The sequence below is a fragment of the Artemia franciscana genome, chromosome 4, assembly GCF_032884065.1.
Source record: "Artemia franciscana chromosome 4, ASM3288406v1, whole genome shotgun sequence".
Taxonomy (NCBI): Eukaryota; Metazoa; Arthropoda; class Branchiopoda; order Anostraca; family Artemiidae; genus Artemia; species Artemia franciscana.
The window spans coordinates 25,853,496-26,065,335 of NC_088866.1; the positions used below are offsets into that span (position 1 = coordinate 25,853,496).

Below are 211,840 nucleotides of genomic sequence, written 5' to 3' on the forward strand. Positions count from 1 at the left end.
GAACGAAAATTCACCATGCATGGCCAAAGGAAGGTGCACAAAGCAATATCCTCGACTTTTAGCATCCAACACAATTACTGGCAATAATGGTTACCCACAATATAGAAGAAGATCTACTGAAGATGGCGGTAAAACAGCAATAATAAACAAGCGTAACGGTACCACCATCGAAGTAGACAACCAGTGGGTTGTTCCATATTCCCCATTATTATCAAAAACATTTAATGCACACATAAACGTTGAATACTGTAACTCCTTAAAGGCAATCACATACATATGTAAATACGTCAACAAAGGCAGTGACATGGCAGTTTTTGGCTTGCAGTCCGAAATCAAAGATATCGACAAAATCGTACAATATCAGGCTGGAAGATACATAAGCAGTAATGAAGCTGTTTGGCGAATTCTTTTATTTCCGATACATGAACGTAGTTCAGCTGTTGTTCACTTAGCGGCACATTTACAGAATGGTCAACGTGTTTATTTCTCGGACACCAACGTGCAACAAAGAGCCCTGAATTCACCGGATACAAAGTTAACTGCTTTCTTTTTGCTATGCAAAAAACATTCTTTTGCAAAAAAACTACTGTATACTGAAGTGCCTTCGTATTACACGTGGAATACTAAAAATAAAGTATTTGAACGTCGCTAACAGGGTAAGTCACTCGACAGCCAACCAACCATCTTCAAAGATACCATGATAGGAAGACTACATCGTTCACCCCAATCAACATGAATGCTTCTTTCTACGCCTGCTTTTGGTGAATGTACCCGGTCCGACGTCCTTTGAGTATTTGAGAACTGTAAACGTTACTATACATGACACTTACCGTAGTGCATGCCAAGCTCTGAATGTATTGGAGAATGACCAACACTGGGATAACTGCATCAATGACGCGTGCGAAACGTCAACTCCAAGTCAAATTCGTGCATTGTTTGGCATCATACTAACAACTTGCTCTCCATCAGCTCCTACAGAGTTATGGGAAAAATATAAATCAAAAATGTCCGAAAGTATACTCCATCGAAAACGGTTAGAGACGTCAGATATGACTTTTGATTTTACATCAGAAATTTATACGCAACGTTGCTGCCTGGTGGAAGAACTGCTCATTCCGCTTTGAAATCGCCTCTGAATTTGCATTCTACAGAAACCCCCACGTGCAATATTTCCAAATCATCTGGGATGGGTAAAGTATTGCAGCAATGCAAACTTATTATTTGGGACGAGTGCACAATGGCACACAAAAAATCGCTCGAGGCTCTGGATCAATTTTTGAAAGATTTGCGAGGGAATTCGAAACCCTTTGGCAGCACATTAATATTGCTTGCGGGAGATTTCAGGCAAACATTACCTATAATACCTAGATCAACCCCTGCAGACGAAATGAATGCTTGCCTGAAAAATTCCAATTTATGGGCAGACGTAAAAACATTAAAATTAACTACAAATATGCGTGTCCGATTGCAAAACGATGACTCTGGTCAAACATTTTCAGATCAATTACTGGCAATTGGAAACGGAAAGCTTCCAGTAGACTCAATTTCAGGACGTATACAACTACCTGCTGAATTCTGTAATTTAGTGACGTCCAAAAATGAATTGATTGAAAAAGTATTTCCGAATATTCTAAACAATTATAAAAATAATAAATGGCTAAGTGAAAGAGCGATTCTTGCACCCAAAAATATAGACGCCCACGAAATCAACAATATTGTTTTGACCAAGATTCGAGACTAGGCAGTCCTTTACAAGTCAGTCGACACAGTTTTGGAACCAAATGAGGCGGTTAATTATCCATCTGAATTTGTAAATTCTGTGGATCTTTCAGGGTATCCACCACACATGCTACAACTAAAAATAGGCGTACCAATAATACTGTTAAGAAATATCAACCCACCGAAGCTTTGCAATGGCACGCGACTTGCCGTAAAAAAACAATGGAAAACGTAATAGAGGCCACAATCTGAACAGGGCCTTTTGAGGGTGAGGTTGTTCTTATTCCTCGTATTCCCATGATTCCAACGGATCTGCCTTTTCAATTTAAACGATTGCAATTCCCAATTCGATTAGCATTTGCAATCACCATCAACAAAGCTCAAGGTCAATCATTAGAAAAATGTGGCATTGATCTTAATACTGATTGTTTTTCCCATGGACAATTGTGCGTTGCATGTTCGAGGGTCGGTAAACCTGACAATCTTTTTATATGCAGCGACAATTGGACAGCGAAGAATGTTGTATATTTGCAAGTTTTACGCAGTTAATTTGTCAGATCATAATATATGGTTCATAGCCTGGGGCCTTCTGTTTGGGATAATCCGCGGAATAGTCACTATCTGTCACTTTATACGGGTTTAAAAATAAAGTGAAAATATTTTATTTAGCTAATAGATATCAGAAAGGCGGGAGGTTTTTGATGTTTATTTTTGCAGTTTTTTGGGGTGTTGCGGGGGATCAAACCGGTAAAAATTAATTAATAGGACTACTTTGTTATATAGTGTTCATGTGGATGTGTTGTTTTTTTATATATAAGATAGTCTAGGTGGATAATCATGAGTTGTTATGTTCAGATAATTATTTCTAATATATAAGTCATAACAGGAATTTGTATTACAAGTCCTTAGCACTTTCCTTTTGCTCCAATAATTTGTTAGTGGTGTCAATTTTATTTATTTTTATATTGTGGATAAAATGAATCCTACCTACCAATCTCTTACCCAAATATCTGAGAAGTTGTTGCTCTTTAGATTTATATATTTCTTCCTCCAAATCTTTAATTCAATTGATTCAAGTACAAAAAGTGACGATTTTAATAGCTTTGCCCTCCTTAAACAGCACTTTCTAGATGAAGAAATTTATGATTTATTAACTTGTAAGGGCACATACCCGTATGAGAACAACAGTTCCACCTCAAGCCTACATGAGGAAAAATTACCGCCCATCGAAGCGTTTTATGATTAACTTTATGATCGAAAACTTACGATCATAAGGCAGTGATTTATGATCACTACCGATTATGAATTGGCCTAAAGATGTTTGGGCCAAGGCAAAATGGGGAGGATTATTGTAGAATGTACCTGACGAACGATAAATTGACGCTGTGGGATTTTATCTTTAAAAACACGGATATAATCTACCAGGAATTCGGATTTAATTTGGGGTATTATTTTTCAACTCCTTCTCTGGTGAAGGATTTAATTCTTAACTCAGTAAAGAAAAAGTAGGTCTGATCACCGAGGTGGATCAGCACTTATTTATAGAGAGGTCAGTGCGGGTAGGGTATATTTTTCATGGGGATCATAACTTGAAAACTGATCCGACTGGACAACTTACAGTTGTAAAGTCAGATGCAGTTTTCCTTGATATGAAATCACAATATTTTTGTGTCAGTCAGCTAAAGTTACTTCCCCCTGTTAAAATAGGATTGCTGAAATGATCATGCACCGGACTGATGTTTCCCCACTTTCTTCAACAATGTACAACTTACATAACCCATACATTTCCTTATTTTTAATTCCCAACTCGTCATCTGGAGATAGTCATTGGGTAATTTTCATTGCACAGCCTTGAAACTGACTTATTTTCCGCTTTAATAAGCGTAATCATAGCTGTGCCTATATAATTTTTCCCAAATGCGTCTACTAATGGCACGGTATTACTCGAGTCTCTTTGATCACGGCCATATGAGACTGCAATGGCTTCATGTTCTTTAACACGATTCGGGGTTGATGGTTTGTACACATCCATGAGTTCGGCATCGATTTCCAACTCCACCTTGTCGCTCTGCAAGAGCAAATTTTGAAAGTTTTTGAAACGGAAGATGCCATTGTCACCTGTTACTAAACCCAACCTCTCGTACCAATGATGCTTAAAGTGTCTTAATTTTAATTTGCTATAAAATCTTGAAAAATACAATCGACAATAGTAGCAATTACCCATCCCAATGTTTTTACCCTCACTTAGAACCCAACTTACTTTTGGAATATAAAAGAAATGCACATTGAATCGGGTATTTGGCAGGCTCGTTAAGAAGCCCTGCCCAGCTTTTCACCGATTTAATGGACAGATCCCTCCCCGAGTAGATTACCCCCTTTTTATTTTTGGGTTATCCCTCTTCCAATTCTTCATTGTGCTATAAAACTGTAAAACCAATCTTTAAATGCTCGTTAGCTCTCTAAGAAATGTCTATCCGCTTAAGTGTTACAGGATAAGGCCCCTTTAAATAGTTAAAATCTACATTATGAAACTCAGCTCCCTCCCCGTCCAATTATCTTCCGAACCATTCAAAGTGTCTTGCCAACATTCTTTGCACGGGTTTATAGACTGACACTAGAAAAGTGTACTTGAAGCAATCTAAGCCCATATCTAAAGAAAAGCGTCATATACCTCTACAACCCTTTGAATCAGCATTATATTTTACACCTCTTTCCCCCTCTTAAAACAAATTTCTTTGTTTAAATAAGAAAGTTTACTGAACCACTCCCATTTTCATTTTAGTTGTTCACCCTGTTACAAATACTTCCCACCCAATCTGAAAAAACGCCTCCAAAATTGTAGAAGTCCAGATAAAGTGTCTTCATCTCCGTCTATAGATAATAAGAGTACCCTCTGAACAGACTTTTCATTTAAAAAAATATTTACCGCTTGTAAAAATGTTAATGCTTTTAAGTGTTAAATGCGTCTCTATATCAAGCTCCAAAAATATAAGTGTTACGCAAGGCAGAATCAGCTAGATAAAACTGTGGTAAAACAGGGGCTTATCTAGCACCAATTCATCCTGCTTCTCCTTCATCACTGTCAATGTGAGGGGTGGGCAATATGTGTTTGAGTGCCCTCTCGACGACGCTAGGTGGTAGTTGGTCTAAAACAGAGACTTAAAATTCTGCAACGAGGCCGATCTTCCTCAAGAAAGTGTCTAAATTGAAATTGCCTGAATATACACTAATAAGCGTCATTTCCACACTAAACGCCCCTCATGTTCACTTTGCATGAGGCCCATTCATAGATTATTACGAAATTGCGATTACGGTGACGACATGTTCTCACTTGGACATAAAGGGACCATACTACCACCTAAAGGCTTAAGGACAAAAAAATATTGTGTAAATATGGGGCAAAGTGATTGTTTGGATATGGAAACCCCATACTACTATTAAAAAGCTTAACGACCAGAAGTCAAACAGTTCACAGTAACGAACTGTAGTAAGGAGCGACCCGGCTCAATATTAACCGAAACTCTAAAAAATAGAATTTTGATACCAATAGTTACAGCAAAAGAATTGCATTTTAATGCTGATTTTAAATAAATAAGTTTCATCAAGATTAGTTTTACCCATCAAAAGTTACGAGCCTGAGAATATTTGCCTCCTTTTCGAAAATAGGGGAAAACACCCCTAAAATTCACACGATCTTAACGAAAATCACACCATCAAATTCAGCGCATCAGAGAACCTTATTATAGAAGTTTCAAGCCCCTATCTACAAAAATGTGGAATTTAGAAATTTTTGCCAGAAGAAAAATCACGGATGCGTGTTTATTTGTTTTTTTTTCCCAGGGGTTATCGTATCGACTCAGTGGTCCTAGAATGTCGCAAAAGGGCTCTTTCTAACGGAAACTAAAAGTTTTAGTGTCCTTTTTAAGTGACAAAAAAAATTAGAGGGCACCTAGGACCCCTCCCACGCTCATTTTTCCCCAAAGTCACCGAATCAAAATTCTGAGATAGCCATTTTATTCACCATAGTCAAAAAACCTAATAACTATGTCTTTGGAGACGACTTATTCCCCCGCAGTCCCCGTGGGAGGGGCTGCAAGTTACAAACTGTGACCTGTGATTACATATAGTAATGGTTACTGGGAAGCGTACAAACGTTTTCTGGGCATTTTTTTGGTTTGGGGGGGGGGAGAGTTGAGGGGTGGGGGGTTACGTGGGAGGATCTTTCCATGGAGGTACTTCTCATGGGAGAAGAGACTTTCAACGGAGGGGGCGAAGGATTTTCTAGCATTATTTAAAAAACAATGAAAAAATAAATATGAAGTTTTTTCTACTGAAAGTAAGGAGCAGCATTAAAACTTAAAACGAACAGAAATTATTACGCATATTAGGGGTTTACCTCCTCGTAATACCTCGCTCTTAACGCTAAAGTATTTTTAGTAATCTCAACTATTTAATCTACGGCCTTTGTGATTCAGGGGTCATTCTTAAGGAATTGGGACAAAATTTAAGCTTTAGTGTAAAGAGCGAGGTGAGCGGGGCGTTGAGGAGGAAAAGCCCCTTTCATATACGGAGTAAATTCTGTTCGTTGTAAGTTTTAATGTTGCTCCTTACTTTCATTTAAAAAACTTGTTTTTTTGTTTAATTACCCATAAAGGTGAGTAAGTTACCTCTTTAAGCTTCATTTATTATAAAGCTCCTGAATTAAAATTATGAGTCTAAGAAAATAGAGCTTACAGAGGCGGTGGTAGTGTCCATTTGTGGTGCTCCGAGAAAATAGGCGAGCAGACTATCAATTAAATAACCAAAATCATCAATGGGAGCCTAAAAAAGAATGATTATTATCATTTTCTTGAAACTCTTGTGATTTTAAGCTGTAAAAAAGAATACATTATTAAACTCAGGGCTCTCGCCCCTTGAGTTGAAGTAAATATTTCCTTTACAAAATGTGGTATTTTTATTCTGATTCAAATACCTATTGGGCAATGCCCTTAAATCTCCCATCTCAAAAAAGGTTCCCTTTCAACATTAAAACACTACTAATCACTAAAAGAATGTATTGTTTTCAATGTAATGAAAACCTTATTTCTTTGAGGACCCGGGGGGGCAACAGGACCATCGAAATAAGGGACTGTGTTTAATACTCTGTAACCTTAGGTGAGTCTTGGACCCAAAATGTTCTAAAAGACTGACAAACTTATCTCACGTAAAATTTAGTTTTCACCGATAAAACGTAATGAAGACTATTTTTTTGGAGGCTAGGGGGCTCCTCAAAGCCCCCACAAAAATATAAAAAGGGCCTTGCTATTTATTAAACTAAAAAGAAAACAAGGATGAGAAACCTTTTTTTTTAGGATTGGCAATACCATCAAATACCCCTCCCGTTGATAGCAGATACCAAAGATACTCTTATCCATTAACTATTGACATATAGCATTTGCGATGCGGAATTGATCCCTACCTAATTAAGTAACACTAGGGTGATTGGAGAGCCTTCTTACAGGCATGACAATTAAACTTGAAGCTACATACCTATTGATTCTTTTACCAGCTTCATCTGACATTAAAATAATGTAATTTTCGCAGTAAAGCATATTTCATATTTCACGTAATTATTATATCACCTATAGAACTGGGCAATTGAGGGAGGAGTTAAGATTTTACTTGTTAATTCTATAGACAAAATTCTAATAGGTTTTATTAATTATAACCTAACACCTTTTTTGATGGGGAAAAGGGGGTATTCTTCATAGAAATAGAGGCTGACCTACATTTAAGCAGCCGTTCACTTGTTTTGTAAATTCCATGGTAGGTTAGCACTCATTTTGGATATAACGCTGATGAGAGTGCTTGTCTAGAACTGGGTTTTATAGTTCCCCGAGAAAAAAGAAAATTACCCGGTTACACTACACGAGTAAACAGGTTCTTGTATAATGGAAGTTAATGGAAGTCTAGACCACGTAACGGGACGAGTTTGTTCTACTAGACCACTTGACGGGACAAACATGTGACTATAATACTGCGTAAGACCCAACTGCACGTAATAGTGTCTTGAGGGGCTCCAATAGTATACCTCCTATCTGGGCGTTTAAACTTCTTGATATGATACTACTTATCACCACTCCTAATACTACCACTATTACTACCACACTACGGCATTTAAAACATTGAAGATCGATTAAACTGAATCAAAATACGGTAGGTGCCTGTACATCTGGGTTACGGCTGTAGCTAGCAACCTAGTAAGAGATGATCACATTCCATAGCAAATAACAAAATAGCTCAGCTCATAGCTCCTAAAACTAGGGTCAGATAAAAAAAAAGTACACTCTTAGAACCGCCTTGTCAAATACCCCTATATAGGAAACAAACTGTCCCTTGGCTTGAATACAAAGGAAGTTACATTGGTCTGAAAATAAAAAAAAAGTGGTTGAGACAACGATATTCCGCGTTACGGGCATCTTTTTTCTTTCTTTTCCTCCGATACCAGGCATTGGAAAATCATAGAGAGCTGTTGAATAGCTCATTTTAAAGAAAATTGATGTGGTAGTTTAAAAAAGTATTTATAAAATATAATCACTTTTACGAAAAACTGCAGTTTCTTAGTCAAAATTATTGAATGACGTCCTAAACGTGGGTTTTTAATCATCATAATACTGCTGTTTAATGGCTCATTTTAAAGGAAATTGCTCTATATAGAAACCATTTGTAACTAACAAGAATAATCTTTAATATAATTTCTACAAAAAACTGCATAAGTAAAAGTAAGAAGTTTAAGTATAGACAGACATTGCCCAAGAGTATTTGGGTTGCAGCGGTAGCTCGCAACCTAGTAAGAGACGATCACGTCCCAGAGTAAAAACAAAATTATAATAAAGAACAAACTCTAGCCCATAGTAGTTTAACTATTTTACATAAGAGCTATATTAAACATCTGGGTTGCAGCGGTAGCTATTAACCTAGTAAGATTACATAAAGGATCAATATATTTCATCTTAAGAGGTGTTAGTCAAGTAGTTGTTAATAGAATTTTTGTTTAGATTTTAACTTGATAAATATGCAAAAAATGGCTGATGCAAGAATTGAACCTGTGACCCTCGGAGTAGAATACCAGTTCTAATAAAGAACAAACTCTAGCCCATAGTAGCTGAAATACTAGCATAAATCATCACATGTATGATGATGCAACACAATTATCTTTTAGCATCTAAATATAACACAAATATGTTTTGAAAAATAGGATCTCTGGTATATGGTGTCATTTTTTTTTACTCAGTTCACAATCTGATTCCCTGTGTAAAAATTGCGAAAACAAGAATTATAGCATGTCAAAATTTAAATGATGCCGAAAATTGGTATCCTTTTACCGAATTTATCATTTTAAATGATACTTAAAATTGTCAATTTCCATTAAAACTAATCATTAAACAGCTCCCTATTATGTTTCAATGCCCAGATATTTACAAATAAGAAAAAAGATTCCGTTTATGCAGAATATCATGGCTAGAGCTATTTTTCTTGATTTTCTCAAAATGCTGCCCTCTAAGAGTCCCCCAGCTGGAGCTTTATCGTGTATAGCAAAATGTGGTTATATGGACACATTTCCAAACGTTTTTATTTTACTGAGAGTTCTATTACCACTTCCAGTATCAGGTGCCAGTGGCGAAAGGAGTTTCTCCTAGTTAAAGTTAATAAAAACCTACTTAAGATCTAAGTTGATTCAGGATCGACTGAGTGGGCTTGCATCCATGGCCATCGAAAATTACATGCCAAGTGAATACAATAAGGACAGACTGCTCAATGAGTTTTCAAACATGAAAGCTAGAAAAGAATTCGTTATACAAAGTTGTATATTTAACTGTTTTATAAGTAGTATGTTCAACCATATAAATTGTGAATCATATTTTAACAATTTATCATAAAAACATGTAGGGCTGGCCATGACTGAATCAAATGTTTTTGACAAGATGATGCCGATAGGCCACCTGCTATGATTCAGAGAGAGTGGTACTTTAGCTCTCTGGCATTGATAAAGTGACTAAAACACTACATATTTAAAACTATTGAGGCAAGTGTTGTAGAGAAAACAACACTATAATTTTCGAGCTTACACTGCCGAATTTCTGAAAAAAAATCTTGTTTTTAAAAGTATCTTTTGATGGTATAAAACGATGGCAGTCGATTGATGCCTTCAGGGAGGTGCTGTGTAAGATGTGGCTTAAGCATTGAGTTACCAAACCAAAGGATAAGAAAACGAATGAAAAGGTAGAAATTTTCTGAGCTAGAAACTGGAATAACACGAAAAGGTGGGATATTCTTGCATATCCTAGTTGTATAAAATATATACTATTTTGAATTATTGTAGATGTAACTCATGATGTGTTCAAGAATTTAGATTAGTAGCAAGACATATTTCCTTAGGTTGTAAAAATACAACATCAGACGGTCACGGCTAAAAATTGTGAAACAAACAACTAAATCAGCCAAATGAACACGATGAAGAAAACAGTATAATTTTACATCAGCTATTATTTAGGAGGGGTCTCTCCTACATAATAGCTCACATCACCCCTCAGAGATGGTGGATTATTGATTAGGAGAGTGTACCATATGCCTAATTTTTGTTTCTTTTCTAGATGGTGGAATCTTAAGACAGACTAAGAACACGAGCTCAAAATCACCAAATTGACACAGAAGAGGCAGCCAAGTATATTTTTGACATTACAGAAGAAATGTTGTTGGACTTGTCAGATGATGAAAATGACGCTGATCCAGATTTACTGTCTCCAGAATATCTTATCAATGATCCCGATGCAGACTTGTTGGCTTTACTGGATAATTGTCACTTCCTTTTTGGAGAAGGATGACCTGGACGCTCACAGTGAACCCAGCAACAATGATTCGGGGGAAACTCCAGCCTCTACTTAGCAACAGGAACTAGTAGCAGCAAGTTCTGAAAGATCAAAGAACAAATCAGAAGTCTAAGAAAAATTAGGCTTAGGAACAATAGAAATAGAAAAAGTTGACCTGTCTTAGAAAGGAAAGCTTCGACAAGTTCCAGGCATCTTGGAGACTCCATTGAAATGCTTCAAATTTTTTTTTGACAATAAACCCCTTGAGCTGATAGTTGAACAAAGTAACGTCTTTGCACTCGAGCAAATGATTACTTCCAAGGGGTAAAGCAACTTGAGACAATATCTCCCGAAAAAGCCGACGAAGTGGAGAACTAAAGTCCTCACAAGAGCTTGTATGTCAGGTTTTGGTCATGATTTTGAAGTTTGTTAAGGTAAAGAACTGTTGTTAAAAATGACATAGAGCCAGATCCTCGGGTTGGAGGCAATATAGTTTTACGTCTGATAAGTACCTTAGTTGACAAAATGAACTACAAGATTTACTTTGACAACTGGTTGTTGAAATCTATTGACTTTGCTAAAACTGATTCCCTTGTATTGTTACGTTGAAAAAAAGGGCGACTGAAGGGCTACCCACTCCTCAAAGATGGTGAAATGAAAAAACAAGAGAAATCCGATTACAGGACCGACATTCATCCTGGCGTTATTATAGTGAAATTTTGATAACAACACGGTTTGCTTGGCTTCGATGTAAGCAGTCATAACGCCTCAGGATACGTCAACACGCTGGAACGTTAAGGATGAATCCAGGGTTGAAGTTTCAAGGCCAGCCATTGCTTATGAGTACAACCGCCATATGGGTGGTATAAATTGAGCAGAAATACTGGTGGAGATGTACCAAACTCATTTTCTGACACAGAAATGGTATATTATAATCACACAGCAGGTGGGTTATTGACACAGCAGTGTGCAATATTTGGCTTCTTTTCAGGTCAGACGTCAAAGCACTCACTTCAAGGACAAACAAACCGATCATCTTGACAGCCTTCAGGTCTGAAGTTGCAGCAAGGGTTGTGTGACTCGATACGTATGATACCCCAATGTAAACTTAGTAGACCATCTACTGATGTCGAAAAAAGTCCCAGACCCATTCGAAGTCGCAATTGAATCCGACCAGCAATATCTGCTCAAGCCAATGGGCTTGATCACCGGCCAAAAAAGACTGAGAATCAGAGCCTAATGTCGTATTTTTATAACGTGATCTAAAATTGACAATTTAGAATAAATATTCCAAGAACATTCTTTGTGTCAGTAGTCTGAGCTAGAGATTGCATGGGAGACCTCAGAGATTTTTCCTAGTATTCTTTCTTTAGTGACCTGTCTAGGGTTAATGGTTTAATTGCTATCAACACTCCCTAGCGAAAACTAGATTTTGATTTTGGTAATTCACCATAATCATCGTGCTGAACATATTAGAATTTTATTCTATCATACATTTCTGGAACTGAAATTCTGCTAAGTTGCTCCTATATTTGAAACTACGAAATGTCCATCGGTGTCCCTATCAAAGTTAGTATAAGTTTGAAACAATTCAATGTTAAATTTTGGTTCTAGTTGTAGGCCTAGCTTAACATTAGATCCCTTATTTTAATCTCTTCGATAGGCTTAGCTATTTTTCTGACAATATATCACACCTTCATTGTCCAATATAATTATGATGCGTAAAATTAAGGCCTAATAAATTTTTGGGGATGTCAGTCTACAATTTGGACTGTTGAGAAGGAAACCATCAGATTTTAGTGCAAGTTGGAAAAAATATTTACATTTACCATTTATAAAAGAGCTTCTTTTTACTTTACTCTTACCCCCCCTTAAGTTCAAAGATAGGTTTGTAGCCCAAATTATTTAGGCTTTTGTAATGCATTGCTCTTGTTTTTGGTAAATTCAGAGATGTTTCCATTGCTGAGGTAGAAATTAAGTTTACATAGCTTACCATCCAAGACAATGCTCTTTCTGAATAAAGTATGCCAATTGCTTTACTCAGAAATACAGTTTTAAGCCCTTTATGGATTTTCAAAGATTATACCTTTTTCCCTTAGCCTATTTTTTGCTGTAGAAAAGGGCTAAAATAGGCTGTTGTTACCTCCTCAGAAATAAGCCAAACACTAAATCATTCAAATAAATCCTTCTATCACTTCTGAAAGCACTTCTTCTTATTTTAACAAGTCCCACCTCTCCCTAATGAATAAATATATAACCCAAATTGTATATTCCAAATTTTTTTTTTCTATTTCTTGATTTTGAGGACATTGCCTCTTTGCTGTTAAATATATTTGAGGGAAGCAGTGATATGTATCAAAATGCATAGAAAATAGATGATACAGAGTTATTATTATTTTTTTTTAGCCTACATTGTTTCATTCTAAGGAGCAGTAATTGTAAACTAGACTGTTATCTTGGAAAGGAGCTAGTGCAGGAAAATGAAACTTCAGGAATGAGTCTACAGACCAAAGTAACCCCTTTTCAAGATAGCAAAAAGTGGATAAACTTGACCAACAGTCCTAGTTTACAATAACTCTTCCTTGGAAGGAAACACTAAAAAAAACAAAAAAAAAACATATTATCTATTTTGTATGCATTTTAAAAAACCTTAATTTTGGAAAAAAAAGGATTTGTTTTGCAATGATGTAATTTACTAACATAAAAATCTGCACTAATGCTATATTCATGAATTATGTCATGCATTTTCCTTATATGATTTCATTTATAGCATAAAAGATAATAATTTATGAGAATAAACATCATTAAGCTTACAGTTTTCAGTGCAACCAGCCATATAATGTCTGTAGGAAGATTTAAAAAACAAAAATCTGCAATTGTTTCAAATGATGGTTCTTTGGAATATCTTGAATTATCAAATATGATAAGACCAATAGAACAACCTGACCAAAACCCAATAAATGAAAATTTACAATTATTATAAATGATAATTCATGGAAGATAAAGAAATTTTTGTCCTACCACCTGAACAATTAACAAATCAACAACCTAGACTATCATGTAAGACTAGACCAATAAAGGCAGCTAAAGCAATGGGTATTGGTATTAATAATGGGTGAAAATCAACCACTTGGACCATTAAATGAAAACAAGAATTTACAAGTATTATAAATGATTATTTGTTTGAAGGAATAGAAGTTTGTCTTACCACCTGAACAATCCCTTCCCCAATAAGCATCTTTCTAAAAAAATTTATAGAATTTGGTCTGGCTCAGATGGGCTAAATTTCCAGGTGTTTTTATATCAGTTCCTTAATTCAAGAGGTTCATTTCCCTTGTCCCCTCTTTGCTGGTATTGTAATTTAAAAATGTAACAACTAACCATTGTCTATTTGAATTTAAAATGCTGACATCTGCACAGAATACACTGCAATGCAAACTGTTAAAGTTCTTCAAACACCACTGAATCTCATTATCAGCTAAAAGTCTATCTGACAGTACCTGCACACAGCTCAGAACTCACTGTTTATCCTCTTATATTTCAACTCATAGAATCAAAAGATTTACTGGAAAAAATCTGAGCAGATTCAAGATAAATAAGAAGCAACCAATTCAGTAGCTCTGTTCATCTCACAGAGTGAATCAAAAGGAATAGGGCTGAACAGTCTTGACTGAGAAACCCTCATTTGCTGAAACAGAAGAAGAAGAGGAAGAAGATTAACTACCTGGACCATCATGTAAGACTAGACCAATAAGGGTAGCTAAAGCAAGGTGCATTGGCAAATAGTCTTAAGTAATGAAAATCAAAACTGAAGAAGAAAGAAAAACAGTCTTACAAGATAAGCAACAGTAAGAATCAAACCATTTCAAAATTGAAAGCAATAATGATGATGGTTGGGTTCAGGATTTTGAAATAGATAAGGTAATTGATGCTTACTATGCCTTTGTTAAAGAAAATAAAGGTTTGGTGACATATATTTCATAATAACAAAAAGTAAGCTGAGGCAAAAGTCAAGACTCAATATTTTATAAAAGCTCCAAGCAATGAAATAGCTCTAAATAAAGACATTAGAGTTTATAAGGATGTTAGCCAAGAATTCCTAAGTATCTACTGCATTTTCTGTTATGGCATTTGCTTACAAAAACAGACAGGCTTTGTATTAGTTCAAGACTATATAGATAACTAAAGTTTCTATTGGATCCTCCTTTGTAGATGCAAAGCTTATTTATTGTGAAGAGTACCCCATTGATGACCCTGTTTTTTTGTCCCTGAATCAGAGAATGGTCAATTGATAAGCACTGATTTTGTTGTCCCTCAACATGCACACATTTGTGTGTTGTTTTCTTTGTTCTTTTTGTTGTATCTTTAAATGTTAATTGAGTAATTCCTATTTCAGTGTTCTGCTGTTTTCTTATATTTGTAAGTGTTTACAATATATTATTATTATTACTATGCAAATCAATTATTCCTAAGTCATATGTTCAGTGGGCATAGATTGTTCACAACTAAATATGATAAATTTGACAAATAGTAAATATTTTAGTATAGTTAATTAACTCCTTTCTTCATAATAAAAGGTATGTTTGCTGAGCCTTAAAATTTGCTTTAACTTTGTAAATAGATGGGATGTTATGAACAAAGGCAAAAGTGAGCAAAAAACTACAAATTAATTTCCTTTTACAAGACCAAAAAAAAAAAAAAAAAAACATTAAATGGCATGCTACTTCAACAAAACTACAAAAGTGAAAAACGAATGGATAAATGCAATGCAGTTAAATATCCTTGGAAATATGAATTAAGGATAAAAAAATCAGTGTCACTTTAGGGCCCATTTTAGGGCTTTAAACTGGATTTGCAAGTAAAATTATTATATTTGGAAAGAGTATAAAAAAGACATCAAGCAAAGTGTTCACTCAGTGCCTGCATTAGTAATGGAATCATGAAAATATTTACCAAATATTAGTGTTCTTGGGCTTGATGTATATAGGTTTGGACTACCATGCAAAAAATGAGATAGCAAAGTAGTAATACCACTTGCCAGTTTTCAAATTTGTTGGCAGATTTTTTTGTGAAAATAACATCTTTATATATAAGATTATGCTTAAAGAAAAGGTGTCAAAACACAAGTTGTGCTCTGCTGTACAAAGCGTGAGGTAGCATAGTAGCAATGCTACTTGGCAGTTTTCATGGCATAGCAAAATTTGTTGTCAGATTTTGTCTGAAAATACCTGCGCTTCTGCTATCCCTGAATTTTTGGGGGATTTCCCCAAAAATGTGTCTTCTCAAAAAAATTGGTTCCCTAAAAATCCTCTTTTGCTGAGGGTTCCCACCCCCTAGTGATTTATCACTAGCGACAATCTACTGGTAGTAACTGTTAATTTCACTTAACTTGATGTAAATTTTTTTCACTACTTTCCAAAGTTTTTGTCTCTATTATTTACCACACATCAAAAACCAGACATAGACCATTGAATTACTTACCTTTCTTCCCATGCTAGTAAAACCATAATGTTTTTAAGACTATACCATTTCATCAAAGATTTGTGACTTGTGTTAAATCTTGTGACTTGTGGTAAGGAATTTCATTTGAACATGCTTATGTTCAGTGTAATTCTGAGCATCAATGCAAAGAGGGTTATTTTGGGCAGCTGGACTTCAAGTTCAAATTTATTTTCTTTAGCTATTCAGTTTAAATTCCTTGCCATTCTGGCTCCTACAGCATGCAATCAGATTGAATCTGGCAATCATGTTCCAGTATCACGCCTGGATATTTTGATAATAAGTATTTACCTCCCAACAAATTACTGCAATGAAAGCTCTGATTCAAAGTATCCAAGTGCTTGCAAAATGTTTGCTGACTCATCAAGAAAGTGGAGAAGTCATCTGACTCATATGTTATAATCATTGGTGACTTTAATTGTGACTTTACAAACAAAACCCTCCCAAGGAGTCAATTGCTCTGGAGCTCCATTTCACCATTTTACTCTCTAGTTGAAAAAGATGAAAATTTTACTTATATAGGCACTAGTTCCTCAATGTTGAACCTTGATCATATTGTCTCTTCTTTTTCCTTGAACCAAGCCATAGTCTTGCATGAAGGCCTTTGCTCTGATCACCCTCTGATCTATGTATATATTGAGTGCATCAATGCTATCAAAACTTCTAACTTCAAAAAATGGTTCAATATCCAAGATTGGAGCTGCATAAATCACCAGTTATTTATGTTAGAGTGTGACCTGCTACTTAATAAAGTAAAGGTTCCATTCCATCTACTTAACCCCAACTATAGTTCTTATCTTAGTGAGTTTCAGATTGAAATTCAGATTACCAATTATCTTGCGGAAATGAATCACACAGTTTGATGTGCAGAACTTACTGCAGTTCCAACTAGATGTGTTCACAAAAAAACAAGTGGCTGATTGGTCGAAAAACTCAAATCTTGTTTCAGCTTGTGCATCAGCTAAGCTATGGCTCTGGAATGAATGTGATAGACCATGTTCTGGTGTAGTAAACAATTTGTATTTTAGAACAAAAAGAAAATTTGCAAGAGTTCTTAAGAACCACAAAATCATGCTGATACAAAAAAATGTAGACAATATAGTAAGTGATCCTTCTCTTTTATGGAAGTCTTAAAGGTTCCAAATAGACTTCTTGTTGTAATATTTCTGAAATTAAGTGAATTGAATATTATAAAACTGTATCTTGGCTAAATTCCAGTGGTCTACCTTCTCAATTACTCCTTCTGATGTAAAGTTCACTTTAAGAAAGATCAAGAAAAAAACATCCTCTAGTGTTGATCTCGTCTCTGCTAAACATTTTGAAAATGCTAGTGATTTGCTTGTGCAGCACCTCTTGCTGTTTTTCCAATTGTCAATTTCTACAGGTATGGTGCCACAACAGTTTTACATCTGCCAGATCACTCCTATTCCCAAAAAGGGAAAAAGTCATTATACTGCCCTATAACCATTTTGTGTATCTTGTTCAAAATTTTTGAGTCTGTTATTCTCAGAACCACCCAAATCAGGCACTCATACCTCCTACTGAGACTTCTTACCCTCCATTGGCTAAGGAGCATCCCAAGGTGGCTGAAGCTAGCCCATCCCTCAACAATCCTAAAACTAAGCCTAAATCTTGTTCTGAAAGAGTGGCAGCTTTTCCTAATATTTCTACTCAAGCCATAACTATGCAAGATAGAGTTGGACCTCATATTACTAATTTAATTAAATATGTTGCATCAGTGGACCTAATATTACAATCAAATATGGCTAAAGATAAAAAAGCCAGTATAACAAAAGAAATTGCAGAATACTACTTTTCCAATTCTATTTTCAATGAAATAGGAACAGAATTATCATCCATTCTCTCAAAATATCATGCATGTCACCTATTCAACCCTTCCTATGTTAACTAAGCTGCAGATCCTACAATGGAATTGCGTCTCTTTAAATTCAAATAAACTTGCTGATCTTATCCAATGTGCAAATGATAAGAGAATAGGAATTATTTGTCTACAAGAGACTAATCTTCATCAGTACAAGAAAATCAAAATGCCTGGGTACAAGTGCTACAGGAAGGATAGATCAACTAAAAGAAAGGGAGGGGGTGTGGCAATTTTTGTTCATGATTCAATCCAACACTCCCCTCAACCCTTAACTATCTACAGGGATGAAATAGATGTTGTAGGCATATTAATTACCTTAGCTAATGGTAACCATCTTGCCATAAAATCCTTTTATAATCCATGTGGGAGTAAGGACATCCAAAGTATCTTGGAAACAGAATTATCAGGTAATAATACCTTTATTTTTGGTGATTTTAATGCCCACAGTCCTCTCTGGGAACAATCAGCAGGTAGCAACAAAGCAGGAAGAGGAATAGAGTACATATTGTCCAATTTTCCTGACACCTTGATTTTCACTCCATTTGACTTTCAGACCAGGTATAATATTTCTTCTAACTCTTTCTCAACTATAGATTTGCTTCTAGGTCCTTCTTCATATTATGATTTAGTTCAGATGGTAAAGGTGTCGTCTCTCCAATCTGATCATTGTGCAATTCTTACATCATTTCAAGATTTATGCTACACTCCCAAACCCTACGTCCCTACATTTATCAACTCCAAAGGTAATTGGTCCCTTTTTCGTGAGATATTAAATGAAGTAGATTTTTCCTTTGTTTCTCCTAATTATGATATTAATGCCATTGAGTCTAATTTGAGATCAATCCTGCTGGAGTCAGCTAAATCGGCAATTCCAATGACTAGGGTACGTTTTTACAATGGCTCCAAAAGACCCAAGAATTGGTGGAATGATGAGTGTAGGGTTGCAGTTCTGGCAAAAAGAAAGGCTCGTAAAATGTTTCAAAAGCACCCATCTCAGTCAACAGCAATCTTTTATAAGCAGTCATGTGCTAAGGTGAAACTAATTTGTAGGAGAGCTAAACAGAGTACATGGCTGAATTTCAGCTCAAGTATCAGTTTTAGAACCCCAATTTCAAAGGTCCATAATTTCATTAGCCAACTAAATAGTGGAAAGCAGCCTAATGATGACCGTAGATATGATATCATTCAGGATGGATATCCAATTGTATCAGATAAAAAGAAAGCAGATCTGTTTACCAATGTTTTTAATAATGATTGCTCAGACTTTCATCCCAGCCGACCTCCTTTTTGTAATCTCCCTCTTACCTGTTCTTATAAGGGTACTCTGATGAAACCTTTTTCCCAAGATGAATTTTGTGTAGCACTTAATTCTCTTAACATCAAGTCTTCCCCAGGTTATGACGGTATTTATATGAAGTGGATTCTTGAGTCCCCAAAGGTGTTTCATACAGCCCTCTTAAGTCTTTATAATCTTATTTGGTCAAGTCAAAAGTTCCCAGATGCCTGGAAGATTGCTCAGGTATTCCCAGCTTTAAAACCTTCTTATTCATCTAATGATCTCAAGTCTTACCGTCCTATATCAGTATTACCTTCCTTTAGTAAAGTTCTGGAAAGGCTTGTCTTATCAAGAATTGAGTGGTTTTCTGAAGTCAACAATCTCTTTCCTAGTGAACAAACAGGTTTCAGAAAAGGACATAGCTCTTTAGATAACATTACCCGGCTAGAAACTGATGTTTGTAACTCCCTCAAAAAAAGACATGTCACAATGGCTGTTCTGTTTGACTGGTCGAATGCCTATGGAAATGTAGTCCACAATAAATTATTGGAAATCCTAATAAATCTTGACTTCCCATATCCTTTTATAAGTTTTATAAAGTCTTTTCTAACTGATAGATATTTTTACGTTCAAGTAAATCAGTCTAGAAGTGAGCAATGCCCCATTACAAGAGGACTTCCTCAAGGTGCAATATTGAGTCCTCTTCTATTCAACTTGTATGTTTCTGAATTTCAAGTATCTCATGCATCATTTGGCCTTTATGCAGATGATTTGATCATTTGGAAGTCAGGAAGGGATATTAGCCTTCTTCAAAGCCTTATTCAACATGATATAAGTCTAGTCCAGAGATTCTCTTTAGCATTTGGCTTTCCAATATCAATCAGTAAAACTAAAGCCATTATATTTACTAATGGTACTCTAGATCCTCCTAATCCACTGACAATTTTCTCAAGGGAGATCCCATATTGCAATTCAGTGAAGTTACTTGGTTTATTAATGGATTCTAAAATGCAGTGGCATGAACATATTAATTCTTTGAAATCTCTGATTATTCAGAGACTTTGTATTCTAAAAAGACTTGCTGGAAGTAAGTGGGGATGTCACCCAAAGATTATTTTGGATTTTTACAAATTATATATTCGTTCAAATATAGAATATGGGATTCAAATATTTTCAGCTCGTCCCCCATCCTCATTCAAAATCCTTGAATCTTTACAAAATTCTGCTATTCGAATAGCTTTGGGGGTGCATAAGCATACTCCTCTGTCAAAGTTAAGAACACTGTCGGGATTGGTGTCCCTAAGTGAAAGAGCATCTAGTCTAAGGATAAAGTATTTCTCGCAAATCCAGGCTTATGGAGCCAAGCATGCTGTATATGCACATACCTTTGCTGAGAAGTCAGCCTGTCCCAATGCCCATTCATCATGGAATCAGTTTCATCTGGAGGTCCCAAACTGGAATCAACATTCGCTTCATGCATATCCCTTTACTGAGTCCCCCCCATGGGAAATGAGTCCTCCAAGCTGTCAAGTAGAACTTATCTCTATTAGTAAAGATTTGATTCCTAATTATGAGATCCAGACTATTTTGGCTGAACACATCTCAAAGGCTTACCCCAACTATAGAAAAATATATACTGATGGATCCGTCCAGAGGGAAAGAGCTGGAGCAGGAGCATGTATCCCATCCCTGAATTTGAATATTTATTCTCCTCTCCCATTGAGATCTTCTATCCTGTCTGCTGAATTATGTGCCATCCGCCTGGCCTTGGATGCTCTTATAAATTATAACATTGAATCTGAAAATATACTCTGTCTCTCTGACTCTAAATCAGCATTATTACTGATCCAAAATATTAATAGAATTGCTAATGACAAAGATTTATATAATATTAGAAGACAGCTTCTTAATCTTAAGATCAAGGAAAATGAAGTTTATTTTCAACATGTTCCTAGTCATAAAGGTATAAAATATAATGATATGGCTGATTCTCTAGCAGCAAAGGCTTCCATGTTATCTCCTAGTCCTTCCTCTGACCTCAATTCACGAGATATTATCAGGCAAAGATCCAAAGTTAATCACAGTACATAAATGTTATCTCCATTTCATACAAGATTAAATACAGTGCTATATTACCGACTGAAATCAGGTGCCCTACTTCTAAATAGCTTGTTATTTAATTGGAAGCTACATCATTCCCCTTTATGCCGAATCTGCTTTTCAACAGAGGAAACAATCCAGCATATTTTATTTGATTGCCAGGCTCAGAGTGAGGAGACTGTTGCTCTTAAGCGTTTCTGCTCCTTGGCTAAGATTCCAAATACTTATACAGCTATCCTGGATTCTAACCTGCCATGGGAAATTGATCGTAAGATATTTAAGGCAGCAATTGATACCTTAAAGAAGAGAAATGTTGTTTAATAAGGATTAAAGCTTGAAGAAGTCAATTTTTAATGGGACGCAATTTATCCATAGTTTTTGATTGTGCAGAAGAGAGCGGGAATGAGTAGGAAGAGCCGTATTGGTACCGGCCGGCCTAGTGCCTTAAACTGCTGGGGACAGGTAGCTCAGGTACTCGCACTTCCCACAATCAATAATAGTTTATTATTGTTCATAATCGTATATATCCATTGTTTGCAGACTGGAGCAGAATAGCGCTTCCAGTAGCTAGTTTTTCTGAAGAAGAAGTCAAAGAGGTGAAAGGACTTGGTGTTAGTCCATATACCTCCCTACAATTTTTGGAACTGGAACTCAGTGAAACTTTTTATAAGTGTTATGCTTCTCTGCATCAGTTTGGTTTCCAGAAAGAGTTAAGTTGGGAACATGCTCTTTATGCCCTTTTTAATGTTCTAGCTGATGTGGAAGGATCTAGGGATTTACTTGTTCTTTGCACACTTGACATAGCTAGAGCATTTGATTCATATGTATTTGCCCAGATGTTGACAGGGTTATAAAAAGAGGGGTTGATCTTTCTGTTATTAATTGTCTCCATTATATGTGTAGTCATCTTAAAGCTAAAATAAAAGGAGGTACAGATCTTTTCAATATGTTGAAGGGTGTCAGACAGGGTGGTTTAACTTCTCCTGCTCTTTTTAATAACTTGGTTTCTGCTGATCATGCTCTGTTGAGTGCATGTGTATACATGGTGGAATCAATGTTTTTTTATTTACCTATGCTGATGATATTTTGAATCTAAGATGCACCTTTTTGGGAAGTAAGAGAGCTTTTCCTAAACTTGAGCATCAATATCAGCAAATCAATCTGGATTTTAATGTTGATAAAACTGTAGCAATTGCTTTCAATTTTAGGGTAACTCTGACATGCAACTTGAACTTTCTGGAACAACTATTCTGTTTTCTGATAGCCTTTTTTTTGTATGCCCATTGGAAGAAGTATTAAAGAAGCCATTAAGCTTGTAATTCAAAACCTCACTAAAATATTCAAATTGCATATGCTTTGCTTGCATTTAATATCACAAATCTTAGTTGGTTTCACGTTTCCAAACTTTACAACAGTCTAACTGTGCCCCATCTTCTTGCTATTTCCCCCATTCGGAATTTTTTTTTTTTCTGCTGCAAACAAAAAAAATATTGACCAAATCTGTTTTAAATTTGCCAAGTATCTGCTGCATCTGCCTCCTTGGACCAGTAATTCTTCTCCAGTACAAAAACTTAAATTGATTCTGCCTGCAAACATTATTGATAAAAGAGTGGAAGATTTCATATCCTCTGCTAGAAAACTCAACCACAAGTAGTCTTCCCTCTTTGTATAATATGTAGTTATGTTTGTGTTTGTTGATTGTGATCTCTCTTTTCATTGTTGTTTATTTTCTCTTTTTTTATTTTTTTTGTCTTACCTTATCACTAGGGCTACAAATTCTTTGTTTTGTTGACAGGCCAGAAATAAATTGATTGATTGATTGATATAAGTTAGATTGAAAAATTACTCTAAAATGAAAAATGGAAAGCATGGTAGCTATGCAGAGAGGGGTGGAGGAGATTTCATGATAAATTTGAGATATTTTCATTATTGAGCTATAAATTAGATGAACATACCACTTAAGACCTTTTTTATGCTCTTTCAAAATATAATCATTGTTTTACTCAAAAACTAAATAAGTCCTTTTAGATGATACCTTTTTCTCTTATTTTTGCAATTTAGTTTCAGTCTTATTTTCTTTTACTCTAGGTTTTGGGCATAATATATTAATCTTAAATACATAGTAATTAAATGTGTTTTAGATTAAAGGGTACTTCTATATGATACTGCCAGCACTCTAGTTTCTGCTATGTAAAACTCAAGAACAACCTGGTTTTATCTCTCTGTATCAAGACAAATTTTGCTTATGGTCATTGAAAAATAAGTGGCAAGTGACAGAATACATTAGAATTATATAATTTGGTCAATATATATTTGCACATTAATTAGGGCTGGGGGGTAGTTAAGTTTAGGTCAGGTTACCCCCACCCCATCCCTTAATGTGCAAATATATAGCTAGATGTTTCTAAGTAATTTGTTTCTATTGTTTCTAATGTATTATATTTTCAACATGTTTTGGTACTTTTCATTAGGATTAACCTAACTTCACTTCTTGTGTTTTGGCAGTATAATACATAAGTACCAATAAAAGGAATTGATCTATTTGTTGAATTTTGCTTTGTTTGGTGTGTAAAATTACGTACTTTTCTTTATTCCTTGAGAATTCTATTTTGCATATAATCTTTTATCTTCAATATATTCCCCTCATCATTGGTATACGGGCACCCTCCCCCTTATAGTATTGTTGGCGGGTATTTTTGCTTGATTGAGTGGTTCAACTGCAGTCTAGGATCTTTTTACACTTTAGGAAAGTTGTTAAGTAAGTAACTGAAATTTTACAGAATAGATATTCTGCTCAAATTAGGGCATTGGAAATTTTTTTAATATCTACCTCCTATCTGCACAACTTCTAATGCTTGAATAATTATTAACCCTGTTTGAAGGCTAATCTTGAGATAAAAACAATAGAATAAAAAAAAATTGTGTTAGAATTGGATTTCCATTCAAAACTTTTACTAAATACAATCTTCTCACCATAAAAATTGCAGCCCCTCCCATATGCCCCTCTTTATGAGACAAATCAAGATATAGATTATATTCAATTTGGATAATAGTTGAATAAAATAGAAGCAACCCCAAAACATGATTCATAAGAAATTGTATATTATAGCCAAAAGTAAAAATTCAGTTATTATTTCTGGAATGTTTTCTTGTAAAGTTTTATATTGTTTTCAGTTATTTTTGCACAAACGGTGGGTCTTTATTTCTTACTCTGCTACCTGACATCTGTGTTTGAAGATTGATCACATAGTTTGTGACAATGAACTGTAAGTAACTCAACCCAACAGGGACCAAAACTCAACAGATATGAAATCCAACAACCTGTTATGGATGATTTCCTAATAAAACGAATTTATGAACCTTCTCCATTCCATCCCTCACGGATTTCGGGCTGAAAGTTTGCTCCTCAACGTAATTAGTACTGCACATGTTACTTGTTGTAGATCCAATAATTTTTTGCTGGAAAATATATTTATATCAAATTATATGTAAATCGAAAATTTCTTGAAAATAAAAATCTGGGATTTCCACATTGACCTTAACAGAATTGTTCCTTAAATATCTATAAGAGATACAGAGTTTGAATAAATAATCCGATGCTATGCATGAGCCCAACATTGAATGATATAGATAAAAATTTTAATTTGGTCTTCAGATGGTTTGGGCTGAAAATTTGCTCCTCAAAAAACGTAATTAGGACTGCACATGTTACTTGTTGTAGATCCAATAATTTTTTGCTGAAAAATATATTTATATCAAAATATATGTAAATTAAAAATTTCTTGAAAACAAAAATCTGGGATTTCCACATTGACCTTTACAGAATTGTTCCTTAAATATCTATACGAGATACAGAGTTTGAATAAATAATCCGATGCTATGCATGAGCCCAACATTGAATGATACAGATACAAATTTTAATTTGGTCTTCAGATGGTTTGGGCTGAAAGTTTGCTCCTCAAAAAACGTAATTAGGACTGCACATGTTACTTGTTGTAGATCCAATAATTTTTTGCTGGAAAATATATTTATATCAAAATATATGTAAATCGAAAATTTATTGAAAACAAAAATCTGGGATTTCCACATTGACCTTTACAGAATTGTTCCTTAAATATCTATAAGAGATACAGAGTTTGAATAAATAATCCGATGCTATGCATGAGCCCAACATTGAATGATATGGATAAAAATTTTAATTTGGTCTTCTGATGGTTTTGTCTATACTATTTAACAGATTTAGAAAAACGGTTACCTTTTTTTCAGGAAACTTATTGGAAATTTTGCCAACTCTTATTTAATGTTACCAAAATATTGATTGCTGTTCACCATAAACAAATGGCTAGCAAACAACAGTTTTTGTTCCTTGCTACACTTGCATGCTCTAAAGCTTTGCAGTATTTTTAGGGTGCTGGTAGGTGATTCACTGATTATATCTAGTTTGGGGCAATAAAAAAAGGTAGTAATGTTGTTCACATGGAATTTATATGGTTTCCAAATATCCAGTCTGCTACCTTCACAACTGTATTTACTTCTTGAATTTTGCAGGCTGTATGTCAGTTTTCAGTCATTAAAGCAAAAATTATGTTTTAATGACCAATACATTACGTAAACGTAAGTGGCGTAAATTAGAAAAATATTTTGTAACAATTATTAGCCCAGTTCCATGAAGTTTTTAGTTATGGAGCATCTGTTCAAATTGGAATTTTTTTTTTAGGTTCTTCATGAGGCTGAAGGCCATATTGTGACTTGTGAGACAATAACTGGAGAAGTTTACAGAGGAAAGCTTATTGAAGCTGAGGACAACATGAATTGTCAAATGACGGATGTAACAGTGACATTTAGGTACAACCTCAAATATTGTCTGCTTCTGTTTTTCATTATTAATTATTTCCTTTTACATATTTATTTTTTCATTATTTCATTTTCATTACTTCATTTAGATTCATTAATTATTATCAATTGTTTTATTTTAGATATTCTCTTTTATTACAGTAAGTACCAGAATAAGTTGGCTTTCCAGTTTTCTGTTGCTGGGTTTATTTTAAGTTTTCTTTTGTCAATGTTGCACTTAGCCTATTACTGTTACCAATCACCACAACACAATGCCATCCAAGCCTAACAAAATGGCTCAAGGCCATGTCAGTTTCTTGGCTATATTTACCTCAGCTGTTACCACTCCTTAAGGTTCATTTGAGTCCCAAAATGAATTTTGTGTCCTTTTTTACCTACTGTAACTACTCAATATACAATTTTGCTACCCTAATTAGATAACATAAACTGACATCATTTTAGATTTGAAAAATCAGTTTGGGTAAAGGCTGTTATTCTAATAAACAAGTACAAAAACAATGAACAAATTTAGTAGTGATAGATAATTAATCTGAAGTGGAAAATAGGAATTTTTTAAGAATTGGTTCTGAAGTCAACAAAAATTTCTGGAATCTTAAAACAATGTAACAAAAAACTTCTGATTTTGACAGAAACTTCTTTCTTTAAATTTATTACTCAGACATAGCTATTGATTAAGCTAGCAAGACACCAACTGTAACTTTCTTTCAATGCCGTGGCTTTCAGGTCATTACTACTTTATGGGGAAATTAATAAGTACCATAATTTAATGGTAGTTTAGAAGATTAAGCCTTTTCTCTTATGTTTAAACAAAATTGCTGTTTTCTTTTTCATATTAATTCAAAAGCAGTGCTGATAATTTTGGTTAAGATTGATAATTTGTTTAGTTTTAAGAACATGCAAGTATTCTCAAAAAACCTATGAAATCTTTTTCTTTGCCCCTGCAGATACTAGAAAAGAAGTTTTTAGAGATTATAGCAGGTAGAAAAATTCTGACTGCTATTGGACCCGCTGTTTTGATGTAATGTATTAAAGGTAATTATTCGATGAAAAAACAAACAACTCTTCTCCTATTTTGGTAATCCGGATAGATATACACTTGATTGAAGTCTTGACCTTACCCGTCCTATGAATCGTCTGGAACAAGGAGTTGGATTAATGGGTATATCATGAAAATCTCTAGATTTTGCGAAGGAAAGGTCTGGGTCTGAATGGAACCCCTAGGACCTTAAACTGGAAGGTGCCAAAATACAAGAAATCTATAGGAATCTAGAATAAAGAATAATTATACAAGGCCAATAATTATGAAAATATGGCAAACATTATAGGGCATAGTGGACTGTGGAGGAACGAAGTTTACCTGCACGAAAAATTGTATAGCCTGATTTTTTTTTTTTTCTAGCTTAAAATTTAACACAGAAGAACCAATCAGACACAATTAAACTCTTTTTTTACTGGTTTGAAACCTACAGAGGAACCAATTAGATTTTTAAAAGGTAAAGCTATTTGGGTTTCCCTTTCTGACATATTGTTATCAATTGTCAGAACAATTATTGTTGAACAATTGAATTGGTTTATGAAATTATATCATATACTAATAAAATCAAAGCATGCCACCTGAGCTCAAAGCTCAAGCATGCCAAAGCTCAGCATCAAGCTACTTGAGGCCAACAAAACTACAAATGCCCCTTTTCCATCCCAATCCATTCAAAGTCTCCCTCTTTAGACCCTCCCAAGAAGCTCCCGTTTCTCTTAAGTCCTTTATCTTCCTTAAATCTTTGTGTGTAATTTGTAATTCTCTTTTAAAATAGGCAGTTTTAATTTTTATTATCAATACTAATTTGTGCTTTAAATACTTTGAATTTCAGTAAAAAGAAGCAAAATATCAAAGCTGAAATTTTATTTACCATCAAATGAAAATAATGGTCGCAGCAAAAGCTGTAACCTAGTAAAGAGAGAACAAAGTCCCGTAGTAACCAAAAGTCTAAAGTTTTTTTTTTCTGTATTGATGAAGCATTTTCGTGAATCGAAATTATTATTTCGATCAATCTTATAGTAAAATGTTATTTTGCAAACGAAGTTACAGGAATTTTGAAAAAAAGAGCCTGAAAGTCCTCGAAAATGGCGTGGGACTAAATCGAAAAATACATAATTGGAATGATAATTTTCGAAAACTCGAGGTCATATTTTCGAAAGACAGGGAACTTGCTGGCATGGCTCTGGAACTTCATACAGTGTTGTGTAAGGATTCATTTAAATGACAGTTTTTATGTTAAATCGCATTGTACAAACTTGACAACACCTTCATAAACTCCCATATGCCATCCAAAAAGTAAGCATGAAAGGGGCAATGTCATAACCTCCATGGCCAAAAGCCCTAAAATTGAGTTTTACAATTTTCCCTCTAGTATATTCTCGCTCCCATTCCTCAATTAAGTTTCATAATTCATTACTTGACTAGCAGAGGTAGAAGTTAACTGCAGTGTCACAGAGAGATGGCTCATTTTAAAGCTCTTGATTATAAATATGTGCTCTATGTGAATTTGTCTGGACAACTCCATCCTTAAGTGCCATATACCATCAAAAATTGCATTTTTGGGTGGAATTTTTAGAGTAGAAATGCTAAAAATATGTGTTTGAAAATCAATATCCAGAGGTTTTTAAACCCTACTTTTTAGTGCTACCCCAGTCAGCCCCTCTAGGAAACTAGTAAAGAGCAAGCTACTGCCCAAAAGTCTAAAAGTATATTTTAAAAAGACAGTGTCTTGTCAGGAAAATTGCCGTTTGTAGCTGATTCAGAAATGGTAAATATTGTTTTATTCAACACACCCATAGAGTAAAATTAGGTAAAGCTGGGGTAAAAGTTTGAATCGATTTGATACCACAAAGATAAGAAAGCTTTATATCTTCTTTGGATTTCATTTTCCAGTTTGTGAATTAAGGCCTTAAACTGTAGCTTGCAATTATCAAACTTAGAATTTTTCCTCGCATCTGTTTTTTGTTGTTTTTTTTTACGTTTTGTTTTGTCAACGGATTTTAGTCTCCTAAAATGTTGAAGCCCAAGAAGAAAAAATAACGATAGCGCTCTTTCTTCTGAGAAGTTCAGAATTTTTGGCAATAATGCAGCAGGAACAAAATGCAATAGTAATGACATACATTTTTGTAAATTATATTGCCTATGCATCTGAAACTCGTTTAATTTCTTTTAGTTTTCTAGAGTCTCTATATGTTATATGCGGGACGATATTTTATAAACAATGATAATTTTAACTTCAAATTCTCTTAAGATACTCTAGATAATATACCCTTGGACACAGTTTAACAAAATTGAATTAAAATCAAATAGTTATGGGCATCAAGCCATGGCTAATTGTAGAAAAGGCCAAGACAGATAGTCCAATTGAGTGAGAGGCAAATCTGGAATTAACCTGGTTATTAGGATTGTATAAAAATGATGTTAGTTATTTGTTAATTGATAAATTTATTTATTATCCATCCATGCGTCATTCCTAGGACAGAAGAACTAAGTTAGATAGGTTAAGCACTAATGGGTGGAGGGATAATAATTACACCAAAACAACACTCAATTGGGATGCTCTGAATACGGAATAGCACCTGGTCACACTAATGAACTTTGCATACAACTCAAGTTATCATTCTGGAGCTCTACAAGGAGAAATCCTTAGATTGCTCCTAGCTGCAATTTAAGGTAATTTAAAATCGCATATTTTAACGATTAAAATGACGCTGTCCATAGAGAAAATGTTCACTTATAAGCTTTACAGCTTCTTTATTTAAGTTGTAAAAAGTATAAAAAGTATCTCTTTAAGTATGGCGTCAAGGTACTTGTCTTGGTTGACCCAAAGTAACTTCAGTTAGTCTAAGGGTAAGAATCTTTCTTCTATTTTTTACTCTGGTTATTCCTTCCGAAAATAAAAACTTCAATTGGGAGTCTTGTTTTAAGAATCAACATTGGTTCGATTTTTACATGCCAGACATTTTTATTGTGCAAGATATGTTGTTGTGAGGTCCGAGGGTGTGTAAACGGGCTTAAAATAAAAATTTAAAAACGATTCGCAACATTCCCGAAAAATATTTATATTGGGGCGGGGGGTATGGTAGATCTTTATTTGGTTTTAACGTCATTTGTACTTTAAGCAAATCATAAATGTGGCTAAAGCATACACTGGGGGAGGGGATTGACTATTTTTTACATAAAAATAGTCAAAAGGCAGTGAAAATGTTGTAATCTGTAAGTAACTGGTAATTGAGTAATTCAAGGTTTCTCAGTTTTATTGTGCTATTTTGAATGAATGGTAAGAAGACAATTAATGCTGATGATCTATGGATGATGTAGCATCAATAAGTAAAGAAGTGAGTACTCTGTCTCTACCCTTTAAGATCTACACTACTCTAGTTCATTATGTTAAATTATGGTGGACACCCATGATGGTAGAACGATTAACGTTTCTTTCCGTATTTTTCCATGATGCTATAAATCATTGACGTTTTTTTTTCAGAGATGGAAGAGTTGGTCAAATGCAGAACATTTTTATTCGTGGTTCAAAGATTAAATTTCTTATTTTACCAGATATGCTTAAAAATGCTCCTATGTTCAAAACGCTGCAGAAAGGCAAAGCACAGGCGGTTCGAGGTAAAACAGCGATCTTACGTGCCTCAGCTGGTAAGTCATGCTTGATGTTTCAAAACCAAACTGTAGGCTAACTTTGTATTTACTATAGGTTATTGTTTATCATTTAATTTGATTAAGAGAATAGTTATCCCTCGTTTAGAGTGATAAAATTAATTGAAATTGACTAGATAAGCTCTAATGAATGGTAAGAAAATTTTTTAAACAAATATAATGCACTGATCCCACGAAGGATCCATGGCCTTAATAAGGGGGGGGGGGGGGGTGTGCACATACTATTTGAACTTTAACTCAAACATTAAATAAAGAAAGAGGGAAAGATTTCGGTGGTTGTCCAAAATTTATTCTGGTCTCTAGGCAAAAAATTGACCAGTGACCAATGTTCAAAAATCAATCAAAAACTTTTTTTTTAAATGTTGAAAGTGCCAAACGAGTGGAATTCTCTAGCTGAATTAGGAAGGGTATTCCATATAACATGACTCGGTACCAAAGGGTTGAAATCAGACCTTACTGGAAGAGCATGTGACATTGAATTGAATTGAATTTATTTATAACCCGTTATAATACACATGAAAAACGGAGTAAAATGTGAATAAAAGAAAAGAGGAAAAAGAAAATGAAATAAAAACTACACAAGAAACTTTTCAACACTTCACCTTACTTAAAAATAATTAAAACATACAAAAGCAAAACATTCATTGAAACAAAATAGCTCTCCATGGGTGCCGACCAATTCTACTATTATAAGCTTCTATGCTTTTTCTGATAGAAGCATTCGGGTCTATGATGCCGTATCTTTTAATGACCCAGGAGTTGCTTGACCATGGTGGAAGGGCAAGCAGGTATTTGGCATACCGGAAATAGATTCGCCGAAGCTCCTTCGTCTCGGTTATCGTAAACGTACGCCAAAAAGGTGCAAGGTATAAGAAGTTCGGGAGTGCAGAAGCATTGTAGAGTTTCGCTAGCAGTTTACGGTTGAGTCGAAGTTTGTTTGCTACCAAGCTTCCGTATGCAGCTGCTGTTCGACGTTGGAAATGAAGGATCAAGAGCCTTCTTGTTGCTTTAAGAGTGTCACCGATAGGAAGCCCTAAATATTTCATTTGTGATTTTGGAGAAACTGGCGCGCCGTCGAGATTAATAGTAAATCCTGCTCAAGTTTCAACCCAGTTGAACAGAACCACGTCCGATTTTTCTCTATTGAATGTAAGGTTAATCTTAGCATATTCTTTACTTAAAATAGCAAAATTTCTTTCGAACGACTGTACTGTTCCACTAGGGTTAAAAATATCATCTGCATAAGCGATAAGTGACACATCAATCCCTTTTAAAATACACGAAGGAACTGCGCTGGATTGGGGGTTCAGGATACATTTATTAAAGGCAACTGGAGAGGTAAGGGCACCCTGTCTGACACCTCGACGGACTGGAATAACGAAACGTGTTATGGTCCCATCAGGTAGTCTGATAACAACAGCAAGATGGTTATACATATCATATAAAGCACGAATGGCAGACGTGTCAACTCCCCGTTTATATAGCTCAAGGAGAATTTGTGCGTGAATCTGAGAGTCAAAAGCATGGCTTACATCATGACTCCCTAGGACGAGCGAATCACCAGACTTATCAGCATCTATAAGTATTGACGATAGTGCAGTAAGCGCGTGGGCACACCCTAGGCCTTTTTGGAAGCCAAACTGATATGGCGGCATGTAGCATTTATTTGTAAGTTCTGGCATTACGAGTGTTTCAAAAATCTTGCAGAAAGTAGTAGCAACTGTAATAGGCCGATATGAAGAACACTCATTCAGCGTTGTTATTTTTTTTTGGAACAGGAATAAGATGACCAGAAGAGAACGAGGTTGGAACTATTCCAGTTGTGAACACCATTTGGAACATGAGATCAAGGTGACAAAGTAGTAGGGGACTTCCAAGAAGAATGTGCTTAGCACAAATATTATCTGTACCCCTCGAAAAAGGTTTCTTAATTTTTTGCGCAGAATTCATAATATCAGACAGTGAAACAATAAACGTGGGTACAGTATTTTTTGACAGTATCCGATTGAGATCACATTTAAGGGGATATTCTACTTTGGAATCAAGTTCTGAAAACTCTTTCAAAAAATGCTGTTGCCAGGCCTCAGTAGAGATATGAGCTGACGGAGCGTTTCTTTCACTCTGGTTGCGGGTCAAACTTTTCCACAGAAGCGTCGGATTACTCATTATCTTTTCTGAAAAATCAGAACGAATAGCGGCTCTATGTTTTTGCAGTTCTTTGGAAAAATGGCGCTTTGTGGAAATCCGTATTTGGTTCACTATGCCGTTCTTGGGTCTCCCGCATTCTATCCATATGCCTAGCCAAAATTTGGCCTTCTGGCAGGCTTCAACAAGGGATGGGTTCCCGGACCAGCCCTTAACTTGTGACCCAGCACGGACTCTGGATCGAGGGACAAAGTGTGATTCTGCTTGTAGTAGCGCATGCGAAATAAGTGACGAGTACATATTTAGTTTTAGACGAATTTCAGACGTGGGAATAGGTACTGATGTTTGGAGCAAGTCAAAAGGTATTTTTATCTTCGAAAGTAGATTATCAAGCCAGTACTGATACTGAGTCAAATCGGTTTTACTCCATTCAATGATTGTTGTCCATTTTGAAGGTCGATTTGCGCGCATTCGATAAAATGGTGCACTGATTCGGAACGATAGCGGTAAATGGTCAGAAGCAAAAAATTCACGGAGCACATTTACTGTTAATGAGCTACTAAAAATACTACTAGACACAAGGACATGATCAAGGTTAGAAACTGATCCGGTAAGGTGGATGTACGTAAAGTCACCCGCTTTCGGTACAAGAGCACTTTCATTTGGAATCAGACTAAGCAGAAGAGCTGAACGCGAGCTTTCACTTTTGGATATATCACAATTAAAGTCCCCCAATAAAATCCAATGGAGATGAGAAGCACTAATTTTATTCATACATTTCCCCAGTTCTTTGCAGGCTAGAGCAAACTTCATTTCGGAGCAATCGTCTCTGTAGTCGGTGGGCAGGTACACATTTATTATAACAGTCTCGCCAACTCTAACTGCTAAGAAATGGTTGGAACTAGCGAACAATTCGGAGTTGATATGCCCACTTATTAGCGTGGCAAGTCCACCCGAGGGGCGCCCTCGTTTCTTAGGTTTTTTCGCTGGTACAAAATGGACCATGTGTGAGGGTAAGGCATTGAATATATTTCTACTGTCGTTAGACAGAAAGTGTTCTTGGAGATAAATAATTTCTTCGGTGAGGCAGAGCTGTTCAAGCACGGTAATTTTGGTACTAAGACTACCATTCATATTCCAGGAGACGAAACGCTTGTCAATATAAAATTCATTCATTTTGGGCGTTTGAGGTCATTAACTTCGCTGACTTGTTAGATATTTTGAGAGCTACAGAACTGATAATTTGACATCCAGTAAGGGTTCAGTTGCTGAACTACTTCTTTCTTGACTAGATTTTTGGCTTTATTATAAGTGTTGGAAAACCGTTTGAAAAAAGAAGGAAAAATAGACATTCATGTAATTGACCAATAAGAAACACGACTAAATTAAACTGTGAAAGAGTATTCTTTGAATCGGCGAAAGAAATATCTGTTTGGACTTTCTGAGGGCACTAAGGCTTCTGCATGCCTTCGTTTTAGTCAATATTGTGGTTAAGAGGTAAACTGTTGTCAACTCAGATAACAGTCTTGGTCAATCTGTGATATACTGTTAGAGCCTTTGGACAGATGGATTTCAGAAAGTCAAGGGTAAACCTGAGATACACGAAATAAACTAAAAACTAGACTTACAAACGCTTAGGGCAGCAACCTTTCATCAAACCAAAGTAAACTCTCGAACAGGTCCATTAGTTTTGTACTCACCTCAGTCTCCGTTCTCCCTGAAGTAACAGGGGTACTATTATCTGCAGAAGTTCCAGGAGAATCTAAAGGAAGTAAGCTATGATTATGGACACAAGAAAATATAGGATGGCACAGACACCATTGTCAAAATCTCGTAAAATTTGAGATTGTAAAAATCTCGAAGATTAAAGGTTCAGTATGACCATCTCCTTCAGATCTAGGCAACTTTTTTGCCTCTCTTAAATATCTCCGGGGAGTGATTTACAAAGTGTGTTTGACATACTGGAAACGACGTCAAAATTAAAGGGACGTCCAAGCGCAATAGTATGTTTCTTTTGAGTAATTTAGTCATCCAGCTCTAGATGAAAATCTTGATTTTACGCAATGCCATTGTTGAGCCATTTCATTGAATCATTCAGTCAACATTGTGTTTTTTCTCTGATGCCTTTCCTCTTCTGCTTCTCTTCTGTTGCGCGTGCGTTGTCAATAAGTGGTTGATTTCGGAGTTTTATTGTTTTACCGCCTTTTTTATTTAAAGTTCTAGAAATGATTTTTTGGTGGAGGTTTTGCGGTTAATGGTCTAACCTTTAATTGGTAAATATTTAACTATCATTCTTTGAGCGACTTCATTTTAATAATAGAGAAGTTACTCTCTCTCATTACTTGTTCTGAAATACTATTGTATGTGAAATTTTGAGTCACGTCGGTCTTCCTGTTCCCATGCCCCTCGCTGCCTTTAAGCTTTGAACATCCCTGAGTAGCCGCTATTGAAATATTAATACTTTTTCAAAGCTGCCAGGTAAAGTTGCTTCTCTCGTCCTTACGATTTAATTTATGAGTGAAACTTAACTTGTCACGGTGTTGCTAAATTAAGCAGCTGGATATTCTATATTTAGCTGTGTATCCTCTGCCACCTGAATCAAGGGCTCTCGTCCTGTTTTTGGGTCCCTGACGCAGCTAGGTTTTTCCTAAAACACTTCTTTTTATAAATTTATGATTGCAGGTAATATTATATCGTCTGCAGTAGACCTTTTCCCGTACTCCAAAAATAATTTATTACCGTTTGCGTACCTTGCTTGTAGATTGTGCGGAAAGTATATGTTTAAACATCCTTTCTATTATATTTTATTGTTATGATATTGGTGGTATATTTTTATTAATTTATTTCATCCTGTTATATTGTTTTTTTATATTATAATTTGTTATCGCTTACATCTATTTAATTTTGATTGGAAATTTGAGGTTAGTATTGCAATACTATTGCTATTTTGTTATCATTACGTTATCCTGTTATATATTATTTTTTTAACAATTATGAAAGCTCTTTGCTGAGCAATATGGGTCCCGGGGTTCTATCCCAGCTACGACAGGCTTGTTACTCATCCCTGGGAGAAAAAGAAACTGGCAACTGAAACGTTGACAATAATCAGCGCCGAGCTGGTCTGAACGGCCTGTATCTCGTCGAAAGTGTTAGATAGTAGTGTTAATATATATTTTTTATCTGTATTTTATGACATCTATTTACTTTGAGTCATCTTTTTAGCTGGAAGAGCTCGAGGTGGACGTGGTGTTAGGCAATTTATGCCTCAACGAGGAATGCCAATGGGTCAAAGAAGATAGTCATTTTTTGAACTCAGCTTATGTTTTTTACTTGATCCTTTTTGTATGATTACCTGAAAATTAAAATCATTCGTTTGTATTTGATAGAGTTTTAATTTTGCTCTTTTTAGGGGGGGGGGGACGTTTTGAATATAAGATTCGAGTGTTGTGTGCTATAGGTTGTTTTATCCTGATTCTCATGTAGCACATAAGGCTTTATATTGAGACTCTCTCTGAAACTTTAACGGGACCATTCGCGACAAGCCGTCTTTTTGGCAAAAAAGTAAAAAATAAACATTGAAGTCTTATGACCTTTAGTAATAGCAAAAAATATGACACAGTTCAACTCTATAGAGTTTGATCGTAGGCTACATTTTGATTTAAGTCAATCTCATTTATGCTTCGCGTTGAAAAAAAAATCCTAATATATTTCAATATAAACATTTTAGCCTAGCTGTCTTCATTGTATGACCTGAAAGAATAAGTGACAATGAAAAACTTAAATAGGTGATAACCATGCAAAAACAGTATATTAAGCTATGGGACCCTATACACATGTGCTGGTAGCGGGAGGATATTAGAAAGTCGGGTTTAAGGGTAGGTGTTGGCTATGCGTGACCATCAGGCTTTGGCCCTAAACACAAATCTCTGCACAACTAGCAGCGAATCGAGGTGATTCAGAATCAATCATGCCCTCTTTTACTATTAATTTTTTTTATATATTATCAATGGGAAACTTGCATAAGTGGCATCCTTGGCCAGGGGCTGATGGGGGTTTGTCAACCCATGAGATCTAGTTACTTGACTTTTGGATTATTTTTAACAAGATTCCAAATTTTGATCGGATACAGGCAACTAGTAGAACTTATAGACCTTGCCCCAGGGGTTGTCAACCCCAGAGGCATAGGGTTTTGCCTTTGGACAGAAAGAACTAGAAGTTTCAGTTTCCAAACGAATAAGCCGTCTCCAAAGCTAATACGACCACCCCTAAAGTGTTATCCAAATTCAAGGAGGGTAGAAACCCCCCCCCTAAATAATACCCCTAACTACAAATGGCATATGTTCAGGCGAGCTCCTTCCCCTTTTATGCCATGTCTCTTATAGTCAAGATAAAAGACAAAACCAACTGATTTCTTTTCAAATTTATTTCCACTTTCGTTTCGAGAAGCTAATAGTTAGCTTTGTAGGAAAAGCATTCAGTCCTGTTTTTACTTGAAGAAAAAGCATTATAACTGTCCAAAAAAACAAATTTTATCTTCATTGTGGCTTTTTCAGGCGAAGTCAACCGAGTGAAAACCTCTTTTCACTTACTAAATTCGATTTTTCTTGAAACAAAACCTTCAAAATATACTTATTAGCCTCTTGAGCCTTACAAAGCATCACATGAGACTAAAACTGGCTCAACTAAGTCCTTCCCTGTTTGCTGTGATTTAATCATCAAATATTTTTTTATTGTTGTTATGTTAATTTCACCGATTTAATTGAAAAATCTGGCTATAAAAATAAAAGAAGGGGCATTTAAATGCAGCATAAAAAACAAAAATAAAAAGGAGCGGCTACACTTTAGTTACAGCAATGGTAATAAGTTATATCCTAGCATGAGACAAAGGAAAGAAAAACAAACCAGAATATAAGAATAAATCAAATGAGGATTATTCACGTCCATTCTTTTATGACCAACAAAGCTTCAACTCCCATCACGTCAACTAAGTTCACAATAGAGTGCAGCAAAACCCAGGAGGCCTAAAAAAATCTGTTTTAAATCGTACAACAACAAGAAGCAGAATTGGCATTAATCGTACAGCCTACAAAATCGAAGAGAGTTTAGTTGGTTACAGCCTTACCCCTGGAACAAGCTTGAGATGCAAATCGTATATTTAGCCTCTTGCTCGTTTATCGAGGTTTACTTTAGAACCTTTTTTATCTTTCTACTTTATTGGAATTTATTTTAGATATGGAGCCATACAATCTTTCCACTGATCAGCCTAGAGTAAAAAATTATTTACCAATCAAGATCGTCTGCATGTTCAAGTGATAGATCTTGTTTCCAGAAGGTATACAAAAAATTATTTACCACTCAGACGAATATGCATTTTCCAGTGATAACTCCTGTTTCCAGGAGGTATACAAAAAACTATTTACCAATCAGAAGGTTCTGTATTTTTCAGTGATAACTCCTGTCTCCAGAAGGTATACAATCAGATGGTATACAAAAAATTATTTACCAATCAGAGGGGGGCTGCATTTTCCAGCGAAAAGTCCTGTTTCCAGAACGTATGTAAAAAATTTACCTATCAGAATGTCTGCATTTCTGGTGATAACTCCTGTTTCGAGAAGGTATACAACCAAAATGTATACAGCCAGAAGTTATACAAAAATTATTTACCAATCAGAATGGTGTGCATTTTCCAGCGATAGCTCCTATTTTAAGAAGGTATACAACAGTTTATTTAATAATCATGACGATCTCCATTTTCCAGTAATAACTCCTGTTTCCAGAACGTATACAACCTGCGAAAACGCTATTCTAAGTACAGCCTATATACAATTCTTTAACACTAGATATTTTATTTGAAAATACTACAAAACGTGTAGGCTGAATATGATGAATCTGAATGCTGGAGAGACTTTCCTAGACCCCATTTATAATGAACTTATTAATTCCGATCATTTTATATCCATCCACAAAGTTATATTTTACAATCTAATAGTCTCAGATAATACCCTACCTGGCAAGCAATTAGCCTTTAAGAATGCTTTACATAAAATGAAATAGTGAAATGTTAGTCAGTATTGTATTTTTATTTAGTTACCCTTTCGTCGTTGCATTGAAAGGGTCCTTAGATATTTAAAGCTTAGTTAAAGCTCGAATTTGCTACATTTTTGCTTAGTTTTCTAATGCAGGGTGGTATCTGGTGCCAATATTATCATTCCCTGGTTAGGCAAATGGACTAGATAGCAGTTTTAGAGTATTTTCTATTAGATAAACTCCTAATTTAATAAAGCAGAGGTTTATACATAGGAATAAGTATTTTGTTTTCATCTTTATAATTTCTGAATCTCAGCATATTAAAGATAACAAAAACTATGCAATTTCACTTCTCATTCATTTGCTAGTTCTACTCTTTTCAGGAACTGTATCATAATCAGTCATTGAATAACACGTATATACCACAACAGCTATTAAGATAAATTTGGCTAAATAACTCATATCTTTAGCATCATTTTTCATTGCACTATATTCTTGTTCTTTTGTCCACCTTGCCTTTGCTTTTTCACGTCTAATAAATGTTTCACCATAATGACTTTTTGACCACGCATCAAAATCATATATGGCAGTCCGTCCAGTCATTGGTGTTTTATGTACTTTATCTCTAGACTTGTAGAATTTTGACTGCCGTTTTAATTCATCCTCTTGTTCTCTAGGTGTAAAACTTCCTAATTTTGAACTAATAACTCCTTTGTCATACATTTTTCTTGAATGTACGTTTCCTAAAATTTCATAAGCTTCTGTAATTTCCCGAAAACGTGTAGCAGATTCTGAGGAGCTGTTTACATCAGGATGATAAATCTTTGAAAGTTTATAATAAGCGGTTTTAACTTGTCTCTGATGGGCTTTGGGGGAGACTTGGAGCACATCGTAATAAGACCGAGCAGTTGACTTCAATCTGATTATTTTAGTTTGGTAGCAAAAACAACTACAAACTTTTAATGTAGATAGTTGTAGGTGTCTTTGCATACTGAAAATTCACAAGACATACCATATCCAGAGATATTTTCTGAAGCTAAAAAGAAAAAAAAATATATACATGTTAATATTCAGAATCCATATCATAAGCATATCTTACCAATCTGAGCACAACAGATACATGTACATAAACGGTAAGTTCAGACAATGAGCACTTCAGAAACAAAATTCATCTAACCTACCCATTTATTTATGTGAGGCCTCCTTGGATACCGCTTAGCTTTTATACCTACAATTAAAGCTTGTAAGAAGTAGTTGTAACATGGTGGCAGTAGCAAAATAAATTCAGCTGAAATAAGATTTTTCTTTCGTGAAGGTGTTTTTACTAATCTTTTGTCCAACACTAAGATTTTTGGAAGCAGTCTTTCTTAGTGCTAAACACAGCCTCAATGACAGTAGCTATTCAAGTTACAAAAAAAACTTACAAATGTATTTTTTTTTCTCCCTAATGCCATTACTATCATATCATCTCTCAGGTATATACCTAATTCATATACATACATAGCATAGAAATATGGCTGGAAAAGTCCCCAAGAATGGTCAGAAGGACCTCCTAATCAAACAAAGGAGCCACAAGTGCAATTTTATATTCTAAAAAATATACTCAAAATTTTATATTTGATAATGGTTTTACATTTTTTATTCTCCCCCTAAAGGAAAAGACTTTTACAATGAATGCTGAAAGCAGTAATTCAAAATGTATTAGGCAACACTTTATGAAACTGACATTCACAGATTACATGATTTAAATGCAGCATACTCTATTGATTGGTTCAATATGCTTCTCCTCTATCTTCTTTGCTTAAAACATGCTTCCCTTTTTTTTCCAAAATGAGTTATATACTGCTTTTTCACTTGTAAAAACAGCAAGGAGATCAACTTTTACAATCAAAATAATTTTTTGCAGTATCTCGAATTTGTGTAAAACCTTCTTAGTAGAAACAATTGATCAAACAGTTTGTGGTAACGAACTGTAGTTAGGAGCGACCTGGCTCAATAGTAACCAAAACTCTAAAAAATAAATAGAATTTTGATACCAATAGCTACATCAAAAGAATCGCATTTTAATGCTAATTTTAAATATATAAGTTTCATTAAGTTTAGTCTTACCCATCAAAAGTTACAAGCCTGAGAAAATTTGTATTATTTTAGAAAATAGGGGGAAACACCCCCTAAAAGTCATAGAATCTTAACGAAAATCACACCATCAGATTCAGCGTATCAGAGAACCCTACTGTAGAAGTTTCAAGCTCCTCTCTACAAAAATGTGGAATTTTGTATTTTTTGCCAGAAGGCAGATCATGGATGCGTGTTTATTTGTTTGCTTTTTTTCTATTTCCGAAATTGGAGGGCACCTAGGCCACCTCCCACACTAATTATTTTCCCAAAGTCAACGGATCAAAATTCTGAGATAGACATTTTATTCAGCATAGTCGAAAAACCTTATAACTATGTCTTTGGGGACGACTTACTCCCCCACAGTCCCCGTGGGAGGGGCAACAAGTTACAAACTTTGACCAGTGCTTACATATAGTAATGGTTATTGGGAAGTGTACAGGCGTTTTCAGGAGAATTTTTTTGGTTGGGGGGAGGGGTTGAGAAGAGGGGGATATGCTGGGGGAACTTTCTATCGAGAATTTGTCATGGGGGAAGAAAATTTCCATGAAGGGAGTGCAGGATTTACTAGCATTATTTAAAAAAACAATGAAAAAATAAATATGAAAAAGTTTTTTCAGCTGGAGGTAAGGAACAGCATTAAAACTTAAAACAAACAGAAATTATTACCCATAAGAGGGGCTCACCTCCTCCTAATACCTCGCTCTTTACGCTAAAGTATTTTTAGTAATTTCAACTAATTATTCTACGGCTTTTGTGATTCAGGGGTCATTCTTAATGAATTGGGACACAATTTAAGCTTTAGTGTAAAGAGCGAGGTACGGACGAGGGGGCGAACCCCCTCATATATGTAATAAAAACATGAGAATACAAAAGTTCTTTACGTAAGCTAATTTATAAGTTACGTAAATCTTTTAGCCTACTAATAAAAAGATTTGTAAGACATTAAAAGTTCTAGCTGCCTTTTTAATTAACCAAAAAATCGGAGGGCAACTAGGCTTCCTCCCCTACTCTTTTTTTCTCAAAATCATTCGATCAGAATCATGAGAAAGCCATTTATCAGAAAAAAAAAATGCATATTTCATTTTAATTATTGCTCTGCGAAGAGCCAAAATCAAAACGCATTGATTCAAAAACGTTCAGAAATTAAATAAAAAAAAAGTTTTTTAACTGAAAGTAAGGAGCGACATTAAAACTTAAAACAAACAGAAGTTACTTCGTATATGAAAGAGGCTGCTTCCTCATCAACGCCCCGCTCTTTACGCTAAAGTTTTTTACTGTTTTAAAAAGAAGAATTGAGAGAAAGAGTCAAACTTTAGCGTAAAGAGCGGGGCGTTGATGAGGAAGCAGCCTCTTTCATATACGAAGTAATTTCTGTTCGTTTTAAGTTTTAATGTCGCTCCTTACTTTCAGTTAAAAAACTTGTTTTTTTTTTATTTAATAGCTAATAAGAGCCAGGAAACTCAAATCATATTATCAGAAGTTACTTTCCCCCTGTAAATTTATGTTCTCTAAAACAATATCCTTATCTATTCATAAAAAAAATGTTATGTCTAATAGCAGTGTAAAATATAAAAACAGCATACAAAATGGCTATTGGACCAGATGAGAAAGGGCCAGCAATTTCTACAAGCTTTATGATCAATAGTATAACAGGCTTACTTCCAAATATACTAGTTAAACTCTTCATATCTCTAATGGTTCTTCTTAATTTGCAATTATCATTTTTCAAGGTGATAATACATGTATATATATATATATATATATATATATATATATATATATATATATATATATATATATATATATATATATATATATATATATATATATATATTTTCCTTAGAAGTTTCTCAATTATTAGGTAAATACACTTGATCATCCTAAATTTTCTCTTATTTTCTTCTTCAGTGGTCCGAATGTGACGACAAAATGAATTTATATGTATACTTAGAACTTTTCACAGAAGAAAGGTCACTCATATCCCTGATAATTACAGATCCAGCTCCCTCAAAGAGATCGGATCCATACCAATTATGTCAATCTCGTATCTATAACATGTGCTTATTCTTCCCATCAAGTTTCATCCCAATCTCTCCACTCTAAGGGTTTTCCAAGATTTCCAGTTTCTAAGATTTCTGTTTCCCCCTCCAACCCTCTATGTCCCTGGATCCGATTCAAATTGGAAATGGACCATCTGAGACATAAGATTCTTCGAACAATCAAGTTTCATTAAGATCTGATCACCCATTCATAAGATACCTCAATTTTCACATTTTCCAAGAATTCCAGTTTCCCCCTACAACACCCTTCAATGTCACCAGATCTGATCAAAATTTAAAATGAGAGTTCTTAAGAACAAGATCCTTCTAGATATCAAATTTCATTAAGACCTGATCACCCGTTTGTAAGTTACAAATACCTCATTTTTTCAAGTTTTCCCAAATTACTCCCCCCCCCAACTCCACCAAAGAGAGCGAATCTGGTCCAGTTATGTCAGTCACCTATCTTGGACTTGTCCCATTTCTTTCCACCAAGTTTCATCCTGATCTCTCCACTTTAAGCTTTTTCCAAGATTTCTGGTCCCCTCCCCCAAATAAAACTGGATCCAGTCGGGATTTAAAATAAGAGATCTGAGTTTTGAGGTCTTTCTAAATATGAAATTTCATTAAGATATGATCAATCTTTTGTAAGTCAAAAATACAGCATTTTTTAATTTTTTTAAAATTGACTCTCCCCCCAACTCCCCCAAAGAGGGCAGATCCGTTCCTGTTATGTCAATCCTGTATCTAGGACTTGTGCTTATTTTTCCCACCAGGTTTCATCTTGATCCCTCCACTCTAAGCATTCCAAGATTTTAGGTTCTGCCCTCCCCCACCTTCCCCTTCACCAGATCCGGTCGGGATTTAAATCGGGAGTTCTGAGACACAATATTCTTCTAAATATCAAATTTCATTAAGATCCAATCACTCCCTTGTAAGTTAAAAATACCGCATTTTTTTAATTTTTCAGAATTAACCCTCCTCCCCCAAACAGAGCAGGTGGGATTTAAAATAAGAGCTCTGAGACACAATATCCTTCTAAACATCAAATTTCCTTAAGATCCCATCACCCATTCATAACTTAACATACTTCATTTTTTCTGAATTAACCAACCCCCTACTCCCCCCAAGATGATCAAATCGCAAAAACAACTATTTCTAATTTAATCTGGTCTGGTCCCTGATACGCCTGCCAAATTTCATTGTCCTAGCTTACATGGAAGTGCCTAAAGTAGCAAAACCAGGACATACTGACCAACAGACAGACTGACAGAGTTTGTGATTGCTATATGTCACTTGGTTAATACCAAGTGCCATAATAAAAAAAAATTCAAAACAAAACTAGCAGAAACACATTTTCACAATAATCATTTTTAAATCATTTATAGTATTATTTGTCAGTGTTTGTTGTAGTGGTTATTTTTCACAGATTTGTATGTGTGTATTATGTTGTCAGCATTGTCAAAATTTCTTTTTATATATTCAGTGTGACAAGCTTGAAAGCTTACCATATTTGGTATTAACAAATAAATAAATAAAAAACAACCAAAAAAACCTTCCATTCTTCACAAAGGATGCAAAGAGAATAATCAGCAGGAAAGCTAGAGACTGGAAAAGGTAGAACAAGATTTGGAACCATGCCTACAATGTAGTTAAGAAAATGAAGTCTAAACATGAGGAGATGCTTGCCACAGATATCAAGGCTAACCCCAAATACTTCTGCAGACAAGTTTTTGCTAAAAATCCTGTCACACAATTTCTTACCTCAAACATAATGGTATAGCCATAGCCCAATCATTGCCTGTTGATAAAGCTAATGTATTGAATACCCAGTTTGCCTCTACCTTCATCATTCAATCTTGTCCAATTATTCCTGCAGCATCATCAATTGCAAAATCTGATCCAATGCTTAAATTGTCAATTATTGAAGAAATGGTCTTAGCTAGTCTTGATAAACTTGATGTTAACAAATCCAAGGGATCATATGGGATACACCCAAGGCTCCTCAAGGAATGTTGAAATATTCTCACTTCTCCCCTGTGCAGACTCTTCCAGCCGTCCCTACAAAATGGAGAACTACTGTCTGATTGGAAAACCCTGTATCACACTTATTGACAAAAAGGCCACCTTAGAACATGCAGAAAATGACTGGCCCATCAGCATCATTTCTGCAGTTGGAAAGGTGCTTGAGAGACTTGACAACAGAGCTCTAATTCAGTACTTGAAAATTAGCAACATTCTGACTTCCACTCAACATGGCTTTGGATCTTTGAGATCCATTGATACTAATTTAATACAAACATATAAGTATGTTACATAATTGTGGGATAAAGATTTTCTGTCAACATGATGCTCTTGAACCTCTCAAGAGCATTTGACAGTTTGTCATGAATTCCTCATCACCAAGATAAGTGTGGCAGCTGTTGATGATATTATTGTCAAATGGATACAAATTTTGGTCTCAGAAAGAACACAAGTTGTAAGAGTTCATGGATTTCAAGATGTCCTTCATTTCTCCTCTTCTATGATTTTTTAAGCAGCATTCCCCAGGGACTATTCTTGGGCTAAGTCTTTTCAACTTCTATATAAATGATGCACCCAATCTTCTCTCAAACCTCCTCACTCTTTATGCTGATGATTTGAAACTTGTACATCAACTACAGCCTCTGATCTGCAATCTATATACAAGGACCTTGACATTCTTGGGACTTGGGCTCAGACATGACTCCTCTCTTTCAATAGTGACAAATGCCAGGTAATCCACCTTGGCAATCACAAAACACATCAGCACTACCATCTTCAAGGTAACCCCCTTTTGGTAGTGTCTAAAGAAAGAGAATTTGGAGCCATTGTTGATTGTCAATTTAAGTTCAGCACCCATGCAAAATCTGTATCTTTGTCTGCTCTCCAGTCTCTCAAAATGATCAAAAGAACTATCTCAACTAAATACTCAAATGTGTTTATGAAGCTCTAAAAAGCACTAGTTTATCTGTACCAAGAGGTTGGAATGTCCCTATTTCAAGAAGGACAAGAAAAAATTAGAAAGAGTACAATAAGGAGCAATGAAAATAGTCAAAGGTCTCAAACAAATGCTATACAAAGAGTGTTTACATTACTTGAAGCTTTTTACCCTCACATACCAGAAGAAACATGATTATGGGCAACCAAAAGTATCTCCAAAAATATTCTCCCTGGTCTCCTTGCCCCTCCAGAATGTTCTTTGACAACAGGGCATTCTAAACAAATCTTCAAGAAATGCTCCTCAATTAAAAAAAAGAAGCCATTTCTTTAGCCAGTGAGTAACAAACTTGTGAAATCAACTGTTTGAAGATACAGTGGTGGCATATTTGACAGGTAGTTCAAAGTTGTAACATGACAGGAATCAGTATGGCTTTAGCTCTACAGAAACCCTAAGACCATGAATATTTTCAATCAATTTTGTTTGATAGTATATACTGGTAGGGGGAATGCTATTCAACAAAATGAGTTAAAAATATGCATGATCTTTGGTTCTCTATGGTCTTTGGGTTAGTGGGGCTGAAGCCATACTGGCCCCTGTCTATTATAACCTTGAATAGGCTATAGACAAATATCAATCAACTAATTCATTACAAGATTATTAAAGGTTACAGTTCATTTGGTATCATGGATACCAATCTCTAATCCTGGTAATAATTTTGCTGGAGCCAGTAGTAAAGGTGTGGTGGTTGTTCTTTTAAGAGCTGAATGTATATCTAGGATGTACTTAGGGGGTAGGGATTCAATAAAACTTAAAGTGCCTCAGAAAATCTGTTATATTTTGTGAATGCAATGAAAGAAGGACTTTGCCATTATTATCTTGAATTTCAGAGTAGGATATAGTCTACACTATGGCTTCCTACCATCTATCTTGATTTTTTGTTTTTAAAAGGTGCCACCCTAAATATTAAGACAATTTTTTTCATCCACCCAAGACAGACTATCCACCAAATCCCAGTATGATATGTGAAATAACCAAAACAAACAAGTTAAAGAAACAATTTATGCTTTGTACTGTTTGGAATAAATGTAGCTAATACATTTTGCATGCATCCCTGCTATAGTTTACCCACAACCCCCCAAACAAGCAAATATGTAGCTAAAATTACATCTTTATCCTCTATTATCCCAATGCATTTCTCTTGTTTCCAGCAGGTAAACTAATAGATTAGAATATAAAATCTACAATTTAGCCTAGGTCTTCAAAACCTGACAAGATTACTAAAAACTGTGGTTTTGGTTTTATTAGAAAGTTGGTGAGAGAAACTTCCTAACAACCACAGATGTTTGATACAAGCTTGTAATGTATTGAATAAGCCCTGTCCTTTTGTCTAAATTTACATTTGGTCACCAAAGATCAGTGCCTTTCAGAGAAAAAAAGAGCATCATTAAAGTGATGCATGATATACTGGAGCATCACTGAAGTGCTGGATCCATTCCTGAAAATTTATCCCAGAACCCAGCTCCATTCCATGATAGATTATAGCCCCTCTTAAGGAATTTTACTGGGAACGTTTCAAGCATAGCCATACGTAAAGATTAATTTTATATTCATTATATTGAAACATGGTAATACCTTTAAAGTAGAAGCCAATTACATAAAAAAATAAAATTTTCCTAAATTACAAGTTTTGCCTATAATTTTCTATATCAGTTGATAACCCGACAATTAGCCCTAAACAGTAGATGGCAGTATTATCTCATAGTACCCAAAATGCAACCGTTTCATTCAACTTTCCAAACATCTATTTTTAAAAGTGAAATAAGCAGTTTTTCCCTACAATAGTTTTTTATTGCAGGTTTGTAGTAATTCCTTACGTTTTTTGCCACTAATACTCTGGAACTGAATTTTTTGCGATTTTTTTTCGCGAATTAAGACCGATTAACTGATTTTGATATTACCAAAATTATGACCCTCCCCTCAGTAGACACAATAGGCTAGGCTACTTCATGGATCCCATTATTTAGATTTTTATGGGACTTGTATTAAGATTTAGTAGCAGCAATTATGGTAAAATTCTAGTTGATTGACTTCTTGCTATCTTAGAAAGGGGTTAGGTTAGGAAAATGAAATTTTCAGGGATGGGTCTAGGCTACAGGCCAAAGTATGTCCCGGGAAGGTATTTTGAAGTACCTACCTCCTCTCCTTCTCCCTCCAGAGGGCCCTGACCTTTGATGACCTTCAAAAATATGTGTGTTGTAAAAGTGAAACCTTGCAAAATAGATCTTCTGCTTGAATGAAGGGTAAAATTCTAGTCCATTGACTTCTTGCTATCTTGGAAAGTTGTTGGGGTAGAGAATCTTTCAGGGATGTGTCTACAGGCTAAAGTATAGGTAAAATTCTAGTCCATTGACTTCTTGCTATCTTGGAAAGTTGTTGGGCTAGAGAATTGAAACTTTCAGGGATGTGTCTACAGGCTAAAGTATATCCCGGGAAGTTATTTTGAGATCCCTAACTATACCCCTTCTCCCTCCTCTATATAACGCAGTTTTTTGTGCATTACAGCTTATATTTTGGTCAAATTTGATCCTATATTACTATTAAAAGTGTAAATCCTTGCTTACCTTAGGAAAATTCAACTTTTCACTGTTTTCTAAGCTACTATATTCCATAATTAGTTCACCTGCATTAAAAAACAATTATTACCTTTTATGGTATAGTTTAAAATGGAATGCAGGCATTTAAACGCATCCGCTGTTTGAAACTCTTATCTTTAAAAGGCTTTTGATAGGGGTAATACAGATAAGACTTTGAACTTTTAAGGGGCTTCTCACTCAAAATTATGATTTGTTGCTACAATTGCGTAAGGTTTATGTTATATGTGTCAATAAAATTTATTTTGTAAATCATAACAGCATAGAGAAAGTCAATTTCTTCAAGAAGGCCAAATAATGATTCTTAGAAACCTGAAGAGAGGCAAAACAGAAATTTAGTGGGAAAAATAGCACAAGTCCTAAATACATGATTGACGTAACTGTAATGGATATGCTCTCTTTGGGTGAGTTTTTTTTTAGGGGGGGGGGGTTAATTTGAAAAAAAAATAGAAAGATGTATTTGTAACTTAAGAATGGGTGATCAGATCTTAGTGAAGTTTGATATTTAGAAGGATCTTGTGCTTCAGAGCTCTTATTTTAAATCCCAACCAGATCCAGTGACATTGAGGGGAGTTGGATGAGGAAACCAGAAATCTTGGAAGACGTGAAAATTGAGGTATCTTTATCTTTGAAATGGGTGGTCCAATCTTAATGAAACTTGATATATAGAAAGATCATATGTCCGAGATGCTTAATATAGATGCTTATACAGAAATTACTCTGTATATGAAAGGGGTTTTTCCTCCTCATCGCCCCACTTTTTACGCTAAAGTTTGACACTTTCTGTTAACTTTACTTTTTAAAATGGTAAAAAACTTTAGCGTAAAGAGTGGGGTGTTAGGAGGAAAAGGCCCTTTCATATACGGAGTAACTTCTGTTCATTTTAAGTTTTAATGTTGCTCCTTACTTTCAGTTAAAAACTCTTGTTTTTTTTTATTTAATTTATACCATAGTTTTATAAATATATATTTAAAATTATCAAAATAAGCCCTTAATAAACATTAATTACAACACAGCTATCCAGAAAAGAAGTTTTACAAAGGAAAGTAAAGGACCATTTTAAACTTAAGACAAGCTTCAACACATTCCTATAATATTTAAAGCTCAATGTTTTGTGAGAAACCAGGAAAGGAAAATATATAATTAATGAAAAAAATCAAATAGTTGAGAAAATGAGAATTTTGTCAGCCAGTAGCAAAATATGAAGACGAAAATCAAGCAAATATTTCGACAAGGACCTCTGAATAATGGAAGTGTTTTCAAACAAAATGAAGTGGTGAGTGTTATTGTGCACGTGTTGGGCCAAGGCAGAATCAAAATTCTTGGGCCTTGGGTGCAAACTATGACTTCATTGATTGAAAATTTGTGTTTCAACAATCCCTTCTCCCAATTGTTGGCGTTTTACCAATATAGAAGATTTAGAAATGTTACACACCCCTTAAATTTTGAAAACTGGTATTTTTCACATTTCTAAATCTCTTTCATAGGGTGGTATCCAGGAAATTTTCAAGGGGGAAGGGGTATTAATCATTTTTTTGAGGAATCTTTATAAAACATAAACTATGAAACGCATGAAAGACTTGTTTATATTCGTTTCGCTACGTTTTCACGAGTCAGAGAAAGGTTTTGGATGGGGGGTACATACCCTTTAGCCCTCCTGGATACAGCTTGTTTTTTCCTAGCCTATTTGAATTTAACGAGAAAAGATTGTATTAATTTTCTCACAACCGCTTACATATTTACATTCTCATTAAAACAAACAGTCTTCTCAATATTTGAACTCCACATTAATTACTCTTTTAAATACTGGATGACACATGGAAAGGTAATTACAAGTGACATAACAATTCCCCCGGAAGCCGGAACAGCTTTCCGGGATCTGAAAGGAGCTTTTGATGAAGATATAAGGTAATTTAGCATTCTTATTTTTAATATATTTGTAGAAAATTTATAATGACGGAAATGTCGTTAAAGACTGCTTATAAATCCATAAGTTGTTCATAAGTCTTCTTTGTGTTTGTTGAGTTGAGAGATCCCATCTAAGACTGTGTCAAATAACACAATTTAGGAGGTGTAAAATGCGTTTTGAAAATATGGTGGGGGGGAGGGGGGATTTGTCGTTCTTTTTCAAAGAAAACACAAATAAAGGCATGTTCAGTGAAATTATAAAAAAAATCTAGAGGGGGGTTATGAGGTGGTTCCAAGAATATGCGGGGCAAGTTTAAACTGCTGGAAAGAATAAATCATTATTCAAAGTTTCATTTATCCAAACAACACTAGCAATATAAATAGTTGATTTATCAAAATATAATCCTTGACGAGCCTCCCATCTTGATTTTTCATTTCATCAAAATATCCTTCTCTTTTATTTCTGCTATCAACTTGAATCAACTTCTTTCAATGGTAAATCAATTAACTGTTTAAAACCTCAAACATGTCACTCCTCTGTTACTCACATAAACTTCCTCAAATTTATCATCCAAATATGTGGGGCAAGTTTAAACTGCTGGGAAGAATAAATCATTATTCAAAGTTTCATTTATTCAAAAAAAATGTATTGTTTCCACTGTTTGTTGAAATCATACCCGTTTTCTCTCTCTAGTATTTATAAGCTTATGCTATATTTCAATGTCCAGACTCCAGTTGTATTTTAGCCTGATGGAGGGTTATAAAGCTCCAATATGAAATTCATGAAATAATGCATTCTCAATCTGACAGAATATTTTTTTTTGAAATAATACTCTGCAAGATATCCTTCCATATGTTCTTCTCTTCTACCATAAGTGGGGATGTTATTTCTCACTTCCCTCCATGTCCGTTCTATATTTTGGGTATGGGCTCCTGTTGTACAGTCAACAAAATTTAGGTCATGATTGACACGCAAATGCTGAAAGCCATGGTGGGCAGAAATTAGAACCTGCTATCTTTATGTTTCTCTGACTCTTAAAGCTCATGGGACGTAGGGAAATACATTTTGCTACTTCCCTAATTTCCACGAATTGGGTATTTTTTTCTCAATGAAAAGCGGTTTTATTTTACATTTATTGGATAAACATCAAATCTGGTATGTAAGAGCAATACATTTTTTCAGCCTATATACAACTTTGTTTGAAAATGAGCTGTAATAATTGCGAAATCGATTTATTTAATGGAATACTTCAATTTGCCACAGATGATGCAATTTTAGAACTGTATTATAACCATGGCATGTTATTGAGGAGCAAAGATTGCTCAATTTGTGGCCGGACTTACATGTAAGTCAATGGACTAGAATTTTACCGAATGAAGTACAACAAAATTGTTTTCAGCTTCACAACTTTGCTCAATCCCAATTTATAAGGTTTTAAAGATATGCAAATGCATTTCCTAAATTTTGAAAAAAAAACATATATATGGCTCAGAATTCTACTCTAATAACAGGAATTGTATTTTCAAAACTAGAGGTAGAGAAAAAGCAACTGGTAACTGAAAATAAAGGTAAAATGTTGTTTAGTCAAAATTTCAATAGGTATAGACCTGTCATGTAGGCAAATTTAAGGGCTCTCTAGAGGGGGAAGAAGTGGAGGTGGGTAGTTTAAAATACCTTCCTGGGATATACTTTTACCTGTAGACCCATCCCTGAAATTTTCATTTTCCTAACCTAACCCCTTTCTGAGATAGCAAGAAGTTACTCAACTAGAATTTTACCAGAATTATTATATTTAGAAAGAATACTGAACTGTAAATTTGATTGTATAAGCTAGACATATGCTATTTCCTTTTCAATCTTATTTTTTGCCTGAGCCTATATTGAACCTTCACCAAAAAACCTATCTTAGCACTATTCTATCTTTGTTACTAGGATTGAGTAAAGTCTGTTTTGCTAATTTGGGCTTGTTTCAGACAACATTTTAAGAGAATTGTTATTTTAACCTTTAACTATAGTTTTTCTGTACAAATAAAGGGATATTCACTGTGTGGCTAATATGGGGGTAACTTTCACTTGTGATGCAAGTGAATGTTATATTCATATTTAAGATGCAATTCTGGGTTGGCCTGTATATTTGTACATTGGAGAGATGGGTAAAATTGTAGCAGTTCATATGAATGGCTTAACAATAAAGTGAACATATCACTTGATGCCTTTTTAATATGCTCTTTACAAATATAATAATTGCATCTACCTGACATTCAAATTTAAGAACTTTCTAACCTAAACTAACCTTATTATAAATAATTTTAGCACTGAGGAAATATAGTATTATTTTGTTGGAAATGATGGATAACTCATACTTTAATTGAAAATTTGTCATTTTTAAGAGCTTCAAAAGTGCTTAAATTTGAATTTGTGGTAGAAGTGATTATTATATTTGTAAAGAACATAAAAAAAGGCATCAAGTGATATGTTTGCTTTATTGTTAAGTCAGTTATATGAATTGTCATAATTTTAAAAAATTTGTCATTTTTAAGAGCTAAAAAAGAGCTTAAATCTCAATTTAAGGTAGAAGCAATTTTTATATTCATAAAGAGCATAAAAAAAGGCATCAAGTGGTATATTCATTTTATAGGAAAGCCAGTTATATGAACTGCTATAATTTTAATGAGAGACAGGGGTATAAACTCTATAAAATATAGGTTCTAAGAATTTCTTAGAGAAACTGGAAAAACAAGGAGAAAAGTGAAGATATCTGATTTCCTCACTTACCTAGCAGAAAATACACTATATCAATCCATTGAATCACCAACAAGGTTCAGAGATGGACAAATACCCTCACTACTTGACCTAGTAATCACAGACGACCCAGATCAAATTTTAAGTATCAATCATTTACCACCAATTGGTGCAAGTGATCATGTATGTCTCTTAACAACTCTCCAACTGTCACCACCCTCTTCCGACCATATTTGCAGAAGACATATTGATTACAAGAAAATCCGCAAGGAACTAAGGAGAATGCAAAATGGCAACTGGGAAGCACTGTTTGAGCACAAGTCAAGCAATGACAGCTGGAATCTCTTCATTGAAATAATGCTAAAGCACAAGGAGACATGTACCACTGTCTCATATATCAAGAGGCCATGCACCCTACCTTACTTGACAAGGTCCATAAAATGGGAAATGAACAGAAAGAACAGATACTGAGCAAAATACGGGCAAACCAATTCTCAAAAACAATATGATAAATTCAAAAAAGCAAGGAATATACTGAGAAAGATTAGAAAATACTCTATAAAAAAGCATGAAGATATCATTGCTACAGAAACTAAAACTAATCCAAAGAAGTTCTGGAATTATGTATCATCAGCAAAGCCAAGACGACATTCCATTCCCTACCTAACCATGCCATCTGGCAAAATCACCAATCATGCAGAGATAGCAGAAACCTTAAACAAACAATATTCCTCAGTCTACACAGTGGAAAACTCTAGAAACATCCCAGATACCCACGAATGTCCTGTCAATGTAATAATGCCAATGGTTGTCATTTTTGAGTCAGATGTCCAAAAACGACTGAAAAAGCTTGATGTATCAAGTCAAAAGGACCAGACATTATACACCCAAGACTACTCAAAGAGACTGCTGTACTAATATCCTCACCTTTAGCAAAAATCTTCAAGAAATCACTAAAGGTCCCCTCTGAGTGGAAAAAAAGCTACTGTTATACCAATACACAAGAAAGGCTCCAAAGACAAAGCTCAAAATTATAGGCCAATAAGTCTAACATCAGTAACTTCAAAGGTTCTCAAGGGAATCATAAATGATGCTGTCACTAAGCACTTGACATACAACAACATCACGTCTCCAAATCAGCATGGTTTCCGAAATGGCCATTCCATGGACACAAACCTAATACAGTCATACAATGAAGTCACTAAACTACTGGAAAAAGGGATACCCATGGACATGATTTTGTTGGATCAAGCAAAAGCATTCGACAAAGTTGCATACCTAAGGCTGAAAAGAAAGCTTCAAGCTTGTCACATCCACTTGGACATCATTGAATGGATTGTAGACTTCCTGGGAGAACAAACCCAAAGAGTTGCTGTTATTAATGATAAAGGAGTATGTGCACTATCATCACCTATACCTGTTCTTAGCAGAGTTCCCCAAGGAACCATGCTTGGGCCATCACTTTTCAACATATATATCAAAGATGCTCCAGAAATACTCCAAAACCTTCTCACACTCTGCAGATGATTCTAAGCTCATTGGGGCAGCATCATCTTGGGCAGAGGCTGCCTCAATCCAAGCCGATCTCGACAAGCTGGATGACTGGGCTAGACAATGGCTACTTGAATTTAATTCAAGTAAATGTAAAGTTTTACATTTTGGCAATAAAAATCAAAAACATATTTACACCATGCAAAACCAAATAACTGGTCAAAGAGAACCCCTAGTTGCAGTTACAGAGGAAAGAGACTTGGGTGTCATAGTTGACTGCCAGTTAAAGTTTTCGAAGTCATACTGAAAAGATTGTAGCTAGTGCAAACCGTGCTTTAGGGACAATTAAACAAACGTTCATGACTAGATCTCCACAAACAATCACAGAGCTATACAAAAGTCTTGTCAAACCAAGGCTAGAAACTGGCATGTCAATTGCATCTCTCTTCTACAAAGTGGACAAGGACATGATAGAGAAAGTACAGAGTAGAGCAACAAAGATAGTAGACAGGTGCCAACATCTTCCTTACCCAGTGAGACTGCAAACTCCGAACTTATGCAGTATGAATTACCAAAGAAAAAGGGGTGACATGATTAACACTTACAAATTGATTCACAACAATCCAATTCATGGTCTCTTCTTCATTGATTCATCACAGCGGACAAGTGGTCATTTTAAGAAGCTCATAAAGGTCAATGCTCAGAGGAGGGAACGCCATCACTTCCTAACCAACCGGGTAGTAGACCAGTGGAACTCCCTGAGTGATCATACTGTATCCAGTAAGACCGTCAAAGAATTCAAAGTCTCACTTGACAAGGAGTGGAGCAATAAGGAATGGAGGCTGGAATGGGACACCTTGGAGTCCCAGACCAGAAAATAAACCCTAGTCAATAAAACCAACTCAATATTCAAAACAATTTTGAATCAATCCAAATGGCAATTTTTGAAGAAATGCTGAGCAATGCTACAGGATGGAAAATCCTTCAATTGCTCCAAGTTGCAATTTAAGGTAATAAAGGTTCTGCCTCTGCAAAATGTGTTAATTATAATTATTCTGGATATTATGGAATAGGCTAAGAATTGTTTTGGGGAAGGGATGAGCTAAAAGGAGGTTGTCAAAAAATTTATATTGAAAATCTGTTACTTATCTGTTATAGTGGTTGGCTAATTTAAAGATTTTTCTATGCATACATTGTCAAATTAGTCATCTGTTGGTATTCCCAAATAAGAAATAGGCCTGAGGCAACCTGCTGCCTAGTAGTCAGAGAGTTAATCTGCACTTCAACTGTTAAACCACTGTAAGATCTCAATGCCTAATTGGCTGAGCACTAAAGTGCTCTGCCAATGCCTAATCTTATATAGGCTAGATATCTTAATAAAAAGTATCTTTCCTATAAGCATATAGCCGAGACAACAGATTCCTAATTTCACTTTAATATGCACTTCAGAGCAAATTAAGATCCATCTTGATATGTGAATTGCTCCAAACTTGATGATATAGATGATCAAGTTCATCCAGTGCTACTTCTAGGGAACAACCTTTTTCTCAACATATATTAACTTCTTAAAAGCTTCATCATTGGGTGCTGAGACTATTGATCTGAGAAACTTCCAGTAGTTTACTACATTACTTTACCTTAGACCTTAGTTCCTCCTGAGCCATCGGTGGCGCATAGGGCATCGACAAAGCCTCCCCATTTATCTCGCATTGGTGCTGCAGCGATGACGTCTTCCCATTCAGGTATTAGTGAGGTGCCGGCTGTCCTCAGATCTTGGTCATATGTTCATCTCAATGTATTTTTGGGTGGCCTCTCTTTCTTCTACTGTCTGGCTTCCATTTGTAGGTTGTTCAAGGAAGATGGCTCTCTTCCATACAAAGAACATGTCCCAGGTATGTCCATCACCTTCTTTTCAGCAACTCAATGGCTGGAGGCTGACCTGTTCTTCTGCATATTTCTGCATTTTTAATTTTTTGTTGCCAGCTTGTATTCAACATTCTTCTGAGGCTTATATTTTCAAATGCGAGGATTCTTTTTTCAAGCTGGGTGTTCATTTTCCAACATTCACTTGCGTAAAGGAGAATTGAGAGTACAGTGCTGTTGAAGAGTCAAAGCTTCAGTTGCATTGGATATTTATTACTTCTCCAAATAGGCTTCAATCTATTGAAGGCACCTGTAGCTTGTCCAATTCTATGTTTCATCTTGGTTGAGATCTCTCCATCACAATCAATCCAGCTACCCAGGTACTTGAACTCCTGGGCTTGTTCTAGATCCTTGTTTTTGCAATGGAGAACAAGTGGCAAGGTTGTGATGGCCATGCTCTTTGATTTGTCAATGTTTATCTTTAGCCTGACATGCTCTGCATTCTCAGTAATAGTGTCAAGTAGCTGTTGCAACCGTTCTTTAGACTCCAAGAAGGACAACATCATCTACAAAGTCCAGATCAAACAGTTGCTTGTTGCTTACTTTTTCCCTGTAGCCCAATGCAAATCTCAGGGCATAATCCATTATAATTATAAAGAGCATGGGGGAAAGTACACATCCTTGACAAACACCAGACATGATCTTGAAAAATCTGGTTGTACTGTTTTTGGTCTTTATGCAGCATTCCAATTCTTCATAAAGCACTATAATCATATCTACTATTTTCTTGGGAATTCTGTAGTATTTCAAAACTCTCCACAAGCAATCTCTGTCAACTGAGTCAAATGCCTTTTAAAAGTCAATGAATAGGAGATAGAGCTTCTTGTTCCATTCTTTTGATTCTTCAATAAGTATTCTCAGTACAAATATTAGATCAGAACAGGATCTCCCAGTTCTGAAACCATGCTGCTCTTCTTGTAGAGTTGCATCTAGTGCTTTCTGCAGATGCTGCAAAATGATGGAGGCTAATAGTTTGGATGAGACTGGGAGAAGATTGATGCCTCTCCAGTTCTGTCAGTTCATCAAGTCTCCCTTTTTGAAGAGTTTGACTATAATGTCTCCTCCAATTTCTTAGGACCTAAGGTCCATATTTTGGTGAAGAGGGAAAGCCAAATGGATATGCAGGTACTAATTGAGTACTTCAGCATATGCCATCAATACCTGGGGCTTGTCCATTTTTTGACTTCTTTGCTGTATGCATGATCTCCTCAGCACTCAGAGGATCTGAATTGATGTCTAAATACATAAAAGGGATATCAGGTACGTTTGCTTGATCACAAGTTCTTGGTCTGTTCAAAAGTTTTTCGAAATGCCATCTCATGTCAATTTTTCTGGATCAGATATAATTTATCCATTTTCCTCCTTGACGAGGGTGATTCGGCTGCTTTGTTTTCCTACCCTCTCTTTTGTCAATCGGTAGACAGTCTCGGAGTCACCCTTCCTAGCAGCTTCTTCAGCTAAAGCTGCTTTCTTTTCAAGGAACTGTCTCTTGTCCTTTCTTGCACTCGTTTTTACCTCTTTATCTTTTTCTTTGTATAATTGTTTTGTTGCCAGCTCTGAACACCTTGTAGTATCTATGAGCATGGCTTGCTTGAGTGCCTTTCGTTCGTCAATCAGTTTCCATGTTACGTTAGAGATCCACCTTTCCTTTGGTTTCTTTCAGAAACCTAGCTTTTCTTTGGCAATCGTTGTATATGCACTTTTTATTTTCTCCCATTTCTCTTCAATGCTTTCTGAGTCATTTGCCTCAAAAGCCAAGGCATCAAATCTGTTCCATAAAGATATACAGAAATCTCTGCGGATTTTTCGATTCTGTAGCTTGTCTGTGTTGTACAGTTTCTTCAGATCTTGCTGTGTCTTCTTTTGGACGTGTAGTTTGATCTGTATGTGGGCGATCATGAGCATGTGATCCGACTGGGTGTCTGCTCTCTATACCCATTTACATCTAACAGGCTTGTATGCCACCTTCTGGTGATCAGGAAATGGACAATCTGGTTTTGCATTGAACTGTCTGGAGATGTCCATGTGTACTTGTGCACATTTTTATGCTCAAAGAGTGTCCCACCAACAACAAGGTCATTACTTAGCGCGAAGTCTACTAGTAATGCACCATTTCCGTCAATCTGGCCTAGTCCATGCACTCCTAGGAATTCCAGACAGTACTTGCAATCGGCTCCTACTTTGGCATTTAGATAACCAACAACACATAGAACATCATGTTTGGGATGTCTTTGGTGACAGCTTGCAAGGTTTCATAGAAGCTATCTTTGACATCATCATCCGCCTCATTGGTAGGAGCATAGCATACAATGACAGAAAGCTTAGTGTGTGTTGTAACTAATTGTGCAATCAAGATCCTTTCGTTTATTGGAGTCTATTTGAGCATTGTTTGGTATGCTGCAGGGGACATCATAAGTCCTACACCTGCCTGATGATGGTTGTCCTCTCTGCCATACAACAGTACATATCCATGATCTAGTGTTCTTGAATCTCCCCTCCTGTCAGTATCAATATTTGCAGAAGATTACCATAAATGGCAGCTTTACAAATGTCCCTTACTTCTTGCATGTCCCCTCCTGTCAGTGCCAATATTCTGGGAAGGATACCTTAAAGTGCAAGATGATAAATGAATTGAGGTCTTCTGAAGTATATGTCATGAGTATATAAGCTCTTTGTCATCAATGAACCAGTGTAGATGATTTTAGCTCCTTTAGATGTTCATCATAAACCTTATCTCTCATCTTTGCTGCTGCCTTAGTAGCTCTGCTTTGCACTCCTTCCAGAAGCTGCTCATAAACCCTGTATCCTGATGATGCTAAATCAAATATTGGCCTGACAAGGGTCTTGTATAACCTCACAAAATGTAGAGTAATCTACTTGAAACCGTTTTTATTTACAACAGTGCAAGGACAGAGTTTGCATGAGCTGTAGTGTTTTTGCTGTTTGAATGGAATTTACATTGATTGTCAATAATAATCCCAAGATTGCTTTCTTCATCCATACTTTGCAGCTCTTGTATTTTGGATGGTATGTATGTTGGCTGAAATTTAACATTAGGCTTGTTAAGATTGGCTGACTGCAACCTAAAAAATCTGTTTTTATGGCACTTGGTATACCAAGTGACATATAGTGATTGCAAATTCTGTTGGTCAGTCTGTCTGTCCCAAGTTTGCTAGTTTAGGCACTTCCAGGTAAGCTAGGACAACAAAATTTAGCAGGCGTATCAGGAACCAGACCAGATTAAATTAGAAATTGTCGTTTCCCCAATTCAATCATCTGGGAGGAGTGGGGGGAAGGTTAAATCAGAAAAATTAGAAAAATGAGGTATTCTTAACTTACAAACAGGTGATCGGTTCTTAATGAAATTTGATATTTGGAAGGATATTGTGTCTCAGAGCTCTTATTTTAAATCCCGGCCGGATCCGATGACATTGGGGGGAGTTGGAGGGGGGCTAAAATCTTGGAAAAACGCTTAGAGTGGAGGAATTGGGATGAAACTTGGTGGGAAAACAGCAAGTCCTAGATACATGACTGACATAACCGGAACGGACCCACTCTTTTTGGGGGGAGGGGTAATTCTGAAAAGTTATAAAAAATGAGGTATTTTTAACTTACAAAGGAGTGATCAGATCTTACTGAAATTTGATGTTTTAAAGGATTTTGTGTCTCAGAGCTGTTATTTTAAATCCTGACTGGAGCCAGTGTCATTGGGGGGGGGGGGATGGGAAATCTTGGGAAACATTTAAAGCAGAGAGATCAGGATGAAACTTGGTGGGAAGAATAAGCAAAAGTCCAAGATATGTGACTGACATAACCAGACCAGATCCGCTTTCTGGTGGGGTTGGAGGGGGGGCAATTTGGAAAAAATAGAAAAAATGGGATATTTGTAACTTACAAATGGGTGAACAGATCTTAGTGAAATTTGATATTTAGAAGGATCTCATGCATTAGAACTCTAGTTTTAAATCCCGAACAGATCTGGTGACATTGGGGGGAGTTGGAGGGGGAAACCAGAATTCTTGGAAAAGATGAAAATCAAGGTATCTTATGAATGGGTGATCAGATCTTAATGAAATTTAATATATAGAAGATTCTTATGTCTCAGGTGGTCTATTTTCAATTCGAATCGGATACGGGGGCATAGAGGGTTGGAGGGGGGAAACAGAAATCTTGGAAACTGGAAATCTTGAAAAATGCTTAGAGTGGAGAGATCAGGATGAAACATGATGGGAAAAATAAGCACAAGTTATAGATACGTGGTTAACATAATCGGAACGAATCCGTTCTCTTTAGGGGAGCTGGGGTTGTTAATTTGGAAAAATTAGAAAAATTGAGGTATTTTTAACTTAAGAATGGGTGACCAGATCTTACTGAAATTTGATATTTAGAAGGAACTCATGTCTTAGAGCTTTTATTTCAAATCCCGGACAGATCTGTTGACATTTGGGGGAGTTGGAAGGGAAAACTGGAAATCTTCAAAAACCCTTAGAGTGGAGAGATCAGGATGAATATTGATGGATAGAATAAGCAAATGTCATAGATACGTAACAGAACCGGATCTGCTCTCTTTGGGGGAGTTAGGGGGTGGGGTTCAGTGCTTTGGCGAGTTTGGTGCTTCAGAACATGCTAGGACAATGAAAATTGGTAGGCCTACCAATTTTCATTATCCTAGCATGTCCTGAATGCCTGCATGTCAGGGAGCTGCACACATTGACTTGATAAAGTCATTTTCCTCGATTCTACCATCTGGGAGGCTGAAGGGAGAGGAAACATTCGAAAAATTCAGGTATTTTTAACTTATGAGTGGGTGATTGGATCTTCATGAATTTTTTATATTTCAATTCAATTCAATTCAATTTATTTATAACCCATCTACAAAAAGAGGGCGGAACGCCCTTAAGATGGAGTAATAAGAGAAAAAAAAAGTACAAATAAATACAAATCAACACAATCAAACAATTAAATAAGTAATGCTGACCATGGGTGAGACACTATCGACATAGAAGAACGAAAATCATGAAGCCTTTTATCAATAATAGATGTAGGAGAAACTAGGCGGAATTTGTTCACTAAGTAACTATTTCTAGTCCAAGGAGGGTAACTGAGAAGGAATTTAGCATAACGAAAATATACTCTACAAACAGGTAGTTTCTGAGGTTCACTAAAAATTTATTAGAAAGGACCTTGTGACTCAGAGCTCTTATTTTGAATCCTGACTGGCATTAAGCCTCTCATTTTCCTTTTAAATCAATCTATTGATTCTTAGAATTTTGCTAGAGCTCATAACATATGAGCTCTTGGCTTTTACGACCTCGTCACAAGTGCCATATGAGCTCTTAGCTCTTGTTGTATTTGAATTTTGACAAAGATACCCATACACCCTAGACTATTAAAATACAATGATTATGTTTCACAACTGTTACATTATATTTCTTCAAGATTGACCTTGTCTGTCATTTGGGTATATTGTTTTAGCTTTACAATCCTATATTAGAGAATAGACTTCACTTTTGTCTATCATATATTTGAAATTGTGAGTGATGTATATTGTTAATTTCAAGTATCTCATGCATCATTTGGCCTTTATGCAGATGATTTGATTATTTGGAAGTCGGGAAGGGATATTGGCCTTCTTCAAAGCCTTACTCAACAGGATATAAGTTTAGTCCAGAGATTCTCTTTAGCATTTGGCTTCCCAATCTCAATCAATAAAACTAAAGCCATTATATTTACTAATGGTACTGCAGATCCTCCTAATCCACTGACAATTTTCTCAAGGGAGATCCCATATTGCAATTCAGTGAAGTTACTTGGTTTATTAATGGATTCTAAAATGCAGTGGCATGAACATACTAATTCTTTGAAATCTTTGATTATTCAGAAACTTTGTATTCTAAAGAGACTTGCTGGAAGTAAGTGGGGATGTCACCCAAAAATTGTTTTGGATTTTTACAAATTATATATTCGTTCAAATATAGAATATGGGATTCAAATTTTTTCAGCTCGTCCTCCATCCTCATTCAAAATCCTTGAATCTTTACAAAATTCTGCTATTCGAATAGCTTTGGGTGTGCATAAGCACACTCCTCTGTCAAAGTTAAGAAAACTGTCGGGATTGGTGTCCCTAAGTGAAAGAGCATCCAGTCTAAGGATAAAATATTTCTCGCAAATCCTGGCTTATGGAGCCAAGCATGCTGTATATGCACATACATTTGCTGAGAAGTCAGCCTGTCCCAATGCCCATTCATCATGGAATCAGTTTCAACTGGAGGTCCCAAACTGGAATCAACATTCGTTTTATGCATAACCCTTTACTGAGTCCCCCCCATGGGAAATGAGTCCTCCAAGCTGTCAAGTAGAACTTATCTCTATTAGTAAAGATTTTATTCCTAATTACGAGATCCAGATTATTTTGGCTGAACACATCTCAAAGGCTTACTCTAACTATAGAAAAATATATACAGATGGATCTGTCCAGAGGGAAAGAGCTGGAGCAGGAGCATGTATCCCATCCCTGAATTTGAACGTCTATTCTCCTCTCCCATTGGGATCTTCTGTCTTGCCCGCTGAATTATGTGCCATCCGCCTGGCCTTGGATGCACTTATAAATTATAACATGGAATCTGAAAATATACTCTGTCTCTCCGACTCTAAATCAGCATTACTATTGATCCAAAATATTAATAGAATTGCTAATGACAAGGATTTATATAATATTAGAAGACAGCTTCTTAATCTTAAGATCAAAGAAAATGAAGTTTATTTTCAAACTATAGAAAAATATATACAGATGGATCTGTCCAGAGGGAAAGAGCTGGAGCAGGAGCATGTATCCCATCCCTGAATTTGAACATCTATTCTCCTCTCCCACTGGGATCTTATGTCTTGCCTGCTATAGAAATAATGATATGGCTGATTCTCTAGCAGCAAAGGCTTCCATGTAATTTCCTAGTCCTTCCTCTGACCTCAATTCACGAGATATTATCAGGCAAAGATCCAAAGTTAATCACAGTAAATTAATGTTATCTCCATTTCATACAAGATTAAATACAGTGCTATATTACCGGCTGAAATCAGGTGCCCTATTTCTAAATAGCTTGTTATTTAATTGGAAGCTACATCATTCCCCTTTATGCCGAATCTGCTTTTCAGCAGAGGAAACAGTCCAGCATATTTTATTTGATTGTCAGGCTCAGAGTGAGGAGACTGTTGCTCTTAAGCGTTTCTGCTCCCTGGCTAAGATTCCAAATACTTATACAGCTATCCTGGATTCTAACCTGCCATGGGAAATTGATCGTAAGATATTTAAGGCAGCAATTGATACCTTAAAGAAGAGAAATATTGTTTAATAAAGATTAAAGTTTGTAGAAGTCAATTTTTCAAAGGACGTGATTATCCATAATTTTTGATTGTGCAGAAGAGAGCGGGAATGTGTAGGAAGAGCCGTATTGGTACCGGCCGGCCTAGTGGCCTTAAACTTCCCACAATCAATGACAGTGTATTATTGTTCATAATTGCATATATTCATTGTTTGCAGACTGGAGGAGAATAGCGCTTCCAGTGGCTATTTTTTTTTCTGGAGAAGACGTCAAAGAGGTGAAAGGACTTGTTGTTAGTCCATATACCTCCCTACAATTTTTGGAACTGGAACTGTTAAAATATTCAAGCTAATCATATGCTTATAAAAAAGATTTTGAAAAAATCCAATGGTAAAACAATCAACTTTCAAGGTGGTATAGTCGAGATTTTATAACAATTTGATTATTGAAGCAGCAAATAGCTGTTTGACTACTGGATACCTTACGCTGTAATACCCAGAAATTAGACTGCTTCACTATTGAACATTTCAAGCATACAGAGCACCAATTATTTAAAATGTATATATATATATATATATATATATATATATATATATATATATATATATATATATATATATATATATATATATATACTAGCTGTTGGGGTGGCGCTTCGCGCCACCCCAACACCTAGTTGGTGGGGCGCTTCGCGCCCCCCAAGCCCCCCCGCGCGCGTAAGTCGTTACGCGCCATATTAGTTACGCACCATTGTAGCTGTGTCCCTGTGTCCCACCTGTGAATAGAGATAGATATAAATATATATTTTTAACTACGTAAAACATGCGAATGTACAACATTCTGTGCATATAAATAGCATTTATATTCCCTGTGTCCCGGTCGTCATTTGTTCTCTTTGAGTGTCCCGGTCGTCATTTATATTCCCTCTGTCCCAGTGTCCCGGTCGTCATTTGTGTCCCGGTGTCCCGGTCTGTAATTTCTATTCAAACAATCCCTGTGTCTCGGTCGTCAATTATATATCCCGCCTGTGCCCCCGGCGTCCCCGTTGTAGTTGTGTCCCTGCCTCCCGGTCGTCATTTATATTCCCGGTCGTGATTTGTGTCCGGGTGTCCCAGTCTGTAATTTTTCTTTGAGGTTCCTGGTCGTCATTTATATTCCCTCTGTGTCGGTCGTCATTTGTGTCCCGGTCTGTAATTTATCTTTGAGTGTTTTTTCTTTTTAGTTTTTTTTAGTTTTTTACATTTTTTCAGTTTTTTTTTTTCTTCTTTATTTTTCAGCGTCACTATGAAGTACATATCGCCGAACCTTTGTTTTTTAACTTAAATCTGGTAGGCATTGATGACCTTATCCAAGTCAAAATCCCAAACCCAATCATCATCGCTATCATTTTCAGTTTTGATATGTTTTAACTCTCGCTTTCTAGCCGCAAGCTTTCTTTTCTTACTTTCTCTATCAGCTGCAAGCCTGTTTTCTTGCTGTTCTTGTGATTCCTCGGCACGCTTTCTTTTCTGACTTTCTCTATCAGCAGCAAGTTTTTTGGCATAGACTCTTTGAGCATCTTCATCGGCTGTTGCCATGGTAAGTTCATCAGTCATTGTAAACTTAAACATTAATAGATTTCTACGTGAACATATGTCTTAAATATCTTGAATGACGTCACCGTCAAAGCAAAAATGACGACAACTAATTTCATGACGTCAGTCAACACAGAAACATGACGTCACCTGATCCACAGACAGACAGACAACTTATTTTTATATAGATAGATATATATTACATTGAATTGCATGTAATGATCAACTCGTTTCTTGAATGTATCTATGGTTTGTCTTTGGGACTGGTTGGTGGCTTTAGAGAGGCTGTTCCAGTGAGGGACTGCACACACAGATTAGAAGTGCTGGCACTCACATTGATGCAAGGGACTGGAATATTCTTTGTGTGATATCCTGTCATGTTAGCTAGGGATGAGGAGAGAATTTGACTTCAAAGTTTGTTTTTGAGCAGTTTGCAAGTACTGATTGCATCTCCTCTCTTCCTTTGATAGACTAAGGTGTGGAGTTGAATTTATAGTCAATAGTGGAGCCCAATCCTGGGCAATAATTATATTTAAGTAGACTAGGCTGTAGAGGCTTTTTCTCTATCAGGTCAGATATAGGGTAAACATCAAGTAGCTTATTCCTAGTCTTAGACAACCATTTTGATAAAAATGTAAGTAATCTTATATGAAAACTAGTCCTACTTCTAAGAAGACAACACTACAATGACCAAAGAGTACCATTAAATTCCCAATTCAACAATTTTCAAATATAATTTTCCAAATGTAGCCTATAAATTAGACCTCCCTTAATAGGGTTAGCTATAGCCTAGAGATACAGAGATATACATTTATTAAGAAAAGAAAACAAACACTATTTGCCATTCGCCTGCCAAGAAAGGCAGTAAGCTTGCAAGGGCAAGCAAGGTTATCACCCTCAGCTAAATAAAACCACGTTCATATCACGCTACTCAATACAAAAGAAACTCAACTGATGAAGGAAGAAAGGAAAAAAAGAGAAAGAGGAAAAAGACAAGAAGAAGATAGACAAAAATTAACAACAAGTAAATCAGGGAAAAGCCTTGAATAGAATGACAACCTGGAACGGGCCTTACATCAAAATTACTCACGAGATAAAAGAAACTTCTTTACCCATGACTTGACAGCCGGAAGACTAGGCACATTTTCTCACCCTCAGGCAAAATATTTCAAACATGGGGACTATAATGGCGAATCACAAAAGATGCCCGAGTAGTACTCCTAAACTCATGAGTTAAGTTATCAGCTTCTCTTGCATTATGATCATGATGGTCTCTATTAAAAGTAAAAAGATTTTCAAAAGCAGGGGTGAGCAGGCGATTCAAATATTTATACGAGAAAATCGCGACTTGGTAATCTCGAATTTGGGATGCATCCATTAACTTATTCTTTTTAAAATGCTCATGAGCAGGAACCTCATCAGAATCATAAAATTCCAATAATAATTTTACAGCTCTATTCTGAAGACTATATCTATATATATAAAAACTAGATGTTGGGGTGGCGCCTCGCGCCACCCCAACACCTAGTTGGTGGGGGTGCTTCGCCCCCCCCCGCGCGTAAGTCGTTACGCGCCATTGTAGTTGTGTCCCTGTGTCCCATCTGTGAATAAAGATAAAAGAGAAAAGATTTCTCTTTTCGTTATTGATATATATATATATATATATATATATATATATATATATATATATATATATATATATATATATATATATATATATGTTTTTAACTACGTAAAACTTGCGAATATACAAATTCTTCGATGTCCCATTGTCTGTGCATATAAATAGATTGTCAGGTTTACCGACTCTTGAACATGCAACATAAAATTGTCCATGGGAAAAACAATCCGTATTCAGATCTATACCTCATTATTTTAATGATTGCCCTTGAGCTTTGTTGATGGTGATTGCTAATCGAACATTCTCTGTGTCCCGGTCGTCATTCGTGTCCCGGTCTGTAATTTATCTTTGAGTGTCCCGGTCGTCATTTATATCTTCCGGTCGTTATTTGTGTCCCAGTGTCCCAGTCTGTAATTTCTCTTTGAGTGTCCCGGTCGTCATTTATATTCCCTGTGTCCCGGCTTTTAGTTTTCGTTTTCTCCTTTATTTTTCAGTTTTTTTCCTTTTTTTTAGTTTTTTTTCTTTTTCAGTTTTTAGTTTTTTTTATTAGTTTTTAGGTTTTCTCTTTTTAGTTTTTTTGTGGTTTTTACCTTTTTTTTAGTTTTTTTTTAGTTTTTTTTCTTTTTTAGTTTTTAGTTCTTTACCTTTTTTTTTAGTTTTTTAGTTTTTTTTAGTATTTTCTTTTTAGTTTTTTTTTTGTAGTTTTTAACTTTTTTAGTTTTTTTTCTTTTGCATTAATGCTAAAGCCAAGGCTCAAACCTGGAGCCTCTTGGACGTAGAACCTGAACATAACGCTTTACCAACTCAGCTACTTCGGCTTGAGTACATTCGTTTTGAGCAGCTTCCTCGGGTGTTGCCATTGTAGGTTCTTCTTGTCATTTTACAATTAGAAATTTCTTTTTCAACGATCTTCTTACAATTAAAAATGTGTCTTTGAATGATATTCTTAAATACCTGTGTCCTGGTCGTCATTTATATTCCCCGTGTCCCGGTATCCCAGTCTGTAATTTCTCTTTGAGTGTCCCGGTCGTCATTTGTGTCCCGGTCTGTAATTTCTCTTTGAGTGTTTTTTCTTTTTATTTTTTTTTAGTTTTTTACCTTTTTCTTTTTCCAGTTTTCTTTTTCTTCTTTATTTTTCAGCGTCACTATTAAATAAATATCGCCGAACCTTTGTTTTTTTAAACTAAAATCTGGTAGGCATTGATGACCTTATCCAAGTCAAAATGCCAAACCCAATCATCATCACTATCATTTTCAGTTTTGACTCTCGCTGTCCAGGTGGATTTTCATCTAACTGCGCGGTTTTGCGTTCTTTAGCCGCAAGCCTGTTTTCTTGCTGTTCTTGTGATTCCTCGGTACGCTTTCTTTTCTTACTTTCTCTATCAGCCGCAAGTTTTTTGGCATAGATTCTTTGAGCAGCTTCCTCGGCTGTTGCCATTGTAGGTTCTTCAGTCATTTTACAATTAAACATTTTTCCGTGAACGAATGTCTTAAATACCTTTAATGACGTCATCGTCATAATGACGACCTGATGACATGACGTCACTCGATACACAGACACACATACAACTTATTTTTATATATATAGATAGATAAGTTGTATGTGTGTTATGTCTGTCGAGTGACATCATGTCGTCATGTCGTCATGAAGTTAGTTGTCGTCATGTTTGTTATGACGATAACGTCATTAAAGGTATTTAAGAAATTCGTTCAAAGACAAATTTTTAATTGTAAGAAGATCGTGGACGGAAAAATATTTAATTGTAAAATGACTGAAGAACCTACAATGGCAACAGCCGAGGAAGCTGCTCAAAGAGTCTATGCCAAAGAACTTGCTGCTGATAGAGAAAGTAAGAAAAGAAAACGTACCGAGGAATCACAAGAACAGTAAGAAAACAGGCTTGCGGCTGATAGAGAAAGTAAGAACAGAAACCGCGCCGAGGAATCACAAGAGCAACGTGAAAACAGGCTAGCGGCTTCAATAGATAATGCCAGATTAGGAATGTGCAATTTCCGTCAACGAAGGCGTGTCGAGGAACTACCAGAGCAACGCGAAGCCAGACTTGCTGCTAAAAGAGAAAGTGAAAAAAGAAGGCGTGTCGAGGAATCACAAGAGCAACGTGAAAACAGGCTTGTGGCTTAAAGAGATAATGCCAAAAGAAAGCGTGCCGGGGAATCATAAGAGCAACGTGAAAATTATTGCATGGCATTCAGGTACAGCCCAGTCGGTGATTATAGTAGATATGTTCAAATTGGGACTATGTCTAAAACTTGTCCCTACTGCAAGGCCTTGAAATTTAATGGTGAAACAATGGGAATGTGTTGCGCCTCAGGAAAAGTTAAACTTCCTCAACTGGCTGCACCCCCAGAGCCATTGAAGACTAAGCGTTTTTTATCAAAAATCAGAAAATATAACTCATGTTTCCAAATGACGTCGTTTGGTGCCCAAATCGAAAATCCAGATCAATTTATGCCTACTTCCAAAGTAAAAGGGCAAATTTATCATAGAGCAGGGTCCCTTCTACCATTCTCAGGCGAGAATCATAAATTTTTACAGTTGTACTTCATCAGTTATAGAAATTCTGAATTGAATGCATGTTGTGAAATTTCTCCTGACGTTAAAAGGACAATCGTTTCCCAATTGCAACATCTTTTCAACGAAAAGAATAATTTTGTGCGTCTGTTCAAAACAGCCATCGATTTGATGCCTACTGATACGCATAAAATTGTTATTTCCGCTGACAAAACGCCTCCTGGCCAACATGTGCGTAGATACAATGCTCCAACTATCGACGAAGTGGCAATCGTTATGGTCGGTGATCAGTTTTTACCTCGAGATATTATTCTTCATAAGCGAAACGCTCAGTCGGTAAGAATTGCTGAAACTCATCGATGCTACGATGCCCTACAATATACTATCATTTTTGGGATGGAGCCGACTGCTATCACTTTAATATTAAATTGATAAATCCAGCCACTAACAAAGAAATGAATAAGAAATGCAGTGCAATGCATTATTTAATCCTATAGACTAATGATTCGGCAGGATGAAGACAATTATATTTTAAAATGCCGTCAATTGTTTCACCAATACATCTTTGACATGTATGCAAAAATTGAATCAGAGCGTTTGCTATTTATCCGTCTGAATCAGACCAAGCTCCGCTCTGAACAATACATTCATTTGTGAGATGCAGTTGTAAATGACGGTAATACCACAAACGTTGGAAGATTAACGATTTTACCTTCGTCATATGCTGGCAGTCCCCGTCATATGCATGAATATGCTCAAGATGCTATTGCGTATGTTCGTTTCTATGGTCGTCCAGATTTATTTATTACATTTACATATAATCAGTCTTGGGACGATATACAGCAGCTTTTACTTCAAGGACAATCGGCGGTTCATAGACATGACATTACGGCCCGTGTCTTCCGGCAAAAGTTGAAATCTCTGATAAACTAAATAGTAAAACTTGAAGTGTTTGGGTCAATGCGATGCTGGATGTACTCAGTGGAATGGCAAAAACGAGGATTGCCACACGCACATATACTAATCTGGCTACATTATAAAATTACTTCTAATGAAATTGATGATGTGATTTCCGCTGAAATACCTGATGAAAATGTCGATAAGGGGTTATATGATATTGTTGTAAAAAATATGATACATGGACCTTGCAGTGCACTGAACGAAAATTCACCATGCATGGCCAAAGGAAGGTGCACAAAGCAATATCCTCGACTTTTAGTACCCAACACAATTACTGGCAATGATGGTTACCCACAATATAGAAGAAGATCTACTGAAGATGGCGGTAAAACAGCAATAATAAAGAAGCGTAACAGTACCACCATCGAAGTAGATAACCAGTGGGTTGTTCCATATTCCATTATTATCAAAAACATTTAATGCACACATAAACGTTGAATACTGTAACTCCGTAAAGGCAATCAAATACATATGTAAATACGTCAACAAAGGCAGCGACATGGCAGTTTTTGGCTTGCAGTCCGAAATCAAAGATATCGACGAAATCGTACAATATCAGGCTGGAAGATACATAAGCAGTAATGAAGCTGTTTGGCGAATTCTTTCATTTCCGATACATGAATGTAGTCCAGCTGTTGTTCACTTAGCGGTACATTTACAGAATGGTCAACGTGTTTATTTTTCGGAATCCAACGTGCAACAAAGAGCCCTGAATCCACCGGATACAAAGTTAACTGCTTTCTTTTCGCTATGCAAAAATGATTCTTTTGCAAAAAAAACTGCTATATACTGAAGTGCCTTCGTATTACACGGGGAATACTAAAAATAAAGTATTTGAACGTCGAAAACAGGGTAAGTCAGTCGACGGCCAACCTACCATCTTCAAAGATACCACGATAGGAAGACTCTACACCGTTCACCCCAATCAACATGAATGCTTCTTTCTACGCCTGCTTTTGGTGAATGTACCCGGTCCAACTTCCTTTGAGTATTTGAGAACTGCAAACGGTACTATGCATGACACTTACCGTAGTGCATGCCAAGTTCCGAATTTATTGGAGAATGACCAACACTGGGATAACTGCATCAATGACGCTTGCGAAACGTCAACTCCAAGTCAAATTCGTGCATTGTTTGGAATCATACTAACAACTTGCTCTCCTTCAGCTCCTACAGAGTTATGGGAAAAATATAAATCGAAAATGTCCGAAGATATACTCCATCGAAAACGGTTAGAGACGTAAGATATGACTTTTGATTTTACATCATATATTTATAACTACACCTTAGTTATTATAGAAGATTTGTGCGTATGTATGGCAAACAAACCTCTTCAGGATTCCTCTTCAGGATCACCCCAATCAACATGAATGCTTCTTTCTACGCCTGCTTTTGGTGAATGTACCCGGTCCAACGTCCTTTCAGTATTTGAGAACTGTAAACGGTACTATACATGACACTTACCGTAGTGCATGCCAAGCTCCGAATTTATTGGAGAATGACCAACACTGGGATAACTGCATCAATGACGCTTGCGAAACGTCAACTCCAAGTCGAATTCGTGCATTGTTTGGAACCATACTAACAACTTGCTCTCCTTCAGCTCCTACAGAGTTATGGGAAAAATATAAATCGAAAATGTCCGAAGATATACTCCATCGAAAACGGTTAGAGACGTCAGATATGACTTTTGATTTTACATCATATATTTATAACTACACTTTAGTTATTATAGAAGATTTGTGCGTATGTATGGCAAACAAACCTCTTCAGAATTTGGGAATGCCTTCACCTAATCGTACCGCTGCTGTTTCGCCATGTGTAGAATTGGATCGTGAACAAAGTTACAGTACGAGTGATATATTGTCGTATGTACAAAATAGCATTTCCAAGTTAACGTCAGAACAAAAAGACATTTATGATACGATAATGTATTGTGTCGATAACAACGTTGGAGAAATTTTCTTTTTGGATGCGCCAGGAGGTACTGGTAAAACGTTTGTGATAAAACTGATTCTGGCATCAATTTTATCAAAAAATGATATAGCGTTGGCAATTTCGTCGTCCGGAATAGCCGCAACGTTGCTGCCTGGTGGAAGAACTGCTCATTCTGCTTTGAAATTGCCTCTGAATTTGCATTCTATAGAAACTCCCACGTGCAATATTTCCAAATCATCTGGGATGGGTAAAGTATTGCAGCAATGCAAACTTATTATTTGGGACGAGTGCACAATGGCACACAAAAAATCGCTCGAGGCTCTGGGTCAATGCTTTGGCAGCACATTAATATTGCTTGCGGGAGATTTCAGGCAAACATTACCTACAATACCTAGATCAACCCCTGCAGACGAAATGAATGCTTGCCTGAAAAATTCTAATTTATGGGCACACGTAAAGACATTAAAATTAACTACAAATATGCGTGTCCGATTGCAAAACGATGACTCTGGTCAAACATTTTCCGATCAATTGCTGGCAATTGGGAACGGAAAGCTCCCAGTAAACTCAATTTCAGGACGTATACAACTACCTGCTGAATTCTGTAATTTAGTGACGTCCAAAAATTAATTGATTGAAAAAGTATTTCCAAATATTCTAAACAATTATAAAAATAATAAATGGCTAAGTGAAAGAGCGATTCTTGGACCCAAAAATATAGACGTCCACGAAATCAACAATATTATTTTGACCAAGATTCGAGACCAGGCAGTCCTTTACAAGTCAGTCGACACAGTTTTGGAACCAAATGAGGCGGTTAATTATCCATCTGAATTTTTAAATTCCGTGTATCTTTCAGGGTTTCCACCACACGTGCTACAACTAAAAATAGGCGTACCAATAATATTGTTACGTAACATAAATCCACCAAAGCTTTGCAATGGCAAGCGACTTGCCGTAAAAAAAAAAAAATGGAAAACGTAATAGAGGTCACAATCTTGACAGGGCCTTTTGAGGTTGAGGCTGTTCTTATTCCTCGCATTCCCATGATTCCAACGGATCTGCCTTTTCAATTTAAAAGATTGCAATTACCAATTCCATTAGCATTTGCAATCACCATCAACAAAGCTCAAGGTCAATCATTAGAAAAATGTGGTATAGATCTTAATACTGATTGTTTTTCCCATGGACAATTGTACGTTGCATGTTCGAGGGTCGGTAAACCTCACAATCTATTTATATGCAGCGACAGTTGGACAGCGAAGAATGTTGTATATTCGCAAGTTTCACGCAGTTAATTTGTATTGTATCTATCTATCTATCTATCTATATAAAAACGAATTGTGTGTATGCATGTTTGTTAGTAAAAAGAGCGTTTGCATATGACATCATTATAAGTACATAAGGCTTTGTGTATGCACAGACAATGGGAAAGCCAAGAATGTTGTATATTCGCAAGTTTTACGTAGTTCAAAACACATATATAAATCTATCTATATTCATAGGTGGTACACAGGGATACAACTACAATGGTGCGTAACGACTTACGCGCGCGGGGGGCTTTGGGGCGCGAAGCACCCCCACCAACTAGGTGTTGGGGTGACCACCCCAACAGCTAGATATATATATATATATATATATATATATATATATATATATATATATATATATATATATATATATATATATATATATATATATATATATATATATATATATATATATATATATATATATATATATATATATATATATATATATATATATATATATATATATACGTATATATATATAGACTATACCTTGACTATATATATATAACTACAAAAAACACTATAGCACTGTATAGCTAGTGCTAACTTATGTTTTTATGTTGTGTTTTATAGGTCCAACTAACTTGTCTAATATTGCATATGGAGATGACCTGTTGCTTATTAGCCATTCAAAGTGTAGCCTAGTCAAGTTGACCCAGTTCGTTTATAAGCTGTATGAGAAAATTGGCATTATGCTTAACAATGAAAAGTGTGAATATTTAGTTTTAATGCCAAAGGAGTGATCTTATTTGTGGTTCTTTTTTAGTTAGGCTAGTTCCTGTGTTGTGTTGGCTTAGGAGTAACATTTGCTCCTCTGTATCCAGCTATTGTTGTACTGTGCTTTTAGACATTAAGAATAAGCTTATAGCAGGCTATGCTAAAATTGTCCCAAGTTGTGGCCAACATTATTATAAGGCCTTGGCTAGACTTTGCTCACCATACTGTGATCATTCTTTTCTGTTTTGGGCACCCTTTTTTTTGATGCTAGTGATATGCAGGACATTAGAGCATTGTATGTCCATTACTGTAAATACTTTTTATATTTACCTTGTTCTGGTAGGAACTGAAAGATTATTTTAATGCTTAGTGTTACTGACATATTGACATCTTATAATAAGTTGGATGCCAAGCTAAAAGAAGAAGCGTGTTTACAGTTAGGTCCTTTTTATCCTCTTGTGGAATTATTTCGATTTGCATTGATATTTTGCATTTGATACAGTCATAGAAAAATCCCCAAAAAAGGACTAAAACTCTCAGTTTCTGACCTAATAAGGAATCTCTGCAGTTTCTGTGACAATGAAGTGGAGGTGGGGATGATTAAGGGGCAGTCCTCTTCCAATATGGAGTAAATTCTACTCAGAAATATTGCCAGAAATCAAGTGGGAATAAAATATAAATTCCATATTTTTGATGTGTCTTTAAAAGTTTTTTTTTGTATCCCCCTCCCCCCAAACAAAAGTCTTGGATACAATCCTGGGTATTATGTATCAATTTCTACTTGCAGCATCTTCTTGTCTCTCCATTCACTAATTCTGAATTTATCAGAAGGCTTAATGAGAGCTTGGATGTTTTGGTATTAAAATGCACTCTTTGAGGCATCTGTCCCTCCCTGACTACAAAACAGTCATAGGGCTCCATTTTAGAGGTTTAAAGTCCTTCTATGCAAATGTTTGGCATTTAAAAACAGCAGGGAACTTTTCTAACACAGTGAAATTTGTTTAGACCTTAAAACTATTGTGGCTAGTTAAGGGGGGAGGGAGATTCCTCAAAGGGTACATTTTAATGCCAAAACACGCCACCTCTTGTTAAGCCTTTAGATAAATACAGAATTAGTTAGGTAGTTGGAAGTTAAAGTTGTTAAGTTCATCTGGCAGTTGACCTGCCTGTTTGATGTCATCCGTTTTCCTAATGGGTTTGTAGTTGGCTGATCTTTAAATTATGTTGACCACTCAGCAAATGCGTTGAATTTATTGTTGTGTTTCTCCCAGGACTTGTCAACTCTGTTTTTGAAGCTATTGATGTTTGGTGCTTGGATGGCATGTTTGGACAGGTTGTTCCATGTGTCAACTGCTTGCACTGAGAAAAAGTTTGCACGGGCACGTTTTCTGGCTTCTGGCTTACACACCTTTTCTGAGTGGTCTCTGGTTTGGTTTATGGCTGTTTTCATGAAGAAATTTTCGAAGGGGAGATTTTTTTATTTTGTCTTTCACCTTGAACATCTGGATGGCTTCTCCTTGCTCACTTCTGTATGAAAAACTTGGCAGCTCGAGAGTTTTTAGGTGGTCTTTGTATGGCTTCCCTTTTAGGCCTGGCATCATTCTGGTTGCTCTATGTTGAACCTTTTCCATGGCTGTGCAGTCCCTGGTGTAGTATGGCCACCAGGCTATGTTTCTGTACTTGATGATCAGCCAGACTAGAGTTTTGTACAGCTGGGTGAGCGTCTTCCTGCTGAAGTACTTGAAGGATCAGTAGATCAAGGACAGTACCTCATTAGCTTTGTTGGCTGCTGTGTTTGTTTGGAGGTGAAATTTGAGCTTGTCCTCAATGATGATGCCAAGTACTTTTTCCTTATCTTCGACTTGCATAGTATGTGTTTTGCCCAACTTGTCTCGAATCATTTGATGAGGGGGACAGGTGCTCCCTCACTAAGTCAAATTAATCAAACACTTTGAAAACCATAGGTTCTATCATTATATTATTTCTATGACTATCTACCTTGGTTTTATTACTACTACTACTACTACTACTAATAACTCACTGCAGCACCAAGCCGCCTGAGGCCAACACAGCTACGCACGCTCCTCCTCCAACCTAATCTATTTAAATCCTCCCTCTTTACACCCTCCCAGGAAGTTCCCATTTCCTTTAAATCTTTATTTATGACATCCTCCCAACCCAGACAAGGACGACCTGCTTTCCGTGTAGCCCCAGACGGTTGGCCAAAAAGGACAATCTTCGGTAATCTGTCATCCTTCATCCGTAGAACGTGGCCTAGCCATCTCAATCTTTCTTTCATTATAGCCCCAGAAAGCGGGATTGAACCACACTTTTCGTACAACCTACTGTTTGAAATACGGTCAGTCAGCCGGGTACCCAGAATAATCCGTAGGCAATTTCTCTGGAAAACATCTAGTAAATTTTCATCTGCTTTTCGGAGTGCCCATGCTTCAGAGCCATATTTGACCACTGTCATCACTGTAGCTTCCAATGTTCTAATCTTGGTTTGTAGGCTTATCTTTCTATTCGTCCAAATTTTTTTTTAACTGTGAAAAAACACCCTGAGCTTTAGCTATTCTACTTTTAACATCTTCCCCGCTTCCACCATCTTTACTAATAATACTACCAAGGTAACTGATGCTCCCAACCTGATCAATCTTTTCGTTACCTAATGTCACCTGTTCATCTTCACTTATTCCTAGCCTTAGTGACTTAGTCTTCTTAACATTAATTTTCAAGCCTATTTTAGCACCCTGAACTCGTAAAACCTCTAAAAATTCATTCATTTTGCTCACACTTTCATCTAATATGCTTAAATCATCAGCATAATCCAAGTCCAGGAGCGTTCTTCCTCCCCATTTGATTCCATGGTCTCCAATTGCCTTTCCTGTGCTCCTTAAGACGAAGTCCATCAAAATGATCCATATAAAGGGGGATAGAACACATCCCTGCTTAACTCCTGATTTAATATAAAACCAGTTGCTAACCTCATTTCCTACCTTAACCGCAGCAGTATTATTCTCGTACATAGCGCAAATCACTTTAATGTATTTTTCTGGTATACCATATAACGATAAGACCTTTGTTAATGCTGTTCTATCAACAGAATCGAAAGCTTGCTCATAATCCATAAAACTAAGGACCAAAGGTGTTTGACAACGAAGGGACTTCTCAATTATTAACCTAAGAGTGAAAACATGGTCGACACATCCTCTACCTTTTCTAAAATCGCATTGTTCTTCCCTTAAAACTTTGTCTACAGCATGTCTCAGTCTAAAAAGTATCATATTACTCAGTAATTTGCTACCTACAGAGACCAGACTAATGCCTTGATAATTACGCACTCATTCCTGTCACCTTTTTTATACAGTGGTTTAATTAAGGTTTTCCTAAAATCATTGGGTACTTCCCCTTTTTCAAAAATCATGTTCATAATCTTCAGTAGCTTATTCCTAACCTCAGAGCCACCATATTTAAGGAACTCATTAATCATACTATCAGCACCTAGGGCCTTATTATTTTTTAATCCTTCTAGTACTGTCGCTAATTCTTCCTCACTAAACAAATCTTCCTTCACATCCAGGGTATCACAAACATTTTCATCTATATCTTTTCCTACAACTGTATCTCGGTTTAGCACATTCTCAAAATGTTCCACCCATCTTTCTTTAACTTTTTCCTTATCATTAATTGTGGCCCCATTTCTATCTTTAACTGGGACTAGTCCGGATTGGCTACTCCCTTTCAATTTATTAACACGCCAGTATAATATTTTACTATTATGCCGTCTATCCGCATCTTCCAGATCCTCAGCAATTTTATCCATCGCCTCCATTTCACATATCCTTAGTTCATATTTTAATGCTTTCTCCACTTTCTTTACATTCCTTTTGTTTTCATACGACCTATCACTCAGATAATTCTTATACAAACCCCTTCTTCTCTCTATTAAACCTAAAGCTTTTTCACTAATATTCCTAGTTGCTGTCTTAGCACTCTTCCCTAGGACACCATCAGCAACTTCACAAATTGTTTTTCTGAAATTATTCCATCCATCTTCCACATTGTCAAATTTTAAACCCTCAAGTTTAGTATTCAACTGTTCCTGGAATTTTTTTCTCAAATTTTCATCCTGAAGTCTACCAACATCATAACTTTCCGGGAGGGAGTTGCCCTTCCGAAATTTCAGCTTTAAATTAACCTTAGACACTACTAGATGGTGATCTTTACTTTTAACATTAATAACGGCACTCCTATACACCCTAGTATCTTGTATTGATCCTGCTAGTCTTCTGTTTACAATAACATAATCAATAAGGTTTGCTGTCTTACCATCACGTGAATACCATGTCAACTTATGGGCCATTTTGTGACCAAACACCGTATTGGTTATAACTAGGTTGTTATACCTACAAAATTGCAAAAGCCTATAGCGATTACTGTTTTCTTTTCCTACACCAAATTTACCTAGGCTAGGATACCATCTATCCCTATTTCTACCAACCTGGGCATTAAAATCTCCTAGCAAAAACACCATATACATACCCCTGGGATATGAGTTTCTGAAACTCCTAATAAATCCAGTTCAAACCGTCTGAATTCGTCAGTTAAAATGTCGATGCGATAGTCATTTTTTAACGTCGTAACATTCCAAGTTCCAATTTTCATGTTCTTTAAATCTTTGAAATTATTTTGGCCTCAAGAAAAGCAGTGATCCCGGATACCAGTGCAGGATGGGGACCAACATATCTTCTCAAGTCTACACCGAAGCGCTTAAGCCGGCTTAGAACCGGACAGCAAGAAGTCCCTGGGACCTCCAGTAAGTTGGAGGCTTTGTGCAATCCTGGGCCCATCTTGGTCACAACATGGTTTTCAGCACTTGGCGATGCTCTTCTATCAACAAGAGTTGAAATCCTGCACAGACAGTCCCAAGCCTATTACCTCCGACTCATTATATATTCATGCCTACAAATATTATGCTACTACGGGGAGGCAGCCCATAGTAGATAAATTAGCTAGGAAGAGGTTTTTCAGCCCGAAAACGTCCATCAAAACAAACGAAGCCCAGAAAATTATCCAATAATCAGAATCCCGTACGAGTGCTGTGTTCTTTACTAGGCTATAATTTCCTCGAGGGGCGCCACACCTCAAGTGGGAAAAATTGACCGCAAGTTTCCCAGTCTTGCAGGTACCCCGAAAGGGTCGAGGCAGCTCTTTACAGAGGCCGTTGTCCATAAATCTGGATCTTACGCCCTGCCGCAGTTGTCCTCCTATAGAGGATCCTCCCACGATGGTGTTCTGCTTCACCAGCCCTAGCAATGATCCATGGACAGATAATAGATTAGACATATCTATTAACAAATGAACTAATCTTATTTTTTTTTACAATCCTAAAAAGGGGGAATTAATGCCAGATTCGCTTCTCACTCAATTGGACTACCTGTCTTGGCTTTTTCTACAATTAGCCATGACTTGATGGCCACAACTATTCCATTTTAATTCAAATAAAATGATAAATGCTTTTATCAACTAAGATTCAAAGTCTGGTGCATATCATGTCACTATTTTAATGCTCTTTATTCAACAAAATGGAAAATTATGGCACCATCTGTAAACTCATGGCAGGAGTCAGTAAAACTGCTGCATTTAGCAACCAAGTCTGAACGTTTTGTTAATAACATGTCAGTATTTTCGTGGTCTCTATTTAAGTGAACAAAGAATTTTAGCAACATCAGAAAAATCATGGCGCTTCGCTTCACGATTTTACTGTCATTTCTTTTTACCAAGTGACCAAAACATTACTTTGTTAAAATCTAAATTACAAGAATTTTAAGCCTCTGCAGTTTGGGAGAAGGGGGTATTTGGAGATGAGTGTTTCTTTCTCTTGAGTTTTCAAGATTTTTTTTATCTACTTTCACTTTTTTCGAAAATCAGGTTTACTTAGTAAAATTCATACACAGTAAAAAAAAAAGCTTTATAAGAAAAGTGTAGCTATATTGGTGTTTCACATAATTAATTATTTGAATAGAATACTTGTTTAGTAATTGTGCATTAATAAAAAAGTATATATATTTCAGTCTATGAATGGCAGACTCAGATCAACGTGTGATGTATATGTGTAGCAAATGCTCACAACTATACTCAGATCTTGAAGAGTTCAGATTACATCAATGCTTAACTGGTGATGAAAAAATGTACTTGCCAGAAGGAGAAGGAGTTGATAGAAGTCTGGTTGACCAACAGGACTATGATGAGTCTCAACAGTACCAAACTGATATGGTTGAACTCAGTCAAGGTCGAGAAGTACTAATGGATCAAATGCATGGTGAATTTTTTTCAACCTTGGAAAGGGATTTGGGTTATAATCAGCATGGAGGGTTGATGAAGTAAGAATTTTCAATTAGTGATAGGAAGATAAAGAGAATTACTCACAAATTGCTGCTGGTTTAGGAACACAAATTTTAGGAATTTCTAAACTTACTATTTTGTGTTGTAGATGAAAGGATAGATTTATTCTTTGTAGAAGAATTGGAAGTTAACCAACAGGGGCAGAAGGGAAATTTCTACCCAATATTGTTACTGTAGTAACGAAATTCTAAGTTCAGTATGTTCAGGAAAATGAGAAAAGTATGTTCAAGTAGTGACAAGAAATAAGTAAAAAAGGCAAGACAGCAAACTACATATATAGCCTGTTGCTATATCCATACTTTGTAGAGGGGGAGGGGCAGTGAAACTGCACCCTCTTTAATGTGTTGAGTCTTTATAGTATTGTGTGCATTTAAATCTTGTTTCTCATCTGCTATTAAATAAGACTGTGGGACTTTCTCTGTAGGTGAAGCGAATTATGCTATGTGTAGTTGTTTTATAATAAATGTATCTGTACTATTTGTGTCCAACTACATTTATAATATCCTAATTTGATATTGAATCCTCTTGCTTTTTTTTTCCATATGAAAAAGGTCAGCTGTTCCAAAACGGAATTTAAGAATGGGTGCATCAAGAAAAAAAATCATTTATAATGGAATGCCTGAATGAAATTAAATTTATTTTTGGATTTAGTCACATTGTCACTGATGTATATGCAAAAGATGGCCATTTTAATTTCTAATTTTTACTGTGTTTTTTTTCAGGTGTCTCTATCTTAGTTTTCTATAATCTGGTGCTATTCAATGTTTTAGTTTTTATTCGTTTTACAATTTTTATTTCCTTTTCTTGCAAATTTTCTTTCCTTTTTTCTTTTTTTCTTAAAAATCCAAAATATTGACATTTTTATTCAAATATTTGTTGATTTCCTAAAAGTCTTTCCTTGGTTTGCACCAGTGTGGTTTTATGTTAGCACTTTTACCGGTTTTATGCTTCCTTTTTATTGGGACAAGGCCAAGAAGCAAGGGGGATTGGAAAAGGAAGACAGTATTTTTTTTTCTTGAAACCTAAGAGAATATGGATTCCCAAGGTTATATTTAACCTTAATGTTTTTTAGCTTAAGTTTTGGTCTAAACAAGACCAAAGTCTAAAAACTTTAAAGTCTAATGATGGTCTTGGGCTATATTTTGGCCAAAAAATTTTTGGTCTAAGACAATCCTTAAAATTTATAAGTTGGCTCTTAGTATCACCTAACTGAGTACTCTTTATTTTTTAGAAAAACGTCAAGAGGGCCAATTGCAAGTGGAACACGATGCAGATGCTCATAGAGGAGAATCCCAAAAGTCTATGGATACTCAAGGTGATATTTGGACCCATGAAGTTATCAGTATTCTTTTGGATTCTGTTAAAAAGCATCTCCAAACAGGTATGTACTTATTCCGCATATTATTGTGTTAATAAGTGGATTCTCTCATACAATGGGCTAGCTGGGATGTTTGACAAGGGTCTCATTTTCATTTAAGGGAGCATTTTTAGTAATTAGTAATTGCGTCAACCCTTGAGGTAAAATGCCAAGAAACTGACGTGGTTTTGGGTCATGTTGCTTTCAGATGCCCTTTTGTTGTGATGATTTATTAGTACTAGTTTTAGTCATAGTCAGGGAATGCTTGGGCATTTTTTGGCTTCTCTTAGGCTTCTTTTTAATGTTGAAGATTGATAAAGCTGGCAAATATTTATGACGAGGGAATTGAAAGTGTGGGCGTGAGAAACATAGCCCAACTTACTTAATTTTCTTGAAAGTCATTAAAATTTAATAATTACTTTTTTTAAAGGAAGAGGTTACTGCTTACTACTAATAATACTAATAATTCAATGCAGTACTAAACCGTTTGAGGCCATTGGGTCTGAAAATGAGGGGTCTCATTTTCATTTAAAGGAGAATTTTTAGTGATTAGTAATTGGGTTAACCCTTGAAGTAAAATACCAAGAAACTGACGTGGTTTTGGGTCATGTTGCTTTTTGATGCCTATGTGTTGTGATGAATTTTTAGTATTAGTTTTAGTCATAGCCAGGGTTGGGGGGATGCTCAGGAACTTGATGCTTGGGTTTTTTTTGGCTTCTCTTGGGGTTCTTTCAAATGTGCAAGATTGAAAGTTTTTATATTGAGGGAATGGAAAGTATGGGCGTGAGAAACGTAGCCCAAATTACTTCATTTTTTGAAAAGTTATTTAACATTCATTATTACTTTTTTTTAAAGGAAGAGGTTACTGCTTACTACTAATAGCGATGATTCAATGTAGCAGCAAGCAGCTTGAGGCCATTACAGTTGTGCAGGCTCCCCCTCTACCCCAAATGTATTCAAAGCTCCAATTTCCATTAAATTTGTTATTATAACCTCTTCCCATCTGTTTTCGGGACAACCTCTTTTTTTGGCCTCAGACAAATTGCTAAAAAATCTTGTTTTGTTTTGGCCCCAGACAAATGGCTAAAAAGCACAATCTTTGACAATTTATCATCCATAAAACGCAATCTAGCCATCTGAATCTTTCTTTCATTATAGCTATAAAAAGTGGCTCGGATTCCAGTATGTTAAAACATTTATTTATTTGTGTTAATAGAAATGATAGTCGAGTAAAACTAATATAATATAATACAAAGAGTATAATATAAAATTCGATTTACAATATAATATAATTCAAAGCGTTTATAATATAATATTTGATTTTGCAATAATGTTGCCCTTTCCTCGGAAGAAGTTGAAGTAAGTCATAAATAAGGTAGGGTGATTAAATTAACTAAGAAACTGTTTAATTAGTTTTTAAATTTGGTTTTATTTTATAACGATTTTTAGTTAGAAAAATCCATAAAAATAGCTTTTTAATGCTTCATCATGACCTCTTCTTGAAGGATTTTCTGTATCACCTCCCCCTAAAAAGTGTCTGGTTAATGGGTAGTGCGATTGGATCAATTTCATTAAAATGTGGCTTGAATGACTATACTGTAAGTCTGGTGTAGGTTTGTACACAATAATTTAAACAAACAAATAAAGTAAGTTGTGCAGAAAATAGAGAATATTTTGGGGAAAATTGTTAAGATCTTCAGATTTCAGAGGAAAGGGGTGAATCCAAAGTCCCTCCTTATTTTTATGTGCAAGGCTTACAACATAGGAGCCAAAGTAGAGATAGGATATTTTCTTCAATGAGCTATGTATTGATATTTGCATATAAATAGGTATCTTCGGATTCAAATGGAAATATACAGAAATTATATTTTATTTATATTATTATTATATGATATAGTTAGTGTGGTTTATAGTTAGTATGTAATATAATTATAAAATTATAACAATTATATCGTAGCTCAACAAGTAAAGTGCAATCAAAACTAAATTTACGGGTTGAGATTATCATTACTAGAAGTATCATTACTAAATTTACGGGTTGAGATTATCATTACTATAAGAATTTAAGTATTGTAAATTGTCAGTCATTTTCGTTGATGTAGTCTTGTCCTTGCAGGAAAATGTGGGGACAAATTATGGACAAATGTTAGCATTGATGTTGTATCGGCTGCATCGGTTCCCAGGGATGTAGCAACTGCAGCTGGTGTCAGAGAAAAATGGGTTGAGCTGATGAAGAACTATGTCGAGAATCGTGCAAGGAACCAAACAAACCTTTCACCGTTTTTTAACGAGCTGGAGTACTTCTATGACAACTTTAGACAAGTAAGTTTAAGTTTAAAGTCTGTGTTATCCGAACAGAGACTCTATTAAAGATACATTTGGGGGATATAGGGGTGATTACAGATACTGTAGTCTCAAGACTACAAGACTTTTTCTTTAAACATTTAATCGTTTTTGTTGTTAAAATATTTAGTTAAGGTGCTTACAACCTGTTAAGCAGGACATAGAGAAAGAACGAAAGAAGGACACTAAAAAATACAAAACTGGTATATAAACGTTGTTATTTACAATAACAATAACAACAGTCAAGTTTTCACATGTCGGGAGACAGTCGTTACTTTTCTGAATTTGGTGGAAACATGTTCTCAAATGAGCATTAATGTTCAGCGAGTTTATTTGGCAGTAACAAGAAATTGCTAGGTCTATTGAGGGATAAAAGAAATCATCCTCATTTATCTCAAATGAGAATGAAAATCCTCTCTCAATCTGTAAAAACAGGTTTTAATAATATAACTGTGTGCCAAGTTTTGTTTAGTAAGTTGGAACGTCTCGTGTTTTGAGTCTCCGAAATTTCATTTTCTACTTTAATGTCAGAACTATATTTGAAAGTGGCTTGTCTTTCAATAAATTGTAAGTTTTTATTCATTTTCAGTAGAGATAGAGGATCGATTTTTCCGAAAAGTTCGCGTTTAATCAAAAATATTTATGGGCAATTCGACGGGCAGCTCATCCCTCAGGCTTAAATGAAAGTCTGTTTGATGTTATTTTACGCAGAACTAAATTCTTATTTCACCTTTAAATAATAATTAAATCTAATCTAAACGAGCAAATAATGTTGGCTCTAGTTTTGCCTCGCCAACTTTTCATCGGGAGGTTTTGAAATTGTGAGTATTTTTAGGTTTATGTTGACATCAAAAGAGGGGAAAGTGGACCTAGTGCATTTTGGACTGAAGCTAAAGCATTGGATTTGGTTCGAATAATGTCCCGTGAAAAATCCAAATTTGACAACGATGCACAAGGCAAGCAGTCTCTTTATACCAAAGTGGCTACCATATTAAGCAAGCAGCATGGATCTCCTGTAACACCTGGTCAGGTAAGATACACTATTTTTATCTCCATTAATCCATTGAATCAACTGAAGGAATAGTAAAGATTCATTCCTAAATAATTTGAGTTTCTTAAACGCACACGAATTGGTGGCTCGAACCGAATATTCGACGATTTGTGTGCAAAAATTTACGGAAATATTTGGACCGGATTAAGAAGACGCTTTCTGTTCTTACATCTCAATTTTAGTTTGTAAACAATAAGAATTTCGCTTTTAAGGTTATTCGATCCGAATTTCTTTTATACTCCTTTGGTAGATTCTTAATGCTGCTGGGCTTAGTATAAATTAAATAAAAAAAGTAAGTTTTTTTAACGGAAAGTAAGGAGCGGCAATAAAACTTAAAACGAACAGAAATTACTTCGTATATGAAAGGGGCTGCTTCCTCATCAACGCCCCGCTCTTTACGCTAAAGTTTGACTCTTTCTCTTAACTCTACTTTTTAAAAAAGTAAAAAAAAAAACAGTAAAAGAGCTTTGAAAATGACTTAAGTGTTCAGGCGTTTCATTTGGGAGCATTCCATCAACAATAGAGAAAGACCATATCAAATCAAATTAAATTCACTTTATTTTGCCTTAATATTCTTGTCAATTGCAAAAATAATAGTGGAGGTCAAAAACAATTTAAAACACCTACGAAATTAAATTATTCACACATGGTTTATTAACAATTATTTTCCAAGTCACCATTATAATTATTTACGAAGTACGGACCAAACGACTTCAAGTACCGTTCGGATGAGTGGATTGGCGGTTGTTCCAGCTTTGCATCGTTTTTGTTCTCTGTCTGAGCCGTGAGTGGAATGTTGAGTTTGGTGTGTCTCGAAACCCAGAAGAAGATCACCGTGTGTTTCTGAGTCAACGATTTTTCGGCTGAAATCCACTACGACTTATGCCTTCTCTCTTTAAGGGACTCCAACTTTAGAACTTTGAGGCTTGTCTCTTAGTCAACATAACCACTTCCCAATATTATTTTGAAGGTCCTTTTCTGCAATCTTTCTATTTTGTCGCTTTGGTCAATGGTCAGTGCGCTGTGCCACACTGGGCAAGCATATTCTGTGAGCGGTCTAATGTAAGACTTGTAGCATACAACCATGATCTGAGTTGTCATGCCAAAACGGCGAAGGTAGGCGAAAGATGTTAAGAGGTAGGCGGTTTTTAGAGACAATTGACGATACGTGGGTATTCCATTTGAGGTCGGAGTCCAGGTGGATACCTTGAATCTTCACCGATTTTACAGCTTTCGGTCCATTGCATGGCGGGTCTGGAACCGGCCGTTTAAGGAAGTTAACCCTGAACAAGACAGTTTTCTCCTGGCTGAGTGTGATGTTTACTTGGTTTGCTTCTTCTTCGATCTGTTGCATTACTGTAAGGACTGGATCTGGCTGTATGGTATATGAGAGTAGAGAGGTCATCTGCGTCATCTGGCTGTATGGGAGGAGAGTGGAGAGGTCATCTGCGAATTTATAGCGTTCAGTGATTTCGCGCAGAAGCTTGTTGATTACTATGAGGAAAGCTAAAGGGCCTAGCTTCGACCCTTATGCTGAACCGCATGTCAGCTCCCTGAGATCAGATACTAAGCTATTTGGAAGTTGAACATTCCGTTTTCGGTTCGTCAAAAACTGCCAACCATTCGCAAGACGATTTGCCTTGCATTAAGAGATGTTGCCTCGCTGATAACAACAAATATCACTCACAATATCCCTCGAATTAAAAGTAACTTGTGAATTGTTCAGTCAACGAAACACTTGGCATAAAATAAAACGTGACTTAAACACAGGCTGCCACACAGCGAAGGAAGGTGAACCCCCCCCCCCTCCCACACACACAGACACTCAACCTAAAAATGTCAGGGAGCTATTCCCCTCAATCCAGTGAAAACGCGCAAGACTGCATAAAAACCAGGATATCTCTACAGGACTGAGCTTCTATTTGTATCAGACTTTCTACCTAAAAATCATCTGATTCTAAACTCCCTACCATCCAATGCTTTAAATTCTTTTTATCTATAGCTCAACTCAGTCAAAATTGAGTTTAAATCTTCTCTGCTGTGAACCTGTATCATTGACAAGCCTTGTCAAGTTGGCAAGCCTTTTACCAAATTTTAACCCCGTATTAAAAAAAAAACAACTAAGTTTCTTAAATACGCTTGGATTATCTTCTCAGCAAACTTTGATATTTTTTTTTTCAAATTTATAATTTCGTTAGTTTTGGATAAGTTAGAAAATTTAAGGTTTTTCCTTAGTCAACCAGTTTACTTCTGTAGGTTCTGCTCAAGCTTCTTATTTAATTTTTTTACTAGAAAATTTTATTTCTTTCCATTTTCTTTGTTTATTTTATTTTCGAACTGGGTTACCATAGACAATATTGAGACTTAAGGCTTTCTTTTCCAAGATGTTGTTATAATTCAGATGTCGTTTATATTTTAGGTAAAGGAGAAGTACAACCGGCTGCTCCAAACATATCAAAAGATCACTGGTGCGACAAAATTATGTGAAGATGCCGGTTTCTATGATAACTTGCTCTCATTCGTAATTGAAGAAGGGGGACTGGAAGATGGTAAGTGCAATCATTATCTATTTCTTCAAATACAATTAATTTAAGCCGTGTGCTTGTCACGATTCACAATAAAACTTGGGGGAAAAATATTTTGAGTCAAAAGAAGAAGGAGGTATTGACACAACCTATCGTAGCTGGTTGATGAGTATTACCATAAAGGGAAAAATCGTTCAAATTTTCATTCTAATTTTTTCACATTTGGGATCCGGTCATTGGAAAGGTCACCTAAAGTCTATAATTACTCGTAAAAAAAAAATTGTTGCCAAAAAAAGTGGAATATGCTTTTCGAATGTTACCATATTTAAAATATTTTCAGAAAAATGCTAAATATTGTCACCTTCTGAAAGCATATCACGCTTTTTTGGCTGCAGTTTTTTTCTAACCTAATTTTAATCTTTAGGTAACTTTTTACCTCATTGATTGTATTGTTAATACGTATTGACAATCAACTTGTTAGAGTACCGAAATACAATTACACCTTTGATAATCTTATAAAGATTAAACGTTTAATTAAACTACACATTTAAACCTTCAATTAAACCATAAGAATTTACAATTAAATCTAAAAAGAAAATTCAAAGAAGCGATGCTCACACCTACTTGTTCAGTTTGGAATCTTTGAAGATGGTTTTTCTCCGTCACAACCATGCTTCATATCTTTTTTTGGGCCAGCTCACATTAAGCCAATGGTCTTGGGAACTCTGCCTCGATTAGAAACTTCTAGGTCTATTAAGAGATAACAGAATTCGTCCTCTTTTATCTCAAATGAGAATGAAATTCCTCTTTTTCAATCTGTAACAACAGGTTTTAATAGTATAGCTGTGTGCGATATTAATTGAAGGACCTAACGATCTTGGGGGGGCCTTTGTTCTTTTACTTTTGCCGCTATTTTATAAATTATTTGATAACCTAAAAGAGCTCTCAAAGACGGTTGAACAATTCCGTCATATACTTGGAAAAAGCCCATAGACCTTGCATATTTGGAAATGTAAATTTTATGTAGAACTTAATAATTTGGATTTTTACGAAAGCTATTGAAGGATTATCTACACAAATTTTACTGCACAACACCTTGGACCGGTCTTGGCAGTCTCAAAGTAACGACATAATTTACTATGTAAATGTATAAATCCTACATTTATATATATTTTGCCTTCTAGGGACCGTTTGAGTACACCTGCTCCCACTCAGAAACGATGCAAAAAAAAAGTGTCTGGATGTCAGGCAGGGCACTGTTTGAGTACCATAAGTCTTGTTCATAAGAGTCCCTAGCTAGACATCAATTTCTAGCCAGTATCACTTTGGACCAAGCTCGTAGAAGAATTTTTTTTTTTTTGCAGTAGGCTACTTTTGCTAAACGAACTTGCAGATAAAGATCGTGCATTGACTACACAATTTGAAACCACTTGTTCATAAGTTTTTTCTTTCTTCCTTTTTTGAATTATCAGACTTTTCACACTAAGCTTGTATGGAGCCTTAAAACCTAACAATAGTTGAATCTTTCCCATGGAGCTCTAGTTGCTCCATTGACAATGGAATTTTGCTAACGCCGAGTTTTTGCTAGCGCGAATTCAGGCCAATCAGAACTTTCTCTATCATTTTTCAGCCAATCAAAAAGTCCTATTGAAAATTTGATTAGCTCAAATTAGTGCTATCCAAATCTCGGTGTGAATGCTCCTTTATTTTTTTGTTACTTATTAATTAATTTAAATATTGAAATTAGTTTTTATTATTAATAATTTGTGCATGGTAGGATTGTAATTGCGTGGCTTATCTGGGTTTTGAGTTTGAAAACGATCAAAATATATTTCTCAATGGATCAGTAGAAACGTTATGGATCAGTTGACTTTACGACCCCCTGATTTTCCCATGAATATTTGAACCATTCTTATTTTCTTGCAGCTAATGATAAAAAGGTTTGGCCAAGGCAGCATATTGAGATGCTGGTTGCCCTCTATCAAGAGCAGGAGGAAGCATTTGAACCAATAAATTCCGCCTTCTGGAAAAGAGTCTCTGCTTCTTTCTTAGAAGATGGCATACGTTACTCTTCAGCACAATGCCAAACAAAAATGAAAAACATGAAAAGGCAGTACAGGCTTCAAAAAGACAAGGCAGAAAGGATTGGACCAGGAAAAGTAGCCTGGGAGTATTTTGAACTCATGAAACGGTTGATGGACTCAAAGCAAAAGGGCACTGATGCAATACCTGCTTCTAGTAGGGGGGAATTGAGAATCCCTGCTAACTCAGCATCGCAATCGCAATCAAGCCTAGTGCTAGAAGGAGATATAGGCGTTAAAGATCCAGAGCCTAAGAGGGCCAAAAAACTGCAAAATGGTAAGTGCAACAGTTATCTATTTCTTCAAATATAGTTAATGTAAGCCGTGTGCTTGTCACAATTTACAATAAAACCTGGAAAAAAAATTGAATCAAAAGGAGAGAGAAATGTTGACACAACTTATCGAGCTGTTTGAAGAGTATTACCATAAAGGAAAAAATCGTTCAAATTTTCATTCTAATCCTTTCACATTTGCGATTCGGTCATTGGAAAGGTCACCTAAAGACTATAATTACACGTTAGAAAAAAATTGTTGCCGAAAAGCGGTATATGCTTTTCGAATGTTATAATGTTTAAAATATTTACAGAAATATGTTAAATATTGGCACCCTCTGAAAGCATATCATGCTTTTTTGGCTGCAGTTTTTTTTCTAACCCAATTCTAATCTTTAGGTGACTTTTCACCTCATTGATGGCAGTGTTAATACGTATTGACAATCAATTTGTTAGAGCACCGAAATACAATTAAACCTTTGATGGTCTTATACAAATTATACCTTTAATTAAACTACACAATTAAACCTTTAATTAAACCATAAGAATTTACAATTAAATTCAAAAAGAAAATTAAAAGAAGCGATGCTCACACCTGCTTGTTTAATTTGGAATCTTTGAAGGTGGTTTTTCTCCGTCGCAACCATGCTTCATATCTTTTGCTGGGCCTCACTTTACATTGTCTTACTTTGACTATTTTTTTTCGTCTTTTTCTGTGTTTCCTGACCATCGATCTTGGGGGGGAGGGATGGCTTTGTTTTCTTACTTTTGGTGCTATTGCTGATATTTTATAAATTATTTGATAACCTAAAAGAGCTCTCAAAGACGGTTGAACAGTTCCATTTATATATTGAGAAACGCTCGTAGAATTTGCATATTTGGAAATATAAATTTTATGTAGGACTTCATAATTTGGATTTCTCCGAAAGCTATTGAAGGGTTATCTACAAATTTTACTGCGCAACACCTCGTCCAGGTATTGGCAGTCTTAAAGGAACAGAGTAATTTACTACTTAAATATATAAATTGTAGATTTAAAAATATTTTGCCTTCTAAGGACCGTTTGAGTACACCTGCTCCCAGTCAGAAATGATGCAAAAAAAAAGTGTCTGGATCTCAGGCAGGACACTGTTTGAGTACCATAAGTCTTGTTCATAAGAGTCCCTAGCTAGACATCAATTTCTAGCCAGTATCACTTTGGACCAAGCTCGTAGAAGAATTTTTTTTTTGCAGTAGGCTACTTTTGCTACTTAGATTTAAAAATATTTTGCCTTCTAAGGACCGTTTGAGTACACCTGCTCCCAGTCAGAAATGATGCAAAAAAAAAATGTCTGGATGTCAGACAGGACACTGTTTGAGTACCTTAAGTCCCGTTCATACGAGTCCCTAGCTAGATATCAATTTCTAGCTAGTATCACTTTGGACCAAGCTCGTAAAAGAAGAAATTTTGATCCGTAGATATTCATAGTTCCATTTTTTCAGTAGGCTACTATTGCTAAACGAACTTGCAGTTAAAGATCGTGCATTGACTACTTGATTTGAAACCACTTGTTCATGTGTTTTTTCTTTCTCTGTGTGTATTCTTTCAGATGTATTCTCCATCTCTTGCCACATATTATTCTTTTGAACATACAGGGGCCAATCTCAAGCAATTTTACTGGGGGAGGGTAAGAAAGGTCCATATCTGGATAGTCCAGCGGGTTGGGATATGTAAAAATTATCCATGTTATTGGGTGGGGCAACTGCCCTCCCAGCCAAACGACGCCCCTGGAAATATAACATAAGATGGTACTATATTTGAAAAAAAGAGTGAAGTCAAGTAAAGTACTGTTAGGAATGTTTTAGGTAAGTATTTTGTTATTTGTAATGATGTTTTCAGAATTTTGCAGTATTTTCTTTTAAGTAGGGCTAATTGTAAACTAATAATACCCAAAATAAAGAATTTTTAATTTTATTTCTTATGCCACTGCTGTATAGATCAAATATATGGCTTTTGTTATTATTTCTTGATGACTTTTTCTATGGTTTGATTGCATTGATGTCACTTATTTGCAGTTAAATTTCTTTGAAGAAAATAGTTATGTATAATTCTAAAGGGGGTTATCACCTTTTTTCGTGCTCAGTGGGGAGAAAATTTCTAAGAATAATTTCCTTTCAGCAGGAATATATTTTCTACAGGGGAGTATTTTTCCTAGGAGTAAATGCCTAGAACCCTTTGGCTTAGAATCCTAAAGCTATGGCAAAGTAGTTGATCAGTTTTGTTGAAACAGCCACAATGGGTTGTCCCCTTAATTCTCATTTCTTTTTTTTCTAGCATCTTTTGAAAGATGCCCAATGGCCGATGTTATCTCTCAGGGAGTTGATTTAAGGCAATATCCAATTTCAAGTCAATTTTGTTCTGACAAATCCACTCCAAGTTCATCTTCTATTGAAGTAGTTCAAGAAATATCAGCTGTTAAAGAAGAACCTGCTCCAAATGTATCATTTGGTAAGTCATTCAAAATTTGTTATTGTTAAATTAGCGCTCTTGTTAGAACAGTTTTTCAAAAATACAATTAAATATTTTAAATACTTGTTTTCTCTTTCTGTATGTAAATTGTAAATTTCCTTTGTAAATTGAGTGTTCACTATTTTGAATATATATTTTTTCTTCATGATTATGGGTTACAAAATCGCCTCCTGAAACAGTATCATTAATTTGTGTATACCCTGAAGTTTTCTATAAATGTTTTGATGGGTTTTATTTTGTTTATTTTGTATTTCAGTCTGTAAAAAACTTGCAAATACTACATGCATTGCGTTCTCTGTTGGTGGTGTCTCAGGGAAGAAAATTAGGAACGCAGCTAGAAATATTAGTGAAAAAGCTATATGTTAAATAGAGAGGAGAAAGGACTTGTACAAGAATTGCCTGATGATAAATTGAGAGGGGAAGTCGATCTGGACTCGTCCCAATTAAAGATAGAAATGGGGCCACAATTAATGATAACGAAAGAGTTAAAGAGAGATGGGCAGAACATTTTGAAAATATAGAGATGGACAGAATATTTTTAGAATGTGCTAAACTGAGATAGGGTTGCAGGAAAATATATGGAGGAATATGAAAAAGTTTGAGATGGAATATTTGTTTTGTGAGGAAGAATTAGTGACAGTACTAAAAAAGATAAAAAAAAAATGCGGCCCCAGGAAAATGGGAAGATTATAATATTGGAAGCTACAGCGATAACAGTGGTCAAATATGGCTCTGAAGCATGGGCGCTCTGAAAAGTCGATGAATATTTCTTCTATGTTTTCCAGACAAATTGCCTACGGATTTTTCTGTGTACTCGACTGACTGTCGTATTTCAAAGAGTGGGCTGTACGAAAAGCGCAGTTAAATCACGTTTTCTAGGGCTATAATTAAAGAAAGGTCGAGATTACTAGGGATGAAACATCTTTCAGATTTTGCATATGAAAGATGACAGATTGTCATCTTTGGCCAACTGTATTGGGTAAAACAGAAAGCAGCTCGTCTACGGTTTGGGTGGGAGGATGTCATAAAGAAAGATTTAAGGGAAATAGGATCTTCGTGGAAGTGTGTATAGGGAGGCTTTGGATAAATTGGGATGGAGGAGGAGTACGCGTAGCTGTGTTGACCTCAAGCGGCTTGGTGCTGTGGTGAATTGTTAGTAGTAGTAGTATTACATTCTCAGATTCAAAAGTAGCCAATGGCTACTTTTCTGTCCATCATTTTAAAGCTGGTCTCAAAGTGTATGTAAAAAATCGATTTCAGTAGAGCGTGCTGGTCTACCATAGTTTCTGGATTGGAGGGGTGGTGGTAAAGCTTTGTGTGATTATGTCGTCTATACTAGGGCAATCATTTTAACCATGAGCTGGTTCGATTTTGCCTATAGGTATCTCTAATCAGATTGGTCTTCATAATCTTCTTTTTCATAAAAGGGAAGGCTCGTTAACACCCAAGGCTGGTTCTTCCACCTCTTTATTGCACTGGCTACTGAACAGGGATATAAGCATGACCAATTAAAAAAAGAGGTAAATATACTTGAAGCAGCAATTTGATCGCTATTAAATTTGTCTCTTCATTTGAATCTCAATTAATAACTTGAATGCCATTTTATCAGGATAATTAAGGAGGTTAGAATGCAGGATTGAAACTGGCAATGAAAGAAGGTGGGATTGCATTGACAATGGCAACCCCTCGTTTTAGACTGGTTGATCTTTTTGATAGTACTAGTAACCAGGCATTCTCCTTTGAGCTGGTATAGATATGTCTCTTGTAAACAAATAATTCCAGCTTTATTATTACTACCCAAATGGAAAAGATGTGCAGGCTTATTTGAATTGCAATTCCATTGTCAAATCTGCTGGTTAATTATTATGGTTGGGGTTGAATAGGTTTTAAGCTTGATACTTGGTTATAATTGATTATTCATTTTTCCTATCCCTTGAAAAAGAGCTTGAAAAGTAGTTTGCAGCAGTATTATTCGTTATGTTTGCTTTGAATCTTTAGGCACTGATAAAACAAATCAGAAAATCCCATTCGAGTTGAAATGTATTTAAGTTTTCTAATTTGTCCTTTTCTTACAGATAGTATTTGTTATTGTTCCTGGGAAAATTTCCTACAAGTTGGGGGGAGGGATTGTGTGGCGAATTTTTCCAGGAAAAAGATAAAAAATGTCTTATGTTTTCCAATGACAAATACTATCTGTAAGCAATGGAAAAATTACAGAACTTAAAAAGTCGCTTCAACTTCTACTATGGGGTTCTCTGATTGTTTTATAGTTAGGAACAGAGGGAGATGCCTTAAAGGATGCATTTTAATGCCAAAACTTCCTAGCTCTTATTGAGTCTTCAGATAAGCACCAAATTAGTTATAAGGGAGAGTCAATGAAAGGGTGGAGGTAGAAATTTATCTATAATCCCCAGTTCTACACCTTGAACCATCTTGTTGCTCAATGATGTTGGCTTTTTTACGTTTATTTTTTATAGAAAGTATAAAAAATTCTTTTGTTGTTATTGTGAGACTAGAAAATCACAAAGCTATGAATAAATAATACAATCCCTGATGAAGCTTTTTTTATATTAGTCTTTCACTTAATTTGTCAAAATAAATTGTATTGTTTATGGGGACTGTAGTGACAACTGGAGTAAATGTGACGTGGTTTTTTGTTTTCAATATCTGGTACTATTCCGTGGGGTAGTTGTTAAGAATCTTCAAATATCAATTAAAAAATAAAAATTTCCCAGAAGTTTGAGATTTTATAAATAGATTAGGGAACACACTATACAGACACATGGAGCCATCAGTTTAGTTTGACACAAAAAAAGAGCAGTACCTTGAACTGAAGACAAAATGACTGAAAGAATGTAGTAAATTGTTGGCTCATAGGATTAAAAACAACTTTCAATCAATCTAAATAATTTCTTTCTTTTTTAATGTTGTATTTCGTTGCCTATAAAAAACTTGCCTTTAGCCAGTGACATGGGGCTCTTGTATGTCATCCCGCCATCTAGGAGTGGTACTGCGTCACAGAGGGTTTCGTTACGCCATCTACTTTGTTTAGAATTGATGGTACAGCTGTCGAAAAAAAAATCATGGGATTTGACGGATTTTCAGTAAAAACGGACATTTGTGCAGTGATTTAGATTTTTATTTTTGATGAAAAAGAATTCTCACGCTTCTAAAACGATCAATAGCCCACTCAATTTGTTCTGTACTGGCCCAACGATCCCATGGTTCACGGCGACCCAATCTAAAAAATTAATTCAGCCCTTCTCCCCACAGAAAAGAGCAAGGGCACGGGTAAATCAATTTCTAGAAAATGAGAAGCCTCATTTTTGGAAGTCAGAATTTGTCTTTTTTTTGGTTTGAGTCGGATTTATGTTGGATTTCGGACCAGCACAGAGAAACCGCGTTCTGTTCGGAGCCGCGCTTAAGTGCTTTCTTTATGAGCTTTGTGATGAACCCAGAAGCTTCCAGGCATTTTTGTTTCCTGCCTTTTTACTAGCAGTAACAGAAAATGCTTGAGCGTACAACACCAGAAAAATTGCGAGAAATTGAAAAATGGAACAGCATGTCATTCTAACATTTATTTTTGAGTAGTTTAATAGATTTTGGGTGACTGATAACTTGCTAGCTGCATCTGAGATGTTACAATTGGTTGAAGATAGCCTTGAGCATACTAAACACTATTTTTTGCCGGTATTTGAAGGTGAACTTTCAGCCAGAACAATTCTCAAGCAGACTCACTTCGCTCATTAGTTTGGTTGGGGGATTTCCCCTATTAGAAAGCAAAATCCAAATAAAACCATCATTCTCATCGCAAATTCCTTTAATTTACTTAGGTAATTAAGAAAATTATTTACTTTTTACCTATAAAACGCAATGTTGTATTCAAGTGTCATAAACCCTAACGGGCACATGACTATCAAGGATTGATACGTTAATGTGACTATTTGGACACTAACTAGAGTACTAAGTTAATGTTATTCTGTTTATATATATATATATATATATATATATATTACCATTCATCAAGTTAGTCAGCTTTTTAAAATTTACAATTTGGTTGTTAATCGTTTGTTATCCTTTGTTTTGGTGTTAAGTGTTATTCTGTTTATAAGACTTGGTGAAGGAAAATCCGAAAATTCAATCTGGGGATTTGAAATTGTGAAAGCGGGAAGTGAATGGTGGCAAAGAACTACAGTTCTGAATATCTAATTTAAGGATGACTGATGAATAAACAAGTTATTCGGTACAGTGGTGTTTAGATTTTTCCATGGACTTCTAAGGATTGTTGACTTATGGTTTCTTTCATGTTAACCAGAAGGTCACGACGGGTACTGTTCCTTGGTTTGCTAAGCTGGTTACTGGAATGTTGATCCCAATCTGGTCCCTATTTCGGTGTTAGGGAGGTCCCTAACTCCCTAATTTTCGCCGTTTCTGACTATACGACCCTGATTTTCCCATGAATATCTATATTTGAACATTCTTATTTTTTTTGCAGCTAATGATAAAAAGGCTTGGCCTAGGCAGCATATTGAGATGCTGGTTGCCTTCTATCAAGAGCAGGAGAAATCATTGAAACCAGTGAATTCGGTCTTCTGGAGTAGAGTCTCTGCTTCTTTCTTAGAAGATGGTATACATTACTCTTCAGCACAATGCCAAACAAAAATGGAAACCCTAAAAAGGCAGTACAGGGATCATAAAGACAAAGCAGGACAGAGTGGAGCAGGAAAAGTAGCCTGGGAGTATTTTGAACTCATGAAAGGGTTGATGGCCCCAAATCCAGAAGGCACTGATGCAATAACTGCTTCGAGTAGGGGAGGTTTAAGAATCCCTGCTAACTCTGTATCGCGACCGCAATCAAGCCCAGTGCCAGAAGCAGATGAAGGCGGTAAAGATCCAGAGCCTAAGAGGGCCAAAAAACTGCGATCTTTTAGCGAACCTGAAGGATTTCAACAACTCACTAATGATGTCAATTTACGGCATCAGGAACGTTTACGATTTGAACGGGAAGTTCATCAAGAAAAAATGAAATATAAGCGTGAATTACTTGAAGTGAAAAAAGAATTACTAAAGACAGTGAAAACAATACTTGAAAAAATTGAATAGTTAGTGTTTTGTTTAATTTGACTTTTATTTGGATTCATTTTATTTGATTCATTAAATTTGTAATATTTCCTTTTTCCAGTATTTCTTTCTCACAAGAGGAAAAAAAAAGTTTCGTTATAAGTTGTATTTTTTTTTATCTGAGAGGGGCTAAGGAAATTTAAAAAGGGGAATGTACGCACCGTGTGTATCTTAAAAAAACAAACGCAGTTCACAGTTTTGTTGACAAGACTTCCATGTGAAGCTCTGCAATTTTTGGCAGTAGCAGGCGTCAAATTAAAAAAGAAGAAAAAATAAATTTAGGCGAAAAATCATCAAACTAAAAACATAAACACCAAAAAGTTTAAGAGGGTTTAGATTTCCTTTGAAAGCACAGTTGACTTTTTGGAAGCCAACACATTTTTATGGTTTCAATTTTTTCGGACGAAAGCGTTGTCAAATTCTACGAGTAACTTTTTCTTATCTTCGAAGTGTAAAACTAACACAAATCACCATTGATAAATAAATACGATCCTAAAAGAACAGAAATTACAACAAATAACCTGGTCTACCTTAAAACGAGCATAAATAAACAGGAGTAGGGCTGACAACTCCCAAGCCTTCTCAATACCAGAAATTATTTTTAACTTTACTAAAAAGAATAAAACAACCGTGGATTATCAGTTTAATATGCATATAGACCTCTGATATTTATTACTGAAAGTCTTAATAATTTAAAGTTCTTTTATTAAATTCAAAAACGTAAAACCATTTAAAAATTCCTGCCCGACAATTTGATCCCCGTTGAAAGGAAATTATTCCCAAACATTTTCTCCCTGCTGAAAATTCACCTGACAATCCCCTCATCCTCCTCGTGAAATATTTCCGTAGGTTTCCCAATTAAAAAACTTAAAAGGCACTTAAATTACTACAATAAGGTTCTCTGATATTTTTTTATTATTGTAGACAGGGAGGGAGATACCTCACAGGGTACATTTTAATGCCAAAACATCCCAGTTCTCATTGAACCACCAGATAAGTACAAAATTAATTCGAAGAGAGAAACAAGGGTAGGTTGAGGTAGAAATTGATGTATAATCGTCTGGTCTGTAGCCAGGATTTTGTTTGAGGGGGAAGGGGAAAAAGAAACCATAAAACGAATCAAAGCGGTAAATTGATATCTACTTCCTTGTGATTTCTTGGAATGTTTCGGTTCTACGCTGTTATTCTGAAAATAATTTTCTTCAAATAAATTTAAAAAGAAGATGCCACTTTACTCTTGATTAATATTTAGATCATGATACAATTGGTTACGCTGACAAATGTTTAAACACAGAAAGTAACCTACTAATAAATAAAAAACGGTAACTATTTATTTCAATAATTATAAAGGTCTCGCAATGTGGTCCCTTTTTGTTCTCCCAGCGGCTGTGAAATTGGAGACGATATTCTCTGAATTAATTGTAGTAGCTTCGGCCGAGCTCAGCTCTTCTGAATCTTCAAAATGGAGATCATTCTCGTCAATGCAAAAGTTATGCAAGGTGCATGCTGCAATTACTGATTTGCAAATAAATGCAAGGTCAGGGGAATCAAAAGACTTCAGTCTCCTAAAACGACTCTTTAACTGTCCAATCGCCCTTTCAACAGACATTCTTGTAGAAGACAGTTTAAAGTTGTACCTAACCTGACATTCAGTTAGGTTACCCGTATCTCTATATGGTGTTAGTAATCGATCAGAAAGTGGGTATGCTGCATCGCCGATTAAATGGCTATCCTCGGGAAAAAATAAAGTTTGTAGGTCAGTGCCAATTTCTGAAAACCAAAAAACACGGGCATCATCCATGGACCCTGGCTGCCCTACATAACAGTCAATGAATTTCAGGTTATGTTGGCACACAACTTGCAATTGCAGAGAGTGAAACCCCTTTCTGTTGATATATGTTTCAGGAGAGTGTTGAGGGGCTGTGATTGGTATATGGGTCACATCTATAGCACCAAGAACCCCTGGAAAGCCAGCAGTAGAACTATTGGCAGAAATTATATATTGGGCTTCATTAGCCCCTGGCCACTTTATTGTTGTTGATGCCAATTCGAAAATGGCGTCAATTGTTCTTCTTATGATTCGGCACACTGTTGACTTAGACACACCAAAGCGACATCCAACGGACCTATAGCACTCTGGGGTTGCCAGAGTCCATAGAGTTATGAGGAGCATCTTGTCTGGTGATGTCGGTCTTGCCTGATTCTCTAGGTTTACGTTAATTTTTCCTAAGAGAAGATCGAAAGTACTTCTATTAAGTCTAAAATGAGTTTTAAAATCACAATCCGCCATTCTCTCTATGACTGTTCCTGCATATCCTGCTATCTTTGGCACAATTCGTCTCGATGTGGTTGGTGTTGAAGCTCTTGTCTAAAAAGGGGAAAAGTTTGCATTAGGAAGTATTTCTAGAATTTTTGATTTGGCTCTTGTTATGAAGATGAACCTATTGTTGTGAAACCGTGCTGGAAAAAATCCAACTGGAATGAGATTAAAATTGAATTACAAACTAATTTTTATATTTAACGACCTTTATCAATTTGACTTAATAAGGCAATCATAAAGTACCCTATGGTACGCAAAAAGTACAGCATGGGTTTGTTTTCCCATTCTTTAAAATGAATATATCAAAAAACGGTACCCTTGAAATATTTGTCCGACTCATAAAAACGTAACAAAATTGAATATAAATTGATTTTGATGAGTTCTTCAAAAAAGTTTTGCCCCCTCCCCACTAAAAAAAATCCTATTTTCCATGGGTAGGGGGAGTATTTCCCGTTGGGGGGGAGGATAAACGCCTAGAACTGTGACAGGAAGTACATACATAAATATGTGGAACCGGAAGAATTTGACAACGCTTTCAGGGGGGGGGGGTAAACGCCTAGAACCATTTAAAGCTTGAAAATGATTTAAACTTTTTTTTTAGTATATAATTTGACAACTAGGAAAATATTCACTGTTTTAAGAAGCGAAACCCAATTTGTGTAAAGGTTGTTAAGACTAATCATAATCAAGTCCTCAATTATCAAAATGAGCTGCATTTTGTCGGGGGACTGATTGCCCTTTCCATATCGTTTAAACATTCTCGGGTAAGCATAAAAGAGAAGATTTGTTGAAGCTATGCTTTTCTGTATTTCTTTCCTGCCTATGATGCCGTGCAACCGGAGACAGTGAAATCAATTTAACGTATTTGTAAATTGAGCCGTAATTGCACGCACATAGTCAATAGTTTTTAGTAAGGGAAGGAAATCCTCATACTAAGAAAAGGTGATTCCCAAAAAAATTAATAATTGTAGTTTCCGAAGTTTCTGCATTGATTGTATCGGTTAGTCCCAGAAATTGATTGTATGCAAAAAGGTCAAACCAAACGATTTGCTTCTACATGACAGTTGCTTAATTACGTAATTTGCATGCAAAAACTGATAATACCGTTAAGATACTTTGCTCATTCAGCTCTTCCTCATCTTGATGTAATTCATTCTCCGAGTCAGTAGACTCGTCATCCGAGTCAAAAACTTCATTAACCAAAGCAATCATTGCTGAAATAAGATTTCTCCGCGCAGCCTGGGACATTTTGGGAGAGGTTCTACCTAAAATAAAGTAGAAACATGAGCAATCGGAATAATGAAACAAAACAGGCGAAAATCAAATATATACGAATAAAATTTAAAAAAAGCACGTTTGTTTTTAATGAAAGCAAGGAGTTTTTTTTATAAAAGCTTCTAATTCAAACTAAACGGCCTTTAAGTTTTTTTTAAAGACAATTCTCAAAGAATTGGGACAAAAGGTCAAACTTTAACGTATATAGTGAGGTATCAAGAAGGGGCCAACTCCATTCATTTACGGAATTTTGGTTCGTCGTTAGTTTTAGCGTTGCTCCTTATTTTCATTTGAAAAAGCGTGTTTTTTATTTATTTTTTTATGTGAGCTTGAGACCTCTGCAGCAGGGTTATCTGATAAGGTGAATCTTGATGGTACGATTTTAAATACGAGCGTAAGATTTATGCTCTTAGGGAATGTTTCTCTCATTTTTGAAAATCAGGCAAATTTTCTCAGGCTTGTACCGTTTGAAGGGTAATATTGAACTTGATAAATATTATTTATTTTAAGTCGGTATAAAAAATGAATTCTTTGATTTAACTATATTATTGATCTTCTTTCCTTTTTTCAGTGCCCATTGGGTTGAGTCGCTTCGTACTTACAGTTTGTTTTCACAAACTGTTTGATGCTTCGATACGGTATATTTATTGAAATTACTCCACATGTAAATCCCTCAAGCGCAGGATTCCCCCCCCACCTGTAACCTCAAAAATGTATGCATGCTTCACAATAAAATGCTAAACGTAAACAAATGACAAATTTCGTAACTTGAAGACCTTTCCCCGGGACCTTTTTGGGGGGGGGGTCAACTTATCTCAAAAGGCATAGTTAAAGGATTTTTAAACTATGCTGAGCAACATACGTAATTTACCACAAAAGAAGGCAAGTAATTTACCACAAAAGAAGGCAATAGTTTTTGGGGACTTCAATTGTGATTTACTAAATGTTAGCAATAATAATGATTGCCATACCTTTTTTGAAACATTCACCTCAAGTGGTCTTCTTCCCACAATCCTTTTTCCTACTAGAGTTGATCCTGTGAGGTCTACAGCTACTGTAATTGACAACATTTTTGTGTCCACTTCCCTGGGAAACCACCTGTCCTCCAAAATAATATTTCCTGACCTGTCAGATCACATTCCAATCTATCTCTCGCTACCCTCCCTACCAGCTACTCAACCCTCTAGAACTAAAACCCCTACGTATAATAGAATATATAATACTGTGAATATGAACAGGTTCACGGATCGTTTGAAATCCTTCGACTGGTCCAAGGTTTTGGATTGTCAGGATGTTAATTCAGCCACAAATGGTTTTACACAGGGACTGAGTGATCTTATCAGTTCAACCTTTCCAGTTCGTAAATCAAACCGAAAAACTACCCATATACGCCCCTGGATGTCTAATAGCCTGATAATCTCTTCATACCGAAAAAATGACCTATATAAGTTAGCTTGCAAAACCAGAACGTTATTGACCCGACTAATTATAAAAATACAAAAATTTATATACCAAACTTGTCCGGGAAGCAAAAAAAAAATATATTATTCAAAAATCTCTCATTGCAAAGGGAATTTGCAAAAAATTTGGTCCACAATAAATGAAATTCTTTCAAAAAAAAAAGAAATTCAAGATCTGTACCTCTTAACCTTAAGGACATCAGTGGCAGATTAATTGACCCAAGTTCAGTACCGGATGCTTTTAATAATTATTTCACTAATATTCCAAATGCTAACTCCTGTTCCTTCTCCCAGTCAGTACAACCTAGCAAGAATCCTGGATAAATGTTTTTCTCTCCAACTGATCGTAAAGAGGTGCTTCAACTTATCAAATGTCTCTCTAATAGTAGTACACCTGACTTCTTTGGCATAAGTAATAAGCTTCTTAGGACCGTATCTTCCTATGTTTGTGAACCCATTGTGCACATAGCAAACCTGTCTATGACCAATGGAGTCTTCCCAGAAATATTTAAATCAGCAATTGTTATCCCGATTCATAAAAAAGGCGATCCGTCTGAGATAAGTAATTATCGTCCAATCTCACTTCTCCCAGTTATATCTAAAGTGCTCGAGAGAATTATATTCCGACGTCTTTCTCCCTTTTTATTTCGGATTCATTCTTCAGATTCGTTGATTTCTCCTCATCAATATGGCTTTCGTTCCAAATTTTCAACTGCTCATGCACTAATAGACGCCACACAGTTTATACGTTCCCAATTTGACCTTAAAAATAGTGTATTGGGCTTATTTCTGGACTCTGGACTTTTCAAAGGCCTTTGATATGGTTGATCACAGTGTTCTATTAAGTAAACTCAACAACTTAGGGATTCGTGGGAGTTCCTTTCTCATGGTTTGGCTCTTATCTCTCTGGTAGAGTACAGAGTGTGAGTCTGGGCGGGTTGACTTCACATCCCCTGCCTGTCCGAAGGGGCGTCCCACAGGGCTCTGTTCTTGGTCCAATACTTTTTCTCCTTTATATTAATGATTTGGTTACGGACCTGGGTCCATCAGTGCACCCAGTACTTTTTGCTGACGATAGCAACTTTTTCATCACCGGTCCTAATTTACCATCCGTCGTCGCCTCTACTCAAACCCTTCTGAATAGAGTACAGGAGTGGTGTCTAGTTAACTGCATGACCATTAACATCAAGAAAAGTCAGGTTGTATTATTTCGAACCCCTTACAAAAAAAAATGAAGCTCAGCAAGCACTTGGCCTAAAATATTCTACCAATCTCCTCCCACAGGTCGAAGTTGCCAAGTTTCTTGGTGTCCACATAGACTCCTCCCTATCATTTGCAACACAAGTGTCCTACATCAGAGCCATAATTTTGCGACAGGTAAGTATGACTAATCGTGCGAATTATTTTCTTCCTCCCGATATCCTTGTCACCCTTTATTACTCCTTTATTTACCCATATATCTCATACTGTGGATCTGTTTGAGGCAACACTTTTCCTTCAGTTACCAATAAATTAAAATCTGCCCAAAACCATGCCATCAAAGCAGTTTTTCGGCTGCCCCGACTATATCCCACCAGGGACTTGTACTCCGATTTTGGTATTATCCCTTTTGAACAAATCATCAAAAATTAAATCTATACCTTGCATACTCCGCTTACCATAAAAATCTTCCTCCTCAATTATTATCTTACTTTAATATTAATAATTCTGAAGGCCTCTGTCTCCGTTCATCCAACCGTTCCTTCATTGTCCCCAAGTGTGTCTCTAGCTCCACCCAGCGGTCCCCCATTTATAAATCTATACTTCAATGGAATATAATACCCTCCATTGTCGAGCTATCCACAAGTTTTCGCACGCTGTATAACAATGTACTAAAATTTTGATATTATAACTCTCTAAATTCTTATTCAATTTGCTTTAGTTACCCATGTTTTCTCTTTTTTTCCCCTCTTCTTCATTTTCAATTTTTTCTGGTTATGGTCCTCAACAATTTCGCTTCCAGGATCTTTATTATTATTGGTGTTATATTTTAGTTTTATTTGAATAAATTGAATTGAATTGAAAAGTGACAAATTCTCGACTTAATTTTTCCAAATTAAAATAAAATAAAAATAAAGGGGAGATAGCTGCCCTCTAATATTTCTCTCTTAATCTTCCAGGACTATTAGTTCAATACGTTTACCCCCAAGGGAAAAAATAAAGAAAAAAAGTAAACACACATCTGTGATGTCTTGTGGCAAAAACAGCAAAATTCTACATTTTTGTATATAGGAGCTTGAAACTTTTAAAGTAGAGTTTTCAGATACGATTTTCACTAAGATTCCTTGAATTTTAGGGCGTGTTTTCCCCTATTTCACAAATAAAACAAATCTTCTCTGGCTCGTCAATTTTGATGGCTCGTAAACTTGATGAAAACATCAAGTTTAGTGCTAACCTTTATGCACATTAAGCTAAGCTGATTCTTTTGATGGATTTACTGATATTGAAATTCCGTTGTTTTGATTTTCGGTTACTATTGAACCGAGTCGCTCCTTACTTACAGTTCATTACCACGAACTGTTTGATAAAAACAACAAAATTGGGACTATTTTAATTTTTCGATTTCAGTTTTAAAGACCTCATTTTATTGTTTTATTTTAATATATATATATATATATATATATATATATATATTATATATATATTATATATAATATATATATATATATATATATATATATATATATATATATATATATATATATATATATATATATATATATATATATATATATATATATACGTAGCTTGTTGTGGACGGCTCTTATATATAGAGCCGAAATAGTTTTAAGGTCTAAACAAATTTCACTGTCTACGGTAAATTCCCTGTTGTTTTACAATTCCAAACATTTCCATATAAGGAGTTTAATACGCCTGAAGTGGGGTACTCATGATTTTTTTTTGTATTCAGGGAAAGAGATAGCTCAAAGAGTGCATTTTAATACCAAATATCCTAGCTCTCATTGAGCCTTCAGATATATTAAGAGTTAATTCTAAGGGAGAGATGATAGGCTCCCATCTTCAAAAATGTAGAATTGCGTTTTTTTGGGGGGGGGGAAAGAAAGATCACAGATGCGTGTTTATTTGCTTTTCCCGGGGGGATCGTATCGAACCGGTGGTCCTAAAATATTGGGAGTGGGTGCATTCAACAGAGCCTAAAGTTCTAGTGCCCTTTTTAAGCGGCCGAAAAGATTGGAGGGTAACTGCCCCCCCCCCCTAACACGCCCGTTTTTCCCCAAATTTATCTGATCAAAATTTTTAGATTGTCATTCTGCTCAGTATAATTTAAAGAACAAATAACTATGTGGGTGTAAAATAACCCCCCATAGTCCGTCAGGACAAGCCTGTAAGTTATGAAATTTGCCCCTTGCTTACCTATAGTATTTGCTATTGGGAAGTATACAGACATTTTTCGGGGGTGATGTTATACTTGGGGTGGATTTCTATAGGGGGAATCTTCTTTAGGGAGAGAATTTCCGGGGTTTTAATTTTTCAGGGGAAATCCTGCATGGGAGGGGGGGGTTGTCCATAATTACTATACGCAATTCTTTTTAATTGACTTGTATTCTCTCTGCCAAATTTTACATGTGAAGACGTTCCGGGGGCTATTTTTCGCGTGTTTTGATTTCCAGGAAATAATTTCCAAGGAAGCAGGTACTTCTGGAGTTATTGAGAAACTGATTAGAGATTAAAGTGTTATCCAAATGAAAGAGTGCAAAGGAGAATTTTTCAGCCTGAATCGTCCTCAAGGAATTTTAAGGGGAAGGGGATTTTCAGCCAGGATAGAACTCTCTGGAGGAAATTTGACGGGGAGTGCACTTTACATTGGAAGAAATTTCCAAGTTTTCCGTGAAGGGGGAGGGGTTATATTTCATCGAGGGTGAGTCAGATTTACCGGCATTATTTCAAAAACAATCACAAATTATATTAATAGAATTCAAATCTGCCAAAATTAATATACATTTTCATTAATTTTTCATGTACGGTAAGCCAAATTCGAAGCTCCACTAGTTGAAATATGTTCAGAAATTGAATAAAAGAACAAGTTTTTCTAACTGAAAGTAAGGAACGACATTAAAACTTAAAACAAACAGAAATTATTCCATATATGAAAGATGTTTCCCTCTTTAAAGCCTCGCTGTTTATGCTAAAGTTTGATTCTTTGTCCCAACTTTGTAAAACAATAAAAGCAACATTAGCGTAAGGAGTGAGGTGTTGAGGAGGGGACAATCTCTTTTATGTACGGAATGATTTCTGTTCGTTTTAAGTTTTAATGTTACTCCTTACTTTTAGTTTTAAAAAACTTATTATCTATTAAGTAACGGAAAGGAAATGTGGGCTTCATCGTTATTTAAAGACCAACTAGCACGCAACTAGCCTCCTTCCCATGTCCCTTTTTTCCTTAAGATATCTGAATGAAATTCTGAGATAGCTATTTGATTCACACTAAAAAAAAACTTTAAAAAACGCATCAAATGTGAAATTAATATTTAATCCCTCTTGATTTCTGAGCAATACTGTTATTAAGGAAGTAAAGAGTAATACTAGACGCTAAAATGAGCAGAGACATTAGCAAAAAGGACGCATTTGTCGGACTTCTGTCGCCTTCCTCCGCGCGCCCGGGGCTTTTGCCTTAACAAATATAACCTGATTGCACCTCCCTTCTCTCACTCATATTTTCGGCTTTTTCCCTGCTTACTATGTCGAATTTACACTTTTTTTCCTTTTTTTCATTCAAATGTTTATGGTGTATTTTTCGGCCCGAGCGACAGAAGGGAGGCGATAAGAAGATGTCGCAGATTATGTTTTCATCGCAACGATGAATAATATCATTAATTTGAAATAGCTAGTTGCCGCGGAGTAATTCTTATGATACATCTTTTTAAGAATGCATGATCGAGTACAAAACAATCTATGGTAGTGATTGTGCGCCAACATTTTGCTGTAACTGTTATAAGCTAAATTTTTTACAGACTCGTTGAATAGGAGTTTTAATCGGGTATTAAGTTTCAAAAACAGAAAACAAAAGACATTAATGCAAACAACTCTTTCCAGTTTTAATGTAAACGCAGGTAAAAGTCTTTGGCTTTTTCTTAGCCATAATATTTCTTGAAGCTATCGTCTTTACAAAAGTAACATAAATTTGTTGCTTCACAACTACCATAGTTCTCCAAATTAAAATTCCAAACATTCTACTCTACTCCTTCATACACCTCAAATATTCATTAAAAAAATTAATCAAGTAATTAATTCAAACTTATAGTTAGAACACGTTTTTCCTTGACCATACGGAAATAATAATAATAAAAAAATGCAGTTTTGTCAAGATTTCTGTTTTACTATAATGGTAACAAGACGATTTATAAAAACAAACAAACATTGAGATATGAGCGGTAGCTTTTAAATGGGCCGTTAACAATGTCTCTACAACTTTGTGGTAACTTGCTGGCTTTGTTGAAAAACAAAAAGTGGAAACATATCACTGCTACCCATTCAAAAAACGATTTTTTCTTGTTCCTCAAGACAATGCAGGGGTTTCAAAACATGCAGTACAATGTTTTCGACCATGGTGATTCCAGTTGTGTGTTTCTCATTTCAATTTTTCTAATTTTTAATCTTTTACAGCAAATCTGTCAAAAGTTAGCTTACTCAGGTTATAGCAAAATTCAAGACTAAAGGAGTACACACTCATTGCCACAGATTTTTTCTAAATTCGATCTTCCATCAGTGTGAGCATTACAGCCATTGCACTACAACAAGTACTTGTCTTAAATTAATAATAATGCTAACCATTGTTAAGAAAACATAATATGTTGCTGGTGAAGGAGAGAGAGATCGAGGCAGAATATTTTTTTTTGCAGAAACCGCTGAATTGAAAAAAAGAGAACAAAAAATAAAAAAGTCAAGGTGGTGAATAATTTGTACTTGATTTTAGTATACACGACATAAAATTGTGTCAAGTAGTATTGAAAATTTTAATTTTATCAGATAGCATTTCAATAATGCGATCGCAGTTTTTAGGGACTATTCGAACTCTCTTGGTTTGGTCTTCTTCTGTACATAACATTTTACGTTTCACAGACATTGCAACCCAAATTCTACTTGATATTGTATTTCTTTCATTTTCTTTTTTTTTTTTTTTACCATAACATTGATCTATACCGGTAAGTCAGTCGGTAAAAAAGGAAATCCTGTTGGTGCAATCTGTATTTAGTGTTTATTCTGTCAACATATTTTCGTATTTTCGTGCTCGAAACCGAAGTGCATATATAACAATTTCCTCAATTTTACTGAGGAGTGAATGTGAGGGTTTGATTTTTTTTTCTAGGCAGAAATTTTTGTAAAATTGAAAAAAAGATTTCTGAAAATCAAAGTATTTCCGTTTTTTTAGATGTTCTTTGGTCTTGGAATTATGGTATGATTTGCTTCCAAGAGACAATGTCGTTTAAACGATGCTATATTTATAGATATTGAAGAGGAGGAATCTCTGGAAGAAGAGAAGGTGTCAGAAACCGAAACTGGAGGAGAGCAGGTGGCCAAACCTAAAAGACCTTTGAATGCCCTTAGACCTGGAACTAAAATCATTCCAAAGGCACCAGTTACTCCAATTAAACCTGCTAAAAAAGCGGTAGTTATTGCTTAACATTTGGATATAGCTTTAATTTGATTAATGATTAGAGCAGATACAAGCAAGTATTCAAAGTTACTACACCTTCAACTGCAAAATGTTGAAATAAAGTCAGTGTTTTGTCAAGTGAACACTGCAAAGGATACGGGCTTGGGGTCTAGCAGAACCCTGTTGATATTGACTCTAGTTTGCTATTTAGGAATGACATGGGAGGTTTAATGTAAGTCGTAGTCAACATTGACAGCAATAAAATACCATCACTTCCATGATCACTTCACTTTTTCAGTGAAACAAAGGTAGTATCCTCTGGGGAACTTTTTTGTTGTCACAAGACTCTGCTTATAGTAACGCTTCAGGACTGAATATCAAAGGAAGAGCGAACTATGATTGGTCGAAAAACATTATGTCTGGACGTTGATGTCTAGTTAAGTGCATTTTCGTTTTTTTTTTTCAATAAACTACTATAAAAATATATTTTGAAATTAAGAAAGTGTCTGGTATAATGGTATAATGTGACCCAAACATAGAAAGTTATTAGAATTATAATCAGAAAACCAAATCTATTTGACCTCTTTACTCTGTCAAACCAATCTGCCACTAATGTAATAGAACTTTAAAGAAATGTACTTGTTAGTACTTACTTTGCAAGTTCAAGCCATCTCCAGGCTCATCGGGGTATCCAGCAGATGAAACCATGCTTCTTTCTAGAGATTTTGCTCGAGAGTAGCAGGCTTCATAAGTCCAAGCCAGTGCTTCTTCTCACTGATGAAAGAGAGAATAAATCTGTTGGGAACATGTCAAATTACACAGACAGAAGAAGCAAGGGAAAAGAGATAAAAGCTACATAAGCTATGCAGGAATTTCATAACAGAAAAACACTATACAAACAACTCCAAAAAAGGGGGCTGTTCACACAATGACCTCGAAGCTTATATAAGAACCCTCAATGAGAGGCATTATTGTTCTAATATTAGGTGCCATTGATGAAAGTGATTTGACAATTATATCTTTTCTTTTACTCATCATTTTCTAATAAAGGGTGAGTGACACTTTAACTGGCCCTTGCTGACGCATATATATATATATATATATATATATATATATATATATATATATATATATATATATATATATATATATATATATGCATGTGCTGCGTCATGGAAAGACTAAGATGACAAAACTAGGCTGTAGCTTTAAGTTAGGATAGTGAATTGTATCACGTTAAATCGGTATAACAGATGCAACAAAGTCAAAATCCAACCAATCTGTTGAACACCAAAAAACAAAACTTAAGAATAAAAAACAAAATTTAATCAGTCCGTGGTATAATAAAACAGAATAAGCATATTGAAAGCATTAGATTAAAAAATTAAAACGAAGTCTTATATTAACTATAAAGAGAAAAAACGCGAGCTTCTTTTTTCTTTGTTTTACAAGAAAACATAACACCTTCTTAAGAATAAATTAACTTTTTCTGAAACTTCAAGTTTGTTATTGGCCTACAATTCACAGTTTGTTCTACGAGTATTCCGGTTTATGGTTAGGCAAAAAAAAAAACGATCAATGTCGTTTAGTGTTTGACGGCACTTAGCGTTTTTTTTTTTTTTTTTTCAAGCTTTGTAACTATTTTCCTCAAGTGCAGCCAACTGCTAGATGGTGTTGAGGTTTTTTGTCGACAGTAGTGCCAGTTTCCACTCTTGTAAGTGATTTAAACTCTTTGGGTTAGTTCCTATAGATGATTTTTGTGCCAACCCGATTTTTGCCTTAGTCCAATACTTAATGTTTTGCCAGTCTTTATCAATATACTTTTTAAGTGAGAAAAGGAATTGCTTAGACAGTTTCTTTAAATATTTAGTTCAACAGAGTTTATAAGTTCAAATTACTTTGCGCGTTTTTTTTTTCCGAAAGAACATGTGATATGCAGCTGATGATGGCTGACATAAAAATTGTCTTTTATACAAATACCATGCTATGTTAACCCAGCATTTGACTGGTCTACTTTGCGAAAAGGTTTTACACCTGCGATACTGAATCGAACAGGTTCAGTATCACAGATTATTAGTCTGCTTTTCCTCTGCATATGTATGATGGCTAGATAAGACGTCGTATTTTATGATTTAATATGATCTTTTTCATGGATCAAAAACAGTGATCTATCGGATTTGATGAATGCGAAATCTAGATTACTCTTAATATTTGCCCTATTTACTTGATAGTGCAGTGGGTAAAACCGCAAATAGAATTATGGGACTATGGTTCATATGTGGCTGTCCTCAGGAATTGATAAAGCAATGACACGAAACTGAATCAACTTTGCAGTGTGTTAGCCTTAATAGCATTGAACGGCAATGCGTCTTTTTTCCTTCTCTTCTTGTTTTGACGAGTTAGCTCGATTCCGTTTAAAAAAAGAACGATCATCCTGCCATTGGTTTTCTTTTGTAGACAAAAACAAAAGCCAAGGTACTGTATACGATTGTGAAGGATCATCATAAACAATCAGAAACTGGTGCCACCTCTGAGTCTCAGTTTTTCAAACATTGCTCCAAATGGCTTAAGGATAAATCCGGTGCAGAGCTTGGTGGCTCTACTTTACAAACCAGATACAATAGAATGAGATATGAATTTGACATTTACTTATCAAGACAAGTGAATTTTCTCAGCTTTTTTACTTTACTGACTAAGTTGTTGAGGATACTGGTATTGTGCTTAGCGTGAAGAAAATAACTAAATTTAGACATTTTTGACTATTCTGTTAGGCATAGCCGAAAAAATGGTATAAAAAATTCTCCCTCTTATCTCTCTCTCCCCCCCCTCTCTTCTCTCTCTCTCTCTCTCTCTCTCTCTCCTCTCTCTCTCTCTCTCTCTCTCTCTCTCTCTCTCTCTCTCTCTCTCTCTCTCTCTCTCCTCTCTCTCTCTCTCTCTCTCTCTCTCTCTCTCTCTCTCTCTCTCTCTCTCTCTCTCTCTCTCTCTCTCTCTCTCTCTCTCTCTCTCTCTCTCTCTCTCTCTCTCTCTCTCTGTCTCTTATCTCCACACTAAGAAATCAGACATGTTTGTCGGATTGGCCTGCATGAATTTGTTTTCAGCTATTATGGAACCCTTGGCAGTCACTTCAACAAAAGGACAGTGATCTTGTCAGAACTATAGGATTCATAGGCAACGTAAAAGCAACTTTACAAAAAATGCGATCCCTTGCAGATACTAAGTTCTGGTCTTTCCATACAGAAGTCGAGAACATGGCAGAAAAAAATTTATGTTGCCATAAAAGTCATCCAACCACCCATAGGCTTGCACTCTGTCTACTGACCGAGTATGGATACAAAAAGTCATTACAGGATGGGGGGTTCATCCCAGCCCTGGATGCCATGCTACTTGATTACACAGAAAGATTCAGCTCCCATTTTGTTAATGCTGCCAAACTATCATCATTAATCCCAGCAGTTGTTCATGGCAAGAATTGGGGCGATCTCAAGGAAGACTATAACCAGTACAAAGACCATCTCAGAGGTACACATACAGACTTGAAAATGGAGTTCCAGATTTGGATGACTCACTGTCCAAATGTTGCAACAAAGAAGCCGAATATGGCCAATTCGGCTCTCAACAGCTGTCAGGAGCAGATTTTCCCAATCATCTTTCTTTTGATCACAGTCCTTGCAACGCTTCGAGTTTCAACTGCAAGGCAGAAAGAACGTTCTCCAAGGTTGACAGGACGTTTCCTGCAATGAGAAGCACAATGTCAGAGGCGCTGTTGTTTATTCAAACATACAAGAACAAACTGCCAAACACAGAAGATGTCATTGATTCGTTTGCCATCGGAAAAGCTTGGGGACTGAATCTGATACTATAGTATTGCCTTTTCTTTCCTTTTGTTCAATTATCTGTATTCAAAGAAAAAAGAACAATATGTTCTTTAAATTATTTGCAAAAAGAAATGTACCCCTTAAAGTATATGCTCTACCAAAATTGGTAGAGCAGCACCTAAAAATCATGGAAAACTGAGGTTCTATTCTGACTAGGCTGAGCAAAGTCGATATACCATAAATAATATAATTATATGATAGGAGTATAGTTTTTTTTTATTTTGGCATAATACTCCATATTTTTTAGTTAGACTAATGTTCTTTAAATTGCATAGAAAAAAAAACATGTCCATTGATGTAGATAGTTATTTAACCTTGGCACAATGCAAAATATATTTTAGTGAGACATTAGACTTTAGTGACACTAATGTTCTTTAAATAGCATTAAAAAAAACTTTAGTGAGACTAGTATTCTTTAAATAACATTAAAATTAAAAAAACACTTATAGTAGCTAATTCTTTATTCTGGCATAATACTCGATATTTTTAGATAGACTAATGTTCTTTAAATTAGGTAAAAAAAAAATGTGCCTTAAAGTAGATAGGTATTTCATTTCAGTAAGTAGATAGGTATTTCATTTCAGTACAATACCCTATATACTTTATTTAGACTAAATGCTCTTTAAAATATACATATATATAAAAAAACATGCCCCTTAAAGTAGCTAGATCTTTTATTTTGGCATAATGCCATATTTTTTAGTTAGACTAATATTCTTTAAAATACACTAAAAAACAACAAAAAGAATACCGTTTAAAGTAGCTACTTCTTTTAGTTCAGCATAATACTTAATATTTTTAAGTTAGACTATTGTTTTTTAAAACTATAGAAAACGTGCCCCTTAAAGGTACTTCATTTGGGAAAAATGGAGTTCTGATGCAAACAAAATAAAAAGTTCAATTGCCTTTAAGTGACTAGACAGGGTGGAGGGCAAATAGCCCCCTTCCCCTTCTTCCCCCAAAGAATTCCGAATAAAATTCTGACATAACTATTTGGTTCATCATAATTCCCTTCTTATTGCATAACATTTTCTGGCATTTATCTTAATACTTTATTTAAATAAAGTTATTTCCTTCATAATATAGTGACCTGTTATTAAGGCAGAGAGCGGAGGGCAGCTAGCCCCTTCCTCTGTCCCTTTTCCCAAAAAGACATCCAAACGAAATTATCAGATAATCATTTGGATCATCATAACTCCCTTCTTATTGAAGAATACGAAGAAGAAGAAATGATTTGCTTCATAATACAGTGATCTATTACTAAGGAGGGGTGGTTGACTTTTGGGGGGATGTTAGGATACCAAATGGAGTATGTTTCAATGGCCTAATTCTACTAGTAATTCGGATACGAGTGTTAATGCGGACTGCCAGAAAACGAATGCAGAGAATATCATCAAAATTTTGGAAATGGTCCAATCTATAAATGTGAACATGGAAACCCTAAAGCAGAGTGTATTTGAAATTCAGAACGATTTGGGTACAGTTAAAAGTCGTGTTCTGGTGCTTGAAAATAAAAGTAATGCAACGGACAATGAAATTGCAACAGTGAAGTCTGAATTTCTAACTCTACAAAGTATTGTAAAAGCCCAGTCACAGCTGATTAAGAAATGCAATGAGGAAATGAATGTGGTTGTGTCCCAGTCTCTTGTTGATGAAAATCGGGACAAGTTGCATAATTTGTTGTTTTGGGGCCTTAATGATGTACCCTTGAATGAGGCTGCATCTCGGGTTTCTGAGGTGATTGTAGCTGGTTTGTCACTCCCACCTGACAAGTCGCTACCATTCACTGTGGTTCACTGTTCCAAGAATTTTGTTAAAATTAGGGTGGACAGTGTCCAGGCACGTTTCTTGATTCTAAGTAATGCGAAGAAATTAAAAGGGAAAGAGTTTGGTGTTTATAAGTCTGTTTTTATTAGTGATGATGTCTCACCGCGTGTGCGGGTTTTGCGTAAAGAATTACTTGGGTTATGTAAGCGTTTGGCGGATAAAGGTTTGAAATGCTGGGTACCTCCTACCCTACCACCCAGCATATCTGTTAAAAAGGACAACCGTGTTATTAAAGTGCATTGGTACAATGCTAAGAGTTTGTTGGATTCTTAATTTTTTTTTTTTTTTTGCTGTTCTTAGAATTAGCGAGTGTTTATTTGTGATTGAAAAGATCATTTAAAAAAAAAATTAATAAAAAATAAAACTTGCTATTTTGTCGTGATAATTATGGTTGTGTGATTGTGAGAATTAGTAGCCGTTGTATTTGGTAACTTGTATATGGATTCGTTACGGGCAAACCAAATATGGCCTGTTTCTTTTTTTTCCGAGATGGAAAGTGTCATTCTTTTGTTGTTTGTTATATTCTATTTTGTTTCTTGTTTAGTTCTTTTTCTTTTCTTTTTTGTTTTGTTGTGGAGATGAGGCCATATTACTTTGTTGTAAAACAGTATGAATATGGTTGATGGTGATCATGGCACCCCGGGCAACAGCCGTCTTAAAAATTTGGAAGCTTCATTTGTGGATTTTAGTAGTATGTTTACGGAGCAGCTCCACCGGGATTATGATATTGGGATTGCTGGTCAATATGTTTCTTGTAATTCAAAGTACCTATTTAAAGATGGTTTGAGGTCCGGGAATAGTGGTGGTGATTCTGAAGATCTCAGAGTTTTCCATCTTAACTGCAGAATCTTTTTTTTTTTGCAGAACTGCTGAATTGAAAAAAGAGAACAAAAAATAAAAAGTCAAGGTGAATAATTTGTACTGGATTTTAGTATACACGACATAAAATTGTGTCAAATAGTATTGAAAATTTTAATTTTATCAGATAGCATTTCAATAATGCGATCGCAGTTTTTAGGGACTATTCGAACTCTCTTGGTTTGGTCTTCTTCTGTACATAACGTTTTACGTTTCACAGACATTGCAACCCGGACCATGGTTGATGGTGATCGTGGCACCACGGGCAACAGCCGTCTTAAAAATGTGGAAGCTTCATTTGTGGATTTTGGTAGTATGTTTACAGAGCAGCTCCACCGGGATTATGATATTGGGATTGCTGGTCAATATGTTTCTTGTAATTCAAAGCACCTATTTAAAGATGGTTTGAGATCCGGGAATAGTGGTGGTGATTATGAAGATCTCAGAGTTTTCCATCTTAACTGCAGAATATTTTTTTTTTTGTAGAAACCGCTGAATTGAAAAAAGACAACAAAAAATAAAAAGTCAAGGTGAATAATTTGTACTTGATTTTAGTATACACGACATAAAAAGGATTGCTGGTCAATATGTTTCTTGTAATTCAAAGTACCTATTTAAAGATGGTTTGAGGTCCGGGAATAGTGGTGGTGATTCTGAAGATCTCAGAGTTTTCCATCTTAACTGCCAGGGTTTGAATTCATCTTTTAATTTTATAAGTGAGATATGTGAACTTTCCATTTTTCAGGGTATTGGTCTCACAGAAACATGGCTAAATGAGCATAACTCTGCTCTCTTGGATATTCCAGGGCATACATTTTATCATAGGAATCTTCAATTTCGTCAACATGGAGGTATTGGAGCTTATATACGGAGCGATATCGAGGTTTTAGTAAGAAGTGATCTAGTGCTGTTTCACGAGATGTTATTTGAGCCACTTATCCTTCAGCTCAGGCTTAAGCCAAAAGATGTTTATGTTGTTGCATTATATAGACCACCATCTGGGTCTATACCGGCCTTTTTGGATATTTTGGAGGAACAGTTGAATAAACTACCTACTGGTTCGCACCCATTCTTCATGCTTGGGGACTCTAATATTGACCTTAACGATATGAATTCGAATACTCCTATGGACTTCCTACAGCTTTGCATGTCATACAGTCAATATATGACATTGCATGTCATATATTTCCCACTATTAATATTTGTACGCGTGTTACCACTTTAACGGCAAAGCTACTTGATATTATTTTTTCTAATTCTAAATTTTCAGATCCAGGGGTTATTGTTACTGATGTTTCTGACCATTTTGGGATTTCGGCAAGTTTTAAAGTTTGTTTCCAAAGGCAGCAAGGCCCTAGACTGAAAATGAATATATTACCTGTGCTCAACCATGGCAACTTAGAAAAGTTAAATGTTAAAAAGTTATATTGGAATAATAAAGTTGAAAATCTAGATGATATAAATATAAGTTTTCAGAGATTTTTATGATACATTGATCTCTATTTTGAGTAAAACTTTTGTAATGAATCGGACAAGGTCAAGGAAAAAGATGCCCAAAAAGCCGTGGTTGTCACCTAGTCTTCTGTGGTGCATAAATAAGAAAGACCAGTTATATAGGGGTTCAATAAGAAATGAAAATGATCCAGTTTGCACAAGAGTTTATAAAAATTATAGAAATGCTCTTAAAAAACTTTTGAGAAATGCGAAGAAAAAATATTTTGAGTGTAAATTTAAAGATGCTTGTGGTAACCCGGCTAAAACTTGGAAAATTATTAAAAGTGTTATATCTTCAACAGATCCGGCTCTGCCTGATGAAGTTACTACAAGTGATGGGTTAAAATCGAATGAGCCTGATGTAATTTGTAATGCCCTTTCGGAACATTTTGCAACTGTTGAGGCTCGATTTTCTCGTACTACAGTAGCTTCTGATAATGATCCTCCGCTTGAGACTTATATGGGTACTTCTGTCGATGTATCAATGTATCTAAGACCTGTCACTCATGATGAAGTTCGTAAGATTATCTTTGAGATGAAAAGTTCTTCGGCTGGGAGTGATTCCATTAACCTTCTTGTTTTAAAAGCCGCATTTCCAAGCATTTCACATATATTAACGTCCCTTATTAATGCTTGTTTTAAGCAAGGGAAGTTCCCCAATTGTCTTAAAATTGCAAGAATAACTCCTGTGTTTAAGGGTGGTAATAAGAATGATTTGGGGAATTATAGACCAATTTCATTATTACCTGTTGTTTCACGAGTTTTAGAAAAATGTATTAATATTAGAATTTATGAACATTTGGAGCGTCATAAACTTCTACCTCCAAATCAGTTTGGTTTCAGGAAGGGCAGAACAACAGAAATGGCGATTTTATTTATTACTACTATAATTAATGATGCTCTTGATAAAAAGCTTAGGGTAGCTGGTGTATTTTTGGACTTAATTAAGGCGTTTGACACTGTTGACCATCGAATATTATTTAAAAAATGTGAATTTTATGGATAAAGGGGTGCTACATTGAGTTTGCTTTGCAGTTATCTTCAAAATAGACAGCAGTATGTCAATTTACAAGGATTTTTGTCCAGTAAAAAAGTTGTTAATTGGGGGGTTCCCCAAGGATCCGTACTGGGTCCGACTCTGTTTTTAATTTTTATTAATGATCTACCACATGTTGTGAAAGCTCTGCCCAGAATTGACGACTTTGTTGACAATGGTCTGAGTAAGACCCAGCTTACTATGCCCTTATTTGCTGATGATACAACCTTGGTGTGTGTTGCCACTACAGAACAACTGCTCATGTCAACGATAAATGCAGCAATGAGCAGGATGTGCACATGGCTTAAAATAAACCACCTTGAGCTGAATATAGATAAGTCAAATTTTGATATTTTTTCTCGATCTCCGAATTTTTACCCTTGGTTCACGGAAATAATTTCGGAGCGGGGAATTATTAAACGAACAAGATTCACCAAATACCTCGGAATCAGTATTGATGAAACCCTATCATTTAAAGATCATGTGAAGTCAGTTTCGAAAATATTGTCACGTAACTTAGGTATCATGCGCAAATTAAAACATATTTTTCCCCCAAATGTTCTACGATTGTTATATTTTTCCCTGATTCACCCTTACATTTTGTATTGCTCGTCGATTTGGCGTGGTACTTTCTCTTCGATAGTTCGTCCAATCCGTGTGATCCAGAATAATGCTATCCGAGTTTTTTGTGGTGTTGGGAACCAGGAGTCTTTGAGGTCTGTGTATAGAGATTTAAATATAATGCCTGCAGCTGGATTACGTGATTTTTATATATAAGTATTACAGTGATAGCCTTCCTGATTGTTTTACAGGAATATATTGTGAGAGGTCTGATGTTCACCACCACATTACTCGGATACGAGGTAATACTGAGGTTCCTCGATTAGTTTCAAGTAGGTCTTCTTTTTCACTTATTTACAGAGCTTCAAAACTTTGGAATAAACTGAGTATAGATATTAAGGAAATAGGTAACTTTGGCCAGTTTAAGTCTGATTTACGTGTGGAGTTGCTCGGTAGGTATACTTTTGAAGCAGATTAACTGAAATAAATTTTACATAGGTTATTCATTTGTAATATTTATTTATTTTTTTTGTTGTCTTGGGGTCACGCAAGGTAGTGTATTGTTTATGTTTTTTTTTTTTTTGTTGATTTCAGTATATGGTCTCATTCTCCATATTTTCTTATTCTCCATATTGTCTCTTTATTTTCTTTGAATTTAGCACAGCCTCGCAAGCTTCGCTTATGTTGTGCTATTGATTAAAAAATGTTTATTTCTAATAAAATTGTTCTACTACTACTACTACTAAAAATAAGGCCATAAAAAATTAGGACATGTCAAGACATATTTATTAAATATTATTAAAAAGGAGGATATTTCATGGGATTAATTTCAAAAACATTTTCCACAAAACTGGATTTTCAAAAAAAAGTAAAGAGCTCCATTAATCCCAAAATGAGCAGAAAGGAAGTTAAATAATTTTCCAAGCATAAAACTACCAAAAATCACCATCAATAAATAAATGAAACTGAAAACAAATAGAAATTACAATATATGACCAAGCCAAACTCAAAACAGACAAAAGTTAACATGAGTAGGGCTGACAACCCCCATGCCTTCTCCAAGCCAGAACATAATTTGCACTTTACTGGAAAAAATAAATAAATGACCATGGATTGTCAGTCAAGACCAGAACATAATTTGCACTTTATTAAAAAAAAAAAAGAACCTGGATTGTCAGTTTAATAAACATACAGACATTTATTCTTTAAAGTTTTATTCATTTCTCATTTATTAAAGTAAAAAAAGTGAAAACATTTAAAAGGTATTTTGTTTTCAGTATAGTGCAAATTATATTCTGGTCTTGAGAAGAGATTGGGGTTGTCACTCGTGTTAATTTTTGCTCGTTTTCAGTTTGACTTGGTCATCTATTTTAATTTATGTTAGTTTTGAGTTTTATTTATTTATTAATGGTGATTTGAGGTAGTTTTACTCTTGGGAGACTATTTGACTTCATTTCTGCATATTTTTGACTTAATGGAGCTCTTTACTTTTCTTTGACAAACATGTTTTATGGAAAAAGTTTTTTTTTATTTAATTTCTGTTAGTTTTTTTATTAACATATTCTTTTTTATGATTTTTTTTTTTATAAGAATCGACAGTTTGACTTACTATTTGTATGCTGGAGAAAGTATTTCAACAATTTTTAACCCTGAGAAAAATAGTAGTATTTAGTTTAGTTTTATACCTCCTCAATTGGACCTGGGAAATAAAACTTAATGTCATTTCCAAAAATTACATCTATGTCCTTTGACAACATAGATACAGTTACAGTCTTTTGATTAATTTACATTGTAAGAGCAGATGCAGTAATAGAAGTAGCCCCGAAAGTTTCAATTTATTACCCCCAGTCATTCTCGATAAATTTTCGGGGTTTCTTATTGGCAATCATACATAGTGTCTTTTAATTTAGTTTTAAGGCAACATTTAGTTTGATTGGATGGCCTATCTCAAAATCCTATCTCAGGATTTTGATAATTGTGAATTATATCTTAAAACAATCAATGATGAAATGACATCCTCAGTATCACCAATGGTTGTATCTGATTTGATAATTATTGGTGATTCCAACTTAACATTAATTGAGTGGGTTGATGGTCTTGGTCATGCAGTATTAAGTAATGGAGATTCATCATTTGTGTCTTATCTATCTAATAACTTCCTTCCAAAATGCCTATCTCAAAATCTTGATTGAATGTATTTGAATAAATAATGAACAAGGGGGAGGGGGGTCTGGTTTGTCCTCCAGTCTCTTTCAACTATTGAAAACAGCACTAGAACTTACAATTTCCAGTTGAATGAGCCCTTTTTGAAGTTCATATGACAACTCTTTCATTACAAAGAGCCCTAGTCTAAAATAAAAAAAATACATTGTGTTCACATTACTCTTTACTTAAGCAGCACTATTACACTGCCTATGATTATTAAGTTTGAAAGCCTTTTAATGGCTCATGAGCTGCCAGGCCACAATAAGCAAAGGTAGCACCCTTGTGATACCCTCTCTTTAAGGGGGTAATATGGTGGAAGACGACCAGGGGACTTTGAATCTTTTTAATTTAAAAAACTTTGTCCACATCCAAATTTGATACTCCCATGATAATCCACATAAAAAAAAACACAACTAAACTAAAATTCTCAAATTTAAAGAACTATTATTTTTGCAAGGAATTATTTTCTGGGGGGGAGGATCTCTTCATATATATTTCTTCAATAGGATTCTCTTACATGCTGAATCTGAGGGTGTGATTTTCATTAAGATAGCTTGACTTTTTGGGGACATTTCTCCCTTTTTCAAAGTCAGACAAATTTTCACAGGCCCATTGCAGTTGATTGATAACTACTTGTTATCAAATTCCTTTTTCAGTTTTGGTTACTACAGGAACAAGTTACTCCTTACCTATGGTCTGTTGCCACAAACTGTTTTGCATTGTTTTTTTTCTATGTTAATCAGCTTCAAATTTCAGATCATGAAGATCCCACAACAAAATTTTCAGGACCAAGGGAACCTCAGCTGAAAACAAATCTGATTGTATTAATTCTGGGTTTCCTATTTTTATCTTTTAGACAGCAAACCGAAATTATTCCTAATAAATGAGCTCAAAATGTATCAATTTTAATAAAACAAGTAGCTAAAACAAAATGTAAAAGATGAAATTTTTAAATCAATTAATGATATTAAAACACATATGTCTGCTCTTTAACGACTAGTCCCCAATAAATGCTCAATTTCTGATGAACATGCTGAAATTCAGACCCTTGAGCAACAAGAGACTGCCACTGTGAAGAGTGATTTTGTCCTTCTTGATAGTGAGGTTCAATGCCTTTTTGCTGAAAAGTGGGATAGGCAATTTAGAGCCCTGTACATAGTTGCATATGGTATCCCATCACATCCAAACAAACAACTCTTCATCCAGTTATACCTCAACCAAACTACAAACTTCAAGACACTTGGATTCCTAATTTCATAAGACTTCCCACCCCTGCAAACTCACAGATTGTAAATGCGCACCCACCACCAATCCTCTTCTCTATTCCCAGTGTAGACACCAAAAGGACAATCATTAACCATCCTCACGAAAGCTGCAAATATTTTCAGTCTTGCAGTGATGCATCAAAAGCTGAAAGTGACAAACATAAGACTCTCATAGATACACTAAAATGGCAAACAAATTCTCGTGAAAAAGAATCTCATAATTTTCAAAGGCCAAATTAAGACAGAAAACGTTGCTAAACTTCATGGTTGGGAAGTTCCCAAGCCAGCACTGAACATGGCTACAATAGAAACATAACAGTTTATACCTCACCACATGTAATAGCCCTGATTTCTCGTGCTTATATTCTTGATTTTAAAATCCATATTGGGTGTGTATATAAAAGCCCAAGTGCGCAAAGTCTTGATAATTGTGAATTATATCTTAAAACAATCAATGATGAAATGGCATCCTCAGTATCACCAATGGTTGTATCTGATTTGATAATTATTGGTGATTCCAACTTAACATTAATTGAGTGGGTTGATGGTCTTGGTCATGCAGTATTAAGTAATGGAGATTCATCATTTGTGTCTTATCTATCTAATAACTTCCTTCATCAAACAGTTGATAAGCCAAAAAGACACCATGGTGACCAGAATCCCTCCTTGATGGATCTTGTCATTTTGAGCAATCCAGATTCCCTAATCACAAATGAATTTCCTCCTCCAATTGGCAACAAATACCACTTAGTCACCCTATCTGTGTTATCCTTGAATAGTCATTTGCATCCTAATCTTAGTCCTCAAACTTTTATTGACTATAAAGCAGTACAGAAGCAACTAGTCTCAGTAAATTGATAAGAACTCATCATTTCTCATATCAATACATCATGGACAAACATAAGCAAGTCCTCTTATCAACTGAGAAAAAGCCATCCCATGTCATCTACCAAAAACACATCCATTCCTCACAAAGGATGCAAAGAAAAAAATAAACAGGAGAGCTAGAGCCTCAAAAAGGTACAAGAAACAAACGAAAAAATTGGCAGAGGTATGCTAAGACTTCAAACCTTGTCTACAATGTAGTAAGGAAACTGAAGTGTAAACATGAGACAAAGCTTGCCACAGATATCAAGGCAAAACCCAAAGACTTCTGGGGACATGTTTCTGCTAAAAATCCTGACTGTCAAACAATTCCTGACCTCAAACATAATGGTTAACCCACTCATTGTCAGTTGATAAAGCTAATGTATTGAAAACCCAGTTTGCCTCTGCCTTCATCATCCAATCTTGTCCAACTATCCCTGCAGCATCATCAACTGTAACATCTGAACCAATGCTTAATTGTCAATTACTGAAGGAATGGTCTTAGTTAGCCTTGATAAACTTGATGTTAACAAATCCAAAGGATCAGATGGGATACACCCAAGGCTCCACACAGAGTGCCAAAATATTCTCAGTTCTCCTCTGCATAGACTCTTCCAGCTGTCCGAACAAAATGGAGAACTATTGTCTGATTAGAAAACGGTATATCCCACCAATCCACAAAAAAAGCCCTAAAGATCCTGCTGGGGATAGGCGATTCGAGTATCCACACTTCCCACACGTCCAAATTCACCCCCCCCCCCCCCAAGTTCTGAAAACTCCGTGAAAAATTGATATCTGTTGGCTGAAAGTTGTTTTTTTTTTTTTTTCAGAAGACCAAAAAGGACTCATATAAGTCCAAAAAAAGGATCCGACAATTGTCTTGCCTGCGATATTGCATTAGAAAATGATTCTTATGCCTTTCTTTGTGATAGGTGTGACAAGTGGATATGTACTGAGTGTCTAGACATGCCTGAGCCTGAATATCTGCTTATCACGAAAATTTTCCGATGTGTAGATATTTGTATCAAGTGCCCAGCATGTAAATACGGATCAACATCTGTTAACACTCAAAATCCAAGTGTTGAGAATATCGTACAAGTTACAATAAATAGCATGAAAGATCATTGATAAAATCCCATCTCAAGCGGCCTTTCAAGAAATTATCCAAGCATCTTTAAAAGACTTGGAAACATCACTAAAAGCTGAAATCTCACAAACTGTCAGTGAGATAAAATCACAAGTGTCAGCACTGGAAACCCAGGTGTCCGAAAAATGCTCGCTCTCTGAAATGCGTTCCGAAGTCCAGACGGTAGTTCTTCAAGAGACAACAAGCATCAAAGCCAATCTTACCCAGCATCTTGATAGTGAGATCCAGCGCCACTTTTCTGAAGAAAGGGACAGACAACGTAGAGCCCTTAACATTGTTGCATTTGGGGTCTCTCTGCAACCCAATGAACAGCTATTCATCAAGTCTTATATTGATCAAAAGTATAAGCTCAGAGACGTTCACATCAATAATGTGAGAAGACTTCCGATCCCTACTAACTCTCTGCCATCTGCACACCCTCTCCTGTTCTTTTTACTGTCCCAAGTCTGGACATCAAAAGGTCAATCATCAACGCTCCCGCGAGCTCCACGAGGATATACAATTTCGTGGTGACGCATCCAAGACAGAGAGTAACAGGAGAAAGGCCTTAGTTGAAGAGTTGAACAGAAGAATAAGCTCAGGTAAGCCTAACCAAATGATCTTCAAGGGCCAAATCGTTCCAAAAAACGAGGCTGCTCATTGCAGTTTGGAAGCCCCACCCCGGCCCCCTCCAAACCAATCCGCGATGGAAACCTAGTTATGTCATGGCATCTTCATGTAAATAGTTTTATTTCCCCAGTGCTTAGTTTTGATAAATCGTCAGTTAATATTTCTTGTGAAGCTTCATCCAATCCTTCTCCAAATGTTTCCCATGTTGATCTAAGTGTTATTTCTGCTAATGATAATTCAAATGTTCTATCTAATAATTTGTTCGTGTCATGTCAGAATTCAGCAGGTTCAAGTTTTTTAAGTACCATATCTGATGTTACCTCTGAGTCTCAACAGCCAAATTTCCTGAGTCAGAAGCCCCTTTCTGGAAATACTTTCCGTGTTCTTTCAAGCAATGTTGAATTTCTGACAAATAAGCTTCTCGAATCCGGAGTGCTTCTAAGGGAAGAAGCAGCAGATGTTTTTTGGTGGTTACTGCAGCATCCCTACAGATCTCGGGATATCAACTATTTAGCAACTTAGAGCACCCAAATTGTCAAAGAGGAGTTGGTGTTTATGTAAGAGATAGTATCCAAGTTATTATTGTAAATCCTACTATGCTTGATATATCTTTGATTGAAAGTGTATGGCTTGATACCTCCATTGCTAATAAAATTTGCGTCTTGGGTGGGTTTATTGAAGTCCAAGTGCTCCTTCCCTTGAAAATAGTGAATTGGCCCTCAAAACTATTATTGATGAAATGACATCTTTAATATCCCTTCCTAGCTCATTCGAGTTAATAATCACTGGAGATTTTAATTTTCCTGCAATTGAGTGGGTTGAAGGAACTGGACATTTTTCATCTAATAGTAGAGACTCACCTTTTTTATCTTGCCTATCAAATAATTTTCTTGATCAGACTATTGATAAGCCTACACGCCATAGAGCTGATCAGAATCCCTTGCTGTTAGACCTCAGCATATTGCGTGATACTGATTCCCTCATTCGTGATGATTATTTACTGCCAATTGCTAGTAGCGACCACCTAGTTATTTTGTCTGTGTTGTCCCTAAATAGTCATCCTCAACCTAAGTTTCGTCCTCAGACTTTCACCGACTATGAGGCAATACAGCAGGAACCTTCATCTGCAAACTGGTTAAATTTCAAAAAAAAACTCTCCTTGCTCTTGAAAAGAAACATTCCAGGGTTATTTTTAGGAAACAGCCCAAAACACTTCCCTTCCTCACTAAGGAAGTTAAGAAGCTGATTAACCAGAAATGTAGAGCTTGGAAACGGTATATGAAGAACAGGAACCAGGAGACCCTGTCAATTTATAAGGCAGTACGGAATTGTGTAACAGATTCTGTAAAAAAAACTGAAATCTGCTTATGAGGATAAATTAACTTCTGAGACCAAGTTAAACCCAAAATCTTTCTGTAGACATGTCTCTTCTAAAAACCCAAATCATCATACTATTCCTGACCTTGTTGACCACAGTGTACTACACTCATCTCCAATAGATAAGGTTGACATTCTAAATGCAAAATTTGCTTCTGCCTTTACCCAAAACTCAGGTACCTCCTCATCAGATCCTCCATTGTACAAAGTGCTTTTCCCTATGCCTAATCTGTCAGTAACTGAAGTATTGGTTTTCAATAGCCTTGAGAAGCTTGATGTAAATAAGTCAAAGGGACCAGACAGTGTTCATCCACGTCTTCTTAAGGAGTGTCTAAAAGCTCTCAGTTACCCCCTGTGCATGCTGCTCTGGTTATCTCTTCAAAGTGGGGAACTACCACATGATTGGAAAACATCTTATAAAACCCAGATCCATAAAAAGGGACGAAGAGACTCAGCAGAAAATTACCGTCCTATAAGCATTACCTCTGCAGTTGTTAAGGTGCTTGAGAGATTTGTTAATAAAGCTCTAATTGAACATCTTGAGGTCAATAATATCCTTTCCACATCACAACGCGGAATCAGATCTGGTAGATCTGTGGACACTAACCTCATCCAAACATATGAATTAGTGACAGCACTGCTTGATAAGGGTTTTCCTGTCGATATGATTCTTTTTGATCTGTCCAAAGCATTCAACAAAGTTTGTCATGAATTCCTCATAATCAAATTGAAGGTTGCAGGTGTCAACGAAGGTGTTGTACAGTGGATTATGGGCTTCCTTTCTGAGAGATCACAGAGTGTCAGAGTTTTTGATTTGCAAGGAACTCCTCATTTATCTTCTCCCACAACTGTATTAAGTGGCGTGCCCCAGGGCACTATTCCTGGACCAACACTTTTCAACTTCTATGTTAATGATCTACCCACCCTTCTTTCAAATCTTATTACCCTTCATGCTGATGACTCACAACTAGTTGGAAAAGCTGCTACTCCCTCTGACCAGCAATCAATTCAAACAGATCTTGATAGTCTAGGAAGATGGGCTAACATGTGGCTTCTGACTTTTAATATTGACAAATGCCATGTAATCCATTTTGGCAAACACAACAAGCATCATAAGTATTTCCTTCAAGACAACTTCCTTTCTGCTGTTTCCAATGAAAGAGATCTAGGGGTTATTGTAGATCACCAATTAAAGTTTAGCAGCCATGCTAAGTCTGATTCATCTTCTGCAAATAAAACCCTTGGTATCAGAAAAAGAACCATCTCCAGCCAACACCCTAGAGTTCTTATGAAGTTATATAAGGCGCTTGTACATCCACGCCTGAGGTTGGAATGTCACTGGCAGCCCCTTTCTTCAAAAAAGATAAAAAGTTGCTTGAGGATGTCCAGCGTTGTGCCACTAAGATGGTTGACAGCATGAATAAATTTCCATACAAAGAAAGACTACATTGTTTGAAGCTGCCAATGATGACATACCAAAGGAAAAGGGGTGAGATTATTTTAACCAAAAAAATCCTCTCTAAAAACACCCTCCCCAGTCTCTTTGCACAGCCCTTGCATTCTGGTACTAGAGGGCATTCATTGAAGCTCTCCATGCAGCGTTCCATGAGTAGACATAGAAGCCACTTCTTCAGCCAGAGAATCATCAATATGTGGAATCAGCTCTCTGAAGAAACAGTTTCTGCTACTTCAACTGACATGTTCAAGTCCCACCTTGATAGGGAATGGCTCTGCCAGGAGTTCCTTTACAATTGGGAAGCTGCAGAGTCCTCCACAAGAGTCTAGTCTACCAGCCACAATCTACACCAAACAAATTCTTTTTTTTCATGGAGCAACACAAGGATGGATAATCCTTATATCACTCCAAGCTGCAGATCATGCAGAAAATGACAGTCCCATGAGAATTACTTCTCCAGTTGTAAAGGTGCTAGAGAGATTTGACAAAAGAGATCTAATTCAGCACTTGAAAATTAACAACATTCTCACTTCCACTTAACATGGCTTTGGATCTATAAAATCCATTGATACTAATTTAATATAGACATATGATTATGGTACATCATTGTTGGATAAAGATTTCCCTGTCAACATGGTGCTCCTGGACCTCAGAAACATTTGACAGTTGGTCATGAATTCCTTATTGCCCAACAAAATGTGGCAGCTGTTGATGATGTTATGTCAAATGGATACAGAGTTTCCTTTCAGAAAGAACACAAGTTATAAGAGTTCATGAATTTCAAGATGTCCCTCATTTTTCCTCTTCTACAACTGTTTTAAGCAGCATTCTCCAGGGGACTATTCTTGAGCCAAGTCTTTTCAACTTCTATATAAATGATGCACCCAATCTTTTATCAAACCTCCTCACTCTTTATGCTGATGATTTGAAACTTGTACATAAAGGAGCTACACTCTCCTACCTACAACCTATGCAAAAGGACCTTGACATTCTTGGGACTTGGGCTCATACATGGTTCCTCTCTTTCAATAGTGATAAATGCCATGTAATCCACTTTGATTGCCAAATCACAATACACATCAGCAGTACTATCTTCAAGGTAACCCTTTTTTGGCAGTACCTAAAGAAAGAGATCTTGGAGCCATTGTTGACTGTCAATTTAAGGTTAGCACCCGTGCAAAACCTGTATCTTTGTCTGCCCTCCAATCTCTCAGAATGATCAAAAGAACTATTACCAGCAGATGGCCAAATGTGTTTATGAAGCTCTACAAAGCATTAGTTTTGCCTGCACTTAGAGGTTGGAATGTCCCTACTTCAAGAAGGACAAGAAAATACTAGACAGAGTACAACAAAGAGCAACAAAATGGCCAAAGGCCTCAAACACGGCCCAATCTTTTTACAAAGATTGTTTACATCACTTGAAGCTTCCTACACTCACATACCAGAGGAAACATGGTGACATGATTATAGCCCACAAAATAATTTCAAAAAATAATCTAGTGGAGCAATAATCATAGTGGAGCATTACAAGGATGGAAAATAATTATATTTTCTCTAAGCTGCAATTTAAAAAAGGTAAAGAATATAGCATTGGACTTTATAATCCCTACCAGCAGTGCTGATTTCTGTTTCTTGGCCCTTCAGCCAGGAAGTGCAATAGGAATTTGGGGGTCAACCATCCTGTGCTTTTGCACACCCTTCCTGTTTACCTTCCCCAGATTTCTTCAGGTACCCATTAAGAGCTGGGTTAACTCTGGCTGAGCTTACAAAGTCATGCAACTGACCCCTATCCCAAACCAAATAATTGGATACACTAGGATTTAAACCTGCACCCTCTCTGACAAATGATCCTAAATCAATGATCCTGTTCAACAACATGAATTGAAAATATGCATGATCTTTGGTTCTCTGTATGGCTGAAGCCATACTGACCCCTGTCATGTTACAACATTGAATACAGACAAATATCAATCAACCAATTCATTATAAAACTGTTATAGGTTATATTTTATTTGGTATCCTGGATACCTACCTCTAATCCTGGTTATGACTTTACTGGAGCCTGTAGTAAAAATGTGGTGGGTGTTCTTTTAAAAGTTGACCATCATCATCACTAACCAGCAGTTCTACAGGATTTAATCCTTATTTTGCTGGACAATGCAATTTAAGGTAATTTATCTAGGGTAAACTTTGAGGAAGGAGATTCAATAAAACATAAAGTTATAAAAGCTGAAACTTGATAAAGAATTAAAATTCACTATACACACACAGACAGCTGTAGCCAGAGCACTCCAAACCCTGGGCATTATAAAAAGAAAAATCACTAGCAGGTCACTCATGGTGATGACTAAATTATATAAGGCATTGGTCAGGCCTAATTTGGAGTTTGGCATGTGTGTTGCTAGCCCCCTCAACAAAGGTGACCAGCAGAAGTTAGAAACAGTTCAGAGACAGGCTACAAAAGCAATTGAGGGATGCAAATATTTAAACTACTCATCCTGTCTGAAGAGGCTGAAACTCCCCACTCTTGTCTACAGATGTAAAAGGGATGATATTATCATGATGCATAAGCTCCTGAATTACAACTCTCCATTAAATAAGCTATTTCAACTTGACCAGTCTGCCAGAACTAGGGGGCATAGTCAGAAACTGTATCAGAAGAGAGCTGCCACTAGACTATGCAATAACTTCTTCACTTACAGAATAGTGAGTTTGTGGAATTCTCTCACCAAAAAAGCAGTCACTACCCCCAGCACTGCTGCCTTTAAAGGAGCCATTGATGGAGAATGGTCATCAAAGCTATGGCAAACTGAGTGGGATGCCATTGAGACATCCAACCACCATCATCACTAACCAGCAATTCTACAGGATTCAATCCTTATTTTGCTGGACAATGCAATTTAAGGTAATTTATCTAGGGTAAACTTGGAGGAAGGAGGTTCAATAAAACATAAAGTGCCTCAGAAAATCTGTTATATTTTGTGAATGTAATGAAGGAAGAACTTTGCCACTAATACTTTTAATTTCAAAATATGACATAGTCATATGTTTAAAGGTGTCACCCTAAACATTAAGACAAGTTTCTTCAACCACCCAAGATAGACTATCTACCAAATCCCAGTGTGACATGTGAAATAATAAAAAAAAAAATGAAGGAAACATGTTAAGAAAATGATTTATGCTTCATAATGTGCAGAATAACTGTAGCTAATACATTTTACATGCAGTCCTGCTATAATTTACCCCTAACCCCCTAAATATGCAAATATATAGCTAAAATTTTAACTTTAGCCTATCATTTATTCTCCTAATATTTTTCTCTTGTTTCCAGCTGGAAAACCCATAAATTAGCAGACAAAATCCACAATTTACTATCTTTAAAGCCTAATAAAATTAAAAAAACGCAATTTCGGTTGTTTTAGAAAGATTGTGAGTGAAACTTCCTAACAACCACAGATTATTGATACAAGCTTGTAATGCATTAAATAGGCTAGGCTCTGTATTTTGACCAAATTTTTACTTGGCCACCAAAGATCAGTACCTTCTAGAACAGGAAAGAGCACATACCAGAGCATCATTGAAATGCCAAATCCATTCCTGAAAGTGTAAATATCAGAACCCAGCTCCTTTTCATGATAGCTGAAAGTCCCCCTTGAGGAACTTTACAGAGAATATTTCAACCATAGACATGTGCAAGGATTAATTTTATATTCACTATATTAAAACGTGGTAATACCTTTAAATTAGAAGCCACTTACATAAATAAAGAAATTTTCCTAAATTACAAATTGTACTTATAATTTTCTATATCATTTGTTAACGTGACAACTAGCGCTAAATGCTAGATGACAGTATTATCCAAAAGCAGCCATATCACAACCGTTTCCTTCAACTTTCCAAACACCTATTTTTAAAAGTGAAGTAAGCAGTTTTTTCCCTCCAATAATTCTTGATTACAGGTTTGTTGTCATTTCTTATATTTTTCGCCACTAATACTCTGGAAATCAATGCAAGGTCTTTAATTTTTTAGTGAATTAAGACTTTGATTTACTGCCTGTGGTGTTATCAGAACTGTTACCCCTCCTTCATTAGACCCAATTGGCAAGGCTACTTCATGGGTTAGATTTTTATGGGACTTGTACTCAAATATAATAGCTGCAATTAGCCTATTATGTTTATAAACAATACTGAATCGAAATTTGACTGTATAGGCTAGACAGATTTCCTTTTCAATCTCTTACTTCTGCCTTAGCCTATGATAAACCTTCACTAAAATAACCTGTGGTAAAATTCTAGTTAATTGACTTCTTACTATCTCAGAAAGGGTTTAGGTTAGGAAATTGAAACTTTCAGGGATTAATCTACTGACTAAAGTATGTCTTCTGAAGGTATTAAATGTGTGTTATAAAAGTGAAACCTTGAAAAATAGACCTCTGGCTTAATTGAAGTAGGCTACAACAAAATTGTTTTCAGCTTCATAACTTTACTTGATTCCATTTTTATAAGGTTTTAAAGATATTACCTTACCTTAAATTGCAGCTTGGAGTGATATAAGGATTATCCATCCTTGTGATGCTCCATGAAAAAAAAAAATTTGTTTGGTGTAGATTGTGGCAATTAGACTAGACTCTTGTGGAGGACTCTGCAGCTTCCCAATTATAAAGAAACTCCTGGCAGAGCCATTCCCTATCAAGGTGGGACTTGAACATGTCAGTTGAAGTAGCAGAAACTATTTCTTCAGAGAGCTGGTTCCACATAGACTATTGAAGATTCTTTGGCTAAAGAAGTGGCTTCTATGTCTACTTGTGGAACACTGCATGGAGAGCTTCAATGAATGTCCTCTAGTACCAGAATGCAAGGGCTATGCAAAGAGACCAGGAAGGGTCTTCAAATACATTTCCTAAATTTTGAAAAAAAAACATTGATATGGCTCAAAATTCTACTCAAATAACAGGAATTGCATTTTCAGAACTAAACGCAGAGAAAAAGGAACTAGTAACTGAAAATTAAGGTAAAATATTATTTTGTCAAATTACAATAGGTATAGACCTGTCATGTAGGCAAATTTCAGGGTCCTCTAGAGAGAGGAGTTGAGGTGGGTACTTTAAAATACCTTTCTGGGACACACTTTAGCCTGTAGACTCATCCCTGAAAGTTTTATTTTCCTAACCTAAACGCTTTCCAAGATAGCAAGAAGTAAATTAACTAAAATTTTACCTAACCTATCTTTGTACTATTCTATCTTTTTTAATAGGGTAGAGTAAAGTCTCATTTACTAATTTGGGTATATTTCAGACAACTTTTTTAGAATTGGTATTTTAACCTTCAACTAAAGTTTTTTTAGGCCAATACAAAGAAGGGGATATTCACCATATGGCTAATATGGGGGTAAAGTTTATTTGTAATCCAAATTAATTTTGTATTTATATTTGGGATGCAATCCTGAGTAGGCCTATGTATTTGCACATTAGAGAGGTGGGGATATAAACTCTATAAAATATAGGCAAGGTTTTAGGAATTTCTTAGAGAAACTAGAAACACAAGGAAAGAAGTGATGATAAAGGTTCTGCCCCTCCAAAATGGGTTAATTATAATTATTCTGCATATTACTACTACTACTACTAATAACTCACTGCAGCACCAAGCTGCCTGAGGCCAACACAGCTACGCACGCTCCTCCTCCAACCTAATCTATTTAAAGCCTCCCTCTTTACACCCTCCCAGGAAGTTCCCATTTCCTTTAAATCCTTATTTATGACATCCTCCCAACCCAGACAAGGACGACCTGCTTTCCGTGTAGCCCCAGACGGTTGGCCAAAAAGGACAATCTTCGGTAATCTGTCATCCTTCATCCGTAGAACGTGGCCTAGCCATCTCAACCTTTCTTTCATTATAGCCCCAGAAAGCAGGATTGAACCACACTTTTCGTACAACCTACTGTTTGAAATACGGTCAGTCAGCCGGGTACCCAGAACAATCCGTAGGCAATTTCTCTGGAAAACATCTAGTAAATTTTCATCTGCTTTTCGGAGTGTCCATGCTTCAGAGCCATATTTGACCACTGTCATCACTGTAGCTTCCAATATTCTAATCTTGGTTTGTAGGCTTATCTTTCTATTCTTCCAAACTTTTTTTAACTGTGAAAAAACACCCTGAGCTTTAGCTATTCTACTTTTAACATCTTCACTGCTCCCACCATCTTTACTAATAATACTACCAAGGTAACTGAAGCTCCCAACCTGATCAATCTTTTCGTTACCTAAGGTCACCTGTTCATCTTCACTTATTCCTAATCTTAGTGACTTAGTCTTCTTAACATTGATTTTCAAGCCTATTTTAGCACCCTGAATTCGTAAAACCTCTAAAAATTCATTCATTTTGCTCACACTTTCATCTAATATGCTTAAATCATCAGCATAATCTAAGTCCAGGAGCGTTCTTCCTCCCCATTTGATTCCATGGTCTCCAATTGCCTTTCCTGTGCTCCTTAAGACGAAGTCCATCAAAATGATCCATATAAAGGGGGATAGAACACAACCCTGCTTAACTCCTGATTTAATACAAAACCAGTTGCTAACCTCATTTCCTACCTTAACCGCAGCAGTATTATTCTCATACATAGTGCAAATCACTTTAATGTATTTTTCTGGTATACCATATAATGATAAGACCTTTGTTAACGCTGTTCTATCAACAGAATCGAAAGCTTGCTCATAATCGATAAAACTAAGGACCAAAGGTGTTTGACAACGAAGGGACTGCATATTATGGAGTAAGAATTGTTTTGGAGAAGAGACAAGTTAAAGGAGTTATCTAAAACAAATTGTTGAAAATTTTTTAGGGTACTTATCTGTTATAGTGGTTGGCTAATTTATAGATTGTCTCACCAAATAAAAAAAAGGCCTTAGGCAAAAATCTCAATTAAGGGAAAACCATGAGTGCTCAGCCAATGCCTAATCTTGTATAGGCAAGATATCTTAAGAAAAGTTTATTCTCTATAAACATGTAGCCTAGACAACAGCTCCCTAATTTTACCTTAATTTGCACTTCTGAGCAAATTAAGATCCATTGATATATGAATTGCTTCAAACTTGATGATATAGATCATCAAATGCATCCAGTGCTACTTCTAGGCAAAAACATTTTTTTCAACATCTAGCAACTTCTTATGAGCTTAATCATTGGGTACTGAGGCTATTGTATTTGAGAAACTATTCCTGTGGTTTACACATGGCTTGAGAAATTTTTTTGTCTGTGTTGAGGTTTGACAGGTGACTTGAACAGCCTCTTGAATGTCCCCTTCTGTCAGTGCCAATATTTTGGAAAGACTACCTTAAATGGCAGCTCTACAAATGTCCCCTCCTGTCAGTGCCAATATTCTGGGGAGGTTACCTTTAGCTACAAGATGACAAATGAATTGGGTCTTCTGAAGTATGTCATGAGTGTTTCAGCTCTTTGTCATCAGTAAACCAGTAGATGATTTCAGCTCCTTCAAATGTTCATCATAAGGCTTGTCTCTCATCTTTGTTACTGTCTTAGAAGCTCTTCTTTGTACCCCTTCCAGAAGCTGTTCATAACCCCTGTATCCATGTGATGCTGTGCTTGATTTGAGGTAAATCAAGCACTTTACTGACAAGGGCCCTGTACAACCTCACATCAATGTAGAGAGATCTACTTAAAATAGTTTTTTTTTTTTTTTACAATACTGCTAGGACAGAGTTCTTGTTGTTTGAATGGAATTTACACTGGTTGTCAACAATAATCCTTCTCTTCATCCAGAATTTGCAGCTCTTATATTTGGGATGTTATGTATATATGGATTTTAGTTAGAATTGGCTGAATTCACAATTGCAATCTAAAAAAATCTGTTTTTGTATTTGAATTTTGACAAAGTTACCCCACACCCTAGCATATTTAAATTCAATTATTATATTTCACAATACTTCTATTACATTATGTTTATTCAAGATTGAACTTATGATTTAGTTATATTGTTTTAGCTTTACTATCCTGTATCCAAGATTAGGCTTCACTTTTGTCTATCAGTATATTTGAAATTGTGAGTTTTGAATATGGTTAAAATATTCAAGCTAATCAAATGCTTATAAAGAAGGTTTTAAAAAATTCAATGGTAAAACAGTCCACTTTCTAGGTGGTATAGTAGAGATTTTATAACAATATAACAAATGATTATTGAAGAAGTGAATAGATGTCTGACCACAGGATACCTTACCCTATAATACCTAAAAATTAGACTGTTTCACTATTGAATTTGTCTAAAATTTCTTAATAAAAATGTGATTAGCTTGAACATTTCAACCATACACAGCACTAATTATTTTAAAAAAATATATATAGGCCTATATATATATATATATATATATATATATATATATATATATATATATATTAAACTGTTGTAATTGATCAACTCCTTTCTTGAAAGCATCTATTGTTTGAAACTGGTTGGTGGCTTTAGATAGGTTGTTCCAGTGAGGGACTGCAAATACAAAGAAGAAGTGATTGCACTTGCATTGATGGCAAAAGAGCCCTTGCAGACTCTTTTTTTGACCTCCTGTCATGCTTGTGAGGGATGCATAGATAACTTGACTACAAAGTTTTTTTTAGCAGTTTGCAAGTATTGATTGCATCTCATCTCTTCCTTTACCTTAAATCGCAGCTTGGAGAAATATAAGGATTATCCATCCTTATGATGCTCCATGAGAAAAAAGAATTCGTTTGGTGTAGATTGTGGCTGTTAGATTAGACTCTTGTGGAGGACTCTGCAGCTTCCCATTTGTAAAGGAATTCCTGGCAGAGCCATTCCCTATCAAGGTGGGACTTGAACATGTCAGTTGAAGTAGCAGAAACTGTTTCTTCAGAGAGCTGGTTCCACATATTGATGATTCTTTGGCTGAAGAAGTGGCTTCTATGTCTACTCGTGGAATGCTGCATGGAGAGCTTCAAAGAATGTCCTCTAGTACCAGAATGCAAGGGCTGTGCAAAGAGATCGGGAAGGGTATTTTTAGAGAGGATTTTTTTGGTTAAAATAATGTCACCCCATTTTCCGTTGGTATGTCAGCGTTGGCAGCTTCAAACGATGTAGTCTTTCTTTGTATGAAAATTTTTTTCATGTTGGTAACCATCTTAGTGGCATGACGCTGGACATCCTCAAGTAACTTCCTATCTTTTTTGAAGAAAGGGGCTGCCAATGACATTCCAACCTCCAGGCGTGGACGTACAAGCACCTTATATAACTTCATAAGAACTCTAGGGTGTTGGCTGGAGATGGTTCTTTTTATGATACTGAGGGTTTTATTTGCAGAAGATGGAACAGACTTAGCATGGATGCTAAACTTTAATTGGTGATCTACAATAACCCCAAGCTCTCTTTCATTGGAAACAGCAGAAAGGAAGTTGTCTTGAAGGAAATACTTATGATGCTTGTTATTTTTGCCAAAATGGATTACATGGCATTTGTCAACATTGAAAGTCAGAAGCCACATGTTAGCCCATCTTTCTAGACTATCAAGATCTGTTTGAATTGATTGCTGGTCAGAGGGAGTAGCTGCTTTTCCAACTAGTTTTGAGTCATCAGCATAAAGGGTGATAAGATTTGAAAGAAGGGTGGGTAGTTTGTTAACATAGAAGTTGAAAAGTGTTGGTTGGAGAATAGTGCCCTGGGGCATGCTGCTTAATACAGTTGTGGGAGAAGATAAATGAGGAGTTCCTTGCAAATCAAAAACTCTGACACTCTGTGATCTCTCAGAAAGGAAGCCCATAATCCACTGTACAACACCATTGTTGACACCTGCAGCCCTCAATTTGATTATGAGGAATTCATGACAAACTTTGTCGAATGTTTTGGACAGATCAAGAAGAATCATGTCAACAAGAAAACCCTCATCAAGCAGTGTAGTCACTAATTCATATGTTTGGATAAGGTTAGTGTCCATAGATCTACCAGATCTGAATCCATGTTGTGATGTGGAAAGGATATTATTGACCTCAAGATGTTCAATTTGATAGACTAAGGTGGGGAGTTTGAGTTTATAGTCAACAGTGGAGCTCAATCCTGGAAAATGTTACTCAATCCCGGGCAATAATTATATTTAAGTAGGCTAATCAGTAGTGGTACATTCAATTAGGATGTACCTCTCTATTAGGGTCAGATATAGGGTAAACATCAATTAGTCTATTCCTAGTCTTAGACAACTATTTTGATTAAAATGCAAGTAATCTAGTAATCTATGAAAACTAGTCCTACTTCTAAGAAGACAATACAACAAGTATCAAAGAGTACCATTAAATTCCCAATTCAACAATTTTTGAATAAAATTCTTATAGCCTAGACTAAATATATAACTACAAGAAAACACTACAGCACTGTATACCCAGTGCTAAATTATATTTTTATGTTATGTTTTACAGGTCTACCTAACTTTTCTAATATTGCATATGAGAATCATCTGTTGCTTATTAGCCATTCAAAGTGTAGCCTAGTCAAGTTGGCCCAGTTTGTTTATAAGCTCTATGAGAAAATTGGCATTATGCTCAACAATCAAAAGTGTGAATATTTAGTTTGAATGCTAAAGGAGTGGTTCTTAGTTGGGCTAGTTCCTGTGTTGTGTTGGCTTAGAAGTAGTATTTGCCACTCTGTGTCAACTTATTGTTGTACTGTGTTTTTTAGAGATTAAGAATAAGCTTATAGCAGGTTATGCTCAAATTGTCCCAAATTGTGGCTAACATTATCATAAGGCCTTGGCTAGACTTTGCTCAACATACTGTGACCATTCTTTTGTGTTCTGGGCACCCTTTTTTTATGCTAGCAATATGCAGAACATTAGAATATTGTATGTACATTACTGCAAACACTTTTTATATCTGCCTTGTTGGTGTAGGAATTGAAAGATTATTTGAAGGTTTAGTGTTTCTGACATATTGACATCTTATAATAAGTTGGGTGCCAAGCTAAAAGAAGAAGTTTGTCTACAGTTAGGTCTTTTCTATCCTCTTGTAGAATTATTTCGATTTGCATTGTTGATGTTTTGTATTTAAAACTGTCATAGAATTCCGACATTATATTGTATATGCTGATGATTCAGTGCTGTGTATGACAGGGGTTACTTTGTGATAGCTCTGCCAAAGCTACAAAATTCTTTTTTTATGTGAAAAATTATCTCAGAATTCAATTTTGCCCATCATACTTACCAAATCCTCTGTCACTCAATTCACAGCATATAGATAAGCTTACATCTTGGTCAAAAACTTATATGGAGGCTCCAGTATAATGTTAATAATGCTTAGTTCTTTGCTTTGGATGAAACAGCTTATGACTGCAATGCTTGATGTTACCCTGCTATCTATGAAGACCTTAAATTCAGCAAACACACCATGAGGTGCAGTAGAAAAGATCAACCAAACCCCCAATAATATCAAATATAATTACAAGTAGATATCCTGTAATTATTATACAAATCTGTAATAGGCTGGTGAAACTGAGATTAGAGCTTAGAATGGGTGTTGCCACACCCCTCAATAGAACAGACAAGTTGGCTCTCAAATCTCTTGAGGCTTGATGTGAAACCTTCAGGGCACAATTAGGGGGATGCTCAACTGACCAAAAGATAATATGTGCACAATAATAATGCTACTACACCTACCAGTACTACCAAGGCCAAGGATGATATGATAAAAATTTTCAGGCAGTAATGAGTTAGTAACTAAATCAAAAAAAAAATATGTCCATACAAGTTATCAAAAGGATGTGTAAGTAATATCTTAGGAACAGCCTAGTATATTTAAGTTCAAAACAGTAGGGGTTGAACTACCAAAGTGTAATATATGCAGGCTACTGCTACTAAAGTTAAGGGTATTAATGGAAATAATGAGGGGATTTTGAACTAAGTCAAAGCAAACTGTGCATTAGGTTATTGTCAAAAGTATGTACCAGCATGTCCTAAGAACTACTTTGGGTATTCCTGGGCATGTTGAAATAAAAAGTGATTTGTGCATTCTGCTGCTACTACTACTATAACTATTACTACAACTGAGGCTAAATGTATTAAGCTTTCAGGAAATTTTTAAGGGGAGCAGGTGTTTATCCATACCCTCTCCCCCACAAAATTCCCTTTCACAGCTGGCTGGTTTCTAATCACTTTTGACTTATAAAAAAGAACTAGAACTCTCAGTTTTGATCTAATGAACAATCTCTGAAGTTTCTGTGACATGAGGTGGAGGTGGGGATGAGGAAGGGATAGTCCTCTTCCAATACAGAATAAATTTTTCTCAGAAATGTTCTGAGAAATTAAGCAGGATTAAATATCAATTCCTCATTTTTGATGTGTTTTTAAAAGTTTTTTTATATCCCCCCTCCCCAAAAAAATAACCCCCCAAACAAAAGTCTTGAATACAACCTGGGTACGAGTTTCTACTTGCTGCCTCCCCTTGTCTCTACTTAGCACTAATTCTATATTTATCTTAAGGCTTTATGAGAGTTGAAGCCATTCTAGCTGAGTGGATTGGTGTGCTGGATTTATGATTCTTTGTCCAAGAGGACAGGGTTTGATTCCTAGTGTACTCAATTATTTGGTTTGGGATGGGGTCAGTGGTGTGACTCTGTAAGCTCTTTCAGGGTTGACCCAGCTCTAAATGGATACCTGGAGAAATCTGGGGAAGATAAACAGGAAGGGTGTGCAAAAGCACAGGATTATTGGCCCCCAACCCACCAATGCACTTCCTGGCTGAAGGGCCAAGAAATAGAGATCAGCACCACCAGTAGGGACTGTAAAGTCTGATGTTGTATTATTTACCTTTAATGAGAGCTGGGATGTTCTGGTATTAAAATGCACCCTTTGGGGCATCTCTCTCCCTCCCTAACTACAAAACAATCATAGGACTCCATTTTAAAGGTTTAAAGCCCTTGTATGCAAACGTTTGGCATTGTAAAACAGCAGGGAATTTGCCTAAGACAATCAAATTTGTTTAGACCTTGAAACTATTTTGGCTAGTTAGGGAGGGAGGGAGATGTCTCAAAGGGTACATTTTAATGCCAAAACACCATCTCTTGTTGAGCCTTCAGATAAATACAGGATTAGTTCTAAGAAAAGGCACTATGTGCATACTGCTACTACTGAGGCTAATATTATTAAAGGCAAAATTTCTAGGGAATGTTTAGAGGGAGTTTGAACTAAGTTTAAGCACATTATGTGTATGCAGGTTGTCAGAAGTGCACACACGTAATATAGGAATAGCTTAGGGTATTAAGTTAAAATTTTCAGGGCATGATGAGGCAAATGTTGAACTATCCTAGTATCCTGGGGGATGTTGAACTAAATCAAGACATACTATGTATATATGGGTTATCAAAGGTTTGGACCAGCAATACTGTAGGGCATTAAACTAAAACTTGCAGGGCTACTTATATACCTACCACTTTTGCTACTACCTTGATACTGCTATTGTAACAAATCAAAATAGTTTAAGAGAATCTAGAATGTCAAAGTGGCGTAGATGAGATATTTCAAAACTGGAAAACTCACAGGGAAATCTATGTTGCTATAAAACTGAATCAACAGGCAGTATGTGTATGCTTGTTGCCAGTAAGGTATATAAGCAGTATTTCAAGAGCAGCAGAGGGTATTGAAGGGCCCTGTCCTAAGTAGGTTTGTATGTTGGGATTAAAAACCGATCATTAAGAATATTTAACATCACAGTATGACTGTGTGATTGCATCAGTAATAATGACTACTGAATAAACATTAAAAATAAAGTTGATTTTTAACACAGGATTGTTTCTAGCCAGAAAAAAATTTTTGGGGAGAGCAAGGGATTTTACTGACTGGCTGGTCATTTTTATTGACTGTTTTTTGTCAATGACTAGTATAATACCTGTTTCAAATACAATATTTAAAATCACAGCATAAATTGGTGAAACCTTTGCATTTACCAACCAAGATTCAGATTTTGGTGCATATCATGTCACTATTTTAATGCTCTTTATTTAACCAAATGGAAAATTATGGCACCATCTGTAAACTCATGGCAGGAGTCAGTAAAACTGCTGCATTTAACAACCAAGACTGAACAAAGAATTTTAGCGTTTTCAGAAAAATCATGGTTCTTCACTTCATGATATTGCTGACTTTTTTTTTACTGAGTGACCAAAACATTGTCCCCCCCCCCCTATATGTGATAGCCTTGATTCCACAATAGTATTTTATTTCCACCTAAACTTGTTTATAAGGATTCCTATACCTTGTTAAAATAAGGATTTATACTTTGTTAAAACCTAAATTACAAGGATTTTAAGCCTCTGCAGTTTGGGAGAGGGGGATTTTTGGAGATGAGTGTTTTTTTTTTTTTGTTTTTTTTTTCTTCAGTTTTCAGGATATTTTTATCTACTTTCACTTTTTTTCGAAAAAGAGGTTTACTTAGTAAAGTTCATTCACAGTAAAAAAAAAAAGCTTTATAAAAAAGTGTAGCTATATTTGTTTTATATAATAAAAAAAATATTTCAGTCTAATAATGGCAGACTCAGATCAACCTGTGATGTATATGTGTAGCAAATGCTCACAACTATACTCAGATCTTGAAGAGTTCAAGTCACATCAATGCTTAACTGGAGATGAAGAAGTGTATTTGCCAGAAGGAGAAGGAGTTGATAGTGGTCTGGTTGACCAACAGCACTATGATGAGTCTCAACAGTACCAAACTGATATGGGTGAACTCAGTCAAGCTCCAGAAGAACTAATGGGTCAAATGCATGGTGAGTTTCTTTTTTTTTTAACTTTAAAAGGGATTTGGGTTCTAACCAGCATGGGAGGGGGGGGGTAGTGAGAATTTTCAATTAGTGATGAGAGCACAAAGAGAATTTCCTGAAAATTGTTGTTGGTTTAGGAACACAAATTTTTGGAATTGCTAAACTTACTATTTTGTGTTGCATATTAAAGGATATATATATTCTGTATAAAAGGATTTGAAGATAAAATACTTACCAGCAGAACAAGAAGGGATTTTTCTATCCAATATTGTTGCTGCAGTAACGAAATTCTATGTTCAGTATGTTCAGAAAAATTACATTCGTTGGATTGTCAGAGTCACTTCCAGTTTAACTGATCCTAGCCTCCCAACCCTTTTGCCATAATATAGCCTTAAGTTATATACAAATGTTTTTGTTTCAAATTTTATTGCAAATTGGCTTCTTTTTTGGCTTTATAAATCAAGCAGCGACAGGAAATAAGTAAAAAGGCAATTCCGCAAACTACATATTTGCCTATTGCCATATCCATGCCTTGTAGAGGGAGAGGGGGCAGTGAAACTGCTCCCTCTTTATTGTGTTGAGTCTTTATTGTATTGTGTGCATTTAAATCTTGTTTCTCATCTGCTATTAAACAAGACTGTGGGACTCTCCCTGTAGGTGAAGCAAACTTATGTCATGTTTAGTCTTTTTATGATACATGTATCTGTGCTATGCGTCTGCACCTACATTATAATATGCTAGTTTAATATTTTTTTTTTTTTCATATGAAAAAAGGTCAGTCGTTCCAAAACGTGATATAAGAATGGCTGCATCAAGATATAAAAATGATTATTTATAACAGAATGTCTGAATGAAATTAAATTGGTTTTTTGTATTTAGTCACTTTGTAACTGTTGTAGATGCGAAAGATGGCTATTTTAATTTCTGAATCTTGATTGTGGTTCTTCAGGTGTCTCTTTACCCTATTTTTCTATAATCTGTTGCTTTTCAAGGTTTTAGTTTCCATTCGTTTACAATTTTCATTTCCTTTTCTTGCAAATTTTCTTTCCTTTTTTCTTAAAAATTTCCAAAATATCGACATTTTTATTCTAGTATTTGTTGACTGCCTGAAAGTATTTCCTTGGTTGATACCAGTGTGGTTTTATGTTAGTACTTTTACCGGTTTTATGCTTCCTCTTTCTTGGTACAAGGTCAAGAAGGAAAAGGTATGAAAGAGGAAGTTAGTTTTTTTTTTTTTTTCTTCAAGCTTAAGAGAATATGGATTCCTAAGTTTATACTTGACCTTAATATTTTTGGGACCTAAGTTTTTTAGTCCAGCAAGGACCAAAGTCCAAAACCTTTTTAAAGTCTAAAGATGGTCTTGGACTATTTTTTGGACAAAAAGTTTCTGATCTAAGCCATGTAGCTTCCTCACTTCAATGAACGCAATTATGTATTCCTTTCTTTAAAGAAAATTAGCCTAAATTTTTGATAAAAAGGAAATGAAATCTTAACTTAAGTATTGTGAAATAAGTAAATTCCAGTTTATTTTTTTAATAAACATGACAATCCTTAGAATTTATAAGTATGCTCTTAGTATCATTTGACTGACAACTCTCATTTTAGAACAAGGCCAAGAAGAGGGCCAAATGCAAGTGGAACATGATGCGGGTGCTCATAGAGGAGAAACCCAAGAGCCTATGGATACTCAAGGTGATATTTGGACCCATGAAGTTATCAGCATTCTTTTGGAGTCGGTTAAAAAGCACCTCCAAACAGGTATGTACTTATTCTGCATATTATTGTGTTGATGAGTAGATTCTTTCATAGAATGGGCTAGCTGGGATGTTTGACAAGGGGATCATTTTCATTCAAATGAGAATTTTTAGTGATTAGTAAATGGGTCAAAACTTGAAGTAAAATGCCAAGAAACAGACGTGGTTTTGGGTCATTTTTACCTTTAACCCTCCCATTAGGTCCAATTTCCATTAAATTTGTTATTATAACCTCTTCCCATTCGTTATTGGGACAACCTCCTTTTTTGGCCCCAGACAAATAGCTAAAGAATATCCTTTTTGTTTGACCCAGACAAGTTTCTAAAAAGCACAATCTTTGACAATTTATCATCCATAAAAGGCAGCCTAGGCATCTGAACCTTTCTTTCATTATAGCTGTAAAAAGTGGCTCGGATTCCAGTATGCTAAAACATTTGTGTTAATAAAAATGATAGTCCGGTAAAACTAATATAATATAATACAAAGAGCCTATAATATAAAATTCGATTTGCAATAATGTTGCCCTTTCCTCTGACGAAGTTGAAGTAAGTCATAAACAAGGTAGGGTAATTAGATTAACTAAGAAACTGTTTAATTAATTTTAAATTTAGTTTTATTTTATAACGTTTTTTAGTTATAAGAACCCCCTAAAAATTGCTTTTTAATGCTTCATCATGACCTCTTCTTAAAGGATTTTTTTGTATCACCTCCCTCTAAAAAAGTGTCTGGTGAATGGGTAATGCAGTTGCAACAATTTCATTAAAATTTGGCTTGAATGACCACACTATGCTTAGTGTAGGTTTTTACACAATAATTAAACAAACATATAAATTAAGTTGTGTAGAAAATAGCGAATATTTTGGGGAAAATTGTTAAGATCTTCAGATTTCGGAGGAAAGTGGTGAATCCAAAGTTCCTCCTTATTTTTATGTGCAAGGCTTACAACATAAAAGCCAAAGTATAGGTAGGGTATTTTCTACAATTAGCTATGTATTGATATTTGCATATAAATGGGTATCTTCGGATTCAAATGGAAATGTACAGAAATTACTTTGTATTTATATTATTATAGTTACTTATATAATGTAACTATAACTTTATGTAATATAATTATAACATTATAACGATTATATTGTAGCTCAACAAGTAAAGTGCAATCAAAACTTAAAATCCGCTAAATTTACGGGTTGAGATTATCTTCATTACTAGAAGTAATGTAAATGTATTGTAAATTGTCAGTCATTTTCGTTGATGTAGTCTTGTCCTTGCAGGAAAATTTGGTGACAAATTATGGACAAATGTTAGCATTGATGTTGTATCGGCTGCATCGGTTCCCACGGATGTAGCAACTGCAGCTGGTGTCAGAGAAAAATGGGTTGAGCTGATGAAGAACTATGTCGAGAATCGTGCAAGGAACCAAACCAACCTTTCACCGTTTGTTAACGAGCTGGAGTACTTCTATGACAACTTTAGACAAGTAAGTTTAAAGTCTGTGTTATCCGAACAGAGACTCTATTAAAGAAAGAGTTGGGGGAACAGGGGTGATTGCAGATACTGTAGTCTCAATACATTCTTTTTCTTTAAACATTTAATCGTTTTTGTAGTTAAAATATGTAGTTAAGGTGCTTACAACCTGTTAAGCATGACAAAGAGAATGAACGAAAGAATGACACTAAAAAAATACAAAACTGGTACAAAAACGTTGTTATTTCTATAACTATCATCAAATTATCAATCAAATTGAGTTCAGTCTGTTTGACAATTCCAGCATCATGAATGGAAAAATAATAACTGAAAACGCCCTTGAACATAACATTTTGTCAAGAGAAGAATAGTAGCCTAAATTCATATCACAAGGATCTCTAAGGGTTGAAAAATTGATAATACCTTTAAAGATTTTTGACATTTTAGATTAAGCTATATTTTTATTATTTTTGGAACTTGAAAACCTAATTTAGCAAAGAGAAATGACGCTATGCCGGGAGGCAGTCAAGGTTTCAAATGTAGCGTCAAAAATTGTCCTTTCCTCCAGATTTTTTATTGTCTCTAATATTGACATAAAATTGGAAGTATCCGTTTTGGAAGAGGGTAAACAAGGTTTCAGAGGCTGCTGGAATAAAGAAAAAACAATAATTCTAAACTAATAAAATATGCAAGGAAATAGCTCAAAGAGGTGAAAATTGCTTTACTAAAAAAGAAAAAAAAAACTAAAGAAATCATGTATGAAAATTATATTCATTGATTTGTAAAGCTTCTTGACACCTCCAATGCGGTGAAAAACTCTACAAATCCAACTAACTGGGATATTACAATTTGTAGATCTGAAAGCGTAAGTATTGTCTCCTGATATGAGGCTATAATAAAATTAAATTCTTCCAATATTACTACTAACAACTCACCGCAGCACCAAGCCACCTGAGGTCAACACAGCTGCGTACGCTCCTTCTCCACCCTAATCCATTCAAGGCCTCCATCTTTACTTCCTCCCAGGAGGTTTCCATTTCCCTTAAATCTTCCCTTAAGGCTTCCTCGCACCCCAACCAAGGGTGACCTGCTATCCATTTAGCCTGGATGGTTGGCTGAAAAGGACAATCTTTGGCTATCTGTCATTCACAGAATGTGTCTTAGCCATCTCAGGCTTTCTCTCATTATAGCCCTAGAAAGCGGGGATAGAACCACGACGCGGTCAGTTAGGGGGTTAACCAAAACGATCCTTAGGCAATTTTTTCTGGAACGCATATAGCAAATCTTCCTCCGTTTTTTGGAGCGCCTATCTTTCAAATTCATATTTGACCACCGTCATCATTGTAGCTTTCAATATCTAATTTTGGTTTGCAGGCTTATCTCTTTATTCTGCCGAACTTCTTTCAACTGTGAAAAAATATCTTGGGCCTTGGCTATTCTATTATACTTTCCTTAATCTGGTGGAAACATGCCGACTTCTCAAATGAGCATTAATATTCCGCGAGTTTATTTGACAATACTAAGTTTTGTTAAGTAAGTCGGAACTTCTCATAGTTTGAATCTCCGAAATTACATTTTCTAATTTAACTTCAGATTTACATTTAAAAGTAGCTTGTTTTTCAATGGAAATTTTGAAACATAACTCCTCACTGATTTATAAACTTGTCGTGAAGGGAAAATCTTATCTGTTTGGCCACTGCCTAATTTGAAAGGTATTCTGTTTTAAAGCTTTAAGGTTATCGGTAAATAGATTTATTGCCTGAAGATCATAAATCTTCTTGGAATAAAGTAAAATTTATCACAGAATGCTCTTTAATCAAAAAATAATAAACTAGAATTTGTAAAATAATGCTTTTCAAGTTTTTCTTCTTTTTTCGGTAGAGAGGTAGGTTCGATATCCGGAAATTTCGTGTCTGATCAAAAATATTTATGGGCAATTCGAAGTGCAGTCCATCTCTCAGGCTTAAATGAAAGTCTGTTTGATGTTGAGGCTTTAAAATTCTGAGTATTTTCAGGTTTATGTTGACACCGAAAAAGGGAAGAGTGGACCAAGTCCATTTTGGACTGAAGCTAAAGCATTGGATTTGGTTCGAATAATGTCGCGTGAAAAATCCAGATTTGACAACGATGCACAAGGCAAGAAGGCTCTTTATACCCAAGTGGCTACCATATTGAGCAAGCAGCATGGATCCCCTGTAACACCTGGTCAGGTAAGATTCTATTTTATATTCATTCCTACAGAATTCGAATTTCTTTGACGCACACGAATTGGTTACTCGAACCGAATATTCTACGATTTGTATGCAAAAATTTATGGAAATATTTGGACCAGATTGAGAAGAGGTTTTCTGTACTTACATCTTAATTTTAGCGTGTCAGCTTTTAAAAGTTTGTAAACAATACGAATTTCGCTTTTGAGGGTGTTCGATCCAAATTTTGTTTGTACTCCTTGGTAAATTCTTAATGCTTCTGGACTTTGTGTAAATAAATAAGTATCATACTTTTGTCTTCCGGGAGGGATGAAGATCTTATATTTCTATATAAATGTATAGTTAGTCAACAGTATGGTAAGGGATAGGTGGTAAGGTGGCCCTGGTATGGCTGAAAGGATTTTTATTTTAATAAATTCAAATCTTCAGTTTTTTTTTGTTTTTTTTTCATGGCACTTGGTATTAACCAAGTGACATATAGCAATCGCAAATTCTGTCGGTCCCGGTTTTTCTACTTTAGGCACTTCCAGGTAAGCTAGGACGATGAAATTTGGCAGGCGTATCAGGGACCGGACCAGATTAAATTAGAAATAGTCGTTTTCCCGATTTGACCATCTGGGGGGCCGGTTAATTCGGAAAAAAATAGAAAAAATGAAGTATTTTTAACTTACAAACGGTTGATCAGATCTTAATGAAATTTGATGTTTGGAAGGATATCGTGTCTCAGAGCTGTTATGTTAAATCCCGACTGGATCTGGTGACATTAAGGGGTTGGGTTGGGAGGGGGGGACCTCAAATCTTGGAGAACACTTAGAGTGGAGCGATCGGGATGAAACTTGGTGGGAAAAATAAGCACAAGTGTTAGGTACATGATTGACATAACTGGAACGGATCCGCTCTTTTGGGTAGTTGGGGGGGGGGGGGGTTAATTCTGAAAAATTAGAAAAAATGAGGTATTTTTAACTTACGAACGGTTGATCACATCTCAATGAAATTTGACATTTAGAAGGATATCGTGTCTCAAAGCTCTTATTGTAAATCCCGACCGGATCTGGTGACATTGGGGGAGTTGGGCGGGGGGAACCTAAAATCCTGGAAAATGCTTAGATTAGAGGGATTTGGATGAGAAGTCTTCGATACGTGATTGACATAATTGGAATGGATCCGCTCTAGGGGGGGGGGGGGGTAATTCTGAAAAATTAGAAAAAATGACGTATTTTTAACTTACGAAGGAGTGATCGGATTTTCATGAAATTTCATATTTAGAAGGACCTCGTAACTCAGATCTCTTATTTTAAATCTCAACCGGATCCAGCGTCATTGGGGGGGGGGCCGGAAATCTTAGAAAATACTCAAAGCGGAAAGATCAGGATGAAACTGGATGGGAAGAATAAAAACCTGTCTAAGATAAGTGACTGACGTAACCGGGCCGGATCTGCTCTCTTTGGTGGAGTCGGGGGGGGGGGGTAATTCGGGAAAATGAGGTATTTGTAACTTACGAAAGGGTGACCAGATCTTAATGAAATTTGATATTTAGAAGGATCTTGTGCTTTAAAGCTCTAACTTTAAATTCCAACCAGATCCTCTGACATTGGGGGGAGTTGGAGCGGGAAACCGGAATTCTTCGAAAACGTGAAAATTGGGGTATTTTTATTTTACGAATAGGTGATCGGATCTTAATGAAACTTGATATATATAGAAGGGTTTTATGTCTTTGATGCTCCATTTTCGACTCGAATTGGATCCGGGGACATAGGGGGTTGGAGGAGGGAAACAGAAATCTTGGAAAACGCTGAGAGTGGAGAGATCGGGATGAAACTTGATGGGAAGAATAAGCACAAGTTCTAGATACATGATTGGCACAATTGGAACGGATCCGTTCTCTTTGGAGGAGCTGGGGGGGTGTTAATTTGGAAAAATTAGAAAAAATGAGGTATTTTTAACTCAAGAACGGGTGGCCGGATCTTAATGAAATTTGATATTTAGAAGGTATTCATGTCTCAGAGCTTTTATTTCAAATCCCGACCAGATCTGTTGACATTGGGGGGAGTTGGAGGGGGAAATCTTGGAAAACGCTTGGAGTGGAGGAATCGGGATGAAGCTTGGTGGATAGAATAAGTGAATTTCCTTGATACGTGATTGACGCAACCGTACTGGATTCTCTCTCTTTTGGGGAGTTTGGGGAGGGGTTCAGTGATTTGGCGAGTTTGGGGCTTCTGGGCGTGCTAGGACGATGAAAATTGGTAGGCGTGGCAGGGAGCTTCACAAATTGACTTGATAAAGTAGTTTTCCCAGATTCGACCATCTGGGGGGCTAAAGGGAGAGGAAAAATTAGAAAAAATTAGGTATTTATAATGTACGAGTGGGTGATCGGATCTTAAAGAATTTTGATATTTAGAAGGACATCGTGACTCAGAGCTCTTATTTTAAATCCTGACCGGCATTAAGCCTCTGATTTTCCTTTTAAATCAATCTATTGATTCATAGAATTTTGTTAGAGCTCTTAGAATTTTGCCATATTCATAGAATTTTGCCATATGACCTCTTAGCTTTTATTTTCTTCTCAAATTTAGAATTTCGTTATTTTCGGATAAGTTAAGAAAATTTAAGGTTTTCTCCTTAGTCAACCAGTTTACTTCTGTAGGTTCGGCTAAAGTTTCTTATTTATTTATTTTCCCTAGAAAATGTTTATTTCTTTCCATTTTCTTTGTTTTCGAACTTTTATTTGTTTTCGAACTGGGGTACCATTGACAATATTGAAACTTAAGGTTTTCTTATCCTAGAATATAGATTTGGTTGTCATAATTCAGATGTTGTTTTTATTTTAGGTAACGGGAAAGTACAATCGGATTCTCCAAACTTATCAAAAGATCACTGGTGCAACAAATTTATCTGAAGATCCCGGTTTCTTTGATAACTTGCTCTCATTCATAGTTGAAGAAGGGGGATTGGAAGATGGTAAGTGTAGTCGCTGTCTATTTCTTCAAATACAATTAATATAAGCCGTGTGCTCGACACGCTTTACAATAAAACCAGGAAAAAAAATTGAATCAAAAGAAGAAAGAAATATTGACACAACCTATCGTAGCTGGTTGATGAGTATTACCATTAAGGAAAAAATCGTTCAAATTTTCATTCTAATCCTATCACATTTGGGATCCGGTCATTGGAAAGGTCATTTAAAGACTATAATTACTCGTTAGAAAAATATTGTTGCCAAAAAAGTAGGATATGCTTTTCGAATGTTACAATATTTAAAATATTTTCAGAAATATGTTAAATATTGTCACCTTCTCAAAGCATATTACGCTTTTTTGGCTGCAGTTTTTTTCTAACCTAATTTTAATCTTTAGGTAACTTTTCACCTCATTGATTGCAGTGTCAATACGAATTGACAATCAATTTGTTAGAGCACCGAAATACAATTACACCTATGATAATCTTATACAAATTAAACGTTTAATTAAACTACACATTTAAACCTCCAATTAAACCATAAGAATTTACAATTAAATCCAAAAAGGAAATTCAAAGAAGCTTTGCTCACACCTACTTGTTCAGTTTGGAATCTTTGAAGATGGTTTTTCTCCGTCACAACCATGCTTCATATCTTTTGCTTCTAGGTCTAGAAACTTCTAGGTCTATTGAGGAATAAAAGAATTCTTCATTCTTTTATCTCAAATGGGAATGAAATTCCTCTTTCTCAATCTGTAAAAACAGGTTTTAATAATATAACTGTATGCCACATTATTCGGAGGACCTAACACTAGGCAGTACCAAGGCATCACTCGTTTCATATTTTTGAGGCAAAATCTTGAAAAATAAATTCCAGTTCTTTGCTAATAATATTTGGTTTCTCTTCGCGTCTTCTAGCGTTGTTCCACATGATGAGAAATATTGTCTTACTTTTGCTTTTTTTCGTCTTTTTCTGTGGTTCCTTTTCTGTGGTTATAAAGTATTTGATAACCTAAAAGATCTATCAAAGACGGTTGAAATCTTCCGTCATATACTTGGAAAAAGCCCATAGAATTTGCATATTTGGAAATGCCAATTTCACGTAGAACTTCATAATTTGGATTTCTCGGAAAGCTATGGAAGGACTATCTTCACAAATTTTACTGCGGAACACCTTGGCTAGGTCTTGATAGTCTCAAAGTAATAGAATAATTTACTATATAAATATATGAATACTAGATTTACATATGTTTTGCCTTCTTAGGGCCGTTTCAGTACACCTGCTCCTACTCACAAATGATACAAAAATGTCTGGATGTCAGTCAGGGTGCTATTTGAGTACCTTAAGTCCTGTTCATACGTTTCCCTAGCTAGTTATCAATTTATAGCCAATATCAATTTGGACCAATCTCATAGAAGAAGAAATTTTGATTGGTAGATATTCATAGCTCCTGGGTTTTTATGGCACTTGGTATCTACCAATTAACATATAGCGATCCCAAATTCTGTCGGTCTGTCTGTCTGTCCCCGGTTTTGCTACTTTAGGCACTTTAAGGTAAGCTAGGACGATGAAATTTGGCAGGCGTATCAGGAACCAGACCAGATTAAATTAGAAATTGTCGTTTCCCCAATTTGACCATCTGGGGGGGGGGGGGGAGTGGTGGGACGGTTAAATCGGAAAAAATAGAAAAAATGAGGTATTTTTAATTTACGAACGGGTGATCGGATCTTAATGGAATTTGGTATTTAAAAGGATATTGTGTCTCAGAGCAGTTATTTTAAATCCCAACCGGATCTGGTGACATTTGGGGGGGGGCTAAAATCTTGGAAAACGCTTAAAGCGGAGAGATTAGGATGAAACTTGATGGGAAGAATAAAAACGTGTCCAAGATACGTGACTGACATAACTGGACTGGTTCCGCTCTCTTTGGTGGAGTTGGGGGGGGGGATTAATTCGAAAAAATTGGAAAAAATTAGGTATTTTTAACTTACGAACGGGTGATCAGCTCTTAATGAAATTTAATATTTTGAAGGATCTTGTGCTTTAAAGCTCTTGTTTTAAATCCCGACCAGATCCGGTGACATTGGGGGGAGTTGGAGGGGGAAACCGCAGTTCTTGGAAAACGTGAAAATTGAGGTGTCTTTATCTTACGAATGGGTGATCGGATCTTAATGAAACTTGATATATAGAAGGATGTTATGTCTCAGAGGCTCCATTTTCAATTCGAATCGGATCCGGGGACATAGGGGGCTGGAGAGGGGAAACAGAAATCTTGGAAAACGCTTAAAGTGGAGAGATCGGTTTGAAAACTTGATGGGAAGAATAAGCACACGTTATAGATACGTGATTTGACATAATTGGATTGTATCTGTTCACCTTGGAAGAGACGCGGGGGGGGGGGGGGGGTGTTGATTTGGAAAAATTAGAAAAATTGAGGTATTTTTAACTTAAGAACGGGTGACCGGATCTTAATGAAATTTGATATTTATAATGAACTCATGTCTCAGAGCTCTATTTCAAATCCCGACCAGATCTGTTGACATGGGGGGGGGGAGTTGGAGGGGAAAACCGGAAATCTTTGAAAACGCTTAGAGTGGAGAAATCGGGATGAAACTTGGTGGGTAGAATAAGCAAATGTCATAGACACGTGATTGACGTAACCATACTGGATCCACTCTCTTTGGGAAGTTAGGGGGTGGGGTTCAGTGCTTTGGCGAGTTTGGTGCTTCTGGACGTGCTAGGACGATTAAAATCGGTAGGCGCGTCCGGGAGCTGCACAAATTGACTTGATAAAGTCGTTTTCCCCCATTAGACCATCTGGGGGGCTGAAGGGAGAGGAAAAATTAGAAAAAATGAGGTAACTAAAATTAGGTGATCGGATCCTAATGAATTTTGATATTTAGAAGGACTTCGTGACTCAGAGCTCTTATTTTAAATCCCGGCCGGAATTAAGCCTCTGATTTTCCTTGTAAATCAATCTATTTATTCTTAGATTTCTGCTAGAGCTCATTACATATGAGGTCTTTGCTCGTCCGGCCTCATCACAAGTGCTATATGAGCTCTTAGCTCTTGTTTTTTTTTTTTTTTTTTTTTTTTTTTTTTTTTTTTTTTTTTTTTTTTGCTGTTGGCTGCTATTGCTAAACAGCCTTGCAGGTGAAGATCTTGTATTGACTGCACGATTTGGAACCACTTGTTCATATATTTTTTTCTTTCTTTTTTTGAAATGTCAGACTTTTCACACTAAGCTTGTATGGAGCCTTAAAATCAAGCAATAGTTGAATCTTTCCCATGGAGCTCTAGTTTCCATTATGTCCCATTTACAATGGAATTTTACTAATGCCAAGTTTTTACTAGCGCTAATTCAAAGTAAAACAGTTCAAAATAGGGATGATACCTTTTTATTGACAGTGAATAGATATAAAATTATTTAACTGGATATTTCGAACACATATACAGTGTTCATCATCAGCAGTAAAACGTTTTACTAAAGAGTTTTACTGCTGATGATGAACATTGTATATGTGTTCGAAATATCCAGTTAAATAATTTTATATCTATTCACTGTCAATAAAAAGGTATCATCCCTATTTTGAACTGTTTTACTTTTGTCATGGAAAGGCAGTGTGGTCTTCGAAGTTATATAGCGCTAATTCAGGCCAATCAAAACTTTCTTTATAATTTTTCTGCCAATCAGAAATTTCTATTGAAAATTTGATTAGCTCAAATTAGCGCTAGACAAATCTCGGTGTGAATTTTCCTTATTATTATGGTACTTATTAATTAATTTAAATATTGAAATTTGCTATCCTAGATGACTCGGGTAAGTTTATATTATTAATAATTTGTGCATGGTAGGATAGTAGCTGCATGGCTTATTTGGGTCTTGGGTTTGATTAACTTAAAAAAACAAGTTTTTTTAACTGAAAGTAAGGAGCGATATTAAAATTTAAAAAGAACAGAAATTACTCCGTATATGAAAAAGGGCTTTCCCTCCTTAACCTCCTGCTCTTTACGCTAAAGTCTTGGTAGTAGTCTCTTAGCTCTACTTTTTAAAGCAGTAAAAAACTTTAGCGTAAAGAGTGGGAGTCCCTTTCATATACGGAGTAATTTCCGTTCGTTTTAAGTTTTAAAGTCGCTCCTTACTTTCAGTTAGAAAAGCTTGTTTTTTTTTATTAAATTTCTGAAAGTTTTTGAATTAATGCATGTTTTGATTGTGGTTCTCCGCACATAGATAATTAAAACGAAATTTGTATTTTAATTTTTTTGGCCAATGGCTTTCTCATAGTTTTAATCGATTGAGAAAAAAGGAGCCGGGGAGGAGGCCTAGTTGCCCTCCAATTTTTTGATTACTTAAAAAGGCAACTAAAACTTTCAATTTTTTACGAATCTATTCATTAGTAAAAAATCTACGTAACTTACGAATTAACTTACGTAACGAACTTCTGTATTCATATGTTTTATTACGTATTTGAGGGGGTTCACCCCCTCGTCAACACCTCACTATTTACACTAAAACTTGAATTTTGTCCCAATTCTTCAATAATGACCCTTGAATCACAAAGGCCGTAGAATAAATAGTTGAAATTACTAAAAATACTTTAGCGTAAGGAGCAACGCATTACGAGGAGTTGAACCCCTCATATGCGTAATAATTTCTGTTCGTTTTAAGTTTTAATGCCGCTCTACACTTTCAGTTGAAAAAACTTTTCATATTTATTTTTTCATTGTTTTTTTAAATAATTCTGGAAAGTCCTGCGCCCCCTTCATTGAAATTCTCTTCCCCCATGACAAATTCCTCCATGGAAAGATCCTCTCACGTAACTCCCCCAAACTAAAAAAAAAATCCTCCTGAAAACGTATATATACTTCTCATTAGCCATTGGTATATGTAAACGAAGGTCAAAATTGGTAACTTGCAGCCCCTCCCACGGGGACCGTGGGGGAATAAGTCGTCCCCAAAGACAGAGTTATTAGGTTTTTCAACTATGGTTAATAAAATGGCTATCTCAGAATTTTGATCTGGTGACTTTGGGGGAAAATGAACATGGGAGGGGGCCTAGGTGCCGTCCAATTTTTGGTCGCTTAAAAAGGGCACTAAAACTTTAAATTTCCGTTAGAATGAGCCCTCTCGCGACATTCTAGGACCACTGGGTCGATACGATCACCCCTGAAAAAAAAACACGCATCCATGATCTGTCTTCTGGCAAAAAATGTGAAATTCCACATTTTTGTAGATAGGAGCTTGAAACTTCTACAGTATGGTTCTCTGATAAGGCAAATTTTCTCAGGCTCGTAACTTTTGATGGGTAAGGCTAAACTTGATGAAACTTGTGTCTTTAAAATCAGCATTAAAATGCAATTCTTTTGATGTAAATAGGTATCAAAGTTCCGTTAGCACCAACTGTTTGAAAATGACCAATATATATTTCTCAATGTATCAGTAGAAATAAGTTCGGTCTATTCACTGGTCTCTTGTATCTGCCGTTAAAACTCAATTTGGTCAACTAAAAATTTCAGTTAAATCCTAATTTAGGCTCTTTTTCTATCTTGAAATTTTGATGAGCTAGGTGAAGGATTCTTGAGGAAGTGGATCTCAGTTGAAATTAGGACTGATAATCCGTCTTCAAATATCCACCTCTTTTTTCCCTCGCCATCATTGAATTTTCTAAATCTGTGTGGTGGATTAAAGCTCCAGAAATTGATTATAACCCAAATAGGTGTCCATAGAGGTGTTTTCGTCCTCATATTTTGATTTTTTTGCGTATAAGATCTGAAAGAATTATGAGAATGGTTCTTGCTTTAAAATTTTGCTTACAATCTAGCTCAATTACTGGGAACTGCCTTGTCCAATCATTGTCTGAATATTATGTTTATATTTCTGTCTGATTATGATTCCACCGAGCAACCCTAAAGCTAAGGCCCAGCGCCCACGGGGTTGCTGTTTCAAGACTGGTTTGAAACTGGTCTCATCCGCAACCAAATGAAAGGTGTCTCCGCCCACGGACGCGAGTGGTTGTGAATCAGTTGTGTTAATCTAATTGAGCTGTGCTGTGTGGTCTACCATAATGTTTTCCGTCGAGTAAGACTTAATTGATTACTATGAGTACCGCAGGTTTCCTAGGCTTCAGAGGGATTATTGGGTCCGTCCTTACTTGGAAAAGAGGGCAAAAGAAGTGTCTCAAACAGATAGAAGATTCATCACATTTTACTGAATGTCGAAGGAATCTTTTCTGGAGTTGACAGGGTTTGTTCGTCCGTTCGTCGAAAATATCGGTACAAAAATTAGGGAATGTGTGAATTTCTTACCTTTTTATGGCACTTGGTATTAACCAAGTGACATATAGCAATCGCAAATTCTGTCGGTCTGTCGGTCCCGGTTTTGCTACTTCAGGCACTTCCAGGTAAGTTAGGACAATGAAATTTGGCAGGCGCATCAGGGACCGGACCAGATTAAATTAGAAATAGTCGTTTTCCCGGTTTGACCATCTGGGGGAGAGTGGGGGGCCCGTTAATTCGGAAAAAACAGAAAAATTGAAGTATTTTTAACTTACGAACGGTTGATTAGATCTAAATGAAATTTGATATTTGGAAGGATATTGTGTCTAAGAGCTGTTATTTTAATTCCCGAACGGATCTGGTGACATTGAGGGGGGGATTTGGGAGGGGGAAACCTAAAATCTTGGAAAACTCTTAGAGTGGAGGGATCGGGATGAAACTTGGTGGGGAAAATAAGCACAAGTCCAAGATAAATGATTGATATAACCGGAATGGATCGGCTCTCTTTGGGGTAGTTGGGGGAGGTTAATTCTGAAAAATTAGAAAAAAATAGGTATTTTTAACTTACGAACGGGTGATTGGATTTCAATGAAATTTGATATTTAGAAGGATATGGTGTCTCAGAGCTCTTATTTTAAATCCCGAAAAGATCTGGTGACATTTGGGGGGGGGGGAGGGGAAAACCTAAAACTTGGAAAACACTTAGAGTGGATGGATCGGGATGAAACTTGGTGGAAAAAATAAGCACACACCCTATATACATGATTGACATAACTGGAACAGATCCGCTCTCTTTGGGGTAGTTGGGGGGGGGGGGGTAATTCTGAAAAACTAGAAAAATGAGGTATATTTAACTTACGAACGGGTGATCGGATCTCAATGAAATTTGATATTTAGAAGGATATCGTGTCTCAGAGCTCTTATTTTAAATCCCGGCCGGATCTGGTGACATTGGGGGTGGGAGTTGGGAGGGGAAACCTAAAACTTGGAAAACACTTAGAGTGTAGGGATCGGGATGAAACTTGGTGGGAAAAATAAGCACAATTCCTAGATACATGATTGACATAACCGGAAAGGATCCGCTCTCTTTGGGGTAGTGGGGGGGGGGTTAATTCTGAAAGATTAGAAAAAATGAGGTATTTTTAACTTACGAACGGGTGATCGAATCTCAATGAAATTTGATATTTAGAAGGATATCGTTTCTCAGAGCTCTTATTTTAAATCCCGACCGGATCTGGTGACATTGGGGGGGAGATGGGAGGGGGAACCCAAAATCTTGGAAAACACTTAGAGTGGAGGGATCGGGATGAAACTTGGTGGGAAAATAAGCGCTAGTCTGGGATACATGATTGATATAACCGGAACGGATCCGCTCTCTTTGGGGTAGTTGGGGGGGGGGGGGGGGGTAATTCTGAAAAATTGGAAAAAATGAGGTATTTTTAACTTACGAACGGGTGATCGAGACTCAATGAAATTTGATATTTAGAAGGATATCGTGTCTCAGAGCTCTTACTTTAAATCCTGAACAGATCTGGTGACATTGGGGGGGGGGGAGTTGGGAGGGGGAAACCTAAAACTTGGAAAACACTTAGAGTGGAGGGATCGGGATGAAACTTGGTGGGAAAAATAAGCACAAGTCCTAGATACATGATTGACAATACCAGAACGGATCCGATCTCTTTGGGGTACTTGGGAGGGGGGGGAATTCTGAAAAATTAGAAAATGAGGTATTTTTAACTTACGAACGGGTGATCGGATCTCAATGAAATTTGATATTTAGAAGGATGTCGTGTCTCAAAGCTTTTATTTTAAGTCTCGACCGGATCTGGTGACATTGGGGGGAGTTTGGGGTGGGGGGAACCTAAAATCATGGGAAACGCTTTGATTGGAGGGATCGGGATGAAACTTGGTGGGAAAAATAAGCAGAAGCCTTAGATACGTGATTTACATAATTGAAAAGGATCTGCTTTATTGGGGGGGGGGTTAATTCTGAAAAATTAGAAAAAATGACGTATTTTTAACTTACGAAGGAGGGATCGGATCTTCATGAAACTTCATATTTAGAAGGACCTCGTGACTCAAATCTCTTATTTTAAATCTCAACCGGATCCAGCGTAATTGGGGGGGGGCAGTTGAGGGGAACCGGAAATCTTGGAAAATACTTAAAGCGTCGAGATCAGGATGAAGCTGGATGGGAAGATTAAAAACCTGTCTAAGACACGTGACTGACATAACCGGACCGGATCTGCTCTCTTTGGTGGAGTTGGGGGGAGGGTAATTTTGAAAATTGAGGTATTTGTAACTTACGAAAGGGTGACCAGATCTTAATGAAATTTCATATTTAGAAAGATCTTGCGCTTTAAAGCTCTAATTTTAAATTCCAATCAGATCCTGTGACATTGGGGGGGGGGGGGTTGGAGGGGGAAAACCGAAATTCTTGGAAAATTGGGCTATTTTTATTTTACGAATAGGTGATCGGATCTTAATGAAATTTGATATTTAGAAAGAATTCATGTCTCAGAACTCTTGTTTCAAATCCCGACCAGATCTTTTGACATTGCGGGGAGTTGGAGGGGGAAATCTTGGAAAATACTTGGAGTAGAGGAATCGGAATGAAGTTTGGTGGATAGAATAAGCAAATGTCCTTGATACGTGATTGACGGAACCGTACTGGATTCACTCTCTTTGGGGGAGTTGGGGGAGGGGTTAGTGATTTGGCGAGTTTGATGCTTCTGGACGTGCTAGGACAATGAAAATTGGTAGGCGTGTCAGGGAGCTGCACAAATTGACTTGATAAAGTCTTTTTCCCAGATTCGACCATCTGGGGGGCTAAAGGGAGAGTAAAAATTAGGTATTTATAACATACGAGTGGGTTATCGGATCTTAATGAATTTTGATATTTAGAAGGACATCGTGACTCAGAGCTCTTATTTTAAATCCTGACCGGCATTAAGCCTCTTATTTTCCTTTTAAATCAATCTATTGATTTATAGAATTTTGCTAGAGCTCATACTGTATGATCTCTTGGCTCTTAGCTCTTCTTGCCTCGTCACAAGTGCCATATGAGCTCTTAGCTCTTGTTTAGGGAATGTAAACTTTCTCACCTGGAATGTTTACTTCGACTGCCACCATTTGCCAAACTTTCTCTGTCACGTCATTCCTTGAGTGTGCTGGAAGTTTATAGTCGTACAGCTCCTCATGCTTCTTCACTTCTCCTGCGAATTTCACGTTCAATTCCTGGTCTGACATATTGAGAGCCAAAATAATCGGACAATATCAACGCGGTAGCTCTCGAAAATGTGTGAGACAAACACTGCAATGCAACTGTGACTACGGCTGGAGGCTCATACGGAACCAAGTTTTAGGCTGCTTAGAAACCAGTTTCATCCGGATTACTTCGTAGACGGGCCCCATTCCACTTCATGGCCGTGGTCACAAAACAGTCATCCCGTGGGCGCTGGGCCTAAGAGTTTGTAAGTACTGCGTGTCAAACATAGAAAAATCAATAACGTTTTGACACAAATTTAGGTTTCTTTCATAATAATTGTCGCAGACAGATATTATTTAAAGCTTAAAACTGCTTTTGAAACAACCTTTTTGGGGCCTGAAAATTGAATAGCTTTGAAGTTTTCTCACTCTAAACATATACATACTGGCGTATGCATGATAAATAATTTTACCGTCTGGTTAGTCAATTTCACGAACCAAGATCGACATTTTGGTAGAACTACTACAAATTGAGAAAAAAAAAACATTCAGAAGACATTTTTTACTAATTGCTCGAATCCATGAGTGTCTTCCATCCTCAATACGTGATGCCGAAAATTTCATAACTAATGCAGCCTTAATTTTTACTGCCGTTTTGCTGATTTTTGCTGTAGTGTCGATCTGTGCTAGTGAAAGCTTATGTAATTACTAATCCTCAGACCCTAAAAACAATTTTTGCGAGAAAACTAAGCTACATTTAAAGAAGATCCAATATTAATTCTTGCTCGTAGAACAGGATAATGTTAATCTGAAAGCTTAAAAAATATTACTTGTTAAGATGATGGCATGATGCCATGACACAGCAGTAGTTTGAGCATATAGACTTTGACAGTAATTTCATCGTAAACCCAAAATCATTTGAAAACAGTATACTGTCGCTGATAAATCAGAGCAACTCTTAGTTAGATATTTACTGAAAAATCAACTTCTTTGTTATATTATTTCAATATTTACATACTTTATTATTATATTTCCTCATTGAAATAATGTATATGAATATTTGTAAATACTAGCAAAAGAAACGCCTTTGTCGGATTTCTGTCGCCTTCCTCCGCTCGGCCGGGGCTTTTGCACCTAACCTGATTGCACCTCCCTTCGCTCGCTCAGGTTTTCAGCCCTTTCCCTGCTTACTATGTCGAATTTTCTCTGTTTTTCCTCTTTTTCATTCAAGTTTTTATGGTCTATTTATCGGTACGAGCGACTGAAGGAAGGCGATAAGAAGATGGTGACGTATTATGTTTTCATTGCAACGATGAATAATATTATTACTTTGACATAGCTAGTTACCGCAGAGTAACTGTTATCATACATCTTTTTAAGAATGCCTGATCGAGTACGGCAGTGATTGTGCGCCAAAATTTTGCAGTAACTGTTAAAATTAAACTTTTTATAGATTCGTTCAATAGGAGTTTTAATTGAATATTAAGGTTCAAAAACAGAAAACAAAAGACATTAATGCAAACAACTCTTGTCAGTTTTTATGTAAACGCAGGGAAAACCCTTTGGCTTTTTCTTAGCCATAATATTTCTTGAAGCTATCGTCTTTACAAATGTAACATAAATTTGTTGCTTCGCAGCTTCCATACTTCTTCAAATTAAAAGTCCAAGCATTCCACTCTACTCCTTCATACACCTCAAATATTCATTAAAAAAATGAATCAAGTAATTAATTAAAACTTAAAGTTAGAATACATTCTCTCCTTAACAATACGGAAATCAAACCAAAAAAACAAATTGCAGTTTTGTTAAGAATTCTGTATTACTATAATCGTGACAAGACGATTATAAAAACAAACGAAAATTGAGATATGAGTGGTAGCTTATAAATGTACCGTTAGCAGTGTCTCTACAACTTTGTGGTAACTTCCTGGCTTTGTTGAAAAACGAAAAATGGAAACCTATCACTGTTACTCATTCAAAAAAACCATTTTTCCTGTTTTTAAAGACAATGTAGGGGTTTTAAAACATGCAGTACAATGTTTTCGACCGTGGTGATTCCAATTGTGTGCTACTCATTTCAATTTTTCTACTTTTTATCTTTTGTGCCAGATCTGGCAAAAGTTTAGCTTACTCAGGTTACAGCAAAATCCAGGACTAAAGGAGTATACAGTCATTGCCACAGATTTTACTGAAATCGATCTTCCATCAGTGTGAGCATTACAGCCATTGCACTACAACAACTGATTGTCTTAAATTGATAATAAGGCTAATCGTTATTAAGACAACATAATATGTTGCTGGTGTAGGAGAGAAAGAGGAGGAGCAAAAAAATGCAGAAACCGTTGAAATGAAAAAAAAAATCAAGTCAAGGTGAATAATTTGTATTTAATTTTGGTATACATGACATAAAATTGTGTCAAGTAGTACTGAAAATTTTAATTTTATCAGATAGCGTTTGAATAATACGATCACACTTTTTATGGTCTATTCGGACTCACTTGGTTTGGCCTTCTTCTGTACATAGAAATTCTGTACATTAAATTTCACAGCCATTGCAACCTAAAATTCTACTTGATATTGTACTTTTTCCTTTTTTTACCATAAAATCGATCTATATCGGTAGAAATGTCGGTCAGTCGGTAAAAGAGAAAATCCTATCAGTGCAATCTGTATTTATTTTTTATTCTGTATTTCTACAGAATAAAAAACAGAAAATAATCTATATTTTCATATCTTCGTGCTCAAAACCGAATTGCTTATTTAACAATTTCCTCAATTTTACTGAGGAGTGAATGTGAGCGTTTGAATCTTTTTTTTTAGGCAGAAATTTTATAAAATTGAAAAAAAGATTTCTGAAAATCAAAGTATTTCGTTTTTTTAAGATGTTCTTTGGTCTTAGAACGATGGTATGATTTGCTTCTAAGAGATAATGTCGTTTAAAGGATGCTATTATTTATAGATATTGAAGAGGAGGAACCTTTAGAAGAAGAGAAGGTGTCAGAACCCGAAACTGGAGGAGAGGAGGAGGCCACGCCTAAAAGACCTGTTAATGCCCTTAGACCTGTAACTAAAACCATTCCGAAAGCGCCAGTTACTCCAGTTACACCTGCAAAAAAAGCGGTATTTATTGCTTAATATTTGGATATAGCTTTAGTTTGATTAATGATCAGAGCAGATACAAGCAAGTATTCAAAGTTACTATCCCCTCAAGTGCAAAATGTTGAAATAAAGTCAGCTTTTTGTCAAGTTAACACTGAGAAGGATACGGACTTGGGGTACCTTGGGGTCTAGCACAACCCTGTTGATATTGACTCTAGTTTGTTATTTAGGAATGACGTGGGAGTCAATGTAAGTCATAGTCAAAAACGACAGTAATAAAATACCATTACTTTCATGATCACTCCACTTTTTCAGTGAAACGAAGGTAATATCCTCTGGGGAACTTTGACTGAATATCAAAGAAAGAGCGAACTCTGATTGGTCGAAAATCATTATGTCTGGACGTTGATGTCTACTTAAGAGCATTTTCGATTTTTTTTTTTATTATTATTATATGTATATATAAACCACTATAAAAATCTATTGAAATTAAGAAATGTCTGGTCATATGACCCAAACATTGAAAGTTATTAGAATTATATTCAGAAGACTAACACTATTTAACCTCTATTCTGTCAAACCAACTTGCCACTAATGTAACAGGACTTTAAATAAATGTACTTGGTAGTACTTACTTTGGAAGCTCTAACCATATCCAGGCTCATTGTGGTATCCAGCAGATCAAAACATGCTTATTTCCAAAGATTTTGCTCGAGAGTAGCAGGCTTCATAAATCCAAGCCAGTGCTTCTCATTGATGAGAGAATAAATCTGTTTGTAACTTGTCAAATTACACATACAGAAGAAGCCAAAGGAAAAGAGATAAAACTGCATAAATTATGCAGGAATTTTTTAACAGAAAAACATTATACAAACAACCCAAAAAAGGGGGGCCGTCCACACAATGACCTCGAAGCTTACATAAGACTCCTCAATGAGAGGCATTATTGTCTTTTTCTTATATCTTTTCTTTTGCTCATCATTTTCTGATAAAGGGTGAGTGACACTTGGACTGGCCCTTGCTCACGCATCTTCAAGGGTCAGTGTAAGAAGTGTGTTATCTACGCTTAGCTGCACAAGTCAATTCATCCATGGGACAAGATATGTCTCAGGATTGACTGAAAGTTAATAGAATCACGTCTGTTTGTAAAGTTAGGGAGATGATCGATCTTGGGAACTATTATCCTACCGGTTTTTCTTGTTATTTTTCATTCTATTGAAACATTGTAGTAATTTTAGAATATATATCTTCGTAGTGACATAGAATCCTTCGTCCAAATCAATGCAGCCGTTGGGATGGAAAGCCTACTGAGATGGCACTTTTGTATGTAATTTTGATCTCTGCTACAGAGTGCCACGTTTGTTTAACATGCGTTTCCTAACCTAGTGAACGGATTGGCTGAAAATTTTTCGGGCGTGAACCTCTCTGGTGGGTGAATACCGGGAGGGGGTTTGTAGTTTTTTATGGCACTTGGCATTTACCAAGTGCCATATAGTAATAACAAATTCTGTTTGTCTGTCTGTCCTGGTTTTGCTAGTTTAGGCGCTTCCAGATAAGCTAGGACGATAAATTTGGCAGGTATATCAGGAACCAGACCTGATTAAATTAGAAATAGTCGTTTCCCCGATGGGAGGGGGGATGGTTAACTCGGAAAAATTAGAAAAAATGAGGTATTTTTAACTTACGAACGGGTAATCGGATATTAATGAAATTTGATATTTAGAAGGATATCGTGTCTCTGAGCTCTTATTTTAAATCCCGGCCGGATCTGGTGACATTGGGGGTGGGAGTTGGGAGGGGGAAACCTAAAACTTGGAAAACACTTAGAGTGGAGGGATCGGGATGAAACTTGGTGGGAAAAATAAGCACAAGTCCTAGATACATGATTGACATAACCGGAAAGGATCCGCTCTCTTTGGGGTAGTTGGGGGGGGGGGGTAATTCTGAAAGATTAGAAAAAATGAGGTATTTTTAACTTACGAACGGGTGATCGAATCTCAATGAAATTTGATATTTAGAAGGATATCGTTTCTCAGAGCTCTTATTATAAATCCCGACCGGATCCGGTGACATTGGGGGGGTGTTGGAGGGGGAAACCTAAAATCTTGGAAAACGCTTACAGTGGAGAGATCGGGATGAAACTTGATGGGTAAAATAAACAAATGTGTATACACGTGATTGACGTAACTAGGCTGGATCCGCTCTCTTTGGGGGAGTTAGGGGGTCCAGAGCTTTGGGGAGCTTGGTGCTTCTGGACGTGCTAGGACGATGAAAATTGGTAGGAGTGTCAGGGACCTGCACAAATTGACTTGAAAAAGTCGTTTCCCTCGATTCAACCATCAGGGAGAGGGAGACCATCGAAGGGAGAGGAAAAATTAGAAAAAATGAGGTATTTTTAACTTACGAATGGGTGATCGGATCCTAATGAATTTTGATATCTAGAAGGACCTCGTGTCTTAGAGCTCTTATTTTAAATCCCGACCGGCATTAAGCCTCTGATTTTTCTTTTAATTCAAACTACTGATTCTTAGAATTTTGCTAGATCTCATTCCATATGAGCTCTTGGCTCTTCTGACGTCGTCACAAGTGCCATATGAGCTCTTGTTTCAGCTAAAGACACGTATATATATATATATATATATATATATATATATATATATATATATATATATATATATATATATATATATATATATATATATATATATATATATATATATATTAACTGTGATCTGAAAAGAGCGAACTGGATATTCTGTGCTTGCAGACATTTTTATTCACCGGGCGAAGGGAAATTGAAGGCTGCTCGAAAGAAGTTCCTATCTTGTCGGAGCCTAACAATAACAAGAATCAAATTTACTCTCCCTGTATTGAATTGACTTCTTTTTAGGATTTAAAAAAACTGCTTTTCTCACAACAGTCTCTTTTATTAAATGCAAATTTTCAATTAATTGTCCTTTTTATGTTGAGCTAAAATGATGAAGTCACCTCTCAGTATTCGAATTAGCGATTATTCACCTCTCAATTATTCGAATATCTAAGTTAGCTCTGCTGATGCGTTCAAACCTCTGCAGGGGTCAAGGGGTAGCCGAGGTTGAATGTCTACGTGTCCTACATACAAGAATACCTGTCAATATTAATAAAGTAAAAGAGGAACAACAAAGTTGTTTTCTAGTCCTAAGACAAAGTTTCTCAGAATTGTCCGGAATTGTTTTTATTTTATATAACTTTAATGTAAAGTTTAATAGGTTTCAAGTCGTCCTGGGCTTAGTGATTCAGAATTTTATTACGGTCAAATAAACATGCTAAAAACTCATGGAACATGTAAAAAAAAAATTCAAGAAATGGCACTGTCACCTACCGTGTCATGGAGAAACTAACTGTAGTTTTAAGTTAGGATGGTGAATTTTATCACTATAAATCGGTATAGCAGATGCAACAAAGTCATAATTCAACCAATCTGTTGAACACCAAAAAACAAAACTTTAAAATAGAAAAACAAATTTAATCAGTCCGTGGTATGATAAAACAGAATAAGCATGATGAAAGCATTGGATTAAAAGATTAAAACGAAGTTTAATATTAACAATAAAGAAAAAAAAGTGTGAGCATCTTTTTTACTTTGTTTTACAAGAAAACAGAACACCTTCTCAAGAATAAAATAATTTTTGTTTCTGAAACTTCACGTTTCCTATTAGCCTAGAATTCACTATTTTTACACAAATATTTCAGTCTGTCGTTAGGCAAAAAAAAACCATCAATGTCGTCTAGTGTTTGGTGATGCTTAGCATTTTTTGCAAGCTTTGTCATCATTTTCCTGTCCAAGTGTTGCCAAACGCTAGATGGTGTTGAAGTTTTTTTTTTGTCGACACTAGTGCCAGTTCCCACTCTTGTAAGTGATTTATACTCTTTGGATTTAGTACCCATAGATAATTTTTGTGCCAACCTGATTTTTGCCTTAGTGCAAAATTTAATGTTTTGCCTTTCTTTATCAATATACTTTTTTTTTTTTTTGAAAGAACGTGTAATATGCACCCGATGATGGCTGGCTTAAAGTTGGTTCATATACAAATATCCTGCTATGTTAACCCAGTGTTTGGCTGATGTATTTTGCGAAAAGGTTTTAAGTATGCGATACTGAATGGAACAGGCTCAGTACCACAGATTATTATTCTGCTTTTCCTCACCATCTTCTGCATATGTATGATGGCTGGATAACACGTCGTATTTTATGATTTAATATCATCTTTTTCATGAATCACCAACTCACCAAATCTATCGGATTTGGTGAATGCAAAATCTAGATTGTTCTTAATATTTGCTTTATTTACTTTGTAGCACAATGGGTAAAACCACGAATAGAATTATGGGACTACGGTTCATATGTGACTGTCCTTAGGAATTGATGAAACAATAAGTAAAAAAGAAAAAGAAATAGCATCTTGTCATTGGTTTTCTTTTGTAGACAAAAACAAAATGGTCATTGGAGTTAGCCAAGGTCCTAATTACGATTGTGAAGGATCATCATAAACTATTAGAAACTGGTGCCACCTCTGAGTCTCAGTTTTTCGAACATTGTTCCAAATGGCTAAAGGATAAATCCGGTGCAGAGCTTGATGGCTCTACTTTGCAAGCCAAATACAATAGAATGAGATCCGAATTTGACACTTATCTATCAAGACAGGTGAGTTTTCTCAACTTTTTTGCTTTACTGATGCAGTTGTTGATGATACTGGTATTGTGCTTAGCATAGAGAAAGAAACTAAATTCAGACGTTTTTGACGATTCTGTTTTGCATAACTGAAAAAATGGTATAAAAATATACTTCCAATTCTCTCTCTCTCTCTCTCTCTCTCTCTCTCTCTCTCTCTCTCTCTCTCTCTCTCTCTCTCTCTCTCTCTCTCTCTCTCTCTCTCTCTCTCTCTCTCTCTCTCTCTCTCTCCCTCTCTCTCTCTTCTCTGTCTATCTCTCTCTCGTTTAATTTTTATCAATATTTTTTTTGCATTTATCATTTTGGCTGTGATAATTAAAAGGGTGACATATGCCCTTTTCGTAGAAAATAGTTTATGTATGTGTAACTCATGACTATGTATCACTATGTATGTGTAACTCTATGCATGAGTAAACACAGTTCGAGGAATTGAATTGTAGTCAAAATTTTGCTAAATCGTACCATTACGAAGATAAAAAAGAAACATATACCACTTTCGTACGTGGATCGCAGGGTCAAAAAGGAAATACGTACAGATCACATCTGTTCTTATTGACCTTGTCCTTTTGGACTTCGATATTTAGCATATGTCTCCTATTTGGCTGAAAAAAATCAACCGAATTTCAGCATGAGACCACAGTCGACAAAATTTTTCGTTTTTGGCCTCTGAAAAGTTACAGAAATAGTGTATGTCGCTCTTTTAATCATCACCGCCGATTTGGGTCTGGAGGTTGGGATCTCCTGTCATTTCGTGAATCTGAAAGTGACATAGGGTTTATTTTAGGGACGAATAAATTATCAGCTTCTCGTCTAAGACAATTGGAATAAGAGTCACTTGATCTAAAACTACCCTTATTTAGGGCCAAACCTAAATTTTGATATTGTATATTTTAAACTCCTCTTTATATTGCTGCGCCACACCCTTGTCATATGAAATCAAACTGGCCAGGTCAAATAAGATGTTACAGCGCGGAATGGCTGATTCCAAATTTTCATGTTTTTTTCCTATATTAGAGGGCATTGTCAATTAAAAACATAATGCTGATGTTTTCTGTCCCTAAGGTGTCGTTCTGTTCTTTTGATGTACCATAAACCACGGAAATTCTGTAGATACCAGAATTATCAAACTGAAGAGTGGGATCTTTACCCTGGTACATTTGTGATCTAATAGTTTTACTGGGTTTGTAACAATTAGAAATATAATTTTTTTTCGGATTTCTGTCAATTTGGTCTGAAGCCCCTTTAAGAGAAGGAAGACTAAGATAAACATATTTTCTTTTTGATCTGAATAATCTTTGTCGATTTTTGTAGACTCTTTAATGCGCTTTTCAATCCCAGATTTTATTGAGGAGATCGGGTAACAATTTCCAAAAAAGACATCACTGAGTTGGTCAAACTCTGAGTCAAGAAAATTTGGTGTGACGCTTCCTTTTTCTCTCTCTCTTCAACATAGATTTACCTGTTTTAATTTTTTATATTTTGATTTTGTGTTTGCTTTGTACTATTTTACACTCTGTCGTAATTTTCCCCATCTGTTGTTTCCCCTGTGAGTTTGACTCTCTTGGAAGTTGTGATACTCTGTTTTGAATGAATTTTATATCAAATCTTGATTCCGTACAGTAAGTTGTTGATAACATAATTTCCCTTGGATAGAATTCTGAAAATTTTATTCCTTTAATAGGACGAGAAATCTCCTCCCCCTCTTGATCTTCTGGTTCATTTTTTTAATATATCATGTTCTTTTTCACGAAAATATTATGAGCCCACCCTCAAGTTTTGAACTTTAGCAGCTATGCCCAAATGTGCAAGTGTTGTGACCATTTCACTTCAAATTTTAGGGTGAAAGGCCTAAAGAAATGCCGATGAGCCAGTACTTAGCGAAAATGGAAGCCAAATTGAAAGAGCATGTTGACACTTCACGGAGCAAAGCCGCTGCCCCTGCGACCCCTGCTGCTCCTGCTGTTGATGCATTCCAGTGGAATGACAAGGCCACACGAATGTTCCTCAGAATATTGCGCCATTTTACCAAAGCAGTTGAAGCGAATGATATCACTGTTGACCAAGTTTGCAAGGTATGTGCTCATTCAGTAAGGTAGGTTTGTAGTTTGAATCAAGGCTATACCTAGGGTGTATTCTGATTCCTCTCCCTACATCTCCCCCTGAAATGTGAAACTTCATACAGTGGTGCATAATTTCTTTTTGTGGCTATTAAAAACTGACAATAAACTTCAAATGATCTCTCTGCTGTTGAAATTCCGCCTGTTAAGTAAAAATCGTGGGTATGGACCTGGTTTTGCTTTGCGTAAGATTAGACAAGTGGAAATATTATAAAAAGGTGTGAAGTAGCCCACATACTAGTAATATAGTTACCAGAATTAACCTGATAATAAAGTTACCAATATTTTAGTTTGTACATCTGATCGGGCAAATCATTGTCAGTATTTCAGTGTATGTCTAGTATTGTCCTGGTCATATTCACGAAATGTTTTTTTTTACAATGAAGTGTGTTTTTTTTTACGATGAAGCTATTATTGTTCATAACTTTTTTTTAATACGAGACCTTGGCTTCAAACAGTAATAACCGGAATTATTGACAATATTGCCGACTCAGGGGTGGCTTAGCTGCAAACGATGAAGACTATTAACATATCATATTATACCAATCAACCTTCCTCCAACTATAGGTACATCAACTTCTTGTGCTGATAAGCACTTACGTGAAAATTAAAGACAAGATCCAAGCAGAGAGAATCTGCCCCATTACTATGTAGCTTAATGCATAGTAACTCGCAGGTCCAGTTCCTGGGAGGTGGAGGGATATTCTCGTTGGTTTCAGTGAGTGAGATAGGATCTGGTATTTTAAAAGTATCAATGCTATCAAAGATTTTCTTGGTAAGACGGGACTTGAGATCCTTCTGACTACTATTTACTCATTGGTCCTATCCTTGCTCTTGAGGGGGAGGGGACTCAAATAAGGAGAAAGACTGTGTTTTCTTGTATTTGTCAGTCATGGGATAAAAGAAAAAACTTCAATTGGCTTTATACAAACCGAATAAAAGGTTTTATACATAACAAATTTTATTGAAAAATAGGTGCCGTTCTAGTCGGTTTTGTTGGTTTAATTTTCTTATTCTATGTAACTTTAAGTAATTTCAGGAAGTTTCTCAGTAAAACCCGCAGGCTATAAAAAAAGTCGTGGGAAAAGAGCACTGTCTTCAAAGTGTAATGACGGAATATTTCAGATCAGAAAGTTGTATGTTACAGAGGTGGAGTATCTAGCACTGCTAAATCTCTCGATGCTGTGCATATTCCCCCCAGAAAATCCCTTCATGTAATGTTGATAAACCATAGATGAATTATGACAAGTAAAATTAATGAAAAAAGGAAGGAATTTTGGAATACTTTACAAATGCTCGAAAATATAGGTAGAATATGTATTGTAGAATATCCTAGGGTTTATTTTTAAATTTTGATTTTAATTCTTTTCGTTTTTGTCGGGTTGAGTTTCCATGGTAGGGTAAGACAAAGGTTTAAGAAAATAGTTTGAAAATATGAAATTAGTTGCAACTGCAGAACGGTTGCCCTGTGATGGAATCTCAGACTAAATTACTATTAATTAATTCTGTGGACTTAAGTCTAGTACCAAACATAGGCGTCACTAGCCGAAATGTTTGGGGGATGGGGATGGGTTTTACGGACTGGCTGGTAATTTTCACCGACTGATTTGGATGATATTTTATGTAAATTTCTTCTATTTTTTTTTTTTATTTTCCCGACTGAGTCTGATCTTGATTTTGTGTGGTATGTTTCCATCAGCCCATTTATCCTCATTAAAAAACATAAGCTTGTAAAATACTGTTTTAACGACTCAAATTTTTATTCGACTGGATGGAAACATTGGGGTGTCCCCCATCCCCACCTGCATGACGCCCCGACCGACAACTATGGTATGTGATACCACTTCACTTGCGATCAAGAACGCGTCCATTAGGTGTACACCAGGCATTCCTGTTTGAGGTACCTTTAGGGGTATATATATATATATATATATATATATATATATATATATATATATATATATATATATATATTTGCACATATGTGTCTATGTATAGATTTATTACCTATCCTAAAACATGAAGTTATAACACTGGTGGAGTAACTAATAGAAAAAAAAACCAAAAGGAACAGATACAATCAGTCATTAAAAAATACGAAAAAAAAATACAGTCAGTAGAGAATAGTTTCGATATATATATATATATATATATATATATATATATATATATATATATATATATATATATATATATATATATATATATATATATATCTGTATATATATAAATAAGTTGTCTGTCTGTGGATCAGGTGACGTCATGTTTCTGTGTTGACTGACGTCATGAAATTAGTTGTCGTCATTTTTGCTTTGACGGTGACGTCATTAACGGTATTTAAGACATTTGTTCACGGAAAAATGTTTAATTGTAAAATGACTGAAGAACCTACAATGGCAACAGCCGAGGAAGCTGCTCAAAGAGTTTATGCCAAAAAATAGATTTAAGTTAAAAAAACAAAGGTTCGTCGATATGTACTTCATAGTGACGCTGAAAAATAAAGAAGAAAAAGAAAACTGAAAAAAGAAAAAAGGTAAAAAACTAAAAAGAAAAAACACTCAAAGAGAAATTACAGACCGGGACACAAATGACGACCGAGAAAGAGGGAATATAAGTGACGACCGGGAACCTCAAAGAGAAATTACAGACTGGGACACCCGGACACAAATCACGACCGGGACACAGGGAATATAAATGACGACCGGGACACAGGGACACAACTACAACGGGGACGCCGGGGGCACAGGCGGGATATATAAATGACGACCGGGACACAGGGATTGTTCGAATAGAAATTACAGACCGGGACACCGGGACACAAATGACGACCGGGACACAGGGAATATAAATGACGACCGGGACACTCAAAGAGAAATTACAAACTGGGACACCGGGACACAAATGACGACCGGGACACAGGGAATATAAATGACGACCGGGACACAGGGACATATATATATATATATATATATATGAAAAACATGGAATTTTCTACAAAGGTCTTCAAAGATATGCTAAGCTGAATTAACTAACCCCCTAAAGTGTGTTTCTTTCAAATGATCTATAATTAATTCAGGCCGTGGGACATCTTACTGTCTCGATAGCTCTTTGGGGTCTGCAGGTGAAATCTTTGAAGCGCCTTATATAGCTTGTATGCTTATTTTTTCCTTTAGGATACTGTTGATATAATTAGAATTGGATCACAAGCCGATTTTGGTCCAAGTCCTAAGAAATTTCGAAGCTTTTGAATTCCCATATTCTTCAAATAAATCATTCGGTTTTTGTTAAAAGTAGTCTAAAAATTCCAAATTCTGGCATATGAACATCTAAACATTCCATGGGTCTTAAATACAAGAAAGAATAAAATTTCAGAAAGAGTTGAAATTTCTCTATTCTTTAAGGTGGCATGTTTTTGCCACTTTTGTTCCTTCCTTCAGTAGTACTCTTTCCACCCTCCCCCCCCCCTCTGTAGTGAAGCATGGGAATTTAATCTTTAACTTTATATGTTAAAAATTATCCAGTTGGCAAAGCTGCCCTTTCGCCACAGATCTTAACGCTAAGTCTGAATGTTTTCATTGGATAATCCCCCTTTTTTTTAAGTTTGATATGAAGGACCTATTGTGGAAACTTGAAATAATGTACTTAAAATGCGCTTTAGAGACTTGTTTATCGCTTGCTTGTATTTTGCTTTAGGATGCCGCTGATATTCTCCAGAGCTATGTGAAACTGAATGTGACCGGAGAGCAATGTCGCCGTCGTTGGCTGGAGCTGACTGCCCGTCATACGGCTATTGGGAAGCCCGGCACCAAACCAAGTTTTGCCAAATCTCTTTCAATTCTAGAAAAGACCTTTGGTATTGAAAAAATGGAGGAGGGGGACAAAGCAGAAGCTAGTTCTGAAGAAGGAAAAGAAGGTATTTGTGTTCATCTATAAACTTCCCGCACATTTCTTAATCATTATAGTTCACTCTTTCTTTCTTTATCTCTCTTTTGTTTTCTCTCTCACTACTCCCTCTTTCTCCTCGATCTATTTGAAAAAAAAGGAGGGTTCTATTATTAAAGTCACAGAGTCAAAAAATAAGGGAAGAGAACTATGAAAAACTTGTTTCGAAGTTAAATACCGTAACTGACACGTATCGTCTTATGACTTAGTATGGGATTTGAAAACTTTGAAACGGTTTTTCGCTTTAACTAAAGCTTAGTCTCTTATCAATCCTTATTTTCATGACCCCCTAATCACCCCCGTAAAGCAGGCTAAAAATAAATTGAGTTAACTCATAGACCCCTTCAGACAAGTTGTAATTCAAGTCCAATTTTCTTTTTTATCAGTTGAACCAAAATAATCTTATCAACTATCAATGGATGTGTTTTGGCTTATTTTGGTCATGGATGCATTCATTCAGGTTTTTTATTTTTTAATAAAATAAAATGCTAGATGTCCAGCTTTATTTACTTTTGTAAATAATTTTTACAAACTATTTTGTAATAGTTTTTTTTTTACTTTTGATGCGCCAGAGCTCAGCCTCTTGCTTCAAGCAGTCTGTGTTGGTGTTCTCAAGAGCTTCTAGAGAACACAGAATTGGTTGGTAGAGCTCAAGAAAACTTATAGTTGAATCATGGAACTCGATCCATCTTTTTTCGCTGAGTCCGGTCAGGCTCTGTTTTCGTGAATCTGGTAGTAGTTTGTTGATCTTTTTTTCTGATTTTGGGTTCTGAGTGGCGAAGCACCGTAGAAATTGAAAATTTTCGATAAGGCTCCAAAGAAAAGCTTAAGAGCTGGAATAGAGCAGAGAGATGAAATGACAAGGTTGAGACTATTTGCGCTACAGTGGACGTAAAGTGCCTATGGGCACTGTTGTCGTATAACGGCCTGAACGCCCCTTTGATGGCCACTCATCGCTGCCGTGCCATCATACCCTTTGCTAATCTTGTTTAGATAAAGCCCAAAGATTAAAAAAAAAATATGCAGAATTGCCGAAGCGAGACCTGGTCCGGATAGATCCGTAACTGGGACAAAACCAAGAAAATCCTCTTGAAAATTTCCAGCAGAGGTGTCGCGGACGCAAACACATAGCTGCTCCATATTGGAAACGTCCGCCGTTTCGTCAGCAAACACCAAAAATCAAGGACTTGCGTTTACTTTTTCGACAATAGACTGTTGAAAAATTTTTCCACAATCGGTACTCAGACCCTTCTGAACCTTTGGAGAAACACAGGTAAAATTTGCTGCTGTGGAAAGAAAATGTTTTACCAAACTTTCTTCGCCAAACCTTGCTCTTATTCGCAAAAGAGCTCAGAAATCGCTATCATTTTGAGGCGGTTCTAGATACGTGAGTGAAATGGGACCGGAATCGTCCATACCCCGAAGGGCACGCTATTGCCTTCCGCAAAATATTACAGTTTCAACAATCGGTCTCAGTTTCTGACGATTTTCCTGAACCTGCGCTGCCCTTGCTGTGTCTATCTGGCTGATGATGTTACCTTGCCTTTTCTCCGCAACAGAAATGAACTTGTCTGCAGTTAAAGTATATTTTTTTTTATTTTTTTTTTTTTTTTGTGAAACTGTGTTTGTTGGTGACTTGTTTAGCATTCAATTGCATCTTTCCAGTTCCTAAAGGCTTTGCTGACAAGGTCACCTAAGCGCTGATGGCTGCCTTTGTCAGCTATTTCGGACGAAAAAAAAAACAATCGGCAAAAAGCACCGTCCTCAGATGGTGAATAGGACAACCAGCTAAAACGGATCAGCCAACCCAACTGAAACTTCAACTTTCTTTTCCCAGATATTGAAAAAGTATATGTAGTATCTGGAGTCCAAGGACTCTTTAGTAGACGAAGTTTGAACGCTGTGTCGAACGACGACGATTTGTGGACAAACCCTCCAATGCCGTTAGGAACCAAATAAGATTGGATAAAAGCGTGCTGCGAAGTGACTTTATTGAGTGAACTAGAATGTGAATCGGGTTTAGCGTCCTCTAGTTTAACTTGAGCTTCAGCAACGGCTTCCGTGTTATTTAAATCCGCAGGGGGAGATGAACAATCCATAGGTGACCCGCCAACGACACTATTAGAAATAATCAACCTTGTTCGCTTGGGTGCAAAAAACGTTGTTACATTACATTTCCTTTTCATTTTTCGAATCGCTATTCACTTAACAAAGTCGGACACTAAACTGACACAACAAACTGTCTTGTCACCTCTTTGTTTCATGTTTCCTGTTCCACAATTACAAGTTCTGCAACGCTAGACCCACTGACTGCAATAGATTGGTCATTATCAAGGTTATTGTTTGCAAATAAAAATTTATATTCATTTTTGTTACTTATGTGCGATTTGGACAAAGATTCGGGGGGGGAGTCAAACCGGGTAAAATTCCCCCTCCTCCCGGGTACAGTCTTGTTTAATCACATTTTGTCGTCCTTTACTTCTGCATCTCAGCGATATAAATTTTATTCGAAAAAAAAAGATTAAAAAAAAAAAAAAAACACAAAATCTCCGTTTGATTTGGCACATCAACACCATCTTCATACGTGCATTCCGTTTACCGGTTGATGTTTGTATTTACCTTTGTGCAAGTGTATTATGTATTTTTATTAAGTTACGCGTTTTTATATAATTTTGTTACGTCTCTTAATTAATAAAAAATATCTGCTTTTGTAAATAAAAAGTTGAGATTTTTAGACTGGCTGCCACCTCCCGTCTAAAGAATAATGACCCTTGGGTCAATAAACAGTAATTCAAACAGTACTACCGATACCTTTCGGCGATTTTGTGCAGTAGTTTTATTTCAGTTCAATGGGTCATCTCGAGTCTGTATGATTTTTTTTTTTTACTTTGCTTATTTTGTTTGTTTTTGTTTTGTTTTTTGTCTTCTTATTGCATGACTTTCGGCTTTTAAATTGATTTTATTTGCTTGTTTATATATTAGGATCCTATTATGAAAAAACCTGAACAAATACAAAACATTGTTGAGCTTTATATGCTAACCGCAATAGTACCAGGTACAATTAGTGTAGTAATTAGATTATGCAATACTTCTTGCATGGCAATTAATCTGATAGTAAAACGGTTTTGCTATTTCAAAACTTCTTGTTTTGTAAAATATCTGGCTTTTTCCAATTTCTTACCAAGTTCCTTTTTTGCATAGCTATTTCGGATTAAAATCCGGATGTTTTTTCATATATATATATTTTTTTTTTTATTCTTTAGAAGGAGGAACGACAGAAATTTTAAAAAATCGACCAGGAATTACGCTCTCAAAAGTAGCTCTTCCAAAAGATTCGTCAGTTGCTGGTGGTACTGCTAATGGTCTGACTTGTGGTAGTTGCGGCAAATTTGACAAAGTGCTTTCAACACTGCTGAGGGTAATTATAAACTGTATCTTCTTTCTTTTATATACCCTTCTCTTCAGAAATAGTATCATTCAATAAACTGCTGCTTGTAAATCTGATGTAAATTGTATAAAGAAGCATAATTGCAACCTAATAAAGTTGTTTGGGAACTCGTGCAACTGCTTTTTCATTAAACAAAAAAACAGTTCCCTGAGTTAACAATAATTCTAACCACTTGAAAATAGATTTAAATATCCAAAAAATTTTGCTATTGAATGCCAATAGTTTGAGAAATCAATTTGACCAATTCTTTACTAAAATGTACTTAAACACATTTTCAAGCAAATACACACCCAAATAAAAAACTTTTTGAGACATGCATGCAGTTTTCTTTGACATGTAGCCTACTGTATTTGTATTGGTCATTGGCATGTGTTGGATGTAGGTGCGTATATCGTCTTACCCAGAATCTTATAAGTAAGTCCTTTTCTACGTAGTGTTTCAATATTATCAGTTTATGTTGTTTTGAAAAAAATAATCCCCTCCCCCAAAGAAATTTTTTTAGCTTATATGCCTTGTCAGGTGCACAGAAATTACCTATATACCAAAAAAACAGTCTTTGCAGTACTGATAAAATGAACGTAAAACTATTTGAGTTTTTTTTAATTTAATTAATTAACCGAATTTTGATTGAAATAAATGAATGATAATATTCTTTTTTATTAAGGAGAAAATTATGATCATTTCTGCTGTCTATTTAGTCTCTATTATTTCAGTCGGCTCACATTGTGGCAGGGCTGCCACAAAGACTTTAAAGTCAAGAGAAGGGCATTATTTGCTCCTAAAATTGAATTAAGTTCCCAAAAGTTTTATTATTTTTTTTCTTCTGTTGAAAGGTTGAGACTTTTCTCTATATTACGTTCCCAGTTGTGATTCTTGGAATTCTTTTTGAGCTATTATTTTAGGCTAGCAGTAAAATGGAGTGACTCCCTTTGGCTCTGGAGTTAGTAGGCTATTAGATGGTATGGCACAGTCGGTTTTACCTAAGTTGCTTTTTGCGGCTTCTGTCTGAAACTCTGCTGTATATAAACAGACTAGAAAAGTATCGTATATTTACAATCAAGAGAATGACTTTGAAGGAAAGTGCGAAATAGTAAATACATCATAATGGTTGCCTTATACCGCTTATATCTAGTGCTATTGTTTTCAAAATACTATAGGTATGTAGAGAAAAACATCAGCTTCTGGTTGACCCTTACTCAACTTTTTACGACTATCCAGTAACCCACTATCTCTGGCAAGCAGAAAAGGACTTGTTCGAGCTACTTATGCTAAAATATGGTTTTCTTTGGTTTTTGTAACTGGGGTCTGTAAGACTCCGGTTATTGTTTTTTTAATATATTTTAAAATTTTCTGTTACTATGGGCTGATTTTTGCTCTTTACTTAGTTGCAGGTACTACTGTAATCATAATTTGAATATATCAGTGACAAAAGTTCGCCCAGTTCTATTTATTTGATAAAAAAAAAAACGGGTTTTAGTAAAACACCCGAAGAAAGTCTTTATTGGTCTTGCCACAGCAGAGGACTTAAAGTCGGAAATAGTCAGAGTAGTCAATGAGAGTGGATTGTCAATCTCTAACCTACTTACGTTAAGTTGTAATGGCCCGAATGTTAACAAAAACTTTTTCGGCTGATCAATAGTGAAAACCATAAATTAACAAATGGCATGAAATATGTGCTTTCAACATCCATTTGGTTCATAACGCTTTCGGGAAGGTTTGGGGGAAAATGTCGCTAATTCGGGCAATTTGATTATCAGGGTGTATCATTTTTATTGGAGCTAGCAGCTAGACTGGAAGATTATTGAAAGATTCGGAATAGAATTGGTATTCCCAAGGCGAGGCTTTATGAAACACATGCCTAGTAGATGGTTGTCAATAGGTCCTGCTGCTACAAGGGTGGTGGAACTGGGGCCAACTCTTTCTATGTACTTCGCTGCTTATATACCAAAGAAAACCCCTTGTCTTATGAAATCAGATGTATTCAAAGAGATCATCTGACCGATCAAACAACCCATCATGAAAGCCGATTGCAGTTGGTTGTTGGCAATTTAAGTTTTTTTTTTTTTTTTTTTTTTTTTTTTTTTTTTTTTTTTTTTTTTTTTTTTTTTTTTTTTTTTTTTTTTTTTTTTTTTTTTTTTTACACGTTTCACTGCCAAGATAACTTGAAGAGCCCCTTGTGCACGAAATCTATATGAAGTTCGACCTTTTAGTTTTAATATTAAATGGGCGAGTGTTAAAAATCTGAAGTGATTGAAAATCTGAGGGATGAAACAAAGCTTCAGTCATTTGAAGATGAGAACAATCTTTTGCCTTTGCTGCAGACATTCGGGAGTGACATGGCTCTTGACTGCCTTCTATTAGCGGACGAGTAAACCAAACGCACATTTACGTTGTGTATTCAGAAGCAAAACAATGCTGCAGCTAGATGTGTTTTGACCAAGGTTCTCAGTGGAGAAGCTTTGCAGTCGTTATATGATACAACTTAGGTACATTTCAATTCGATTTCTATGCCGGTTTCTCCTCGGCGTGCATTGACAGTTGCCAGGGAGTTATCAATTGCAACGCAGAAATACCTACTAGTAGACGAATTCAAGCTAGTCCAGTTGTTTAGATTTTTACCAGAACCAAGAGGAATTGACGATTGGTGGAACAAATTGATAGAATGAAAAACTATTTGTAATGGAGGGGTTAAGTAGATTACGAGGGTGTACGCAAGATGTTCCTATCGGTGAAGATCTGAACGAACGGGTAAGTCTGCCATAAAGAGTTACGATTTTTACTTCGAGTAACAAAGAGCTTTTAATGGAAAAAATGAAAAAAACAGACAGGATTTGTAGACATAAGAGTGGTTGGAGGTGGAGCAGCTCGCAGAAACTTATTTGAAAAGACAGACAGTAGAAACTATAGAAAGATCTCTAAAAGCAAAAAAAAAATTGAATTTGATTCGAGGGAATTGACTGGCGTCGAGTTGCCAAAGGAAGCCCAGAGTCGACTGAATAATGGTCTTATAAAGAAGGACATGTTCGAGATACAGCTGGTGTAAATCGAGATAGATGGGACCCTGGCAATACGTACTGAGCTAAAAAAGAGGTAGTAGCCACTCTTGAAACGGCTCAAAAGCATATAAAGCTCGTCAAAAAACTACTGGACAGCACAGGTCTATCGTATGCATGGAATGGAGGAGAGGGCCCAATCTCAGATCAAAAAGCCTTTCTGTCAGAGATCCAAACATGGCTGGAAGACCAAGAAATTCAGAAATGGTGGAACGACCTTGGGCAGTCGGAAAGCTTAAGTTCTTACTGTAAGGTGAAAGAAAATTATGGTGAAGAGTTATATTTTAAATTAGGGATTCCAAAAGAATCCCTGAGGTCTTGAATGCAGGTCTCCCTCTTCACAGTATTTGGAAAAATAGGTGTCACCCGGAAATGCGGTATACTTGTCCAATTTGCGGTGATCTTGATGGGCTAGACCATTTTCTTTTCAGGTGTCAGGGGCTAAGTGAGTTAAGAGGGAGCTTTCTTGGGGTGGATGGTCGTGAGCCCCTTCTTGGAACTTTGAAGTCGACGTCGAAAATAAATATAGTAGCAATGGCAAATTTTGTCCGGAAGGGTCTTGTTATTCGAAAGTCGATTGTTACATAATTTAGTTTGTTTGTTGTTATATATGTATGTATATGGCCTGAAAAATGGCTTTAAATACAGTCATTTATTCATTCATATAGAGTCAAAGCAACGGCTGCTGGTCACATTCCTGTCCACTGAAAGGCAGCACAAAATAAAAATAAGTAGGCTGTGTTGGTAGTTTTCGTTAATGTTTTAATATTATTTTGTATTTGTTATTATATATTCGAAAGTGAATTGCTGTGAAAGCGCTTTATTCCGATGACTTAACTACTCAAATGGTCTTTTTCTAGATTATCATGGGACTGATCATGGAGAGATATGTGCAAATCATCCTTCTAATTATTATTATTTTGTTATGTGTCCTGATATTGATATACATCAGTGAAAAAATTTCTGCTCCATTGATTTTTTACTCTTTAGGCAAGTGTCACTTTCGGTTTTAGTTAGTGCGGGTCTGCAGCTGAAAAAAGTGTTAAGGTCCAAGCTTATTGAATTTTCTAAGACTAATAATGTGGGAATTTCCCTCCCTCTGTGTGCAGGTGCATTCCTAATCTTTTTTCTTCTTTGATAAATGTTTGTTAAATGTTCATCTTCTTCCAGGATGAGCGAGATATGAGAAGAAAAGAGCACGAAGCTATGGTAAGAGTCATGAAAGACCAAGCTGATGCTATTTTGACACTCAAGAACGCAGTACAAGCATTGACCAAGGTAAATATTGGTATTAATGTAAATTTAACCTAAATTATAGTTTTTAGATTTGTAATAAAACAGAAGAAATTGTGGTGAATATTTTCCAAGATATTTCGCAATTCGGAGGAACTTGGTGTGAACTTCCAATCTTGGAAAAAAGAAAAATTAAAGATTTAATTGAAGTTAAATTTAATCTATTAGAACTAAACTCTGTCAACTCGGCTCCGTAATTTTTTGGTTGCATTAATAAATATGCGAAAGCACAATCAAATGGCGAAACTTTTAAAAAAAGCAAGGTTTAGGTCAATAATTGTCAAGCTTTCATTTTTGGACCTTTGTTCGTCCTTTCGCTTTGAAAATGTATTTTTCGTATTATTGAACTTTCGTATATCAAGAAATATATTGTTTTCTTTATTTTTATTTTTTTCTGATACCGAAAAATTTGGATTTCTGAGATAAATGAAGTTATTTTTAATCATTGAAGAGTCTGTTTCTGTAAGCTGCCTGTGAGAAGTTATCAAGCTTGTATTTTTTAGCTTTCATTTGTCGAGTTTTTTTTATTATTAGTATTATTATTATTAATATCTAGGAATTTTAATTTTCTCGAGAAGCTGAGTCTGTTTTTATTATGAAAATCTATTTTTTGTAAATTGATGTCAACCTACCGTTTATGAGCTTTTATTCAACGATAAAAATTTTTTTACTTTATTATAAAATGACAAAAAAATTATATTCTCTTTAGTTGAATAAAAGATATTCTACTTCAGATATTTAGATGAACGCTGATATCCCCTATTTCTGATGCAAGGAAGAAGTGTTGTTTTTTTAATAGATATTGAAGCAATACTACTACTATTACTGCTAACATCTTATTGAAGTACCGAGCTGTCTAAGACTATACACGCCTGCGCACGCTCCTACTCTGCTTTAATCTATTCAAAGCTTCATCCTTGGCTTCCTCTCATTAAGTTCCTATTTACTCCCAAGGAACAACTCGTAGTAACCACAACGATGGTTGGAAATGACCCTTTCATGGTTTTGGGTCAGATTGAGAATAAGGTTTTTAGACTTCTTGCGGGAGTTGTATACAATGTTAGTTTTTGAAATGAATTTTGCTGAGCTTTTGTCGATTTTGTTGCCTGCAAATTAAAAAGAAACCTTGGTCTATAATAAAGTAGAGAAAATCGAGTTGGCTTGGATTTAAGAAAACAATACAACCTTTCAACTTTTCAAACACTTGAAAAAATGCTCCTAGCGCTATGAATTTGAACTGCCTCAGAGATTTGGTCAATTTTTCATGGTTTTTTCAAAGAATTTGTAAATTTACAATTTTTTTTTTTTTTTTTTTAGTTTTTTTCTCTTCATTGATTTGTTGAGACTCTACTATGTTTTCATTGTCGTTAATTTTGTGTTCTGAAAAACACTGTCTGGCTGTCTAAGCTGGAAGTATTGACGTATTTTTGTTCTTCGTCCCTACCTCCTACGTAGTGGGATTGTATATAATTCAAAAATTTTAAAGTACAATCAGTAGATAACATTTCATTAGAGAAACTCTTCTAAATATGTAATTCTTTTTCAAAAAAAAAGGTGTCAGGTATATTCTTTCCTTTTTTACACAGTTCCTTCCAAAAAAAATAACCCACTATTTTACAAATCCTATTTTACAAACACTATTTTACTGGTTGAGGGTTTATAAAAATAGTCGCACTGTGTAAAGTGCTACGAATTGATGAAAACTACACCGCTTATTCTCAAAAAGGGTTGTAGCAGAGAAAAGGCTTATTTGCTCTGAAGCGAAACCGAGGTAAACCAGCTTTGACTTATTAAATATATATGATTTGGATTTCATTGAAAAAAACGGCATGGTTGTATATCGACTGATGAAGAGATAAACCCTATCTGAGCTTCGATTTCAGGATTGCTATGATTAATTAATAATAATACAGTTAATTAATTACTATAATTAATTGTTGGATTATTAATTACTGTAATTAGTAATCCGAAAAGGTGTAATTTTAACGGAGGATGGCAGCACTGCCCTTATTTGTGTTTAATCTATGTTTTATTAAGTTTTGCTTCATTGTTCATTGTAATTCTTGTTCCTTTTAGGTTTTCCTTCTTGATTCATATTGATTTCGGCTCATTTTAAATTTCAATTTCACTCTTCGCTATCCATGGAAAAACCCGTTTTTTGTTAAATTAGCTTCTTTTTCTTTAGCGTAATTATCAAAAAAATTTTGAAAGTATTTGTTGATAATCTAAACAAATAAATGGAATAACTTTAGATCTTTGTATATGCCTTGTCGGGCATGCAAGCTAGGATATCTGCTCCGAAATCCTTCTTGGGCTCAAAGTTTTATAAACAAATGTTCTGTCCAGAGGTCAGTCTGATCAAGTCTAAAAATGTCCAGGAACTTGTCGTCTGCTAAGCGCTTTGTCGAATATGTAGCAAAAGGCTCCGAGAATCAAAAAAGCTAAAATAGAAGTTTTTTGACGGTGGCATCTAAGGTCTAAGCTTGATGCTATTTATTTGCTAGCTGGCTAGTTGTATGAACTACCAACTGCTCAGATAGTCTCACCTCACAGAATCATTGGGTAGCACTTTCTGCCCATGAGGTTCTCTTGTAACCGGAACTACTCTGAAAGAAGACAAGGAAATGAAACAACCTAAGTATGCCCATGTCTAAACTGGATTATTTTCACGTTAGATAATTGCATGAAGTTTTGCTGGTATTTCAAAATTCATTGAATTCCCCTTCTATCATTTAGGAGAGAAGAAAAAGGACTATTCTTTGCGAACTTTATTATTAAGTTCAAGGCAGGACAATGTTCTTTTGTGGCAAAGTGTTTTACGTTGGTGTGGCATTTTTTATGTGTCTTCTGTAAGATTTTGATGTTATTTCTGGCAAAGCAGTACACAGGGAGAGGTTATATGAGCAGATCTAGGACAAGGCAGGTTTAGCAAAAAAGAAATTTTAAAATCGATAGTTTATGGAAGCAAGATCTTTGATGCGATGCAAGTGCTAGATCAGATGGCGATCACAGCTCAATTTTGCAGAATTTTTTCTAGTTAGGGCAGAAAAGCTCTAAGGTGATGCTAGAAAATATCTTAATTCGTCACTTTAGAATTTTTTAATTTCTAGGTATGTCAACATATATCTAGTGCGCAAGAGAATATCAATAAACAACTGCCAAAGTTGGCTGGAGCTCGTCGACTACGTGAGGATGAAGGCAATATGGCTAAGAAGCGTAGAACTGGTGATTAGGAAATACGTTGAAAATATGGAATAACTGAAAAAAAGAATTGATTTGTGAATTTTTTTTTGTAAAATTTTTTAATTAAGCTGCCGAAAATTTTACATCTTCTTCTGATGTAGTTGATTCCAGATATAGTTGACTAATGAAATTTTCGTCTGAATTCCCACCCTCCATATTACGTTATTTATGGTAAAACTTTTCATATTTTTTTTTCAAGAAGTTCATGTTTTGGTTCAATTTTTTATAATGAATGAAGCAAAATCACTTATTATCATTTAGCATATCCTTTTGCATCTTACTTTAATCAGATTCCGAAATTTTAAGGAGAGTCTAACTTACAATGTCACTAGGACATTCATTGAAAATACAGAAGATGTGCTTTTTTTTTTTTTTGTAAACTTTAAAATTCCTTCTTAGTTTGTATTTTCCCGTAATCTAGGTAAATCTGATTAATAAGATATTTGTTTTCATCCTATTGTTGGAGAACGAATCTTTCAGGCAGAATTTTCGTTTCTTTTCTTATTTAAGTCTAATTATATTTTGATTTTTTTTTTTTTTTTTTTTTTTTGCTTTGGTTTAGCCTTTTTAAATATATGACAAAATACTTTTTTAAATCTAATTTTGATTAGATTCTCACATTTCGAGGAAGAAGAAGGCAGAGGGTCAAATTGATAGATATTGGCTGTTATTATTACATAAAGTTAATTTTCGTGCTGAAAACAAACAACTTTTACTTATTTTTACTTGAATTCATGTATCCTATTTTTGTCATTTTTTTGTCAATCTAATCTCTGATTTTTAATAATAATAAAGACACTAATTTTCTTACAGAAATATACGGCAATCGAGGATTAATTGAGAAAGAAAACGAAAAGATAAAGTAAACAAGAGCTCATATGGCACTTGTGACAAGGTCGGAAGATCCAAGAGCTTCTTCCCACCAAGTTTCATTACGATCTCTGTGCTCTAAGCGTTTTCCAAGATTTCCGGTTTCCTTTTCAAACTCCCCCCAATGTCACTGGATCTTCTCGGGATTTAAAATAAGAGCTCTGAGACACGAGTTCCTTCTAAATATCAAATTTTATTAAGATTCGATAACCCCCTCGTAAGTTAAAAATACCTCATTTTTTCTAATTTTTCCGAATTAACCGTCCTTCCACTCCCCTCCCCCAGCTGGTCAAATCGGGGAAGCGATTACTTCTAATTTAATCTGGTCGGGTCCTTGATAAGCCTGCCAACTTTCAGCGATCGCTATATTCACCACATATCTAGTTTCAGATCTTCATGTAAAAATTGGGCGGCCCAGGATTCGAACTCCAGACCTCTCGCACCCTAAGCGAGAATCATACCCCTAAACCCCAAGCCATACTTTAAAAGAACAATCATTTGTTTTATCGGCAAATAAAATTCTTCACAACTATCTTGTTCGCTTGCTCCTGCCCAGATGGTTGTATCGGGGAAGAGACTATTTCTAATTTAATCTAGTCTTGTCCATGATGCGCCTGCCAACTTTCCTCGTCCTAGCTTGCCTGGAAGTGCCCAAACTAACAAATTCCCCCCAACTCCCCCAAAGAGAGCGAATCCGGCCCGGTTATGTCAATAACGTATCTAAAACATGTACTTATTCTTCCCACCAAGTTTTATCCTGTTCTCTACACTCTAAGCGTTTTCTAAGATTTTTGGTTTCCCCGTCCAACTGAATTACCCCTCTCCCCCCAACTCCCCCTAAGAGAGCGAATCAGGTCTGGTTATATCAATCACGTATCTAAGACTTGTGCTTATTCTTCTCACCAAATATCATCACGGTCTCTCCAATCTAAGCGTTCTCCAAGATTTCCGGTTTCTTCCTCCAACTCCCCCCAATGTCACTCGATCCGGTCAGGATTTGAAATAAGAGCTCTGAGAAACGAATTCCTTTTAAATACCAAGTTTCATTAAGATCCAATCATCCGTCGGTAAGTTAAAAATGCCTCTTTTTTCTAATTTTTCTGGATTACCGAATTAGTCCCCCCCCCCAACTCCCCCAAAGAGAGTGGATCTGGTCCGGTTATGTCAATCACGTAACTAGGACTTGTGTTTTTTTTTACCACCAAGTTTCATCCCAATCTCTCCACTCTAAGCGTTTTCCAAGATTTCAGGTTTCTCCCTTCAAATCCCATCATGTCACTGGATCCGGTCGGGATTTAAAATAAGATCTCTGAGACACGATATCCTTCTAAATATCAAATTTCATTAAGATCCGATCACTCGTTCGTAAGTTAAAAATACCTTTTTTATAATTTTTCCGAATTAACCGTCCCCCCACTTTCCTCCAGATGGTTGAATCGGGGAAACCACTATTTCTAATTTAATCTGGTTTGGTCCCCGATACATCTGCCAAATTTCATCATTCTAGCTTATCTGGAAGTGCCCAAACTAGCAAAACCGGGACTGACAGGCCGACAGAAATTACGATCGCTATATGTCACTTGTTAAAAACCAAGTGCCATAAAAACTATAAAATCCTAAACAAAATGAACAGATTTACTTAATTAAACGAGTGTTTGTATTTGTTCAAAGTCATTATTTTTTTTCTTCGTCATCGTCGGGTACACATTTCGAATGTATTGGTCACTTTAAGCGTTCATCATTATTATAATAACCTTAGAGTACAGTAAATATCAAGTAATGCTATTTGAATATGTCTCCCTAGCAAACCCTGATTTGCAATATGCAACCCAGGCAGCAAATCCTGCACTTTGCCTTCCCATATATGTGTGGGGGGTTTTGAGCTCCGCCCATGAACCGTTTGTAATACAATTATTTGCCGCTAGAATTGGTAAAAATAACCCTCTGTGGGCTAGTTTGTTTATAGAAGTGACGGAAAGAGCTACGCATGTGATGTTTTTATACGTCTATGTAAAGGCATGTTTTAACACTGAGAAAATTGAACGCTTGTTTAGATGGTAGGTTCCAAGAAGCAAAAAACCTGCATCAAATTTTACCTTAATATTTTTTTACTATACTGTGAGTCAAAATAAACCTAGCTTTGGTACAAATGCTTGAAGGATGAACGAACGAAAGTCAACATTGATGAACGTTCAGGGTTACCATCATCAAGCAACGTGCCGGAAAACATTATGAAAGGCTGTTGCTGTAGATCTTAGGCGAATAATCCTTTTTTTTGCTTTTTTTTCCTTTTGCATTTTTTTTTGCGTTATTATTGGAATGGTGTTAAGATCCGTGGGTTCACATCTTGTCACACAATTTAGAGTCTGAAACGTTGCTACTAAGTTCGTACCAAGAGTACTGTTAGGCGAACAAAAAAAAACGTCCCCTAACTGTCTGCACGGAATTTAAAACTACCGCAAAAGATAACTCTAGCTTTGTTTCTTGAACGAGTGATGAGAAATGGTTTACAAACATGATCTTGAAACTATTCAGTGTTTAAAGACAATTTGAGAAATCCAGTTACAATTATGTTTACTTACTCTACTTTTGACGGAAAGTGGACGCTGCTCCTCCGCGCCCAACATCCATAATTTCACCAATAGAAGCCTAGATGATACATTCGGTCGTGTATAACTTGTAGAAATATAGGACGTGCCTCGTACACTTTTACACTTCCATGAGTACTCGGAGTCATGACAAAACACCTTGATATCGCTACATCAGTATCAAAAGGGCTATTTCGAATAAAACCGTTGGAAGTTAGAAGTAATGGTATTTGATTTTTACTTTTATGGTAACATTCTTCAGACTTTTCTAATTATTCTGCTTATTTTTATTATGTCTTTATTTTAAATAACATTCTAATTGTCAAATTTTCCTTATATTCTGTTCACGAGAAATAAAATCATTTGATGTTTCTCAGTTTAATTTTATCTTTATTTGGACTATGGTAATAGAAGTCTTTAATGGTAATAACACACTTATTCAGACCAACTTATCTACTTAGGAAAGTGGTTCTGAGTTAAATATGCCAAATAATTCATTATTTAACAGGATGCAATTTTAAGCTTTAGCGATGGTTGGGGGATGTTCAAAGCATCTCAAAGCTAAAATATAAATAATGTGATGGCAACAGAAGGCAAAAAAAAAAAACATTTTTATTTACTGGACTCTTAAAAAAAAGATAGAAGACAGAAAATCCTCCAAAAGAAAGCCTTTTTTATTTATTTATATCACAACACCATAGATATATAAGAGCGCTCTCTTGCATAATTTCACACTCTGAGAATATTAAATTATAATTTTCATTTACAATGCGCTTATTTTTCATGTTAAACTGCATTTTAAATAGAAAAATTGCCCTCTAATACCCTGCTAAAAGGATGTCTGGCCCCATATTGTGTTGTGTTCCGATCCTTCCTGCTAAATTCACATTCAAAAGGAAATCACACTGTTCTGTTGTTTACTTTTTGGATATTGACTCCAAACAATTCACGCTAGACGTCCTGTATACTTTGAAAAAAAAAGAAGGAAAATCGCTGAGGCTATTCACTCTTAGAGATATTCAAAGCTTAAATTTGGTAAACGCAGTTTTGTTTAGGACCCATACTTTTCTTGGCAAATTTCTCTGATATTTCTGCAAGGTTGAGATGTGTCTACACCTAAGTATCTTACCCCATAAAGGAGTCAAAGGCCTTCTCAAATGCACAGCTAACGTTATATAGATACTATTTCAAAAATCCCAATATTCATTTTATTTTTCTCACCATTTCTGTTTTAACTTTTCGAATGTCTGGGTCAGCTCCAAACAAAACTATATTTGCTCAAAAAGGAGTATAGGTTAATGCACTATTTCTGTATATATCAACCACGAGAATACAATTAGAACGCACCACAGATAGACAAGCTGCATGGAGAATATATGAAATTACAAAAGAAATTTACTTGGTGGTTAAGATCTTGGCGCTTATGATTATCGTGTCAATGTAGTAGTAACCCACGCAATTGGTGAAGCCATTCTTACTCACTATGCGATGGATAGATGAACCTTTTCACCAGATGAAGCACTAATGCTTTGCCCAACAGATCTTTCTCGAGATGGCCACAGAATGAATTTGGAGATTCCTATAGCATGTGTTTTTGTAAAAACAAGATAAATTTTTTTGTTCATTTTCCTTGCCCGAAACAATTGAAACGAAAATATATTAATAATAGATACGATTTTTAAATAAGATACTGAAAATAAAACACTTTTCAATACAAAAAAAAATTAATAATAAAAATCTGAATGTTCGGCTTCATATCGAGAAACCTTTATCAAAAGATAAAAAACACTAATGTAAACGAAACTACAGACGCTATACTAACAGCAAAACGTAAAACTCACATTCAAATGGGATCCAACAAGGTAAAGACTCAAAGCACAAATAATTAATGAAAATTATACGGTTAAAAAGCGGTAAATAATTACGAAATTTTTTACCTTGACCCAAAATATTCAACAAGCCATGCTATTCAATTTTCCATTTGCTTAAACAATATCACTGTTTTACGAAATAATTTCTTAGACCACATATAACGGGTAAAACTTTTAATAAAGACAGTGAGTAAAATAAACTAGAAAAGCCGAAATATGTTGACTTTGCTTTGGAAACCTTCATCAGCACGAATAAATTACATTTAAACTAAATTTAAAATCTTGGATATAGAAGAAAATTCTCTAAGAGATGAAGAGCTCATCATCATAGGCAGCACAGTAGCGATGCCTAAGTAAAGAGCAAAAAAGGTTCAATATATTATTGTTATTTTTTCCCCGCCACTCATTATAGAAAGAGATTTCATAGGAAATTTCGAGGGGCTTATTCTACAGAAAATTGAAAGTTCTAGTGCCCTTCTTTGGAGTCGAAAGTCATTGGAGGGTAAACAGCCCCCCCCCCAAGCCTCTTTTAGTTCCTTTGTGTCCAAAATCATTCATTCGTAATTTGAGGGGGCTAATAGACAACAGTGAGAGGGTATATATGACTTTAGTATTAAAGCAACACTTTGAAGTGTTCAGCATAATAGCGTGTTGATTAACAAATGATGACAGTATTATTACTTTGCCACTAACAACTACTTTCTTTTTTGCAGCTAAGTCGTGTAATACCTATGTAGTTATTGCCTAAAATAGTTTACAGTGTTGTAATCATTTTTTGCCTGCTGTCTGTTTAAAGGTGATCTGATTATCTATTATCCTGATCTCAAATAGCATTTTCTGTGATCGCAATTCTGGTCCTGCTCGTCAATTTCTTATTCCCCAAGGGCTTTCTGTATTTTTTCTATCTGATCTACCTCTTCTGTTTCTTTTAATTTCAAGATTAGGAATATTAAATTATTTTACTTCTCCCTCAACATTTTCTAAAATTTTCATCTTAATACCTATAGCCTTAGTATTAGTTGCAATAGAAGAATTAGTTAAAGTAGCAGCAGTAGTAGTAGCGTGTACACATATTGCCTTTAGTGAATTGGTCATCTCCCAAAAGCATTCCTACAAAGTTCCTATGCCATTCATCAAAACACTGTTTTGACAATCTGTTTGCATATAGTATGTTTTGATTTAGTGCATCTTCCCCCTCAACATTTCCTCAAAATCAGTCGTTTTTTTTTTTAGAAAGAGACGTAGATCCAAAAACACAGTTTCGAGAAAACTGGGTTCAAAAATTCCAGAAACTTCACTTCACTGGAGAGCAAATAAGCCTGTTGTAAAGGATTTTACACTTAATTTGAGGTTTTTATATCGCAGAAGTCGATAGGCAGCTTTTCAAGTATTTCGAACTTGGGAAGTTGTCCATTTGGTCTTTACGTTCCTTTCACTAGAAACTTGAAAACATACGTAATTCTGAACAAAGGAAAATTGGATATACGTCTCTTCAGTTTTCTGGTCAGTTAGATATAAGTCTTTTACTTAAATGGTCAGTTGGATATACGTCTGTTCACGCGAGTATGGCAAGGCTGGATATACACTAAGTTGCTGAAGAGCTAAGTGATTGACAATGTATTTATTTCTGGTAAAAAAGACAAAAAAAAAACAAAGAAAGTACACGCTAGTTGATTGGCCCCAACAAGTCTTAATTCCTTGTTGACGTTGGCATATTTTTTTCAAAAATCGCAATCGACTCGATTTCCCGTCAAGGGAACTAGCTTCTCAAGTATGACGGCAAGTTTCTCACTCTGTACATCTCTTGGCTTTGACATCGTCGAGGGGAATAGTTGACAATTGAACCATCGCTATAGGAAATCCCATTCTTGAGGAGGTTCGTCCAAGTCGGTTTTCACGGACATGGTTTTTTTGCCTCTGACAAAAGAAACCTGCACAATATCAGCTAAGTTACATGGCATTTTTTTCGTGTTTTTTCCTGACTTCCACAATCTGAAATTTCCAAAGCACATTTTCAGGATTTCTCGTTTAGGCTCTGGAAAAAGCATACGGCTTTGGTGTGACGAATCTTTGACTCGATGTGGGCATGGACTGTGTTTGCACTCAAGTGACTATGGCCTTTTGTTAAGTAACGAAGATCAATTCGGTTGATTTTGCTTTCTGAGGCGTTGACAATCTGAACCAAAGCAGTGTAAAGTATCCAATTCTTGCTTTGGGCGGTACAGTTGTCACAGTGCAGTATGAAGTCTTCCTCTCCAAGAGCAACCTGAACTTCAACGAATTTGTGAAGAGTACTTGCAACGTTCTCCACATTTCTTTCAGAAATTGCCTCGTGCCAATTCACACAATACGAGGGACAAGGCGGGTTCCTTTCCCAACTGGTGAAAAGGTCTCGTTGAAGGTCAGGAGACGACTGATGAAAAAAGCGTCTTTTTAAGACGGCATCATGGGCAGAAGAAGGATCTTCTGCAAGTCGAAGCTGTAAACCCTTTCGGTGTTTTTCTATAAACGATCGGCGTCAGCAGCGAAAAGGTTCCCCACTTTTTTTTTTACTTCTCTTGATACTTTTCCAGCTTTGTTACCTCAATTTCAGAGGCTGATCCGGCACTGATTTTGAATGATAGGTGTGAGCAGGTATCACATTCATCAATAGAAGGTATTTTCAACGAGACATGTTGTTTCTTCAGTTCTTCTCGGTACATATTCAGACCAATCTCCACTCCGGGATTTTTTTTCTTTAATATCATTTATTAGGAAAGTAATGGTAATTTCCTTTGAGAGATATTTCATGTTAGGACAGTGCTCGCGCCTATAATGCGTCATAGAAGGCTCAAATGCTATAATGTGTTGTCTAAAGAGCATTCTTCGTACTTCTCTATTAATCTTTGCACGCTCTCTCGCAGCCAACCTTCGTTTGTTCTCCATTCAACTGAGTTTCAGAGGATTTTCTGTGTACTTGCGAAGAACATTTTGAATGATCTTGTCGGATTCTGGGGGGGGGGTAGTCCAGGATTGCAAAAAGCCTTTGTTTGCAGACCTGCTTCAGTTCTGCATCAACTGGAAAGTAAAACATGGGGGTATGTTCTTCCTGATGGAAGAATTTTCTACAATTTTGACTCGTCTTCGCTTTGGCTTGCTGGCTGTTATGTACGACTTAAACCGTTTGAGTTTCTACTCAAATCCCAACGACCAGAAAAAATTATTTAGCCTTCTCGGAGATCCTGGGTAATAAGTGAGCACTAAAGCTAACATTTTCCCAAATCACACCCAGTGAGAATTTGCGAACTTGTTGAACGAGTAGATGGACTGAACTCATTTTCACTGATAAGTGACCTGGGCTGGTCAGCTTCAGTGTCAAGCAGTCACTGTGCTAATGGCAGGACATCCTCAGTAGCATCAGCTGAGAAGACTTGGATAGGAGACAAAGTAGAAGTATTGTTCATCTAAAGAATCTGATCTTCTTGGATGTCACTTGATAACGCTGATACTGCAAGACTCGGTGCTAATGGCCGGACATCTTCAACAGCGTCAGCTGAGACAACTTCGACAGAAAAAAAAGTGGAAGTTGCATTAATCAAGAAAATCTGATCTTCTTGGATGTCGCTTGATAAAGCTGCCAATAATGCAAGACTGAAGCTGTCTAGATCGTCTCGCAAGGCATGATTGAGAAGGAGTGCAAAGCTCATATAATTCATTTCAGCAAGAATATCTGTTAGCCTGGAGATGTCCATATCTTCTTCTTCTCCGTTGGATGCCTAAAGCTCTGGATCCATGCGAACATCCAAGGTTTCTTAAAGTGTCAGCTTCATCTCGTACTCCGAGTTCATCTCAGTTCTCCCGACGAGAATATCTGTTTCAGTTAATCGAGATTTGTTCGTGTCACCAATCTCTTTGTCGTGAGAAATTTCAGCTTTGCAATGTTCTGCAACGATCCCAGTACCGTTTATTTATTGAATTGTTGACTGGTTGAAGCGGGATACGTCAGGCATTTCAATATTTGCCCTAAAAGAAAAAAAAGATAGTTCCAACTCAAGAAATCGCTACCGGCCAATTACTATTTACAGCGTATTTGCTTTCCAATCACTTCCAATTTTGCTTGTCAATTAGTTTCAAACAACTAATAGCACGAGTGTAACATTTCCCAGTCGCCTTTATTCCAAGGCAACCGTCCGCCTACTCATTTACGTCCCCGCTAAACTCTTCCCTGTCCACTGACTGGCCTGGAAGCAAAATATGCAAAGCGTTTTGCCTATCTTCCAAGCCACTTGACTTCTTGTAAAACGAATAAGGCATATGAACTAAGAACGACATAATATTTCAGTGAAAAGGACCCTCAACCCTTGATTACCATTTGTCTTACAGTACAAGAGAAGTAAACCAAGCAAAAATAGTAAAGCCAATAAATCCAATAGGACAGCAAAAGTAAGACAACTAGACTAGAATGAAATAAGTGTTAATCGAGCAACCTTAAAGTTTAACTGAAAAGCCAACTTATTTTTGTATTACTCAACCGAATATACTTCATTATGCTGATTGTATTAAAGAAATTTTTTTTCGCTGTTTGCTCTAATATGACGTTCAAAATATCTACATACAGTTGCCCTTACAGTGCAAAATTCTACTATCACGCCGAAAATTTTAATCTTAGACAAATGCTTTTTTTCTGTGGTCAGTGGTCAGCTCCAGGAAGCTGGCACACTGCGTGAACAGCTGTTTTTACTGATTTTTTTTTTCGTGAACTGTTGAATAGTTGTTTTTTCGTGATACAACATAGACAAAAGCAGATAGAGCTTTCACAAACCACAGTGAAATTCCACTATTTGAAAATTTGGTTATTCATGAATAGCTGAAAAACAAAGCAACGCATTTACATTGGGTCTTCAAGCATCTTTAAGCTAATATGTCATGAGTACCTAAATTTACAATCACATTCCTTTTCAGTTAAACTTTAACAAAGACAAATCAGATTTCTCCTTACTTTTTGGCAGCTATGTCACGAGCCCTTTGAACCATGGTCTGAGCTCTTTCAGGCATGTTCCTTCACCCAGCTTCGGATGAACTAAAATAAGTTCACTAAAACTTAAATAGTTCTGACTTAGCTCTACAATTAAAATAGACGAACGGTGCTCTAGTACCCGACTGAGACAGACGTATGTCAAACAATGTTTATAATACGATCATTTGAAACACACATAAGTGTATTTTCTTGGTAAAAGACGAAGACGTATATTTAGCCACGTGACAAAGCAATCAGCTTTGATTGGTTTAGTATATACGTCTTTTTCAAAAAGAAAAGTTGGTAAAAGCAAGAGAATTTGTGGAATTACGTCTATTTACAGAAATTGAACTTCTAAACCGTTTAACTTAGACCAAAATAGATGGCACCAATGGGAAGAACACGAAAATTTACCATACAGAGCGCTAGTATCTCAATTTTTTCCAAAATGACGTTTACGTGTGTTTCACAAAAAACGGCTTGAATTTTCACCTTAATAACCTCAGTCTTAGCAGTAGTCACTACAAAAGCAGTAATTGTAGTAGTAGGGATAGGAATAGTAGTAGCAGTAGTAATAGCGTGCAAATGTTGCCTTTTTGGTCAGTTGATCATCTCCCTCGTTATTCCATGAAAGTTTCAACTCAACATCTTTAGTCATTCTCGAGTTACATCCTTTTGACAATCTATATGCACATAAACTGTTTTGATTTATTTCAACAGTCCCCTTAACATTCTCCGAAAGCTTCACTTGAATGTTCTTGACCTTTTTGAACACCAAAGGTCAAGTATGACCTCTTTCTCAATTGTAAATACTATACGTAAAGAATGGGCTAATTGAATAGCTTACAGCCCATGCTCTAAGTATTGTTAGGGGTTGACATCCTCGGAGACATAGCTTCTGGATCTTTCAACCATGCTGAACAAAATTTTTATCTTAAAATCTCATTGGATGAGCTTGGGGAGCTATAAGCTGTGGGAAGAAAGCTAGTTACACTCCAGTCACTTTTGATACTTAAAAAGGGCACTAGAACTTAAAATTTTAAGTCAAATGAGCTCCTTTAGAATTTTCTATGACAACTCCTTCTATACGAAATTCCTTGATGAACGGAAAAGAGATGCATTCTACTCACGTTACGCTTTGTATTAGGCAGCGCTTTTGTTTTGCTTATGATCTTTCCTTATGACACCTTCTCACTTTCTTTGTGGAGGACTTATGATAAATGTTGTAACCAAGCTTAGGCTTCATGTAAACCATAAAAAAAAACTTGAGAAAAAAAATTTGAATTTTAAAAGTGTAAGAATTGGAAGAATCTGGGGAAAGAAATAAAAACCTTTTTTATTCTGACTCCAGCAGTGACAAAGACTTTGCTGTGTTAGTTGCTTTCTTGCATGAAGAGGCTCGAAACTTTGAAAAAAAGTAAAGTAGGCTAAGCTAATAGTATTCTAATTAAAATAGTTTAATTTCATTAAACTATTAAAAATTAATTTCATTGATTTCCATCGTTTAATCCAAACAATTCAAATCATTTTCGAGTTTTCTATGTTGCCTGCGTTACCGGTCATAAAGGGCTTATAGAGTGAGAGTAAAGCAGTGTAAATACCTATCAGCCAACGTGAAAGTGGCTGTAGAATTTTCAATTACTGAAAAAGCACACAAACAATATTAACACACAACACAAGTATTCTTTTTAATCCATGTAAAACTTAAGAAAAGATACAGACATATTTTCATCTTATTAGCTACAGAATAGGACATTCAGTGGGAAGACCTTTAAAATACTTTTCTATAAATATAAACGGCAACTCTTTATGATTTGGCTTATAAATATATTTATGGTTTTCAGCCAACTCTATAACATTGGTGTCAGACTTAACTTTGGACGGATCATTGGACGAATTTCACGGATCACGCGAAAACCGCTGCTTTTCTGTGAAAACTCAGCTATGTCAACCTGAGGTTGTCTATAATTTTCAAAAAAGAAGTAGATGACAGGTCGTGTAAACTGGGAATAGTAATCTTGAAATACTAAAAGGCTTAAAATAAATATTTGAGGAATTTCTTTTATACATTTAAAATATCAGCTGTAAAATGACTAGAGGTACAGTATTTAATCAGACTAGGATGCACTATTAGGTTACTTTCAGTACAAACTCTTTTGTAGGCTAGGCCTGGTCATATTAGCCCACACTAGGCTACTCATAGTCTGTTGCTGAAACGTTAACATTCTTGAAAGGGGTTAGGTTTAGAAAAGTGAAAATCTCAGAAATGAATCCAGGACCAAAAATGTACTCTTGGAAGGTATTTCAGTAAAATCCGAGTTTAGCTACTTATAACTCTTGTAAAAAGCTGTTAGGTTAGAAAAATGGGTAAAATTCTAGTTAATTGACTTCTTGCTATCTGAGAAAGGGTTTAGGTTAGGAAAATGAAACTTTCAGGGATGAATCTACAGACAAAAGTATGTCTCAGGAAGGTATTTTGAAGCAACTACCTCCACTCCTTCTCCCTCTAGTTGGCCCTGACCTTTGATGACCTTTAAAAATATGTGTGTTATAAAAGTGAAACCTTGCAAAATAGATCTTCTGCTTAATTGAAGTACTACAAAATTGTTTTCAGCTTCATAACTTTACTCAATTCCATTTTATAAGGTTTTAAAGATATGCAGATACATTTCCTAAATTTTGAAAACAAAAAACATTGATATGGCTCAAAATTCTACTCAAATAACAGGAATTGCATTTTCAGAACTAAAGGTAAAGAAAAAGCAACTAGTAACTGAAAATTAAGGTAAAATATTGTTTTGTCAAAATTTCAATAGGTATAGACCTGTCATGTAGGCAAATTTCAGGGCCCTCTAGAGGGAGAAAGAGTGGAGGTGGGTACTTCAAAATACCTTCCTGGGACATACTTTAGCCTGTAAACCCATCCCTGGAAGTTTCACTTTCCTAACCTAAACCCTTTCCAAGATAACAAGAAGTCAATTAATTTACCTAAACATGTAAACTAACCATTGCTGTATTTAATATGCTATGCTGTACCCCACCCCCACCCTAATGTGCAAATATATAATAATTCCATAACAGTGAGTTTGCAGTAGTTTTGCAAGAGAGAAAAGATGTTCAAAAAGTCAAAATGCATCTATTAACAATAGTTTCATTACCCAAAACAATTGTTCAGATAATATCAACATTGACCTTTTGTTTTACTTTGTTCAAGCAAAAGATCTATTTTGCAAGGTTTCACTTTTATAACATACATATTTTTAAAGGTCATCAAAGGTCAGGGCACTCTAGAGTGAGAAGGAGTGGAGGTGGGTACTTCAAAATACCTTCCTGGGACATACTTTATCCTTTAGACTCATCTCTGAAAGTTTCATTTTTCTAACCTAACCCCTTTGCAAGATAGCCAAAAGTCAATCAACTAGAATTTTACCAAAATTTCAATAGATATAGACCTGTCATGTAGGCAAGTTTCAGGGCCCTCTAGAGGGAGAAGGAGTAGAGGTGGCACTTCAAAATAACTTCACGGGACATACTTTAGACTCATCCCCGAAAGTTTTATTTTCCTAACCTAACCCCTTTCTGAGATAGCCAAAAGTCAATCAACTAGAATTTTACCAAAAAATGAAACTTTCAGCATTGGGTCTATAGACTTATTTTAAAGTAATTACCTTGAATTCTTCTCCCTCTAGAGAGAGATTTTACATGTATTGCCAAGCTTTAATGTTAACAAATTGCTCTCTTTTCTCTCAATGCATTTTATTAAAATTTTGGTTTAACCAATTTGTTCAAAATTGTCCAAAGATCATATAAAGATGCCTCAAGGGTCAACCCCAAGAGGCACTTTTTGGACATCACCCAGAGCCTGGGGCCATGCGTTGTAAGTTATGACCTGAGGCATGTAAGGTTTTTATGGAAAGGGCTGCCATTTAAACTTTGTAGGAGACTCCATTTGATTCAAAATCAAAATTACTAGTTAGCTGTTTTAGAGTCAAAAGTGACTGAAGGGCAGCTAGCCCCCCCCCCATTCACCCTTTTCCCAAATGAATCCAATTGAAATTGAGTTTTTCAAAGAAAAGTAAAGAGCCTCATTGACCTCAACAAATGAAATAAATTCCTGTAATAGTCTAAATAAAATATTATTTTCATCCAGTTTTTCAAAAAAGCATTTTTGGAATATCTCAAGGACTGCTATGGGTATTAAGTTAGAATTCAAGATTAAGGAATATTGGAAAGTGATTCAAAGACTACAAGATGCCTCTGCCATTTTAAGTGCCTTGTATCTCTCAAAACTAATCAAAAAGTATTTTTTTTTTTGTTCAAAATAGACAAAAGTTCTAGTAACTATTCCTCTGGGGATACAATGCCACAGCCATTTTGTTCAATCCCCCCAGCCCCAAGGGTAAGGTTTCCAAGTTATGCAAGTTGCTTGTTCTTACTTTGTTTACTTAGATTTACTGATTTATGGGGTGAATTTTATTTATGGGACAAGGAATGTAAGATATGCAAGTTGTTTATTGTTACTTTGGTAATTTGCTAACTTTGATACTTTGTAAGTTTGACACTGTAACTTTGGTGCTAGTTTTGATACTTTGATGAAACTTGATGTTAAAAAAAAAAAAATTGAAATACAGAATGTTGAAAAACTTGAAACGTTTGCAATAATAAACAAACAGAAATTAATTGAAAAAGCTCTTTGAAAAAGAAGTTTTTCAAAGAAAAGTAAAGACCATCATTAAACTTAACTTCAGCAGAAATAAATACCTATAATAAACCAAACTCATAGTTTTTTTGTAGGAAAATATGTTTTTTGGTGTTATAATTGAGAAAAAACATTAAAAAGTATCAAAATTGCACCCCAAGATTTTGAGAAATAAATTTTGTCCCCTCCCTCTTCTACACAGTCACTGCTTCATGTTCTTTTTTCTATAGAGATGCAAGGTGTTCGAATTGTTACTTATGTGTAATATTTCTTCTTCTTTTTATACTTTTTACTATTGTCATCATTTTCTTTGTAGGAGGTAAAGTAAACTTGAAAGGTAGGAGGAAACAATTTACCAATCCTGAAGAATTGGAAGCAGAAAGAAAAAGGGAGGAGAGAAAAAACTGGAGAGTGAGTAAAATTATCCTAACTTGATTTCAGCTTTCTTTTAGCTTACTTTGGTCTTTCGAACCCTAGATGTAGACTGTATTAGATGTTATTAGCTCTCTTCTTTCTTCCTGTTGTCAATAAGTGGATGAGTAGAAGTTTATGTGATTTTTTCCTTGATACATTGGATTGTTTTTAGATGTTCAAATATGAAATTGAATGTTTCGCTTTCAATGCTTAATAGCATTATTTATAAGAATGAATTAATATTAGCAGATTGCTATTATTATATATCTTTTAAATAGTAAATGCACTAAAAATGGTTGCTTGATAAAAAACATCTCCTTATAAGGTGGTGGTCAACTGCCTTGAATATGTTTGATCAGTCTGACTGTACATTGCAACATTTTTAAGCTGTTATTTTCAAGTTAATTATGGGCTTTTACAATGGTTAAAAGGTACTCAAATTAAAATTGGATTATACTCTATGTTTGAGATTGAGCTTGTAGTTTCTTTTCTCCCTGCCCTCAGAAAAAGGATTCTTCTGATGAAGAAGAAGAAGAAAGTGGAAGTGAATCTGGTAGTGGCAGTGAATCAAGCTCTGATGACGAAGAAGAAAAACCAAAAAATAAATCAGTGGTGGATGTAGAAAATCCAAATAGAGTCCCACCAAAAATGAAGAAAGCTTCAGCAGCTGCACCAGGAAAACAGGAAGAAAAACCACAGTTAACACGGAAGGAAAGGTAATTCTTCCTACCCATTTATGTTTTAAGTCTACTTTTATCTCTTTTATATGTGGGTTTATCCATTTTCTTTAGGGAGGTGAAGCACTTGGTTGGGACAGAGAATATTATGCAGTGTTTTGATTTTTATAGCGCAGGAAAATTGCAAGTCTGTTGCACACTGTGATAATGAAAAAAGTGAATATGTTGATCATTATTATAGTTAGAATTAACTAAAAGCTTAAATCATCATTAGGCTTGTATAATTTATATTTGAAAGATGTTTTAGTTACCTAGAGTGTATATGGCTATTATTTTTTCTCTGGTGGAGTTTTTAAAGTTGGACAGACTTGAAGTAATTTTCAGTTTAATGTTACTTCCATATCTAACCTGGGCTGAGATATTGGACATCTATTAAACCTGTCTTGATGGCCTTTGTTCATATTCTCCTTTTTTCTTCATTAATTGTTGTCTTGTTTTGTCTTCTTTTTTATTTTATTTTCATTGGAGGAGGGGATTTTTGTAGTAACTTCTTTATTCTACAGACCCACTCTAGATATGGTTTCTACCCAAAGATTATTCCTAGCTAGACGAGATCAATCGGGGGCAAATTTAAGTTTAGAAAACACTTTTCTGGCATTTCTGTCTGATTATAAATTTTGTGCTTTTTCAAGTCCTAGTGTGTTGACTCCAATTTACCCCAGATCCCAGAAGTGTTTCATGATCCCCGGTATGTAATATATTCACTTTAACAATTATGATAATCCAACAGTTCATGATGAACTGTAATTAAGGATTGGTTAGTACTAACATTAACAGAAGTTCTGAATTAAGAAGTTTGTTAATATATATGTAAAAAGAATTGGCTTTTTATGGCAGTTCTAAATCTGTATTCTGACCAAGCTTAGAGTCAACCACCAAAACCTATGAGCCTGAGAAAATTTGGTTAATTGTCAAAATTGGGGCGATACACCCACAAAAAGATAAGTGATCTGTTGGGAAATTATACCTTCAAATTCAGATCATCGGTGAATCTATTTACAGAGTTTTCAAGCCCTCTACAAAAATATGAAAATTTGCCATTTTATCCTAGAAGAATGATCACCTTGATCAATGATTGCATTGAATGATCCAGTATGAGCAATGCATGTTTATTTTTTATTTTTATTTTTTTAGGGGTGGTCGTATCAAACCAATGTTCATAGACAATGGAGAAATAACTCATTTAATGGAAATTGAAAAGTTCTAGTGTTTTTTTTTCAAGTAGTGGAAAGATTGTGCTGCCAAAAGAAACCAAAATTCTAAAAACTAAGTTTTACAAGAATTCAGCAACAATATAATATATTATTCCATTTAATCCTGAATCTTTAAAATGTATTAATTTTAGAGTCACTTATGAAGCTATTGGCACATAAAAAATTGCATAATTTTAGAAATTGGAGTTGAACTCTTCTGAAAAAGTGAGCTTTTTGCAACGATATTCAATGTTTATGAGCCCTAGTGGCATTATTGACATGGTTTGGAACTTTTTACTTTTTCAGAGAAGGATGGTCAGGCATATTACCATCCATGGCTCTTAGTCGTGGATCATTAAAAGAGGGTTCATTCGAATGAATATTATAAAAATTTAGTCCCAGTTATAAGTAACAAAAGAGACAATGTCAGAAAATATTGCCACGTTATAGCATTTTTATCCATAAACATTTTCAATTGGTTCACCAAAAACTCTTGAGAACTAAAGAAAGGGTGTTTATATACGGCACAGATACAAATTATCTAGTAGGGTGTTGGTCAATATGATCTCTTGCGAGTAGGAGGATACCAAAGCCCCCCCCTCCAAAAAAAGAAGAAAAAATAGGCTTGTAATTTTTCTATGTGAAGCACTGGAGATGAATTCGCCAAATATTCAGAGGGTTACAAATTTGGCCTATAACCTTTCAGAGGCCAGGGGCGAGTGCAGTTGAAGCAAAAGGTCTCTTATTGCAGAGAAGTGGTTCATATTGGGCTAAAATATTCCGTTTTGAAAAGTAAATGCTCAGAAGAAGCTCTTTTTTCGAATTACCATGCTGCAAAAGTTAAACTTAGATTGATATTTCAAAAATGTATACTCTGTATGCGAGATGGGCTTTTCCTTCCTTAACCCCCAGTTCTTTTTACTAAAGTTTGAATTTTTCTTCCCAATGCTGTAAGAACGACTTCTACAGGTGCAAGGGCAATTGGAATGGAATAAAAGTATTATTCACAATATCTCATTTTTGGAAGAGCTGATTGATGTGCATTTGCTTTAAATATTAGAATTTCATGTTGAACTATTTTACTGATCACATACACGTTTGTTGCACTTCTAAAAATGCTTTCAGCCCAGCACTATAAAACTAGTATATAAAGAGTAAACTGCTGAGTGGGTAGCCCCCTTCAAAGTCTCCCTCTTAACTTTTTTTTTGAAAATAAACTTTTTTTTGAATTTACATTATCACATAATGAATCTTCTGCATTCTTTGAATATTCCTTTATTTTGTTTTTAATTATAGAAGAAAAATAGATAGAAAAGGGTAACATTATCCTTACTGTTGTCTATAGCTTTTTTATTCATTCCCAGGGAAGAAATCGAGAAGCAGAAGGCCCGAGAAAGGTATCAGAAATTACATGCTGAAGGGAAGACAGACGAAGCTAGGGCTGATTTGGCTCGTTTAGCAATAATTAAACAACAAAGAGAAGAAGCAGCCAAGAAAAGGGACGAAGAAAAGAAAGGTAAATTTCTAACTTTCTTTAATTTCGCTTTCTTCACTTTTGTTTAGCAATAATTAAACAGCAAAGAGAAGAAGCAGCCAAGAAAAGGGACGAAGAAAAAAAGGTGAATTGCCTTGAGGTGTCCAAATTGAACAAACATTCTATTGTTTGGCTCTTGAGATCCTCCCTCCCCATAGATTTTGAAAAATACTGTTTTTCTGCTGTTGTGATTGCAAAATGGCTATTTTGGTATTTTTATTGAAAAAATCGCCTCTCCCATAGATTTCGAACCAGTAAAAATAAGAGCCAAGGGTAATGTAAATTGGAATCAACATGTAACTTTAATGGATCTTGTTTTGCATATTTTGATCTTGTTTTGCACGGGCAAAATAGCTATTGATAAGATCTCCACGATGCTGAGCTAGAATTTAGGAAAACTTCTGCTTCATGGAAGCAGAATCAGTACTGGGGCCATTAGTATTTTTGATATATATAAATGACCTCCCAAGGTGTTTACCCCAAGATAATAGCTTAGCATTAATTTTTGCAGATGATACGGCTGCGACAGTAAAAGCTAAAACCCCATCTTTGTTGGTTGAGAAAATGGTGACAGCAATGAAATCTTTGAATAAATGGTTTGCGTGTAACTGCCTGGCTCCGAACTTTTCTAAAACTGAATTCATGATTTTCGGGTGGTCACAGCGGGCGATAAATAAAATTACCATAGATGAGTTAATTGTAAATCAAAGTAGGATTAAAAGAGTACATTCATTTCGTTACCTTGGGATTATTCTCGATGAGCTTTTATCTTTCCGTAAGCATTCTGATTATTTGAGATTGAAACTTGCCCATCAGTTAGGTTATCTTCATAGATTGAAACAGGTGTTTCCTTTTTCCATCCTTTTTATACCATTCTCTAATTGAATCATATCTTAATTATTGCCCCATAGTTTATCTCAACACATTTATGGTCCATCTGCAACCTCTTCAGATAATTCAAAATAAGGCAATTAGAATTCTGGGTACTTTTGTTTATTGCCCTGCGAGACTTAAAAATCTGTCAGAAACCCAAACTTTATATATTTTTCTCAATATACTTATTCTCAAACCATTGAAAGGACGAGGATTACATCCAATCCTCAATAAATTATTTCCATGATCTGGCTATAATTGGGACTCCCACTTCCCCTGCCCACTGCATCCATTCCAAGAAGTATCGCCTTCCGCCAATCAAATTAGAAAGAGCTAGATTCTCAATTAGATTAAATTAAAAAACAAGTTTTTTGAAATGAAAGTAAGAAGCGACATTAAAACTTAAAACGAACAGAAATCACTCCGTATATGAAAGGGGCTTTTCCTCCTCGACACCCCGCTCTTTACGCTAAAGTTTTTTATTGTTTTAAAAAAGTAGAGTTGCGAGAAAGAATCAAACTTTAGCGCAAGGAGCGGGGGTGTCGAGGAGGAAAAGCCCCTTTTCATATACGGAGAAATTTCTGTTCGTTTTAAGTTTTAATGTCGCTCCTTACTTTCATTTCGAAAAACTTGTTTTTTTATTTAATTTCTGAAAGTTTTTGAATTAATGCATGTCTGATTTTGGCTCTCAGTACATAAATTATTAAAATTAAATTTGCATATTAATTCTTTTTTTTTGGCTAAATGGCTTTCTCTTAGTTTTGATCAGACGATTTTGAGAAATAAGGGATGGGGAAGGAGGCCTAGTTGCCCTCCATTTTTCGGTTACTTAAAAAGGCAAACTAGATCTTTTAATTTTTAACGAACGTTTTTATTAGTAAAAAATATACGTAACTTAAGAATTAACTTACGTAACAAACTTTTTATAATTATCATATTTTTGATTGTATATATGAGGGGGCTGGTCCCCTCGTTAATAACTCGCTCTTCACACTAAATCTTGTTTTGTCCCAATTCTTTAAGAATGACCCCTGAATCAGAAAGGCCATAGAATAAATAGTTGAAATTACTTAAAAATTTTTAGCATAAAGAGCGAAGTATTTATCTCCTCCTAAATACCTCGCTCTTTAGGCTAAAGTATTTTTAGAACCCCTCATATGTGTAATAATCTCTGTTGGTTTTAATGCTTCTCCTTACTTTCAATTGAAAAAAACTTTTTCATGTTTGTATTTTCATTGTTTTTTTTTAATAGTAATGCTAGAAAATCCTGCGCCCTTTTCATTGAATTTCTCTTCCCCCATGAAATATTCCTCCAAGGAAAGATCCTCCCATATAAGATCCTCCCCTGAACCCCACACCCAAACCAAAAAAATCCCCCTGATAACGTCGGTACACTTCCCAGTAACCATTACTGTATGTAAACATTGGTCAAAGTTTGTAACTTGCAGCCCCTCCCCCAGGGACTGTCGGGGGTAAGTCATCCCCTAAGACATAGTTATTATGGTTTTCGACTATGCGGAACAAAATGGCTATCTCAAAATTTTGATCCATTGACTTTGGGAAAAAAATGAGCGTGGGAGGGGGCCTAGGTGCCCTCCAATTTTTTTGGTCACTTAAAAAGGCCACTAGAACTTTTCATTTCCGTTAGAATGAGCCCTCTTGCAACACTCTAGGACCACTTGGTCGATACGATAACCCCTGGGAAAAAAACAACAAACAAACAAATAAACACGCACTCGTGATTTGTCTTATGGCAAAAAATACGAAATTCCACATTTTTGTAGATTAGGAATATTGTAGATAGATTATTATTATATTGGAGATAGATTAAATATTGGAGATAGTGGGAAAAATGCAGCTTCTATCAGTTCTGAACTCCTTCGTGCTAAGTAAATTGCTTAATATCCCACTGTCTCATAATGGTAGTACCTTGTAGTCGGGTAGTTGCTCTTCTGATTATTTTAGAATGTAAGGGGGTCGAGAATATAAGGGGGTATGAGATAGAGTATTTAAATTAGCAATTAAGTCCATATAAAACATTATTAATTTCTATTTTCAAGAAAGGTTCCTTCCCTTGGTTCATCTTTTAGAAAAACCTGCATAAGTTACGTCATAGTAGGATTGCCAAATTTTGATATATCACCAATACCAATAAGAGATTCGAAATAAGAGTAAAGTTGTTATTACTGCAAGATTTGTAACTTGGAAAGTCTAACGCATGTATATTTTATCTGTAGAGGCTTGTAACTTTTTTAAGAGTTAGAGCCTCCTCTGGGAAGTGGACCAGACAAGTATGGCAAATTTAAGCACTAACTAATAAGTAGATTTTGAATAGCGCTTTTCCTAAAAAAAAAAAAAGAAGAAAAAAAGCCTAATTTGAAATGCCTTGAGCGATAATGTGGCTAGCCTTTTTACTAGTCTATCTGAAACTGAGTCCTTCCTTTGGCAAAAATTTTACTTTTATTCTTCTACAAAATAGAGAAGAGCCTTTTAAAAAAAAACAGATTTTCTGTAGTCTTCAACTCCTCAAAGGATAAAATGGATAAGAGAAAAAAGAGCAGAAATGAAGCCATAATAGGGTTCTTTTAAATTCTTTCCAAGTTTTTCAGTTGCCACATGAAATTTTAATGCAAAATCTTGATATACTTATAATTCTCAGTCCCTCAGCTAAATAAAATAGCCCAAAACCACCAAATGGGCTGTAATTTGCGCTAGTTTCGAAACACTAAGTTCAGACACACTGGAAACTCGGCATCACAGCCATTTATCTTGCGAAAAATTAGGTTCTTGTGTAGAAAAAATTCGGCGCCTAGGTTTAGCTTGTGTTATAGCCAGAGACTTTAATTGTAATTTGTTTCTCAGGCGTCTCCACGTACTACTATAGTTGCGTGTATTAGATAAGATGTCCAATTTTACGGATATTCCCACATCTTCGCAAACCTCTAACTTGGACCATGTTGCTGCATCTTGAAATCTAACCGCCAGTACAGTTAATGTTATATTTGATTATCAGCTTTCTGACCCCTTACCTATAATTTGCATCTTTAGTTTCTCAAAGTAGTCCACTAGCACGTGATTCCTCAGCGTGGCGGTATCGTCGTGATTGGTAAGATTGACGAAACTCAATTTATCGAGTCGGTTGACTCGATTCCAAGTAAAACTGATGTCCCATTTCACCTCCTCCAAAAGTCACTCCAATTGCCTAAGAATGAGGTCCTGATTTGTCTTGATGTACATTTTGCTTAAATATGTCATGCCCTCTACTTTGCCGAAAAAAGAGCTGTCTACATGCAACATGTCTTCAAAGGAATCGTTCCTGATCCAGATCTTTTTACTTCATTTGGACAAGCAAAGTTTTGGTTTTTTATATGGAAAGAGTGCGGGCGTCCCCACTACGGGGCATTTAAATGGCATACGGGTTTCTATCAATCAATCAACCAATATTTATCAATTCAAATTAAAAATAAACAAAATAATAGTATGCCCCAGCAGAGAGCAGAGCTCATAAGGCTGGGGCAGTACAAACGCACATAAAAAAACAACACAGCGTCTCGTCATACTAATAATTCCAAAACAAGAGAAAAAAAAAACTAAGACAAAAAAAAAACATACAAGGTAGGAGATAATAGAGGAGGCCACCCCAGCGTGAGAACACCACATCAAAATACATACTAAAATCTATTATTAATCAATCCCGACATCCAGCCAAAGAACTATTTTTGAAATATGTTTTTTTTCAAAGAGAATCGACTTGTGAAACTTCGGGACATTTCTACTAAGTTAAGTTTATTTACAATATGAGGAATCTGGTATCAAACAGTTCGTGGTAACGAACTGTAGTAAGGAGCGACCCGGCTCAATAGTAAACAAAACTCTAAAAAACGGAATTTCGATGCTAAAAGATATATCAAAAGAATTGGATTTTTATGCTGATTTTAAATATAAAAGTGTCATAATATTTAGTCTTTGTCATCAAAAGTTACGAGCCTGATAAATTTTGCCTTATTTTGGAAAATAGGGGGGTAACACCCCTTAAAAGTCATAGGATCTTAAAGAAAATCACACCATCGCATTCAGCGTATCAGAGAACCCTATAGAAAAAAATCCCTATAGGGGATGGCTACGCAAGTTTTATATGAAAGGAGGAAACTTAAGAAATGTTTTTTTTTTTTCGTGTTTCTACTGTTTTTAGGAAATTATCAACGCTATACCTAATTGCAAAATTGGAGATATTTTTCTTATAACCCAGTGTTGGTACCTCGAAGGCAGTTTTCCTGTTGGTTATAGCATTTGCCATCGATAAGTACCGAGAGAACAATTTTCTGATAATACCATGGTATTGATGGTAATTACTGGTACCTGAGAATTAAAACTTAATTGATTGTCACAATTGTATATTGAAGAATTTTCCTGGTTTACATTGTGCAAATATTTTGATTTGTAAGACTCCTGTAATTTAAAAAAGAGGAAAATATTCAAAATTTTTTCAGTGATGCGAGAGAAAAAAAGAGGGTGGAGGGAGATTTAATTTGTGGTGGTTTATGTTTGCGTTAAGTTTGAATTAAGTGCACATTGTACATTATGGGCGCTCTAGGCTTGTCTCTTCCTTCATAGTAATTTTTGTTTTAAGTATGACTTTTTATATGAGTTGATTTTTTCTCGGGTTAAGTTCTAATATCGTTATTCACTTTTTATGAAGTACTGATTCGGATTTACTTCCGAAAAAGGCAGTATTTACTCTTGGTGATAAAAGAAACCCTACTGCAATAACAAACTGGATGGTTAAATTTTATCTGTTTTTTTACTTTTTAGCCAGAGAAGCTGCTGCAGCTGCAAAACAAGCTGCAACATCAAAAGCTCTGGGAAGAAGGTAAATGCTAGTATCAAATTGGAGTATTTTTTATTTTCTACATTCTCAGTTTGCATTACAAACTTGTTTTCGAAAACAATTTGTTTTTATATAGTATTTGTAGGCGATTTCTTTTATGCCGGCCTCGCATTGGTTGGCCTAGGTATCCAGTTTACATTTTTTTTTCTTTACCTTGTTAACCCTTGGGTAAGGATTTGGCTGTTTTTGTGTTGCTTGTCGGGTACTTTAAAATGCATAAGTATTAGCATTGTTGGACAAGATTTGAAAAATAAAACTGGAATAAAGATAGAAATGGTTGTTTTTAATCATAAAATGAAGCGTTCATAAATATTGTTTTCTCCTTGATTAATTTCAGTTTCATTTGTTTTTCTGTCGGCTGTGTAGAATTTTTCTCAATGTATCAGATGATGTGGACCAATGGTAAAAAAATATTTTTGACTAGTCGGAGGAATCTTGCTGCATGTCGTTAAATGGCGCATTTGTTGTCTGTGCAGAAAAAAACAAATTTTGTTAACCTTGATTAAGAGTGTCAACTTGCTTTGAATCGCCAGCAGAATAACCTCTGCGAGCCGTAAGCCTGTTTACATAGCATACACAAGGTAAGGCAATTTGAAGCCGTGTGGTAAATGAAGTAATAGTCTAAAGGTATACTTTTCTTTTTTTTTAATATTCTGCGAGTCGCAATATTTATTACCACTTTGGTTGTCTTTCTGGCATTAGACCGGACGGCGATATCGAATCGAAATAAGATCTCGAATCTTTAAAGCTTCATTGATCAACGACTTGGATGTGAATTTGTCTCAAAGGGGGAGGGGGATTAGAAAACTCAGATTTTTAAGGAACA

General features: G+C 35.8%; 6 protein-coding genes across 13 annotated transcripts; 4 read left to right on the forward strand and 2 right to left on the reverse strand.

Annotated features, from left to right (window-relative positions):
* The first annotated feature begins 11,985 nt into the window (after positions 1-11,985).
* LOC136026213 (small nuclear ribonucleoprotein Sm D3-like) lies at positions 11,986-36,404 on the forward strand. Its single transcript, XM_065702554.1, has 4 exons — positions 11,986-12,137; positions 26,043-26,170; positions 30,697-30,860; positions 36,249-36,404. The coding sequence occupies exons 1-4, from the start codon at positions 12,114-12,116 to the stop codon at positions 36,323-36,325; spliced, it is 393 nt and encodes a 130-aa protein (XP_065558626.1). The 5' UTR covers positions 11,986-12,113; the 3' UTR covers positions 36,326-36,404.
* Positions 36,405-39,410: 3,006 nt separating this feature from the next.
* Positions 39,411-39,776, reverse strand: LOC136025733 (uncharacterized). Its single transcript, XM_065701719.1, has one exon. It carries the CDS (start codon positions 39,774-39,776, stop codon positions 39,411-39,413), a length of 366 nt encoding a protein of 121 aa, XP_065557791.1.
* An 8,141-nt stretch (positions 39,777-47,917) lies between these two features.
* Positions 47,918-110,760, forward strand: LOC136026210 (uncharacterized). 3 transcript variants are annotated; one of them, XM_065702546.1, is made up of 9 exons: positions 47,918-48,027; positions 80,941-81,188; positions 82,503-82,652; positions 84,745-84,950; positions 85,807-86,001; positions 88,442-88,571; positions 90,474-90,905; positions 93,215-93,388; positions 110,092-110,760. In XM_065702546.1, exons 2-9 carry the CDS (start codon positions 80,948-80,950, stop codon positions 110,265-110,267), a joined length of 1,704 nt encoding a protein of 567 aa, XP_065558618.1. In that variant the 5' UTR covers positions 47,918-48,027; positions 80,941-80,947; the 3' UTR covers positions 110,268-110,760. The 3 variants fall into 3 exon arrangements, with proteins under 3 accessions (XP_065558618.1, XP_065558616.1, XP_065558617.1); XM_065702544.1 differs by lacking the exon at positions 110,092-110,760 and adding an exon at positions 97,905-98,584; XM_065702545.1 differs by lacking the exons at positions 47,918-48,027; positions 110,092-110,760 and adding an exon at positions 97,905-98,584 and having other exon boundaries at positions 81,130-81,249.
* LOC136026212 (putative nuclease HARBI1) lies at positions 91,405-132,692 on the reverse strand. Of its 6 annotated transcripts, none has more exons than XM_065702552.1 (5): positions 132,576-132,627; positions 113,807-113,971; positions 110,894-111,014; positions 101,955-102,115; positions 91,405-100,898 (listed from the first exon to the last, which is right to left on the reverse strand). In XM_065702552.1, the coding sequence occupies exons 3-5, from the start codon at positions 110,946-110,948 to the stop codon at positions 99,873-99,875; spliced, it is 1,242 nt and encodes a 413-aa protein (XP_065558624.1). In that variant the 5' UTR covers positions 110,949-111,014; positions 113,807-113,971; positions 132,576-132,627; the 3' UTR covers positions 91,405-99,872. The 6 variants fall into 6 exon arrangements, with proteins under 6 accessions (XP_065558624.1, XP_065558620.1, XP_065558625.1 ...); XM_065702548.1 differs by having other exon boundaries at positions 113,770-113,971; XM_065702553.1 differs by lacking the exon at positions 113,807-113,971 and adding an exon at positions 122,786-122,899 and having other exon boundaries at positions 132,576-132,623.
* On the forward strand, positions 132,683-186,434 carry LOC136026209 (uncharacterized). Its single transcript, XM_065702543.1, has 13 exons — positions 132,683-132,776; positions 143,337-143,584; positions 145,184-145,336; positions 146,604-146,809; positions 148,812-149,006; positions 151,835-151,964; positions 164,405-164,565; positions 169,010-169,228; positions 171,094-171,327; positions 175,066-175,285; positions 178,578-178,732; positions 182,986-183,093; positions 186,219-186,434. Exons 2-13 carry the CDS (start codon positions 143,344-143,346, stop codon positions 186,339-186,341), a joined length of 2,145 nt encoding a protein of 714 aa, XP_065558615.1. The 5' UTR covers positions 132,683-132,776; positions 143,337-143,343; the 3' UTR covers positions 186,342-186,434.
* A 12,214-nt stretch (positions 186,435-198,648) lies between these two features.
* LOC136026214 (28 kDa heat- and acid-stable phosphoprotein-like) lies at positions 198,649-211,075 on the forward strand. Its single transcript, XM_065702555.1, has 5 exons — positions 198,649-198,775; positions 201,692-201,786; positions 202,294-202,505; positions 205,084-205,235; positions 210,939-211,075. Exons 1-5 carry the CDS (start codon positions 198,766-198,768, stop codon positions 210,998-211,000), a joined length of 531 nt encoding a protein of 176 aa, XP_065558627.1. The 5' UTR covers positions 198,649-198,765; the 3' UTR covers positions 211,001-211,075.
* Positions 211,076-211,840: the final 765 nt, after the last annotated feature.

Coding starts and splice junctions, on each gene's coding strand:
- LOC136026214 (XM_065702555.1), top strand. Junction 202,506..205,083: donor CAGTTAACACGGAAGGAAAG/GTAATTCTTCCT, acceptor ATTCATTCCCAG/GGAAGAAATCGAGAAGCAGA. Junction 205,236..210,938: donor AAGGGACGAAGAAAAGAAAG/GTAAATTTCTAA, acceptor TTTACTTTTTAG/CCAGAGAAGCTGCTGCAGCT.
- LOC136026213 (XM_065702554.1), top strand. CDS start 12,114: ATGTCCATCGGTGTCCCTATCAAA. Junction 26,171..30,696: donor GATGTAACAGTGACATTTAG/GTACAACCTCAA, acceptor TTTTTTTTTCAG/AGATGGAAGAGTTGGTCAAA. Junction 30,861..36,248: donor GATCTTACGTGCCTCAGCTG/GTAAGTCATGCT, acceptor TCATCTTTTTAG/CTGGAAGAGCTCGAGGTGGA.
- LOC136026210 (XM_065702544.1), top strand. CDS start 80,948: ATGGCAGACTCAGATCAACGTGTGATGTATATGTGTAGCAAATGCTCA. Junction 84,951..85,806: donor TCTATGACAACTTTAGACAA/GTAAGTTTAAGT, acceptor GAGTATTTTTAG/GTTTATGTTGACATCAAAAG. Junction 93,389..97,904: donor TGCTCCAAATGTATCATTTG/GTAAGTCATTCA, acceptor TTTTTTTTGCAG/CTAATGATAAAAAGGCTTGG.
- LOC136026209 (XM_065702543.1), top strand. CDS start 143,344: ATGGCAGACTCAGATCAACCTGTGATGTATATGTGTAGCAAATGCTCA. Junction 143,585..145,183: donor ACTAATGGGTCAAATGCATG/GTGAGTTTCTTT, acceptor CTCTCATTTTAG/AACAAGGCCAAGAAGAGGGC. Junction 146,810..148,811: donor TCTATGACAACTTTAGACAA/GTAAGTTTAAAG, acceptor GAGTATTTTCAG/GTTTATGTTGACACCGAAAA.
- LOC136025733 (XM_065701719.1), bottom strand. CDS start 39,776: ATGTATGACAAAGGAGTTATTAGTTCAAAATTAGGAAGTTTTACACCT.
- LOC136026212 (XM_065702547.1), bottom strand. CDS start 110,948: ATGGTTTCATCTGCTGGATACCCCGATGAGCCTGGAGATGGCTTGAAC. Junction 102,116..110,893: donor AGATGGCTTGAACTTGCAAA/GTAAGTACTAAC, acceptor ACTTTATTTTAG/GTAGAACCTCTCCCAAAATG. Junction 100,899..101,954: donor ATGAGCAAAGTATCTTAACG/GTATTATCAGTT, acceptor TCCCCTTTTTAG/ACAAGAGCTTCAACACCAAC.